This window comes from Platichthys flesus, chromosome 16 (genome assembly GCF_949316205.1).
Source record: "Platichthys flesus chromosome 16, fPlaFle2.1, whole genome shotgun sequence".
Taxonomy (NCBI): Eukaryota; Metazoa; Chordata; class Actinopteri; order Pleuronectiformes; family Pleuronectidae; genus Platichthys; species Platichthys flesus.
In genome coordinates, this window is record NC_084960.1 from 12,516,035 (window position 1) to 12,802,667 (window position 286,633).

Below are 286,633 nucleotides of genomic sequence, written 5' to 3' on the forward strand. Positions count from 1 at the left end.
AATCAGAGAAATGAATATAACAAAAAGTGGATTCTCAACAAGAACTGCACAAACTACCTAATAGCAAACCAGAACAAAAATACATCCTCACTCTTCCAGACAACAGGTTAAAATTACAAACGAAAATAACACCCTGCTTCTGTAGCCTTAACATGCTATTCTCAAATATACAATTCTGGGTATCAGTAATCAGTATGAAAAGAACCCTAGTCTGGCCCAACTCGAGGGCAACAGAAACAAGTACCTCTTGAAATAACAGCGGGAGTAGTACAAATACAGAGCTTAAATGGCGAGCTGTTCACATACAAATGCAGCCGCCTTGACTGAGCTGCTGGACCAAATTCATTTCTCCATTCTTAAGTTCTTACTCGTGATCAGAGGCTTGGGGTTGATGCCACTCCAGTCCGGACCCTTGTCTCCACCACCAGCCAGGAAGGAGGTGGAGCCCCTGCCAGGATACCACCGGATTAACACAACACACACCGACATAGCCAGGGGAAGATGTACAGTTGTTCCTCCATATGTTTTTGCTGCCTCTAAACTGCCTGTAACAAGAGAGTCGTCAAATTTGCCATTTCTAGTGTTTCAAATGATAAGGCCGCAAGATTTACAATTTTTTCAATTGGCATTGTTTTGTTAGTAAGAATTTTGTAAAGAAATACTCCCATACATGTGTTGACAGGTCATACATGCTTAGGTAAATCGGAATATTCCACGCTGGTATTATCCTCCCCTTTTTATTCATTAGCTTAGTTTATTGATTGGTGTATAGGGCAGCAATAGTTGAAGAGATGAGTGAACTTGAGAGTATCCTCCCATGCCACAACACGATCTACTTCGAGCTTCAGTCTAATGCACCCATTCAAACATTAAAAAGGCCATTACAGTTTGAATATGTTTTTTGAATAAAGCCTAAAAGCCCTACAGTGTTCATGGCTGATGGTCTCACAGTAGTCTGGGTTTAAATATGCAACTGAGGTGTGAAGATGAAAATTACCCACTGGAACCATTAAAAATACATTGCTCAAATTCCAGCTGCCATTACTCAGAAAATGTCTCATTTCTTTACGAACTGCAATCAAGTATAAATGCTCACAGGTAGCTGAGTGTCTCTTCACAGAGAGCTTACTTTGCCCATAGGCAACCATTTTACGTAACGGCTACTGTTAATCTTGACATGCCACAGAAGAACACCGCCGTGATTGAGCATTGCTATAACACAACTGACGGTTTAAAATATGTGTCACAATCAATGCAGCAGAACACAATTTCATTTCAACAACCGTCATTGTTCCTGTTTCTTTCAAAACCTGGTGCCTACATTATCCACAATGCATCTCAAGGGCCTGCAGTTAAGTGCTCAGGAGTGTTATGATGGCCCCCTTCATGTGGTCATGCACAAATGAGGAGCAGACTACGGCACTTGTGGAATCCTCCTTCTTTCTGACTCCACTCCCCCAGATTATGTTTCTCACATAACTCATGTCTGAGATGTTTATTGCAGCAGCAGAAGATAAAGTTTGGCTTCAAGGCTCCGACTTTATCGCCTCCCCAGATGTGATAACATAGATATAATGGGCAGTGGTGAACAAATGTCTTGAACCCCCTCGTCAGAGCCTGCAGGGGGATGTCGGGGTGGTGGAGAAGAGGGCAGGCAGCAACACTGACGCAGGGCAACAGAGGCCGTGACAAGCAAAGGCAGAGATGGGAAAATCTGTGCAGCTTGAATACACAGACAAATTACCAGGGTGTTTCTGATAGAGAAATGTGGAGAGGGAGGAATGTCCCATGATCACAGTGCAGGTGGAGTTGATCGCCCGAACTGACTCGCTCCAATTTTTTCCAATACAGATTCTCCAAACCTAACTGACTGGACTTCATGCAGCTCGCTTTGGGTCACAGCAACCAACACACAAGTTTGTACGGAATAGAAAGGTCAGACACTCGATGACAAGGAACAAAGGTCCCCAAATAATATGATTTAGAATTGAACAAGAATTTTCTATGATTTTACACACTGCTATTAAATGTACTTTTTGGCGGTCTGCCTGAGAGGATGACATCAGCTCCAAAATCAGCTTCAGCCAACTGATCAGCTAATCATACTGGAGTTAATGCAGTTTGAGTCAGTGGGAAGTTTATAAGATTAAAAATGTTCAGTGACTAAAAACTGTAGATATAGAAAGTACTTAACCATTACAGGTGAAATATTTTAAACATCCACCCATCATTCTATTTGATTTTCTAGCATAAAAAAAACCTTGAATTTGTTGGTTCCAGCCCCGTAACTGTGAGGATCTGCTGGTTTTCTTTTCTGCTTTAAACCACAACAAACTGAATCAATGCATTTCTGAAATGAGTGAAGAAACAAAAAAGAAATACATTTCAAGACAACAAATTTCACAAATTCCAAGTCTTTTATTTATGTCATCTACATTGTAATCAAAAATTCAAGTAGTTTCAGCTCAGTTTAGCATAAAAACTGTGTTGTGGTCAGTCGTCATGGTAATGCAGGTGGAGCACCCTCACTATTAACGCCAGCTCCTCAGTCAGGAGGTAGGACAGGAGAAGACCTGCAGGTAGCAAAGGATGGAGAAGAAAGTAAAGAAGGCAAACCAAAGGGGACACATGGGGAGAACATGCAACGACCTTAATGTCCTTCGAATAAAGTTCTCCATTTAATTCACGTCTTTTATCCGAAACAGAGTCAATGTTAAGCAGTGTCACTTAAACTGCGACGTCCCTGTGTGTTGTTCCAAAATGAACGAACGGACCGATAAGTCCAGCAGAGTCGCACGAGAAACAACTCCCGCTAGTTTAAACGGTTCTGGCCTAATGAACAGCGACACAGAATAATCTCTGCAGGCTGCAGGTGCACACTCCAGGCTACTGTTAACTCAGTCAATCAGACAAACATTGATCAAAGTCACACAGACTCGGAGAGGTGTGGCTCAGATCCCACAGTGCACTGCTTCTCTCAGGATGCAGCGGGATATCGTTGGCAAGTTTTACCAAGTGAGAAAGTTGCTCGGAAATTAGCATTGATGTAAAAAAAAACAGCCCATTTAAATGCTGTATGATGTGGCCAGTTTATTATGAGTTGCATTATACTTATAAATTCATTGAATGCAAATCTGCTTGGGGGCCGCATATGACCACATTTGTTAAATCGCAGAAGTCACATTTCAAAATATCCTTCAGGGAAGTCATTAGTGGGGGGCTGAAGAAGTTAAGTTGCCTTAACAGTGGCTATTTGAATTTTTAATTACCTTAATATCTCATTTAACTTGTCAGAGGCAATTTTTCTAATTTACAATCATTATCCCACCAATTGGCTTTGTATACGTCTTTTTCAAGGAGTGGTTTCAGCGCATTCGTCTCCATCTAAACTGTCAATGGGTAAGATAAACCATTGATTAAAAACATTTCTGCTCAACCTTTGAGAACAATTAAAGGGAATCATTAAGTTTAATGAAATACTGGAGTGGTGGTCCACTTTTTCAAAGGTTTTCCTCATTACAGTGGTCCCACAAGGTCAAGTATAATAAATGTGATTCTGCTCCCTTCACTTATACGATTTATGTGCCTCTCTCAGATCCACAGGGAAGGTCCTGTCAGGTTTATCCCTCCGACTCGCTGAAGGTACACAATTAAGAGTCTGTACTTGTGGCAGCAGCACTGCTTTTATCGAAGTAAAACCTGGTCCGACCCTTCAAGGAATGACGCTGAATACTTTTTATTGATATCTCAAATTGCTATCGATAGCTCATCCATGCGATTCATGGATAAAAAATGTTGCCGCATCAAACGAGATCCAGGACGATGCTTTGTTTTTAGTTGGCACTGATTCTCAGTTGGCGCTTCCGGCCAAAGTAGTGCAATCTTTCCCCTATAGAGCTACTTCTCTTGAGCCTGCCAAGGTGCGGGCCTGAGAGGATATTGAGGGCTGTACACTCAAGGAAATTGAAGCAGCAGCAGCTCTGTAATGAGGAAGAACAAAATTCTGGACAGTATGATGTTGAAAAATGGGGGGAGAACGGACTACAGGTCAGAAACTGAATTATGTTCCGACACGGGGGGTGCCCTCCCTGCTGGCAAGATTTTCACAGAAAAGATCGATGCCGTTTCCAAATCCTTTTCTTTACAAATCCTTTTGTCTTTACAAACAACCTTTTTAGTCCACCGGCCTGGTTAGATTTTGATTTGTGATAAATGTAATTGCACGGACGCTCCTTGACGGAGGTTGCCTGGTCCAAAGCCCAAGCACGCTAATTAGGAATGTAGGAATAATCCAATGCCAATATTAGGTTGCCCTGAGCAGCCCCGGATGAGCATTTGTGAAGGTCATCCCCCTCAATCAGCTCGGCATGGTTATCACGTCAGAGCAGAAATCGTGTTTCAGAGTTAGAGAACATCTTAACCTGTGACTTTCAATTCGTTTAATTCAGACAGAATAACGAGATCAGAAGGTAATTAGAAGAAAATAAATGAGGGGAAAAGGTATCCCGTGGCAAATAGGGTTCTCTGAGCTCTGGAACTGCTGAGAAAAAAAGAGAGTAAAACATAAAGAACCTATTTGTAATTGATTTTGAGCAGCATGTGTTGAATATCCATTAACCACTGCATTTTGTTTTAAAACAGTATTGTCCATCCCTCTTTTCACTTTACTTCTTATGCTCAACTTTGTCAGTTTTCACCCACTTACATTTTTGGTTTTCAGAATTGCCTCAGTTAACATATCCATGTCGGAATCTAAATCTGTCCAAAGTTCACTCACTGACATAAAGCTTCAGAAAACATGGACATTACACCTACTTTATCTGTTAAATAAACATTAACAAGAAATTCTTCTGAATTCACAAATAGGAATTGTGAAAAATATGGACAACTTTTTGAGAGCAAAGACAAAGTTCTCAAGAGCTTCTTCTAAATTCACAAATGTGATAAACTTTGAATCTATCCTCTCATTCATTGTGTCAGTTTTTGATATAATGGCATTTCAGTTTCTGTAAATTTGAACACAACGCAGAGTCACAGAACCAAAAAAATGTCACCTCAGTTGACTATTTATGTTTTCAGGCTCAACCATCCCCGAACAAATGTGTCACTGCCGTGGGGAAGACAGAGAAGAGCACGAGCTGGGACCTGACGATGTCGACTGAGAATAATGTGTCACTGTCATATTACCCTGGTTCAGTGCCAACCAGCGAACAGCAGAGTCTGAATACTGAAGCAGGTGTGCAAGCCCCTTGCTCGACGCTGACTTGCAAAAAAACTACTTTAGTCAAATAACCATTCTTCAACTAAGCTGAAAAACAAACTCAATATGTTTAAATTTACAAAGTTAGAAGTGTCAATAGCTAATTTTCTTTTCTCTGTTGCCTGTATTGATGTCAATTTGAAATGGGACTCTCCAGCCATGCCGACACTAACCTTAAACCTAACCCTGTATGCACAGTATTTATGATTTACCTGCCGTTCCTGTTCCTCAAAAGCTTTCTACATTGATGAAATGACTCTGAGTTATTATTAATGTTCCCAGTCAGCTCTTTTGGCAATGATCAGTTTTCAAGCAAATCACACTTTCCAGACTATATAAGAAATACAATTCAAATCAAAAATAAGGAAACTATATGCAGTGTGTACATAACAGATAAAACGTATTGTTTTCTATTTACATATGTGAATCAATGTATGATCACAGATTAAATTAGAATGGCCCTCACGTAGAGAGCATACTTTCATGGAAATCAATAAAGTAGTATATTTGTAGTCTTGCTCACGAACAAACAAACCAACAAAAAAACATTGTTCGTTAATATCTTAATATCTTAATGAAATCCAACAGGAAGCTTCGGTCAAAGTAACCGATTGTGGTGTAAATAGATGATTATTGAATACACAGGATAAGTCTTTGCAGGAGCCTTTAGTGTCTAATTTCCATCCCCCTTGAAGCAAAGAAGGACGGCGCTGGAGTTTATGCTTCTCCCCTGCTGGGGCCTCACACTACCAGTGGTGAGAACGAGATGAGTGAACAGCAGTGTGGCAGGCTTTAAATTTCATAATTATGTATAAATATTTGATGAGGATAATTGGAAAAGAAACTATGCTGCAGTAAAACAAACATAAAAAACATCCAGTTGCTTCTGAAAAGTGAAGCTGTCGGGGAAACTTTTTAACCGTGGCCTGAAATGCAACACGTCGGGATCTTACTCGGAATATATAAGCTGACAATAAGATTTTGAGCTTTTAGATTGATTTTGATGAATAATCATGCAGGTGATCGTACAAACTACCAATTTAGGGATTAAATGTGAACATAAATTTAGAATCTCATACAAATTGCTAACTCTAAGTGGAGCCAGGAAAAAAACAGCTGCTTGTTTAATCTTTGTAGAACCCTGTCTCCTTAATCTGTGGTTGTTAGGAAAGCATCTACTGCGAATTCAGGACAAACAACAGTTGTGACTCGGGTAACATGCAGTGTCAAAACTAAACAGAGAGATAACAAGTGAGCGTGTACGGGTTGTAGATCACTTAGTACACATGGCATGAATGAGTGTCTGAGGGCTCCTGAGTGACAGCATCCTGTTGGAATGATGGAGGAGCTCAGTCAGTGGTTAAGTGAACAACAAAATAAATGGATCACTCACTAACGGCCAATATTGTTGTGAAGGTTTGATGTAAGTTTAAGATCAACAGGTCTAAAAATAAGTCTTATACATGTTCAGCATAGTACAGTAAAATGCTGATTACTAAATGGTGTTTTATCCGGGAAATTTCTGTTGTCATCATTAGTCTTAATCTGTTATACTATATTGTTGCTAAACTGGAGGTGAATTGACTGAGTGGTAATGGCAGCTTGTTTCTACTGAATGAATCCGTTTATCCACTGTGTGCCTATGGGAGGCGGCATTGGTCTGGAGGTCATCCGACCCTGGCTAAAAAAATCAATAATTATTTCAAAGAGGTAATAATAACACATTCATGTTTCCGATAGTTATTTGATCCCTTCGCTTTTTTATCTAGTATAAGAAAATGTCAAATATCTCAGTATCTAACTTATGAGCATTTGTGAATAGACAAAATTCCAGGTCCCCAGAGGATGAATCATAATGACTTCACAACCACAAGGAGGTTGGACAGTGATTGTGGTCTATAACCAAACAGCTGCAAGATTTATATCATTCCCATCAACCTCAAATCTACAACAAATAATAATACAAATAAAGCATTCTGTGACCCCTTCAAATTCTATGTTTGCCTATATACAGGTTTCTGTAGCTACATGACCAGAAACGCCTTAACTGCTATGACATTTTAGAGGTTTGGTTGAAAATGAAGAAGAAGAATTTTTTAGCGGAGAAGTTGGTAAACTATTTCCTGGTAGAACAGCGAAAAACACCCGCCTTTAGCCTCCGGTGCTTCATGCCATGAACAATGAAAGACTGAAAAAACAGGAAACAATAAAAAAACTAAACTGACAGGTACATGAAACCAATTCTTCTGAGACGAGACAGCCACAAACAAAAGTTATGTGGAACTTTACTGAAATCTAGTGTTTTAACTTTTTCTTGCTACAAACAGTGGTCCCATAATAATGTTCCAATAGAAACAGAAGGAAGAAGCCGATTTAATACACTTCAAAAAGTTACTGCGGTAGAAGCAATTATCCTTGCCATGTTACTTATTGAGCTTTATTGTTCATCCACCTTTATCCTTATTACGCTCAGAATAATGGCTTGTGAGGAGCACGGCCTTATGGGAGCATGAAACAGAACATTGTCATCTGGAGCTTTCATAATGATCTACCGGGGCCTATAATTTATAACTGAGATTTGTATTGCTGTTCAAGGAGATAGAAGTACACGGCCATTCATTAACAGCAGGCACCACTGGCAGCGATTTGCTACTCCAATATTTCTCATTTACTCTGTGAATTTACATAGAAAACCAAGCATGAGAACGTTATAGTTACAGTGAACGGGATACTGACAAATTTTTTAAATAAGTAAAAAGCAGGTACTCTTAGAGGAGCACTGGTCCAGGAGAGTTCCCCAAAGAATATCAACAACACTGCAAACTACATAGTTTAGTGATATTCAGATATATTCAGACTATACAACGCTATAACTAACCATGCCAAACATGACTGATTGCATATCAGTCAACCAATTCACTTTGTAAGGACATGAGGGGGGAGCTTTTCCTATTTTTGGTCCCAATCGATTTCACAGTTTCAGTCTGATTCATTCACAAAGGCCTCCAATCTATTATTAATAACGTGCACTCAAGCTGTGGGACTGATTTCAGGTGTTTTTACTGTGAACTTTGCCTCTCAGGAAATAAATATACAAGCTGCCTACCTTCTTGGTGAAGGGCGTTTGCAGCCTGTGAAGAAGGCACACACACGTGTGTTTAGCTTATTTTTTTATGTTTTTAGAAATCCTACAAAATGCTAGAATCAGATCAATCAGAAAAAAATGTATCCAGTAAAACATTTATTGGATTAAAAAAAATTAAATTGTATTTTGTTTTATGATTTATTGTTGAAATTGATGGTGGCATAGGATTTTTTAAGATTTCTATTACACAACAATTGTATCAGATTTTATCAAGAATATTCTCCTGCGTTATTACTGTCACCGAGGAGAATGTTATAATTACGTAAAAACCGACAACCTTCTACTACCATTTTTCTTGACACTTGGTGAAAGGGTGAGAAACAGGCCAAGGCAGAACCCCTTAACGTTTGGAGCACATCCGATACACAGTGCAGATGCAGGAGTTTGTTTATGTCCTTTAACATTGCGAGAGACGCTAGGAGTGCTAGTGGCCTATAGTTGTTATATTAGGTTGAATAAAATAACTTCACTATGAAATCCTCAAATTGAGCCACTTCTAAAACCAAGCCTCGAACATTGGAGTGAATCCCCACAATAATATAATTTGACCCGGAGATTTGCAGAGCCCACAGGATCTAGCGTCATATCATTTGTCATTCCCGTTTTACATTTGATCGGGATCCGTATCAGCCGTGCTCTGCTGAAAGCTGACTGTCTGGATCTACCTTTATAAAAAAAATTATGAGAACTATTTCTTTATCACTGTGTCTGTCAAACCCATCTTTGTTGGTTATTTCCAACTCGCTGGTTGTGTAAATACAGTTTCATTTAGAAAAGTGATTTGCATGAATTTTCCCCTCTGCTTATTAAGTAACTTAAGAGGATTTTAAGAGACACACCTGCAGCTGACACAGATGATGTGGCCTCTTTGAAGCTTGGTTAGACGGCTCATCCTCCTTTAAAGACTCATATCAAAGTGCTAATTGGCAGATTTTACAGATGATAAATGTTGTTAATTGCTTTTCGACATTGTAAAACGCAGCGTGTTTAACTATTCGTAACCGGAAAAAAAAACATAAAAGTGCAAGTAGCTTTGTTATTTTGTCTCTTTATGCTTCAAGCCGATCTTTGTGAAGTAGATAAGGTTGAAAGCTTTAACTAAAATACATTTTTAAAAAGTAAAAAGGAGTCATCATGTTGGAACATCCATCACTGACTGTATTTGGCTTTGCAAAATTAACAATATGCTCTCTGACCTCTTAGTTATGTCTAAATTAATGACACTGCTGCTCTTTGTTCTACTACATGGTGGGAGTGACTGTTTGCTGCAGTTGTGCTGCTGCACCCGTGAATAAGCGAATGACACTAAACATCGGGGAGCACTTCCGAAATGTAATCAATTTAGTTTACAAGCTACTTCTAATTTGCCTGCAGTTACAGGGCGTCCACATTAACACTCCCCACAAATGTATTTAATGCTGATTTAAAACTGTCCTGAGGTTTGAACAACTGGATCACATAGCTTTATTTTCTTTTGAAAATGTTTTTACTGCTGTACCCCATTAACGCTTCTCGTTTTCTAAGTTAACGCTTTGCACTTTCTGCCAATGCAGGAAAAACCTGATCGGAACATCTTCTCTGCAACTGCTTCACATTGTTGTGACGTGTATTCAGCTCATTCAAGATTTGTAAACTGACAGGGGTAAATTAAAACTATGAATGCAGCCAACGAAGGATGCAGCCCCTAAATTGAGACACAGCTCCATCAATTGTTTGAAAATAGCATTTTCTCTGTCCACAAGCCTTTTTGCGCTCCATCTATACCAACACCCCTTAAAACGCATATCACAGAATCATTCACGTACACAGGCATGGTTGTTGAATGCAGAAAGAGCTGGGCTCTACAAACAAATTAAAGCCTGTCTCCTGCCTCCTTGTCTCCTGTAAGCAGCTGTAGTAATGTAAAATACAGAATTTAACTGCACAACAGCTGTTAGCAACAACAGCAGTGTCAGAAATGTTTGTAATTGATAACCCATGTTGCCACATGCAATGGTACCCTGGGATAATGCCAGTTGTTGTCTTCAGAGGGGCGTCATGTGAGGAGTCTGATGGATCAGTGAAGGCTACGTCGTGACCAAAATGCCTCAATCAGAAAAAACATCTCCGTTGTTGCTCATATAAACTAAAGGCTGCCCTGGAGTTTTCAAACGAAAACCAGGCCAGCAGCTTTTTTTACTTATTCAAAAGATCAGGAAAATAAATAGATGTAGCCATGAGAGGATGACTGACTTTCACTTAGCTTTACTTTAGTAATCCTTTGATCCGACAATGGTTTATATCATACTTAATTTTGCTCAAACGCAGATTTGAACTTTCACACCTGTGATTCAGTTGCTGTCATGGTTTTTCAAATGTCATTGTTAGAGATGAATCTTGATTTTTAAAACGGCACATTTAAGAGAGTTGGGGTTCAGGATTTTGCAATACATGATGATTCCAATGCTATTTAACAGTAGCTCTGCCTTGATCAATGCTCTTCCCACGAGGGCTTCAACTCAATGATGAATACTTTGGGTCACAATCATACCTTCAGTTCAATTCTCAGGAGCCACACTGACTGAAAACAGCATGTAGGGCTTAGATGTGGAGCTGTCTGATAAGCACTTTGCAGAACTAATAAGAGTAGAACAGCTTTGTCCACAGTTATCTTGGGAGGGGCAACGTTCAGCTCTTATTTCATCAGACCTATGATTGCAGGGATTAATTAACTCTGCAGTCCTGGCGTGTGTCTCAGAAGAGTGCTTCGATTTTAATGTGGGAATTCTTGATGCAGATTTACTGTATCCTAATTGGTTTTGGCAAGATTATATATCAGAGATTTTTAACTGACATTAAGAAACACATTTTCGAGAGGCCAAAACCGCTGAACCTGCACAATCTGCTGCAACACTGCACTGCACGGGTTATGAACCTGCCTCTCACTGTGTGCATTTAACTAATGCACAAGCATTAACTTCTCAGGACGTATATATATATATATTTGTAATATATCATTTTACAAGTATTTTCAAGCACTACGTCAAATGTTCAGCTTTGCTGGTGTGTGGACGGAGAGGGCAGACATCACTCTGGCCAGTAATACTTGGACAGACAGCATTTAACACTCGACTGTTCCTTTTCAAGCCGCATGGGTCATTAGCCCATTACCCATAAGCCTACGCCAGCTGACACTGATGTTCACTTTGGGGATTCCATATACCGTCGGCTAATTCTGAGCCTCAAGGAATGCATACTACAGTAAATACATCTTGCTGCACCACCAGTGACTGCCCGGGGTAGATATGAGGGTGGTGGCCGTGGGACACCATAATCAAATGAGGAGGCTCCTGGAGGCTTTTGGGTCCATGTCAGTGCAACTCTTAGCGTTGTTGGGCCTGTGACCTAGTTTTGCAGCACTTAAGACAGTCACATCAGGTTCCGTGTACTGTTTTTACCTGGTAGTGGAGCAGTTCAATCAACCAGAGTAACATTAGTGAAATGCAAGGCATGGCAAGAGATGTTCAACTTCAACTGTCCAGGGCAGTGGCCCAAAATCCAGGGCTTGCGGAGGAGGGGCACAAAGTAGACACCAACTTTTAGCTGGGTAGAAGTTTTGAGACAGACTAATGAGAGAGACACATACATGTACTTGGCCGATATTAACTTTTCGCAGACACTATGTCTATGTTAATGTTGGCTGATAAGGGTCAAGAAAGTACAAAACTATAAAATAAGCGAGAGATAATTCAAAGATGGTGTAAATTGTATTAGGTTTGTCCATTACATTACATTACATTACATTTCATTTAGCTGACGCTTTTATCCAAAGCGACTTACAATAAGTGCATTCAAACCCGAGGGTACATACCAAGGACGACAAGAATCAAGAAAATACAATTTCTTCAAATAAAGCAAAACTACAAAGTGCTATAAGTAAGTGCAATTTAAGTGCTACTAACGTGTTAGGTTCAAAAAGTTGTTAGTTTTTTTATTTATTTATTTATTTTTTTTATTCAAGGTAAAGTCGGAACAGGTATGTTTTTAGTTTTCGGGTGAAGATGTGTAGACTTTCTGATGTCCGGATGTCAATGGGGAGCTCATTCCACCATTAAGGAGCCAGGACGGAAAACAGTCGTGTTTTTGATGATTGTTTAGCTCGCAGTGAGGGAGCAACGAGCTGATTGGCCGAAGCAGAGCGGAGTGAACGGAGTGGGGTGTAACGTTTGACCATGTCCTGGATGTAGACTGGACCGGATCCGTTCACAGCATGGTACGCAAGTTCTAGTGTTTTGAACCGGATGCGAGCAGCCACTGGTAACCAGTCCACCAGAGTTTACTGTGTTTTTAGAATGTCAGAAAGTAATGATTCTTCACATTGTGAACTTTAAGGGTTTTCAAATCCTTTCTCATACTGTTCTAAACCTCAATATTGTGTTTTGGTGTCCGACAAAATTAAATTGTGAATATATGTTAAAGATGCTCTTCTCACCTCTGCCTGTAGGAATGTACACCAATGCAGCCTTTTACAATTTTATTCCTACATTTATTTCCAACCAATTTTTGTTTACACCCCCACTAAAGGAGGTTTCTGTCTTTGGGAGGAGAGGACATTGTCACACCTTTTTTACCTTGTCCTCAAATCAACCTTTGAGAGAGTATTCACGCCTATGCTCTGTCCGAACATGAACCCGACTTCCAAAAAGGGTACAATTTCCAAACCAGCAAAGAGGAGGTCATGTAGTCTCACGTAACCACAGAAGTTCAGCTACCCAGTGGAAGGACGTATCTGACAGTACATGTCTGGGCCTTGACCAGTGAGAAGACAGGACAGGAGTGGTCCTCCCTTGGGGCTGCCACTCTCTGCTGTCTGCTGAGAGGATGAGGCACCGCGGTGAAGCCCCTCTGCACTGGACCCTAGGGACTGTGAACGTTCTGTCAAAGGCAGTGAGCACCCAGCTCAGGCTTAGTTTGCTCTGTCATATATATTCCAGCAGGGGCTGCAATGACTCAATGATTCAATTTTTTTGCTTTATACTATCAGATATTTCCCACCTACAATTTTTTCGAGGAACGGAAATAAATCATTTGGACCACTTTGCCAAAGGGCTTCTTCCATGTGAAAAAAAAATGAAATTGTCAATTTAAATGACTGAATAATTCTAGTTTTAGAAAAGTTTTGATACCGTTTTTGTTTCAAATTACGATACTTAGACTTCAGTATTTGCCAAAACCAAGTACTGATCTGATACCAGAACTTATGGGTGTTTTAACAGCCGTGTGCAGCCAACCCTTTATAGTTGTGATGAATGATAGCATTTTGTATGGCCTATTGCTAGTGATGTAATGACAACACTTATGCCAACATTGCACACAGCACACATCATCATTTTAGATGTGAGCCTTTCCAGAGTGAAATATCGCCAAATGTTTTTGCTAGCTCGGCCCAATGCTACACTACCAGATATCACCTCTTCGTCAATGCTCTACAAACTGAAAATGAAGCAATGCTTGTGAAATTGTTCAGGCGGCTAACTTGAGTTGCACTGCTCCAATCATGAGACATATGTCACTCTCCATCCTGTAACATAGGCTACACATCCACCTTATTCGGCCGCCTTTTTAAGCAACAACGGTTTCCCATCACTCACTTTGCTTGTCTCCGCTATTTTTGCTGCCAATCGCTTCAGCCCCTCACCAACCCAGCATCCACCTGTAGGCTCCAACGGAGGAATATGGATGTTTGCTCATCACTCCCATTCTATCCATGTAATCATATCTGGGGGAGTGATGTAGTTGGAGCCTAGATGCCAAACACTTTTATGTTCTGCTGTTGCAATTAATGTTTGATATGTGCGTTTTTAAGCAGTGGGAGGGAGGGATCCCTTCGGAAAGAAAATTGAAAAGACGTGTTATTGGATTGGTACTTAGATTCCTGTAGCTGCTTGCTGATGCCCAACGTGGCATTTCTGCAGTATCTCAGGCATTTCCAATACTGGTATCAGTTTTGAAACATCTGAAACAACAAAGTTAAAGTTTTTGTTCAAATTTACACTTGACTATTATGTGTCAATAGGCTTCCTTACAACTTCAAACGATAGTGTTGGCTAAAAGGTCAAATGGTGCTGAATCAAACCTCACAAAAGAGGATTCCCTCCTGTCACACCAGTGTGGGTTAGACTGTTAATGTAGAACATTTCCCAAATGTCCACAACAACATACAGGCAAACGAGAAGAAGAGCATTCAATACTTTTCTTGCTTAGTTCAGTGTCTTTGAAGAATTTTAAAGACCTGCAGCTATCCCGTTATCTGGTCAAACCAATTTCTTCAGGTAGACCTCAGGCCATAGTCGATTTTATTAGAGCGCAAAGGAATGTAAATGTAAACCACAGCTGCTTTACAAGAATAGATCTGAAAATAAAGCTAGTCAGTCCCTTAATCCCCACCCTGTTTTCACCTAGGGCCCAATTAGAGGAGTCACAGTGACAAGTCAAGCATTACTGGCCTCCGCAAGCCAAAGAGATCTGGGCTCTTGTTTATCTCTTATTTCAATTGTAGAAACCACATTAGAATTCTCCTTCAGTGTCCTATTAATAAGTGCCAAGACAGCGTAAGCCGCATGGCCAATACATGTTCAATTAGGATTACCCAGAGACACAATTCACTGGCAGTGTGGAGTTCAAGTCTTCATGAAGCTTGTCAAACTGCACAAACTTCCATGCAGGTTTAAAGGGTTCGGTTTTTGCAATTAACTAAAGCGACAGCGAGGAGAACAATGCACCTACCCCCAGCCGCCCCCACCCGAAAGCTTTTCCATTATTTTAACAAGCACAGCAACATATTGTATGTTAATAGATTTCCGCCAAGTCCTCCAGAGCTCACCCGGCCTGATGTCAGTCTTGTTGATTAACAGGAGCACAATTAGTATTTCAGGGCTATTTAACATTAGTATTCCTGATATGAAGCTTAGAGCACCTACGTGGTCTTCTTGGTGTCACCTGCATCCTTCACCCGTTTCGTATCGAGGGAATGTCTCAGCTTGACCCGTGATCAGCATCATACTTAAACCTTTTGTTGTGCCAATTTGAGACGTGATTAAATCTTAAAGCCGTTACCCTCTGCTAATGCTTCACAAATACCATTAAGCCATGCTGTAGTGTTTATCATGAATTTAAAAAAGGCTCCCGTAATTAATCTTGTGACCAAAATAGGCTTTTTCAAGGGGTGCGATATTGCTGAGAAACTTCAAGATCAACATATTCTGGCAAAATGTCCTGGGAAAATAAGTGGAAAAGACGTTTGGAGGGTCAAACATATATTTATGTAACAGGATAATATAATCACAAACGTGGCCAAGTGTCCATAGTCCATATTAATAACAGGTAAAAAAATGAAAAAAAATTTTTTTTAGCACTGGATAATTATGCATGTTTTGGATGGGGGGGGGGGGGGTGAACAAGTACCACAAAACACTTTTGGAGTTACAGTGGCATACAGTGTAGCTGATTAGTGACCCATCTTCAGACATAATAATAAAATAACATACAAAACGTAACATGCCTCCATACTGCTTGTGTGCTGCCATCTAAGTGTCCGGAAGCCCTGACATTCATATTCGACTTGAAACGAGGTCCTTAACATCGTGTTCTAAGCTAAAAAGTCCAGAAGAAGTGGCTAAGCTAGTGAACGATCCCTAAATGCAGATCGTCGTGAAGATATCAGAGGACTTCTCGGCTTAAAACATAATGTAATTGATATCGTTTCAGATCGAAATTGAATGTTGGGTCTTCTGGACTCTTGGATGACACCACAGGAGCAGTATGGAGGCATGCTGTGTTTTTTCTGTTGTTTTAATACGTCTGAAGAAGGAGTCACCATTGACTTCAATTGTATTTGGATTCTGCTCTAATAAAGTTTACCCCTGAACTCCAGAAGTGTTTTTTTAGACACACTTCACCGACCGCCTCCATCAGCTTAGTGGTGACTCAAACTTTCTGTAACAGGGCGCATGGCTGAAATGGAGGCAGTAAACTCAGACACTATAGAACAGAAACTGACCCAGGCAGGGTCAATTTGTTTTTTACTTTGGCTACATACCAGCTACAACCAAGGTAGGACAAGAAGCAGGAAAGAAGAACAAAGGGCAAGTTGCCTAGCTCTGATTGAGGGTTTGGCTGGAGAAGGAGTCAAGGCAGCGGCTGCACTCAACACTCCTATTAGACACCCTGTTCGGACCACTCTGGGGAGACTTCCCCACGACAATAATACCAACCCAAATAGTTAATAATGTCACTGTAAGCGTGTTGGGATACTGCTGTGCCTGAAAGTCATGTGATAATTCTTTACAAAAACAAATTCAAGGTATCCTTAAATAGGACGGTGTATTTTTGATCAGATTTTTGTTACTCTTTATTCTCACGCATGATTCTCACTTCCAAACTTTTCTCCCGTCAAACCAGCGCTGATATAAAATGTGGTTACTGCTCAAATGTGAGATTATTCAGATAAATAGCCGTTGTAAATGCAACGGAGACATCAGCTGTTGGTAAAGTCGCTGAGGTAATTCAGTGGATCCTGCTTCTGTCCCCACTCCTACACGGACATCCCACACAGTTATCAGGCTCTATGAATATTGTATTCACAGCTTTCCAACAGTGTGATAATATGTTGGAGCGACCTGACAGTTAATGGTACACTTGTGATTATTGTGACACTGAAAACTGCATATTATGAGAATACCATTTGGTCGTCTGGGTTTTTACTTTCCAGTCGAATTGTCTATGAAACACAGTTCCGTATATTCGTTCAGAATTAAAGTATCTGTAATGTGAATGCAGACACTGGAAAAATGTTTTTTTTGTCGTACATATACAGTATACTTATGTGCTATGGAAGTTTTCTGGAAGCTGATGAAAGGAGAACTCCAGCAGCAGCTGATGTTTTATGCAGAAAAGTTGAATGAAGACTTCGTGCTTCAAGGAGACCAGAAGGTGGAACAATATACAAACGCTAACAGAGTAACACCAGCAATTGTCACCCCCAAGTCTGAAAATGTCTCCCCCAGCATCCTGATATATATAGATACAGATATAGTTAGGCCTAAATCACCCATTCCTATATAACATTGTGTCCTTACGCCTTGCCACTAGTGAAAAGGCAGTTGGTGCCTCTGTCTGGTACATCTGATTTAGATATGAAAGTCTCTCAGCGTAGACACTACATTGTACTGTTGGTTGATCCTTTATCTATAACCTTACATTGGGTTTTGCTTGAAGAGAGAGAAGGGAGTATGTGTGGTTTTAGACAGGCTCTATTCTCACGATGGTATTGTGCAGATGTAATGTGTGAGAATGGTCATCATTTCTCAACATAATGAAGAATCATGATCAATCATTTAGAGTTGGGTTTTTTAGCGAAATGGCGTTAAAAAGGGTTAGTGTTTAAAAAATCAACTCTCTTTGTCTCCATTTTTGGTCTCTACCAAACCCTTAGGTAAATAGTATATGTATAATTAATAATGTCGCAGTAGCTACTAATTGCTGCATTGTGTTCACCAGCTAAATGCTAACTGTGTCATACTTCTAGCACCTGGAAATTTTACTGAAAGCAGCTGCTATTTTTACTTCCTGCTTTTGTTTTTCTTCCTGTTCTTCCATATTCTTCTGTTTCTCATCAGTTAATTAGTTCCCACAGCATATATAGCCTTGTTTCCCCCTCTTTAAGTCAGCAGAGGTCTACAGTATGTTGTATTACTTTTGTGCTCCTTATCCAGATTACTTGTCTTTGTTTGCCTACCCTGTGTTCTTTCTATTTGCTGGCTTCCCATCGGACTCGTTTGCCATTCTGGACTCATCCCTCCGGTTTTTGCTTTCCTCACCAGCCCGTAAGCCTTTTTGTTATTCTTCTGCTGTGAAAGAAATCACTGAAATGTTGAGCTTTGTCTGCATTAGGGCCCCTTTCCCTGTGTCCCTGGCATCAGCTGCGCCAGTAAATAATGAGCTGAAACTCACTACATACAAAACTCCATAAAACCGAGGAGAGCCGCAGATGTGAATGATAACTCTCTGCAGATCCATCATTGTGAGTCAAAGCTCTGAAAAAGCACTGTGTACTGCTTGTTCAGCAACAGACGGCCCACAGAAACAATTAGCTACTGGCTAGTGAACACAGTGGAACATTTAACAGAGACCAAAAGCTGAGCTGAAGAATCAATATTAAACTTCAGTTTGACGGCGGGTTTGATGATGTCTAATGATGATGACGATGATTTGATTAACATGTTAATACCAGGGTTTTCCTAAGGAGCTCGTGAGCAACTACCTTGTGTCTCTAAAGCGGTTAAAGGGCGAAATGAAATTATTTAGCGAATATTGCGTTTGCCGTAATAAAGGGACACCAGGTGTAACTTACAAGCAAATGAAAGACAAACAAAAATTGTATTTGATTTTTTTCAACCATCAATTATCATACCGCTAATCCTTTGGGATCTGGAGCCAATCGCAACTGATACTGGGCGAGAGGCAGGGTAAGCCCGGACAGACTAAAGGAAATAATCCACTTTAAAAGATTTTCATCCACTTACTTTTTGAAGTTTGTTAATAACTGATATCTGTCTGAATTAGTGTTTTTTTTGTTTGTGCCCATAACATTAATTTTGTATTTTTCTTCAGCTAGAATTATTGTTCATTAAACCTGCTCTTTGTTAGGCTAGCATACACCCGAGAGAGCACATTTTTGCGAAAAACAAAGAGCTTACCCCTTTCATGTCTAAGAATCTAACAAAACATCAAGAAGATTATGTAGATTTTATACATCTATTGCCGAAAAAAGCTTAAAACACGACCTGTAGCTTCTCCTCTCTCACTCAACAAATTCCAGTAGAAACAAACACAGACATTTTAATGTTGTTTAAAACAAAAACACATTCACATATTGAATTTCAGAGCCATTACCCGCAGTGTCAGCTTAATCAAATGTAACGTAAACTTAATTTGCAAACTAACGATTTTCTTCCACACCAAGTTAGAACGTTGCAATAGGAAAAAAAGAGAGGTGTATATTCAGCTCAAGAGTGATTTCTCTCCGCAAGCGACTTTCTGGAAACCATCCTCACATCCCTGTATTAACGCCAATTCAATCAATACTTTCCATTTAGAAAATGAATAGTTTTAGGTAATTGAACCTCCAGGGCCCCCTCAGTATGACTCAATCATTTGCCTCAATGATTAAACAGCTCACTGATACCTGTTGCAATTCTGTGAACTGCTGCAATGAGCTGAAAAGCAGTGGACAGTACAAATGAAGCACAGCCATGAAAGAAAAAGCTTCACTGTCTGTTTCTCATTGTACTGCTGCTCACTATTGTCCGTCAATGTTCCACAAAGACTCTATGGCGAGAAAAGAAACCAGCTATTGTTTTGAAATTATGCATTTCTCAGACATCTGTTTCACTCTGCACAAACATTTTCCAGTGGAGAGAGATGCTGAGAGGATTTTTCTTTGACGCTAACGTTGTTCTTCCACAAACACTAGAAAGAGATTTACACTGTCAGAGTTGGCTCCTCTTCGGATAAATCATGTCCGACAAGCTGACACGTTTAGTTCTGTTTCTGCATCATTTGAGGGCAATAGCATGAAGCTGTAGGGTGAGTAGCTACAGTAGCTGGAGTGGCAGCATAGACATTGATATGAAGATGATATGATATATCTCATTTACCAGGGGAATGAGGCACTACATCTCCTGTCAGTTTGCCAGATTCCTTCATAAGAAAATACACACGTCACACTTTTATTTTTTTCCATTGCACCTGCAGTGCATGCCTTCCCTCGAATTGCTCTCCGCCTTACAGCCGCTCTGGGTGTCTAAATGCAGCAATTAGCCAAAGTCATTTACATTCCAGGGCTCTACATTAGGCAAGCCTTTTCTCACCTGATAGCTTTTGTGTTTCTGAATTGCATTTTAAGGTGTCATATAAATCAAGAAAGTGTGTTTAGGCACAATTGACTTAATTTCAATGCCCCAATTAATGTTTTTGTCCTTGTCACTGTTAAAATCTAAATGGCAATTTTGCTAGGATTGCTAGGTAATTTGGGTGAATACCTCATGCAGCGTTAAAGCCCTGAGCAGACAAGTCCATCCAGTCAGACCCTTTGCTGCTAGTCACCCACCTGCTCTCGTTCACCACATCACCCATCCGTCTTCACCAATTTAATAAAAGGTAAAGAAAAGAAATGCCCCAAATAATAATAATAAAAATCTTGAGGGAAAAAAGGTGCTGCAGGCCTGAGTCACTGCACCGAGAACTGTCTGATATCTCAGAGGGAGGGAAAATAATAAAAAACAACTCAGATGTGCTGCGGCGGAAGCAACCAGGCGATTAGCTTTGATGTTGCCGATTTTCGGAAGTGCCACGCTCAATCTGAATAGTTTTCAGCACGAATCCCATGAAGAATTACAGAAATATGACAGCCAACAGCCTCCTGAGTGGATCCTGATTCCAGTCAAGGATGTGGCGCTGACTCAACTGTGCGGTTATACAAGAAGACAATTAAGGAGTTCCTCTCAAAACAAGCAAAAATGAAAATGAACTGCTAAATGTCCCACAGCAGGTGGTTCTCTTTTCAACCACCTCTTCCTGCGTTTGTCATCGATCCAGAGCGAACAATGCTGTTGTATTGTGATGACATTTTACTAAAAGGATTCCAGGACTATAAAACCCCTTTGCAGCCCCCTTTTTGCAAAAAAATTTGCAATACAAAATTTTCCTAACCCTCATACATTGTCAAATTCCCTGTGCTTCATTCACATTGAGTGTCTCTCCTGCAGTTTGAGGGTTTTTATCATGCAGCAGGCAGCGTGCAGTATAAATATAGTGTCGTCCTCTAAATAATAGCATGCTACACAAAAACACCACATCAAGGCAAAAATCTATAAAACTGTGCTACACCTGTGACCTTGCTTGGCCGGTGAAAATCTGCGCTCACATTGAAAAACAGGAAACCTTTTATGTGTACCATCCTGACAATACTTTTTCATTTAAAGGGAAATATGTGTTTCCCCAAGCATTGCCTTCGGGGGGGGGGGGGGGGGGGGGGGGCAGCTATTCAACAGGAGCCTCTGAACTACCTGCACCCCCCAAAGGTTTCAAATTTTTAAATCAAAACATTAATTTAGTACTTTTTTATATATATATATATCGGAAAAGTTGGGCAAAAGTACCAGCGTTTGTTGAACCCACGCAATGTAGCGATGGTGGCGACAATGCTAGCAGCCCTCCTGCTGCTGCAGCTGCACCCGATGACAAGCAGAGGAGGATACGCTTTGACCCATATTGGCTGTTGATCAAACGGATCCATCTTTATCTGAGCTGATGAACAAAATTTAGTTAAAAGGAAAGAAAATCCAACAACTGGCTTGTAGCAATTTGAAGAAAAAACATGACCTGAAAGTACCCACAATAATTTAGTGATGAAATCCTCAAAGAAATACCTACAATTTATACTGTCATTTAATTTCAATGGGCACAGATTTATAACTTGCCTATTTGCAAGTGTCTGTCTGTTCTATATCATTGCATCGTTTATCTATTTAACTTTTAAGATATCAATCATTTTCATTAACATGATCTAATGAGCCCCCGTCAAACCAAACAGACTGAAAATGCTTTGAGCCAACTATCTTTGCATCTGGCTAATTCAAAGACCAGATGCAAATTTGGGGTCAGCTACTTATATTGTATATATATTTGCATACTCTCAAATGCAGCTTCTATTCCCTTCAAAATCAGCCTAAAGAACAAGCATCCATTATTTTTCGTCTCAAGAATTCGAGGTGTTGAGATAATATTACATTTACAGCTAGATATTTAAATGCCAATCAGGGTGGATACAAAATGAAGAAAAAATATTGATAACCTAGAAAGTGAAAAAGTAATGCCTGCATCCATCCATCCATCATCTATGAATGGTTATTCTTTGAGGGTGCTGTGGTTTGAGGCAATCCCAGCTGGCATTATGCAAAACAGGCGGAGTACACCCTGGACAGGTCAAACTAATGCACAGATAATCATAATTCATAATTATATAATGATAGACCGGAATAAATATTTTTTCTAATATATTAACATATTTGCTAGGATATATAAGCTCTGATTACGTATGACATACCAACAGGGCAAATATCATGTTTGCATGTTTATCTAATATTATACGTCGGCCTGCTGTAATTTCACAGATAGAGATAGAGACAGATAATAGGTTAAAGTACCATCCGGCAGGTGTATGCCTTCTCCAGCTGGTGCAGTTTCAGTTTACATTATTTTCCAGATTCATATGAGGTCACTCGGACCTTTGAGCCCCAAAATCTTTGAGTCCAAGTTTGAAGAACCTCCCTCACGGTTTTTCTGAGAGGCTGTGCTCACAAGACCAAAAGCGTATTTTGTAAGGCAACCTTACTCTTATAAGTTTTACAAAGATCTGCAGGTTGGTCTTGATTCGTTCAGGGACATAAACAAACAGAACAACTCGGTTAGGTTCAGGGTTCCTTCCATCATTATTAGTACATCTGCTTGAGGGCCTCGCATTTGAACATAAACAGAAGTCCTTTTGGGGCATTTGCTCAAAACGCTGTCGCCGTGGATGTTCCTCTGAGGGCAGTATCCTCTAGTCACCTCAGCTCAGCGGCAGCTCAGTGCTTGGATAATGAGCGAGTTGGTTCACTTCCCTCCCAGATTTTATCCAGCTTTTTTCAGGATTTTGCACTTTTATAAGTTTGAAGGTCCCCACTGTGGAGCTTTAATGAATACGGCAGAGGGAGGGGCTGTGTTCAACTGCAGATGTGTTATTAAATGTTTTTGCACCTCAAAAAACGTGAATTGGTTGCTGGCTGACACGCCTGGGTAATACAACGGGGATTGTTTCACACCACAACAAGGGGGAATTACAGGGGCAGCGGCATCAACTAATAAAGCGAAAGTTTATCTTGCGGAGACACGCGTCATTCGAATTAAGGCACAACTTAATATGGCTTGAATTTGAGGATAAAGCCGAGGAAACCACTGCAGGACACAGTTTTAGTGAGCTCATTAATTGGGTGGCAATTATAGAAACAAGTCTGTCCCCTGGTTTCTGCCGATGCACTGAATAATGTATATATATTGCTCTCGGATCCATTTGTGATTGTCTCCTCAGTCCAGAAATTTTTTTTAAATGCAAAAGATGCTCACAGCCTAAAGGAAATGTCCCGAGATCACATAAAAAAAAAACTTGTTTTGGTTTAATGCATTTTTTCTTCTCATATAGACAATAATTCTTTGAATTTGTCGAAGCATTTACATAATAGTTCTATGAAAAAACACATGACAGATTATTCAAATACAGTTTCCAGCAGCAAGACTAGAAAAGAGAAAACCATTTAACTATTATGTGTCACGTAGATATGTTGTCCATGGAACTGTTTTTCATTTGTTCCACATAATTTCAAAAAAATATTGTAAAATAAATAAATAATGGACAACACTAATGATTGTCACTTCTGTTTTTATATCAACATAACTTCTGAGGTTTTCCATGGGGTATTTATGCTAGTAGTGTGATGGAGGGGTTTTAAGTTGTTTCACTCTCTCATGTGAGACTTCAAAGCATGGAACAGTTCAGTGACAGCAGCTTCAGACCAGAAAAGTCTGAAGGGTCCTTAAAATTTGAAATCTGAAATAAAAGTTCTCCATCACTATGACTGATAGATGAGAGAGGTCATGTATGAGACTGGTGCAGATAAAAACAATCAGATTTTGCCTTTATAGACAGATGTATATGAAAATGGACATACCTCCTTCATATTAGTGGATTGGAGATGAGCCAAACTAGAAAGTGAAAGTAGTTCTAATCACAAAGATATATGTTGAAGCGTTCATTTTTCACATACATTTGGTTTTAATTAGTCATTTGATGCTATGGAAATATGGTGAATCGTTGTGATTTACAGACCGACTCATGATTGGTTGAGCACATCAGAAATCCGCAAATAAATTCTGCGCGGACTGACATCAAAAGTGCAAGATGGCAGCACTCTTGCCAGGGATACTCTGGCTTCTTTTTTGTACAGTGGGAGGAAGTGGAGACACATTATCCATCCTTTTAATTTCCCAACATGCACTGCGTAGCCATTTGTCAAAACCCAAAACCATTGTCCAAGCACGTAATCCCACTTGAAGTTGCGATTGCTGAAAAGAACCTTGAGTTGGTGCCTCGTAGACCTTTTCTGATGACTATTTTTACTATTTATTTAAGTTTCAGGTCAGCTACCATGAAAAGAATAAGAATTAGTTGCTCAGGTTGTTTATGTCATATTGTGTTACACCCTTGTTATGGGTTGTCGGTACGGAAACCATTCTGGCTAATTAAGCAAATTTCTGTTGAAAATGAAGTACCATAGACTAAATATGAAAATAGCCGCTCATGAAATGTGGAAGATACCCAGTGGATATTTATGGTTTATTTCATTTGCAGCTTAAATTTAGTCGTTATTATCCATTTTTTCCAAATTAAGCTCAGCCCCGAAGACGCAATTACTCCTCGTTTCGCCCATTTTCAGCTGCTTTCTCAAGTGAATCCTGAATTCAACCATTTGTGTTGTTTACTAGTTCCTTTATCTGAGAAGTAAAATAAATTTACAGTGGTGCTGTCCTTCCTCTAACTTGAGGACAACATATTGATCGTATTACGGTTTCATTTTGTTTCTCTTTTGTTATTAGCCAGTAACTAAATGTTTCGCAATAGAGGCCAAGCATTTTGTGAACTTCTTGTTATTGCAAAAAATAAATCTCTAACACTATTGGATTTTCTGTGAAACATGAAAGTCACACTTTGCCAAAACCAAAGGAGCCGTGCGATTCCTGAAATTGCTAGTCTCCTCCAGTTTTTATACTCCGAGGTAATGTACCCATTACTTTCACTGTTATGACTGCATGAGACAGTTATTTAAATCTATCTCTGTAATGTGAGGATTAGAACATCCTCCACTCATAACCCTCCGCAGAAATCATACAAGGAAAGAAGACAATTACTGTTATGTTAAATTAATGTAATGAGACTGTTCCCCTGGCAGAGGAGTGAGAGATTGCATTGAACAGGCTGCGAATCCACACAGACCCGCAGTGCATGTTGGGAAATTAAGGTATGCGCTGTGTCTTGTAACTTGTTGCTGCTCGGAACATTCGTGTGATTAAGTGCTGACTGAGCACTACTAATCAAGCTGAAACAGATGCAGTGTTTCGTTTGATCCCAGGTTATGTATTTGATGCCCACACATGTGCAAGAACTAGATGGATGGATGCAGATTTGAAGCATAACATTGAACAAAGTGCTTTCATTACAATTACAGTGTTATATTTGGGACAAATAAGCAGAGGATCTAACATGTTTTTTAAGACCCAACTCTTCCCACAGTTAAAAAGCAGACTGAAATCCATGTTTCCTGTTTAATTTTACAAATCACTCATTCGGACATCTTTGTCTTGCTTATATTCTATTCCATAAAAAGTGAATATTCATGGGGGATCGCACAAGAAGATCTCAAAAGTAAACTGGCATCCTATGTTAGGTTGGTATGGTGACCGGTAGCTGATTTACATATTTTACTGTCTCTTTTATCTCCATTTTTGGTCCAAGTCCTGAGGGAAAATCTGGTTCTTTGACTCCTAAATGTGTCTTACTGTTTGATGCAGGGCCTTTAGTTTATAGCGTATTTTTAGGGCGTTCCTTTGTTGCTGAAAAACATCTAAAGATTTTCAAAATCAAACAACGAGTTAAAAGATGCTAAAATGCTTGGAACAGCTCAAGGGGACTTCCAAATGTTTGAGTACACCACTTCAAGAAACATTACTTATTTTATATCATTGTCTCTGTCACTATGTGATCCATTGTTAAAGGTTCAGTGTGTTGAATTTAGTGACATCTAGTGGTGGCGTTTCATGTTGCAGATGAACACCCCTAACCTCACCTTCCCCTTCTAAACATGAGAGAGAACCTGTGGCAGCCTTCAGTTGTCATAAAAACTCAAAAGTTGTAATTTTGTCCAGTCTTGGCTACAGTAGAAAACATGGTTTGCCGCCATAGAGAGGACCCACTCCAGATGTAGATTTAAAGTATTTAAAAGTATAGAGCTCATTCTAGAGTAAGGAAAACAGCAAATTGTACTATTTAGATGAAACACACTACGGAAAACATCAGTAGGGTTTTTGTTGTTCAATATCTGTGAATAAACCAAAATCTCACAAACTGGACCTTGAATATGTGCTAAAAAAAAAAAGGGATTTTGAATTTAAATCGATATTATGAAATTAATACATTAGGTTTGGGTTACCTCTACTGCCTGTAGTTTACTGCAGACTTGCAATAGTCTGCAGTAAACTACAGGCAGTAGAGGTAACCTGCAGATGAAACCTAGCTGTAGAAGTTTTAAACATGTCATTTAACGCACAAAGCTCCACTCGCTGCCAAATGGAATATGGGACGGGTGCCTGACTGCTGACCTGAATTAGCTGTTTGACGACTGCGGCGGTGCCACAGGAAAAGGACAGTCTGTTCTTTGAAGAGCGACTGTCAGTCAACTAGTTTCACATTCACTTCAGGGGGAACATTGTTGAAAGGAGAGGCTTTAAAAGAGTGGAGCAGCAGAATGGATGGAGACGGTGCAGGAGGCTGAGACTGAGCAAGGGAGATTAAATATTACATGTGACACCTGCTACAAGTAGAAACACACTGATGTATGAAGTGTGTCCCTTTTAGAATTCAGCATTCAAATAGAACGTCTGTGTCACTTTATCGGTCAAAATCAATTCTGACATTTGAAAAGAGGGATAACTCACGTTGATCACTCCTAACATGATAACCCAAATCTGTAAATATGTCAATACAAATTGCTGTGCTACTGTTATCTTATATATTTATCAAACCTAAAAAAAATATTTATTTACAATTACTATGTAGTACAATTAAAGTATGAAATACAGTCTTCGGTAAAATGATAACAGAAACGTTTGGAGTGTATTCTCCAGTCTCCTTGCAAGGTTTAGAAATGTAATTAAAGCGATAGACAAAACTGCTCAACCAGAGTAGATTTGTTTTCATCTACCCCATTTTGAGACCTGCCTCCCGTTGATAGGTTGCTCATCCATCGGCGCCGTGATTGCACATCCACTGTGATGATGGAGACTAAGCCAATTTCAATTTTGTCATGGATAAAGCCACCTGATTTTCTGATGCCGAGTCTCTACAAAGCGTCTACCGGAGCATCCACATAAATCATCCCTGACAGGGTATTTAAAAACAAATGCACGTTTAAAAAAAATCATAAATGCCAAATCACACGGTGCCTTGGCTGCGCAGCGACCAGTGCACCAGCATGCCCGCTCATTTGGCACAAGATCATCGGTAATACCTTTTTCCTCCTCTTCCATCCGTTTCCAGAATTACACTGATTAATAGTGACATTTAATTCCGTCTTTTTCATCGCCTGCAGTTGGTGTGTGCAACAATGTAAATGTGTAAACAACAAAAGGTAGAGCACAAAACAAGATGGACAGTAAAAGTGTGTGTGTGTGTGTGTGTGTGTGTGTGTGTGTGTGTGTATGTAACCACCCGGGTGGGTCATTGTATTCGCCGCGATAAGAAAGAGCTTTCGGCGACGTGACTCGCATATTTGGATGAACACTCAGAATCAGGTTATCGCTGAGCGCCGCTGCACCACCGGCTCCAAGACGGAGTCCCTGTTTCATGATAACACAGACTTTGACCCGGGATAATCAATGAATCCACTGTGCCATTTCTGACATGAAAACATGCAGGGCAATCCTACAGAGCGGAAAAAGCGATTCTTGTGCTACTTATTTTCATTTCACTTTGCTGTTTCCAATAGATAACCAGCGATTCATACCTGTGCTCCCGCTGAGCCCGCGCGGCTGTTTTCTAGTTCATCCCCGTGGTCGGCCTGACTGTCATGTTGCAATGTGCTGCTAAGACAGCGAGGACACTCATTGGACAGTTTTCAGAAATAAAAACTTGTTATTTCAAGTCTGTCACCGAGGACAGGAAATATGAAATGATCCAGCTCAGTCTCCTCAGAAGTGACAGGATATTTGGTGCCAATGTGAAATGTAATGAGACATTTTCAACAAGTCGTCCAACTGTTTGTGCCAAATTCTCTGACACAAGCCAGAGACGCATTTCCTGAATTAGAGCCCCTGCCGTGACAGGAGATGTGCCGCATCAATGTCAAAAATCAATGTCAAGTACAAACCTCCACCAAGGCTGGAGCATCCTTGAATAATAAAAGGCAAGTGGTCTGACATGATTTATTTATCAAAGGAAAAATAAAACAAGATTTGCCCCTTAATTCACCTATTTTAATGGGTTCTTTCCAGCCGAGGCAGTTTGGTGTCAAATCGATTCGTTTGTACATTATCCTGGAAAAAAATAAACCAACTTTGAAATGCAACTTTAAACCAAGCAAGTTTCATTGAAAAACGTATTAAATCGTTTTTGCGTAATCCTGCCAACAAACAAACAAATGCTGAATAAAATCTCCTTAATCTGCACCTACACTCAAATGTTACGGATTCCTCTCAGACCCAGGCCTCGTCCATCTACTAAGTGCGCTGGATATCGGCTTTGTATTTTTTGTACAAACTAATAAAAAAAAAAAAATTTAAAAACAGCCGCTGGTTAAAAAACATAATCTCTTGTTGTAGGTAATTATGGAACAGTCGTAAACAACCAGAACAACACTGAATATCAGTCTGAAGTGGGAAACGAGCCGTGGTCTTGTGTCCATTGTAAACAGGGAGTTTTGTCACTTCAACATAAGTATTGTGTTTTGGATCCTTCTTCCATTTACACTGACGCAGTCGTGCAGGTCTGTGGGATGTCGCTCAACAATGAAACGTAACGACAGAGCAGTTGCGTTTTCATTGCACAAATGGCTCCCGAGGTCATTTTTATATGGGAGGACAGACTCTGACATTTATGTGTCATGGTGGGAACTAAAGGTTCGTGGAGGTTAGTGAAAGGGCAGAAATCATGTTTGATATCAACACCAGGGAAACATAAAGTGTGCGCAATCTCAAACTGACAGTTTATGTTGTGGTCTTTTCAAAAAGAAGGAAATCCCTGTACTGTCAGAAGCTTTGAGTTATGGCTTGATTTGTTGCAGGCAGTGCAACGGTCAGTCCTTGGGTCCTGACAACTGTCGTAGAATCGCCTGTTGCCAAACACAGACGGCTCGACTTCAGCTCGACATGACTCAGGCTGCATTGACCAATCACATACAGGCAAGTGTACATTTAATGTTTGATTATATTATATTGTGAACACGGTTTCTCACATCAGATGAGAGAGTCGCTGCCACGACAACAGAGGCTCACTGGAATAAGTGTTTTCTTTTCTGCACAGTATTCTCAAAAAAAATAATTAACCATCACAATAGACATAAATTAGTTTTTTTTTTTGTTTTTCTTAAACTCAACCGTAGACTTCAACTAATTTGTTGTTAAACATTCAAACCTCTCACAGCTGGAGTGGCCTTTATTTAGAACACTGCATCGAAACGACTTTTCAGATAAACAACGCAAAAATGACCCGTCATTGTTTGTTACTGTGTTTGCTGAGCTGTGACTCATCCTGGCAACCTCCCTGCGAGGAGGCTCAGGTGTGCGTGCGGGCGGCTGGGTCTCGAATCACCGGTACGCAGCAGCCTACGTCATTGCCCGACGTGCGCCTTCCTAGAATGTAACGGCACGCTGAGAGACTGTAATTGGGCCACTCGGTCTCGTCTGTGCGTCCCAGCGGCCGGGCGAGCACACACTCTTCTCCACCCTCGATCAGTTCAATGGCTCCTACTTTTCTGTGATGTGGTAAGCTTGATAAAAGTTGTTAATACATCCAACACCGGCGTGATCCAAAGAAGAAAAGACGACCGGCCAGCATCATTTCTCGCAGACAAACTTCATATTTTAACTTTTTGCTAAAAAAAAAGTTTTGCTGCATTACCTTTTCTCCCTCATTTGTATGTTCCTGCTGCTGTTGGCTGTGTCTTGCTGAAGTAAATGTGAGGCAAATGTGGCATTATTGATCGAAAAGTCCAATTTCCACACACAGCGGAGGAGCAATTGTGTTATCACCATGACTGCAAGCTACATAAACTTTCATTCTCGAGTAGTAAAGCTTCAAATTAATCAGGCAAATCGTGCTGTTGTGTTTACTATCGGTGGCCCAGGCTGCAATGTTTCATCAACACGCGGCAAGCCAACACTCGCGGCTTTCCGGGAAAGCACAGCCTCTGTTTGGAAACAGTTTCTTCACATCCTGAATGAGGGATTGAACGGGGCTTAAGCAGACTTCTCAACAATGTAACATAAATTGAAGCTCTGGGTTCCCCTGAAGTGTCTGGCTTCCTCATTCCCGCCGCAATTGGTCACATCTGATGGAAATAAAAGAGTCGAAACCATTCCTTAAACAGACAGTCGGTTTGAAGGTGCTCAGCCCCTGTTGTCGAAAAGCACAGACCGGCAAATTGATTCCTGTTTAATCCAGTGCATCATTGGTTTCAATCTCTCGATTATACAAAAATATTTCTGAATAAAAGAGACATGTGAGGCACCAAAGATGTGTCGAGAATGCATTTGCGATCTGATCTCAATTGCATCCTGGGGCCATAATTGAAGGAGCGTTTACTCAGCCGACGTCCTGTGGCCGGCCACCGTGTCACGGGGATCTGAAAATACATTAACACCCCTGAGTGTTTCCCAGACCCATATTTATATATGTCCACCTCTACATATTGATTTTACTTTGTTTTCAAATTAGTAAAATCTTATTTCATTGTCGAGCTGTGCGCAGCGCATTGATTTGCTTGAGTCTGGGTGGGTTGGGGGGGGGGAGATTTTATCGGAAGTGGTCACTGGAGACGTATCGTAGACACTTTTCTAATTTCAGGTGTGGACTGAGGTATTCAGAGCTGTCCGCCTGTGATTAGATTGTCCAGGATGCATGTTAATGTCAGGTGTGAACACGGCCGAAGATACACAACCACAGAGCGATGTAACGGCAACAAAGGCAGTTTTATTTGTATCCCACATTTCAACGAGAAAGCAATTCGAAGTGCTTCACATAAAGTACAAAGGGCATCGTGACAAATTCTAAAAGCAACATAAGACAATTTCAAAAGCACTAAAAAAGAAATTAAAAGAGACACAAAGAAGTCCTGCTACGCTGTAGGAGGGGTCGGGAGGCTTGTGCACGTATGTGTCAACTCCTTATTAACACGTGCTGGATTTTGACATAATTTTCCATCACACACACAGAATCAAGCTATTGATGAAAAGCATCAGTAAACCTGTCATTAAGTAGCCGCAGCATTATATTTTTGTCCAGCAGTAATAATGGTCTGATCTGAAATGGCTCAGTAACTAGGAGGCCTGTCAAAAGGTAAAATGTGTGCCTCTTGTTTATGGAACATCAATAATATGGACGATCTGTCTGCAACTTGCTCCTTTGATTAACTCACTTCATTCGGATCTACTCTCATGGGCTTGTTTCAGTCCCAACTGCAATCGATGGCCCCTCTGTTTGTTAAACAGTCACATGGTATGCTTGTTGTATTTTTAGCGCCGGCAACACAATCATTTATTGGAATGCCGGGCTGATTCCAGATTATGTGGTAAAGTCTGATATAAGACCCTAACCCAAACAACAGGCATGTTGATTTAGTATATGTTATCATGAGAATTATAATGTTTTTTTGCAGTGTTATGTAACATTTTCAACATTACATAACCCACTGACTTAATTAGGTAGCTCAAAGCTTTAATGAAGTACCCATTTTTTTCTGTTGAACGCTGAGGTTTTTGTATTCCGCTCATCAGCTACATGTCAGTGCAACAGAGACGACAGAAAGCAGAACAATGACAGGCTCTCTTCATTAAAAGGAAAATCCGCCCTCATTCAGAATTGAGACGTGTTATTCCCATGACTTCCAGCCTGAGGTCCCTTCACAATGATCCGGTCCCTCTGTGTGAACGGGGAGCGCGTCTCTCTCATATATCTGAAACAACAGTCACAAATCTCACAAGGCCTGTTAAGCTTTTGCATTGAGAGCGATTGTCACTTACAGTGATAGATAGTGGCCGGCAAAGAGAAGCGTGAGAGGCTGGTGGGAACGGAGAAGTTCAGAAATCCGTTTTTTTACCCCTGACTCCCATTAAAAATGACTAATAACTAATTAGCCCACATACGACGCCTGATTCACCAGCAGTGTCACTGTCTTTTTAACTGTCATGAAATGTATCAATGTTGTTGCCTCCAGCCGTTTCCCATCAACTCTGCTGGAGTAAACTGGTAATAGATCTACTGAGCATTTATCCAGTCTGACAAACACAGGGCCTTTCTCAGCACAGGTCAAAAAGATGTCTATCCTTAGTCTTTTCATGTTTTCACTTAACACCCTCAAATTTTTAGAATTGAAAATTGTCCAATTTTCACATTTGTGATGCAGGTTGATAATGCCTTTACTGGTGAAATGTCTGTATTTATATGGTCTAATCCAGATTACCACTCAAGGTGCTTTAGAGTACTGTATTGGCCATTCACCCATTCACACAAACATTCACAGAGTGCATCACACACACACAGCTGTCAGGGGAAGTTTGGGGTTATGTATCTTGCCCAAGGACACTTTGGCAAGCAGAATCTAGGAAACTGGGATTAAAAACCCAAACTACTGGTCAGTGGGTGACCCTAGTTTCTCCTGAGCCACAGCTGCCCATAAAATCCTCATGTTGATTCAAGAGATCTATTGTCATTTTGGGGGATATATACCTCTACAAATGTTGCTTGCAATAATCCATTGAGGAAATGAGATTGTCATTACCTTATGGTGGTGCTACACAAAAACAATTAAGATTCATCTCATCCGCAGCATGTATACATGCAACCTACCTAATTCCATACCATTGGGATACAGAGAGAACCAAAGCAGACAACCAACCAACTGACTGACGGACTTAAGTTCAAGTTCCACAGCTTAAGTATTAATATGCATTATATTATTTGTTATATGTGGCAGAGTAGCTGGACTGAGAAATAAGAATTAGTTATAAATATAATACATGTACTCTTATGCATCACGTACAATGACCGCAATGTCACAGCAGACCACTGGTATGAATAATAAATCAGACATCTCGTAATAAGCAGGATGTACATTCAGCCATAAGGGTGGACTGGGAGTTCAGTCCCTACGCCGCACGGCATACAACAGTGAAATAAAAGAACAGGACATTTTATCGGCGTGGGAGTTTGTTTATCGTGTCTCGAGTCCAACTGGGATCGTTCTCCCCAGGGACCTGAGATCCTCGGATTGGCCAAGTCCAGTTCAACATTATCGTCAAAGTGGCCAGAACGATTTGTAGTCACACAGCAAGTTTGAAACGGTGATTAGAAAAAGAGTGACATGGATCTGACGAGGACGAAGCGATGTTAGCATGCTGCTTCTACCGCTGCAAACCAAACTCCTGCGGTGTTCGACTGAGAAAGGTTTTGAACGCCGTTGTGCTGATCTTCGTCTGATCAAGATTATTTGCCAGGTGTATATTTGACTCACTCAACCACAAGACCAGAGGGGCCAGAAAAGTACCAAAGCAAAAGGTCTACACAAAGCAAACCTGTAGACCTGTCAAAACGTTTGGTCCTGAGTGCAAATAAAACTCATATTCTCTCTGTACGTCTTAATAAAGGATGACAGCCGTGCATGTGAGAGTCTCACTTTGGCTGGAAGGCGAACTAAAGGCAACATAAAGACAAGGACAGAGTGACCTGCAGAATGATTATCATCGTTTCAGGTTGGCAGCCGTTGACAATGGTCATTTTTCACTGTTAGGTTTCATTAGTTTTAGTTTAAGACGTTGTCAAGGAAATAATCTGGCATTATTTTCCACCACAGCACGAAGGAAAATGTGGTTATAGACAAGAGTGATGAGTGAGAATGTAGCTGTGGCAGAACCAAATACTCACTCAAAGGTGAATAGCCTCTTAAGATACCGTCATAAGTGGTGCTGGAGGAAATATCACATCTGATGGATATCCTGCTCTATATATTTATACATGAATGCACACCATAAACATATAGTGTATTATAAGTGAAGATGTAATAAAAAAAAAATGCTATACAGGACTTATTTAGCAAATACCTATTAGCAATTGTTGAAGAAAGTTATAAATCTAAATTTATTAAATATATTTGTACAAATTAAATACAAACATTTAAACCACTCTTGAAAGGTGGAGTAGACTGGAAGCACATTACATCATGGTGTGTACTCATTTGGCAGACAGTGACACAACTTCAGTGCAAAATTGCCTGCACCCCCCCCCCCCCCCCATAATTCAAATACAAAAGAAAGTGTGAAAAAGTTTATTTTACACGTTTTTTTCATTCATGCAATACTTTCACTATTTGTTCCTCAAGAATTAGTTCCATTATACAGATGAGGATCCTGGTGTGAAGTGGGTGCAATCCAACATGTCACTGACAATAAAACAGCAGCTCTAGTCTTCAGGCATCATCACTCATCTGCACAGGTGAAAGGAGCCGGGGGAAGCGACGCCGAGTTAATTAGTCCATAAATCTTGAAATTAACACTTCAGTACATTAGCTTCGTCACCGTCAAAAATAAAACCTTGATTTAATTAGGTCCTGATATTCAATTGCACTGACATCAAACCCCCTCATGCCTGGCTTATAGCAACCTGGCTAAAAGAGGGTAAAAGAGGAACAACTCCAAACTAGCAGGCAACATGTTTTCTCTTTGCAGGATTTTTTAATTATTTTTCCTTTCACAAAACCAAGGGAGCACAGCGAAAGATGTTCATTCAGCTAACGGCAGGCTGAGAGAGAGAGAATTAGCCAAACTAAATCAGAACAATAAACCTGGGAAACAAAGAGCCTGCTCATCCTGCTGAGGTACGGGAGTCCTGCCACAAAGGAGACATTCGCAAAAGTGTGCCACAGCACCTGAAAAAGAAACGATAAGGAGAAGGCGGCAGCCCGAGACTATTTTCACAAAATAAATGGCTGTGTGGCAAAAGACGAAAGCCACCATATGGCGAGGCGGTGGGGACAGGCTGTGACTGTGCAGGAGGCCAGCGGCAGATATAGAGACTTAATGGGACTCAGGTGCTGCTGGTTGTCTCATCAGGCTGCCCCTCACCTCTCGCCGCCTCCTGACCAACAACCCGCCTCGGCCCCGCACGCCACACACATCCATCTTTTAGTGGACTCGTTTCCACACCTTTCTCACTGATGGGTTTGAATATTGTGCATTTATATCATTTCATATCCGTATTTCATCTGCGGCCTATTTTTCCTTTTCCTTTCGCAAGGCGCTGGCTATAGAAACCCATCTTTAATTCTGAGGAGACTCTTCATAAACATATTCTTATTCAGTTCACTTCAAAGCCTTTATACAGGTTCCTGTGGCAGTAAAGGAAAACAAGAAACATCCCAGAGCAACCGCCCGTACACGTAGAGAATGCTCGCTTCAATCCCATGTTGATCATTTTTCCCTGGAGACAAACATTGGATTGATTTTAATTTCATAATGCTGCAGAGAGACAAACATAAAATAGTTAAAAATAACCTAAACGATGAGAAGGGTTGATTTTAATCAGTGCATGAGTGACATTTGTTGGCATTCTATGGCAGCACTTACACCGTGATGAGCCACACAATTGTGGAATCGAAAGATCCTTCAAGTTAACACAGCATCGCCGCAAATTATATTAATATTTCAAATCACAGCTTGAATCGACCAGCGCTCAAAACCGGTAACAAGTATAATTCAGTCCCCACGCATAACAATGAGGATGTGTTTTTTCCTCTCCATTCATCAGCCTCCCGCTGCTCTTCTTCCACTCTGAGAGAATGTTAGATGCCTCGCCAAAAGTGTCCTCTTCCTCTCCTGCTGGTAGAATGACAACTCCCCCAAAAGGTGAAGTTTTGCACCTTCCAGGAATAAGGCAAGTCAGCCGTAACCGGTGGAGCTCTGTGGGAGCCCGCAGACAGCTCAACCCTATCTGCCCCCCCCCCCCTCCTGAATCGGATGGAGAAAAACAAAACCCAACACAGCGCCTCTGGTCGAACAACCGGCTCTCTGTACAGCGCTGACATGAACCCGAGGGGCACCCACTGTAAAACCATGTCAAGTCCTGCCTGCAGCAACTTAGGAAAGACTAAAGAGGCTCCACGAACCCAAAGAGTCCCTCGCTTCCTCTCTCGCTGTCTTAAGTAATCCTGGGGGGGTGGGCTCCAGTCATTACCTGAGATGCTAAATGGGGGAATTTTGCTTCAAAGTCTCGGATTTGATGAACACACTTGATTTATATAATTACAGCCCAGCACGCTTCCCTAAGATGCTGGTTTCGGCAGCTCGGGTGGGAGGCATGTGGAAAACTTTTTTTCTTTCAAAATTGAAATAAAACAATATCTTGCTATCAAATTTGTATTCGTAAGTAAAATATGCAAAAAGCTCACACGAAGGGAGATGTCATACAATTAGCCTCTGCACCATCTGTCTCCTGCCCAGTCCTCATTCCCAGTTGCACCGCCTCATTTTTCCATCCACCAGCAAGATCGGCCCCATGATTCCCACCAGAGAGCTCTCCACCTGTTAATTAAAGTTAATTAAACGCAAACGAAATATCAAAGATCCAATTAAAACCTTTATATTTTTGCGCTTTGCAGAAAGTGCTCAAACTTCAAAATGAAGCTATGTTTTGCCTCCTTTTTTGACTTTGAACAACCACAAAGCCAAATTTGTTTTTTCGTATTAGTCCAAATAATGCCCCACAACTATTAAACACAACACAACAACAGACATGTAAGATCAAGACCAAAGTGTTCCAACCCTGTCAAGTCACGTCAAGTTTATTTGTACAGCCTAGTATCACAAGCCATGTCAGGATGGGCCGACAACATTAGAGTCACGGTAGCCTCTGGGTTTCAACACACTGGCCGTATAAAAACAAAGCCCTTATCCTAGAACTCTCCGGGGACCTTCGTTGTATGACACTTCTTCTCCATGTCTCCTTATCTCTCATCCTCCATCCTGCTTTCCTCTATAAAAAATAAAGTTGAAATAAAATTCAAAAAGTCACAACAACTGCGCCAGCTCTTTGCATTAGCTGAGTCATAGTTGGTGTTTTACCAGTGAATTCGTAGTTTATATCTGTCCAACATCAACCATGAACATGTTCATATAAGTACATTAGATCAGTTTACACTGTTGGTCACCTCATTTACTCTATGTGCTATAGTTTGAAGATGTGATGAAACAAGATGAAATAAAATTACATAAAATTAGATTAGATGAAACCAGATGAAATAAGGTGATGTGAGATTCAATTAAACGAAATAACAAATCTTGACACAAGATGAGATGACAGAAGAAGAGATGAAAGGACATGAGATTCAATTATATGGTATGAAATTCTGCAATCAGCTATTTTATAAGAACAGGCTAAGCTTTCTATAACTGCTGTGATATTTATAAATTGGTGATTGTAGTTGTAATTGGTTAAACTGTACCAGGAAACCCACACTGGTCAAACTGGTACATGGGCGAATAAAGACAATATAATTCCAATCTAAAATGTTGAGTCTTTTCTGAACTGCCTGACCCTCTGTCAGTGTGTGGTCACTCTTCGTAGTAGCTCCACCAATATTGCCTCGGCGCCAGTGTCCAATTTGTTCTGGGTTAATAATAACATGATTAAATTAAAATTAATATAGAAGCTCACATTACTGTAAAGTGGAAGCAGGGCAGTGTGATGTGCAGAGCTGGACAGAGTCCTTGTCTGAAGATGAAATGGCTTTTTATATTGGAGTGGGCGACGTGTTAATGAAACTGTAATCTGCATATTCGGGTTTAATCAGATTAGAAGTGAAGAATGTCTTCTCTGGACACAGTAAAAAGATTAAATACTTACTTTCTCATTGGCTGATTCATTGGGAACGATGGCTGAATGATGCTTTGCACTCACGAGTGATCTTGTTTCTTTCAGAGCTTGTCACTTCCTGTTTTAACACGCAATCGCCCTCACCCTTTACCCCAGCTGATGATGCTAATAAAACCTTTTTGTTCATGAGCGAGTTACACTCGTGTTTTAAAGTTTTAAAGAGCTGCCACTTAAACATTAGCACTGTGTTTCATCAGCTCAGGCCTCCCTTAGTAAAGTATTGCATAGTGTCTGAGTGGAGGAGGAAAGCTGTGTGAGTAAGTGCATTCGGGTCCAGTGCAAAGAAGACAGTAGAAAGTGATGGTGTTGAGATAACACGGGATATGAAGAGGGCAGCACATCCATTTTCCTCTCCACGAGCCCAAACCATTTGTCCGCGCTTGGCAGAAGTGTTGGCTTTGCTGAAACGCTCGGGAAGTGTGAGAGTCAGATAAATGTCTCTCACCTGGAGGAAATGCACATTAGCAATAAGCAAGCTAACATGGAGTTATGAGCTCTCGGTTGCCGCCTGCACTCGTTTTCCTTCCGTCGCAGGTAAATGTCAGCAGGTACGGGGGAGGCAAAGCGCTTTGTTTGCTCCCCGTCGCCGCTGCTTTGTTTTTCCCTTGTCTCTTTAACCCTCCACCCACCACCATCCCTCACCCTGTCTGCAATAATGTTCCTGACATTTTTCCGCGGGATTGCCGCGACCTCGGAAAAAGCAAAGATCAAGCGGCGATCGTTTGATTATCCGCTCACATGTGTCCTTTCGCTTGACATGGAGGCGGGGACAAAGTAAATACCAGGACGTTTGTTTTAAATGCGTCACAGTGTGAGCGACCTGGCGCGCTGTCGCTGTCATATCATGTTTCAACAGGCATGAATTCATTTTGCACGCTCCCATTTCAAACTTCTGCGCTTTCTGAATATCTCAGGTGTTTACGGGGAAATGTCCCCAGTGTCATTACGTTAAATGGGGCCTGCCCAAACATCGACATCATAAAATGAAACCGGTACAAATCAAAATCTACAAAAAGTCGCGGCCGCCGTACCTTCGTGAGATTTCAGATTCATTTATCTGTGAAGACGATATGAAATTATCATCATAATAGCACTCATTACTCTGTGTCCGTGAATGGCTGCTTGGCTCAGTCTGCTAACATTCAGGAACAGGCCCGTGGATTGATGAATGTTGTCAGACGAGCTATTCATTTTGGCAACCTGGGTCAGCCAAGGGAATGAATGGCACGGTACTTAGAAACGATATTACCATTTCTTTAATTTCCTGTCAATTTGAGACCTCCACTGTGTTGGTATCAGACGGACTGTTTGTTTCCATTGTGGAGACGAAAGCAACATTTTTAAAAGAGGAATCATTCGCTCTTTTCTAAAAAAATGTCCACGTTCTGGGAGTTTTGTGGCATCTCCATTCGCTTGTTTGCATCTGAATAGGACGACTTTTTTGAAATCGCTTTGAGGTCCAACCGGCTTTTTCTTTTTCTTTTATCAAAGCATGTGGGGGAACAAATCAATTCAGATTTCAAACTATTCAATTGCTTTTCTATGTTTATGTCACCTGCAGGACTTTGGCACGGAAGAAACATCAGGTCATGCAGGACGGGGCAGATGCGTCTGTTAAGAGTTGAGCACAAGTCAACACGTTTCATTTCAAAGCGAAACTATATGAAGACGAGATGAGGGCAGCAGCCGATTATACTCATCTTCATCCCATAATCTGATCACTCATTACATTTTACACATAATCTTAAAGAAAACAATGAAAAAGTGATTCACTGATTTTTAAAGTAGAACACATACCTCAGCCATGGCCGAACAATCCTACACATGATTGTCACGTTCTTATTGTAGAAATACATAAAAGAAAAGAAAAAGAAAGTAGTCCCATAGCCTACACCGCTTGTTTGTTAGAAAACATAGTTCTGAACAGTGGAAACCAAAGTTACTTATTACTTAATAGTCTTTATGTGATGACCAAAGTGAAACTCAACCTCTATTTGCCCCCAGGTGGCTGGCTTCAATGCATTTCATAAACCCTTCACACTCCATGTCGGATTGGACATGGTCCAAACTAAAAAGTCAAACTAAGATGTTTTCTGTCATTTTTGGCAGCTCTTTTCACACTGATTAAGTGTTCAGTGTCTCACTAAGTTTGGTTTTAATTACTGACTCACGATTAGTCAAGCGCATGTAATAGCAGGACCTCCTTATTGGGCTCCATCCCCCGAGCGCTAATTTGCAGACTCTGTTTCCAAATGTGCAAGATGGCTGCATCCATATCCGGGATATTTAAGCTTTATTCATGGATAGTGGGATAAAGTGGAGATACATTGTCCATCTCTATATAGAGTTTATTCTCTTAACCAAGTGTGGTCAAAAGAAGGAGAAAATCTAAAATCCTGGACTTAATCCCTTAATCCACATGCCTGCCAAAACTCAATGGTCTCTTCTTCTCAGGCTCAGACTCCATCTCTCTACAAAGTTTAGGGAAAATCTGTTAAGATATTTTTGCGTGATCCTGCTAACAAACAAACAAACAAACACAGGTGAAAACAGAACCTTCTTGGCAGAAGTAACAAAAAAGCGGGGAAAAAACTACAGCAAACCAGTTCAGTTTGTGTGAGGCACCAACCTGTTACAGGACTGACCGTTGTCTGAATTCAAAAATCTGTGTCTCCACGACTGTTTTTCTCCCTTAATTTACAATATTTACATCTGAACCCGCAGCTGGCCAGGGAGGAACAAATTAACCTGTGGATGAATCATCATTCATCCCGAGCCCCAGAGCTCTGCTCCAATGGAATTAACATAAACCCCACAGTAATTTTGGAATAATTTAAATCTAAATAGCAAAGGGCTGAATAATAAACAAGTAATGAGAAGTAAAATTGGTCATCTGTTCACATCTTTCACTATCAGCTCCATCAACAGGCATGGCTGCGCCCATTCATTCCAAACAATCATCTTTAGAGGTCAGTCCCCCTTCTCTGCAGTTAATTTTCAGTTCACACTGAATGCTTCACTTCATACTGTATTACTCATCCCTCCGGAGACTCAGAGGCCAAATAGCAGCCTTATTAATTTATTCATGTGAGCCATCTCTTCCTTGAGATGCAAATCCAGGCTTGATAGGGGCTCTTGTTGTCACTTCGCACAATGATCAGACTTCAGTCTAAAAATTAAATAACAATGCTAATGCCTCAGTAATTTGAAGGATTTTTTTTCATGATAAATGTAGATATCTTAATAGCATCAACATATGTGGGTAGTGGAACTTACCACCTGGCACTAAAACATGCAGAGGTCCCTCAAGATATAAATTTCATGCGTGTTGTATTTTTTCACTGAAATGTTCACATTATTTCCCGCTATTATTCATTATGACTAAAGAATCTGCCCAACTGGATATTCTTTGTATTTAAACAAATTTTGAAGTCATCCTCCCAATAAGAGCTGCAGGTGGTTCAGTCCACAAGCAAGATGGTTAAAACTTGGTAGCTGACGCTCTTTTAAGGGGATTCAGCACATCACAGTGGATCATGACTTTCAGAAAACTAGAGTCAGGCTAACAAAAGAGGAAAGTGAATAAAGTAAATGATTTGGGAAATTATGAAGCTTTTACAAGAGGAGCTGTATGAAGCAACTTTGTTTCCATCAAACATCATGTGAGTGAACATAGAAAGTTCCAAGTTGCAGTTTTACGTTCAATAAGGTTTTCCTACTTCTGGAAGAGAGCCTGGCCCTGGCACTCTGCGTCAAACTATCCTGAAGGAAATAATGTTTGACGATGATCGTTCTCCGTGCAAATGTCATTGTAAGATTGCCACAGATTCATCTGAGTAACAATTGACTCAGAGGTTTACAGAAAGGTCATTGTTGAGTAGCTAACCTCATCAAGAATGCATGTGTTTATTCAGTAATTTGCACACGGGGGTCCTGCAAGCCCAGGGGATGAGATGCCGAAGCTTAGACTATAAAAAGATGGACGACATGCCGGCTCCTCAAGTGAAGCCAAAACGTTTTCACTACCCCCTGCTGGCTGGCTGCAAAACTGGTCACAAACACAACCTCCTCCATGTTAGCAGATGGAAAACTTAAAAATCAAAATACACGTCAAGGGATTTTTTTCTCAAAGATGGTTTCAGACATTTTAGTTCATTCTTATCACACTGTTGCATGTTAAAGTGCAAGTTTTACGAATGTGATTTTATTTTTAATTAGCAATTTGATTGACAGGTGAGACTGACTTGTGAGTGCATGTAAACGGCAGGACCTCCATATGCGGCTCCATCCCCTGGGCAATGCATTAAAGGGGGTGGGGGGGGAATGTTTGGCTTCATATCAATATAGTGGGAGGAAGTGAAGATGTGTTATCCATCTTTATAAATGGTCCTTGTGCTGACCAAGCTGGTGAAGCCAGGGTCCTTATCTCTGTCCAGTTCTGGCTATAATAAAGTATGACATGCAATTAAGCTGATACAAAAATAGGGGAGGGGGGTCCAGTAAGACTGCAAATGCATGTCATGTCAGACCCCTGACAACTGGGAGGAACAAAGGAGAACAATTATGTACATGAGACCATAAACAGTGTTATATCAGCAAGGTCTTTATTTTAAATCTCCATAAACTTTAATTTGACATCAAAAATAAGACTTTTAGAATGGGTTAGGGTTATTCATCATTTTTAATTTATCCCCAGTGGTTATGAACTCAGGAATAAATCAAATAAATAGTTTTATGGTCAGTGCAGTGATTTAAAGAAGAATCTTATAAGAGGATCTCTTGACTAGCCTGAACATGTTTTTGAGGAAGTGGCCCCATCCCCTCTGTCGGCTCAACGACGCTTGCAGCGTGCCGAGCTGCAGCATCACCCCACTCCCCATTAATCACACTGTATGTGACTCTGATGCATTAGGTATTCCCTTCATAAACTCTCAATGAGAGAACGATTACATATTTCTACACGGCTGGCAGCACAGGCACTTCCTGCAAATGACTTTCTGGAACAGAGTAAACAGCAAAGCCAGTGTGCAGAGCGAACACTGTGGGGCAAACAATAAACTTCAGAGAAACTCCAGCATTGGGCTCTCGAGGATGATCAAACTGATGATTCTTGCATAGGTTCACATATTAATGATTCACTGATGCTACTGTGTTAAGTTTGCTGTGGTATAAATCAGCAACAAGAGCATGTGAGGCAGCCGGGAGCCTCACTAATGCCTCAACAGTGCCACCTTTTGATCATAGCTATGAAGTGCTTCTCCTTGTTTAGAAAAAAACAGTGGGCACTTCGGTGAATCTCAACAGAACATAGACATTGACCAAACGTTTGCGTTCAAAAGATAAACAAAGAGGGACGTCCTCATTTCACTGGCTTTCTGTACATCCTAGCGAGGAAATATCTCTCAGCCGAGTCCTTCCTGCTGGCGTTTGGCTTTAAAGTCCGAACGCTCCCGAACACACTCAGGAGCTTGTCTTGAAGTCTCTGAGCGAGGATCCCGTCCCAGTATTTACAAAGCAGAGAGCCCCCCGGCTGGAGGATCTTCTCAGCCAAGTCTGTCAGAGACAAACACATCATGATGAGTCTCTCGTGGTCCATCTCTCGGAAACCACAGGCGTTTGGCGCCATGTCGCTCAGGATGACGTGAGCTCGGCCCCTGGGGAGCAGCTCCTGCAGCTTGCTGTGTGTGGAGGCCTCCGTGACATCGTGACTGGACAGGAATTGGGCACCGTCCAGAGTAGGTATGTTGAGCAGGTCAATACCGATAACGGTACCACAAGGTAACTCTGGATCTAGGAGGAAATCAAATATTTACAAATCAGATTTTTTTTGTTGAACGCATTTCTGTTTTACTTCCACTGTGTTTTAGATACGACAGGCTGAGCCACCAGTGTGGTTACAGGTACTTGAACTAAACTAAAAGACACTGCAATCTACCAGTGAGACTCAATTCTTTCACTTCTTGCACCTCAATGTTCAAAGTTCGTCTGTTTACATATGCTGCAGATTTAAATCATCCAAAAACATCCAATAGTAATCTAATTATAAAGAGATTTTACTGGCACTACGTTAAGGAAACAAGATAACTGATAATCAAACACAAATTTTAATACAATAATGTCCCTGCCTGTGACAGTGACACTCTACAAATAATAATAACGGCACATTCGGCACAATCCCTCCCGTTTATAATATATTTTTATTTGCCTATAGTATTTCCTTGTATTTTCTATATTTATAAAATTGCACAAACACACCACAGAAAATCCAATGTAGTGTAAACCTACTTCCTAATCTGATCTTCTATAACATTGATTTGTTTTGAATGATCCATACAAGGTCAGTAAATAAATCACACTTTTATTTATTCAACTGTCTTGTTCAGAGAGTAATCCATATGTGAACTGCAGAACAGTTTTATAATTTCAAGATTAAACTGACACACACATCATCACATACACAAATAATTCACAAACAAACCCTGCCTCTGCCCCCCCCCCCCCCCCCCACACACACATAATTTATAATTGATATATTATTGGAACTATCACCAATCTCTGCACCTTAGCACCGCACATGCCCATACCTCTCTTACTGTATATATTGTTGTTCTATATTGTTGTTTTATGTACAGTGCACCAACACCATGGCAATTTCCTGTATGTGCAAATATACTTGACAAATAAAAGAATACTGATTCTAATTCTGATGAATACATAAATAAACAACAGGTTTCCAGAGCTTAATCATGAAACCATGTCTGGTGTTGATCCATGAACATCTCCCCGGCTGCCCTCTCACCTGTCCCGGCTGAGTTGACCCTCTGGACGACCACCTGGCTCCAGGCACCGGGCGCAGCCCCGCAGTCCACCACGGAGTCTCCAGGCTGCAGCAGCCGGAACTTGTCGTCTATCTCCAGCAGCTTGAAGGCGCTTCTGCAGCGGAAGTTCAGCTTGTGAGAGGCTTTGACATACGGGTCTTTGAGCTGCCGGGTCATCCAGCGCTGCTCGGCCGCGCTTCTACCTTTCTGCTGCTTCATGAGCCTCAGACTCGAGTGGAAACTTCTCCTCAGCAGACACACGCTCAACATTGTTGTGACTGGGAGAGGTCATGTGGACCCCGGCGTCCCACTGCGCCTGCGTGCAGCTAACACTCGCCCATTGGTTGAGAGGAAAGATCTGTGTACTACCTATAAAGTCACCGTGCTACAATACGATGGCAACATTTGTTCCTACCTGTTTGGTCAATCGCAACAAAATAAATTAGAGATCAATTTCTTTAGGTCATTCATTTACTATTTACTAATCTTTAATAACCTTCATATAAGTTATGGTATTTACGCCACTCTTATGATATTGATCTCAATCTGTATAATGGACATTTTTTAGTTAGTTTTTGTTAATTAAAAGGCTTTATAACATATAAAATGATTTTGTGTCCTATCTCTTTGCACAGTACTGCTGTACAATGTCAATTCCTTCAATGGAAATTAGCAACATCCTATAAATTCCTGTTCTATTTTGTTTTTGCTAATAATTCCCTTCTGTTTTTGTCCTTCCTGTGTGATGCTGCTTTTAATGCCGTAACATTTATGTAAATATAATTAAAAAAAATATTTGTAAAAATGTAATAATTGGTGTTGTTGTTTTTTATTGTAATTAACGATTATGACAGTTTAAGAAGAAGAAGAAGAGAAGAAGAAGAATCAGGTCTTGAATCATTTTCAATCAACAGATGTGTAAAGTGTGCGTATGTGGGTGGTTTGAATGGATACAGGTCGTTACGTTACCCGCCGCAGTTTCTAGTCGAACATATCTCACGGTGACACACTTTCCTGATCTATAAAACATAGGATGTTCCTCCCTGCATTCTTCTACCCTATACATTCTATGCTTCTACCGATCCACGTGCTGACGTAGCAGTGCGTCATGTGAGGAGGTCCAAGGGGCGGCACCATGGGGCTGAACCTATACAGTCTGGGCTGAACGAGGAGTAGTCCAACGTGAACTGATGTAAGACTCTTACTGTCATAGAAATATTTATCCTGTTTTTGTTTTACGCGTTTCTTCCATTGACACCACGCAGCCCGGTACGTTAAAGTCGTTCAGCCTGCAGCTAACGTTGCGTAAAGTTGTATTCACGTTGCGTAAAGTTGCAAACTGGCTCTGAGATAAAAGAGTCAAATCTTGTGAGCTTTGTTCCACTACAGTGTGTTATTACTTTAGCAAGAGAATGACAATGCAAAAAAGAGATTCTTCCAACAAGTTACATTTCTATGTTATGAGAGTTTGAAAAACAACATCTTGGGAATAATTGCCTATTAAGTATCAGCATTGGCCACAAGAAATCCATTTCGGTTGAGCAGGAGAATACACCATCCTGGCAGATGTTTGATTATTGCGTAGTTTTGTTTTGACTCTAATTTTTATAAACAAAGTGGTAAAATGGCCTAACAAACTTAAAGATCCACTGCACTCGAGCTTCTGGAGCAGCAAACCACTTCTCCCTATCCTCATCAGGGGAAGAAGTTGAGTCAATAGAAAAAAGATTTTCTGCCTCTGTTGGCTTTTCACTGGGAAACACAGATACAAACCATGTATCCTCTCTGCCTGCTTTAAGTGTGTGTTTGAAATGTGCTATGAGCTTCTTTCTTTTTCAAATGTGCACAATCAAAAATATGTTTGATGTTTTCATTGTCAGGGAACTGCAAGAAGAATGTGGGCTCACAGTGGACGCCCTCGAGAAGGTCGGAAACTTAAAGTATGAGTACGTCGGAGATCCGCAGCTGCTGGACGTCCACGTTTTCAGGGCGGATGCTTACAACGGAGAACCTACAGAGTCCGAAGGTACGATTTCCACCGCAGCATGCAGCCTGTTGGGGGGGGAGATTGCTGCAGGAACACTGCATCGATCCTGTGTGTCAAATTCAATTGGGGCGTTGTTTGTAGATCAAACAGCCAAAATCAGCAGTGGACCAAAGAGTCTGGAGGGACAAGCAGTTCAAACAGCCGGCGGGGGGAAGAGATAAGGAGGGAAAAAGCTTGTTAGGAGTTGAAGAAAGTTCAAGGTTTGAAGACTCTGGGCAAGAGAATAAGTTTGATAAGCCAGCCCACGTTTTCTATTAGTGCCCTGGGCGTGATACCAAAAGTTCCACCATTTGTGACACACATGAGTGAAGGAAAAAAGAGGCTAATTTTGAAAATACTTTTTTAGTAAAGAGATCTATGGCAACGATAAAAAACTAAATTGTCTATTAATTATTGGTTCATATAAACTATTTGGCATTCTCACTGTAATAGTAGGTTATAACGTTTTTTGTACACCTTAATTAATAGTGAATGTCTATCAGTTATTTATTGAGATATTTTCAGTTCTAATATAACATCTGATGCTTTCTGTGGTTGCCCTGGACAGCATGTGAGGTGCGTCACAAGTGATGAACTCCAGATTATAAAATGAGGTTGACTAATTGTTCCCTTTTTTGTTTTTTTTCTCTTGTTTTTGTTTTTTTAGAGATGAGGCCTCAGTGGTTCGATTGTGATCAAATTCCCTTCAGTGAAATGTGGGTCGATGACATCATGTGGTACCCTCTGTTGCTGCAGAAGAAGAAGTTTGTCGGATACTTTAAGTGCCAGGGTCACGAGGTGATCCTCAGCCACACGTTGGAAGAGGTGGACAAGGTCTGAGATGATAATATGGCCGGTGGTGACACTGTTAATGAGTCGGACCAAAAATGATCAGCTGTAGATATCAAGCACTGAAGAATTCCAACTGTTGAATGTTCTTGTTCACTTCGTTTGTGAGAAGAAACAAATTCCTGACTACTTTCAAAAACGGTTTAAACTTAAGATGTCGTGTTTACAAATCTGTTAATTATTCTATCATGTATTCATATCAAATAATAATAAAAGTACATTTTGCAAAAATCCCTCCCACTTATAGTATATTATTCATTTGCCTAAAGTACTTCCTTATTTTCTATATTTATAATTGCACAAACACACCACGGTAAAATTCCATGTATGTGTAAACCTACTTAGCAATAAGGCTGATTTGTATCTACTATAACATTGATTTGTTTTAAATAATCCATACAAGGTCAGGAAATAATCACACTTGGTTTATTCAACTGTCTTGTTCAGGGACTAATCCATCAGTTAACTGCAGAACAGTTTTTTAATTTCAAGATTAAGCTGACACACAACATCACTTATACAAATTGCTTGAACATTTTAAACTGTGGAAATATCACTGATCCCAAACTGTTAATAAAATATACGTTGCATACATATATTAAAAAATATGATTATAGCAGGGTGAGCAGATGGTGATGTAAACAAACAAAATTCATACAAAATAAAGAAATGTAATTCACACTGAGGTGCTGAATCAAAAATATAGTAATTGTAGTCTATACGTTTTCGGATCTTACATTATCTCAGGCTTTTATCTTAGTCGATTAATAAATTCAGGACAAAGTAATTGTTTGATGTTTTTGTTATTCTGCCAAGTACTTCCTCCAGGATTGTGTATTTCCTCCTCGTGTGACTACAGCCAGTAAAATGTCTTGACTTTTCTAATTTGGAATTAGGAATAGGGTAGAATAGACCTAAACAAGGCAAGACCAATTAGATCCACACAGAATAAAACATCAGCTGAACAGTTTTTTCATCAGTTCCACGTGCCCATAACTCTCTTACTGTATATATTGGTCAATATTGTTGTTTTATATTGTTGTTTTATGTACAGTGCACCAACCACACCAAGGCAATTTCCTGTATGTGCAAATATAATTGGCAAATAGAATAATTCTGATTCTGATGAATAAATAAATAAACAACAGGTTTCCAGAGCTTAATCATGAAACCATGTCTGGTGTTGATCCATGAACATCTCCCCGGCTGCCCTCTCACCTGTCCCGGCTGAGTTGACCCTCTGGACGACCACCTGGCTCCAGGCTCCGGGCGCAGCCCCGCAGTCCACCACGGAGTCTCCAGGCTGCAGCAGCCGGAACTTGTCGTCTATCTCCAGCAGCTTGAAGGCGCTTCTGCAGCGGAAGTTCAGCTTGTGAGAGGCTTTGACATACGGGTCTTTGAGCTGCCGGGTCATCCAGCGCTGCTCGGCCGCGCTTCTACCTTTCTGCTGCTTCATGAGCCTCAGACTCGAGTGGAAACTTCTCCTCAGACACACGCTCCACATTGTTGTGACTGGGAGAGGTCATGTGGACCACGGCGTCCCACTGCGCCTGCGTGCAACTAGCACTCGCCCATTGGTCAAGAGGAGAGATGTGTGCTACCTGTAAAGTCACCGTGCTACAATACGATGGCAACAACAGTTCCTACCTGTTTGCTTTACTATTGTCATAAAGTCCTTTGCATGGCTTTTTCTAGTTAGATCAATCGTAACTAAATAAATAAAGGATCAAATTCTTCATGACGTTTATTTACTTTTCTGTATTACCCTGCATATAAGTTAGGGTATAAACGCCACTCTTATGCTATTGATTTCAATCTCAATAGAGGACATTCAAATTGTGTTATCTTTATAGAAAAAGCATTGTAACATGTACAGTGTTGATGTGTCTCTTTGAACAGTACTGTTGAACAATGTCAATTTCTTCAATGGAAATTAGCAACATCCTATGAATTCCTGTCCTATTTTGTTTTTTGTTAATAATTACCTGCTGTTTTTATCCTTCCTGTGTGTTGCTACTTTTAAGGCCATAAAATGTATTGTCAATATAATGATACAGATTCTTTATAAAAATGAATATCGTTGTTGTTGTTGTTTATTGTAATTAACGATTATGATAGTCAAAGAATCACGTCTTGAATCATTTTCAATCAACAGATGTGTAAAGTGAGATTATGTGGGCGGTTTGAATGGCGTTGCAGGTCGGTACGGTGACACATTTACCTGATCTCTAAAACACAGGATGGTCCTACTTCCTGCAGTACGAAGTCGCTTAGACCGATCCACGTGCTGACGTAGCAGTGCGTTATGTGAGGACGTCCGTGGGCATCACGGGGCTGAACGCGGGAGTCGTGCAACGTGAACTGATGTAAGACAACTTCTACTCACATAGGAATATTTATCCTGTGTTTGTTTTAGTCGTTTCTTCCATTGATACCACGCAGCCCGGTACGTTAAAGACGTTCAGCCTGCAGCTAACGTCGCGTAAAGTTGTATTCATGTTGTGTTTACGTTTCCCTCAGACACGCGGTGCGATGTTGAGCCCCAAGCTGCTGACCCTGGTGCTGGTGGTGCAGCCCGGCCGGGTGCTGCTGGGCATGAAGAAGAGGGGCTTCGGGGTCGGGAAGTGGAACGGCTTCGGGGGCAAAGTTCAGCCCGGAGAGAGCATCGAAGAGGCCGCGAGGAGGTAAACGCCCTCCCTGAATGAATCTGCACGTGAAGTGATCTGAAGCTGTCACCTCGGAGGAAACTGCCCGAGCGGTGCGATGTTTAAAATCGCCACCAGGGGGATTGTTTGGGAAATACTGAGGGTTTTCAGTGTGATGAGCAAGAATTAGGATGAAGGGACAGTTCACCCAAATATGAAAACTCACTATCTACTCACCTCCATGCAGATGAAACTCCTTTTTGGAGTTTCAGGGGTGAACAGCGTTACAGCCAAATCTCAATAGAATTGATGTTACTAGTAACCACATCTTCAATGTTAACAAGGAGTATGGAGGCAGGAATTGTTCACCAGTTACTTCAATTGTACTGACTTTGGCTGTAGCACTGTTACATTTTTGGTTGAACTGTCCCTTCATGTAGAATAGGCACTTTATCAATTTGATTGGTCACAAATGATTATAACTGCACCTGACTTTATTATTGATTAAATGTTTGAGTAATTTTTCAAGCACAATTAATGATAAAAGTCAAGCTGTGATCTGATTCCTGCTTATTAAATGAAAGTATTGCATGCCTTCTTATGTCAAATCTAATTTTAAACTGAATATAAGGCAAGTTTGGGATTTTTGTTCGAACAAAACAAGACATCTCTCTAGACCTCATCTCCAGCTCATTGTATTGATGAAATCTTTTGCATTTATGGTTCATAGACCAAACTTTTGATTTATTAATCAAACAGCAAACCAATTACAATAATCCTTCATCTGATCGATTGGTGTGATGCAGGAAGAGACAGAGATCAACAGCCACTAAATACATACTCTTTTTATAATTCTACATCTTTCATATTCTCATGTATATATCATGCCCATTTTCTTTTTCCTTTTGTTTGTATTTTTCCTATTTTTATATTTTCTTTTGTTTGTATTGCTGCTGTAACACAACACATGTCCCCTTTGTGGGACTAATAAAGAATTAAGAAAACAAGGAACAAGAGCAATAGAAAACATCCCCCTAAAATGGAAAAAACGGAAACTGAAAAAAAAATAATGTTTAAGTTTTCCTCTGGCCTGCAAAATGTCTAGAAGAAATATAATTTATTTCACAATCTGATTTTAAGCATTAGTATAAAATTATACAAGATTAAAAAAGATCATACTGTTTGCCTTTCAAGCAGGGCTTATCTTTTATGTTCCAGCAGAGTTGAGTATAGTAAGTGCAAAGTTAAAAACTGTTGATGTACTTTGTTTAAATGTGTTATCAATCATCAGCAGGAAATTAGCCCCAAAGCCAAAGGAAGGAAGTGCTGAAGGCGAACAGACCCGTTCCTGAGCTGTTGTCTCTCAGACGTGAAAAACTGCCCCGGTTCGTGGCAATTTTATTAGAACGATAAATGAATCAGTATCTCGAGATTGTACTTTTACACTTTGGAACAAAAGCATGAGTAAAATCTGAAAAATCTTCTCAAGCTACGTCTCATCCTGTCAATTAATATTCTTCATGTTGTGACTGCCGTGTTGATGGTTAGTTTGATGAAATACAATTTAAATCAAGGACGAACAGAAAACATTAGGACAGAATTGGTTTAACCCTAGTTTCTCAACTCAGCTGCACATAAATCCAAACTGGCTCTGAGATAAAAGAGTCAAATCTTGTGAGCTTTGTTCCACTACAGTGTTTTATTACTTTAGCAAGAGAATGACAATACAAAAAAGAGATTCTTCCAACAAGTTACATTTCTCTTTTATGAGAGTTTGAAAACAACATCTTGGGAATAATTTTTTTTTGCCTCCTATTAGGTATCAGCATTGGCCACAACAAATCCACATCCCGGCAGCAGATGTTTGATTATTGCGACGTTTTATTTTGACTCCAATTTTTATAAGGGAAGGAGAAGTGGTAAAATTACCTCACAAAACTTAAAGATCCACTGCACTCGAGCTTCTGGCGCAGCAAACCACTTCTCCCTATCCTCATCAGGGGAAGAAGTTGAGTCAATAGAAAAACGATTTTCTGCCTGTGTTGGCTTTTCACTGGGAAGCACAGATACAAACAATGTAACCTCTCTGCCTGCTTTAAGTGTGTGTTTGAAATGTGCTTTGAGCTTCTTTCTTTTTTAAATGCTCACAATCAAAACAGTATTTGATGTTTTCATTGTCAGGGAACTGCAAGAAGAAAGTGGGCTCACAGTGGACGCTCTCGAGAAGGTCGGAAACATAAAGTTTGAGTTCGTCGGAGAGACGCAGCTGCTGGACGTCCATGTTTTCAGGGCGGATGCTTACAACGGAGACCCAACAGAGTCTGAGGGTACGATTTCCACCGCAGCATGCAGCCTGTTGGGGGGGGGGGGGGGGGGGGGGGGATGGCTGCAGGAACACTGCATCGATCCTGTGTGTCAAATTCAATTGGGGCGTTGTTTGTAGATCAAACAGCCAAAATCAGCAGTGGACCAAAGAGTCTGGAGGGACAGGCAGTTCAAACAGCCGGCGGGGGGGAAGAGTTAAGGAGGGAAAAAGCTTGTTAGGAGTTGAAGGTTTGAAGACTCTGGGCAAGAGAATAAGTTTGATAAGCCAGCCCACGTTTTCTATTAGTGCCCTGGACTTGATACCAAAAGTCCCAAAGGAAAAAAGAGGCTAATTTTGAAAATACGTTTCTGGTAAAGAGATCTATGGCAACGATAAAAAACTAAATTGTCTATTAATTATGAGATCATATAAACTATTTGGCATTCTCACCTTATAACGTTTTTTTGTACACCTTTATTAATAGTGAATGTCTATCAGTTATATATTGAGATATTTTCAGTTCTCATGCAACATGCGATGCTTTCTGTTGTGCCCTGGGCAGCATGTGAGGTGTGTCACAAGTGATGAACTCCAGATGATAATGTGATCTTTTTTGTTTTTTTTTAGAGATGAGGCCTCAGTGGTTCGATTGTGATCAAATTCCCTTCAGTGAAATGTGGGCTGATGACATCATGTGGTTCCCTCTGTTGCTGCAGAAGAAGAAGTTTGTCGGATACTTTAAGTTCCAGGGTCACGAGGTGATCCTCAGCCACACGTTGGAAGAGGTGGACGAGGTCTGAGATGATAATGTGGCCGGTGGTGACACTGTTAATGAGTCGGACCAAAAATGATCAGCTGTACTGTCAAAAACGGTTTAAACTGAAGATGTCGTGTTTACAAATCTGTTAATTATTCTATCAGGTATTCATATCTGTGTATACCTCCACCAAGGCAACAGTCCCCTAATGAAACCCCTTTTACATCCACTAGATCTGGATTTATGCAGCACATACTCATTGATAATCTCTTCTTTCTTCACCAAGATCTATAAAATACTCCCTGGGAAATCTGTAAAATGCGTAATTCTGCTAACAAACAAGCAGACCTACAGACAGGGATGAAAAAAACACCCTCCTTGGTAGAGGTGAAACAAAATCACAGCATCAGTGCAACGAGAGATTGTTTTGAATTCTGTCATTTTATTTTTCAGGATATTGGGTTTAACATCATTCAGCAAGTCTTTTTTTGTCTTTGATAGAATATTTACAATATCTACAGTGATAATTTTATTGGGTTTCCTTTCTGTGCAAGATCATTTGATTCCCAATGCGATTTCTGTTTCCAAAAACCCAAACCTTTCATTTTTTCTTCATAAAATACCTGTTGATAACTATGTTCACTTTTTCTGATTTGCATATCGGCACCTTTCATTTCTACACAGTCAGTTCAGGGCAAAGATAAAATCCTCTGGTGTTAACGTCAAAAATGTCCCTTTGACTTTAGATTTCTTTTTTTATTTCTTTGTAAATATATAATGTTCCAATAAACTGTGCAGAGACACTCAATATCCAGATTGTGCTTTTCCTAAATCGCATTAAAAAAATGTATCTGCAACTGTGACAATCAGTCCTCATTTATGGACCAAACATTTACTAACGATTCAGTGGTTAATTTTGGAAGTTTTGATTTGGTCCTGTGAAAGAAATCTGCTTCATGACTTATTTCACAGCTGCGTATTGTAATTAAATTAATTTAAAAAAACATTTATCTTTGTAGTAAATTTGTTTCTTTATAGTGTAATTACTGACATAACGCTGCCACTAGTGTCATAGTTTTGATCAATGAAACTCAAATCCCTGCCCTTTGTAATGTCCTCTAATTGAGTTCAGGCTTTAAAAAGAAACAAATAGCTTATGAAATAAAAAGTGAGTTTTACAAACAGTTAAAGCAAAGAAAGTCAAGACCACATGTAAGTAAACATTAAGAAATGGCACACTTGTTCATAAAAATATAAAGTATGCCGGTAAACATCGGTCCAAAGTTGTTAAGTAAGTAAAACCAGGAACTTCATGAAGAGAGATTGAAAATAATCCCATCACTTAATAAAGCCCAACTTTCTGTCCCGCCAATGTTTCTCAACCCTCTGAGTGTATAAATTCTTTACAGGTGCTTTATCAGATGAGTTTTATAATAACACATTGTTGGATTTAGTTGTAGAAGTTGATTTTTACATAGACAACGTATCTGCATCAGGCATAAAAAGAATCATGAGTAACACTGTCGAGTTAAAGGTGATATGTTTGAGATTTCCCCTCACTGAATGGAATGTATACTGTGTTAGAGAGGATTTAGTAAGGAGGAAATACAGCTGTGCATGACTCGTGTGTTATTCTCCAGTTTCTCGTCCTCATCAGCAGCAGTGTTTGTCTTTCGCAGCTCGCTCAGGGCTCAGGTGGAGCTTTTCAATCCGTTATTAGCACCAAAGAGACATCCCAGCTTTGGCTGGAGTTCATTCCACACCTCTCCCATCTGGGAAAAAAAAGGGAAAACAAGAATCACCTCCCTACAGTTGAATGCCTCCGCCAACCACTGGAGTTGTCTGCGTACATTTGGTTCCCAGAGTCACTACGATCTTTGACCTTTGTCCACTGAGCTGGTCATATGAAGAAATTCCCACAAGGTAGACTTGAGGTATCATGTTCAAAGGCAAATCATGTTTTATAAGGCAACCACAACCTTGACCCTTGACCTTTGACCACCCAAATCCCAGCAGTTAAGAGTATGTGGAAATTTGAAGGGATTCTCTCGAAACTTAGTTGAGATAATGCATCCACAAGGCAAGAAACATGTTTTGTGATGTCACAGTGACCTTGACCTTTGACCTGGACATTTGTAACTAAGAAATCTCCTCCACGTGTTTATGAGATATCGTGTTCACAAGAGGGAGCCTGGCAGACGTACCAACGTATAAACAGACTTTAAATTTCAATAATAAAATATTATTTAGTGTTTGCAGGTTCTCTAACTTGATAGAAAATATATCTTCAATGTTTGCCCTGTTGGAGTCTGAGTGAAAAAACAGCTGACATAAAGTCATTCCCTGTGAGACTTGTTTGATTTCATAACAGGTGAAAGTACAGGAGGAGGATTCGCTGGATCCTGTGAAATGTGAACCAACTCAACTCCTACTAGTTCTTTTGTTGGACTTAAGAAACCTGTCTCGTAACCGCTTCGACCTTCCTCTGGCGGCGCCGCGTCGATGCAGGCGAGGCCCTGAAGAAGAAGCGATTATTTCCAGACGTGCTCACTCACCTCTCTGTGTCCTTGGACCTGGGAGTTAACAAAAGCCCCGAGAATGTGGGACGTGATGGGAAGGTAGGTGAAGATAAGCTGCGTCTCTTGATGAAGGCAGAACAGAGAGAAGTAGTTGCGCAGCTCCATGGTCTGAATGGCGTTTTCTTGCTGTATGCAGAGTACAACAAAATACATTATGAAATTGTAACCACTCAAATAATGACAGAAATCTGAAAACAAAAAAATAAATAACACATACCTTAAGAGTAATATGAGATAATGATTATTTTCGGATTATGCAGAAAAGCCGGTTTATTACTTTATTGTTACTACAAGTGGTTTTATGGCATGCTAGCTGCAGTGGCGTTCTGTCTGTGAACCCCCCCTAGGGTTGCTATGCTAAACCACACATGGTATGACCTGACAGTGTTATTTAAGGTGAGTGTATTAGCAACAGACCCATTCAAGCCAATGCAGCACCTTATTTCTCAAAGCAAAGGAGTTGAAACAGAATACAACGGGTACGGCAGCAGCCTGAGCGCCGAGACGTGTGAACCTGAAAGGGACTGATCACCTGAATGATCCGTGATTCCAGCTGCTCCACCGACGCCTGCTCTTTAGGCTGAACGGTGGTGCTCATCATCTGCCTCTTCATCATGCCGTACTTGTGCAGAGCCCTCTGGTGCTCGTGGAGCACACCTTTCTCATGGCGCTCACAGAGATCCTAGAGAAAAACACAGGGCGGATAGACTTTTCTTATCTGCCTCCGAAGTGGCAAAATGTCACAATACATCGTCATACCTAGCAGGTGAGGAGATGAAATAAACATGTGTATCACAGACAAATGATTTTGTTAAAGAGCTCCCGGTTAACATCTGATCCATAACTAAAACTACATTTCCAAGTGAGATAGACATGATTTATTTCAACTTCACAGCTCATTCTTATGCCGCTAACAGAAAAATTGATTTTCAGTTTTGCAGTGCCTCATACAGTAATGCCGCTTTCAGACAAATATATTTATATATACATATAATATCAGTTCCTTTGGATATTATCCAAAACTTTGAGCTGAGCCCATGTGACACTATAGCAAGAAAATGTCAGCAAAATTTACAGTGAGCGAGTCGGTGCATTGATTACGATTTTAACAATAGACAAATATACAAATATCTCAGGATGAAAAAGAGGCATTGTACATGTGAAAGGTGCCGATGTTAATGTCAACATATAAAGACGAGATCTGAGAGCTTTAGGCGATAAGGGAAAGGTGACCGTGTTGATGTGCTGTAAACAAAAATATGTGTTTTGTGCAGTGAATTTTACGTCATGTGCAAACTCTACTGAGGCACCAATCCTCGCCTCAATTCTAGGGACATGTTCCTGTTGTTATGAATGCTAGACTCGTACAAACTCCTGCCATGAAAGGCTAGGGAACCCTTGAGAGAAACTCAAAATGAGAAATGGACGAAATGGACTCACTCTGTACGATTGCAGCAAATCCAGGAAAAGATTCAGTTTTTCCACAACATCATCCTCTTCCCTTCTGCCCTGAGGACATGAGCAAAACAACATTTATTACCCAGTACCGATTTGGACACGCAGCAGAGCAGGTGGGGAGGATGTAGGTCCGAGGGTTTTACCTGCTGAGCAGCTTTGTCAGACAGAACAGCGAACTCCACGGAGAGACTCTTCAGTGCCTGACGCAGCGTCCCCCACGTGCTCTGTGAGGAGGCCAAGGAGGGAAGAGGCGAAGCATCTGAGCCCAGTGTGCTGCAGGAAACAGCATTATTACAGGGACAGGATAGAATACCGTTGCGTCCAAGCTGCCAAGCGCAGGATTATTGAATATCAACATTTTGTTTTCTCAGTCCAACTAGTCTGCATGCCAGAGAGCGACTTTAACTTCATACAGAGGATTAGGAAATACCTGAGTTCTCTGCCAAACATGAGTAGATCAGTGGCGTTCTCCTTCGAGCGCTCTGCCATTTTCTCAGCTCTGTCCCGCAGCTTGTGGAAGCTGTTGTGGATATTTCTAATCAGCTCCCTGCTTGTTGAGAACTGAGCCTGGATGTCAGCGGGAAGATATTCCTACAGGGCAAATAACAAAATGTTCTTTCAGGTGGGAAACTGTGCAAAACTATTTTCTTTTCAACATACAGGCGTCACAAACCTTTGCCAGGGTCGCAACTTTATTGGTCATGAACTCATCACCCGTTCTCTTGTAGGCATCGCGCAGCTTTGACTGAACATCCTGGTTGGGAAGAGCGGACGAGGGGGGAAAGACATTGAGCAGTTAGAACACGAGGCATTTCACTGAGCTTATTCTGCAAAAATAAGCAAACAAAAGAACCTACAGAGCCACTGAAGGTGAGGAAGGTTTTGACCCGCTCATCCTCTGAGAAGACAGGATGCCGAGCCACCAAGTTGATGAATCTGCCGAGAGCGCGTCTCCTCCCCTCGATGAACTCCCGCTCAGAGACGGAGGTCAGCACTGTGGGCCCACGACAAGAGAATTCAAAAACATGAGGAAGAGAAGATGTGTAACACAACAGCACTTGAAGAAGTTTGATGCTGAGATAAAAGAATGGGTTAGCAATGCCATACTGTTTGGTATGGCACTGCTGGTTTTTGCTGTGCTGCGATCTTATTGGCTTCTGGTTTGTCATATGTCACTTATCATCACATCCCAGTACAGATTACAACTGATATATGTTGCTGCTTATTAAGATATACCATTTAGAGCCTAAAACAGGGGGAAAAAATGAAAAATGCCAGAAATGTTAAAGAAAGTGATCGGCAACCAAATGTAATGGATTATTTGTTGACCCATAATGCATCCTCTTACCCAGTTCCGTTGAAATCTGTTTGGTTGTATTTGTGAACAACCAACGAGCCATGGTATTGTGATGAAAACATAACCTCCTTTGCTGAGGTAACGATGCAGGAAAGATGTGCATTTATGTTCATATCTTCATAGTTTGCCTTCAAGTTCTATATATTTTCCTTTGTTTTCTTTTTAGGTTTAGATATTTTTGATTAAGTTTATGGTTGAATTCAATAATATCAAACCTCAATTACATGTCTTTGTCATAAGGGTTAAATAACAAAACCTTAGGAAATCTATTCTTTATTGGCCACATAATACAGGCTCTAATAGCAATGTATTGTGAATGGCTTATCATTCTGATATAAATGACATGTACTGCATGTTTCAGAGTTACTGTGGTATGTGACTGCTGTTCACCGAGCATGTACCACTCCACAGCAGCAAATATAAACTAAAGTTTTGACAAGGAAGCAACATACATTTCTGAAATATACATCTTCTTTTTCTTTAATGTTTCTTTTAATACCTATAAAAGCTGTTACATTAGTTTATTTCTAATTCATTGGTGACCTCTTTTACAGTTACCAGAATCCTCCTCAGGACTGCAAATTAATCTGCACTTATCTCGGAGGAAAAAGGTGAAATCACATACAGTACACAGACCCTGAAGTACATCTACGGCTTCACATATCACTCAGTGGGATGAAAGAGAAAGGGCTGAACTGGTGGGCTGGGATATTTTTAAATGTGTCGAGTGAAAATCGGCTAATTTTATGCATCGCAGATTTCCTTGTTTCTTTCAGGCAATGACGTTGATGAGACAAGAAGAAATGTAATTCTTATCATCCCCCAAAAAAGCTACCAACCCCCCCCCGGATATTAACATGTTCTCAACTGACCTTTCACCAAAGCATAAAAATGATCCCAGAGATGAAGTGGATGCAGGAACAGAGAAACGCATCAGTGATTGTGCAGATGTTGGCGCATCAGGCAGTGAAACGTACCTCCCTTTAACATCCTTTTAGGTGGCAGCGCTGGCACCATTCTGTATGGAAATCTCTGAATCAGAACCTCGTGGAAGACGTCAAAATCACTATAGCGTCGGTAAACGGATATTTTATAATGCTGAAAAACAAGAAGCAAAGAAAGACAATTATCTCTGTGGCAGTCGTTGTTCCTACGATTCAATTTAATCCAAGCATAATCGAGAGTCTGAATTTAAATGAGAAGAAAAGAGCTGGTGCAAAAACTTTAAAAAAGCAATTATCGTAATCAGTGTCGTCAAAGGAAGGGTAAGTAGTTGTTACTGGATGCCTTGCCTTGCTGGTGACCTGGTACTCCACGTGTTTGAGGAACAGGCCCTTCTTCTCGGGTATGAGCTCCAACTGCACCGTGTCTCTGACCAGCAGCTTGTCCAGCGTGTGTGACATCATCAGCACGTCCTCCTGAGCTGGCTGCATCCTCAGTGTGCTCAGGTCCTTCGGCTCCCCGAGCTGAGGTTTTGGTAACTCTGTCCGGCGCACGACAGGGAGCAAACTTCTAATATTTGTTTTTCATGATGAAATCAATACATATCGGACAAAAAAGTGAATTTCCCAATCGGGAGGAATGCTGCTGTTAAAACCATGTTTCTCTGTTTGATACAAAACGTGCCTGACTCTATTTGCCTCTGGCCGGCCCTGCGCTCTGTTGTTTATCCCTTCCTGTACATTCCAAGAGAGTCGTGAATTGAATGAAATGCACTGCGACAAATGCAGAAAACCTGTTTAGGAAGTGGCATGCAGCAAGCTGCTGTGGTCGCCACACCTGAAATAACAGAGTAGGCCTTAAATAAGCACAGAAGGTTGGGAATGGACCTACGTCAAGCCCGCATAATGGCTACCTCTATGAAAACCATACCCCCCCCCCCCCCCCCCCCATCATCTTCCCACTGTGGGCCTTGTGAAAGAATGCAACGCTTAAACATAGCTAAGGCTTTGCTACCAAAACAAAAGATTGCTACCAAAACAAAAGAAAGCAAATGAAGGTGAATTAAACCAAATTGCTGTTTTCTGCTGTGAAAGTCACTGAAGTCAGGGGTGGAAAATTCAACTAAAATGAAAAAATCTAAATTCGGTCAAAGGCCCCTGTGCTGCTTTATACCTTTTGCCACATCATGCAATATATATATAAACACAACAGGTGGTTAAAGCCCTTTACGATGACTGTATAAGTAGAGGCCAACGAGCATTACCAAGCTACTCATTAAGCCAAACCTTAACTGGCCTGCTCTCACACTGTCTCTTACCTTGTATGCAGTTCTCCAAGAGTTTGGGGCTTGGCTGCTTCCCTTGCTGAGCGAGCGCAATCAACGCGAGCGCTTTATAGAGGGACAGCTTGCTCAGGGATCCGTCCGAGGAGTCCACATGCTCTGCAATCTGAGTAAGACAAAGACAGCGTGACCCCGAAGGTCGCCCCTGCCGTTATTCAGTCCGAAAAACAAAATTTAACTGCGGGTTGCATTCCTCTACGCAACAAAAGTGCTTGCTAGACACAAGGGGAGGTGATACGCTGGAAGGTCAGTAAAAGGGAAATTCCAGTGAACCGCGAAGTGTATCTGAACTATACCACAGACACATGCTCTGACACATGATCTGACCAATTTCTGTCACATCTGTGTGTTGTGACATTAACTCGTGGTCAACAGTCTGGTACCAGCTTCCTTTATCTACCTTATCTACACTGAATTGCCTAATGGTAATTCAAAACCCTGCCTTATCAGAATCCAACAAATATTTGAGCAGGGATACCTCCATTAATGAATGAATACGAATCAACATAGATAAGCTCCCCTGGCTCGAAACAGGAATAACCTGCGAGAGAAGAAGGTGGATGGGATGATTGGGATTCAGCCCCTTTATGGAAATTCAATGTCTGTATATGTTATACAAGTTATATCAGGCACATGTCAGCTAAACAACAAGAAGTAGAAAGTGATTCTCTATCCAAACTAGCGTTGCACTTATAATTCTAAACTGTTAAGCTTGATATGAGACTGAACAACTCACCTGGCCTAAAACAGCCCTGGAGAGTTCGGTCCTCTGGAGCAACCGCTGGAAAACTTCGACCTGCACCCTCTCGTCCGTCCTGCAGCGGATGGCCTCATACACCTCCCTGTAGTAGGCAGGAACAGAGCCTAGAAGAGGAACAGCCCAATCATCCCCCCACCTTTTATACAGAAGACCTAATCGTTTTATATTTATCACGTGACTTTTTATCATCCTGTCACGTGCTGAGCATTATGGCCAAACATTGCGATAATAAATGATACGGCTGAATACTGAGGATTATCAAAATAAATGTCACATTATGGTGTCTGTTAGGTTCTAGGACTCTGTTTTGCTCTGTAGGTGAAGGTTATGCTTTTAAAATCCTCATTATTTGCATAAATCTGAGGAACCATGGGTGTGCTACACTTCCTCACTATTGGACTTATAAAAATGATACTGCATATTGATAAAAATGATATTGCAACAATTATTGAGTGTCCCAGTATTCTAGAGTTTTGCTCTGATACCAAACTAAACCAAACTTGTGATCGTGTGCAACCATTCCACTTTATCTTATGTGATTTAGTTAACGCATATATTTGTGGCATTCTATTGTATTGAGTGTTGCATTGTATTATTCAACTTTTACAGTATATTTTAATCCTGGGTTATTTACTTGTTTGTTTAAATAATCACCCATAGTGTTTTAATAGTGAGTTATTTAGCAGATTTTTTTTTTACTTATTTATTTTCTATCAGCCGTAGTGCTTTAATTATGGGTTATTACTTGATTTGTTTGTTTTTGTATTAACCGACCATAGTGTTGTTGTACAGTTTGATGATATGCATTAAGCATAACATTTTGATGTATGAAAATATATATATTGCAATTCTAGTTTATTTCCGGTTGCCTTGTAAGAACTGCCTACAGGTAAAACAGATAGAAATCAGCCTATACAGCTAACTCTGGCTCATTAACAATGTTTTTGTGTTGATTAATAAGAACAAAATGAATACCCTTAAATTGAACATATGCAATTACCGGATTACAGGTTCAGAACATAACAGCCTCATCAGGGTTACACACTAGTGTCTAAGATGGATATAATACATGTGTGTGCAGGCCTGGTGTTGTGCTGCCTCTGTGCTGAGGGAACCAGCTGACAGGTTTCACGTGGCAAGTAGAAAAAAAACATGAAATCTCCCATAAACCTTTCAAACCTCTGTTATGACGTTTAACCGTGTTTTCCACTGCTGCCGCTGTAAGGAAAACTTAACGAGGCCCTTTAAGATTACTTAAACGAGTCGTGAACGCTTCAACGATAGACCCACTTCATTCTGATCTTCGTGTACCCAAAAGTTCCCGTTCGTCGTGTCACGGCGAACACACGCGTCCAGGTGCTGAACGCGTCTAAATCCACATTTCTCGGTTTCCCGGCACTGTAACAACAACCCCACGAACCAAAACACGAGCGACGCGCAAAACCCTGCGTTCGAAAGAGTGAGAGGACGCGTTTTACACACTGTACCTTCATTGATCTCCCCTGCCATGGCTCCCCGTGTCATGTGAGCGCGAGAGCACCTCCATGTGATTTCCTGGAGCAAAGAAAAAACAAAAACGCAAGTAACTTATTTCTTAAAGTTATAGTGAGCGCTGGATGAAGTCCAGGTTTATATAAACTGACGCTCACATGCAGATCTCTTAAGCTTTGTGCTTTGTCTGGTATGCAAGCCTAATAATAATAATAATAATATGGACAATAAGGATCATAATGATAATGATTAAGATTAATAGCAATATAATTAAAGCCCAAAATATATATTGATATAATACTTATACATTGTCTGTTTGTTTTTTTACAAAATAAAAGCCCATAATTAATCACTGAACTGAACCCACATCGTCTAATTATTCATAGTTGTTTTCAAAAAACCCAACAGCTTTATCACTCGACAAACTAGCAACTGTTCATTTTTAAAATACTGGTACCAGAGAAAATTTGGCAGTTTTTGCTTTTGAAGATGAACCAAACAATTATTAAACATGTTGATTTATTAGATTAATTAATTTTAATAACTTTAATCTTCTATCTATCTATCTATCTATCTATCTGTCTATCTATCTATCTATCTATCTATGGGGATGTATTAACTGAGCTCTGAACATCCATTTTTATCCTCAGGGCTATTTAAGTATTTAATCCTGCCTTATGTTACCTCCTGCTGTTCACATTTAGTTTTTGATTGTTGTCTTGCTTACTGTGAATAACTTTGCAACTGTTTTGAAAGATGCTACAGAAATCCAGTTTACCACCATTAGTTCATCATAACCTATCAACCAGCAGCAGCGTACTGGTTAGTTTATATATGTGCCCTGAGATAATTAAGGTCCATGTTTAGTAAGGGGTCATAAAATGGCCCCTCGGGTTAATCCAGTATATGTTCACCACTTATTTTTTACAGTCGAAAGGACAACAGCAACATTTTCATAGCTGGCTTGCAATCTCTGGGGCGCCTCTAGGTGGCGCTGCCGTGCTGTGTATGTGCCGGTGAGGTGGGCTGAGGGAGGCCGGGCAGAGCTCACTGCCTGCGGGCTAAACGTCGTGAGCAGCCGCCGTCGCCCCGTTGGCTCCACAGTCTCCCTGCGCTGCACTTGGATCTGGATGAGGGTTTAACTCGGAGCGGCGTCTTTGAGCTGCGGACGTGGACCGGGACTGCAGCACGCGAACTGAGGGATCACCGGCTAACAAACAAAGAAACTCCAAACAGGATGTAAACGTAAACAAACCTCAGAGAGCGCTGCAGAATGTCAAGAGGAACAAAAGAGACTTCTGCTTGTACGAGCCGCGGCGGACACAACTAACCAGCGGCTACACAGGCTAACGTTAGCGGAGTTAATGCTAACTACACCCCGGTACGTGTAACCGGCTTTAATGTCGGTATATTTATTTAACCACATCTCAAATGGAGCCCGGCAGTAAAGTGTTTCAAGGTTAATATTACAGCAACGTCCTTACTGGTAGCGACACATCTCTACATCAAGTTCACTGGTTAACAAGCTAACTAGCTTGGCTAAGCCTCGGGTCGCTGGGTTTAGAGCTAACTACTAGCTGGTGTCATGTTAGCAACCAGTTATGCAGCTTTTACTTGGGGTATTTGTTGCAATTTAGTTGTATAGTTTATTAATTGTCACTTCTTTAAGAAAACACCCCAGATTTGTACGTTGTTTGTTTTACCTCGTGCTAGTTTATTGTGCTCTAATGATTATGTTGTCCTCTTTTCATCCCGGATGCAGATAGACTGCATGAGGTGGACTCTCCCGCATCCTTTGCTTGTAACCTCTCGCTGACACTCCCTCGTCATGGCTGCAGTGGTCAGCTACTCTCCGCCATGGTGGGTGAAACTGCTCCACAGGCTTCCACATTTCAACCTCAGGTTCGAGCAAACCAGCGGCGACTTCCAACCAGAAGACTGGACATATCAACAGGTAAGCTGACCCCAGCGGCCCGTCCTAGATGCTGTGGTTCCCAGGGAGCCTGCAGACACACACACCCACCGTTATTGCTTTGAATTACTGTTTGTTTCGTTATGTCAGTGTCACTGGGCACCTTAAGGTGCAGGGTTTGTGGGTGTGGGTGCCATGATCATTTTTCTCCGTGAGGCCATGACCTGGTCCCACCTGTTGTCCTCCTTCACCTCTTGATCCATGAGACCATCTGTGTGGGGCTGTTCTCTCCGTGTCCTGACCTCTGCCACAGGCCAGTCAGCTGCCACTGTGCAGCGGGAGCCAAGTTGTGACCTGCTATTTTCCTTAAGATGCATTCAGTCAATAAGCAGATTTTCTTATACCACATACTGAGCTTTTAGACTCTTAAGTGCCTTTCCATTAACAAAAACATATACTGCCTTATGTCCTCAGATTAAAGTGGTTAAACTGGTGTTAAGGCGACTACATAGCTTGGAGAGCAGCTAAGGCTGGGGGGAGGGGAGCTCAGGGTGCAGTTGCCCACATGGTTAATATTAACGAGAGTCTCTGAATTTAGGTCAAATGATTTTTGGTTTGCTTATTGCTGTGGGTTAGTTTCCGTGTCAGATCATCCCACTTCTGGGCTGCTCCGTCACAGATGTTGATGACATTTGCCTTGTTGATTCGGTCATATGAGAAACCATTGAACTGAAATAAGAATGTGTCTCTGATCCTGATTAAGGGACATTGGCTAAGGGAGTTTGAACCTTTTGGGGGGGAATTGAATGTGACTGGCCATATCATCCTTGAAGTCAATGGTTCTCATATCATTTTGAAGCTATTTTCCAGCTCCATATTTATCTTAACAGCATGTTGTCGCAAATATGAAAGAAAACTCTGTTAGCCCATATGTATTTCGGTGTCATAGATAACTTAAATGACCAAATCAGCTTGCCAAATTCCATTCAGACCTGAAATGGTGCTGAAGTGTGATGATTGACACAGACTCACCCATTGATTGTTTTTTTTTCCATGTGTGTAGCCCTCACTTATCCTGACGCAGTGTGTTTCTGTGAAGCTGCGGTTGGTTTGCACTTTACGCCTCTCAGTTCAGAGATTGTGTATGCAAACGAAAATTCTAATATCTGTCAGCATTAGGATAAGATATAATTTCCATCTATTTGGTTTAATGCCCAAATAAATCATTTAACAACTGTTAAAGCCATGTCATATAGAAGTCGCGAAATACTACTTAAATTCTGTTGAAACAGCTGAATCAATTGTTCAGTTAAACTTAAGCCCTTCTCTGGTAAGGTGGGGCGTTTTTTGTTTGTCATGCTCATACTGAAGAGCTTATGATGTACCAACATTGTCCAATCCTAAATTAATTATTATCTTAAGTGTATTTACTAATGAACATGTGTGTGCTGTTCTTTTTTTGAAACATGTCATTGCCAAATCCTGTCATGGTGTTGAGGTTTTTTTTAAAGACTCTTGAGGAAGAGAGGTCAATGTGTTTTTTTTGGATAGACTGCTGAGGGCAGGGTGAATCAGGCTAGATTGAGGGAGGCTTTTAACAGAAGTTGAAAAACTGCCAGAGAGTTTTTTTCTTTCAGTTTGAGCAAGTTCCGACGCTGTTCCCCTTTCGTGACTCAGAAAAACCAGAAGTGAAACCCGTCAGTTCATGAGAAATGCTGAGGAAGAAGAACATTCACGGTCTTAAGCTGTGGTCATGTATGGTGCATATATAGACAGTTGTGTGTGTATAAGCTTTTAAAACACATTTCTGATTGCATCGATAAAAGTATAGAGTCCTTTATTTAATTGATTCACTATTTAGTTGATGCTTGCACAGATGGGGGCTGTTCAAAACAAAATGAGCATTTTAATGAACTCTATTCTTAACGTGATGTTTAAAGTGGAGTCTATTTGCTGAAAAAAACATCATTGTATCTGCTTGCTGTTGCCTATGATTGGGAGCCTTTTCCTTTTAGAACACATGAAGGGTTCATTGACGTGTGTGTCTGTGTGTGGTGTACACAAGCTGAATACAAACAACACCACTGTTAAAATGTGGTTATTCACAGGAAACTGAATGCATCAGATTAAACCATCTGAATGCATTAGATTAAACCATATTGCACATTGTGTAATGACAAGCCACTAATCCAGGCAATAAAGGGCATTGTCTCACATCCTTGACACATTTATCGCAACATAGAAAGAGGTCATCATTAGGCTGCCTCAATAAACCATAATTATCAGCCAACTGCAATGACAAGCTGTTTATTATTGTCGAGGCAGTGCTCTCACTGAGGCTTCAGGGGAAGTCTCGACATGTCCAGATGGCTGAACCGTGAGCGGTGCTCGCTACAGCGCTCTGTCATTATGATGCAGAGATGATGTGTGGAAGTGATGCACCAGAAGGAACATGGAATAGGAGTACAAGCTCTTCCTCCTGTGGTGCTGTTGCACTCAGTGAACCCTTTTCAGCTGACCCAAGCAGAACAACCTGTGTGGTCTAGATCAATGTCAACGGTAAACAAGATTGGCATCCGGAAAATATGGCGTGACCCAGAGTTTAGGCTCTTCTTCATTTGTTCACTGACAATAACCAGGTTGTCAAACCACTGCCCCAGGTGCCTTCGCCACTCGACATAGAAATCGTACTAACCAATCAGATCATCCCAGTTCAAGCAGACATAATACAAGTTTTGAATCATAGTCATTGTGTTATATAAACTTTGTTGAGATGAAATCAAACACAGAGAGAAACAATAGATTCTTCCCAAAACAAAAGTGGCAGGATGGGAAACTGCACCAGCCCAGAATCCTCAGGAGTTTACAGTGAACACACCCCTCTGTGTGACCTACATAGGAAGAGCTGCTGTTGGCTGAGAGGTGCAACTTTCCCTGTATATTTCTCTAGTGCTCGCTTTGAAAATTATAACCAGTGTGTTGAGTGATGAAGAAAACGTTTTGTGTACCAGTCTGGTTTTCTGGGAGCACTCGTCTCTTTAATTTTTGCACCCAGTGCTTTGTAATCCTGGTTCACTTAAAAGAAGCCTTTGTGGTTATTTTCCGTTGTTTCTAGATCAAGTCCACTATTATCATTGTATTTATTTTGGCTTAAATGAACAGGCTCTTCTATACCACTTTTGTACTCCTTCAAAATCAAAAGCCGCCTTTATCTTTTAATATCCCAGGGAATGATTAAATCTTATCCAATATAACTTTGTTCTTCCAATTATAGTGTGTGTTCCTCGGTACTTGCATACATAACATAACTTCAGTTTTATTTAGGATAATAGGTAAGACAACTGTTGTAAGCCTTTGTTGCACAGTATTTATTATTAAAGTTTGTGATGCTGTTATGGCCGTAACAGATGCACACACATTAATAAAGTCTCCCACAGCAAAGAAGACAAATGTTATGCACGTGAGGCAACATGTTTCAGTCCTTCAAGCTAATTGTGTGATGATTCTCTGTGGGAAACTTGTGGAGACCATTAACCTCACCGTTATTGACGTGAAAGTAGTATTGGGAGTGAGTTTTCCATCATGCTCTTCTTCTGTCCCATCAGTCCATCCTGTTATTGGGAGGTGTGGCGCTCGCCTGTCTGGCCCTGGACCTCCTGTTCCTGCTCTTCTACTCCATCTGGCTGTGCTGCCGGCGAAACAGAAATGTTGAGCAGCCCAAGGCTGACTGCTGCTGCACGGCCTGGTGTGTCATCATCGCAACACTTGTCTGCAGGTGAGTGGAACTGTGGAATGACACTGCGGAGGAGTGTGATTTTGGTCCTCAAACACAGTTGTTTATGTTGTTAATTTAACAGAGGGTCATAATTCTTTTAATCCTGAAATGGAAAAAAATCTAAGATGGTCAATGATCTGTATTTAAAAATTACCACATTCACTTTCCCGTCCATGCAGGGCAAATACAGTCTCTCTCACACGGCGGCAATCTTGTACTCAGAATGGATTAGCCAGGGATTTAACCGACGACCTTGTGGTCAGTGGATGACCTGCCCTACCTCCTGAGTCAAAGCCGCCCCTAGCTACCATCTCTAAATATGGTGCCGTTTTCAGAGTCTGCATATCCTGATGAGTGTTTGGATTTAACAGCGGAGGGGCAGGCGAGGAGAGCTAGACAAGAAGAGAAGAAGGCAACCAGATCTCATAATGTCTGCATTTTCTGCGAATGGCATTCATCAGTTGTCTTTGTTTGTGACTGCTACTTTGCATTCACACACCCACAGACAAAGATACAGGAAGAGGCAGGGCATCCGCCGCCGACTGACAATCTTTGCCAAGTGTATACATTTTGTGGTCAGCTGCAAAAAGCTACAGATTCAGAGACAACCAGCCTGACAACAGCCTGCCGCTCTGTATCCTCAAGACACAGAAAACCAACCAACGCTTGTGATTATGTTCAGTGTCTTCTGTTTTATTACATAAAAACACCACATAAGAAGTAGGAAAAAGACAAAGTTCCACCACAAAAGAAGATCTAAGGTCAAATGAAATAACATTCAGTAAAACAGCTTCTGCTGACGATGTAATTATGACCACATCAGACGGTATTTTGAGAACTGAACCATCTGGACATGCTTTCTCTCCTTGGACACTGCATTTGCTTCCTGTTTTCCTCTTCCTGTTGATGGGCCACCGGAGAGCCATCACGGGTGATTCAGAGAAGCACAAAGAGCTCAGGGACCTGATGAGTACAAGAGCTGCATCGCAATCTTTGTATCTCAGAGTGTGTGTGTGTCTGTGTACACTCGTACCCACGCACAAATGTTTCTTCGTAAAACGAAGTTTGATAGATCAGACAAGTCTGTTTTGCTTTTGTTCTTTGACAGTGTCAAAGCTCTGCACCTCTTTAAGAGATATTAGGATTATCTCTGTTGTTTTAATTTTCTACCATATAGAATGAGCGGTGCAGTTTCCACAAGTTCACTTCTCAGCAGGGAGCTTTGTTTTTATTTTGGTTGTGACCCTGCTCCTGTTCTTCGCACTGCAGAGTGTGAGAGAGGAAGAGATTAGCAGCCGTCCAGGAAGGGGAAACCCACTGATGGCTGGCTGAACGCTGTTGGAATGATTCACTTATCATCGGCCCACTTGATAGAATCCACTCTGGCCTCAGATGGACCATAGCAAAAGAGACCAACAGCTGCACAACAGGAAGGGAGATCGTCACTGAGCCTTCTGTCTTCAAATTGTTTCCCAGAGCACAGAAAGGGAGTTTATTTTCAGACACCAAGCAAGATTACTGTGAATAGCGGCAAATAAACTGTCACAATTGTTATAGTGTTGTGCAAATATTTTTCATGTTGATATACCTATATAAACTGTTTCCTGTGCATTCGCCAGAACTGTTTTCCTGCAACCTGAGGCCTGTCTGTGCAAATGGGAGCTGATCTCCTGCCTCAGTGCAGCCTTTGTCAGCCGTAGTGCGGGGTTTGGGGCATAGCTGGTCCATTCCTCTGTGTTTCCATGGTTCTGTATGGAGTCTTTCTGCTGCAGCTGAATGGAGCCTGTTGACTGGGGTCTGCGCCGACAGGGTTAATGTAGAGTTCACACGCTTCGCTGGCCGCCTCGCTGTCCCCCTCGCTCGCTCTCATCTCTGTCTCCGCTCTGTGTCCTTTTTAGCTAATCCCTCCTCCTCACCACCCTCTCTCCCCCTCCCTTCCTTTTGTCTCCCCCTCAGCGCTGGCATTGCTGTCGGTTTCTATGGGAACGGCGAGACTTGTGATGGAGTGAATCGGGTGACGTATTCCCTGCGCCACGCTAACCGCACAATCGTCGGAGTGCAGAAGCTGGTAAGGCCCGATGGCACAAATTATACCAGCGTGTTTAATAATTCATCATCCCACTGCCATGAGCGGTACTGGTTTCCTCTACCAAAGAAGCTCTGTAGTGAATCCCCTTTTCCTCTCTGTGCTAAATCGCAATGTTTCTTTGTGCGTGATGATTATAGGTACATGACAGTACATCCTCATTGAACCAAACCGTAGAAGACAACCTGCAACAGCTTGAGGGCCAGTATGCGGGGCACGCGGACTACCTGTCCATCGTCCAAAAGCTACAAGGCCAGCTGGACGAGCTGGTGAAACAGATGGTGGAGATTCCCTTCTGGGACAACAGTAACATCTCCCTGGAGGAGCTGGCCGTCAACATTGAGCTGTATGATTGGTACAGGTAGGTCTGTCATAGTGAACAAAGAGGGTCCTGCACATTAGAACAACAAACTTGTATCTAGCTCTTGCATTGGGAGTAGTAGCAACAGCAGCATTGATAATAATCATATGAGCATTGAATACAGAGCATGCTTCATCTCTTCGTTAATTTTTCTATGGAGACACATGCTCCTTTAATAATTCACATCCCTGCATAGACAGTGGCCCCCACTCATCTTGCATATGTTGTTATTAGTCTGTCTTTTCCCTGGTGAGACTGTGGCGTCTGACGCTGCTCTGTGGGTTAATGTATCTGCATTATGATGTAGGAGTGAATCCGATGTGGGGAGAAGAGACGAGCAAAGACTCTTAAGTCTAAGGGTCCCAGTTTGTTAGAAAATGTTGAAGACGATGATGTGGCAGTCCCTCTGGGCTCTATCGAGTTTGTTGACATGTACACTTACAACTATACATTTGCAACTGGCTTAGGCAGATATTCAAAGTGGAAATGACATGAGATGAACTTTATGAATGCAAAATTGAGGCAACTCTCCAAATGAATCTGAGCATTTTTTCTTGGGGATCAATGATGTGTTATCTTAATGTAATGCATCAACACAGCAAAAAACTTTTTGTGGTGTAAAACGCTGACTCTGTTTTGAACGACATTAAACAAGATGATGCTCTGTTGAGAGATGTTTAGCTGTGCTGCTCTCAGCCATGCGTTGTTAATGACATTTGTCTTCACAGGTGGCTGGGCTACATAAGCCTGCTACTGTTCGACGTCCTCATCTGCCTCCTGGTGCTGTTTGGCCTCATTCGCAACTCCAAGGGAACGCTTATAGGGTGAGTCGAATCACAAGATCACGGCCACAGGAGATATGAAGTGAAAAATGATCCTGTCCTGGGAAATTATTTTAGCTCTTGTCAATGGCAATTGCTCCCCCCCCCCCCATCCATCAAAGCCACCTTGTCATTACAGTTTAGTCAGTATGAATTCATGCCCTGTAAAATACCAGCCCAGACCACAATTCATTTAGGAACCAGCTTCACATTGTGCTCATTTCAGTAGTTTTTTTTTATTTAAGGACAATTTGTGCATAATTGCACAGGTTTTACGTGATTTTATTAGTAATTGTTTATTATTTATTTCAGTAAAGGGCTTCCAAAATTATATTACTATTAACCCATCCTATAGTCACATGCATTTCCAATGAGTTTTCTCCTTTAATGTCAAAAAAGCTTCTCTATGGCAATAAGTAAACACAGTTAAATTGCTACACATGCAGTAATAACATCTTTCATTTACTTTTTATTTTCAGCATAGGTTAATCTTGTTTTCAGCTGTGGTGGAATCAGTTGTTTTCTTGTATTCCCCAGTCCCATTGTTTTCCAGCACATCAGTATTTAACTGCATTTAACTTTACACAATTAATGTAAGTCTCTCTATGAGACTACACAGCTTCTATCCATACCTCTCCTCCTGTTCTCCCTGTAGATTGACAATTATTTCCAAAATTGTTTAATCAGCATCATTATTTACCTCAATAAATGGATGAATTGATTGGTCCAAAGGAATTTAGAAAATAGTGTAAACATCACAGTTTTTTTAAATCGTCTAGTCAATTAACAGAAAATGTATTAACTTATCAATAAATCGATGGATATTCATTGATGGATCTTAAGTCAGTGTTTTTACTTTCAATGAATCAGTAGTCTAATATAAAAGACTACACTGAACCCACCTTAATTAGCTTAACCGTATCTCCTTCCACAGCGTATTTGATTGCTGATGTACATATAGCCGACAATGTTAAAGATGCTTACACTTCAAACCTCCTCTCGGTCTCCCCAGGGTGTGCTTGTTCGGCGTAGTGGCTCTGGTTATCAGCTGGGTCTCCTTGGGGATGGAATTAGCCGTCTCTGCGGTAAGTGTCCCCATCCAAGCGTAATGCTGTTTCCAAGGTAGAACTGCACAGTTCATTGCAGATGATTGGAGAACAAAGCCAATGATTACAACATTTGGCCTTGGAGGGGAATTGTTTTCCACTTAATTAGTTGAGCAGTGTAGACACGTCTAAAATATGCACTGAAATACCCTCATGATGTAAGTCAGAGCCTGTTATTGTTAAAACCCCTTTATTTGTAGTATTTACCCATTAGTGTTTACTTAACACATTGTTTTATGGTCAGGGGGGATCTTTTTTGTGACTCAAGTCTATTGATGGTGATGAAAACCTGTGATCACAACTAGTCGAATTAGTTCTGTAGCACTAACATTGCAGCCTTTGTTCTTGGACTACAGCAGCATAAATCCATGTGATTTGCATAATGTTTATTTATTGTTTATTCAAACAGGCATTTTTCTGTTTATTCCCCAGGAGCAAGAACATTTTGTATGAATTAACAATACATTTTCATGTGGAGGATTTTCCTCCTTTGAAGATGAATCACACCTCACATTCAGATGAGCTTAGTTTAGTTGAGACACAGTCGACCTGTCACACAGATAAAACAGTTATTAAAGCTGTGAACGTTTCCTAAGATTACATCAAAAATGACAGTGAGTTTATTGTGTCTGTGATGTAGTTTCACTTTGTTGTTGTAAACGTGAAGTAAGAACTGTCTTTGTTTTCCTAGACCTCGAGTGACTTCTGTGTTGCTCCTGACACGTATGTCACAAAAGTGGCCGACCAGTACGGAGTCGTCAATAAAGGTATGAATAACAAACATAAGTGGCGTTCATGGTTGTGCTGTAAAGAGATGGTTTTAAAATCGATTCAGTCAGCTCTTCAAACGATGAATATTTCTCCTCTCTAATTGTAGAGGTTGTTATTGTGCAGCATTGAGACGACATCGTTGTAAAGAGTGGGGCTACGTCTTGTCCGCAGCCCATAAAGAGCCTGAAGATTTACTGCAGCAGGGTTAAGAGAGCAATAGGCTGCCCCTTTAAACAGAATAGGAGCCTCTCTGTGGCGTCTCATTTTAGTAATTTTCCAATCTGTCCCATGATGGGATGCGAGTAAGAGGGAAAACATTGTGCCCCGGTCTTGTGTGTGTGAAATAGAGTGTATTAGGGAGATGACAGCAGCAGAGGGGAGGATCACAGACAGTAAATTCCCTACATCCCTCTTCAGTTAATGGAAAAAATCGCACATCTTTGTCTGAATTTGTCCTTTACTCCACTTCTGCTGAGATATGGTGAGTTCTGAGTGCACAATCCAACCTTGTGGGCAGAAGTCAGGTTACAGCTGTAAATCCTCTGATTCATGAGCACCAATCATTCCATGCAGTGTATTATTCAGCAGAAATTACAACTTCTGCCCTGGGGCTGCTTCATGCAGTGGTATGCTTGTTCCCCTCTGAAGCACATGTTAACTAGTAAGCAATTCAAATAAATCTTTATTTAGTTCAATGTATGAATTAAGACTGTAATAAAGATTCTACCAGTTCATTAAGATCCGCACATTTTACTTTTGCAGACAAAAAATAACCCTAATGTCTGCACATAAAAAGTCTGAAAAAGAACCAGGCACATCTGATGGCACAGATGGTTACTATACTGAATGTTTTGCTTTCTCTGACATTTTCTTGGAACATGCACCATTTCAACAACCCTCATTAACATCTGATTTCATTAAGCTCACTTCTCCTCTTTGTGTATAAGAAACATGGTCTCAACAAACAAAAACAGAGTGAGAATCACTCTTTTTTTATTTTTCCCCTGGGGTTGTTTCTGAAAGTCTTAAGCTGCATGATGCAGCTATTTACCAAGACATGGAACCTAAATTAAAAAAAATCATTACTTTACATCAACTATATTGAAGTCTTTATTGAGATGCCGGTCTTTCTCTAAATGTGCTTTTTCAGTTTAGTTGACATTTGGTGCCAGCAGTTCCTTTTTCTTCGAAAAAACCTTTTGATAACGAAATTCTCCGAGCGATTTATATGACGTTCCAGGGACCAGAACCAGATTTAGTTTTTGATCTTTAATACAGACCAAACATTTAACCTGCTGAGATAATGTGCGGCGAAATCTCTGTCCAATAAGCAAGATCATGGCCATGGCTGAAATAACAATCCCTGGTCTTGTTCACTGCCCTGTAGCTGGAGTCTTGTGGTTTCATCCCCTAGTCATAAGCAGATCACATTCTGAATTTTCTGCTTCAGGGAACAGTAGCAAAAATGTATAGAATTGACGCCATCCTTCCTTTACCGGAAGTCAGACTCCAGGAAATCTGCTTTTCCTGACATTAACATGTGTGGGCGGACTTATAAGAGCTGGACCGACAGCAGCTGGCTTTATATGTACTTTCCTGCACCGGAAATTCTCCTCTCATGCTCAGCTGTGTGGGAAACAAGCTCCTGATACAGCAGTTGTGTGTGTGTGTGTGAGGATACTACTGTACAGCTTTTTAGTCACACATATAAATGATTGCTCATCAACTCCTACACACTGCTGTGTTTTAGGAGAAATACTTTAAGAGGACAGTATTAGCGTGTGAAAGTCCAGAAGCCTTGCTTTGGTTTCTAGTTCACTTTGAACAGCACACACGTTTGGTCTTGTTGCTATTTAACAATTCCTCCAGAGATGACGTAACCGCTCCTTGTGGTGTTTCACAGGAGGCTTGGTGCAGTAAGTGAGAGTTACGCCTGAGCCTCTCCATTGCTGCATGTCCTGCTGTCCCTGCGAAAAACCCATTAATTCATTCATACTGTTACAGCACCTTTTGAACTTTTATTTTCTTGGAACATTCCCCTCCGAGCTCAGGATTAGCTCAGCGGGTGCACAGCTGCCGTAGCAGTCATGCTCTGACGCTGCAGCAGGCATCACGACAAGCAGTAGAAAATAAAATGGGAACACTTCTCTTGGCCTCTTTCCTAGAACACAACATAAATAGCTGAAGCACAGTGCAGAATTCATTTACATAATTATGTTTTCTTATTATAGCAATAAACAGACAATTATGCCCCGAATCTGCAGCTCCCCCTCAGCTTTACAGAGCTTTCTAGTTAGTTTCAGATCATAATTTCACTTACTGACTTACACTGGCTACTCAGACAAAGGAAGCAGCTAGTTGACTCTTAATGAATAATAATGTTGCTCAATAACTGCTGAATGTGGAAAAAAGAATTCGACTCAGAGGTGATGAAATGTCTGGTCATGTTCTGTTCGTAAATGATACACCAGTGAGCACGTATGACTCACTGTTTTAGAATTGATCATAAAACTATGAACGAACAGCATTATATTGTTGCACTGCTCTTATTTTGGGCTGTAAACACTGTATATTAAAGTTCCAGTTCCCCTAGCATATGAATTTCAGGCAGCCCCAGCTCAGCTGTAAACACAAGTTGGATGTGGATGAGACCACACAAACAAAACAAGGATAACTTCTCCTGAGCTCGGCTGTTATTTGTGTAGTGTGTTTAATTCAAATGGAGTCTAAACGATTGGTCCATTAATCACTCAGACATTGTACAGGGAATGACTTGGAAAAGGTGTTGATGATAAGTCATTTTTTTAAGGAACATTTTCCAGATGTCCATTTGCTGCTTGTCTTTTTATATATGATTTTAGATGAAATATCTTAAAGGTTTGGACTTTTGTTTATTAATAAGTAATGATAGGAATTTGTGTCACTTTTTAATATTTTTGTTCGAAACATGGAGCAGATTATTTGATTTAAAACAATTGTTAGTTGCAGCCTTACGTGTGTTTTTTAGGTGGCTTTGCTAATTCCTTCTGTTCTGTTCTTACTGTCCTTTCACTCCCAGAAATCCTGCAATTCTACCTTAGTTGCAATCTGGAAAAGAACAATCCATTCCAACAGGTTTGTTTCATTACATATAGAATATAACATGTGAAACCAGTTTTCTCATTTTACAGTTATAAGATTACATCAGGCTAATAGCTTGAACATCAATATGATGCTTATAATACTCAAATCTAAGTAGAAACTATATTACAGACATATTTACTGCATGGTGGATGACCTTCTAACTGATGAGAACCCAAGTGGGCACATTGAGTCACTTCCATTGCCTCAAAGAAAGGACTTTTTTCCTTGTGTGACGGTACAATACTTCCCATTCTGCCATAAGGAAAACTGGTGCAGAGCAGCTTTTCCTTTGAGTCTGTGCTGAAGCAAGTGCCTGTTATGTCAATGATGTTTATATTAAAGTAGAGTTGCACTATATGTATGTTACTTTAATGGACTACCTATATTTTATCTTTTAAGCTGCATGAATAAATCAAAACTTTTGAGTGCCGCTGAAGCTGAGGCATCTATTGTTAGTGCACAAAAAGAAGCTATATATACAAAGTCTTTCAGCTCCGGTCTTTAATCTGTCGACATGCCTCCCCGAGATCTACACTTGACGACAAAGAGAGCCGGCACCTGAAGGGCCTTAGTAGTGATGAAAAATGAGAAAGAGTGTTGAGATGTGCTGCGCTGCTATATTATTATTTATTCTTCATTTCAGAAGCTTTCAGGGAGTCACAAAGCATTAGTGGAGATGCAGGATGATGTGTCCGAGTTGCTGCGCTCTGCCACCGGGGAATACAAACAAACTAAGGTATGTTTCCAGCCCCAGAATCAATACACTCTACTAGAGATGGCACATTACAGGGTTTCTGCAACCCCATCCCACCTCCACGCCACAAGCTGTCCCTTCACTATATTAGCATTGTGATGAATAACCCAGTGAATGAGCCCAAACCACTGACCTGCAGAGAAGTGAAGCGCACCTGTCCACATACAGATCTGCTGACAGCCCACCTTGGACATGCATTATGTCCATTTAGCTGCATTAGGCTTTCACTGGCCCCTTGTCAATGCAGCTCTGTGGTATTGTCCAGCGCTGGTCCTTGCACTGTGTTGACAGAGGCACAAATGAGAGCTGACATTGGGAATAGATAGAGGCATATTTCACATACCCACACAGAGAAATGTGCTGAGGCTGTGGAAACGCTTCTATCAGATAATCAGACATAATTTCTCCTCATTAATATGTATCACACATGGAAATCTGTTGGTTTCCGCTAGAGCTGACGTGTGCTGTTGAATAATAATGAAAGACAAATCCCAGAGAAACACGTGTCAATAATCTGTGAATTAACCACTGTTCACCCGCTTCTGTTTTCCAGTTTTTCCCAATTGTCATCTCATTCTTGACTGTTTAAACTTTTAATAAGCAGCAGTGGGAAACTGCCATTTAATCTGCTTTCAGACATGAATAATCCCCTGAAATTATCCAGAGGGACGGTTAGTGAGACTGTCTCTCCTGCCAGCCCCCTAACGTCAGATGCAAAATGAAAAAAAACAAGAAGAATACAGATGAAAAAGAGATGCCATGCACGTAGAGGACACAGACAAAGATGTCAACTTAGAGAGACAATGAGATCCGAAAGCTTTTGGTGACTGTCCACGAAAACACATTATCTCTGCAGTGGAATATGTACATTATGTCCTGCTTCCTGCACGTATAACCAAGACCCCACCCCTCAATTTTCCTGTCAGACCGGAGACTATCCTGCTGCGTTCTTCATACGTGAAATGCAAACTCCGGACCCCATTCTGCTGACCTGTCATGTCTGCAAATGGCTTTACTGTAAAACTGTCGTTCAAGTGAATGCTTTTCATTCTCCAAGTGTTGTCATTATGTTTTGTCGTCCCCATCGAGTATCTGAAAGTGCATTTCGAGAAAGGCCCGTTTCAATAGAGCTTGTTTTTTCTCGTTCTCTTTCAGGAAAGTTTGGACGAGATTCAGGGGATACTGAACACCACGGAGATCAGCCTACATCAACTCACTGCACTGGTGGACTGTCGCAGCCTGCACATGGTGAGCAGGGAGGACAAGACTGGGGGGGGGGGGGGGGGTGGACCTGGGGATTGATTTGCTGTGACACCTTTGTAGTCAAGGTTGGTTGTATGAGTCAGCCGCTCTATCATACTTGTGCAGTTGACAACACCTGTCACCATAGATAACATTTGCCTTCCTGTCTGCAAGTTTTTGTCCCAACTGATGCCGGCAGTGGATCATTTATGAAGCAAGCTGAATGATAAATACTTGGCCATGGCTGTGCTTTGGAGGATTGTGCCTCGGGGATTTCCAAATTCCAAGTGCACATGTGCAACTGAGGCTCTTTCATGGTGCCCCGTTTTCAACCCTTTCATCACGCCGGGGTTTGTTATTTCTTGAAAAATTTGGAGTATCTTCAGTAGAATACGAAATGTGTTTCTGCTGTGCAGCGCATGCAGAATGGAGATTCCTTGTCATGATAAGGTGGAGCGTAGTGCTTTACAAACCGGGGTGAAGCTGCACTCTCTTCCAACTGTGAGCTCATTGGGTTTGACCTAGTTTAAATGAGAAATCACAGCAGATGCATTTTAAAGACCCTGAAATCCACATGCTGAGTTTAAAGGAAAACCGCGACTCTGGCTTTTTCTTTCTTAATGCATTTTAGTATTTGCTCTTTCCTGCTCAAATGACACTGATCTGTGTATGGATGCAATAACGTCATCTGTGCCACTGCTTGTTTCAGGACTATGTCCAGGCCATGACAGGTCTGTGTTACGACGGACTGGAAGGCCTCATCTACCTCGTGCTCTTCTCCTTCGTCACTGCTCTCATGTTCAGCTCGATTGTTTGCAGTGTGCCTCACACCTGGCGCACCAAGAGGTAAGGCATCCACTGCACTCATACGGTACACAATCCCCTTTAACCCACAACCGCAGAAGAGGCTGCATAAAAGCTTTTAAGCTGACTTTGTGTGGTGGACTGTTTATACAGTCAGAAATAATTCAACAGGATAAGCCCATCAATTAATTATGGTTTCACAGCATTCTTCTCGAACCCTTTTGTTTTCTACACGGTACGAGAATGAAGCTGACAGAGAAATACGCTCTCCACAGATAAGAAAACATGAATATTTTTGTGTTTGTTTGCTGTTCAAAGCCTGTATGTGTTTACCACTGCGACAAGTCCACAAGGCTCCAGCTGCTTCCTCAAATAGATTACTTCCTGTTATCCCCTCTAATTGTGCCGTGTTGGCCTAAATCTATCCTAACCACCGTCTGAGCTGGTGTCGCTCACAGCAGCAGCACAGGGGTGAAATCAGAATGATTACTTTGTGCTATCAGCGGCTGATAAGGGTTTCAGGATGGCTACGACGAGAGCACAGCTGTCGGCTCAGCAGCACCACATAATTAGCTGATCCCTCCTTACGATGGGGAGGGGGCGGGGGGGGGGGATATGTTGATCGGTTTGATCTCAGCCGGAGCTTCCTGTTATAAAGCAAAGGCTTTCACGCTACCAGCCTGTTCTCCTCAGTGGTTGCTGCTCAGCTTGTTCTCTTGTACTGATACATTCAAGCTAATTTATTTGGCATTACAGCTTGAATATATTATCTAGTTTAATTAGTATTATTAATTAATAATCAGTTCCATATTTTCTTAGTTTTTCCCCCTGATATGCGGATTTAATTGAAAATGTGCTGTAATCTGCACAAGATGTTATTCTATGATGTCATAGGTTTGGTATGCAGGAAACAGCCTGTGCATGACCTTTCCACTAGAGGGAGACAGGCTCCATGATGCCCGTGGCATTGTTTTGAACATTATTATGTGAAACGCACTATTGAGCCTCATTGTGTGAAGAGCAGGTGGAATCCCATGATTTCTGCAGAAGTAGGCCACTGCCTGACAGAAAGCAAATGTATTTAGTGTGCTGATACAAATTAGTGCTTTTTATTTTCCTGTAGAAACTGAACATATTACATGAGTCCATTTTTACAGACTTTGTTCTGTGCCATAAGGGTCAGTGGAAAGTTGCCTCCTCTTTGCTTCAAACAGCAACAAATTCCTTCTGTTTTCTCTCCCTGTGGGTAAACTTAATCACAACTTGACGTTGAATAAACACACCAACGTCACCACCAGGCATTATGAATTCTACTTTTGTCATCCATCAGTAAGCAAAGGGGTCCCCTCTGGTGGTGGTGCTATTAAAGTCTTCTTTTTTTTTCCAGCAGCGAGGACGACATTGAGGATGAGTCTCTGAGCCACGGAGGAAGGCAGAACCATGATAACCTGTACCGGGTCCACATGCCCAGCCTGTACAGCTGTGGCAGCAGCTATGGCAGTGAGACTTCCATCCCTGCGGCCGCCCACACCGTCAGCAACGCACCTGTTACAGAGTACATGTAAGTTACCACTCTGCACACTACTGTGAATTTGAACAGAGAGGATCACAAAGAGAAAAGCAGAAGTGGTTCTGTTCTGCTTAAGGAGACTGATATGTAACTTCAGGCATTTTTGCACCTGAAAGTCTGAGCCAAGATCATGTCTTTGTAATAGCTGCAAATTTCTCCATTGTGGAACTAACAAAGAACTTTTTATCGTCTTATCTTATCTTACATTGTTAACATTTGATCTGGTTAGTTTTGGTTTTACATTGCAATTTATTGAGCTCACTAAATAATGTTGCATCAGTTCTTTGGGAAGTAGTTTAAACTAAATGTTTGAATAGAGAAAACCAATGTTTTCACACTGCAGATGATCCGAACCACCAGATTGATCCTGACTGAAATGTGATGTCATTGGTCTTGACCTTGGTCGGAGGCACCTTTCACACCTGTTATTCAGGTTCAGACTAAATTCAGCTAATACATCCGGACAGAGCGGGAGAGAGAGAGAGAGAGACTCAGTTTTTCTATACAAAGTGATGCATTTGTCTGCAGATTCAGCTGTTGCTCACCAGTAGTGATGCCTGTGAAACCCAAAGCCCAGTGTTAGGGAGAGTGGTGGTGGGGGGGGGATTCCCCTCTGTCATGGAATGCTGAAATCTGACGTGTAGAGTTTCATGTACAGTATATTGTTTCACATCTGTAGATCAACATGTAGGGATTTGACACTGTGCTTGTGTGCATGTTGTTGTTTGATCTCGCTGTGTATTTGATTCAACAGGGCTCAGAACGCCAGCTTCCAGAACTCTCGCTGTGAAAACACGCCTCTGATTAGACAAGAGTCTCCTCCCCCCACGGTAAGTGTTGTGTTCCCTGTATAAACACGAGGGCTGTCGGAGCACCTCCGGGTCGTTTGGCAGCTTTTAGTCGGGGACTGTCTGTCTGCCCTTATGGATGGACAGAAAAATTACGGAACCAGAGGAACTAAACAGCGCATATGCAGATTTTTTGATTTGGATTTAATGAACAATATCAAAAGAAGCTCTGTGTTAAACATGAAACCAAAATGAATTTCCCTTCATGGATCAGTAAAGTGACCATGATTTGGAAGTTGGAAAGAACATGAATCGTGCACATTGCTCTTCACTGGTTCTCACTCAATTGATCACTCAAACCTTCATCAAGCAAAGTTTGACCAACCTCCTATGATTGGTGGTTTTTCTCAGTCACTATTTGTCGACATGAACTTTGTCTGATGAGAATCTGAAGACAGCAACGTCGTTGGCAAAGAAAGTTCAAGTGCTGAACCGTGTGTTATCTTTCCAAGTCCAGAGCGTTTGATCCTATGCAGCTATCGCTCTATGTTGTGCAAGAACTGTTTTTGACAGGTTGACACAGTTTTGCAGATGTTGGAATAATGTTGGAGAATTAAACAACAAGCCAAATTCAGTTTCTCCCTCCTGCCCCCAACCTCTGGCCTGAACCTCTACCAGACATCCTGCTCTCCCTGGTGTCTGTGTGTCTGCTTGGTGTTACATCTCTATACTCTCTTCTTGTCGTGTTGTTTTTTTTTCCTGCGAATCCATACAGTTGTATTTGACTGCCGCCGACAGTAACAGCGGTCACTGCTGGCAGTTAAAGCCTTCGGAGAGTTCAAGATCGTTTTGGTAACCTCGTCTGCTATGCTAACAGGTACAAAACATGCCCGTCCCCCTCCACCCGCTGACCTGCTCCTCCTCCCAAACCCCCTCCCCCAGCTCTAACTCACCCTCTGCTCAGGTCTCACCAGGCGCTCCTGAATTCCCCCTCCCCCCGTCTGTCCTGACTCCTGTCCCCCCTGGTGTCTCACCTGATGTTTTGTTTATTGGCCCCGGGCTGCATGTTTCCCCACACCCCTTGCACCACAGATGTATTGGGAGGATCATGGGATGCTGTAATTCTGCCCAGTGGCTCACTGTGATCTATGAGTCAAGGAGGAGTCATCGTGAAGTTATGAAGTCGTATCTTTTTTAGGAGTATGTGTAATGGGGAGGATTCCACTGGAAGTGACAGTTTTCAAGGTTTATTAGTCATCAGGTTGCGTCTCTTCTTGCTTATTTTCCTCAGTGTCTTTACTGGCACTGTATTTGGTGAGATAACTATAAATATAGTTTTCTAACTAAGCCGTGCCTTCCTGTGAGGGGGGGAGATTTGAGGGAAAGATACTTCCACTGAAACAAAGGAACGGGGGGGGGGGGGGGGGGGTTCACCGCAGCACTAAAACAATGAGAGATTCAGTATTGTTTGTTTCTCTGATTTAATCAGTTTAACATCACAGTCAACAGCAGTGATTGTGATGCACATGAGGCAAATACAATGTTATGGCTAGCACCAGTTATCCACAATTTCATCAAAAATCTGTTTCTTAGTTCTGAACACTCAGATTTGAATTTTATTATTTTTAACTCAGGGAGGAAATAATTTGCTACAAATTTTTTCATCGAATAAATAATTAAAATCAACAACTTGAACATACATCAGTTGTTAAGAACTAAAAAGACAGAAATCCTCTTTGTAAAAACTTTTACCTAGACCTGGACTTTTTATTTTGGTCCCTGTCCCATCCACTGAGGTGAGTCATACTGCAGACAAACACCAGGGGGCAATCAAGATGATTTGGCTTCACTTTTGTGGGCCGTCATCTCTTCCATCTTTTAAATCTATGTGACAACTTTAACTCCATTTACAGAGTAAATGTAGTAGTATATTTATATGCATATAAGTGGGTAGATTGTTTACTTCAGCGTATTTTTAACTCACTAAATAGAAACATTTAACTTCGGAGGATGCCTGGTGGTCTGGATTTCATCTGAGAGGAGTCGCAGTGTCCAACTTTGAAAACTCCCGTTTATACAGATGGAGACTGTTGAGAATTAGCATCATGTCATTGTTTACTCTGACATCTGAGGTCAATGATGTTGTTAAATTCAGAGGAATATATTTAACATCCTAAGCATAAAGCGGTTCTGAAGGATGATCTTAGCAGGAGAGAATAAATTCCACATGAAAAAGTCCAACATGGTTTTTCCCCACGAGTTTGAAATGCAGCCCTTTTGTGTTTGTGTCGCCTGTATTCCACAAATGCATGGGTGCATCCTAAATGTAAACGAATGAGCGACCCTGCCGATGTGCACGAAGGTTGACCGAAACCACAAAGTGATATAGATGGAACCCGGGTTGGAGTTTTACATATTCAGCTGGACTCCTTGTTCTCTGCTTTCCTCGTCCTGTTTAGCTGTTGCTGTGATGTTCTCTCTCTGTATTTGATGGTTTTGGATCCCTGTAGAATCCAGTTCTCTGGACTCAGTGTGGACGCTCATCTGTGTAGGATTTTCTCTGATCTGTTAAATCGTGCTCCGTTATGCATTTGCCCAATCTGTGTATTCATAAGTTCCTCCGCTGCAGCTGTGGGGGTTTGATTTACCTGACGGATTTTCTTCTTACTCTGCAAAGTTTAGATTCTGTTTCTTTTTTCCAACAGATACATAAAAAAAAATAGAGGCTATAAAACCAGTGCCAGGTCAAATCCTACACAGAATGTGTTTTGTATGTTGTAGGGTTGACGTTTACCCTTTTGTGTTCCACTGTTCTCTACACATTTTGAGCCATAAAGAGTGAAATCTTGATTCTCATTTGCTCCCATGTGTCATTTCCGGTTTCTTCTCCACAGTACACCTCCAGCATGCGGGCGAAGTACCTGGCAAACAGCCGCCCGGAGCCGGACAACCCTCCAGCGCAGTAGACCACACTGAACTCTCTGCACTGGCGTCATTTTTTTTTTTTTTGTTTTGTTTTTCGCTCAGACGCTCCACCTCCTGTTTTTCCTCCACCGTTACTCAACTTGAAACGGAAAACCAAATGTGCTTTTGCTGATTGGTTGAAGTGAAAAGTGACGGACGTGACATCAAAGCTCATCTCTCCAGTTTCCACGATCCTTCTGGGATATCATCCTGATTTGACGGAGCCTGGACGGACGTTTACTCTCCTTTTCCTTTTCCTTTACATTATGACATTGTACAGCGTCGCAATCTATCAAGGCTTTGCCGTGTTGAGGACTCTGGAAGTGCTCCCTGACTACCACTGATAACTATTAGTTGTTTTTGTAAAGTACTGTATCCCCCTCCCTCCCTCCCTCGGTGGGAGAAGGAGGAAAATGCCTTACACTTAATTACGGGAGGAATCGTCGGATTTTCTTCCCGCCTGAGGAGTAGATATCGTGTCTTGCATTATTACACATTCAACAAAATATCAAACTGGCGTAGTTAGATTAAATTCACAGAGCAACATCTCGGTTGCTCAGGTTTCGTGGATCTTAAAATGCAAATCTGATATTTGCGTTATTTTCCTGTTTATCGTACATGCACACAGGCTTGCTTTTTGGCGTTCCGTCTTAACTCCGACGTCGGGGACCAGTTTTCCTGCAGTATTGCACGTCGATCACACAACAAGTCTTTTTGTCTTCTCGGGACACTGTTATTTCCTGTGGCATTTATAAGCCACTTTTCCAAAGCAGTGACGACACTGTAACTCGTGAAGCTGTGAACTGTGACGCTCTCAGAGGATTTGATGAAATTAGTTTTTCTACTACTGGAATTAGATTTCTTTCTTTTCTCTTTTTACCGACGATGGTGAAGTGCTGGAATACAGGGGAGTGTGTGATGTCTTTCTTCAATAGTGCTCCAGACTTCTTAAGATCATTTTGCGGTGCCCACTCTCCACCAGACTGCTTGTCATTCTCAAAAGTTGTAAAGCTTAATTTCCCTCGACCTGGCTTGGAAACACAATCACACATTCTGGAGTCCGTAGAGGAAGCTACTCACTGGTCGTCCCTCCATTAAGTCTTAATGCACATTTCGGGAGAAAGTCTCAAGAAGAGGAACTCCTGTGCATTGTCTATCCAGTGTCTCACAAATGTGTTTTAGCATTTATACGAACAGTAGAGAAACGAAGTGGATGCTGTGAAGGAATTGCCACGACTCCGCTCTCGCATATAAACTAGAAGCTGTTCCTGTTGAAGCATGACGATCCTTTACACGTTGAACGAGAGATGTTTGTACCTCCGATGCTTCAACTCGCTTTTCTCTTCAATTTGCTTTTGTAACCAGTACAAGAGGTGATCATTTTTTTTATGAGACTGTGCCAACAAAGGAAGCACAACTCTGAATATTTTTATTTTTAAATGTCTTTTACTTTAGGCCTGTTTTTAACGATGACAGCTCCAACGAGGAAAACGAGCCTGTCTTTTTTTTCTCATTACATTTAAGACTTTTACTACACTGATGCAATCCCTGTGTTTTTCGGAGTGGTCATATTCTATTTGTTGTTTGTTAGGCAAAGCTGTTGTACATGTCATGGACATTTACAAAATGAAGAAAAACAAAAAAATTACTGAAATGGACATCTTTTTAATTTCTTTAAAAAAGCTTAATGTTTCTATTTGATTTGCTCAAATAGATTTTTTTTTAATTTCATTTTAGAATCTTTAGCAAGCACAAAGTGTTGCTTCATTAATGTGAATAAGGTAAATAGGTTTAAGCAAAATGTATTGAGTTTTTATTTCGGTTCATCACTAGGGATGTAATCAGTTTAAATTTTTTATTTTGTACAGCTTGTTTGCTGCCTCTTTAATGTGTACATGTAAAACCTGTGGTGATTCTGAGCTTGAATGCTGTGTTTTAAAATTAAACAAACCTTAACTGTCTACATCCGGCTCTTTGGATTCCCTTGTGTTAACAGTAAGACCAGGAACAGACACTAGGGGGCAGCATAACGTCACTGTTGTTACTGAATCGTACCAAAATTCAGCTCTATGTCTGAAGCAATAATATAAAGCCACAGCCATGCTATGTGTTATAGTACAATTATGCCTAGAAGGCTTTTAACCAATTTAAACAAAATGTCTTTTAGTTCATGCAGGAGTTCGTGAAGTATAATTAAATGCTAAAGATGATTTCTTTTGTTGTATGTAAACCCCATTTTAACTATAGTCTACATGTTATCTGAACTTTTTAGTATTAAAAACATTAATTTCAGTTTCCTTAAAAAAACTTCAATAAATAATTCATATTTTCATTTTCAAAGGTTTAAAATATAATCCTTCATGTAATGTTGGATCAGTAAGTTGTTCCTGAGTTGTTATTAGCTCTCATGTAGCCAACCTTTCATCCACCCATCTATCAATTATAGATATCACTTCTGTTGAGTATGAACTTGAAAGAAAATTGGATTTTACGTGGAATTAAAAATGTCTTGTACATATCTTGGCAGGAACCCTGAGCACAGCTGCATAAAAAAAAAGAAACTTTTCTCAGGAATGATTTTCTGACCGTCTGTTATGAAGGCAGTGTCTCCAGATGATGTTTATTTTGACAAACTTCATCAGGAGACATGATCGTTGGACAAGTCCAGGGTCCAGGACATCCATATGTTATTTTACCAGATCAGACAGAAGATTATTCACATCTATGATCTTCATTCTATTATTACAATGTATGAAATGACTGCATGGAAACACTGTAACAACGTGAAAGAGCTTGTTCATGATCAACCTAAATCTGCAGCTCCCCTCACCATTCCACAGCTTTTATAACAAGCTTCATTCTTTACCTGTACGGCCCACAACCTTACTGTTTTTATTCATTCTCACTCTTCTCAAAATAAAAGCACATATTTCCAACCAGTCAGCACCAAGCAGCATTAAGCAGCTAACTGAGAAGCCAGGAGAGGTTTCCTCAGTTTATGGAGGAGACCAAACACAGAGCTAAGAGAGAGTGAATATGTGACTTGTATGTGTCCAGTGTCTCAAAGCTTGACCTAAAATGGAGGATAGTGTGTGATGATGAGTAACAGTTTGCTAACAGAGTGAAGATCTATCAGTGTTGGGTTAACTACTTGCTTTCAGGTCTCAACACAAAATTCGGTTATTTCATTTTTTGTTGTTGATAAAAACTCACATAATAAGATTCTCTAAATCTCTTTGTTTGACTGTGATGACTTCCTCCTCCAGCGTCCGTGAGACTGAAGACATTTTCTGAAGAAAGCTGTGTTTCTCTAATCGGTATTTAATGCTGACAGAGCGCAGGCCTGCAGGCAGATCCCTCTGTGCGGAGCTGAGAAGCAGTCTTGTGTTTGTGACCTCTCCGGGCCGACAGCAGACGAGAGGTCAGTGTCAGCACCGGGCCACCAGACTGGCTTTGTCAACTTCCTCCGTAGCGGCAGCTGCTGTCTCCACGAACACTGACTTCTCGTGAGGAAGCCTGGTGGCCGGGGTCAGATATGAATAGACTGTTTTTTATCTCATCTGTCTTCACATATTTGGAGCAGGCTTTGTTAGTCTCTCCTAATTTTGCTTTCAAATGCTTCACTGAACTTTTACCATGTCATGAACATTTTTCTATTTCAGATCTTGGGGCAGTATGTTCTCTGCTTTTAGTCTGTCTCTAAAGAGGAATATACAGACTCCATCACCTCCTGGACCCCCTGCTGTTTACTGGGGAGGTTTCAAGGAGCCGCACTAAACAGAGCAGTAAACAAACAAAGCATGATGGAGGCTGAGTTCCTTTCTTTTTTTTTTTTTACAACCTGTCATACACGCAGACCCAAAGATGCAAATGAAATTTCACACGGCCCTCACTGTCGAGGAAATTGAATTACCCTGCTTGCTGCTGGACCGGAGGAATGCGTCTCTAATGCTTTGAGGTGAGGGGGCTGAATGGTGAGGGGGCTGAATGGTGAGGGGGCAGAGGGGAGGAGGGGGGGGGGGGGTTGAGGCGCCTGCACCCTCTCACCCCCCTCCTCTCCCCCCCAAGGACACTTCCTGAGTGTGGCCGGGCGCTCTGCCATGAGGTCTTTCTGGCTCCGTCCTCTCGGTGCCAGGCAGCTGCCAGGGGACGCACGAGAGAGGGTTCAGGCTGCACAAGTCAAGACGTCCATTTAGAAAATGCACCTGTACAACCTCCCCTGTGTGTGTGTGTGTGTGTGTGTGTGTGTGTGTGTGTGTGTGTGTGTGTGTGTGTGTGTGTGTGTGTGTGTGTGTGTGTGTGTGTGTGTGTGTGTGTGTGTGTGTGTGTGTGTGTGTGTGTGTGTGTGTGTGTGTGTGTGTTGTGTTCCGCTCTATAGTTCACATTGTGATCAGTGCAACACCGGTGTCAAACACTCACAGAAAAATGACGGAGCAGAACATAAACTTGAGGTTTTGCCTGTTTTCAGCAGGATTTCATTTCTACGCCACAGCCCTGACGGCTTTTTTCCAAAACATGCCATTCTAAGATTGTTTCCCGAACTCACTGGCTGCATGAGAGTTTCCATTTGATCAAGTGCAGGATGCAAATAACCCGATAACAGAGACTCGCAATAGTTGTTAGACAGCAAGAACTGTTTTGAATAATTACCATAATAATAATCATTATAGTGATGATCAGATCTGGTGGGAGATTAACAACTGTACGTGGCTGTTGTTAAAACCAATGATATAAAAAGTAATTTTTCTTGCATTTAATAAAAAGTTGCAGTCGAGCAGTTTGGTTGTTTAGTCCTGTGGTTACCAACCTAGGGGTGGGGGCCCTTCAAGGGTCACCAGGGAGATTATAAGAAGAAATAAGACAAAACCAAGTTCTGAGACATAACAAACATATATTTCATATTTTTTGACCTTTTTAGTGAAATATTGCACATTTCTCATCAAAAGATTTACGGCAGGTAATCTCTGGGGAAAATGCTGATCATTCTCGGAGCCCTTCTCAGACAACAACTCCAAAAAATTGGGTTTGGATATTCTCCAGACTCATATATGAAGCAAGCAGCAGGAGATTTTATGTGTTAAAGTTCACAATGATGTTGAAATGTCGACATCTGGTCAGAGCAGGACATCAATCATGGATTTTTGTTTACATCACATGGACACTGGCGTCGGGCCTTATCAACCAAGGCTCTTGAATCTCATTGTCACTACAAGTTGACATCTTTGACTCCTACGAGTATGTTACCACTTTTACACCCTCAGATATTTGTATTTTTTCCAGTTTCCGAGTCAGTCACGAGTAAGAAACTTGGTCGACTTGCTCAATCCAGTGCTCTGATTTCAGGAAATGTGACTCGAGCTTCAGTGCACGTCTGAAATGTGAGAAGGGCCCAAACTCAGCAGTCCTTTGTTGTCATGTTCCTTTCCTTATGGCGACTTTGTGTAATTTGTACAGCTGTCAAATTAACAAACTGGAGCAGCAACACAATTTCCCTCTGAAGCACTAAGTAGACGCTCTGCCACTTGCATCCCCTCCCTCATGTTCACTGTCACCCCCTCGTTTCTCTCATCGTGTGGCTTCAGGACGGATGAGGCAGTCTTCCTGTTTTCCGGAGGGGATCCGGCTTCTTTGTCGCTCTCCAGTTTAAGGGAGTCGAAGGAAACAGGGTCCCTGGTTTGTCTCTATTGTGGCTCCGAGGGAGGCAGCTGTGTGTCCTGGGAGCCGGCACTCGCGTTATTCACACCTCACCTCCTCCTTTGTACACGTCACCCGGACCAGTCAGAGGGAGCACGTAGGCAGAGGAGGATTTAAGGAGCTGTCTGGTCCCCCCCATACACACACACACACACAGCCCTGCTCACTGAGATGCTTCGTGACTTTTCTAAAAGCACTTCCCCTTCCTCCCTGTTCTTTCAGCGCTGTCTAAAGTTGTCTGAGGGAAGAACCTTTTCACGATCCGGTGCTTTACTGCCACCTTTAAAATGAACCAGCAATGCAGCTTCTACCACATGATCTCAGCTCCGAGCCAGGAGACGTGTGCATCCTTATCACCGAGGTCACGTTAAACGATCCTCAGGCTGCATCAAGTGAACAGAAGTTATGATTCATCCCTTTCTGACGTTGTTCAGCATCATTTGCATCCTGATTTGCATTTGCTCCCTGACTCAGTTATCGTAGCTTAAGTGTCAATTTTAGTCACAGCTATCTGACTGTGTAAATCACTGAAAAGACTTTTCATGTCGTCAATCTAAACCGTCTTTTGCTTTTTCTTTGGCCTGTTTGACAGTTGGTGTCTCCTTGTCGCTGTAGATAATAAGACAACTGACTACTTTTTAAAAGTTTATTACACGGTTGAAATATTTGTGTTCTTGGCTGCAGGTCATATTTCCGTGGTGCTTTGTTTTGAAAGGCAGTTTTACATCGTTTGAACATTGACAGACTGAAATGATCAATGTCGGTTTTTTTTCATTTTACGAGTTGGAGCATGAGGAACATTTCACAAAAGATTGTGGAGTTTCTATCGGTGAAATTATCTTTGAATGACTTGAATGTACAATAGGAAACAAATCTGTTTATGTATAATGCAAGTGTTGATATAAAAGAACAAATGTTGGACTCCTGACAGCCCTGTTTTATAATAGTTAAAAGGTTTCAGCTCTAATTTTGAATTCATACTGTTGATTTTAGAAACTCCTCCTGTGATTGATCCATAATTGGATGCGTCTATATTAGAAGATAATTTATGACAATTAATATAACACATCTTTAACTATCTAAAGACAATATGTGTTTACAGGAATAATTGTGGCTGTAAGTTATTAAAAACCTCAAAATGCTCTTAAGACTGCTTTGTTCATTCATTGCAGATGTGAAACAGATGTGGATATTTGAATGAAAAACTAATTTACAGTAATAAAACGAATGATGTTAAAATGTGGATGATGAAATATTGGAATAATCGCAAAAGTCAAAGACGAATTGATTGTCCTTAAGAAAAACAACATTGTGAAAACCCCTCGCTTGCTCCAGTGCATCTTTTAACGAAGGAGGAAAATGAAAAACGTCGTCCTCCTCCTCCAAACTCCTCAGGTCCACCACTCAAGTGCTGCTTACTACAAAGTTCAAGTCCTTTTCTTCAGAGGGGTTATGTGATACCTGGATTATGTTAAACTTCCACTTGGCGTGTCCTCAGAGCACACGTACAGGAGGATTAAGGCCTGTGCCAGTTGCTGTCAGATCTCTCTGCATGCCAGCGGAGTCTGTCCCGCCGCCGCTAATCCTGCAGACAATGCAGCCTGTTAATTGGAGACTGACTGATATAGCAGAGGAGGGTCATGAAGACAATGTGCGAGTGGCCAGCGTCTCTGTAATCCCCTGCACTCCGAGGAATGTCCCTCTGTGGCAGCCGTCCACTCTGCACCACATCCGCTCCCAGTCCACTTCTCCCACTCCTCTGCTCCCTCTCCCCTGCTCCCACTCCCCTGCTCCCACTCCCCTGCTCCCACTCCCCTGCTCCCTCTCTGGGGTTTGACGGTCGGACGTGCTGCTGTGTTGCTGAGACAAACACAAAAGAGTGATTTTACAAGTGTTGTGAAATGTCACATCTCCCACTCAGAGCTGTGATGGCAGGTGTGAGAACGCTCACCCTGGTGTTTGTGTTTTAATCAGCAGGGAACAAACCATCAACAGATTTACAAGTGTGTCCTGTCAGTCCAGCTTCAGACGGGGACGAGGCTTTAATCATGTTGTTGTTGAAAACCTTGATAAGAAATACAACAATCCACGTTTTATGCATTTAAATGGAAAGTATTGAGCTCCTGAAAGTTGTGAATGAAAGAAAAGTTCAAGAAATTATTCACAATTTACATTCAGGTCAGAAAAAAAAATTAAACAACTAATTGTTTGCATCTTTGTGGTCGTTTTCTTTCTCTTTGGAAAACCACAGTAATGTTTTTTGTCCTGTTTTGCAGCTCGTTGTTCTGATTTTGGTTTGTTGTCATGCATCTCGTTGTGGTTGTTAAGCAGGAATGTGGCTCATTTTGTGCGTCTTTGTGGTCTTTTTATGTGTGTTGGTAATAATTTTGCATATATCTTTGATGATGTTTTATCACTCTTTGATTATTTAGCTTTTCCTTTTAGTCATTTCCACATGTGACTGTGTGTCTCTGTCATCATTGTGTGTCTCTTTGTAGTCATGCATCTCTTTGTGGCCGTTGAACAGGTCTGTGGCTCATGTTGTCATCGTTTTACGCCTCCTCTGGCATTTTAAGTCATTTTGCAGCTCTTTGTGATCTCTTTCCATCTTTTTTATGTCTTTCTTTGGTCATTTTCATTTCTCCTTTCAGTCACTTTCATATCACTCTAGTCGTTCTGCATCTTTTTGTCATAGTTTTGTGTCACTTTGTTGTAATCTGGCGTCTCTTCATGGTTGTTCAATCAACTTCTCCTACACAGGCTCTGGTCAGGTAACCCACTTCAGTAATCCACATACCATAAACACAAGTCTCATCTTTCGACTCCATTTTTCTGGGTTTACATAAACCCCTGAGGCTGCACTGACCACATCATACACAGATTATCCTGAAAATGAAAAGATGAACTCCTGGAAGAGAAGCGGGGTTCAGCGATCATACTTCTGACGGCTGCCGGGTCATTTCATGTGAGACAGACGAGATGCCTCATGTTCATGGGTTTTGTTTCTGCCTGGGGCGAAAAGAAAAAAAGAGCAATCGGGCCGCATCTCTTGTCAACTATGACTCAAACTGAGACGGACTCAAGTCATGCCGGTGCTCCATGTTGTGTAAACAGAGCACGATGGCATTTTGGAAGCCGGATTCCTTTATCAGTGGCAGATAATCATCCGCAGCTCCAGCCTGCAGTCATGTGTCACTCCACGGCGGGGATGACAGGCAGGTGGTCGGGCAGCGGTGGACGGCTGCAGTTGGATGTTTGTTTTTCTTGTTATCTGTTGCCACATCACACTCACTGTGCTCTATATGCAAAACAGCTGAAATCACACGAGCGCTCAAACGTTAGAGTCACACACCTGAGTTACACTTCCAGTCACGATACAGACTTTTTAACACCCTGGGCAATGGCAGGCTATTGTTCCCAGTGTGTGAGTGTAAGTGTATAAAATAATTCAGTAAAGCATGGAGGAATTTCCACCAAACTGTGTGGGAATGATACTTGGGAGGGAATCTGCAGATAAATAACTTTTGGAGTTGATCAGTCAAAGGTCAAAGGTTAAGGTTGACAAAAGTATGGTCTGAAAAACAGATTTTCAAAGACATCTCCTCATATAATAGGAATAGAGAGAGAATCCACAGCTTATATTGAACAATGAATTAATCACCCACATATTATTCAAGGAGAAGTCACAATGAAGTCAGAAAATAAGTAATACATTCACGTTTGCAACACTTATCTGCACGAGCTGGTTATTAACACGAGAAGTTATTACTTCCTGTGCATGATTTGCATTGCCCCTGGGATGCATATCATATCTTCTTGTGATGTTGACATGCTGCCAGTTTAACATAGCCCAACTGAAAACAATGAAAACCGGGTGAAGTAGTTACCCTGGCTACGTTTCAATGCTTCATAAACCCGCTTCCCAGCACCTCTACAACATCTTTTACACCTAAATCAGCAGGTGCTGTATATGCAGGTTTAAAAAAATAAATAAAGGGAATTCACACCTTTCCCATTGCCAGTAGCGGTTTGTCCCCTGCTTCTATATGTCTGCAGTGTTCCATCCCACCTCGGAGCTCGGTGATCGGCCCTCGGAATGAAGTCTCACCTGAATACCCGGGTTGATAGTTTTCGAGTTGCACAGGAACAATTTCTATGTTAGCCAGTTGTTTAGCCATTGTTAGCAAAAGTGTTCATACCGACACATTAGTAAAATGTCAAGAGACAGTAGTTGTACAGTAATACATGTACGACACATTTATTGACAGTAGTGCTGATAAACAGTATAAACTACAGCTTTCACAACTGTCCATCTTGGATTTCAAGGTCAGCGGTGGTGAGGTTCATTAATTCTGAGCTCTGAGGTATAACGGTGCCATTAGTGTCCTCCTCTCTGTCCAATATGCTGCATCTGCTGGTATGGGAACAAACAGGACTACAATAGCAAATGCTCGGGGAAGATAAACAGCGGAGAAAGCTCTCGCATGAAACAACTGCCATTCTTCCAGAGTTACTCACAGATGTGGCATGCTGGTATGTTGAAAGATCACCGATTCAGAGAGATTACAAACAAGCCGAGGGAAATGGTCCGGGAATCAAATGTAAAAGTCGTTTTTCACTGCAGTGCTGCAGATGCACACGTCTTTGTGAATTAGAGTTGCCGTTCGGTGAACACAAACACTCTTTGGATGGGACAGGTTACATAAAAGTGCTAGTTTTGAGAGTCTGAGCTTAGAACGATTAGGGGGCAGATTAGAACAACACTCATCTGATTTTGTTATTTATGTAACAACTTTTCTCTTTTGTAGCAACAGATCAAACCGGTGCTGATCCGATTACTGTTTGCACATTCACAGCTTGCCAGTTTAATAATACAAGAGTTTTATGCTTAATCCTCGGGCCCTCTTTTCCCATGGGTGCAGTGCCAGAGGAGGGATCTCTCTCTTCCTCTTGTTAGCGAGCCGGGAGAAGCCGATTTGACACTGAATGAAGCTACAAATCAAACTGTTTCATATTTTACCCAACGGATGAATTGAAACCTCTGTGCAGATTCAGTGGAAACATTTTACGAGTCAACGGAGAGAAGAAAGCAGGCGCAGATGACTGATGTTGAACACAACGTTGAGACACATTAAACACTGCAGTTTTTCCCACTGTACATAACTGGAAAGCAAGGCTGTGATTATGGTTTGTGGTGAGGATGTCACTCTGGGTGATTTGTCTCTCATGTGACGCTCTGGTGATGGATCTACAGGCCTGTCGGGGTTCAGCCAGTGTGTGCTGGAGGCTGGGAGCAGAACTTTAACTGAGTCAGTAAGTACGTAATCTGTCTTTTTGTCAGAATGGAGTGAAATATCTCTTGAGGCTTTTTTCTATTGTCGGAGTTGGGAAAACGTTGAATGGGACCATTCATCACGATCACTGGTGGAAGTATTCACATCGCTAACTTAAAGATAGCAACACTCAAGTGATGCATTAGCATTCAAGTAACATTTGGATGTTGTAGCTAGCTACCATGACACTGTTTCTAATTGGCCCCACTGTGGTTTCATAATGAACCAAAATATGTTTCACACTTTTCATAGTACTTGTAAGTAAGTACTGAAGCAGTATTTACACTGTTGGACTACTGCATGCTTGTGCCATGGTCCATTTTTTTTTTTGCCATTCATGCAGACAGCCAGACCTCACTGTTTTAGCTGCATTTGTGGCAGTTTTTTCTCTCACGACAGAATTTATCTTTCACTCTTTAGTCTCGGTTAGTCCGAATCTGCTGCTCATGGGAGTGGCCTTTGTGGGTGTGGTTTTGCACCCCCATTACCGCCAGACTATGGGAAATGGTTCAAATTTACTAACATCATAAAAAAATTGATTGCATGAATATATATAATAATGCATTTTTTATTACATGCTCATAAAGGTTTTTTCAGATTCCAGTATTGAGCAACTAGTAGCCGACAATAAACTGTACATTCCATAACACTTATTCTTTATAACAGAATAACAAAAGTAAAAGTACTCTACTCTAACTAATCTAAATAATTAAATGGTTCATTGTATTCCGGTTGTGGTTTAAGATTGGTTTTAGGTATTAGCCTCTAACAAGTGGTTCCTCAGGTGTAAAAGTTTTTTTCAAAGAAAAAGCACAAAGTTCTGCTCCAATAATATGCATTGACTTTAGTTCAGTTATTTCTGTGAAACATTTGAGGATTCTGCCTTCTTAGTTATCAAGTAACTATTTTAGCGTACTCGATGGAATGTGATCAGAATTCACAAAATAGAGAGACATCTGTTAAGAATTGAATTGCATTGAAATGTATGTATTCTTATAGATTGGATTAAGTTTTGTTTATGCAACCTATATGAAATAGAAATCTACAAAGTAAATTACCAAGTTTCCTTGCCATCAGATTGTGTATTGGACAAAAGCTCATGTGTCCTTTAAGTGTTCAGCAAGTTAAGACGGAGTGTTTTGAACATTACGTGTACAACGGTGAACTCGCAAATACAAACACGACCAAATACAAAGTTTCTCAGTGGTTATGCTCTTTTATTCAAAGTTTCAGGTCCCACTGTGGGTCCCTTCAGGCAGCAGACGCCACCATCAAGCTCATAATTCCTGAGAAGCCGGTATTGGGAATAAACAGTTTGAACCCCTCCAGATACTGGAGAATAAAAACCACAGTTGTTTAGTCACACAGTTCAAAGCTGTACAACAATCATGTCCAGGTCATAAACAGCATATGTAAACCGCAAAAGGGGGGAATTACATTCTAAACATTTATATTAACTACGCATTTAAACACATGGCACAGTACACAATACTGTAAACAAGATGTACAGCGAAACCCAATATGGGTGAGAGAATACACAGAGGGAATAAATGCCTCCATGTGGAAACACGGGTGTTGCTCCTGCTAAGTTTTCGCCTCACAGGCCTCAACAGTAACCAGCCAATATTATGTGTAAATAAAGAACATTCATGTTAATAATAATAATAATAATAATAATAACAGAGAGGCTCATCAGTCTTTTGTGCAAACTATTATAGACTGAGGCTGGGATTACACATGTGCTTATTACTTAGATGACATGGTTATTTTGGGTTCTCTGTCTCGAGCTTAAGCTTCTGCGCCGTTGAACCTCTGGAGGTGAACGTCTTCTCAGGAGCATACACCAGTCATTTGAAATTCAGCTGTGCAATATTCAAACAAAGATCAACATCTTGTATCAAAAGCTGATTGTAACCCCCTCCCAATCAAAATCTCTTCCTCTCGTTATTCTTCCCTGATTGCAAGGAGTGTTATTAAATACATACAAATCAAATAGACACTGAGATTTCGAAGGGGGTTATTTTCTCTTTTCGTTCATTGGGACACAAATCTGAGGAATGTCAAGGATGTAACTTAGGTCGGTTCACCTGAAAAATATCAAAAACTTAAAAGTGCTTTGTCCTGATGAACCTCAGATTAGGTCACAAGCAAAGGATGCTTTTGGAAATCTGCCTACTGCCAGCTCAGGTTAGTGGGAGTAACAACACTGTAAACTTAAAAAGCACAGTAACATCTTCATAATAGAGCGTTTGTCCGGAGTCATCTGGATAAAAATGTCGGAACCAAAATTCCTGGAAAAGCCAATCATATATATACATATTAATTTGTGTATATGTGTATATATATATATATATATACATACACACATATATATACACACAAACACCATGGACCTAAATGGCATTTTTAAAAGCTTAAACAAAAGAAGAAATTCATGTGAAGCTGGCAAAAAGGCTCAAATATATGACAATACATTCTATGAGAATTGCAAACATTTACAAGCAACATATACATCACAAAGCTCAAATGATTGCCTACAAAGTGTAGCGTTGAAAGCTACTTCCTGCCAGAAGCTGGAGCCCTCCGCCCCCCAGCATCATGGGGAGCAGGGGGGAGTTCCTGGATCCGGACAGGAAGGAATAGTCCCGATGCGGGCCGCACAGCAGCCCAGTTAAACTATTAAAGACCGCGCACCACTGCAGTAACAGCAGCCGCGCGGTCAAATACCAAACACTGGTCCCCTCGAGCCTTTCAGATACCGAGGCACGAGGGAGACGAGGATGAGAAAGGAGCGGTCGCCCTAATAGGCAACCTGAGGAGGACACCACGGGGTGTCTGGGTACAAGAGACAGTGCACAGACCTGAACCTGGACGAAACAGAAAAGGTAAGAGTTAGACAAGTGAAAAGGGGTCGATGGAATCTGAGTCACGTCATTAAATACAGACAGATCTCTCACCTCGATGGATCCTCCTCCACAGAAAACGCCCCTTTCAAATTGATAATATTGCTCTTGTTTTCAAACATTCCATAACTGAGGGTGATCTGGAGGAAAGGTAATTCGAGAAACGTGAGTGACATACAAAAAAGAAACCACCTTCTGGAGCTCTAAGAATCCTGTTTGATATGGTATGATAATCTTGAGTTTCTCACCTGTTTGTGAATCTCAGATCGCGACACCAGTTGCAGGTTCTCCAGGTGCGAGTGGAACAGGTTGCTGCGGGTCAGCGGAACCCCGAGAACCGACTCGATGATGTAGCCGACGGTGCAGTCGTCGGGCAGACGGATTTTCTCCGCTGTGTTCATGAAGTGCCCGCCACTGAAGAGACATGAAGATAGAGAGATACCTGGTCAGTGCTGGTGTGACACACCCACTGTGACTTTTAGCTGTTTTCATCCTAAGACTTATTTACAACTGTATGGCCTCTGCAGTAAAGTGACAAGACACAGTGTTTGTAAATGTATCTGAATCCTACCTGGCCCATGGGCTCATCTTCAGCGCCAGACCCCGGCTCACACAGAAACCGGCTCCTCCAGTCGCAAACCAGAAGTTGACTGGTTTCTTTAAGAGGAGACAGAAGAGATGATTTAATTTACAGTATTCTCGGACAATTACCAGTTTTTTGACCTTGAAATATTATAAACCAAAAGTTTGTGGATGCATACCATCTTATTGTCGCCCAACCTCTCCGTGGCCTCGATGGGCCGGTCCAGACTGGGTTTGCCGATGTACATGTCCTGGGTGTGGGGGTACTGGGACAGCTGCTTCACAAGAGTCTGAACATTCACGTAGTTGTCATCATCGACATGACAGAACCACCTAAGAAGCAGAAACAGAGGAATATTTAGATCCAGAGATTCATGCGTCGTCAACATTTATGAGATATAAACGTGGCGTGTAGGTGTTACTTACTTCTTCCCGGACTCTATGAACTTATCATATTCCACCGCCATCTTGCAAGACAGAGCTTGTCGGCTGTGAGCGGCGGAGCAGTTGGTGTTGACTGCATGACTCCCTGTGGCAACAGAGAAAAAAACATATGAGTGGACAACATCAATGGAGGCTCTATGTATTTGAATGCCATCTTCCCCAGAAGCACAAAGGTCAAAGCCAAATTGTTATGCCCTTTAGAATTTTTTTTATTTCTCATAAATCCACAGTTGAGCCCTTATCCAATAAAACAATGTGCATATCTGTTTCCCAGATGAAATCCCCCACATGAAACTCACCCATTTTCTTTTTTAGCTCCTCGTCTTCTCCGTCTGTGAAGATGTACGTCTGTAAACCAAACAGAGGACATCACAGATTAGTGGACTCGCTCATTAAACACACAACATCAGAACAGCTCGGGTTTGGTCGATCATGTGAAGCGGTCACGTGATCAGATTTAACAGTGTGCGCAAAGTCCCTCGTCCTCCTATGAATCCCGGGTGTGATTAGCATCAATCATCGTGTCCTTTATGCAGTGGAAAACACACCGGGTTAAACAACCCCCTGCTCTAATAAAGACCTTTTGTCCTGCGTTTCACTCTCTCCATGGCAACTATGCAGCCTCCTGAAGCATCCCAGACATAGAACAAAGGCGGAGGCAGACTGTCCGCCCCCACACACATCCCCATTCATGTATCCCATCCCCCGGCCGAGCCCCTGCACCCTGCTGGACGTGCTGCCGGGCTCAGACGTGTTGAATGCAGCTAAAACTGTAGCACTCAGATGTCAACACGGTCAACACACATCTGATTAACCAGCACCACCGTCCTCTTTCTCCCCGCCGCTCCAAGCCCGACAGACTCCACAGGTTAAAGGAATCAGACCGTGAACCTGCAGGCACTTGTTAAATGTAGCAGTTAGCCATAAAGGGAGTTAACAACAAAGAGCACCTTTACAGGAACACACTTTTAAAAAAGGCCGGAGGGGGGGGGGGAGAGAGAGAGATTAGAGTCCTCTTTGTGGCAGCTCACGCCGAGCAGGTGCGAGCCGGTGAATGGCGATGATGAAAAGGCCGCCGGTTTCTGTAACTGCCAGTGGCCTGTTTACTCTTCACCTGAGGTGTGGCAGCACCTGCCGCACATCACGCCGCCTTATCTACGCCACGTGTCTCTACATGCCAGGTCGTGCAGCCTGATGCCTCCACTGCACAGAGGCCGTTTTTTATCTGTTTTAACTCACATTCCTGCAAGAATGCAAGCCGGCTGCCGAGCAACCGCGACCAACTGGGGCCGTCTATAAACAGACCGCTGATTTCAGAATAAAACGACATCTTTCGACACTATTTTTTCCTCTGAACGGAAAACACAGCGCGGAGCGTTTATGGATCAACCTCGGCGCAGATGTTCCCCAGGGCCGGAGCCTTGATCCTGTATTTGTTTAGGAAAGGATGGTGGTTTCACTGGTAACGGGATCAGAGGCTGGCGCTGTTTGCTTTAAAGGCCGCTGAATAGACGGCCTAATCACTGAGGCAGCTGCAAGGGCTGCCAGGGCACTGACAGAGAGGGAGGGAGGGGAGGGGTGGAGGGTGTGGGGAGGAATCCCACTGCTGATTAGTAAATCGAAAACCGTGTGTGGCCATTCACCCCCTCGTCACCCCCTCATCCTGCCTCCTCCCTCTCCCCCCCCCCCTCCCCTCTGGGCCACATACGCGGCCTGAGCCCCTTGAATAGAACAATGCTGTGAGTTTTCATGCTGGGTAAAGTCTCCACTGGGTAAATTCTAAATATGTTTGCCGGCATTTGCATACAGCTGCAGGAGTTAACTAAAGAGAAAGTTCCCGGGGAAGGGTTTTCTCTTCTCTTTCTCTCTTTGTTTCTTAACTGAAACTCATAGGAACAGTTACTTTCATGGAATACTAATTCCAACAAGAACAATAAAAAAAAAGAATAAATAAAAAAAACGGGCCGTGTGAAGCAGAGATAAGAAGCGAGAGGTGAGGAGGGGGGTGAGGACAAGAGAGCAAGGAGAAAGGATGAGGTTGGGGTCCAGGGGGGGAGGGGGGTTGGCTCCCGACCACAGGAAGGCCTGGCGCGGCCCTGTCTGAGCTGGACGTGGTGCCTGCCTGGCTGGCTGGCTGTCTCCAGCTCCACCGGAAGGAAGGGGATCACGGCTCCCCCGGCCACCACCTCCACCCTGACTCCATCCCGCTCCTGTCCCAGACATTAAAGCCCTTTCAGCACTTTTTCCCCCTCAGCACTAATGATTTGGAAAACAATTCGCACTGCGACGACAGGAGGAAGACAAATAATATGCAGAGTGGGATTCTGCACATAAACTCGTCCTGTACTCGAACCAGGCTCTCAACTTGAATGACGCCCACCATCTTTCTGACCACTTCTGCTGTTCCACCTCAGTGTGCAGCCATTCAACTCACTCACATACAGCGTCGAGTGTGTCTTTTTCTCTTGTAGATGCTAAAGGCGCTCATTGTTGCGGCGCTGGCTGATTACCATACTCTTAGGAGCAGGATGCAGGGAGCCCCGCCACGAAGATGTGGACACCAGCTGTCGAGACGTTTGCAAAAAAAAATAATGAATGAAGGCTTTGATAAAAGTTGCTACTGAGCATTCTGCAGTTTTACAAATCAGTTCAGGATAGGGAGCTTAAGGGTCGGAACTTTGAGTTTTTGATTGCATGGCCCCTCAGTATGATTGTTCCGGTGTGGAGAACCGGGAGCTGCTAGAAATCATGAAAGGGGGCTACATGTTTTATAAAAGGCCAAATTGAGATTCCAAATTGATTTACCGAAACTTCTTGGGTTTGACCTTTCTGAGCCACAAAGGGAGCCATTTACCCAGATTCTTACGGATTGGTGTTACCCAAAAAAAAAGTCCTGTTTGTGCTTTGAATGGGCTCAAACATCCAGAAGGCCACAGGCATTATTATGTCAGCAGAGGCATCACAGAGATAATCTGCCCTCCCCTTTCTCCATGAATACAGCTGCCGAGAGCAACAAAGTCTCTCTCATGTACTTGCTTCTGCATCTGTAATATTTCGGTCCCCTGTGCCACAAAAGTGGTCCAGACCCGACAGATGTTCATCAGCTGAGCGTGAGAATCCAACCTTAACCCGGAGGATGGCCATATGCACACGGTGGGAAGCTCAGAGCATCATATGGCTGGCATTAAGGCCGCCCTTTGTTCCGTCTCTCTCGGCCACCTGGCACCCTTCTATCCGGGAACTCCCACCCAGCATTGTGGTGCTCGCCCTGTCCTTTTTGTCCACGCAGTCGCCCACCAGCTGCCTGCCCTGTGAGCCCTGCTGTTAACTCTGTGCGATGGGTTAACAACAACATCCAGCACAGTAATTACAAGCATTTAGCACAATCACTTTGCAAATAAGCAGATTAAGATAAGAGTCTGGGTTTAGGGGGGGGGGGGGGGGGGGGGCTTGAGTCAGATGCAGGTATTTCTGTGTGATCTGACCCAATTTCCCTGACATCACACACATTGCAAGAGGAGAAATATCTCCATAAACGTTCCCAGTGCTTGCAGCAAAAGAGAGAGTTGTAAAAGATGTGTGTGACAGCGCCCGAGGCCAATCAAAAAGACTTTTAAAATCTGACACCTCTGGGTGCAGGATGAAATCAATCTGACTGGCCCCTGTTATCTTCACACTGCAGCCGTGCGTGCACCCCCTGCAGACGCTTGGTTCTCAGGGCCACACATTCATACCCGGCGTTCCACTTCCCAGCACCACCCTGCCTATAGATGCACCCCTTTTGTCCCCATGCGTCCCCTTCACGAAGCCCCCAGTTTGTTCCCATCCCTTCATCGAGTGACCCAGACTCAGCTCTCCCACGTTCCCATGGAGAGAGGGGAGACAAGGGGCTGGGGGAAAAGCTTTTCTTCCCCCCTTCAGAAAGACGCTTTGTTAGATCCTGGAAGGGGGACAGCGCTGGACTCGGTGCTGTGAGGCATCCATTGCACCGGGGGCATTCACAGGGACACCCACACAAGAGGAGGGATAATAGGGAGTGGGGAGCAGAGGGGGGCTGAGAGAGGGAGAAGAGGGAGTCCTGAAACTGCTCCCTGCGTTCTCAGGGACATCACTCAGAGGAGAATAAAAAGTGACAGAGCCGGGGAGGACATTCAGCACGGTTTACGGGGGCTGGGAGGTTATTCCAGTGCGTCATCTGGTGACATGTTTGGAACAATACTGCAGTGAATGCGGCCAGCAGGCATCCCCTCTGGGTCATTGTTAAGCGGTGCAGCCAAGAAACAATGACACAAACAGATTGCGCCCCTTTAAATTTGCATGCACAGTGCAGGAGTGGATGAAAGCGTGCGGAGTGATTCATGGCCAACATTAAAAGTTTGCATGCGCCCTTTACCTGTTGCTTGTTCCTGGAGATCCACGTGTCCAGCAGCAGGCTCAGTCTGGAGCGGTGGAACTTCTTGGTGGTCTTCACCGCGATGAACACGTCGTCGGCGGTGATGTCCTCGGCCGGGGGCGGCGGCGCGGACCCGGCGGAGCGCGCGGGCCTCACCGCCTCCCGCCGGCCGCGCGTCAGTTTGGTGAAGTACGCGGAGAAGCCGGTCTTCCCCTGCGCGCTCGCGGGCTCCTCCACGCGCGTCACCTCGTCCACCTGGACGCGGCGCAGCTGCACGGTGAGCACGAGCAGCAGCAGACCCAGGGATGCTGCGCTGGCCGCGGTGATCGCTGCCTTCTTCGCATTGTTCTTCAGCATGATGAGAGCCAATTAAACAATTAAAACACAACTCGAGACTATGACGCGGCGCGGGTCTCCGATACAAAGTCCATATGGTGGGTTTAAACCTAAGAAAACACAGGAGCAGAGATGTAAGGTCCGTCCGGCTGCATAGCTGGGGAAGAATAAGAGAATCGATAGGGGGAGAAATATATAAGCTCTTGTGCTGGCCACGCCCCCCGGAGGAGAGGGGCTCAGTGAATGCAGCGTGCCATTCAGTGACGATATACGAATGGGGCGTGGCTATCTCGCTCTATTTGAGTTTGTGTGTGTGTGTGTGTGGGACCCACGTTTATTGTGTTACTAGGGTTAGAATTAGGTCAGGGTTAGGGTTGGGTTAGGGTTGGGTTTAGCTTTGGGTAAGGTAAGGCATAGGGTTAGGGTTTGACATATAGTTTGGTTTGATTAATGTTAGGGTAAAGCTGTGTGTGTTGGTTTGTGTGGTCCAGGTATAAGTGATGTTGCGGGACCTAAAAATCAGTTTACACTTTCAAACGATGGGGACTTGTCTTCCTTATGGGGACAACAAGCAAGTCCCCATAACATAGAGGTAAGGTTTAATTTGGGGCTAGTAGTATAGAAAAAGTCTTCATGAAATCAATGAGAAACTATCTACTGTCCTTAGTAGTCACTGAAACATGACTGTGTGTGTGTATGTGTCATAGAATACTATAGGGGACACATCATATTTTTATATAATATAAACGAGAAAAATATAGTTTAGGGTCAGTAGGGTTAAGTATGGGGTAGGCAAGTAGGGGTTATTGTGAGGGTATCTCAAGGAAATGTATGTAGGTCTGTGTGTTTGTGTGTGTGTGTGTGTGTGTGTGTGTGTGTGTGTGTGTGTGTGTGTGTGTGTGTGTGTGTGTGTGTGTGTGTGTGTGTGTGTGTGTGTGTGTGTGTGTGTGTGTGTGTGTGTGTGTGTGTGTGTGAGAGAGAGAGAGATAATACAAGTAAAAGATTGACCCAAAGACAACACAGCTGCAGGTGGTCACATGAAAAAGTGTGTTTCAAACTGCACCTGGAGAAAAACTCACACAACACTCAACACTTATTTTCCAAATCAGCCTCACTTCTCTCCATTTCCCTTTTCAAGGTGACGTTCTGTTAAACTCAGCCGGGTGTGAGCTGGGTGTTCACCAGAGGAACGGCCCCTATTGTTCTTCGCTGACCTTGTGAGGACTCTGAACAGTTGGCCATTCCTGAACACTTGTTATTCAAATTCTGGCTCTGGCAACCGAGTGCCGTCTGGCGCTGGCCGACCGAAAGACGCAGCTGCTGGAGCCTCAGAAACACCCACCGACTGCCAGCAATCACCATACTGAGACCGGTTACAGTCTAGCAAATGTCAAGTTCTGCTTTGGTGCAAGAACATGACCTCTCTGTACACACATCATTTTTTTCCTGAATGCAATTCCAAAAGTCTCTGTTGTACTTAAAGTTGTCTGAAGGAACTGCTCAGTCACACCCTTGGCTGTACTACATGTCCTCAGTTAACTCCTCTGGCTTTGCTCGCGGCACCACAAAAGGGCCTTTCCAACGCATTTGCATGGGAAAACGTATTTTCCACTGCAGGTGTTTTATTCATTTTAATTCTGGGACAAACAGAACATGAGTTACCTCTTTCTTTGTGGCTTCTGACAAGGCCTTTTGTTCACCTTTTAAAAGTGAGCACAGAAAGACATTTTAAAGGCGAGTTTCAGAAACCAGGCAGAGGGGGTGTTCTCTGTGGCCTTGATTCCTTCTCGATTAACCGCCTCTTTTTGCCGGGCTTAGATTCATTACAGTCTGCTGTAAACCTTTTCTTTCATACAATCTGCTTAGAAACCGAAGGATGGAAAGTTGAATGTTGCCATGTTTTATTATTTCAACTTAAAAAAGTCGATCTGAATGAATTAAAGATTGAACGTTTACTCAACAAGATTGGCTTATTAACAGACATCCCAGCATGCAGAGGTAAAATGTCCCACAGCAGGTATGTATTATGAGAAAGGTAAGAAGTCGCGACCCCCCCCAAATGACAATATGAAATATCAAAGTCTTTGTGGTTGTTATGCATCTCATTAAGATCATTTTTTTGTCGATAGCCATTTTTCAGACTTGACTTTTTGCCTTTCAAAAACAGTAAAATCTCTGGCTAACTGACTCAGAGATTTACGTTTTCACCTAGAGCCCCTCTGGAAAATTCCAAGAAAATCTCCAGAGTTCAGTGCATGTCTGAAAGCCGTGGCTGCTGTGAATAAGAGCTGTGAAAAAAGTCCATAAGGAAATAAGGAAATGAGCTGCCTCTTTCTACTGGGCTGGCAGGCAATTTGTTCCACCTCAAAAACTTAACTCGGCCTTTGGACTCATAAAAACAATATGAGTCATTAAAATGGCAGCTGAAGAAGAGAAGTTCTCCGTTTGTATTTGCTCTAACATCCCTTTCCGTTCACATTTGATTTCGTCTTTGTGGTTCCTCTCAAAGAAAAATACAAAACATGTTTCGCCCCCTTTGAAATCAACCCAGAAACTCCGCTCTATCTGACATTACCACCGAATACCAGAGATTAAATCCAGTTTTTCCAGACAAGTCCACTTCCTCACCATAGTGCCCACAAACCCACAAGTAACCGCCACAGTGTGTTTGATTCCCCCCCCCCCCCCCAACCGTATCAGCGCCATGGGGGATCTGAGCGACCACAGAAGCCTCAGCGGGATGGTATAATTACAGGCCTGCTATTTATAGTTTGTGGTTTTACAACAATGATTCAATATGAAGCACATATAACAGAGCAGGTAAAGAATCCCAGTTACTCTATCCACATGTATCTAAGACATAAAGCCATGTCCATCATCTCTGTGACTATCCCTCAACTGTCCAAAATGTCTCATTACAGCACGGAGCATCTCCTTTAAGTTCCCCGGGTGCACACAATAAAAAACTGAAAACACATGTGCACGCTGAGCTCGGGAACATGTCGTCTATAAACCTGATATTCTACATGATGCATGTCGTGGGGACATGGAAGACATTAGCCTGAAGCCACATCATTCCACTCAACTCATCGTGTTTCCATTTGCTTGATTCTTCAGTTTGTTTGATATTCCTCTGGATGGTTCCCTGGATGGTTCTGATTCTCGAAGCTTTGAAGCGTTCACGTTTTGATCTAAGTGGCTGCTCTGAAACCGTTTTGAGATCTGCTGCACACTAAAACTCAGGAACAACGTTAATATTGATTTAAATCCATAAGGTAACTGCATTTATATTGGACTCTTGTACCCTTTATGGTGAGTTTACACTCTTTACACTGCATTTATACGACACTGTCTCACTAGTACAGTATCTATCTATCTCAACCTGTTGAAACTACCAGTTTGGTCATTGACCTGTTCAACCTCTCTAAAAGGAAAGGGGGCATCCGGATTTGAACCAGAGACCTCTTGATCTGCAGTCAAATGCTCTACCACTGAGCTATACCCCCTACACAGACACCTCAATGAAGCATCAAACAAAGTTAAACAGATCGGGCAAGGATTTATTTGGGATCAGCTCCTTTTCACACATCATGTAAATATAAATTTACATGATAATGAAAACATTTACCATGATGACGATTAGTATTTACAATAGCCTGACCAATTAATTAGTTTGTCTTTGAAAATTAGAAAATGGCAGCTTTTCACCGATTTATTGGTATTGGCGTATAAGTTTGACGATATTAAAACATTTATTTGACAAAGTAAGCAATAGAGCAAATAGGTGCATTTGTGTTAATACATAAAAATATGTTTATTTTCTTTGTATTTGGTTGTTACCATGTTTTCTTTTAATGCTTAATAACGTCTACGGTTAACCTGAAAAATATCAAGCTTCGATTAAAGTTTTTTCTTACAACATATATATTACCTGATATATCTGAAATGTTTTTGTCCATATTATCTTTATCTATTATCTGCAACCATAGATCCACTTTAGTGGATGCTCTGGAATTAACTACTTGTAAAATATGAACAAGAGCTGGATATAAATAAGTGCACAGGCTCCATTTGGAACAACACTACACTGACTCTGAGAATCGGTGGGTGAGAGCCGGGCGGTGGGATCAGTCCTCGGTTGTGTTTATTTTTCCGGTCGTAGACACACTAACTCTGTCGGGATTACAGGTCACACCAGAAGTGAGAGCCAGAACTCGGCTTTAGTTTCCCTCCTCGTGCAACGTTAGAGGAAACTCTCCGAGGACCACGGCTGAGAATGCTTCAGCTGCTCCAGAGATAAAACAAACACGACCCATTTTTATTGATCTCCAGGGAGTGTTCTCATAGGTCTGAATGGAAGTCTTTCAGGTAAATACAATAGACGGATGAAATAGGGGATAAGACCAGATGTGTAGCTACAGGTCAAAGCATTTATTTAATGCAAGGAACAGATAACGATCATGCACAAGGCTGCATAAATCATCTTTTGTCTCTGAAGTATCAATATAAGTTACGTCCTACTATGATGGAGAAGGTATTCATATCTGTAAATAAAAGTTGTTGTACTGCAGCTAATAATTATTTGAGAATGACACTTATTTAATACAATGCAAATCATTTCATCAGAATGTATCAAAATGACGGTGTCATGATAATAGGAAAATACTATAAATATGAATATAGTGTTTTATAGTTTTAACAATTATATTATATACATTTTAATGTACTGTTTTTATTTGCTGTGGCGAGTTCTATTTGCCTTGTTTGTTTCCAGAGCAGTTCAATTTGTCCGGGCTTGCAGGGTCACGCCTTGGCATGCCCCATCATGTTGAACACAATCATCCTTTCTGTGAAACAAAAACCACTCAGAAATATCAATTGTTGTCACTGGAAACTGGACATTCACTTGAGACCCTTCAGGTTTATGCTTCTTCTGAAGAGCTCAATAAACTCTGAGAATAAACATTCAACTCAAGAGACCTTGAAAAGCTGTTGACATCTCAGAGTTCTCTCCATATAATGATATAAATGGTGGAGGGAGGAAAGTGTTGGTTAGATGACAAAAGTGTGTAAAGGTCCCTTCTGTTGAGGTAAAAGGCTGTTTCCACACTCGTGGCTACCTTGCTGGGACATCCAGGTGGAGGCCGAGCAGACAACGAAAAAGACACCGGCGTCATTGAGGCACTTTTAATGACCTTTTGTGTCCTTTCATCACAGTCGTTCTTTTTTAACTGTGTCAGATGGGTGAGCCATCGCCGAGGGGATGTGCATGATCTCAGCTGTTTGTTTGGAGGCAAGATTACGCAAAACTCCTGAACAGATTTCAATGAAACTCGTTTGAATGATTGGATGTAGATTATTTGTGTCACTTTGTGTGCCTTTCTTGATAGTTTTTTGCATTTGCTTTATTTTCTCAGCAAATAATCAATGTGTATTGATGAGAAAATAGCATTTTTAGGAGGAATGTATCTATTACTGGAGCAACATTTTAAATATGTATTCATTTCTTTGTTTGTTTGTAAGCAGGATTATGGAAACAATAATTGATGGATACCTATAAAATTGGAAGAAGGATTTGAAAATGTATATATACACATATATATATATATATATAGGTGGTTGCTATGAGTGCAATTTTGTGCGACTCTCAATGACAATCTGGATCTAGTGGATTTAAATAGTGTATGGTAACAAATAAGGCTATCGTCAATGTGTAGATGAGAAACGTATTGAGGCCTTGGCTATTGGGCTTGGTTTAATTTAAGGTTCATTATTTGACATTTCACATAAAGAGTACGTTGAAAGAGTTGTTTCACTTTTGATTGTTTTGGAAGACAAATTGCTCGTGGTAAAGTTTATTTCCTACTTTCTTAACTAAATAAACAAAATCAGCGCTCTGAGGCGAGGGACATTTTCCGCTGCAGAGAAAGAAACGACACAGCAGATCCAATGAAAACAGGAAACTGACGGCCGGTGGTTGATGTCCTATTTTAAAGTCCTCCCCTCTGTTATAATTGTTCCCTTTCACTCTCCTCTTCATAACCAGGCAAACTCATGCTATTTGCATAACTGTTCAGACCTGCTCTTCACCCCCTGCCACTGGCCTACTTCCACTCTGTCAGCCTAATGCTTTCCAGCACTGTCTCTTTGTGCTGTCTCTCATTGTTGTGGGAACTTCAAATGACTGATACATTAAATTGGGAGGACTCCAGTCTAGTCTAGTCTGGTCTTTACAGCCTCACTACTGTGTCTCCAAATGGGAGAGAAATATACACTGAGTCGTAAATGATGGGGGACAATGGCCCCGTTTCCTTATTTGTTTTCTCCTTTCTCCGCAGTGTCACAGGGACGGCTCTCTGTTGGTGAACATGAAGAGGTGCCGAGATATGATCTGTGTGTGTATGATGGTGGAAGAATAGGACTGTGGGATCTGATACTGTGAAAATGACAGAGCGGCCTGATGTGTCAGACTCTCACGGGACGGCAGGCAGAGAGGAGCTGCAGCGAGCGAGGCTCTGGTGGGAAACTGCTGAGGTCACACTCAGGCAGTGCGAAGTGGGTGTTATAGTTTGTGATTCTTTTTTATCTAGAAGAAGGCTGATCCTGCCTGTAATGGAAAAAAGACGTCATGGTTTATCAATTTTACAATTTTGAAGAATAATATTGACATATGGGGGTATAGCTCAGTGGTAGAGCATTTGACTGCAGATCAAGAGGTCTCTGGTTCAATTCCGGATGCCCCCTTAAATTATGAAGTTGCTAAATATTTACACAGTCCCAATTTACAAAGATCTAAATGTAGCTATTTTAGTCATCACTATTATTTGATAATGTCTAATTAGATTATTTTTGTGTCATAGCTTTGACTTTCTTTCTCCGGACGTTGTCACTGATCAAGCGCAAAAATGGCATGAGTTAAATTGAAGAATATGTACTAATGATCTGAAATACAGAAAACTAAGCATCACCATTCATTTACATAATGGTGAGACTTCTACTGATAACAGGGGGTATAGCTCAGTGGTAGAGCATTTGACTGCAGATCAAGAGGTCTCTGGTTCAAATCCGGATGTCCCCTTTCTATCCTTTATGAGAAACTAACAAGTGCAGAGTCAACTTCATCATACATCTAATAAAAACATAATTGGCAGCACTGTAATGAAGAATACACTGAAAACAACTGTGTTATGAAATTAATTCACATAACTGATGGACATCAAAGTGCAATAAAACTACATTAGTACAGATTATGGTTAAAAGACATTTGCACTAAAAATAATATAGAAACAAGACAATGATAAATATAGATATATTAATGAATTAGAATAGTATTGAAATAACCCACATCATTAAAGTAAGTGATGAACAATTCCCCATACCATAGCCTTCCTCAAAGATTCGTTGAGATTTGTCTGATAGTTTTTGGGTTATCTTGCTTACAAACAACTTACCAACACATAAGGAGTTAAACATTTACAGAAATTACTTCCTGGATGGGACGTGTATGAGTAAAGAAGAGCGTTGAAGTTCCCAAAGATGCACGAAAATTCCATATAAAGACAAACGGATGGAAAAACTAGTTTAAGCTGTACAATTTAAAACCTGCACCTTGGTTCTACAATTCTTATAGAATAAAAATGATTACTAATCCAAAATGACTGTAACAAGCTGCGGCGGGAAAGACTTAAGTGAATCCTCCAAATGTTGATGTCATCTCCCATCTGGCAGAAATGAAACTACCACAAACATTCCTAGAGACAAAAGGATAGAAAATATCTCAGATTCTTTTGGCCCCGAACTTTATCACAAATTCTCCACAATGCGTCCCCACAGTATACATGCAATACTACATCTCATGTGTTGCTATTTAAGATTTTAATGAATGTTTACTCTGCACCCAGAGGCTCATTACCAAGCACAATGATTAATCGCCCCAGCCTCAGTTCCACAGTCGACAGCATTTCGACCTTTTGTTGCTTTTACAACTCGTGAGGATCTTTTAGATCTTGTTTTTGTAATGCAGAGCGGTACAGTTCAGTCATGGTTTATTGTTTACCAAGAGTAGGCTCAGCAGGGAGTCGGGGGATGCACAGCAACACGAGAGGCCAGACAAATTACGGAGCCATGACAATGGAAAGCAGATGTGACTGTGGCAGATGTCGTAGCTACCTTATTTTCTCCCTTCTGAAAACAGTCAGAGACAATAGTTAATCCTGACTAATTGTCGAAGACACTGGTAATTGGTTGAACATACAGTGGTTAATGTGTGGGTTATAAATATTTTCCCCCCATTTCCATGTTAATGTAAAGAGGTTTATTAGCCTCAAATTCTATGAGTGTTGTCCTTAAACCAATTACTTGACATATTGAGAGATTCACTCATTCACATTCACTCTTGCAACGTCAGATGAGAAAATCAGCAACTCTCTCATCTCCATGCGAAGCTACCACCAACAATAGCTTAGGATGAGTTCTACAAACAAAGGCTAGTTGTTTCTCCCTGATTCCAGTCTTGGTGCTGTGTTAAGCTAACTAGCACTGCTAACATATAGACACAGGTGGCCAGAATGAATAAGTTCTTCCCCAAAATGTTGAACTAAATTGATTTAAAATCACAAACCTATCTTGCCTTAAATTAGCTCTGCCACAATTCAGAGGTTGCATCTATTGGAGACCTATTAGACCGAATTGTCCAGACCTAAATGTTGGTCTGGTTTACAAAGTTTTTCCTATTTGCATCACAAGCTTGTCCCGCCCTTAACTTTCGGTCATTAGCAACTGCACTTAAGATAGCTCGGCAGCTTGCATAGTTACCTGGTTAGCTTCGTCACCAGCATGAAGCGATGCAATTGTCGGCTTTATTTGAAGAAGCCTTCGAAATGGTACAGCCTAGTCACACCGTGACACCATCAGGCTTCAAAGGCTGTCTCCGATGGATTCGGCCCCTGAATTTTGGCACAGATGTGGGAACATTTTCTGTGATTTTCCCACATCTGAGAAGCTACTATTTATTTTCGTGATCCGTTAATTCCTTGATCCTTTAATAGCAATTAAAATCAGGGAAACATTAAATGATGTTAAATGATAGCAGGACAAATTAACGGATAAGCCCAAGGGTTTACCACATGGCTTATGTTCAACATACCACCTGTCAGGAAATCCTGCATCATTACAGAGTCCACAAAAACATATACACAGTCACACACCTTCTCTCCAGACTGTCCAACCTGGCCAGCTGAGGGAATCCGCTCTGTGTGTTACTGAGATTAATTTCGGGCACCGGCCCTGGCCCAGCTCCAGCCGAGGGAACAAGAGCAGCTTCCATCCCACAGAGCTGCAGTTTATCCCCTGTGGTGGGTCCAACCAGGCTGATCCTCTCATATTAAATGGATTAGCAGAGTCCTTATTCTACTGTCAGGAGCTTGTGAAAAGAATAGGGATTTTGCATGTTGGCATAGTCTTCTGACGACATTTCATAGTGTAAACTGGAAAATCGTGTGCTCATGGCTTGTTCACACAAGGACTTTGAAACTGGGCGAATCAAGGGTATATTTCTTCAAAGTATTTCTGTGCAGCGGTGCCAGAAACATGATTCTGTAGCTGCCCTCTGAGAGCATTAGCCCCTTTTAGCTCTTGTTGTATCCGTGGGAAACTCTAGCATTAGCACTGCTTACAATGATTTCCCATGGGAAAGATGCATGACAGGAGCAGGTTAGGTTGGGATCCAAACTTTGCATGGCATGATTAGGATGGAGGAGATCAGGTTGCAGATATCAGGACAACTCACATGAAGAGTGTGAGGTTGCACACTGACCGCATGTCAGTCTGCATTTATTCTCAGACACATCTAACCGGTGATTCCCTCTCCTTGTTTGATGTAAACCACGACCATGAAAGTGATTATATAACTATTCCACTTCTGGAAGACTGCACTTGAAAGACAGTTTGTGTTAGATCTCATGCCCTGCCGGTCTTTGAACAGACGGATGGCAGGTGCTCCTCCCTGCCTGCACTCCTCTCTTAATCTCCTTCAGAAGGCAGACGACCCCTCATCCTCACAGGCTCCCATACGGGCGCCACGCTAATCACTATGTTTAATTGAAGGCCGTCTGTGGCCGAGACCTCACACCGCAGACAGATGTGCTGAGATCAGGCTGGGCACAAACAGCGTTGACCATGGATCAGCCCCCTGTCCATGTTCCAGGCCCATTGTGTCGTCTATTTCTGGCCACCAGACAAAGCATGCATCTCTGTGGTGATGATGCAGAATCAGTCAGGAATATGTGTAAACAGAAATCTGTCTCGGTCTGTGATTAAGATCATTATTTTTTGACTTTCTTATTTATTGCTTAGATTTAGATTGCAAATTGCCTTACGTTGCAGTGTGGACAAGTAGAGCAGAGTCCTTATCTGAGAATGGATGAAGTGTGAGAAATCATTTTTATGTGATAAGGTCAAATTAGAATGTTTTTGTATCATAGCTTTGACTTTCTTGCTCTGAAAGTGGACATTTTAGTTCAAAGTTTTCACTGATCATGTCCAAAAATGACTTGAGTTACATTTAGGAATACGTACTAATTATCTGAAATAAAGAAAGTTAACAAGAATTGACATGAGGGGGTATAGCTCAGTGGTAGAGCATTTGACTGCAGATCAAGAGGTCTCTGGTTCAAATCCGGATGCCCCCTTTATGAGTAACTAACATTTACAGAGTCAACTACAACAGAAATATAATAAACAGCACTGTTTTAAAATATACTCACTCAGTTCCTCAAAATAACTGTTATGTGATTAATTGACAACATACAAGATCAAAGTCGAATGGAAATACATCAGTACAGATTGTGGTTAAAGACATTTTCTTATAAACAATTTCCAGACGTCCAACCTCCGACAGATCAGTGGTGATTGATTTCTGTTAAAAAGGTCAACAATAAACTATTACAGTCAAAGCTCATCGAAAAGTTCAACACATATAGAGATCCATTTGTGCGATTTCTGTATATGTGCATGAAGTCAAATGATGTTTCGGATAGTTGTGGTCATGTGATCTACAGTAAGGACCCCCTCCATCCCCATCGCCCCCCTCCCGGCTCAGCTGGACTCAGCCCATTCCTTCCACTGAGGCCTGCCTCAGTGAGGCCACACCCACTCACTGGCCCTTTCCCACAACCTCCAGGCACCTTGGAGGAAGTCAGCCATGCATAACCCTGCTCCTTAATCAAAGGCTGAATGTGGAGTTTGTCCACTGCAAGTGCGGCATTAGCAAAGCACATGCTCTCCTTTCACAGAGAAACAATGCTGCCCATTGTGTCCGGCCACAAGTGTCTATTTTGATGTAAAAGGGATCTCACAAGCTGATGGACAATGAAGAGGGAATTCCAGGAATAACACACAGGACACATTGAGGACTGCACAGCACCGGAGGATTATTGGGCCCTGCAGCGTGTCAGCATCATCCCCGAGATCGACACACTGCATGTTTTACAGCAGCATTAAAAACAACAGACTCCACCACAGCTGATATGGTCGAAGTTAAGAAACCATCAGCTGCTTGAGCTGCGGAGTATTTCAGTGTCTGCTTTGACAGGCTGAGTTTTATCTCGGTTTCGAACTGATGTAACTGGGCCTCTTGGACATGTCAAAATAACAGCTTAGTGTGACAAATGGAGCAGACCTCCGGGTCCTTTACTCTGATAACAGCATTAGTCGTCAGCAGGCTAGAGCCTGACACACAAAGCCGCCGTGCAGGAAACATGCCACCAATTTACCTGAATATAGAAATGAGTGTATAAGAATAAAATTAGACGCATCCTGAGCAGACAAAATTAGACATTGTCTTCATTCTCCACCAGACCTCCTCTGACCCTTGCTCTGGTTTATAAATAGCAGTGACCCATCTCTAAATAGGACATTGTTTTGTCTATTGTCTTTCCATCCATGTGCTGTCCTGATCACTGATGCTGAAACACTGCGGTAAACATCCTCTGAGTGACCCTCCTCACCCTCCACTCCCATGGATGAAACGTAATCCTCCTTTACACTGTCCAGGCCTCGCTGTTTTTAACATCTGGCCGAAAATCTTTGCTTTGCCACATGAAATATTGGAAACAGAAGTCCAGAGCGGCTTTACCTCCACCAAGGAGGTTATGTTTATACCCCTGTCCATTGGTTTGTTACATTGTGAGAGGGTGTTTTTTTCGAATGTAATTAATGAATCTTGATGAAAATAAATATTATATCTATAAAATATCTATTTGTGTATACAATTTTGGACGGCTTGATTGAATTGAAGGCGACTTTTGGCAGAGGTGTATGCACTGCTGAGTATCGTTCTTGTTTGTTTCTTTGTTGGTTAGTTAGTTGGTTGTTTGGTTAGTTAGTCAGTTGGTTAATTGGTTTGTTGGTTGGTTACGAAACTACTGAACAGATTATCCAAAATGTTGGAAGGATGAGACATTGCGACTTCCTTCGATATTTCAAGAAAGGACCCTTGGTGGAGGCATATGCTCAACTGGGTGCCAGTTTTTATCCTTTTTTTGTTTGACATTTGCTCCTACTGCTAATATTAACAGAAGAGAAAAGTGAATACATCCATTTTCTTTTTCCATGTTTAAGGAAAGAGCGGGAATCCAAATTTGCCTGGACATGGTTCATGGTTCAATTCAACATGATTAGGCTCAGCATCAGCCTGTTTAAGAGGAGCCCTTTAAAAGGATGTTTAGGGGCTTGGGGCAGGGGGTGTGCTGGTGTGTTGCCTCCCCATTCTTCCCATTATAAGGCTTCCTTCTTTCTTTGGGACGCAGGCCATCTATCAGGAGTCCCTATAGGTCCTTTCAGAGCCAAATAAAAGGATCAGTGTGAGCAGACCTGTCTGTGGGTTGCTCAGACATGGGAGACAACAGATGTGTTAAACATAGCCAGGGTCCTCACAAAAAAACAGAGAGCCGGGGCTGCATGCTCTCTAATGGACAGGCAGCTTAATGTTAATTGCTGAATGGAGTCAGTCAAAGCTGCAGCGAGCTTTCACCGAGCAGGTTCAAGGAATCCCACATCATAAAGGAGACCTCACTTCCCTCCACTTTTAAGGAAAGGAAGAGCGATGCAAAGAATGGCCATAAAATTGTTACAAGACCTTTTAAACAAACTGCACCTTCAAATCCCACAAAGACGCGTGTTAGCTTCATCCGGGTGTAAAAGTACAACTGAGCTCTGCTTCCGAAAGGTTTGGATGATTGTGACCCCAAACGAAAGGTGGACATGATCAAATCAATACTACTGATACTAACTCTTGTTTTGAGTATTGCTACTGAATGTCCATAGGATCAATACCTAAAACATTTATCTAATTTACATCACTTAAACAAACAAACAATCTTCCTATAGTTCATGCATTGGTTTTCCAATCACCTCAAGGGTTCACATAGCATTCAGATAATAAACATTTGTTATGATTCATTCATAACATTAATAATAATAATATAGTTCAAGATTAAAACACTAAAGTTAATTAACGATACCTCAGATTTGTACTTAAGAATGCTATAGATGTTTTAGTTACTTTCTACAAATGGAATCAGCTTGTCGATTTTGCATTCAGCTCAAAAACCATGACACATTTTTTCTTCCATACATTATATCACATTGATATTTTCAAAATATATTTTTATTGGTTTCTTAAAAATTCCTGTATTTGGACAAAGTTTCTCTTATTTGTTGACAACGAAATAAACCATAGCGGCTGGCTTTAATACCAAACTGTGAAACCCTGTTGCTGTTTGGCTGCTGGGGCCCAGTTTACCTCATGAATTCCTGTGGGAATCAGGCTAATCCAGTGAGATCACAGCTTTTTTACCCAAGCGCAGATATTGTTTCATCTACTGACTCTATTTTACACTGTATTCCATGTTCTTTTATATTTAAGTGCATGGAGTGCAGCTTAATTAAAAGCAACCATTACATATTACATAATCTGTAAATTTCACCAGATTTAGAGAGGATGAATTCAACTTCTGCACCCCAGTATCCTCCAGTGACACTGAAGGAGGAGGAGCAAAGGTCCCTGCATCAAACCCCAGAGCCTAAACAATGGACGCTTGGCGTGGACAGCCCGAGGCGAGGCCATCTGCCGCTGAGAGAGTGGAGTCCCTTTGTCAGCTATTGTGGAATGTCGGGGCAGATTGATGAGGGCCGGGTGATTCCTTTAGGGCCCCGGCGAGGCAGCAGGCAGCACAGTGAGACGAATAGACACTACAGGGAACTCCTCCATCTACTTCTGTCTCCACGTCCATTAGTCACATGGTGCAGTAGCCAAACGCAAACCTGGGAAAATACTGGGAAACCGTTTTGGTAGACCGATTTTATGTTTGAAGTATTCAGATCCCTTGAGTTCTCAGCAGACGTTTTAATTAATACAGCATTTTTTGGATAAATAGCTCAAAGCAGGATTGGAGGCTCCTCTCCCCCTTGTCCTTCAGAGAAAGTGTAAGAATGTGTTGTATGGGAGTCCAATGCAGGCTGGAGGCCACACTAGTGTGCCTCTGTTTGGACGATGACCTCTAACCTCTCAGCAGGTGTGTGTGGACGGCCTTTTGTCGAGGGGAGCCCGTCCAGAAGCTCTCTGGCTTTTGGAGTGGGTGGGTCAGGAGGAGGGTGGTGGTGCGGGGAGAAAGGGCAGATGTTGTATGTGAAATCCCCGGGGGAAAGTGTGCCGCCACAGAGGAAAGGGGTCAGAGCAAGAGGGCGGATCTCTGACACGACCAACACAACAGACAACTCTGGTTTCCATGGCAGCTTGCTGCATCACTAAGCCGTCTGTTCTCTGAGAAGAAGAAATAAAACTTCAGGCTCCGGGATCTCTGACAAAACCTGGCTTTATTCAGCTTCGCTTGGCAATAACTAAATTTGGCTCTCAGTCATACATAAGATTTTATTTAGTGGGCTATATTTGAGTTCCTATATTGGGAATCACTGGACAAAAATACCTGTAGAACTGTATGTAAATGTCTTTGTGTTATATATTATAATGTATGAATCAAGAGGCCAAACAAATACTTTAACTAAAGACGACTTATTCACCTTATGATACTTCTGTACTAACACACATGCAGGATTTTAAATATCAAGCTTTACTTCACTTGGTTATTTATATATTGTTGCATTGGTACTTTCATGTAAGTGAATGATCTCAATATTTCTCCCAACTCTGTGAAGCACAGAAATTAAACTGATCAGTTTGTTAAAGTTTATCATCTTAACAGGCCTTTTTTTCCAAGTTCACTCTACTATCATATTCTGTTTGGATTTTGTGGCAATGTCCGATGCCACCGGGGCTTCCCACACACAGCCAGAGACTAAACTGTTGCTTTTCAGCATTTTATGAACACAAACAAACTCACAAAACTATCTCAACCAAAACTAAACTTTGGCTTTGCAGCTCGGTTCTGCCCGTGTGTCTCAGTCCTTGTGTGTCTGTCCCCTTCGGCAGCTCTGCTTCTGCCTTTTGTCCCAGAGGACCGATCAGCTAACAGCCCTCAGCCGATCAATCCTCTGGTACAGGTGGAGGTGCTCTCTGAGCCACCTCTGAGCCCACAGATGTAAAATACATGTGTGTGAACCAAGATTTACTCCATTACAAGCATCAGTCATGTATTAGCAGTATAGATTTAAGTCAAAGTACTGCAGGGAAATGGCCCCTGTGAGTGTAAATGTATTCTTTACTCACTTGAACAATATTATTATTTTGTTGATGTTAATATATAAGTAGCATTCAATGTTTGTAGCTGGTTGAACATGAGTTTGTTTAACTGTTGATACTGTGGTTGCAAGTTTTATATTTATATAAACTTGTTATGTGTTTTTCATGTAAAATCTTAATCTGTAAAGTGGGTAGAAACTATAATAAAGTTACGGTGGTAAAAGTTTCTCAAGTTATGGCATAATGATGAATGTAGTTTCATTCCACAACTGACAGTTTCTTGTCTATTTTAAAGAACATATTTTCATAATCCTTCCTTCCGCGAATTGTTTTTCTGGTTTATATTTCTGTAGACAAACACAATCCTAAATCTTGACCGATACACAGCGACTATAATGAGACTCTTTAATGTTATGGGGCCGTTTTTTTGTCTGCGGAGCCTCGAAGCCACAGGGTGCAGCAGAAATAAAGCAGAGATAAAAGGCACAGCTTGTTGTCCTGACTGTTTTTACTGTAGCTGGACTATGACTCATTTCCTTTGAGGCGACGGCTGCGGAGGAATGTGACTTTGATCAAACCCTGGTTTCATCAGGTTATCTCAGCCCCTGCAGTAAATAGGCAATAAACATTGACACCAGTCTGCAGGAAGACTCTGTGGTAAGTTGATCACATCCTTGTTGCATCAGTATAGGGTCGGACCCTGAATATCAAAGCTCACACTAGGAGAAGGGTTTGTGATAAATATTTAAACTCTAAATGTTATAATTAATAGACGACACTGCAGCACACAAATCTTGTTCCTCAGAAGTTGTAATCCATAAATAGCTTTAGGGAAACAACAGAGATTGGGAAACATCCTGCAGAAGAACTTTTAAGCTGAATTTGCGAGCGGATAAATTGCCTCACACTCCTGGTGGGGTTTTTTCTGCCCGACCTTGTCCGCAGAGCACCATTGTTCCTTTTGCCGGGGGTCTCTGTGCGTCCACAAAAGGGCCATCTGACAATGCTCACAGGCCAAGCACTCGCCTCTTATACGTGAGCCGTCAGTACGGTGATGCATGACATTTGTATAACATTACCCGGGGTTACAGCCCTATGGTCAAGAAGATCAGCAGGGAATGAAAGAAAAAGGGGTCAGAGCCCCGGACAAATCGCGAACTTCAACATAGGTCAAAAGATACTTAGATATGCATCTTCAGCCATAACGTTTGAAAGGAACCCTTCACAGCTCCCGATCAAATCTCTATGGAGCCATTGTTGAAGAAACTGAAGGAGCAGCTCAAGAGAACAAAAAGAGTTTCACATCATACCAGAGTAGACGATCCATCAAAGGATTCAAAAGGCCACGAGCATGTTTTCATGAATACAGGATGAATTTGTATAAAACTTTTTTTCTTTTTGTGCCTTGGAAATACTAGCTGGGTTTGAACTTCTCATTCAAAATCTCTTTTGTCTGATTTCTGACACTTTGAAGGTTTACAACTGAGTGTGACACTATAAAAGACGTTCTGAACAGGTTACTAACACGTTTGGACTTTGAAGAGGTAAGGTTAAAATGTCATAATCATCATGCTGACATTTTGCAGGTATGATAACATGCAAACATTTTCTAGTATAATATGGGCTTTTTGTGAAACTTAACTTTGTAGATTGGCTTATTTTTATCCGATTTATTAAAGACAATATATGTAATTTAACTAATCTAATGACAGTCTAAACATTGTTTTCTCCTGTATACCTATATCTCACATGCATGTGGTGTGAGTGATTAATAAGATTGATGTAGTAATATGATGTAAGAAATGTTTTTGTTGCTGGCAGATAAAAGTTGTCCCCATGTTTTGTTTTGGATTAAAGTCCAGGGGATAAGGGCAGTAACAATATAAACACCCGGGGGAAAAAAAGAATCATGGGCAACAGATGAATAAATAAAACCGGTAATTTATTAACAATGAACTGAAAACAACTTTCTAAAAAGGAAAGCGACACTGACTCGCAGCGAACTCAAAACCACAACTTAAAACAATCTAAATGGTCATGCTAACAAAACCAGCACACTCAACTCAAGCAGAGGAGATCACCAAATCCAAAACATACACACACAGCTTGAATGCTGCCACCTGGCCCACTGGGGCTCACTGGCTGCTTCTCTCGGCCTTTTAACCACCATGGCCTTGATTGGAGATTGAGCCCATCCTTGCACACTCACACACTGCAGCTGCAGGGAAGAGGGTGGTACCTGAATGGACACCGGTGAGAGAGAGCGGAGAGAGAGAGCACAGAGCACAGAGAAAACAGAACCGGGCACAAAACACAGCCCAACAGTAACTTTATTTTAAGGCTGAGGCTGACTTCCAATAGTTCTATAGATACCAAGTCACAGAAGTTGGTACAATTATTCCTGAAGTGAACCATGAATGTCTGTACACAATGTAATATCAATCCATTCAGTAGCTGTTGAGGTATTTTGGTTTGGGTCAGACCAACACTGCCGTCACTACAGCAACGTTAATGATAAAGGTAAAGTAAACTAGATGGAAACAGGTAGAAGAGTTTATCTGAGAATGAATGATTAACGTGCTCCACTTAAGCCCTGAACAAGTTTAACATCATCGATGAAAAGGAAATGTACTCAAAACAAACTTGACCGACGAAGCTTTCCAGTTTGTCTTTTCCATCCTGTCTTCTGCCAGAAAGGATACAGGTACCTCATGCTGTCACAGGCCAACACAAACATGGAAAGCGCATCACTGCCTGAGCAGAGGTTGAGGGAGTAGTCCTTTCCTCTCTGAAGATCTGCCTCTGATTTGCAGGAAAGGGTCATTTTCCTCTGACATCTCTTTGTCTCTGTAGTATTGACGGAAAGCTCCTGATTTCCCAGGTCACCGCCACCGCTGCGTTGCTGCTCGCTGCCAAAGTTTGCCTGACCTGCTCGACGTGACCTCAACGTGAACATAGTCACATCTCCAGGAAAATCCTTGTGGCTTTGACTGTGTATTTTGATATCTGCACAGATATATTTAACATCTGAGAATGGTATTACCCTGGTCAGGCCATGAAAAACATTACATCAGCCAGCTTTAGCTTCTGCAAGCCAAATCCAGCAGCAGTCTGGAAATAACATAATAAAAGCCCTGCAAATAAATCGCAGAGGGACATCGTATATGGGAATAATGAACATCATGCAGTTGAAGGCTCTTCAAAGTCTTCAAGGATGATAAACTTGCCAATCCAAGCTGCAATGTAGCATCTGGAATTCTTTGTAGATGTCAAATTACAGTTTAGAACAAAAAAATGTTCTACTACTTTAAAGCTCTGTGAGCCTTTTAGAAGAATTTCATGACAAGTTCATTTTAAAACTCTTCTTGAAATCCTGCGGCTGACTAAGCATCAATTCATGCTCTCATGTTAGTGATTGGATTTAGTTACTGTAAGAATCTCTTGTGGAACAGAGGTTTCAAAATGGTTATTTTTCATGCTGATTCCCTGAACACTGGCCCTAATCAGGATCCTCTCTGTGTGTTGGCGGAGATTGGAATAACAGGACAAAATACCGAGTAGGATGTGAGCCACCCAACTCTGACCTCCATCTGCAGAGCTTCCTCTCCAGCCTCCCTGGGTGGGACGCTCCCCAGGCCGCTAGAGCTCACACACACTGTATCTGCTGTTCCCCAATTGCCTCCAATTACGCGGCGCTACGGCTCTGGCTGTAGCGTTTCTCAGGGTGCCGAGGTTAGGGACGCTCATACTCGGGGGTTTATTGCAATTGGGCTGTTGCCACCGGAGATATTAATCTGCAGCCATGGAGCAGGAAATCAAAAGTAAGCTGTTGAACACACTGAATTATAGGGGAAACAACAATAAAGTAACAGACATGTTTCTCAGAAAACCTCTTAATGCTGAGATCTACAAGAAAGGAATATAATCCGAATACAAGACATTGTGGGAAAGTGAACCATGTTTTGTTGTTTTCTTGATTTCAGGATGAGAACGAAAATTTCCCAAGACAGTATGATGCTTGAGTAAGTGTGTTGCCATGCGACTTTGGCACAGGGGTGTTTTGAGCTGTTAACAATGACTGGCCACTCAAATGTATGTGTTGCTCTAGAGCTTGACTTAGTCGTTACAGGTGCTTGATGCCAACGAAAACAACCAAGAGCCAATGCTTGGGTACAAACAACAAAGCCAACCTTTGTCCTAGTGTTGCATATCTAGCTGGCCATGAAACACTAAAGTGAAGTACGCAGGTAATAAACTCCACACATGAAGGTTCACCAACATTTTGTTGTTTGTTGTCAGACAGGACCTTTGCAAGAATTTTATTGGCTAGCGTTGCGCTTGTGTATTTGTCTGATCTTTGATCTGATTGGTTGGTGCTTGCGCTACTTGAAATTTGTTGTTTTCCTCAACTTCTACTCCATGCAGAACAAGCAAATCACTGAAACGGCACCCCCATGCAGTTCAGCAACATATTAAAAAGATAGTTCACCCAAAGATAATAATTCACTCATATATATTCACCACTATGCCGATGGACAGATAAACAGCATTGCAGCCAAATCCAATACAATTGAAGTAAATGGCGACCACGTCTTTAGTAACTGCAGCTGTTGCGAGTTCTGCAAAACTCACAAATTCTCATGAGAACTGCAGAAGTATTAAGGATGAGGATAACAGCGGATATTTAAGCTAAAACAGCTTGCACTCCTCCATCGGCAGGGATGTTACCATCCTATCAATCTTAGTTTAGTGTAGAGCTAACATTAGCTAACATTTGCCTATTAGCATATGTGCAGCAGAAGTTCAGGGGTTCTCAGACGTTGTTAGTACGATTCCTCATCTGTGAACTAAGAGTATTTAACCAAAGTTTTGCACTAATCCTTCAAATAAATGTGGAGGTATTTCACTGAGTAAGAAAAGATATTGACTTGTTGGTCGTTCTAGAGGAAAAGGATAATTAATCCTCCATGGGTTTTGAATATCTGCACCAGGTTTCATGGCGGTCCATCTGGTAGTTGTTGAGTGGACCACAGTGGTTGACTGACCAACTGACAAACCGGCACTGTCTTGTCGGTAACACAATCTTTTTGTTATTCAAAGAATGGAGCTGGAAATCCTGAATAAACTCTCAGGAACCTTGCAACATACAAACTCGCCTTCACCTAGAGCATCATGAGAACCGGGAGACAAGGGCCATCAGCATGTGGCTTGAATTTGCTCGGTTGAACCGTTTGCCCGCCGGGTGAAACACTTCCAGCCTTTTGTGGAGAACGGGGTTGAGACTGATGCATCGCTCAATCCCCTCAGGAAGTGTGTGCACCAGTGCAAGCAGAGGAAGTTTACTCTGCTGCTCAACAGATCACTGTTTATGTTGGGGCCACTCGCTGAGGACGCATAGCAGCTTTGATTTTCTTTATTCTTTTTTTTCTGTCCGTATCATTAAATGAGTCACGTTTTTCCACATGATAAGTGAAAGCAAACAAATCGATGGTGTTGTTGCTGATGGAGCGCAGGATGTTGCTCTTGGATAAATCGCTAGAGAGAGGTTTGATGGAGTCTAATCCTCCTCTGTTACTTCAGCACTGCCACTATACCGGTTGATGCAATTTGTTGTCATTGCTGCAGTGACACGCTGAGTCTGGACATGTTGGTCAGCTTATATATAAGGGGACTCTCACTGAATATCCAGTGTGCATGCTAAATCATTAGCATGCTATTTGGGATTAGAGAGAGGGAGCAGAACAGCTTGAGCTAGTTGTTGTCACAGTTCATTCAGTTTGTCGTTGAGTCTGTTGCTGCTTTGCCATCTCTGATCACTTCAGACCCTGTTATGACCACCTGCTTGCCAATAGTCCCGGCCCTTCCAGCCTTTCAATCTCCCCCCATGCTGTACCCCATTCCCTCATTAGCTTCCTGGTATGGTATGTACTGGTCCAACAGATTCTCTATTGTGTCGACCAAGCTGTAGCAGTCCAGCTTATTTTGCACTTTTGGTTTGTGTGTTTTTGGACTTCTTTTGACTTGCGTCCCTGCCTACATCTTTACTTAGCAGCACCTGCTTGTTGACTCTCAGTCATTGCCTGCTCTCACCTCCACAACCTTTTAATGAAGGTGAACTGTGTGATCTTTGATTGGTTGTCTGTGAGTCATGCATTTGATTCACTTTTGTTAGATGGAGGCTCAGGAAGGTAAAGGAGTGCTGTACATTTGTTTGTTTGTTGGTCGGTTGGTCGGTTTGTTGATTGGTTCGTCAGCAGGATTACACAAAACCTTCTTGACACCTTTTAACAAAACTTGGGACAAGAAAGAATCCACAATTATTTTTATCTGGACAAAGATATGAGTGTGTTCGTATTCGTGACACTTGATTGAAGGTAAGGGGACTGTTGGGGCCTTGGTGGAGGTATAAACTCTACTGATTGGTTGTTCTATTGGTTTCATTTCCATTTGTTCGTCTCACAGCAGGTTTATTGTCAGGAGGAAGAACTTATAACATTTTGGGTCAATTTTTTCAAATGTCGCAAGATAGGATGTCAGCCTTGGTGATTTCGAGCTTTGTGAGCTGTGTCAACCGACATAAGCCGTTTTCAGACATGACCTGTGGGAAAAAAATCTGTTTCGTGTCAAAAGCTTGTGGGGAATCCATTGGGGATTTGAATTCTCCTGAATTTCTGTTGCCGTTGTACCAGGAGGCCAGGCGGAGAAAACCTCTCACTCTGACATTTACGTTCACACATTCACACGTTCCTCCAGAGAAAACTCCAGACTATCTGTCGAGATCAGTGCCCGTCTGAAAGCAGCTTTAAATTCACTGTTTTCTTTTTGTTGAGAGACAATAAACTTGGTCAGTCCCTGCTTGGTGTATGGCAGATAAAAAGGAGAAAATAACTCTATGTCGCACCGGAAGATTAATCATCAGTTTAGTACAAACTTTCCCTGTAAACACACCCATTAGTCGGCTTTCTCCTCTAACAAAGTCTGTTTTCATATACGTTGCAAAATGCCATTTTGTCCCCAGAGGCATAACATTACAAAGATTTTCCTCTCTTTGAATTGTGGTGGTCTGACAGATGCAATCTATCTTGAGATAAGAAAGATTTTGTGTTTGTATTAGTGGAAGACAAATGTCGGATTTGTTTTTTCTACGGGGGAATGCATGGGATTCGCTGTTATCGGCGTTGTGTTTCACACACCGCAGTGCAACAGAAGATGCTCCGGCAGCAGGCACACCATGGCACAGGGTTATCGGCCGAGTCATTTTAACTTTCTGCTGCAGTCAACCCCTGCTCTGTTTCTCAGGGAGGGCGTCTCACTCCACAGTTTGTTTTGCCTGCAGAAAAGTCTTTTCCACCGGGGCCATAAATTCCACGAGGACAGAGAGGTGATGATCTCTGCATGTTTTTGAACAGACACTTTATTTATCCTTTTTTACACAAAGACACCATTGACCGATTGGATCTTCAAGTCACCTTATGTGAACTGGATAACGCTTCAATACAGAAAAGTCCATGTTGTCCACAGATTAGTGAACTGAAATATGATCTCACTTCCATTGAAAATGTCACAAAGCATAAAATCCAGCTTTGTATGATGTCTGTCAGACTCTGACTTCAGACAGGAACTCTGAAAAATGTCTGAAAAAATGTTTACTTTTATATAAATTGCACATGGGCTTCAGAACGCAGCAGGAGACTGTTCAGGTCAGACGAATTCACAACAATAGAAAAATGCCTGAAACATTCCAGGGGGGGAGCCTGTTTAGAATATGGAGGGTTAGGGTTATATTTGTGTCCAGCACATTGACACCTGGCATGTGCCTTCATTCCCATTACCACCCAAATCTCATTTTCTTTCCAATTTAACATTTTTGTTGACGTCTTCTACATGAGCTCGGCTCTATTTTATCCTTGGATATTTGTATTACTTTAGTTTTTCTTCTCAGTATTGTTTTCCATCGTGTGTTTGAAAAGTCTTTAGAACACCCAATCACTCGCTTTGAATTTTTCAGACATTTTCCTGCCGTTTCTTCACATGAACTCAATCTGACATTTTTCAGGGAGGCGGCTGCCGAAAGTGTCAGGAAGAACTGACTTTGACATTTGCTCTCTCTCAGGAGAGAGCTCAGTTCATGTCTGAAAGTAGTTTAAATGTCAGTTTCCCTTTTTGCTTTAATGAAAAAAGTTGCAGAAGTCACTTGACCTTAAGACTCTTTTCTTAATTCGGTCAATCCTACAATTGAGACCTGTCCAAACTGTAAAAGCTTCACAATCCTGTGATTATTAACGGAATTATAATTTAACATTACATATAACATAGATGTGTTGCTCTGCCAGAATAGAAAGTCACAAGATATCTTCCAGTTTCATACATTGAAACCGAAAGTTTTCCATGTTGTTAAGCCATGTTGGATTTAAGGGGGTTTCACTTCACCAGGGCTCATATCCTCCTTAAAGCTGCCTGAAGTGGAAGACATGACTGTGAAATGACCTTTAATGACACCGGATCTATAGGAGACCTCATGTGAAAACACACACACTTCTCTGTTGGCTCCTCTCTGCATTGTCCGGGACCTAAAGAACTCAGCCTGACTCTTGGTTACATATTGATCGTGCGACAACAAAGGTGACACAGTGTGAGTTGCTCACACAGTAATTGGGTGTGCTCTCTCCATTTGATCTCTTTTGTTCTATCCTCTAGCCGCAGTTTTCTGAGGAAACAAGATACTTTTTAATCCTGTTCGTATAGAAACTGGTGATGAAAAACCTCATTGTGAAACTCCCCTAACTTCCTTCCCTTCATGGGTGCACCACACAACCACAGCGGCAGCTGAAATGCAGGATTATTACACTAGACTGTCAGGAGAGTAAAGCAACGTGTGACATTCATAACCGTATCATATTTTCTACCATCACATTCTAACCTTAAATTGAACAAACCCTGGAGAACATTTCGCTAACAACAACCACTGCATTGTTCACAAGTTCTGTTGTGTGTTCATGAAAAAGCTCTTCTCAGCTGGTTAGAATAGGTTTCATATCTTCATTGCCCCGAAAGACTGTTAACAAAGTTTGACAAAATCTCAGCATGGACCTCAGACTCACAAGCTTTAGTCGTGGGGTTTGATATATGTAACTATTTTAGTCGCATTGGGGATAATTACATTACATTACATCGCATTACATTACATTACATATCTTTCAGCTGACGCTTTAATCCACGTGCATTCAACTATGAGGGTGAAAAACCCAGGACAGCAAGAATCATGTGCATTAGCTTCAACTACAAAGTGGTACTTGTAAGTAGAATGCATAAGTGCAACTAACAGAGTTGACGATTGTTGTTAGACCATCATCTTCTTAATGATTACAGTCACTGAGCTGTTATTACTAATTAAGGGTCCACTATCTTTGGAGCCGTTTCTCTTTCTTGTGAGTTCCCCAATTTTGTGGAAGTGCAACATCTAATCTTTCTAGCTAATGACAGGTCTAATGATACAACACATCCAATGTGTTTAGGTCAAAGTTATCCTATTGCCTTAAATACTCAGTAGCGAAGCAAAACAGTTTGAGCTCAACACAAAGTTCCACTGAGTTGCATAAAGAGTGGAACTCCTGTTGACATGGAGTATCTATATTATATAAGCAAATATATTTCCGAAACAACAGGTTTTTCAGACACTTTCTCGTCCAGTGTGTGATGCTGCTTTATGCTCCAAAGGCAAAAGAGAGCAATGAGAGTCCAATGATGATCCAGCAGAGCTCAGTGAGAACTGGGCCCCTGTGCCAGTGTCTGACTGAGACGCGGGGAGCCAAGGTCACGCCGGAGCTGCGTGGTGATTTCTCAGCGAGAATTTTAAACGGCGGAGAGCGAAAATAAAGGCAGCAGCGACAACTACAACAAGAGTCTCCACAACACTGGTTTGGTTAAGTGCGTTGCGAGACTCAAAGATTTCAAAACACAACCAACTGTGGTTAACCGAAGGCCGTAAATTGATGGACTGGCCGTTTATGAACTCGCAGTGTGAGAGGGGAAATGTTCTCCCATTGTGATGTAGAATGGCGAGACAGGGGAACATGAATAAACTAATTAAATGCCATTGTTTATAGAAGTCATTTGAGCCAGATTTAATGATACACAGCTTTTCCTCCTCACTAAGAAGAATATTCCCTATGGAGTAAAGAATCTAACACTCAAAAGTACACAGGGCAATTAGGGATCAACCATATCTTATTTATAATAAAAAATAAAAATAACACAAAGAAATCTGTGCCGTAGACAAGGCAGTAGCTGTCCACAGGTCTCGATAAGAAACCAGATCCACCAGGGGAGGCAAGATGGAGAGATCGATTACCCTAAGGTTTCCCATGATCCCGAGTCTCTCCAGGGAGGACGAGCCTCTGCTCCGGCGCTGCCTGGGTCTCTCCACTGCCATTATCACCGATGGGAGCCACAATAGGTCAGAGAGATGAGATAACATTGTGAGCGTCGGAGCAGCAGGTGAGAGGCTCAACAGGGCGCGATTAGATATCCGGGTCCCAGGGTGTAGCATTGCCTGGGGCCTCAGGGGCCTCGGCCCCGCCATCTGCCAGGGTGAATTCCTCCCTGCTGCAGGGGAAGCACTCTGTGGCTGCACAAAACTGTTGCTGTGGGGCGTTGCTTTGAGTTTCTCCTGTTACCTTTTTGTACAGGGAGAAGTGTTACACTTTACAGTTCTTTTGTTACAACCTCAAACATGAGCTGGAAGAATGCAAGTAGCTGCTGCAAGCAAAGGACAGAAACCTCTGGTATTTGAGGAGTAATTCTCTGTTGTCGTTTTTTTCCTTCATTAACCAAAAACTGGCATGCGTTGTAAATTGGGCATATACATGTATTCCATCTGCAGACCCTGGACACCTGGCATCAAACACGAAGCAGCAGTGGTCGTACTTGTTAGATATGGAGTCCAGATCCTCTCTGGACTGCAGGTTTCGGGGCTCCAGTGTGAGGCCATCACTCAGCGAGAGCACACCCCGGGGATCCTCCGATGACAGCCGTGCTGGATGGTTCACACATGACCCGGGAGCGCTTCTGCACGCAACACCCTGTCCCGTGACCCGCCGGCACCAGCCCTCACTTTGATCTGACGCTTGCTGTAAAATTGGAGAAGCCCGCCGCAATCGCACATGCCAGACACGCAGTCTGCCTTGAAACACAGGGCACGGACGTGGGCCTAACATGAGCATATTGAATTAGGAGCTGTCGAGCAAATCTCGGATGCGGTTGCATGGCTCTTAAATTACCAGACAGGGCCAGGTGAGCGACGATCAATCAAGGTTATGTATTTGATCCCGATGGAGCTCCGCGGGGAGTCCGCCGGCACGACTGAAACCTTACCCATCAGATCATTTTCGCTCACATGTGAATAACAAGCAGCAGCGTAAATGAGCAGTGTTTACACAAAGCCAAGGCAGATGCATTCTTCAGAGACACGGCTCAGACGTCTCGAGGAGATAGGAGAAGTGAAGCGAGCCACATCTGTTAGATCACTTCAAATCAGTTAAGAGGCTCAGGGTGCTGTAGGAGATATCAGACACTGATAACCGTGACCGGAACCTCTAACCTGAAGGTATTAGATCTCGACATGCTCATTATCCAACCTACCTACTTTCACTGACACAAAACCCCAGTAAACACCATCCCAGCACAGCTTTTATACGGCAAAATGCAGTTTGTGGCCCACACGCCATTTTTATTGTTGAATACGATGCATATTTTTAGCAACAAGATGCTGTCAGACACAGGATGTGTGTTTGGTATCAGAACACTGGCGTCTCTGTGCAGATCTGGAGATGCTGATGATATATCCAGATGTGGAGGGGGACCCCGGGCTGACCCTGTGCAAAGCCCACCGTGCTCTAGGCAACCCAGTGGTGAGCTGCTGGACCCTGATGGGTTTATATACTGCAGCAACAAGTATGTAAAGGAATACAATAACTGTACTCCAAAACAGTAACAGATTCACATTTATTGGTTCTACAGTTATAGTTCATCTTTGTCCACCACTTTTAACATTTAATGAATTGCACATAAAATTCTACTGAATCAGCAGCTCTATAGAGCCGCTTAATTTGGGGTTAGGATTTGTAAGGATATGCATTAAATAAGAGCTACCATATCTAATTTTCCATTATCGAGGATTAGTTGTGTAGTAAATACATAAGTAACAATATGAGCACATTAGAATACAATTTGAGGTACTTGTACTTGAGTATTTCCATTAAGTGTTAAGTGTCATTTTGTAGCCCTTTGTATTATATATTCTAATTATTAATACAATATTTAATCAACAGAGGATTTAGAGATCGAAGGTGTGTAACATTCAAGGGACATTGGATTAAATTAAACTATATTTTCTGTGGTAAAAACAACAACAGAGAAAGCAAATAACATAAAAGTATGAATGATCAAAGTGATAAAAGTATCATTTCACCACCTTCAGGCCATTATTTAATGAGCTTGCTTAATTTCAGACACACACACACAAAGAGAAAGTAACATGTAGAATTTTAAAGCAGATGAATACAAAAGCCCCGATCTGTTCCAAGCTCAGACTGACGTGAGGCCTGCTGTTCTGCCCGTTGACAGAAAAGACCGGAGGAGGAAGGGATGAGGGTCTTTATCTGTTACAGCCCAGACTCCATCACATAAAATGGTCTCCATCTGTTCTGGCCATCAGGTCTGAGCCACTGCTGCTGTTTCTGCTGCAAAATAGTCCGGGTGCTGTTGACAACCTCCGAACAGACCCTGAACAAGAGAGGACCCCCCCCCTTCCCAGGCCCCCTGCCCCGTCCCCCTGCCCAAACCTCCTGCCGGGCCACCAGAAGGCCTCTGTTTTCATAGTGGCCATTACCCACATTGGGCCGGCCCCCTGAGCTAACATCCCTGCCATTAGATACACAAGTAAGCACGACTGCCAGTACGCTCCATGACACTGGGTAAACATGTTGGCAAACTGGGGGAATGTGAAGTGAGGCAGTTCAAAAGAGTGTGTGCGTGTCTGTGTGTGCGTGTGTGTGTCTGCCGCCTCACAGTAGATCATTCATGTCATTGTTTAACGACTGTTGTCGAACAGAAAAACATGTAAGGATGAAAACTCCTGCTTGCAAAAAATGGTGCCTGCCTCTGGATTCATTCTTTTTTGAGGAAGTTGTTAAGCCCTGTGAGGAAAATTGTGATTATGAACATGGGCTATACATATACAATTTTATTGGTTGGTTGATTTCTTGGAGGAATACATTTGCTCTGGTGGACACACAGAGGGATATCTGCGCTGACCCTGGGTCAGCCGGCCTCTGAAGGCTGTGGCACTAAATCTCAATCTGACAAGTTCACCCTCACCTTTTGGCAACGCCTCCAAATGGAAAACTGGAAGCATAACACGGGACAAGACTGGATTCTCCATCACTGATAATCACATCACCAGCTGGAACACCACATGCATTAGTCTCTCATTATGTGAGGAGGGGAAACGTTCTGTTTTGAAACGCTTTCACCTTCATTGATTTGTTTTCAGATTCAACGAAAAACGTTCCATGTGCTCCACCATCCGGTGTTTATCCGCTGGTTCTGAAGTCCAAAATACATCGAAGAAAATCTTATAAAACACAACAGCAAATTCAAAAGGTGGCCAACAAATAAGCAAACACAGCGGTATTAACTTCTCATGTAAAAATTAGGGGCCTGCTATTGACGAGGCTTGTTGCTGATCGGACATATCCGTGTTTTTCACAATTCACAATTCACAATTTGTTGTTTTGCTGTCCCCCCCCCACCATAGTTTTCAAATATATGTAATTAGCATGTAACATATGCAATATGCACTTGAACCAAGAATCTTTTCCAAGTCTGAGACACAGGAAAGTCAAAAGGATAAAAAATAGAATGACGACCAAATAAAGTGAATTATGAAAGAAGGTAGATAACAAGACCACCTTATCACAAAAGTCCAACTTTTTTTTTAATTCCTATTTCTGACTTTAAGCTTCTGTCCCATGTTGAATTTGTATCTTTGGGATCGTGAGTTTCTGACTAATGGATGTTTAAAAACACACACAGCTCAGCTCTAGCAGTCGCCTGTGACAGCACATATCCATCACAGTTTAACATTGTCAGCCCGGGTTTATTATGCTCGCTCGGGTCCTTTCAGGGATCAGACCTCTGCCCCCAGACAAACACTCGGTGGGTGCATGTACGTACTCATGTGGGCTCGTCGGCCTGCTGGGCCCTCGTGCTCCCTGGGGTGTCTGCTCATGAGAGGGCCTGTTATTCAGAGAACGTCCCGGGGCCCTCCCACCCTCCTGGAGTGTCTGTGCCTGTGGAGGAGCTGGGAAACCCCCCATCACAAGGGAGGACAATTTGTGGTTTGCAGCTGAGATGTTGCTGTTTAGGTTAATATTGTAGCGTGGGTGGAGAGGCTGGGACTTTTGTCAGCACAAGGAAAACAAAAGTGATAACAGTCATTGAGGGAAATGTTTGTTTTCTCCAAAGCAAACCCCCTCGGATTGATGAGTGCTTTCTCTGCTAATCATGGGACCGCTCTCACACGGCTCAGCTCACATTCAGCACTTTCTCCTCGTTTACGTCATCGCCATATGGTCCACATTCACTGCAGCATTGGGAAAGACACATGTACGGCATCATTATGTTAATACTGATGCTTCTGCTGTGGCACAAAGCAGACAGAAGGGATGAGGGCAGGGTGGAGGAAGGGGGGCTGCTCACTGACTCCCGTACGGAAAATCTGTCACGTTCTCAAGCAGAAACAAGGACACATGCAAATGACTCAGCTGATGCAGATGAATACACTGTGATCTGTGTCTCGTTTGGTTAACAAGTGTTTATCTGGATCTCAGACACTGTCGAGCATCGTCTGTACAAAGGAAGGAGGTCATATTAAAGCTGCAGCGTCATTCGGGGATGCTGAGGCCATCGGATAACTGCGATTGGTCAACTTAAACACAATGTGGAATAATCGAAGGGGACATTTGAAAATAAACAAACCACAAACGTAAAACACCGTGTTGCTGGGATGAACTCAAGACTCAAACTGAGATGTAGGTCGTTTAAGAGACCTCAGTCAAAATTGAGGACATTCACAAGAGATGATTCGTACATTGCCTCAGGATAATGCAGATCCTTTGAGGGTCAACAGTATATCTATATGTATAACTGCAGATAATACCGTTACTTCCAGGGGGTGCACACACATCATGGTTTAGCCAAAAGCCTGCTTATGTATATTTAATTAACCAAAGCTGATATTCAATTCATCTCACAGAAAACACGTTCACATTCAATCATTTGTCTACATATTCTGAACAATTATGAATCAAAACATTGTAAGTTAATTAGAAGCTTAATTATTTTTGGGGAATCGTGAATTTTTTTGTTTTGGGTTGATTGTATTCTATGCTATTGTCAAAACATAGATTGAGCGATATAATTCTAGTTTGAAGACAAACACTGAAAATTAATAAATAGACAAAGTGGCTCCTTTATGAATTCAGCAATCATCAATGTAAAATTGGTATATGTTGCCCTCTGCTGGTCACATTGGTCAATAACATGTTAAAAACGTATGAGCCGTTAGGGGCGCTGCACTCCATTGATTAAAATCTTAATTAAATATCAAGGTTTACCACTACACACTTTGACGAATACAAATTTTAACTTGAAAAGTGAACTCTGACATTGGTGCACCCTATCTAATATATATATGAATACAATATATGTCCTATAGAGGAAATCAGTCTCTCATGTACAGATGCATCTCAATAAATTAGACCATCATGGAAAAGTTTGTTTATTTCGATAATTATTCAAAATGTGAAACTCAGCATCTCAGAAAATGTGAATATTGTGAAAAAGTTAAATACTGTAGACTCACAATGTCTCGCTCTGATCGGCTCAAAAACTCAAAAAACGTGCAAAGGTTTCCTAAGCCTTTAAATGGTCTCTAAGTCTTGCTCAGTAGGACACACAATCATCTGGAAGACTGCTGACTTGACAGTTGTCCAGAAGACAGTCACTGACACCCTCCACAAGGAGGGGAAGCAACGAAAGGTCATTGTGAAGCTATGGCCATTCAAGAATTTGGGGGAGCTTGACAAGGAGTGGACTGAGGCTGGAGTCAGTGCATCATGAGCCACCACGCACAGACGTATCCAGGACATGGGCTACAACTGTCGCATTCCTCGTGTCAAGCCACTCCTGAATCAAAGACAACGTCAGAAGCGTCTTACATGTTGCGCGGTGGTCCAAAGTCCTCTTTTCAGATGAAAGTCAATGCGGCATTTCATTTTGAAATCAAGAGTAGAGAGGCAGAGAATCCAAGTTGCTTGATGTCCAGTGAGAAGTTTCCCCAGTCGGTGATGATTTGGGGAGCCTCGTCATCTGCTGGTGTTGGTCCACTGTATTTAATCAAGTCCAAAGTCAACGCAGCCATCTACCAGGATATTTCAGAGCACTTCATTCTACCTTTCGCTGACAAGGTTTATGGAGATGCTGATTTCATTGTTCAGCAGGACTTGGCACCGGCCCACACTGCCTGGTTACCGAATACCTGGTTTAATGACCATAGTATCACTGCGCTTGATTGGCCAGCAAACTCGCCGGACCTGAGAGACACCAGACCCAACAATGCAGACGCGCATCACAGCAACCTGGGCTTCCATGACACCTCAGCAGTGCCACCTACTGATCACCTCCATGCCACCCTGCGTTGATGCAGTGATTCATGCAAGAGGTGCCCGACCAAGTATTGAGTGTATATATATATATATATATATATGAACATACTTTTCGGTAGGCTGATATTTCTGGATTAAAAATCCACTTTTTTATTTGTCTGGTGTACTAATCTAATTTTCTGAGATACTGAAATTGGGTTTCCATTAGCTGTTAGCCATAATCATCAAAATTAAAAGAAATAAACGCTTGAAATATTTCAGTGTGTGTAATGAATCCATATAATTAATTTCATTGAAATGCACCTGTATGTGCACCTGGTTCCTCCATAATATTCCAACACTCCAACTGTTATTCTTTTTATATTGTTTTTAAAATGTCAAATGTTTATCACAATGAAGTGAATGAGCAGTTCTTAATCACTTGTGAATTGCACATATTTTCAACGAAGTACTTCCTCACTGGTGTTACTGTTTTGACTTTAATCATATATTTTCTATTTCTTTCTCTGATTCGTACCTACTTTGGCCAAACTTTACACTGGGATAAATATCTATAGTTTGGTTCTATTGATTCGTGCTGTTCTGGGTTTGTACCCTTATGGTTGATGCACTTATTTTAAGTGGCTTTAGAAAAAATGTCAGCAAAATTAAATGTAATTTTAAGCTGTTTATTTGTAACTGTATCTGAAAATTGAACAGACGGTCTGTTTTTCTTCACTACGTAAACTAACACTACTCTATATTTGTGGCGAAACAGGCTAATTTTCACCCCTTTATAAATATCACCTGGCTCTTGTCAAAATATACACAAATAACTTTTATAGAAACAAAACACATGCACTCTATTGTTCTTGGATATTGTTAAGCCACCAACTGATGTTTCTTCTGAGTTGATGAGTAAATAAAAACTAAACATTTCTACTTTAATAACACATGTAGATAGCCTGTAAGTTTATTCATCCTGTAGTACTGAATTCAAGCAACTGAATTAAGTCCCTCAATTGCCCCCTACAATAAAAGTTATCATTCACTCCAACCTAGGGGCAGATTTTAGGATATCCTTTATCGTCTAGGATGAAATTGATGAGGCCCTTTATAATTCTTACAACACATGAACCTGCAATCTACATTGTAACATCACATCTGTTTCTTAAGCACCAGCCAAACACTGAATAAAAACGGGAGGTCAGAGTATGTAAATATATTATTTAGTTGAACATTTAAAAAAACAGAAATAAACAGTAATGACAGGCCATTTAAACAAGGTTCTTTATTTGACAATGAGACAAGTTAGCCAACAGCAGCTTTCCTGTTCATAGTCACGCCTAAAACTTCTGGAACTGCTTCTTGGCTCCAGCAGCCTTGGTCACTTTGAGGACGTTGAATCTCACGGTCTTGCTGAGTGGTCGGCACTCTCCGACAGTGACGATGTCTCCGACTGAGACGTCTCTGCAGAAACGAAAAACAATCCAGACATTAACAGGCAGTTGAGGTTTATCTGTCCAGAGTCTAGCAGAATAAGATTCAGCTGAGCTGCATCAGTGTTTGCCAAAGGCAAGTATCATCAGAGCGTGAGCTTAGAAGACCATCGTGAGAAAAACATCATTTGCAGCAAAATTGTATTATTGAACAAACTGATATTGATTTACTTCTGAGAGCTGCAGGAAAAATATATACAGCTCCTCAAGGAGTAAGTCAATTTTACACCTTTCGATAAAGTTATTACAAAATCAGATAAAAATTTGGCTGAGGGAAATCATTACTATACCACTTCAATAACTGATCTTTAATTGATCACATGTGAGAGGTGCCATACCTGAAGCAAGGTGACAGATGGACAGAGAGGTTCTTGTGCCTCTTCTCAAATCGGTTGTACTTGCGGATGTAATGCAGGTAGTCTCGTCTGATAACAATGGTCCTCTGCATCTTCATTTTGGTCACCACACCTTTGAAAAGAGGCATTAGAGTTGAGTTTAACAGCCTCCCTCAAGACAAAGATCAAACAGAAGTAGTAATGAGAAACGACTCATACCTCTATTATTAAAGGTTCAGTGTGTATTATTTACTGACATCTAGTGGTGAAGTTGCATGTTGCAGCTCAAAAACTCTTCACCCTTCGAAACAAGAAGAAAAGCTGTGGTAGGTTGTCATAAACTCAAAAGGTGTTTAGTTTGTCCAGTCTGGGCTTCTGTAAAAAAACAAGGGAGCCTCCGTAGAGAAGACAGACCCCTGTTGTAATTTTAGATTTAAATATAAAAGGGCCCAGTCGAGAGTTAGGAAAACAACTATTTGTACAATTTAGATGAAACACTAGTGAAAACATCACTATGGTTTATATTATATTAAATTTCTGCCAATAGATACCCTTTCACTTAAATCTTACACACTGAACCGTTAGCTTAAGTATACTGTCACTAGAATACATCAGTGTTGCCATTAGGCGATATCGTCATAACCCAGAGGGCTTGGAAGACCATCGTGAGAAAACATCATTTGTAGGACAGTGATAATGCCTATTATTATTAGCAGTTTATATTAAGTTAGCCAGCTGGTTCTGGCTTGGATTGCTTCACTGATCAAAAATCGTCAACTTTAATATTTTCATATCAGACGATACTATAGCAAACCAAGCCAGTACCACCAGGCCATTGTTGAAGAGTGTGATTGAGTTTTAAACTGACCTGAGAGGATACGACCACGGATGGAGACATCTCCTGTGAAGGGGCATTTCTTGTCAATGTAAGTGCCATCAATAGCCTAAAGAAAGCAAAACAAAGATAGAATTAGAATGATCACTCTGAATATTTCAAGAAATTAAAAATAAAGTCTTAACTAAGTGCATCAGTTTTGCCATAAGGCGATGTCGTCAACACCCAGAGGGCTTGGAAGACCATCGTGAGAAAACATCACTTGCGGCAAACATTAAAACAACTTAACTGCAGTATAATGCTATGAGGAACGTTCTGGACAACGATGCGGTACCTCTCTTGGGGTCTTGAAGCCCAGTCCGACGCTCTTGTGGTAGCGAGGGAGCTTCTCCTTGGCCTCCTTGCCACCATCTGCGACCAAAACACGCTTCTTGTTCTGGAAGATGGTGGGCTGCTTCTGATAAGCCCTCTCGGTCTGCGGAGAAACACAAATCAAGGTTAGTCGGATCCAGAAACACCGAGGACATCTCAACTCTTACTCCCCAGCTCCTTATGCACAGAGCGGCTCGTTTCACAAACCATCGCCCTGCCTCGTTAACTCATTAAAAACTCACTTCCTCTTACGAAGGATTATATTTGCTTATTTGACTCATTGTCAGGTAAACGACAAGTTAACAATCAAGCAAAAGTCGTTGCCAATTGGGTATAAAATACACAAAGCTGGAGTCAACTGGAAGGGTTAACAGGAGCGGGCTAGGCTAACGAAGCTAACACCCCAAGCTAGCTCATCGTTACACGCGGGTATGAAGCTCGGCAACGACAAATTTCGTCTATTGAAGCTTAAATGTGGATAAAATTTACAGAATGTCGTGTTTAAAAACCTAACAAATACATGTCCTTAAGATAGCCTGAGTTTTAACTTGATTAAAACGTGTTTATTTCGATTAAAAGCCAGCATGCCGCTTTCCCAGACCTACTTGTGCATCCGCCATCTTTGCCTGCCGAGTTGTAAAGAGGCCTTTGCATGCGCGCGACGGGCGGAAGACAACGAGGCACGGGAAGTGACGTCAAACGGCGAGGATATACAAATTATCCAGACAATTTATTTATTTGCTCCACAATCTTATTTAACTGGTCCACGTCAGATTTATATTAGATAAAAAAAGTTTTGAAATTATTTGTCTTTTATTCGTAAGTCTCCGAACTCCCTAGACTACACTGAGCAGATCTACAAAAAAACGGCGACAGGGAACTTCCCCGCCCTTGTTGTGGATGCAGGGCTGCGGACACACAAGTCAATCCCATCAGCCTCGGTGGAGACTCGTAGATCTAACAAACAAACAAAAATAAAACGTTGTCACGTGACTGTACGGAAGCAGAGAGGCGAACTCCAATACAAGATCTGAACAGACGACAAGATGGCATCTCGTCCAGGAGGAGACGACCCAGGTACGAGCTAACATCGGCAACGTTTTAACATTAAAGTGACTGTGACAGTGTCGCCGATAGTTCGCCGCACGGAGACAATGTGGCGGCCGGTCGAGTGACTCGGGTTCTGCGGCCGTAGCTTGTTTGCTTGCTAGCGCTTACATCAGCTGAACTCAGGTCAGCTCGAGGTAAGCTAACACGACAACGCCGCGTTAGCTTGATTAGCTACAACAGTGAGTTAGCAGATATGTGTGAAGGAAAGTGAAACACAGACATCAACAGGCTTCTCGTCTGCTTAGGACATGTCGGCGTGTCTCGGGCTCGGCACATCGCGAACGTCATGGCCATGGTTCAGTCTAACTTGGGCCAATTAACTGAAGCTAATTCATTTAGCCAAGAAGCAGCACTGTGGGTATTTGCTGCGCATGTTTACATACAGTTATATTATATACAAACACAAAGTAGCGCTATATATGAATGGTTAAAAGGTGAACACGATTTTCATATATTTATAAAAACATATTTTAACGTGGCTGATCATTAAGTGAACTCACAAACCACACTGATCATAAACATGCAGTTCTCTAATTTCTCACATTGATCATGCCATGAAAGAAGGTAACATTTGGTGGTGGTTTTGTATCGCTCCAGTTTGACATATGATGTTCGAAAGATACTTTTCCTAAGCTTTTTAATACCCGTTTTCATTTTAGCTTATTTACAATGTTTAAAAGTGTAACTGTTCCATGAATTATAGTATTTCCTTTATTCTATATTTAGTTATTGATGGATCATTTTTCCTCTTTTGATTATGTCAAGGCAAGGGTTGTAACTTTTGTTCTTTCTCTCCTTATTTGTATCCTGTTGGTTGTTTCCTTTGTTACTGTTGTGTTCCATATCACTGTTGGAGTTTGCGCCCACTGTTGCGATGACCAATCTCAACAGGTTTATACTATAACTATAAATTAATATCTCTCTATCACTGTTTAGTATGCAGTGATGTGATTGTGGTTGTATGACTTAACACTGACCTTTCGTTTTCACAGGAATTGCCACAGATCGGACACTGGAAGTAGGAACTGAATTGCTCAAGGAGTAAGTGTATCCTGCACATCCTACCTTCTATTTACTAACCGAGGCAAATAGTCAGATCCTACATATGCGTGTGTATCTGTCTTCCCCTTATCTAGTTTCATTTACCAGCGGGTTCAGAGACAGAAAGACGGCAAGACTTCAGTGACCAGGGCACAGCTGGGTGGAGGAGAGCTGTGTGACCCCAGACACAAGAAGCTTGCCATGTGTCTGCAGCAGATCGGAGACGAGCTGGACGGAAATGTAGAGCTCAACAAGTAGGTTCCCTGTCTGTGCATGGAATAACATATTATGATATGCAATGTTTTACCATTTACAACTGCATAATTAACCTGTCCTAATGGCTTATTGTTGTCTTTTCTAGTATGATAAATAGCTCTGCACTCAGTCCCACCAAAGAAATATTTCTGAAAGTTGCCATCGAGATCTTTTCGGATGGAAAATTCAACTGGGGCAGGGTGGTCGCACTCTTCTACTTTGCCTGTCGACTTGTCATGAAAGTAAGTACGGTAGCGGAGTTGTGTCTCACTTTATTTATGAAAACAAAATAAATTGAGATGCATCTGTTTTATGAAAACATGATTGAATAACAAAGCCTTTTCCCTTCACACCTGTGTCAGGCTGTTGTGAACCAAGTTCCAGATGTCATTAGAACCATCATCAGCTGGACCACTGATTACCTTCGTGAAAATGTGATCAACTGGATCAGGGAGCAAGGTGGCTGGGTAAGCAGCTCCAACACATCATTGATTGGTATTTGATTTATTGCGCTTGATTCCTCATGAGACATTAGTTAATATTCATGGGTGTTAATAATCTTTTCTTTTTTCAGGAAGGTATTGGTTCCTACTTTGGCACTCCTACATGGCAGACGGTGGGAGTTTTCTTGGCTGGGGTTCTCGCCACTGCTCTGGTCCTTCGAAAGATGTGAGGTGTATATGGAGAGCAGACGGGAGAAAGACGGGAGGGACTACGACTTTGGGAAATGTGGACCGGAGCAAAAACACAAAAGAACATTGGAATGACCACAGAAGGAAAAGATGGCAGAGCTGTACAGGAATAACCTGTTGGACAAGGAGAACCATCTCTGTCGCCCTTTCATGTCTAAGGATGTCTTTGAGTTTGACTTAAAGCAGTCTCTTACCCATGATTCCTATGCCACTGAGGAAGTGAGCTCGGCATAATCACATGCACAAAATGTGGTGGGTGGAGAGTTTGTCAGACCTAAACAGGGAATGCGATTTTAGGTAATTTATTTTTTATTTGGTACAGAGATGAAAAGTCACTGCATTCTGTGTCGTGTCCAAACAGTTATATGGTCTGAAATTTTCTCAATAATCAAAGGATTATCCTTTCTCCATTATTTTTCATAGTTTTATTTTTGTTCCGTTCAACTTGCTTTTCTGATCTTCCAGCTCTCTCCATCCATCTCATTCCTCATAGTGTCTGTAGCTTCTGAGTCCTGCCAATCTTCTCATGTATTTGTGAGTGTTTACTGGTGTAAATCTGTAGTGATTTGCTGGCAATGAAAGTGTTAGATTGCGGTCGCATTCCAATCAAGACAATGAGATATTTTGGCAAACAACCATCAGATACCTCCCCCATTGATAATTGTTAACTATATATAACCACACCAAATTGCAAAATATGTTATATAATCCCAACTATGCTTGATTCCCCCCCCCCCTCAAGATCAATGAATTTTCCTCAGATATTGCTGAATAATCCTGGATTCGCCCCGTTGTCTGGATCCTAGCTAAAATGCAATCAGTTCTTTCTTTGCCAATGTCTCACTCTTCCACCAGGTTCAGTGGAAACCTGTTCCTTTGTTTTTGAATAATCCTGCAGACAGGATTCAAAACATAACCTCCTTGGAGGATGAGACAATTGGGTTGAAACAACCTTGAGTAGTTTGCCCCTTTCTACCAGTGAAGGCAAAGCCTAGCCTTATTTCAGTGAATAAGAAAAGTACCACAACAAAAAGGATATTACATTGTGACAATTCAATTCCTACTGTGTGTTACCAATTGTCTAAGGCCATTTCAACCAGTGATGTGATGACAATGGGTCTCCCACTAAGATGAAATTCTATTTCCATGCCTCATGAACTGATGTTTCCTGAACTCAATGGAAGACGTTGCACTGCAGCCACGGAAAGCACTGGATCGCTCATAGATACTTACCTCACTTTATACATATTCAGAGTACTGTATTGTTATCTGAGTTCCTAGATCTCCAATCTCTCGACATAGCAACGGGCTTTTTATACATTTTTCTTGTTTGTCAGTGCCTTGGTGTTTTCTTTTATTTCTAATCTCTGGAATCAATTTTGATAATCTCAAATTTTCACGTTTTTCTATCACGTTTGTAAAAGCTGAAATTAGTTTAAAGTCTCCCTGATAATCTTTTTGCAGTGACGTATGTTACAATACTGAAAATAAATCTTTTAACTCTTACTGTGGATGATGATCAAGAGGCTCACAGCAGCAGCACCACCAAAAAATCTCACATTTATACACTTTAACGATGTCTGGGCATAAACATCATGAATTTACCTCGAGGAAGGATTTTAGAAGATCGGTTATTATTGTTTATATGAAAGGTTTACTCCTTGATATTAATTGCTGCATCTTCTGTGATATTTTGTGAGATGTTCTTGCCTATAGGTAGCATGGGAGGAAAGTATTTGTGGAGCACGGAGCTAGGGTGATGTGGAATGTTTTCTGGGAAATGACACAGAAAAGCTCATAAGATTTAGTTCTGCACTTGTAGGTTTTGTAGGATAATTGTGGTAGAAGAAATAGCCAATGTCGCCGACCAGATTCAACCCATGGTAGTGATCACTCATTGTAAATTTCATGGAAATCCAGCTATTGCAGTAGTTTCCAAGCAACATTCTAAGCCTCTTAAAACAGCGAGCAAATTGCAGAGGTCACAATGTTATTGCTGGTTTTACCAAATGAATCCCAGATATAGTCATTGGAATACAACAGGAAATGTCACATGAATGAGTGAGATCAATAATGTATCATAGGTCAATGTACTGTTTATTGACTCCATGTAAACGTGTTACAGAAACAAGCAACATGTAAACATCACAGTATTCTCAACGCTTCGATACAGAAAGAGCTACAAAGCACATTATGGCTTCGAACCATGAGGCAGTTCAGTTGGATTTTTTTTCACACGGACGTTATGTCCTTGTACCATAAGACTAAAAAAAGGCAAATGTTAAAAGTAATTCAACACAAGGCGATATGACTGAGATATGATGACACTGTGGCCGATGGGAGGAGGGAGTTATCTAGACTCCAGCACGCCGTCTCTGATCCTCCACGTCCAGATGGTGCTGAAGTCTGGAGCGGGAACGCAGCAGAGCTCCAGACCGGACTCCTGCACCTCCTCGTCGTGAGCGACCTGCTGCCCCTCCTGGGTCTCCAGAGTGAAAACTCTCGCAGAGATCTAAAACAGAGAAACAAGAATTCAAACACGTGCAACTTTTTGCTTGACAAACACTGAAATGGACCGACATACAGAGGGTTATGTTCTTACTCCTCACCTGATCACTAATTCCTGTGGCGATGTGGCCCACCTTCACCCGGCGTGTCTCTCTGATCCGGATGCTTCTCTTGTTGAAGTCTCTAATGCAGACATCCACCCCTGAGCCATTCACAAAGCAGAGAGACGCATGATGTAAGGGGACAATTATATCACATTTTCCAAATATAACAAGAGAATTGCTCATGTTTTTTCATGAATCTCACCTTCAAAGCAACAGGGTGGTGGCAGGTGGGTGTTACCCAGCAAATCCAAACTGAAGACCTGCACATCTGGCTGACTGTTATAGGAGAAGACACCGGAGCTGAAGTCGTCTCCCGGGCTCAGGGACCAGCGGCCAGAGTCCTGGGATACGTTAAAAAAAGAGGAGCACAAGCCAAAAGTTCAGTCTGTGTTAATACTGTCACCAAATGGATGAACACTTAAGAAGGTCTTTGTTAACATGGCCCCAAACCTTAGAGTACTTATACATTAATTTACACATAATTTAGTTGTTATGTGTAGCAAGACAATGACACCTCAGATAATCATCTGAAAACTGTTCACTATATGTTAGTTGCGTTACCTTTTTGTCCCATGGTTCCCAGTTTGAATAAGCGTCACTGCTTAGACAAGACAAGAGCTGCACCTGCATCTCGGCAGACTGAGGCTGGGACAGACTGCTCAGGTAGAAATCTGAAGAAAAAGCCATGAGCAGGGTTTCAAATAAACACAAGACTAGAGGGCAAGAGACGCAGAAAACTGAAAGGAACCTCACCTCGCTCCAGTTTACGAAGCTCGAGTTCAGACACTGTGGTTAACTTGGTGCTCCTCTTGTGGTTCGGCTCGTAGATCAGTGAACGTGGCGGGCATTGCAAGCCTGGCTTTAACTCATTTTCATCAGCCTCCTCTTCTTCCTCATCATCAAGTTCCTTCATCTTCCTCCGTGTTGTGACTACGTTCTGGACAGTCTCTCGATGTTCCTCCACCTCGTCATGGTCAACATATCCACTAACGAGTGGCAGGGAGACAGGGGGTTTGTTGTCGATGTACAGGGGCTCGGTGTAGGGTCCATTCACTGGGCTGGTGAGTCCTCCAACTGCAGTCACAAAAACACATCACATTAACTCATTAACTTAGTGACGCGTTCACGGACATCATTATTCGAGAAAGCCCAGAAACCAATACATTCAGAAGGTATTGTTTCTCTTTATTTTCCTTCTGAAACCAAACCTTTACTGTAGATTTATTCGTCACTTGCTAAGTGACTTGATAAGAAAAGGTATGGTTGCAATACCAAGGCTTTCATTCCACTAGCATATAATGCACAGGTTTAATTAATTTAATCCCTAATCATTGTTTTCTCAATCGATTTCAAGATATGATATTCTTGCCTTGTTATCCTTCTGCAACTGAACCTTTAGTCTAGGATTATGCACCATTGGAGTTTAAGTGTCATTACCTTCTTTCAGAGCTCTGTCAGTTTTCTCTCTCAGGTCAAAGGCTGACGCCCTCTTTACCGGATCCTTCTGGAGTCCCGCCTTCAGAACGTCAGCCGTGAAAGGGCTACAGTCGGGTGGGATCTCTCTCAGAGGCGGTGGCTCATTAGCAATCTGTAACGTCATAAAACAGTGGCCCGGGTCAAAGGTTTGATGGGAATAGAGGTGACGAGAACAACGAACAACTGGGATGAAGCAGCTGCGTGTGGCTGTGAAAGCTACCTTCAGAAACAGTACACAGGTGTAGTATCTTGTCCAGGGTTGACACCCGTTGAGCATGTGCAGTAACACACAGCAGCTGCTCCACACATCTGCTTTGGCTCCGCGGGGTTCCACTTTCACAATCTCAGGGGCCATGTGGGTCACGGTGCCCTTCAGATCTGCATCGAATTACATTGGGGGGAAAACAGTGGATTAAGACGCGGAAGTGGATACATTACACACCTGCTGGATTGAAGGGCTGAAGTTCCGAGGTATTTACCTTTCGACCCACAGAGGCTCTGTCCCTGACTGTCGAGTCTCTCCGCGTGTCCGAAGTCGCACAGGAAGGTCTCGGTACCATCGTCCGACAGCAGCACGTTGTCAGCTGTGGCGAGACAAGGATCCGCTGCATTAATCTGCTTGGAGCACGCAGGTTGTTTTCAAATGTGCTCTTTAATTAAACCGACTTGAAATGACTGGACTGATCTCGACACCGCTCGGCGCTTGCAGTGGCACTTTTTTCCACAACTTGTGCAGTTGACAGCACGGACGACATAATTAGAAACAGTGCAGCTGAGCAAACATGAAACAGCCCACAGACAAAGGAGCGAAGTGGAAGGGAAATATGAAGTCACCGGAGTACAGCTGCTGGAGAAAACCCTAATGTGGAATGAATGTGGAGACTAATAAACAGGCAGCAGATAAAAGCCATTTCTCGTCACTGCCCTTGTTTTTCCTGTGGCCTTACAGACACCAGGGGGCGCCTGAGCTGCAACAGCACCATGATGTTTTTTAACCTTCCCCTCCAGCTTTTCTCTGTTTATCCTCTTACAGAGTTTCCTTTTTTAGTTTCTCTTTCCTTCTTTTTTTTAATTTCAATCATTCATTTTTTATCCCCTGTCCTCTTTCTCCCGTCGTTCTCTCTTTCTAACTTCTTCCGGCGCCTTGTCTCACGCCCCCACCCCCCCTGTTTCGTTTCTCCTTTCTTTTTCTTTTTTTTTGCTCTCCTGATTCTGTGCACATGCGCCATTTCTAAAGAGCAGTGAGTCACACTGTGGGAAATTCCCAGCTCGACAATTTTTTTCTCTCTCTCTGTGGTTGTCTGGTTTCACAACACAGGTGCCGAAGATCAAATCTAGACTGTGGGACACTTGTGTTCCACACAACAGCTGCATAAAGACACAAAATCCTCTTGATGAGAACTAATAAGGCATCTGACTTACTCTCTCTGCGTGTTTCCATCTTTTACTGGGAACCGCAAGGACTTTGTTTTTCTACTAAGATGGAAAATGTTTATGTGAGGATATCGGTTTCTTTGTTTAATCATTGTTGTTACTTTAGTGGTAATGTCTTAAAGTCATGGTTATGTTATTATGGAGACAATAAAGAGATACAGATTTAGTTTCCCCACGTATTAAGGGAAAATGTAGATGTATAAAATAAACCTTCAAAGGATCTAATCATAATTTCCCAGTCAAGGGGGTTATGTTTTCTCCTCTGTCTGTTTGTTTGTTTGTAATGAGGATAACACAAAAACAAGTGAACAGTTTTCCACACATGGATGTGGAAATTGAGGCAACCCATTAAAATTTGGTAGTGGATGCAGATTAGGTCCAGGATTATTTTTCTTTAACATTGTGAGTTAAAGAGATAAAGTGTATTTCAACATTTCACTGATTTCCCAGGGAAGACTTCATGGATCTTGATGGAAGAAAAAAAATCTGGCATATTTGGGAAATAATGAATGTGTTAAGTTTGATGCAGCTTAATTCCATTTAAGGGGACTGTTGGGCCCTGGCAGAGGTAAGCGCTCTACTGAGTTTCACTATGGCATCACTATTTATGTTTGTCTGATGATACGTGAACATTTATATGCATTTGTACATACAACATACCTTTAATGTCGAGGTGCACCACTTTTTTCTTCACCAAGTACTCCAGTGCTGTTAAGACTTGTGAGTGGTAGTGGAGACTTAAATCCTCTGGCAGCCGGCCACGCTCTGCGATCAGCTGGCCCAGAGAGCCTGGAGCCACAGATAAGGTCAGAGCAAGACAAAGGCAAGTTGTTGTTAATATTTCCCAATACACAGCATCCGATTCAACTCTTCCTCCTGCTAGCATGACCCATGGAGAAGAGTTTCAGCCAGAGACTGACTTTGTTGACAAAGGGGAAAAAAAGTATGAGGTTGTTTATCAAGCAGGAGTCTCCCGTTACAGACGTTTGGTGTGATTTGGCTTCAAGGAGGCTCAACATTTCAAGCCTCCCAGAACCACCCACTTCCTTGACATCAATCTCATCCGTATTTCTTAGACACTTGGACTCCTCACGCTGCACCTGGTGCACATGCTTTTACGCTTAACTTTTTTCTATACTCAAAACACAGCAGTTAGGGTTCTTACAAGAACAGCCTGTGGTTTTTACATTTACTATAACTAGTGCAAGAATTGTGACAGGCTTTTACAGTGAGGACTCCACAACCTTTGTTTGTCAATCAGACAAAAAACTTTTTTTTACTTTCAATTACATGTTTTGTCTATTGTCTCCCGGATTAACATGTTTCAATTTATAATTTTTCTATGTATATTTTTTTTTTTTTCCTGTGAAGTCTTTGTTAACCTGGTTATTGAAAATAACTATATAGATAAGGTTTATTATTATTATCACCATTATTAATTCTGATTCTAATATTTTCATTTCTATCTTAGGAGCAGCGGTAAGTCAGAATGTGTCATGTCATTAAAAGGGAAGAGATGTTTACCAGATTTGTGGTCCATGAAGAGGACAACATTTGTCCCCTCCCTGATCACTCCGAAGAGCTCCACCACACGAGGAGATCTGAGGGCACTCCACGCACCGACCTCCTCACTGCTGAACCTCTCCAAGGTGATCTGTGAGACACCGATGGAACAAACGATTAATCACTCACAGAAAATAGGAAAAAAAATTAAAAGAAGATTATGCTCTGTTTTACCTTTTTCACAGCAAATCTGAAGCCTGTGTTGACGTCTCGAGCACCGTGAACTTCACCATAGGAGCCTTCCTTGATAAAATGTGTGAGGACAAACTCCCTCCCCTCCTTGTACTCGGAGTCAACAGGCTGAATTTTCTATCAGGGGAAGAGGAAAAACAAATCAGTTTTGGTGAGCTACATTTTTAACAGGCAGAAAACCGGCTGTCAACTGAAGTAAAGCACAACGTACATCATTATAAAAGATTATTCCCTCGTTGCCGATGGAATCGGCTCCAGAGAACTCGTCTTCTTCTTCTCTCGCTTCCCTCTCCACAGCTTTGAAAAACGGCCCAGCGTAGCATGGGTCCCCCTGACTGACGCTGCCCCTGAGGCCAGCGAGGGCCAGCGAGCAGTCTCCGCAGCTGCTGAGGGAGTCAGAGTCCTGCCCGAAGGAACGGAGACTGGAGAGGGAGCTGCACACCTGGGGCCTCCAGTTCAGAGGAGAGCAGCCGGAGTTGCCCGGGTTGTAAATCTGTGGGCTGTAGAGAGGAGGCCCTCTGTCCTGCTCCACTGAGCGTTCAACGCTGCTGCAGCAGGAGCCACTGAGGCTGCTTCTATCTCCAAGAGACGACTCTTCCTACAGGAGACAAACAAAAACCATGATACTACATGCTCTTCATATTGTCATGTGAATTTGGTCAGTGATCCACCTCACAGGTAAGCTAATGTTTGTATGGGCATGTCTGCAGGTCGAGCCTCAGACTGCCAAAGAATGTTTCCATTAATCTTTGAAGAGGATTCACAAAGAAACAAAAGTACGATACGTTTTCTCAACAAGATGTGAATAGCCACCAAAGTTCTCACCCGAATCTGGAACAGAGAACTTCCACTCTCCTGTTCGGGGACTCCGGAATGCGTTCGCTGTCTGCGTAGCTGCTTCTTGTTCTTCTCCGACTCTCTTTTCTTCACCTTACGCTTCTGTCTCTTCCTGGTCTTTTTCCTGGATTTGAATTGTTCTGAGGAGCTGCCCGGCTCCTGCACGGAGGCTGTTGTTGGGCATGCCACATTGTTGTGGTCTGAGGAAAGACTGATGCAAACAAAAAAGGAAAAATATGAATCCTACACGCGGCATTGATTAATGACTTATTGAATAAGTGGCAGTGCTGTCAATGTGACGTCATACCTGAAGTAGAGGTTGGGGGAGGGAACAAAGCGTGTGCAAGATGGGATAAACTCCTGTGAGTCCTGGGTTTCACCTGAGGAGAGCGGAGAGCCGATGTTAAATCCTGTCCAGGCACAGTTATTTGATGTGTTATATTAATTAAATAAACATATATATTTACATTCAGCCTGTGCAATGAAGGTTGAGGTCTTCAATGGCATTTCGCCCACTTGCTCTGCAGTTCCAAGCATTGCGATTTTATTTAGTAAAGTATAGTCCATTTTGCTGTCCTTCCCGTCCTCTTCCTCCTCCTCGGTCTCCTGGTCAGCCGCTGAGCATGATGGGTAAGACCCCTTCAGCTCGGCTTGGGGGGACCCGGAGAACGGCGCCGTCGAGTTGAAAATCCTCTGCCTCACCGCCATTTCATCTGCTGGATCTGGAAAGTGAAGAGATCGAACGCAACTTGTGAGTGAGGGCTTTCCCCACAATTTTTTTTTGATTATTAACGGATATATAGAGACCTCAAACAATAAATAATTACTATAACTGATCGTATATCCTTACAACCTTTGAGTGGTACTTTTATGAAACTTTGGTGCCTTTTTTCCATCAACACAAATATACTGCCTCTATTAGAATAAACCTATTTTACACCCTTATGGGATTCAATTTGAGGTATTGGTACCCTAAAACGATAAATCAGTGGATTTAATTAAACAAAACTGCTGCAATGTGTATTACCATGTCCGCTCTGCTGCCTCTCTCTGGAGTTGCAGACAGAACAGGCTGTTTTCACCTGCCTCTTGAGGCCCTCCTCTGATTGTCTGACTGCGCTTTGAGTGACACGTGACCAGGCCTATCGCCGGTCTCATTCTGGCGCATTGGCGATCTCTCTGGCAAACCCAGCTGAAAGTCACGTTGTTGCATGTTTGTACAAGTTTTGTAGTCAATGTAGGAGTAACGTCCCGAGTTACAGTACGGAGTTTCAATAAACTCCGTACTGTAATTCGGCCTTTAGTGTCAAGTTTGGTGTGGCGTGGTGGTAGGTTCGGAGGCTGGACTAGATTTGGCTGGGTGGGGCTGAGAGACGAGTGCGACCTTGAATGACCTCATACGGGGGAGGAAGCACGAAACAAGACGTTTCGACAACATATTTCTTAAAATGGACTGAGCGTAAAAGTCTGCAGAGTGACTGTTTTCATACTTTGAGGGTCTTTACTGACCCCTTCAAGTAATTACAGCTAGTAAAAGCCCAGAAAATGTATGTTACACAATCTGGCCCCTTTAAGTGAAGATATATTGTGTTTGATTAGACAAATGCCTGAGTTTGTTATCATATAACGACAAGAAAATTACCAGAAAAGCTGAAACCAGCATCTTTGTTATTTTATTGATATCTAATGCATTATTGAATCGATTGATCAACTAATGACTGCAGACACGAGTTTGTGATATTTTTCCATTTGTAATGAAAAGAAAGGGCATTTTTCTGCTCCAAAAAGTGCACTTCCAATTGATTTGTCTGTATCACATTTTCTCTGCCTGTTCTCAATAGTGAAACATAAATGACTTATTCCTGTAAGTAGTATAGTAGAGCCTAGAAGAGAGCAACTGAGTGACCTAAATATAAATAAAAGCTCCACTAAATTGAATTTGTCTTCCTGCTTTTATTGGATTCTAAATTTAGTTCTTAGTGTGTCTTTTTTCATTTCGAAGAGGCACCAAAAGGCTCAACACACAAGATCTTTACTCTTCTGGGAAGAACAGAAATATGCAACAATGACTTGTACTGTGGCTGCTGAATACATATAAATCTGCTGTTTAACAGCTCTTTTTTTTCAATGAATACATTCAGCTGGACCCTGTCAGTGCAGGAGCATGATGATCACTCGATCTTCACACTGAAATGAACTGAAACTTTGAAAGTGTTGCAGTGAGCATATGAGACAGGAAACTCAAACCCTGGCCTTGTTTTGACAGTTGCAACCCAAATGTCGAAGGCACCTACTCTCTTTCAGAAGGAAGAAGTAAAAGGCTGCATGTTAGCCACGGCCACATTGAATTTCCAATAGAAATCTGCATTATTACCTGCCTTTGAAGTTATAATCAACAAAGAATCAGTGTGAAATCAACACACTCAGACACACTGATTGCATCTCAACACTGCTGTAAAGCATTAAATACTGTGTGAAAGGCACAAACGGAGAGCATTTGACTCTTTCTGCACATTAAAAAAAAAAAGTTCTTTACAGAGGTCATACGGGGATGAATCCTGACATCTTCCATAAAGCAATCGCTTGGCTCCTTAAGCAAATGACCCTGGTTCTAACATCACGCTGTCCAATTTCATCTAAGTGTCTAAGTTTCGTAGCGTCATTAACTTGTGTGCCGACCTCATAATGCACTGCAAGATTATCTAGAGCCCAGCAATTTCAACTTCCTTCTGAAGACGCTGCATTGGTGCTGTGAAAGTACGGTTTGACACCACACCCCAGTGAAATTACGTGGAAAGGAAATAGAGAAGATCCTGTGCAATAAACACAAAAACAGCTCTGTGGACACGTGTGTGTGAGGCCGAGCTGCGTGTGGACGTACCGCCCGATGCCAGTCTGAGCCGCGATCCTCTCTCCTCTCTCTCTGAGCAACCTGTCATCTACATGAGCAAAACTAGGTGCTCTATTTGTCTTCGTCGTCGTTCATGGTGTGATTCCCAGCAACCGTTTGGCTCTGTCCTTGTAACTCAGCTCTCTGTGCTGTGTGATGCTGGCTGACAGCCAACACAAGGGGGAGGAGCCGGCTGACAATGACTTATGGGAAATGCATCTCCACTTCCCCATATTCCCCCCCTCCCTCCCGTCCCTCCACCAGGGCAGGCTCACTAGCTCTTCCCTCAGAATAGATTAAAAGGATAGCATGTGGTGGTTGTTTTTGATGATTGCTGTGAACTGAGCAATGTGAAAAAACCTGAATGTCAGCTTTCGGCGGCCCGCGCCCATTAAGATAGTGTTAATGTTTTTACGTTTAGAAGATCCGATGGACATGATCATCACAGCATCGGCTCTAGGTCAAATTTAAAGTGAATAATTGATTATAAAGCTCTTATTAAACCAAAACTCCGAAATGATTTTCACATTATTCTGTGTATATTCTTACTAAAGACAGCAAGTAGGGATTTCCTGTGCACAACCCCACAACACTCAATGAAACATTAGGATTTTGGTGACCTTCTATTGGTTCTGACCATAGACTGTTTATAAAGATTGGACAATCCACTCCCTCATACTATCTAGAAAAAACTCAAATATCCCAGATATAAACGCTGTCATTTGGAGCCAGAGTTGGAACATACGCTCAACCAGTACTGAATCAGTCTCAACTGTCAATCAGGACATTTCACCCAGTTTTGATAGCCTCAAATAACTAATTAAAACCAAACTTAACACTTTAGTTGTGATAACAAATACCTAGCAGGATAGAAACCATTTTTGAGCAAATATATTTGATGTGAACTTTAACTGTTTAAATTGGTCAGTGTCCCATTAAGGACCTCTACTGCAGCCAGCCACCAAGTTGTCCTTGTTTTCGTACGGTCTGTGGCTCTGACATGCTAAAGAGCGTGCGGCTAATCACATGTCAGACAAATGCACAGCAGCCACTATGTCATGTTACCAAAACTAACAACAACAATACAGAGTTTCCATGAAACCGCTAACTACCCACTTATATGTCCAAAAAAATGTGATATCTGATGTTATGACGTTCTTCTCATGGAAGATTTGCCACCATGAGACTTTGGTGAAAGTGTTTGAAGCTTTCTGAAACAGTCTCACTTGCTTTGATGTTCTGCAGCAAAACCTGAAACTGCTACAGAAATGGAACCTCTGAATGCCTCACGACAGGCTCTGCTATAAGCCATGACCGAGAAAGATAAAAAACAAGTTGCTCACTGCTTCCTTTGTGATAAGCAAGATGTTTATTGTCATAGCAACAATGTCAATGTTACACTGCAGACAATGTCACAGCCGGTTAGGATTTGATAATGCTTCTCCTATTAGGCACAGACTGATTCTAAAAGTTGACAGAGCTTTGAGGGGAAAAAAAGTCTTGATCATATCGTGTTTCATATTTCCAGCAGCAGCGATTTTGAATCAACATGAGAAGTAGAAATTAGCAGCAGTCACCATGGCTGATCACAATCCATCAGCATTTTAAAATAGTGATAAACACCTGAAAACATCTCTTGATAAATTGATTGACTCATCTAGGATGATTTTCATGTCACATTGAAGTGTTTTTTTTTAGGTTTAAGCCTAAGTTTTCTACTATGACAGTACATTACCTATCTTTGTGTTTTGGACTATTGGTAAATTACCAAAGATACTGGAAAAATGTGAGGTATTGTTTTTTTGCTCATCAAATGATTAAGTTGGAAAATAAAGGTTAGATTCAAAAACTAAAAAAGTTAGATGTTGTCCAAGTTTGGTCTATAAAATATCAACAAATACATTCACTAAAGCCAGGATAATATCTACAAATTGCACATTTTCACCAACCAACAACCCAAACTGACAAATGCTGCGTTTACAGTTTATCCCTTGAGAAACTGTAACCAGTGAAAGTTTGACAGACAGATAATAAAATAATCAAACTAGTATATCCTTTTCTGACAGTCGAGTACAAACCAATAGAACATGACTACCAACTAACGCCTTAAAATGTGAAACCAAGATGAACCAACGCCACTCTGACAGTGACAACAAAAACCAAATACCACGAGCTTCACAGAGATAAGGGATGAAAGTTATGGCTTTTGCATAGGCACAGCCAATTATTACCTGGCAACTGAGAGTAAACACCCAATAACATTGAGCCTCGAATACAATCAGGACTTATGAATAATGATCTAGTTTTCCTGAGAAGTTCTGAGTTTACCGCCACATGCAGTCAGTGGCCATAATGAGCCAACTCCTGCTGTACACCCACACAGTTTAATAAAATTCCAAAGCCTTTAGTAAGAGAAGTGAAAAGGGACAGAACCTGAAGTTGACACACAAAAGCCGAGCATTCCTTGAGCAAAAACACTGGCTGCCTCTCAAGAAATGTTCTAATATGCATCTCCCGGGACACGTCTAGTGAGTTTTGGAAACATGCACACTTTGCATGTACAGCTTCAAGTGCCCTTTGTGCTATTCAGTCATAACTGTCTGCTTGCATTAACTTCCCTTTTCCTCGTCAATGTTTACTACAATGGTATTTTCTCCTTTTCACTTCTCTTTAGGCATTTCGTTATTTTATCTTCATTTGCATGCCTGCTTTTGGTGTTTCCTCATCTCAATTATGAGATTTACCCTGGTGTTTCCTCATTTCCGGTTAATAATGTTTTGCTCTCTGCATGTATTGAGGGGGGCGGAGGGGTGGGGATACTGTTTTTATTGCTTGTATTCTGTAAACTATTACATGTGCTTGTAATAAAGTGCTTTACAAACAAAGTCGGAAGGCTGCAATAAAGGACTTAAATCTCACCTCCTCCATGTTAGTGAGTGGGACATGAGCAAGATGGTTGCTGTCAGTTTAGTTGGATCTTATCACACTGATACATGTTCAGGAGCCCATGCTTCTGGCAAGACTGGTTTTAATTTGTTACTTGATGCTATAAAAGAAAGGTGAAACATTATGATTGACAGCTGAGCCTGACTCGTGATTGGTCGAGCCCTGTATTTGCGGGACCTCATTACAGCGGCACCTTCCTTCAACAGTACTGCGCAGACTCTGGCTCTGAATGTGCAAGATGGCAGTTTTCATATCCAAGTAGCAGGAGGAAGTAGAGATAAGCAGTCCATCGCATCAGTCTGGAAGGTGTGACAACCCGAAACTCTGGGATTCCTTTCAGCTTTTATTGCTTTTTGACAATAAATAGACAAAAGGGTGACGTAATGAATCCAGAAACCAATATGATAATGGTATGATGAAAATAAGGTTGCCGATGCCACCCCAAATAAACCATACATAATTTGTAGTATTCATATAAACATGCATTTCCACCTTCATTTTCAACAAACACACACACACACACACACACATACACATGAGAGCATACGTATACTTTTTGCAGCTGAAAGGGGAATAAGACGTCTGCACTAACAGGACACCACATGTTTCTCTATGAAGAATGGACCCAGGCCAGACCTGCTTAACTGTAAATGCAGACCAGGAGTTTGACTCTGGGCCAACACAGGTCTGGTATGTGCTGTATGTGCCATGCAAAGAAGCAGCAGAACTCGCTTTCAATGATAAACCTGTTGTAAACAATTACATCTGACGTGAGCTTATAATGGCTTAATTAAGGAGTTAATAACTGATAACAACGTGACATTAAGCAGACGATGACATAATAACTGCTCTTGTGGAAACGCCTGGGTCCAGTTAGTAACTTAAACTTGAATTTGTAATGAATCAAAACTTTTTCCACTCGTTTTTTCTTATGTATTTAATGTGCATCCTGGTTGTTTGCAAACTTTATTTTAGATTATGATAGGCCTGATACTTTGTCCTCAAGGTTAATGTAACTAGATCCTATCATATGGATTCTTTGTAAGAACAAAAGCACGACTGAGGAAACTACAAGCAGGAGCACAACAGTTGTTTTAATCAGAGACATCTGGATTCAAGAGGCGTACGTGCAGTTTTGTAATGGTGACCTGTACATCCAGCCATATCCAGATTTACAGTAACAGCAGCCTGACTCTCAGAACCTCACTACTGACGATTTTATGTGCAACAACCGAACAAATAAAGCTGCGCTCTCCAGTCGCGTGTTTACTTCTTCTTGACTGTACTGTCAGAGCACTGAGGTCTGAACTTCCCCCCCTCGACACTTTTCCGCCATTCCACGCAAAGCGTCGCCCGAGATGTTTCTGCTTCCTCGTTCACAAGTCAAATATTTAAAAAGAAGAAATAGATGTGTAGAGATAGAGTATTCGAGTCTGAAATCAGATCGCTCGGTTCAACGACTTAATTTGATGTTTTATGCTTGTTTTGTACTCACCGAGCTTCCAGTTCTGAGGGAAGGCGTCGGCCGATGGCGATTGCCCAGTCTGATCTAGCTGGCCACGAGAAGGGCTTCCGGTGAATTTCAAAATAACGATATTGATCCCTTAAATACGCACGTATCAAATAGGATGAAACGATGAAAGACTTCAACATATTTTAACTGCTAATCGGAGTCTAAGTGATGTTATCTAAATTTATTTGGGAAGTGGCAGTTGTGCTTTTATTTTGAGGCAGAATCCTCAATACTTCCTGTAAGCGCCTATTTGTAATATTTGTAAAACTTCCTGGAGAAGAAAGCAGGAAGTGGCGATTTATTTATTTAAATGTCTGTTTGTTTTTTATAAAAGTATACATTTTACAACAATATATGGTATACATGATATATAAGGTGTATAAATAGTTTTAATAATAATAATATGATTAAATTAAAATGTAATTAAAAGAAATAAAAAAGCTGGTTACATTAAATCCCCTGGAAATTAAAAAAAACAACAAGTCCATAGTTGATGAAAAGAGCCTTCTTGATTAAACGAGGCCGATAATTATGTTTAACGATTAATTGTTTGCCATCTTTCAATAATTAAAGCAAAAAGAAATGCCAGACATTTGCTGGTATTCAAATGTGAAAATGACTTTCTTCCATTTTCCCATGACAGTTCCCAATGGGTTTTAGACTGTAGGTCAGACAAATTTAAACGATTAGTGAATGTTAAATTGGGCTTCAGGGAATAGTGATTGGCTTTTTTCACTGTTTTCTGAATTTCTATAGCTACACTGAGCAGTCAATTGATTATTAAAGAGGGTGATTATTTTATATATGGATGAGGAACATAATTTATGGTGGCTGTCTCAAAGTTATCCATAATGATGGCCTATTCATCCGAGGTTTCAGGGTGTCAATTAATGACACACATAAAAAACATATGAAGTAGCTTGTTAAAATGCAACCTAACAAGGACCATAGCTAAATATAAACCCCAAAAAATTAGATATAGATATTACAAAATGATGATAAACTTATCAAATTATGCATATTCCTGTTTCCAATAGTAAATAAAATTTTTTGAAGTAAGACTGTGCAAAAGTTTTACCATTCTATGGAACATACCCAATCTGAATAGGGTTACTTGTATTGACACAAAAGTGCCACAAGATGGAGTCATAAACTATGGACATTATTTCTTAGATTTTCATTTACTATTTTATCCATCTGATGTGCAATCTAATGTCATGATTAAGATTAAGATGCATTTATTACTCCCAAACACATGCACAGATATGCAAAGGCACACTCATGCAGGTAAGGAAATTTATCACACAGAGCAGTGAGCGACCATGTACGGCGCCCAGGGAGCAGATGTTGGGGGAGTAACGTGCCTTGCTTAGAGGCACTAGACAGGGTAGGGGGATTTTTGGACAGATCAATCCAGGTTCGTCTTTTTGTTGTCTCTCCGTGGAGTCGAACCAGAGACGAACCAGAGACGAACCAGAGACCTTCTATGCCCATAGTCCAAGTTTCTGCCACTAGACCACCGCCTCTCCAATGTGATAAAGATGATCTGTATTCAATTTTAATATTTCTAATCAGCATGGTTTCTCTCATATACATCAATCTTGTAAATGTCTACCCTAGCTTTGCACCTAGCAGTGGAGCATTTTTTGGTAAAAGTACAATGCTTTTCATGATAAAATCAATTATTCAATGCTGAATATATGTCACAATGACAATTGTTTTAAACCACCTGGTTTATTTACTTGATTATAACTTAATGAACAGTGGTGAATCCTAGACTCAAGTAGATCCCTGTTGTTTTTGTCAACATGGAAAAACGGTAAATTGCTTGCAGCTTTATCCAGAGACATGCTGGAAGTTCTGTGTCTGTGTCATGTGCCAAAAAGGATATTGATGATCTGGTAATATCCTCTTTTTCAAAAACAAGAAACATCCCTGGGTATCTTCTTGTTGTGACACTTGTGTGAAGAAAGGCCAAAAGATTCTGGAGGCAAACCATGGCCATATTTTTTTTAAACAGAACAAGCAGCTGGGGAGATTTAATGGCAAAACGTATTCAAGGCATTTGATGGGAATACAAAATATGAAAGTAAAAAAAAATGTTAGTCTGGAAATTGGATTGAACCCTTACACAAATCTATCATCCTAATAGTGGTCACAATAATGCATTATGTTACAGGGTAATCATAAGAGTGAAACCTTTTTAAGAGTTAGGGTATATATTTTTTTAGAAGGTGTGAAAATGTTGTGGATAGATTGTCACGTTAGTGTTCTACATCAGGAATGTTACTTATACATCTATAACTGATTCTGATTCGGAAGGGAGTCATTAGCTTGTAGTTATATCATCACTTACTAATAGCGTGATCCTTCAGGCAGACTAAAAGGTAAAATGTGGCTCATGTTTTGAGGTACATTACAACCCATTTAGAAAATATCAGTACAGGTTTGTTGTTAAAGGGAGAAAACAAACCAAAATGTAAATGTTCCTGACAGCAACCCAACATGTTAAATTGAATTGCTAACTTTAGTTGATGAATCAGAGTCAGAGTTAATTGCCAATTATTAAGTCATTTCTAAAGCAAAGACATATTGATATGAGTATTGGAACATGAGCTTCAGGGAATAGTGATGCGGCTTTGCACTATCTTCTTACATTATATATATTAAACTCCAAACAACCAGTCTTTACCAAACCTATAAATAACGAACAATGGGTTGATAATAGCATTATAGTTCTCCTATGATGAAAAAAAGCATTACAAGCGTAAATAATAGCATTAAACTTGGAGGACAAATGTACGTAATAGTGCAGGAATAATACATTTGCTGACACGTTACTTAAATTTGGGCAGGTATCTATATTAAATCTGTAATTTATCAAGGCACCTCTGCGGGCCCCTTTGTGTCAGGGACCACAGGACACTTGCCTCTGGTAATGTCAACCACAGCCATGAACGCATTGATATGTCTTAGCTGAATTCCCACAGGTGACACCGTAACATCCTGCTGGAGACGGTTTAGGGAGAAGTCAGTTGAGTGAATCGGTTGTGAAGTGCGCAGCAGCATCATCATCATCATCATCATCTTCATCACCACCACCACCGCCACAGAGCTGGTGTGTAGGACGCGGACGGGAGCAGGCAGCGGAGAAGCTGCTGTGTTCAGAAAATGGCCGACAGATTTTCTAGGTTCAACGAACAGCGTGATTTCCAGGTAATGTGCGGTGCAACGTCGAGCATGTACACGGCTCCTCGGCGCGTGCGGGTGTTTCTTCACACGGACTCAGGCGTGACCTCAAACGCCGTCGTGTAATTCGGTGTGGATGTCGCTCGCTAGCACCTGCAAGCTAACGAGGCTAACGCAAGTGCGCTGCGGCTCTGCTGAATTTAACTGCCCTCACGTCTCCGCTGCGTGGTTCATTTCGCTCACACCGCGGGTTATTAACCATCACGTCAGTCCACGTTAACCCGCACATCCATGCGACATTAAAATACACCCCTGAGACTTATTTGCTTGTTAGTGACCTTGGGAAGCCTGGTTATTTATCGACATATGCTAACGATGGATAGCTAGCTAGCAGGTAGCTAACTTGACTGCATGTTGGGTGATTGCAGTGCTAGCCAGAAACGGCTGTATCATGTTGACAACTGGGGCACAGCCACTACGTCTAGTTAGCACGTTTAAATGGACCCAGTTAGCTTATTGTTGTCATTCTATGTGGTGGTATGATATCATAGTACGTCTAATATCTGGGTTAATAGATATAAAGGACATTTGAGAAAATGTAATTCAGATATCCAAACATGTTCTTCGTCATACACAATGCTGTTTGTTCTCTCTATTGGTGTCAAACTTGTTTTTCGTTTGCTCTCTCTGTTGTTTCGCTTATGATTTAATAAGCCTTCATTGTTTTTTTTCTATGATGCATGTGAAATGATAGGTTTGTAATTTTTAAGCCTCAAAACAGTAGTCAAGTGCAGAATAAGCCCTGAAAGGGTTTTAGCTGCTCTGATCTAAAGCTGTGATGGTTGATTCAGCGATAATCGAACTGGAATATTTTGATCATGAAATGAAAATGTTCTTTTCTAAAAAGTGTTTCACTGGATTCCATTTAAGTGTTTGTCCTACATGATAACATCTCTGGATGTTGGACTGTTTGTCATAGCAAACAGGACATTTGAAGATGTCAACCTAAACTGTGGGAAGGTTTTACTGTCATGACGCACCATGTAGCACCTTATGAATAACTATTGATCGTGATAATGATCGGCGGATTGATTGACAAAGAAAATGATTAATAATTGACACCCTCCTATTACCATTCCACCTGTCACGCTGGCTCTTTTGAATGTACCTTTAAGGGTATGAGAAAACAGAATCCGCCATTGCAGCTCTGTGGAAAATGTAGTGCAGACTCAATGTGAAGCTGATATACGGCTTCAGCAGGCTGAGTTAATCAAATCAAGTGGATATCTTGCAAAGTAACGTTTGTTTCTCAGCCCTATTTGATTCCCTGGACAGTGTTTCACTGTTGAGCTGCAGAGCTGCGGAGCACTGACAGTAACACAAAGAGGGGGATTTATTCTGAAAGGATGAACCCTGGAAGATATCCTCTTGAGTTTTTTTGAGTTAAACTGGTGCTGTATAGTTGCTACTCATTAACTTTAAAATTTGGTTGATTTTTGTCCCCCATCATTGTTAACAATAAAATATTGGCAAGGGCCTCTTGATGGCCACAATGAACAAGAAGAATGATATAAGTTACAAATGGCTTTTTCAGTACACATGTTCATCTTTATGTTGTTTTAGGACAGACTTGGATATAGACCATATGCCTTTTAAAAGTACTATCCAGTGGATACAACAAAGACTTCATGATGTAGGATGCTAACACAGTATACTTATTTTGCTAGCTCTTTCAATAAATATGTCACTATTGCAAATTCATTACACTATTTTTGGCAAAACACATTATTTACGGTTATATATTTACAATATGAGTGCCAGAGTTGAATTTAACGATCCCCGCTATGAGCTCTACCACTCTTATCTGTCAACTGAGACCACACCCAGTAAAAGCAAAAAACAACACTACTGATTAGATGACAAAATAAACCAAAAACCCTATTTGAAATTGATTATTGGGTCATTTTTATGTTTTAATCTGAATAATTTCTAAATCATACATATGATGTTTTGAAACAGCCATGTATAACTGGCAACAGCAATATTTGTTTTATTCATCCACCTGACAGGATTTCAATTTTTGGGATTTGAATTTGTTGGAGCTTCCCACGTTATTAGCTAACACTCCATCTGGCAGCATAAGTGAGTCACGTTGTGTAAGAGTTTTACCATCCATGTCTGTATTTGTGATTTATTGTCTTGCTCAGTGACATTTCCGTCGAGTGGATTTAATGCCAATACACAAACTTGAACCCCAGGAACTTTAATGGCCCTGAATGACTGCTTTTTTCCCAGTGATCTGTGCACAAAATGGAGCTATGTTGTATGAACAGTGGCGCTGGGTCATACTAAGGGCTCAGATGACTTATTTGAATAAAGAACACAGATAGGAATGTCTGTCACCTTCTGTTTTTCTGTTCCCCTATTTTGATAATGACACCAACTTCTATAATTTATGCCACCACTTATAATATGGGAAGTGTTTCTGAACAAAGAAAGTGAAGCTCTGGTCGGGTTTGAACATTTGTTTCACAGATAGCAGTGTAGTTTAAATTTGTACTGAAAATATATTACATTTCCTATATTTGTAGAACTATTACCCTAGCTGTTGGTTAAGATAGTCAACTTATCAGACATGCTGAGAAACTGATGACAAGCTTAGAAATGTGTATAAGGAGCGGTTTGTGTAGTTGTTTTTTCCTCTACGCCCACTGTGTTGATATCCAGTTAGAACTCAGTAATCTGCTGTTTTGTCAGAGAGGGGAATTGCTGTGTGGTCTGAATGAGACTGTTGAAGGCAGCTCCAGCACAGTGAAGCTCTGTGAGATCTGATGTGAAGGCGTTCATATGCTCAGTATTCAGAAAGTGCTCTCTTGACTCCATGGACTCAAGCTAGCTGCCAAGCAACAAGGCGTGGGAAACTCCCACAGATGGTCTACCTAATATCCATTGCACAACCAATCCGACAACTCTGTTGATTTACATTGTTGTTGGAGCTTTAGCATGTGGCTAATCTTGAGCTGCAGACACACAAGAGGCAATTTAGGAGCAACGAACAGTTGGCCAGCAGTGGCTCTCTCATTTCCTAATGTGGGGTGGAATGGAGCATCCACTTTCCTGTCGTAGCACAAGTGAAAATTGACTGTTAATGCCCAGGAGAGGTCAGAGGGGAGACACTTTTTATGCAGCCTAGATGTGGTGTTTCTTTACCAGAGTCGGGGAGATGAGGAGGCGAGCAGCAGAGAGAATAAGAAGTCATTGTGAGGGGGACTGGGCTGATAGCACATTTAGTGGTCTAAGCAGAAAGCCAGAAGGAGGACACATGGGAAGGGAGGAGGAGAGCAGGGAGCCATCGATTTGTTCATAAATAAATTCTTTGCTCTACCCCAGAATCTTCTACTCTTCTAATCCCTGGCTTGAGTCATACTGACGCAGGGTCCTGTTTCATTTGAATTAATGATGGCCAGTTTGGCATCAAATCACATCATTTTTGTGAGCTGATTTGAGCATTTGCTTATCTCTGCAAAGCCAGTTTCCCAAGAGACTGTGGCGGGTAAAGCCTACTGCATGGCCATGCCCTTATACGCATTGTCTTTTCTATAATTTTAAGCTGCATGTTCCATCCCTTAATGAAACATAAATACAGCTCCATATGTCATAATGATTCTTACATTAAATTAGGCTGCCTACACTTGTGTGATGGCCAGTAGCCACAAGCAGTAATTTAATAATAGTAATAAAACAGCACAGATGTTTTTTGTAACTTATGTTTTTGTGCTTGTGTGAATGTCAGGAGAAAACCAGACTTGCATACATGACCTTCATGTCTCCTTCAGTGCATTAGAGAGGAAGCCATCTGTCTCAGAGCAGAAACAGCTCTATAAACACACTTCTTTTAGTCAGGGGAGCAAGCCCATTACTCACTCTGTATCCCACCCAGGGCACAGATTTAACCATAAAGGCTCAGTTACTACAAGTAAAGTTGTGCTTCCGATTCAGACTCCATACAGCCCGGGGAAGTCTTCCTCCTCTGCTGTCACTGCCAGAATAAATTTGCCAAGAAATAAAGTAACTGAAAAACAAACATGTCAAGTACATTTACGGTTGTGTCTGTGAAGAAACCAAAACTCTCCCAGATAAATTTTTTATTTATAATATAATTATACACCTTTTTAAAATTAGAATTACAGGAAAACTGAATAAAAGGTAATAAGCAAGAAGGGGACACATGGTTCCAGTAAGAGTATTGTATCGGGATGGGCATTCGATTAAATTGTCTTAATCAATCGTCGGGAGAAGTAATGATCGATTTTCGATTAATCATTCGTTTTTTTATATTAAAATTCACTATTTATAGGCTATATTAAAATGCAGTGAAAATAGAAAAAACACAGCGTGTTTCCTCATTGAGATCTTTATTACAAGATGGACAACTCTTGTGTCAGTTAAACTTGAAAATATGCGCTGCTGTACTCTCAAGCTCTTATGAGAGAGCAGCAGCTAGCCGCTGGGAGCTAGCTGGATTTGACGGTTCTCGACGTCTCAGTCTGGTTGTTGTCACGTCCTCACTCCCGGAACCCCTCACCCAGGCCCGGGTCTGTCCGGGTTCCCTTCCCAGTGGACTGAGGGTCCATGTGCAGACATTAAGCCGAGCAGCCGAGCTAGCTCCGGGCTTCTTCCTCCAGCTGCTAACATCCTCACTGTGCTGCGTTCAGGGCAACTCGGATATTCCGACCTCCTGCCACATAACGAAATCCAGTTTATCGCAGATGAAAAAAGAATGTCATCGTCGAAATTCTTAGTGATCAATAATCGATCGTCGATTAATTATGCCCATCCCTAGTATTGTATATCTGCTGTATGTACCTTTTGGAGCTTAGCAGCTATGCTGGATTTTATCAGGATATTTCTCTACATATTCGGTATATGTAATGATATAATGTTCATTTTATCTTCATATATATAAAACTGATTGTCTTGCTTGAAAAATCATTGATAAGTGATGCATCAGTCATCAAAATAGGTCCAGATTTTGTGTTTGTTGACCTGCCAATCAAACCAGACTATCTCCCTGTTTTGATTCTAAAATAAGCTTGTGATGTGTCCCTCAGGGTGGAAATCACTTTGACCAGTATGAAGAGGGCCAGCTGGAGCTGGAGCAGGCGTCCCTGGACAAGCCCATTGAATCGGTAAGGCTACATCCATCATCCTGAACCATTGGACCAGCTGTGAGAGTGGATATGATTGGTCCAGGGAGGAATAAAAACCACATCTGATATATTAGTCCATTCATTCTGTCCATGTAGATGCATCCAGTGTTTTCTTGAACACACTTGCCATGTAACCTGTAGAATCACTTGTCTCATGTCTATTAATTCCCTTTTAAAAGTCCCTCCCAATTCCCATGTCCTCTGCCCACTACATTTCCTGTGTGACAGTTAAAATGATTGTATAAATATGCTAGATCTTAACGTTTTTTTATGTAGAATTTATAGATATAAAGTTTTTTTTGTTTTTGTTTTGTGTATTAGTCCCATTAGTCATTGGTAGTCATCTTAGCACTGAGATGAGATGACTCTGAAAGCATGACATGGATAAAGCACTATCATTAATGGCTGCCATCTAAATACTGGAGCTGGAATAAACTCAAAAAATCCATATTTGATAATGAACAGATATTATTCTGAATTATTGATACAGCGGCTTTGAGTGAGGTTTGGCATAACAGCCCTCCAGTTTTGTCCTTTTATGGTTTGATCCATTATTGCTCTAACTTTTCAACGAAAGATTCATTCCTAGAAATGCATCATAAATAAGCATAAACACATTTGGATTGGAAGTCCGATTGGGTAGAGTTTACAATGTTAGACCTGTTTTGCTCCGGCTCAAATATAAAATCCATGCAGTGCTTATTCCACACCATTCCAGCAAACGAGAGCACATATCAGATGGTGTGAATGGCTACATTTGTGTTAGAGTGTGTGTGTGTGTGTCTATGTAGCTTTAGAATTCATGTGTTAGTGTATAGTGTTTGTGTCTATAGGACAGTTATCTTATTGTACACAACTTGGGGTGTTCGACATTTCTCTCCTGCAGCGAATCGGCCCCTATTAGCTAAGCAGCAATGACCCGGTTTGTATTTGCACGCTCTGCTTTCTTACTCCCATCTTTAGGGTCCTTGTAACGCTTCTCTTACTATCTTCTCTCTCGCTCTCTCTGTTTCACAACTGTCTCTCTACATCTTTTCTCTCTCTCAAGCTCTTATTTCTCTCTCGCTCCCTTCCTACTACACAGTGATTCGGTGTACAGTACCCTCTGTCATTCTGTGCTGGCATGGTGCTTGTGCAACTGGGACTGCATTTTTCGCTGAAGAGGCACATCAATAATAGCGCAGGCAGCTCTTTTCTTTCTGTCACTCCCAACTCTCCATCCCCTCTTCTGTCTCTGAAGCACTGTGGTGAGCAGGCCCTAACTCCTTGTACCTCCACAGTGTCGGGTTAACCTTTCCTCAACATCAGTGTGCTCAGTTATCCAATTGGATACCATCAGTGACCAGGTTTAGATCCAAAAAAGATCCAGTTTTGAACATAAATGTATTAATAATACAGGTTTCTTAATAATCATCTGTCCAGTCAAGGATCAATAAATTATCAATCATTAGAAACTTGCACGAAAAAACAATAACCGTCCTTTACATTTTGAGATTCTAGAGAACATTTGAGATGATTCTAAACATGAAATTCAATGAAAAGAGCTATAGGCTATGAATCAGTGTAACTGCTGTTTTGGAACGATGAAGTGATTTCCAGTAAAAGAAATTTAAAATTATCTGGATGAAACTTGAATACTCTCAAGATGTGGTATCGAATCTGTACGTAGATTTGTATATGCACTGTTGCCTGACCAGCATCCTCCGCAGTATCTGAGGCATTTCCAATGCTGGTATCAGAACCTTTCATTACAAACCCTGTATATTGTTAGTTTTGAATTTCTGCGGCAAAACAATTGGGAATTGCTGACCGTGGTCATTTAGCTATTAATTACAGATATATGCTTTTTTTTCATTTTTTAATCTACCATAAGATCATATCTGTAGCCTGAGCATCTGTTTTTCATTGCTAGAATACAGTGAACCAAGAGCATTAACATTTTATATCCTGGTCGAGTTTTAAGTATGACTCACATGCACACAAGCCTCCAGCCTTGAGTGGGTGGTGGAGAGGGAGAAGAGAAAGGTAGAGATGTGGCCTGCTCAACCGGCTTGAGTGGCTCTTTAACTCCTGCGCTATTATTTGTGGAGGGGCGCTGAGGGCTGCGCTACAGCATCACACAGTTTTTCGCCCATTCGGGGAGGAAAAACAGCCAAATCGGAGGTCCTGTCACCTGTTACTTAAACACAGATAGTAATACCTGCACGCCAGATGTTTTCCCCTTGGAAAGTGTAATTTTTATCTTCAGGCAACTTAATGTGAAAATTTGCCCCAAATTATCATTATTGATGTTGTTGAATGCCACACATTCTGTCAGAGAGGTGAATTATGGATATAATCATATCACTAGAAACACAGGACTGTATCTGCCACCTTAGTTTGACACCTAAGGTGGTAGGACTAGTTGCAGTTGTTCAAAAGCAACACATCTCGGAGCTGCCGGTAAATGCTTTTGCCCGGCTTCTCAGAGCCCCTCCCCTGCCAATTATTGTGTGTGATCTATAGGCAGCTAGAGGTCTGTGGTACTTTATTGGGATCTTGTCTCTTTCTCTCTCCCCCTTTTGGTCTTTGCTCTTTCTCTCTAACATTTTTTTTGCATTGCATGTTTTAACTTGGTAGCATTCAGTACTATTTCCTCTCAACACCCATGTCCTAAATCACTACTACAGTTTTCCCTTGCCAAAGTCATTCCTCCCACGTCTCCTGCCCCCCTTCAAGTCCCCCAAACCCCCGCCCCTTCTCCTCCCTCCCCTTACCTGACCCCGTCTCAGAGCGATATGCAGCGGGCAGCCTCAGAGCCACAGAAGGCACACATACACTAATCTAACAAACGTGTATACAGGCCACAGGAAGATTTATCTTTTGGTAGGTTCATCAAAGTTGTGGTAATAACTATTTCTCTCTTATACAGTTAGCAAGGCCAAACATGTATTGTTTATCTTAAGTGTATCCGCTGTTACTACATCATGAAGTTTATAGGCTTTAGCATAATAGCCAGACCTTTGACACAGCTGTTAACTGTTAGACTTCTGTCAGCTATTAGTTTAAAAGAAGAACACAATGGAAAAGGTCAAACCATCTTGTAAAGGCTTGACCTCTGGATTAAGCACCAGTCCTAATCCAGTGAGCAGCTGGGGTGACAGGTTCAAGGTCATTGTTCAGGACGCTCCAATAAAAACACTAAACAAACCCAAAAAATAACCTCAAATATTTGTATGTAAACCAGTCTGATTGGCAGTACTATCACTGTCTCTCTTTAAAGAAACAGGACACCCCTCAAATTTGGTCTTTACTTAACTTTGCCAAACTATCGCTTGAAAATTGGGTCCCCAGCTTTATGAGGTAAGTATGATCTTTAAATTATGTGTAAAATTAACATAAATCCGACTTAAATGCTTCTGTCATTTTACCCAACACTGAGGGCAATCTTTACTCCCCTCACAGGGAATTAGGAGCTTTCTGTTTTAGAGGTTTGTCATCTGCAAAGAGTAATTGTTTTTCATTTAGTCATATCTACAGTGGATGAGACAGTGACGGAATGTACAACACTGCATGAGTTTATAAGGAGCAGCGGCCAGCAGAGCTTGTCCACAACCAGCTCAAGCCAGAAGATATTCCTCAGGGACACGAGAAAGGATGATGAGTAACTGCAGTGGCCCACTTCTTGGAAGACAGATACCTAAAGAGTCTGTCTCAGTCTTTTCTTTTGCGAAAATCTCATATTTGTTTCGGAGCAACCATCAAGAACAAATACAAAAAAGGTCTGATTCAGAGTAGTTTAGATTTAGAAAGCTGAACCAGAGAAATTTCACACACAAATGCCCTTACTTTACACATATAAATGGCTCTATACTCTGAGGTCTCTAGGTGGGGTCCCCTGCATATCCCTTCGTTTACCCATATCTTTTACAGTGCACTGTGCCTATGAAGGCACAATGCAGACTTTTAAAACACCTCCTCTTATAAATCTCTTTTGTTTGGATAACATTTTCTATTTTTTTCTTTCTCCTGTATTAACTCTCCATTGGTGGATTTATTGACATGCCTACATTTTCTGTTTGTATACAGTATTATGTTTGTTTTAAAGCAGAGAGAGAGATTTGCATTTTTAAGTAATAGAGAAGTTAGCAGTATTGCAGTTGAAAGCGTTTGGCCGGTTTCTTACGTTGTGTCACGTGTGACTGTTTTTTTGACAGCCCAGTATTTTAAAGCCAGGTTCGTATGGAAATGCCTTCACTCCACTTGCACTGCTGTTGGACTCGCCGTCGTTGCTTTCATCCGTCTGTCTGTCAATTCTTTTGGTGCACTCATCTGTTGTTCAACATGCAGTCTGCGCCTCATCTCCGCCCCCTGACCTTTCCTGAGCCCTTTTTGGTCTAATCTATTTATCCAACCTGCCCTTCCTGTTTTGATATTCTTTTTTTAAATCTGTGATAAAATAGATAACATGTAAGCTATTTGGAAGGAGAAACATGTTAAATTTAAGAAAGGGATAATATTCTGAACTTGCAGAGGCTCATCTTTCACCAATTATTGTGAAGAGGCTGAGCAGGACTACGACTTAGGGTGTGTTTTATTTCCCTCTTTACTCCAGGCTTCATACACCAGCCAATGCTACAAATTAATATAAATGTTCATGTGCAGTGTTGTTGCACCATAATCCTGCAGTAAGGGACAGAGGCATGCCCAATGTCGGTGGGAGGAGAGGCATTCACTGCAGCAAATTCTGCAGTGTTTCTCCACAATGAAGTCAGGGGAAATCACACTTATCCAGCCACAGCCTCTTAATTCTGTATATCTTATGATATGACCAGAAACTGACAGGCAGGGACAAGTCATAGAGTGATAGCATGATAGTGTAGCTTTCTGTGTCCGTGTTATGGGCTGAGACAGGCTGGCTGTCTCTAGGTCTCTACCAACCATGTCAGCCCCAGCACAGATCCCTCTCTTATCTCGTTCCGCAGAGGAAAGGATCTGACAGCCGCACAGCAAACAATCATGAACTGGAGGGAAAAAATACCAAACCCTAGTAGAAACAGGAAGTGAGTCAGCGTAGTCCTTCTCTATGGTATTAGAGGCAAGCATCAGCTAGTTAAAACTGACATGTTATTTTTCTACCAAATATCTTATATATAATAAGTCAAAGGAAGGCAACCGTTTCCTCTGAAACGCCAAAGATTAAATCAAACGTATCCCATCTGAGACCTTGTGAGCGGAGATGCAGTGTGTGCTGTGTGTGTGACAACCACTCCCCTTCACAAGCACTAACCCATACAAGCCAAGCTCACCTCCACCATCCTAGAAACTTACCTTTACTATGGCTCAGCCTGCTCTGTTCTGCCCCATTTCCTGACCTCCTCTTTTGTCAAAGAGAACTAATTAAGCCCCGTTGAGCCATCACCTTCCTTTCTGTGCCTGATCCACCTGAGACTAACAAAGTTGTTTGGTTAGTTTTTTTTTTATCCATCCACCACCCCCAGCCCGCCCCACCTCTCTCTATGTGTACCATTCACAGTGCTCTACTAATACCGACGATGCTTTTTGTTAAAACTCTTAACAAAAAGCTGCATGCTGTTTTTTTTTTTCTGTTTTGTTCCAACCCCCTCACTTGCTGTTGGTGAAAGTTGATGTCAATCTCTTTGTGATTATAAATATCCTTTTTGTTTGGTTTGTATGTTTTTCGTAGAATGCCGCACTCTGGTGAATGTTAGCCAAGCTTGGAATAGTTATAATCACAACAGAAAAAACACTGCTTATTAAGAAATCTCATAGTTTCCTGTTTATTTATGCTTGAGGATGTACTGTAGTGTGTAGTGGTGGGACGGTCTTGCATTTCACATAATGTTTTTTTTTTTTTTTCTTGCTGACCCACACTAGTGATATAACAGTCTCAGACATGCACATTGGGCCCCACAGTGTGCTAGGAATTCCTGTTGTGGATGTTCCTCAAGCCTCTCTGATTCGTTATCAGTTGCCTGGTCTTGTCCTCATTGATAGTGTAGAGTTTGCCCTAACAATCATTAGTATTGTCAGTAAGTCAGAACATCTGTGCAGTGGCACACTCTGGGTCCTCTTAATAGCTTGATTTAAAGCTACTGTGAGTGTGCTGCAATTGTAAAAGTCATCTAGCCTTTAAAATATAGATATTCTATACCAATTCTGCATATCTGGTGAAACAGAGTAACAAGACACCATTGTATTTACCATAAACTTTTAGGACATTTATATATAAATATATACATATTTACATTTGCTATTGGAAGGATATCTTTGTGAGTGGTCAAATTAGAAGCTTGCTAATGACATATTTTCTTGATAAGACAGTGTGAACAGGATTGGAAAGAGAATATTGATAACAGACCAGAGATGATGGAGGTGTCCAAGAACATGCACAGCATCTATCTCTAGTACATCTAGTGGGGTTACATGCGCACAATGTCTCCCTAACTTCACCTGCACACCCACATATCCCCCTCACGTTTGCATATTCTATCCACCCTGGGCCTTGTAATGGTAATCCAAGGCCCACTAGCTCCACGTCAGTCTCTTCCTCTTGCTGTATTGTTTTTTGTGACAGCTGCATATGTTTCATCGTGCTCCCCTTGTCATGGTTGCGAAATCACAGCAAGCTTGGAATTTCTGGTCTTTGTTTTTGTTAATGCAAGATTTCCATACCTGTTTTGTGTCACTTTTCTTTGTGTACTAAGATCTTGCTCTGTAGTGGTTCATATATGTATGCGTGTGATACATATATTACCCTCTCCTTCCTCCTCCTCTTAACTTCTCAGCTAGTGAATGTGACTTGATGTTTTATCTTTATCATCCCCAAATATAACAGAAATGCTCCCACGCAACTCCTTTGCCTTAAAAAGATTTACAATTAACTGTACTTCCACGGTAGGAGGGTATCCTGTAGTTTACAGGCCACACATAGCCTCATGTATTTATCATAGTGGAAACACTACTATTCCTCTCAGTCCCCCCCCTCCTATCTCCCTCCCCCACCCACCCCCAACTACCACTCCTTGTGCTGGAAGACACTGATGTTACACGCTGTAGGTGATGTGGATGACGATAATGATGATGGTGGTGGTGGTTGTGCTGATGATGATAGCGTGATCTGAGTGTTTTATTTTGTTTTGTGTGTTTGTGTTTTTGACCCGTGCCCTCGGGGAAAGCTCATCTTATTATTGGAATATTTTTGGTTTTTTTCCCTCTGTTCTCTCTGCTAGGATAACATCGGACACCGGCTGCTTGAGAAACATGGCTGGAAGTTGGGGCAAGGACTTGGCAAAAGCATGCAGGGTAAGAAATCACTCTTCTGCACACCTATTTTCAAAGTATGCTGGTGGTACTGGGCCACTATGTTATGCAATTCCCCCCCTCATATTTCCAGGGTTTGTTTTGTACTAGCAACTTTTCTTTTCTCTTTCACATCCTTCCTCTGACCTCTTCCTTTGTGTCTGTTACTGGGTAAAATGGTTTATTATTTAAACAAACGTCATTTCAGTTGTTTCTGTTCTGCTCTCGTGCTGCTGTTTTGGAGCTCTGGACGTTTATAAAGGAATAAGCATGGGAAATGGAACCCTGGGGATTGGGAAATGGAAGCAAAGTGTTTATTTATCTTCCTATCATCCAGCTTTCAGTATTTTTGACTGTAGTGTGTTTTTTTCACTTCTAAATTACAAAATAGTTGTTTAACCAATTTACTTTGAGAAGCAATGGTTCTGAACTTCAATCTGCTCTTGTGCTAGTTTGTTTTCTGGTCTCTTACCTTCTCCAGAAATAGAAAGCAGCTTTGAAGCTATGTACTCATTGTAGGTAACTGTGATTGAATGGTCAAGTTAATATTTAGTCGCTGTAAGAGTAAGCAGGCTCAACAGAGCTTTGTGTGTGGGTTTGTCTTGGCTAACGTCAGCACCTCATTAGCTCAACCCTGCTGCGCTCATGGCTCATTGGCTCACAGGCAGTGGTGCAGAGGCCTAGCATGTTTCCACTGAGCTACTTCCTGTATGTTCACTCACTTTCCTTTCATCTATATCTTCATTCCTTTGTCTTTCTAACTTTTTTTAACGCACACTCATGGCCTCACCCTTGCCTGCACTCCAGGCTCTAGAGAGGATGATGTATAGCATTGTCAGTAAGTGATATCATCTCTGACAAGCTCATGAATCCTTGCAGTCTGCTCTGAAGCTTGTTTTTCCACATAATTTCTGGCATTTAGTCTTGTATACCTCATCCAGCATGTCCTTATCTATCTTCTTAGTCCAACCCATTTTAACAGCAGATCCACCAGTTCCATTTATATAACTCTTACATACTTGTCTCTGACCTCTTCTTCTCTCAATGGGGCGCATTTGCAACTCCTACCCAGTGCATTGTTCTCCATGTAAACCCAGCAGTGAAAGCTGTGCTCAATATCAGCATTTTAATGTGAAACAACCACTCAATCTGGAGTGTCCAGTACACACCCAAACTGTAGTCATAGCCTTATGCTTTAACACATAGAAGCCCGTGCAGATCTAGCAAAATAAGTTGCTTGTAGTGGATGGGCAGAGGGGGACATTTAATTATGTGATTGGGAAAATTGGGGAAATTAATACTCCAGGACAACAAAAGGGGAATACAAAGTATAGGATGCATATTTGATCATTTATATCATGTAAAATATGTCATTAATATCCTTTTAAAATCATTTCCCAGGGTGTTTCCTGGCGCGATACGCTCGCGGCGAGCAAAAAAAATAGACCGTGGTATCATTCAATGTCATTCACAACAGTATCCTGTCTGAATAGACAGGACAACGCTTCTACTGCGACAAAGATTGTGGTTAAAAATTATGCAGCGGTGGGACATCGCTAAAAGAACATACGTCAGAGAAAATATGAATTGATTATGATCTGTCTCTGCATCGATTCAGAGTCATGCATTTCCATATTGCGCTGCATCGAAAAAATTTATGAATTTGCCCAACTCTACTAGTCTATATTGCATCATAAAATAATATAGATGGTCTTTCAGAGCATTTGGTCCTAATATCTCCTTAATTTAACAGATAAATCTGCACAGTTTTGTTTTACAGTGGTCTGAGTAAATGGTGAATCATAACATCTGATTTATTTACCACAGTTTGAACGTGGTCGTTCAGTTGGGCATTGCTGTAAACTGCTCGTATCTATACTGCTCGTATTTGAACTCCACATTTAGACACTAAAATGTTGATTATGTATTGGTGAGCTTCCAGAGACACACAGATCCGATGACTGGCTGTTAAACTGTGTCGTTGCTGCTCCCGCACCTCTCCCACATGTGCATATATGGCCTTGCTTCCTTGTGTCATCTCCGAGGTATTCTCAGCTTGACCGTGGCCGGGGACCAGAGTAGACCAGGAAGCTGCTTCATTTGGGCAGTGTGCATTGAGGCTAACAGCACTGCAGAAATTTCTGAGCGTAGCATTCAGTGTCCATCGTTGTTTATTTCAATGGCCTTGGACAGCTGAATAGCAATCTGTTTGATGTGATAAGAATGTGTGCTTTGTGTGGCTGAGAGAACAAGTTGCAGGAGCTGACTGTGCTTGTTTTTGCCGCTGGCACCACTGACGTGGTTATATAAGCATCCTGCTTTGTGGGCAGATGAGACTGCGGCAAAGTGTCCAGTTGTTGTGTAGTAATTAATGACCCGGTGTTGGAACCCACTTTCTCTGTTCAAATTTACTAAGGAGATGGGTTATAGCACAGTTGCACCCTTATATCTCACTACGTCTGCTGGATAATAATCATCTTACTCTCCTTTCCTGTCCTCTCGCCAGAAGACAAGGTTTTTGAAATCTGAAGTGAAAGCATTGTGTCCCCTTTTTAAGTTTTTCACTGTATTGACTTTGTTCTTATTCTTCTTTTGTCCTTTTTTGCCCCTTTTTTAGGTAAGGTTTGTTGGATCCCTTCTGTATGTCATTATGTGTGTGTGGGTGTGTTTTCTTTCTCCCACTCTGCCGTTGACCTCAATGTAACACCCTTTTACAGTGTACCGTAGGCTATTGGCCTCTGTCAGCTTCTTCCTCTTTGCTGCATAATCACTAAACCTTTATTTCAATCTGTTCGAGAGTAAAATGCTTCGATTTAAAGCAAGAACAATAATCTCTTTTGAATCGAGGTAGCTGTACCATGATTCCATCAAATCCCTTAGAATCATCATCTCCACGTATTTTAGATTTGTTTTTCCTCTTTGAGTTTCCGTGGCTGCTGTCGGGTATCTGATTGGCTGTAACCACGGCTCAGACTTTGAATGGCTTGCAGAGTAGACACTTTTTTCCCCCGTCTGCTTGTTTGCCTGTTTCTATCTCCAAACCTGTTAAACTTGTGTGAATGTGTGTGGTCATTATGTGGGACTGAGACACATATGTGTTTGTGGATATGTGTGTGTTTGTTACTGACTGGGCAATAGAGTCAACTTACAGGGAAAACCTCACCACCCTCCTACACCGAAGTCTCTGTTCCCATGGTTACACTCCCATCCTCCCCCTGTTTATTTGCTCCTCCTGCACAGCATGTTTGTCCCAGAGGTGCACAATTGCCTGCCCCAGACTGTCACTCACCTGGGTCTTTAAGCAGTGGTGGCGGTAATGCACTGAACTCCCACTTTCACAGTCCAAACGGCTGCACAGTTCACATTTTTAAGTGTATTTTGGTTAAATATTGCAATGCAGAAACTGCTCTCAGCACTGCTTAAAGCTTTGCTTGCTACTTCCTCAGATACATTTTAAATATGTGTTATATGTTCACTTTTTGTGGGGTTAAGCACATCCCAAACAAGCTTTGTGGCTTTAGGCTAGGGAGGAAATGAAGGAATCTCAGGCAGAATTACTAACTGGTTTGACAAGCGTTTGCAAAGCAAGAAGCTCAAAGCGGGAAAATGGTGGTTGTCCCTAGAGGCACTTATCTTCTCATCTCAATATATTTGACCAAGTTTAAAAAGGCTCAAATGTTTCCCTGTACCACGCACTGTAAAAGTAGAGGTTAGCTTTGATTCACATATTTTGTTAAATTATGCAACTCCTGTCTTTCGTTATCTGTACGACTTGAAGTACCATCAGTTTTTTTAATCACTCCCTCACCCACTACAGCATTAGTAGTGTAATGGACCACGGTTGATCAGTTTGGAATGCATGTGAATTGCAGATGAATGTCAAAGTTTACATATTGTTTTAAAGTACAGTTTGTAACATGTATGGGAGCCTTTAGACTTCCCAGATACATCTACAGGGACCGGCCCACCAGTCTGTGGGGGTAGCGCTGGTGCACCGGCACTGCTCACAGTTTGCGCTCTTGTGCAACAGGGGACAAATGACAAGTGTACAGACCAGAGAGTACAAAGAATAGTTCTCTTGTGTGAGAGAACGACAGTGTATGCCATTTGTGGTTATGCAAACAGCTGCAGCTATGACGTCTCACTGCTGGCTGGGCGATATGGGAAAAAATCGTATCAACCTAATTTTTTTCCGCATCACTCCATTTCGATATATATCACGATATAGATCAAATCACTATTTCTGCTATAGCTAATTCAGATTGTAAAAAAGATTAGTGGTATAACCTCTTTGTGGAAACCTTCAACACAATTTTGCAGTGCTTGCTTCTCTGCTTCATGTCGGACTTTAAAAACCCCAAATATCTCCACACCACCGAATTCTTCTGACTCTTCTTTTCAGCAATGTCGTCGTCTTTTGAGCCTTTGGCTAAGTACGTTGGGGAGTGTTCTTCGGTAACGCTGTCGCTCAAGTTTTGGTAAAAATTTGTGTCGTCATTTTCTCTTTTAGCTCACGCCAACTCTGGGGGTGCCGTTGTGCACAGCAGCTGTAGCCACAACAGTAGCATGTGTGCTGCTGCCAGCTGCTACTCCTGCGCTCTATGTTCTGTGCGTTGCGCGGCGCTATTCTCATTGGCGCGTCGTGTTTTTGTCAAAACATACATGGAATGAGTTATACCAACGTTGTATCGACCATGTCTTGTATTTCTATTGAGGAATTGTTATTTCGATAAACATAACTATTGTTATCGTCTTATCGCCCAGCCCTATGTAGCGATATAAATTGGAAGTTGGCGGACCACCACAGTCTAGATTATATATAGGGAAATACTGAAGACAAAACAATAATAGGTTATTTTTTATTTACTGTCCTGTTGCAATTTAATATTAAGTATTTTGTTTTAAAACTTGATTTAAACATAGACGCCTTGAATGTATAAAAGTTCTTTAATAAAAAAAATCGATTTATATTTGTCTCCCTTTTTCTTCCATTAGCAAAAAAAAGATATGATCCTTGACTAAAAACCATGATCTGATCCGATCTGTGAGTTTTGAGCTCTGTTACACTGCTACTAGTTAAATACATCTGTATTTTGCTTTAATACTACAAGGATATATGATGTTTGGTATACTTTGTAAGGGGTGGTTGTTTGGTTTCCTAAGAGTATACTGTGGTTGAGAGAGAAAGATGATGCCAGGTTTAGGGGCCTGGGCAAAGGGACCAGTGGTTGGAAGAGAGTGGTGAGAGGAAATCCCTGTAAGCACTTAGCCCTTAGTAAAGAGATGAGGGGGGTGGGGGGTGACAAACTGAAGCCCCTCTGGTAATGAACCCCCCTTAACCCCACAATCACACTCCCAACCCTACCTTCCCTTCTCTATGTGCCTCAATCTTCCTGCTTAACCAATTGGTGTTTCTTTTTTACAGCGATTTGATCCTGCCCATGTTGTGCTGATGGTAAACTTAGTGGTAAATGTTATTTTATCCCCCAATTGAATTGTTTTCTTTTTCAAATTTCTTTAATTTCTCCCATTTTCGTTTTTTTGTTTTCCTCTCATCAGACCACCAATGCTACATAGGCTTTCAATTCTTTCTGTATTAGTCCTCATTCTGCTGCTTGTATATTATCATGCATATGTATTACTCTTAGAACATTGTCATTTTGTTTGTTTTCAGTTTTTTTTAAACCTTGTGATTCACACCCTGTGATTTAGATGCACATTGTTTTTGTCTGGTCCCTTTGTTTTCCACTGGAATGGGTAATGTGGAAGTTTTGTCACTGTGTTTTAAAAATTGGTGATAGTTTGGGATGAGTGTTATCGTTCATTAATCTTTAATTATTGGCCTGACTTGTGACTCCTTTCCGACAGACCACTGCAGTGGCTGACTAACAGACCAAACCCTGTTTTTGGTCTCACTTCTCTACTGCTGTGAGGCAAATCACATGAACACACATGTCTATCAGTAGATGGTCTTGTGATCTACAAATCACACAATCTCCTCACCTCCTCTGAGGAATAAGGCCTCCACAATCATGCAGTCAGTTCGTAAGTGTTAAGCCATAGCACCTGACAGACACTGCAGTGGGACTGGGAGTCCAGGCAGGCCACTATATGTTCCAATGCCCATGCATCTATGATTTCAGAATTGATATGTCATTGGGCTGTGATGACTAAATTATTCAATGAAACCACAGATATTTACCTTAAGTAAAATTCTTACCCTTCTCTGTCCAGGAAGGCAAGAACGTGCCTGATAGTGCCCTCATTTGCAGTAATAAAGTAAAAAGTTTGAAAGCCTTCAAATGCATAAATATTTAATACATTATGCATTTTGTCTCAGGACGTGTTTTGCCTCAAAATATTACTTTGAAAGGACAATGACACATAAAGCCTTAATTGTTCATTTCTAATCACAGCTATTCCATATGCCCAATGGTGTACATCGAAAATTGATTCATGGAGAAAAAAAACACCCTAACTTGAATATGTGGAATGAAAAAAAAACTGAAACCAAACTAAAGTGATAATCACTATCAGTAAGATGGATTATTGTATCTGGCTGGCAACAGGAGCAGCAGACTAGTCCAAATTCTTCTTTTATGCCTTTTTGTTTTGAGATTCCCGTGTCTGTCTGTCTGTCCTTCCCTTCCTTCTCCTCCTACCCATATCCATGTTTTACCAGGTAAGTATCCCCATCCCTTGCACTGTCACCATGGCGATACCTGGCCTGTGACGTCACTCTGCTGTAGTTCAGTGCTTGTGTCCTTTTTTAATTTTACACTTGTCTTTATCTCTGCTTTGTTTGGCTGATTATGAGTGGATTAAGCAGTTCTGTGTCAATCTCCAAAGTAGTTTTGATTTTTTTAATATATTTTAATGTTTCATTCTGTTTTTTTTTTTTTTGGTTGTCTTTGGTTTGTTTTATTTTCTACAGTTAATTTCCTTCTGATCTAGCTCTTTTCACAGCTTACATAACATAGCTTAAGCAAACAAAGGGAAAAATCTTAAAGCTCCAGTCTTGATGAGGAAGGGGCTCTGGGACAAGGGGTAACGGATTTCAACCTTGGGACAGTTAAACGGTCTTTCAGGGGTCAGCCAGCCCGCACACAGTGCAGAAAGAGATGATGCAATAGGCCTTAGATAATATTAGGAGGCTTTGTTCCCCCTCACAGAGGATGTCGCAGTGGCACTCGGTGAGCTCAGCTGTGCTGGCAGCTGCTGCCACTGCAACTCCCTTCAGACACACACACACATGCAAACACACACCACCCACTGCAGTCCTTCAAGCTGTATCGTCCTTGATAAACTTGGCGTTCTGGTTTAACAGGACTGCTGCAATGAACGGGTGGAGGAGGGGTATTGGGCAGAGTAAGTATACTGAAAAGATAAACAAACAGATCGGCTTGTAGCTGACTAGCTTATTTCAAGTGAACTTTATCTTTTTCCTGTAAGACATGCAGCCAAACCACCCTGATGCCCTTGACCTCATTTAATTCAACAAGACTACAGTAAAGTGCAGCTAATTTGAATTATTCAAATGCTAATCAGCATCAAGGACAAATGAAACGCATAGGGTAAATTGTTATGTACTTGGTAGCTCCAGTAAGCTGTGAGAATAGCTGGTGTTTGGTTCACTGTAGCTTTCTGGTCTCTTTGCACTTCAAGGCAAAATTCTCTAACCCCAGCACCCTATGCTCTAAAAGCAGGCTGTCTCCGAGCTGACCCTCCGTACCAGCCTCAAAAACTCACGTCGTCCTTTCTCTGTCTCTTCTCCCTCAGGACGCACCGACCCTGTGCCCATTACCCTCAAATATGATGTCATGGGGATGGGACGGATGGAGATGGAGGTGAGATTGCAATATTTTGTAATATTCAAGTTTATTCATATTGGTATTAAAGTCTTGCATTTAAATTGTTTAGACTTGGAGAAAAATATTTTGATTGCAGTGTCTGGAGCCTTGACCTCAAAACGCTATTTGAGATAAACAGGATTTGAAACAGAAAACACAGTATGAAAAATGATATAGTATTTATGCATATTGCTCATATCTGTTGCCTCTGAGGTTTCTGGAAGTTCCAGCTCTTGCTTTCAATTAAATAACATTCAAGGGTTTGAGCTTCAATGACCAGATGCTCCTACAATCCTTCACACCTGAACTATCAACTATCTGTGTACATCTGAAACTTGAACAATAACTCAAGCAAGACAAACTGGTATTTCGACAGCTACACGTGTTAAAGTTCAGGAAAGACTCAAACCATGAGTCAGATGAATAAAGACTGCTGCTGCTGTTGATTGAGAAGGGTTTTGTGTAATGTGTATTAATTTCTCCGTTGTCCTTTTAGCTGGACTATGCAGAGGACGCCACAGAGAAGAGAAGAGTCCTGGAAGTTGAGAAGGAGGATACAGAGGAGCTGCGGCAAAAATACAAGGTGAGGCCATTCAGCCTTTTGTCATTCTAGTACAATGCTTGTATGTATATGTGGAAGGTGACCACTGCAAAGTGACAGTATTCTTTTTTAACTCATTTCAAGATTCATTTACTTATTCCCTCCTTTATTTTCCACCTACATTAGGACCAGGTGGAAAAGGAGAAAGCCATTGCAAAGGCTCTGGAAGACCTGAGAGCCAACTTCTACTGTGAGCTATGTGACAAACAGTACACCAAGCACCAGGAATTTGACAACCACATTAACTCTTATGACCACGCTCACAAGCAGGTACTGTCGACTGTAAATTTGTGTGCTTTTAATGCGTCTCTTTTACTCTGAAACATGGTGAGATTCTGACGCGCTTTGTTTCTACCCGTCTTGTCTTTGTCTTGCTTTTATGTATCGCAGAGGCTTAAAGAGCTGAAGCAAAGAGAATTTGCTCGTAATGTGTCCTCACGTTCACGAAAGGGTGGAAAGAAGCAAGAAAAGATGCTACGCCGATTACACGAGCTGGCTGAGCAGAGGAAACTCCAGGACCGGTAAGAATTTATTTTTGCAGTGCCCTCTGCTGGCTGGATGATGGCACAGTCTGTTAAGCTTATGAGACCACATATGAAGATAAAGATGTATTTATTATTTTAACAAATGTTACTCACTGTAGGTCAAACCTGTATGTGTGGAGGACATGTTTCCCTAAATAGAAACAAATATTTGTCAGAGCCCCTTATCTCTTTAGTTAGAAACATTGATCCCACATCTCATTGGATACATGCTTCTGTGTTTCAGTACTCCAGGAAGTGGGCCCATGTTCAAAACGACCACAGTGGTTGTGGATGGAGAGAATGCAGAAGATGATGACAACATGACGCTCGAGAACCCTGCTTTGACAGATGGGGCCCTTGAAGAATCACTGACAGAAAAAAGTGGGCAGACCTCCCCGAAGCCTAGCCCGGCCATCAGCTTCTCTCTAGGAAAGAACAGCTCCTCATCCCCAAGTGGTTCATCAAAAGTCAGTGTTTCCTTCTCTTTTGCCAAGAAAGCTCCAGTAAAGCTGGACACGGCGGCTGCAGTGTTCGCTGATCATGGTGAGGAGGCTATGGAGGAAGACGAGAACCAGGAAGGGGAAAAGACAGCAGAACAAGAGGAGACGACTGGCTGCGGAACAGAAAGCCCGAAAGAAATATCAATAGGGGTTGAAGTAGCCGAGGTTGGTGGTCCGGCAGGGACGGAAGAGGTGGAGCAGCCTGATAATGGAGGCTCTCTAGCCTCCACACTCAACAAGCTGAAGATGATGATGAAAAAAGAGGAAGGATATGCTGGACAGGAGCCTCAGTACTATCACTATGTACCTCCAGCTTACTGCCGGGTAAAACCTCACTTTCAGTTTTTGCTGTTCATGAAAGCCACTGATCAGTGTCTGATCAAAGAAGAAGACGATGATGATGATGATGATGATGATGATGATGATGATGATAATGATGACGACGACGATGATGATGAGGAAGAGGGGCCAGAGGAAAAAAAGGGTGAAGATTGTCCTGAACAGACAGAATCCAATGTTGCAGATTGTAAGACTGATCAAGAACAAGATCATGAACTAAATCAAGAACCAGGAGATGCCCCTCCAGCTCCTGTCCCAGACCAAATTCCTCTTTCGCCTAATGTGCAGACAGAGGAGGTTTCTTCATGCGCAGTAGAAACAGCTTCTATGGTACCCACTTCACCTATACAAAAACCAGAGAGCACACAGGAAATTCCAGATTCAAATTCAGGCCCTAAAATCCCCACTGGACCCTTCTTCCCAGTTCTTAGCAAAGATGAAAGCACGACCCTGCAGTGGCCCTCTGAGCTCCTCGAATTTACAAAAGCTCAGCCTTCCCTGTCTTACAGTTGTAATCCTCTCTACTTTGACTTCAAGTTATCCCGCAACAAAGGAGCGCGTGGTGGTAAAGCAGCAAAGTCCAAAAAGCCTGAAGAATCTGATGACAAGGGACAAGAAGTAGCGACCTCAACAGCGGAAGTAGATTCAACGACTAAACCTGGGACCAGCACTGGTAAAGATAAGCCATTGACTAAGGGAGAACCTGGTAAATCGGAAGGTGATCAGCCAAAGCCTGCAACTGACAGCAGTAGTGTCAAGAAAAAAAAGAAAAAGAAGAAGCATAAGAAGTCTGCGAAGCACTCAAAACACAAAGAAAAAGCAGCAGCAGCAGAAGGTGCTGAAGGAGTGACGGAGGCAACACAAGAAAAGCCCAAAAAGAAGAAAAAACACAAACGGAAGAAGAGCAAAAACAAAGCTCCTGATCAGGATGAGGCAACAGGTGATGAAAAAGATAAAGCAAAACCAAAGTCAGAAGAAAAAGCTGTTTCCTCCTCCGTTCAGCTGACACCTGCAGTGGGAGGAGCTACAGGAAATACAGGAGTTGAGCTGGGGAAGAGGAAACGTGCTACTAAGGAAGTGCCTTCCAAGTCTGGAGCTGAGGAGGGAGTAACCAGAAAAGGTACCGATAAGGCCAACGCTTCAGAGGAGCACAGTGGCCCCAAGAGACAAAAGACAGACTCCAGTGCATCGCAAAGTGCCTCCTGCTCCACCTCAGCCAAGAAGAGTCCTGGTCCAGGTAGACCCCCTAGCAGTGAAAGTGAAGAAGAAGGCGGCTCAAACACTCAGCGCTCTCGTCATCACAGGTCAAGTCCCCGGGAACAACGCCGCCACCGCAGCGAGGAATCAGGGCGGTCCCGTAGTCGTTCATCAAGACGAGGGGATAGACGGGGCAACAGTCGTCGGCGCCATCGTGGCCAAACCTCCCACAGTCACTCCGACTCCAGCAGCTCGGAGCGCTCCTCAGCAGGCAGCAGTGCCTACAGCCACCGTAGCCGCAGCTACTCTGACAGCTACAGCGACTACAGCAAAGAGGGGCGCAGACGGCGGCGGAAGCAATCGTCAGAGTCGGAGTACGAGCGGAGAGGTAGCCGAGGGCGCAGACGATCTAGGAGACACCAGCACTCCTCTTCTTCCTCAGATGACTCCCGCTCACGTTCACGCAGCTACAGCCGCAGAAAAAGGCACCGACGTCACCATCGGAGCAGTTCAAGAAGCTCCAGCAGCTGGAGCCGCAGCACCAGCGCAAGATCCTGGAGGCGCAGCTACAGCCGAAGCCACAGCTCAGCCAGCCGCTCCTCCAGCTCCGCCAAAGTCTCCCCTCAACGACGAGGCCCTAGGGGTCGAGGTGACAGTGACGCACAACGCAGAGACTTTAACCGCTCAAACATCTACCGCTCCCAGTCTCCACGTTCATCTTCATCACGAGGCCTTAACCGCAAGACCCATTCCTCCAGCTCACAGGCTCTGAGGCCTGGAGGATCCAGAGATGCAGGAGAACAGAAAAACTCCCTGACAGCACGGCAACTTCTGGAGAAGATTCAGTCCAAAAAAAGTTCAAATGATTCTGGCACTGGAACAAAAACTGGTCTCAAGATTAAAGACCCTCCTCAGGGCTACTTTGGTCCAAAACTACCCCCGATCCTGGGAAGTAAAGCACTGCTTCCACTTTTTGGTAAACTGCAGGCAGGGAAGAAACCAGTGATTCCTTTAACCAGACCAGATGAGGGAGCGAAATCAGGAACGGGGAAGGGCTCTGAGGCTGAGAGAGAAGTTATCCTGGTCGAGCCAATAAGAGAGTTCCCTCCTCCACCACCACCTCCAGCTCCACCAGTCCTAAAGGTTGAAGAGGCTCCACAGAGCATAGTGGTACCTGAGGAGACGCAGCAGCCCACTACAGAAGTCCAAGTGCACCAAGAACCCCTGCCATTGTTCGAACAGGAGCCGTCCATAATGATGCCTCAGTACCAAGCAGATTCAGGACAGGACCCCTCACAGAACCCCATGATGGAGTCCCTCATGCCAGAAATGCAGCAGCAGCCCCCAATGCACGCCTACCCTGCTTATCCACCACCCAACCTGGAGGAGGACTGCATGGAGGCAGAGGAGGACGGACTGGCTCCTCTAGAGAGTCAGCCCATCACGTTCACACCGGAGGAGATGGAGAAATACAGCAAGCTACAGCAGGCTGCACAACAACATATCCAGCAGCAGCTTTTAGCCAAGCAGGTCAAGACGTTTCCCTCAGCAGCAGCAGCAGCTGCAGCCGCCGCTGCAGCAGCAGCTGCCAACATGGCCCCGGCTCACCCTCCACAAGCTCTGCAGCAGATCCACATTCAGCAGCCAACTATGTCCTTAGCCTCTGGCACATCAATCACTACAATGCAACACGCCATCTTGCAGCACCATGCTGCCGCCATGGGCTTACACCCAGGACATCATCACCACCACCACCACCAACACCCGGCACATGCCCAGTTGGCACAGGTACATCACATTCCTCAGCACCACCTCACCCCCATCTCTCTCTCTCAATTCGGCCACTCCCTGGGTCACTCTCTGGGACACCAACTGCAACACGCTGGGCTGATTCCTGCACACCCAACAGCCTTCCTCTCTGGTCAGCCCATACATATTATCCCTGCTTCTGCACTTCATCACTCCCCTTTCGCTCTGCATCACGTCCCAAACGCAGCCCTCTACCCCACACTCTTCTCACCTCGGCCCTCACAGGCCGCTGCAGCAGCAGCTCTCCAGCTCCACCCACTGCTACACCCAATCTTTTCTGGGCAGGACCTACAGCACCCACCTAACCATGGCTCATGAGTTATTCTGAAAGTGAAGGAGTTAAATCACAGCTCTGGTGAAAATACTTTTTTTTCCTGATGAAGTCAGACTTGCAGTCAGTGTAACGAGATGCTCGTCAAACCACCGTTTTACAGGCCCACACAGTGCAGTAAGTTGTAGCCACAAAGTGGTGCTGCCTGTGTTGGCTTCTAAATTGACACTAAGACTTTTCTCATGGTTTGCCCTGTACTTTTAAAGGCAGGAGGTCAATTTGAAACGATATTCCATGTAGGGGGAATATTAACACAAACCAATTTGTTTGAATGACGGAACAGAGAAACCACTGGAGTTTTGTTATTTGTTTTCCATATAAACATATTATGATCACAGTTTTTGCTTATATTGGTAGCCAAAGAGAGATGTAATGGCTGAAGCTATGAGCAGGATAGGTCAGAGGAGGAAGCGGCGGAGGAGGTCAAACAGCTTAGTCTGTAATGTAATTTTCATAGTGATGATGCTTTTTTTGTTCTCATACGACTACTCGCTTTCTATTGGATCCCTGGTCTCTAAATAATTTGTAATGCAGTAACTTGTACATATATCAGTGTGTAATGTGAAGAATCCCACCAATGATGACCATATGTGATTATAGCTACGATGTCCAAATCAGCATGACATTGTCATTTAGGACCCCCCCCCCCCCCCCCCTCTCTCTCTCTCCAGGGGAAAAGTAAGCAGGGGTTTTTAATAATATCCCTAATGCTCGGAGGTAAAGATCATGTTCTCTGTTGTGAGGGTACACCTGAATTAATTGCACTGAAACCTGTACATCAAAATGGTGCTTTTGCATCGTGTAACAATAAGATTGTAGAATTCTGCAATAACTGTATTTTTCTGTTTTTAAATTATTTTCCAAAATGCTCTTCAAAAGAAGGGCTGTGTTTTTTTCTCTTCCTTTGGTGTAATTTTGTAAATAAAACTGCTGTAGATTAACCTATTAACATTCTAGAGGTTTGAAACTGCTGTGGGGATGTGTGTGTGTGGGGGGGGGGGGGGGGGGAGCAGGATGACAAGTTGGATGGAAAATAGACGCCATGTCTTTTTCCAAGGTTATTTCTAAATTACCCCCCGGCTGAGATGGGCTGGGATGGAAAAGGATAGTGATCTGTCAAACAGTAGCAACGCTGTATTTTATAAAGATTTACTCTGTTTCAGCAAATAAAACATTGAGTTCATGTGTTGTTTCTCCATTTTGTAGATAAATGAAATACACACTTGATCTAGACACTGTTTACATGATCATGCTACCGACCTCATTCTGAATGAGGCGATTTGATATTTATGCAATTGCTAGTACAATATCCCATTCTTATTCCTGTCTATAATGCCACTTGTTTACACTGGAACCCAGAGTATGTGTTGTCAAGCAGTTGGTAACTGCTCTATGTTGAAAAATGCTTTGAAAACTCCTAAAGGAAGTTTATGATTAAGATGTATTCATGTCTATAATGTGACTTAAGTGTAGAGTACTTGATTAGATGAATACCTATTCAGAGAATACTGATTAAATGTCAGTGTCTTATCCAGCATGTTGTTCATGGGGTTAATATCTAAATATTGGTGTCCATGTAAATGTGTCTCCAGTCTCAAAACTGGGAGTAAGAGATGAGACATTTGTCACATTTAACTCAGAACTCATCTGGGTCATAGTCCCTGCATAGGTCAGTGTTGAATATGAAACACTAGATGGTGCCCTAGTTTCCTGGAATAGACGTGTGAAAGCAGTAAATCCACAGCATGTGCGTACACTGGTGTTCACACCCCCTGGTTTCCCATAATGTTGCTTACACTGAAATAGAAAACACTGCTATAAATAACTGATGTTAATGTTAGTAACACATTAATTAGATACGAAGGAAATGGAACATGTTTTATTCTAGTAAGGGAATTAAAGGACTCACATAGTGAGCCTAGACAGGCATGAATCAATGAGACAGTACATAACAATTATAAAATAATGGCTGCTTCCATCGCTTTTCTCAACAGATGTTTGTGACAATCTGGTGCTTAAGATACAGTTGCCACTTGATCAGGTTCACTTAGCTCAAATTAATACAGTCTGATGCATCAGTCCTGCAGGGAATCTTAACTTCAAGAAGGTTATAATGTTAAAGTTTTGTTACCTCTGCCGAGGACGTTATGTTTCCATTGCTGTTTATGTCTTTGTCAGCAGGATTACTCTTAAAAAAAACTAAACATATTTCCATTAAAATGTGGACGGGTGGGGAATGACGCAAAGGAACAACTCATTCAATTCTGGATCGATCCACAAACTTGTCTTTAACGGATCCACTGAACGTTCTAGTTGAAACTGTATGATCATTTTGGAGGCTGTAGATTGGATTGAACTGAATTGTGTAACAGAGATTTGCTCTTTTCATGTTAATGAGGGAAGGCTTAATAACACAAACACCTCTGGGATGCAATACTGTTCAGAAACCACATCCTAAAAATGGTCATACAGCCCAATCAACACATTTAAAAGCCTATTTCAACATTACAACCTTCATTTCATAAGAATTTATTGCAGGATTGTTGCATTTGACTTCATTACTGAGACATTAAAACAGAAAAGATTCTCCAGGGAATTTCTGAAATGTAGAGAAATATGGATCATTACGAGTGTTTCCGCAGTAATATTCCTATTTCTTGAACTTTGCGTTCCATGGCAGAAAGACACCGACAATGTTAGGATTAAAACAACAAACAGCTTTTCATTTTCACTTTGAAATATTGGGTTGAAGTATTTTTAAGAAACCTTTGCTGTACAGTCACAAGTGATTTAGTTTCAGAGTGGTTTTGATAAAAAATAAAATAAAAGATTATGGTCGTGTGCCAGTAATCTGAGGAAAGCAGCAGAAAGTCCAATGTCCTCTTGGAGCTTCACGTGGAATAAAATACTGTTGTAATGGCAACATTTATTTAAAAAAATTACTTTATTTTAATCGCTAAAAATTTGCACTGCAATGCTTCATATCACGAGGGACAATGCGCTGCAGAAATGTCCACAACCGATGGACGGTCAGCCCAGGTATCTGATCACCAGGAACATGAAGATGCAGGTCAGCAGCATTCCTCCGATCATGATTAACTTATCTTGGGTGGCTCGCCTTTCTATGAGTCTCATCACTGTGTTTGACAGCCCTAACATGTTGGCCACGTCCAGCATCTTCTTATGGGTCCCCTGTGTGGAGACGGAACCGCAACGACCACGTGTTAGATTTCAGATACAGCAGCCAGAAACACACACACACACACACACACATTGTTTTGGAAGACAAAGGCATTACATGGCGACACAGTAATTATCTTCGCAAATTCATCGGATTAAGAGAGACGTCGCGGGGCCAACGCCTTCCCTGACGCGCCGCTCCGTCAGTTTCTCATGGCTAGACAATCGGGCCGTGAGTGCTGATCAGCAGACACACCCTGATAAGACGAGGCCTGAAGCAAAACCAGGAAGACCATCTCCTCCCTGGAAACAAGGACTCACCCTCCAGCTGAGCGTACGCACACCAACAATGAGACTATTGTGATCGGTGTAGACACCGGAAACTATCACTGTCAATATCATTAAGTCTTGAATCACGCGTGCTTACTTGAGGAAACAAAAAAAGAAAAGTCCTCCGCTCTACAGATCTTATCAAATAAAAATAAAATCATAGGAACGCACCTTCAACGTGGATCTCTGATCTCTGATACCGTTGAGGATGCTGCTGCCGCTGCCCAGGAGGTCGTCCATGCCTCTGTGTGCGTTGTGCAAATTGGAGTTATGCTGTAGGGTCTCGTCTATGGGGATGGAGGTATCTGCGTCCTATTGAGTAGGAACAATGACATTTTAACTCCACATTATTCAGCTCAGGACATTTGTAACCAGTAAAGGTGTTTCTAACTTCTCAAGCCACAATCTGAGCGTGTTCAGGTTATTGTCGCATTAACATCCCAGTCTGTTCTCCGGTACATTTGACTTACGTTGGTCGTGAAGGTCCGGGTCATGAGCTCCTCCCTCTCTCGCTCCTGGGCCTCTCTGGCGTAGCGTCGGTGCTGGAAGTTTTGCAGACCAGTGCGGAGGTGTTGAACATCGTATTTGAGCTGGTCCACTCGCCTGAGAAAAAGAAAGGAATACAGCACAGATTGTGGAGTCTTACAAAGCAAAGACTTCAGTTCCCTTTAAAATAGCCTGAAAGGGTATTTAGATTTGTTTAAGTTCCACTTACACACATCTCAAATTAGTTCTGATGGTTTTTGTATTTGATTACATGCCTTTGGGAGATGTTACACACATATATATATATAGTAAAAATAAGCTTGTTTTCAACAGTAGACTGCACTGCAGGTAGATTATTGGTCTTTAGCTACAGTAGATAGGAAGATTTTAGCAAAAATTTAACCCAATTATTATTGACTCCATCAATTTTGTTGTTTTCTGAGTGGTGATAAAAAAAAAAGGTATTTTAAACTCAGCAGGAACCGTGACAAGCGCTCCCCCGTCCGCTCCTGAACACTGCTCATTGCGCCACATCTTAATTCTCACTGTTCACAATTGCTCTGGTTGATGAGAACATTTATTTCCCCTTAAACCACTTGCAGCTTGTGTGAAGGGTCTCCCACAGTCTCCCCCATCTCCGTAGCTTCATTCAGGCCCCTCTACAGCGCCGCTGAGATCAGAGAGGAGCTGCAGGACGGGACGGTCTGTGTCCCCTTAGGCCTGTTTACCCAGCTCAGAAATGAATCTTTGCCCAATGCAGCAGGAATGCTGGTGATGATGGGACTTCTGAGGAAATGTTTTCGTAGAGCCACGTCGCCACAGGGCAGGACCGGGGCTGCCTGTCTCATCCTCTACACCCTCCCTGTGCCTTTATGAGATATGGCTCGCCCTGCCAGCTCTGGGGCTTTAAGGTCACCATCAATTGACTCGCTCCAAACTCACAATTTGGCGTTCTGACGGCGGTTTGGTGGCTCCTTGCTGGCCAGGATCTCGAGGCGTTCTAAATGGTTGAAGATCTGGTCAGTTCGAGCCTGCAGTTCATTCTCCAACACTTGAAAAAAAAAAAGAGGATTGGGAAAAAAAATGGCAATTAGAGAAGGAACACACTAAATCATATTAGAGGTGAAGCTGATTATTAACAGCCATAACTTAAAATTCTGACATTTGAGATGTTGTAGGCAGCAAATATTTGGCAGTTTGTGTGAAAAAAATGAACAAAGATGATGAATCACTTGTCAAATAGCTGATTTTTTTTTTTTTTTGATGGACTAATGATTTATCTGACTAATAATCTACATTGGATTTTCTTACACGTCCCTTCTGGACTTTCTGCTTTCCCACTTTCATTCAGTGGTTTTATTGCTGAGACTCTAGGATTCATTCCTGCACATCTGGCCATGTTAAGATGCTTGCCTTTCACCAGTGGAATTACCCTCTTTCATTAGTAGGTGTATGACGTTAGCATGCTGCATCCCCCCCCTGGCGCTAAAATTCAAGTCAATGTCAGATTCTGATGAAGGAGAAGAGAGAGGGGGGGGTTGTCTACTGCCGGGCTCCCACCATTATCTGGAAGACGCCCTCCCAGCCTCTGTCACTGCACCCACCCCACCGCTTCCTGTCCTGGCACCAGACCCGCCTAGAGCCGATCAGGCAGGAACCAACCACAGAAAACAATCAACCAGGGAGACACCGGCCCCTCCTGCAGTCATTCTGTCACAGTGGGTAACAGGCAGCCATAACAACGAGCGAGTAAGAAGAAGAAATTAGGATTTTGAAGGAAGTGGAGTGGAAGTGGTGCCTTCAACACTGAGAGAAGTGGGGAGGGGGGTTGAATGTGAGACTCATGAACTTGTTTGTTTTTCCCCTCGTTATTTCCTTTCTTGTAACAAATAACAGCAACAACAAATAAAGCTGGAGAGTGAGAAAAACACAACAATGACATCACAGCAGACGGGAAACTAGTAGATAAAAATATCAATTTAAGTACAAGTACAGTTTAGTTTAGTTAATTTGGATATACTGTGTGTAATCAATTTCGGATACTCACTAGTATGGCACTCAATATAGTGCCAGCTCTCTACTGTCAATCAGTCCCCTTATGACACCATATTTAAATTCACTAAATATCAATCCCCTAAATGCATTATTTCACAATGTTAAAGAAAGTAGGAACGTATTCCTGGATTCATCCCTTGATCCAGACCTCTACCCAAATTGAATGGGTTCCTTCCTGACCTTGGTGGAAAGATGAGGCAGAGGTCAGGGAAGGGGATCAGGATCAGGAGCTGATTTATTTTCACTCTCCTAAACATTGTGAGACAAGGCGTTTTTCAACATTGTCATAATTTTCCAGGGAATAATTCATGGATCTTGATGAAGTTAACTTTTTTTTTTCTAAAATCACTGGTACCAGCTTCTCTGGTGGGCTCTGTGAATCTTTCTTACTTTTCCTAAGATATTAAACCGATCATCTTTCTGTTGTTGCGTTGCTCAAACAAACCAGTAGTTTGAATTTGAGTTCAGGGTAAGTTTTCTGTTAGTTAAATCCCTTTTCACACAGACACTACAGAGAAATAAGATTAAACACAAAATAACTCCAAATGAGAAAAATGTACTAAGTTACTAACAAATCGTTTTTTATCATCTTATACAGAACCACTTGATAAAGAGTGAACCTTGAGCTTTATCTGTTTATGGTTTGTTGGTTATCAGCAAAACGTACGTTAGAAGTTCTCATTATAAGTACTGACAAAGTTCAGGTAGTCTATAATAACGTGTATTTTAGAAACTGATCAGGTTTAAATTTATAATCTTCATCTGAAAAGGAACAATCTCTCAAAAAAAATGTGTTGAAGAACAACTTTTCAATCTCGGATGCAGTGGAGTTGTCGATAACCCATCATGAGTTGAAGATACTAAAGTAAAGTACCTCAAACATTTACTCAGGTACTATAATTGAGTTAAAACCTTTAGTTACTTTCCGTCTCTTGAGCTCAAGTCTTTTCTTTAAATGAAAAAAGACACATATAGTGGCATGTCTTTTTTTAATGCCGACCTGGATACAATGCAGAAAATTGTGAGTGTGAATTTTTGGACAATCCTAAGGTCCTCTTAGAAGTATTTCAGTGGTGAAGGTTCCTAACAACTGTGTTTTCATCAGATCATACAGAAGCACATGATGTAGAGTGAACCTGGGGCCTTAACTGTCAGTTGGGTTTTATTTCAGGGGGAATAACGGCAGCTCTGACTACTCACAGTGCACCGACTGACGGTCTGTCCTCTCCAGGTTTCCCATCAGAAACTGAACCTCCTGGATGTGCCTGGTTCATAACAGACAAACAACAACACGTGACGCATGGACATTAATGATCATCAGTGAACAACATCAGCAGCACCAACAATTCCTCATTTTGAGTTTGTTACAGTTAAACCACTCAGCTAATTTCGTTTTTAGCTAGCTGCCACTGGCTTCTGACATGGTTCCACGGCAGCAGGCACACTCACTTGTTTGTCTGGTGGTAAAGTGTCTCCATTTTCCCCGAGCTGTGGAAACGCTCCGCTTACTCTATTACTTTGTGTCGTTGGTTTATTTACAGCAGCTTTATTCTGACAGGTGGCTGGGCTAGCTTGCTAGCTGCTAGCTAACGGTACAGGATGGTACACGTCATCAGCTGAGCGTTTGTGTACGGAAGTAGGAAAGCGGAAGCTGCGCTGCGTCACAGGACAGAGCAGAGAAGAAAGGTGAAGAGTTCTCACTCCGCCTGGATTTATTTTGGGGGAGACTGAGCATGTGGATTCTGTTTCTTTAGCTTTTTTTGAAGCCGGTAAGTGTTTATGTTTAAAGTGTTTACATCTTACACAACCGGATCAAAAGCCCTTTTTTTAAAATAAATATATATGTTGATTCGATGATTTGTCTGCTAATGATCTATTTCTGAAGATACACCACCTAGTGTCAGTACAGCTCAGTAGCACACAGACAGGAAGCCTGATAAGAATTTCATAGTTTGTATAATTTGATTGAACATTCTTGGTTTTAAATCCTAAATGCTGTGATGCACAAGGTAGACATGTGACTAACACCCACTAACATCAACTGGTAGTAGGCATTTATTAGTGCGGTAGAACATACAAGGGATATACAGCATCTTGATCTTTATTCTAAAATGTATTTGTTCTATAATCCTGATCCTTTAGTGGGACCCTGTTTAAAAGTCCAGTCTTAGGACCCTCAATGTTTATATAGAACTGATTTGTTTTTTAGCGAAGATCTTGATTTTATTTTCTGTTTATCAATTAACACACAGAAACCTCGGGAATGGTTGTATCCTATCATTAGAATAGCACTGTAAGTCTTTATCAAACAATTATTTTTATTTTTATTATTATTTTTATTTATTGGCACATTATTGATGTCAGCAAATAGTGAATAATGCCCATAATTAATGCTTAATGCCAAAATTGTCTTAGCAACAACAGTGTTTGAAATGAAAAGTTGAAAATATTCACATTTGAGTTGCTCGAACCCGGTGAATTATTTTTAATTGAAATGATCAGAAATTAATAAATGATTTCAGCTGAAATGTGCATGATGGATTTCTGGACACCATGGCGATCAGTAGAGGTCTAAAAATAAATGTCCGCTCTTTTGTCCTCTGGAAGTTTAATCAGTCCCATAATCAGTCCCATAATGGACACGTCAACATTTCCTTCAGTTCCTTGAACTCATACTAACCGTCACAAATTTTAATCCAGGCTTCGGGCTACATTTTCCATTGTATTTGATATTCTCTAAAACGTAATAGCTGACAAGTATAAGTTCCGTTCCCCTACTAAAACAAGCTCTGAGAGCATAGAGCATAATCTGTTGACATGTAGACATGTGACAGGAAGGACTCTGTGAAACATGTCCCGGGGGGATCTTTTGTCAGCTAACCCTGACTCAGTCTAATTAGTCCATCCTCTTTTTTCTCTCCAAAGATAGGTGTCGGAATATCGCCGCCGTCCATCTAGAGGCTTCCTACCTGCCTGAGGTCCCAGACGCCACTCGTGATGATATCAAACTTTTCATAGTGAGCCGAGATTACACGTCACAGCGTCTGAGGAAGGAGACAGGTTGATTGTGATGTAGCCCGTCACAGACAAGACCTTGTCACGGAGTACTGTGTGAAAGTGCCGTGATTGGATTTCCCAGAAGAAGCTGTGGAAATTTCACAATAGTTAAATGGTGATTTAAGGGGAGGAAAAATCATCCCGAGGCGACGCCTGGCACCTAAACAAAACCACATCTCAATCACCTCTCACCAACCCTCCATCACCGTCCGGTTTAGGGCTAATGGATGAGACCAGGAGTGGGCAATTGCAGATTCATGCATCCTATCACCATTATCAGTGCCGTGAGCTATTAGGAGCTCCTGTTTGCCAGTGATTGTATTTGTTTACCTCATACAACCAGCTCAGCGAGCAGAAGTCTGCCCAGACAGTTCTCCATGGCTGCCTGACAGTACTTGAGTTGATGGTTGTATCTTCGGGCTAGACACTTCTCAACAGAGGTCCTTTTCACCCACCCCCACATGTCAGGAACCTTGAGGTCTGTTCATGCCACTTCTTGCTCTCGCTGTTCACCGTTTTTCGGTTGTCATAACACATCCCCAGGGCAGTGGTTGGATGTGCACGGCTTTAACCTGTGTGCTAAGCAGAGAGTAGAAGCCGAGGACGTCAAACCCCTCTCCGAGCGGGCTACATGAGGCACGTTTGCCTCTCTCTCTCTCTCTCTCTCTCTCTCTCTCTCTCTCTCTCTCTCTCTCTCTCAAGGTCGTGGGGTTCTTTGCGTCTGTCCTTTATCTTTCAGCCCTCGGGAGAGGATGAGATGAGCTTACTGGTTTTTCTTCCACACCTGAGCACCACGGGCACAAACTGGAATCCAGACTCCAGGTGTGGAGCACAATCACGCCACTCCGACTGACCGAGGGATCACCTAGTTCCATGTCACAGTGTTAATAACACAGAATTATGGCTCTTTTTTCGGTTATTAATCTGCAGAGGAAGAGGACTTAGGTTCCTAGGTTTATGTTTCTGGTTTAATTAATATACTTCTAATGGGTTTAAAGGAAATTTGAGTTAGATTTCTCTTTTTTTTAATACAGATCTTTAGTCATCTTGTACTTATAACAAAACCAAAAACTGTTTAACTACTTTTGAGAGATAAAAGTCCTACTGAAGTATTAGCTAAATGTTTGCATAGATAACGTTTATATACAAAATCTTCGTCTGAAATGTACCTCAACCCTGAACTGAAATAAATGCAACGCAGTACAAATTTCCTTCCCGAGCTGTAGTAGGGCTGAAGTACCATAAAATGAAAATACTTAAATAAAGTACATAAATATATACTAGGGTACTTTTGTTCAGTAAATTCCTTTCATTAGTTTGTGTGTACGTGTGTGGCCACCTTGCTGCGTCGACTAAAGAATGTTATGTTCTGATGCTTTGGCTGCTCCTGCTGGAACCAAACAAAATTTAGCGCTGGATCAGCCTCCCCGTCCTGGTTAGACAACACGGCAGCAGCAGTTATTTTTTCGGTAGCGCTCACTGAACTCTGTGATTACCTCCTCCCTCCCCTCCCTTGTTCATCCAGGGAAAATGATATGTTACTGAATCACTTCTAAACAACATACTTAATGATGTTTTCCTGGCAATATAATACATCGTAACTCTGCAATGATTGCCCAAGACAGACAGTTTGGAGAAGCCAATTATGAGGAGCAGCGTTGCCTCAGGTCAACAATTTTTGGATGCCAGTCATTTTTTTTTTAAGGCACACTGATGTTCTCACTACCCCCCCGAGCAAGATGATCCACTCGTCTTTGAAGCCGTGATGAGAAGCTGAATGAAAGCAAATGAGGGCCTGTCAGAGTTGACAGGGGAAACTCATAAGCTTCCAGTGTCTCGGTGGGTTATGGTGGGAAAAGTGTGACGGCGGGGCGGACGATGGTGTTGGTGTTGGGTTGTTAGTATAAGAACATGTGTATGATGACGCTGCAACATTTTTGTTGGAAGGTCAATCGAACAACCACAGAGAAACTGAAATTTACCACAAAATAACACTAAACAACAGAGACACACAAAATGACCCCAAAGTGATCCAAAGCAACCATGAAATGATGCAAAACCACCACAAAGACACACAAAGTCATTACAAGTAGATGGGAAATGACCAGACAATTCAGGTGTTTAGTTTTAGTGCAAGGTGGTGCAGTGGTGCAGCATGACCGCTTCACAGTTGAGCTCTGTTAGCTGGGATTGGCTCCAGTCCCCCTGTGTCCCTCAAAGAATAAGCAGGATTGATGGATGGATGGATGGATAGAGGAATTGATGGATGGATGGATGGATAGAGGAATTGATGGATGGATGGGAGGAACCTTTCACGTGTTTTGCCCTTCTTTGCCATGGTGTATATTTAAATTAAAGCATCTTATCACTGATATTATTTCATATTATAATATTTTAAGGTCAGAGTAGCATTAATGTATTACACTGCATTAACTCTTATAAGCCACCTGAATAGTGGGCTGTAACTTGTGGCCCCCTCTAACTTCCTCTGACCTCAGGGGGCCCACACAGCTGTCAGACACGCTGAGTGCAGCCCTGTGGCCACACCACCTGTGACACCCACACCTCTGAGGATGAGAGACGCTGTCCACCCCTGTGGTCTTATGACGACCTCAGCCGGCATGGAGACGCAAACAGCACCGTGGCACGGAGCGCTGCACCGGGCTTCCCCCCCGCCCGAGAGCTTCCTCCCCACAGTCACGCACCCGCTTTTAACCACAGCCTCATGATTAAGTCGAAAGTGGTTGACGGAGCTCAACAGATGATAGACTTTGATGTTGCATTATTGTGCATTTGAATCCTTAAATGACAGTGACGATTTAATCAGTGTAAGCTCTGCAGCCAACAGACGGCTTCATTGTGTGGCTGTGCAAAATAAAAATAATCATAAGACGACATTCCGGACTTTTTTTTTTTTTTTTTCCAGAAGTGTTGCCGGTTGAGAGAACACACAGCTCTGCTCTTTATCTGTGTTTTCCTCTCTCGGACGTAGCTGACCTGGGAAAGTTTTGTTTCAGTTGTAATGGAGGTCAGAGTGTTTGCGAGGCTGTGTGTTTCCTTGTGGGAGAAAAGCAGAGGAGTACCATACATTGAGAACAGGGGGGAGTCAGTTATGAAGTTGCGTGGGGGCCTTATCACGTCCTATCACAACGGCTGCAATGTAAACCCCGCTGCTGGTGCTGCAGGTGTTTCTGTGGAGCAGCATGGGAACAACCTTCCCCACGAGTTTCCCAGTTGGAGGAGGAAGAGGGTGGGCATTGGCCTGGTCAATGTGGGGGTTAGCTACCAGTGGACATTACAGGGCATCTTGAAGCATGAAATCACTTCTCAAGCACCTTTAAGAGAAATGTAACCTTTTGATCATACACAATGTAATCATGATCATTTGTATATATATAATTTAGCCTGATTGCCTAAACAGAATTGTATTGTTGCCCAACTTGAAGTCATCAGAAGATCCTGACAACAACCTCAAACAGAGCAACAGAGAGGGAGGAACCAGCCAGATGTATAAAGAGAAAGAACAGCTTCCCATCGGAGTGCACATCTTACAAACCAACCTTTGTCTTGTGCACCGTGCTCTGAGCATTTAGACAATACTGTAAGAGGTTTGTGTCTTGTTCCTCGTTGTCACAGTGGGATTGCAAAATTGCCACGACACGCTGCCCTGCCTTATCTGCTGCTGCTGCTGCTGCTGCTGCCCTCAAGCACCAGCTCCCTGTTTACCGTTCTCTGTGTTTGCCTGTGCTTCTCTGGGACAGTTTGTTACTTCAAAATGTCTTTAGAGTCCAAAACCCAATATTTTGCTACAAAAAAAGAAATTGAATAAATACACTCCGCTTTATTGCTGCGGAAATAATAATAAAAAAGCCTTTATTAGTGTGGCTACTGCATGGCGAAGAATGTTATTGGTCGATGGACAGTACCCGTTCCTCTGCGGCTCCCTCCCCTGACCACTGTGCACACCCTGGCCCCAAATGCGCGTTCAAATCCGGGATATTTTAGCCTCATTTCTGGAGAACGTGAGGAAGTGGAGACTTATCGTCCATCTTTGTAAACTGTCAGGCTTTTTTTCGAGCAAATGAACTCTTTATTTGTGTCCTCCCCTGTTTTAGTTTAATGTATTTTACTTCATCACTTTGTGCAGTCAGCGCTTTAAGCCAGCTTTTTTTAATCGACGTTCTCGGGTGAAAATCCATCATTTCCGCGCCGCTGGCTGCTCAATTGACCGTCACACGTGTATACACCGTCTCTACACCGGAGCGTCTCATCACCCACGGCGAGGAGCTCAGCCACCATCCCAGTCCTTCCCAGTCTCTGCAGCGAGAGCCCCCCCCCCCCCCCCCCCCCCCCCCCCATAGAGGTATGCACTCAGCCTTGTCATAGCTCTAGGCAGTGCATGTTCTTGTTGTGGGTTGAGCAACTGCATTAGTCATTTCACATTCCAAATTCCGACCCCATGCCGTATTTACAACTCTGTCTCTCTTTCTTTCTCTCCTTCCTCTCTTTTTCTGCACCAAATCCATCACTACGCACCCCCCTCATCATTTCATTTACCCTCTGTGCAGCGTCAGGGTGTTTGGGGATTAAGGGCCGACCCTGACGCTATCAAAGTACCTTCTCTTCAGAGGCGGAGGTCTTCCCGTCGGTTTTAGATGTTTGACCCAGGGCTCAGAGGTTCTGATTACAGGACGGGACGGCGCTTTGTGTCCTTGAGCAAAGTTTCTGCCAAGCCTTCCACGCTTCAGTTAACATCTACCGTTCTTACGCAAATGAGTGATGTATAAACCTGAAAGTTATGGAAGTTGCTATGGATAATATCGTTTTGCTCGGCAACACAAATACATATCTCAAGAGAAAACGCTCCAGCCTGCAGTCCGTCAATTCATCTTCATCCATCAGAGCACGGTGTGGTGCCGCGGCCCAGACCGGCATAGTAACCTTTACCTGAACCGGACCAGTGCAGACATGGGAGATAGTGTTACCACCAGCATCACCCTACATTATCTGTGTCATTCAGTGTCCCAGGGTGACAGAGGGAAGCTCCAGCACACAGCCGACTGACTGCGGCTCCCACCCGCACAGGAAGACCTCACTACAAACACACGCTGGCACATCACTCCTGTTGAAGTGACCACAGGTGTGCACACGGCAGGTACTCACACACACATATGCAAAAAGCCTCCCTGCCCTCACCTGTCTCTTGTCAGGACTGTTTCAAACACACACACAGACATAGGATCTCGCATATTGCACCCCTTGCTCCATCCAACCCCCCACCCTGCTCAAAGCAGCCGACCTCGGGGCTTGTGCGTGCGAATCCGGCTGTGGACTCAGCGGCCCCCATCGCTGCGCCCCCTCCACTCAGGGTAGTGAGGGAAATGAAGGCTTTAGGAGTTCATTATAAAACAACAACAGCAGCAGCAGGGGATAGGCCTCCCGGGGCCACAAACTATCCCTTCTCATCCCTCCATCCTCATCTTTTTCCTTTATGTCCTTCAATATCTCAACCCCCCGGTCCGCCCCGGTGCCTGCGACACACTCCTCTGTCTCACTCTTTTTGCGGTCCGCCGAGAAGAACGTGTTTTTTTCGTTCTTTTGTAACACGAAGCATTCGAGTTGAATGAAGTTAAATATTGATCCGCAATATTATAATATGACGAGTTAATATGGTGAGTCAGTATGTCTCAGCATACGAACTTATTTGACCTCGGTCATCAGGGAGACGTCTGAAGTGTTTCAACATGATTATGTGAGAGGGTAAATTAACATTTGAGCAAAGGATTACAAGCAAGTTTCAATCTGTCCAGTGAAAATCATGGAAAATCCGCTTAGTCATGATGTATTTTCAGCCAGGCCAGTTTTGTATTAACCGTATATAAATGGGAGAATTTTCTCAAACCATCCAGGAGCACTAACACTTACAATATTCTACTTTTTGAAATGTGCCTAGAAGCCTGTGTATTCTTCAATTATTGCCGTTTTCTCTTTCACATGACGGAAACATTTGACCTTTTCTTCTCCCCCAGTTTGTGTATGAAATTAGTGACATTTGGCTCATCTCATTGTGTAGTTACAAGTGACATGAAAACATATCTGAGGATTGCCCCCAAGACACGCGGTACACTCATCACACTGACAGATAATTTGCGCTAACAATACCCTACACTGTTCAGTACACCCATAAGAGATTCTTGAGTTAATTAAACTCCAGAGTTAAAAACAACTTGAAATTATTTCATAATTCTTTGCAATACTAAGCTGATGTTCTAATAAGGAATAATAATGGGTAATCATAGTAATTAGAGAGCAGCATCAAAAGCACCGGAGCACACACCAAACAAAATACCTTAAACAATAGCCCTCTGTGTTCTGCAGCTTCACCAATGCCTTGCAAATGAGAGGAAGGGTTATGATTCACGGGTAATAGCACGTAAACTGCTCTCATCATCGTCATACATTCGGGCGGTCGACTGGAACTTTCTAATGGAGAATCAGGGGTCAAACGCTCAGCGAGACGGCATTCCTCTGAGTCATCAACGTCATTATGATTGTCATCGTGTTTGTTGTTGTGTTGGCCAGAGGCACAACACCTGTAAGTGTGTCCTCCACGCACCACCGGCCCCCTCCTCGCCTGTTATGGGGGCGGTTGAGGGGGCGATGCAGCGAGACCACAGGCCTTTCAGACTAAAAAAGGGGGGGGGGGGGGGGGGGGGGGGCGTCATCAGCAGGACGTGGTTTTAGATGGATTGATGCAGCGTGCCGAGTTGCAGGCAGGTGTATCCCCAGGTGTGTGTGTGTGTACATGTGTGTGTGTGTGTGTTTGCACGTGTGTGATAGATAGCACGGCAGAGGGCGACCACCTGCATCAGCTGCACGAGTAACAACAAACACACAGCTCTTACAAATGTATGTCCATTTATTCATCTCATTTGTTTTTAAATAAGAAAGGAATGCAACGAGATTAAAGAAAAACATTTTGCTTTTGAAATATACTTTTAAAATTTTGAACAAACATATATATATATACACACGTATATGTATATATATATAAAAGCAAATAAAAAAAAACTATACAGAAATCTGAAATCTGATCTTTAAAACAAATGCAAAGGAAAGAACATGTATCTACAGAGAGAAAAACTCTGCATAGCTCATAAATCTTACAGATATTTGCCAAAAGATGAAGTGAGGTAGAAAATTACGATTCCACATTGTCTTGCGCCTAAAGCCCTGACATGACTTATATTCATATCATATATACAGTTCAGAATCGTTCAAGCTAAACTCAAACTGGCCAATAGAGATGAAACGTTTGGGTCTGAGGGGCATGTTTGACCCCCACGCACATGAACACATTGGGTTGTGGATACACAACTGGGTGATTCTCTTTGATTAGCTCTTTGAGAAAATAAGGACAACTAATCGAGGGCAGTTCAAAAGGCATCGAGAACAAAGATGTGGCCAAATTAGACTCTAAACACCAAAATGGTTCAATCAGGCTATTTTAAACATGAAAGTATTGCAGAGCGTTTGACTCTATAAATAGAAGGGGAGCAGAGGAGAGCTTGTCCGTTCACAAACTAAGTGTTTCATTCTTGTTTGCAGCAGTTTTGTGTTTGGTGTTTCCCTCATCACTACGCCGGGTATTTTCCCTTTGTTCTGCTGAGCACACATTAGGCCACATGAAGAGATTTCCATAGACATTTCCATAAGAGCAACTGAAACCCAGCTTGTTTCTTAACACAATAACATGTAGTTACAATGCATATCAGTGGCTTTACCCACCCTTAAAAACTTCCAGTGGTTGTATTTATACACATATTTAGACCCTTAACATTTTTCTTTGACTTCTTCGATCGACTTTACACTTTGAATCAAAAACCTAGAAAGAGCAACTTAAGTGCTTTTTTTTACTCAGAGAAGAACCCGAAAACGTTCTCCACTAGAACACAGCAGACAGAGAGACAGACAGGTAGCTTCCTTTTCAGGCCGTGCTAGCCTTAGTGGCAACTCTGGGTTATAAAAAATAATAAACAAGGTTAAGGTATAAAGCAGCAGTACAACTGATACAATAAATAGTCAACAGAAAAAGTGGGTAATTACAAAAATACAATGCAACAGGGTCAGAGTGTCAGAGCTCGACGTCGTGCTGCTGGCGGCGTCCAGTCCAGGCCAGTACCTGTTGCTAAGAGCTTGTTTCCCTAGGTCCCGGGAGAGCGGGCGTTATCAGTGCATCCATTGAGAGGAGAGCCGAGTCGTCTGAAAACATCCTCAACTACCGCGAGCGGGTGCATATCAGATCGATGACGATTAGCAAAATACATTTTATAATGTTAGAAGCGTTTTACATTCCTTTCCCCCAAAACAAAAAAAACCCTCAAAAGTGGAGCTCAGCAAAGACACCGCTCTGATGTGTGATCAGAGCGGTGTGTGGTCTACAGGAGATTACACTCCAGTCAGTGTTGATATGTCAGATCGATGATGACCTCTGTGTCTCTCGCTGACGCCCCAGTACGTCTTCAGACTCCCCACATTTCTATGCAGACTTGCAGGTGTACACCTCCTCCTCCCTCACGCACGTCTGGCACTCCACGTGGCAGCACCAGCGCACCTGGCAGTGGCAGGACAGGCTGGTGAGGTGCATGGCGGTGTTGTAACCCCGTCCGCAGCACAGGCTCTGACAGCTGGTGTCTTTGGCGCACGACCGGCCCCCCGTGCCCGGGGAGTAGCGCGAGGGCCTGCAGAAGCTGGGGGACTCCTCCAGGTAGACCAGGTCAGTAGTGCGCAGGCTCTGGCCGTGACGACGGGGCCCAGTGAGCTCCGTCTCCCCCGTGGCCACGTTGGTGACGCTCAGCACCCGCACGGCCGTGTCATATCGATACTTCAGCAGCCGCCCAGTGTCGTGGAAAGGCGACAGCTGCTTCCAACAAGTCCGTAGGGCACACGAGCCGGAGACGCCATGACACTTGCAGGTTGTTTTCAGGCCGCTCCTCACCGCCTGAGATGTGGAGGAAAGAGGCATTGGGAGGGGAAAAAGGAGAAGGATGTCAGTTCCTTCCACTTGATTCATTACCTGTCCTCTTATCTGGGAGGTCTATCTGGACAGAGTGAGACAGTTTCCTGCAGGGTGGGTGGAGGGCTAGGGGTGGCGGTCTGCAACCAGCGAGCCTTTAACTCACCTCAGTCAAAAGATTTGACATAATGGATTGAGGGGGACGGTTCAGGATGCTGTATTTCATCTGCCGCACATTTCTCACTTGGACAGCTCTTGCAATTATATATATTTTTTCTTCTCCCCAATGTGTTGAAACTAGCTCTGTCTGCTCCTCTCCTGTCTCTCCTCCCTGGAGCCCGAGGCAGAGGTGACAAACAGCGCAGACAGTGGAATCTCTCCACCCTGTTCTTAGTACATGTCTGCTCACGGAAAACACTGATAAGAATTTCTGTGCGAGAAGTGCCAAAAAAAAGAAGCAGCAGGTTTTGTGATGCTGCCCCCCCCCCCCCCCGATATAGGTTAATAGTTCACTGAGCTTGATGGTCAGTGATGGGAGCGCGATCACTCAGGCTGCTGTCTTGGCGGGGGCCAGAGACAGGTCACGCACAGAGAGCCAGAGGGTACTTCTGGGGTCGAGAAGTACTGCTCAGTTCCTCCCTTTGCAGGTATGAAAGCCTCGGGGGGCTCCAGGGCACCATTACTGGGAGATGGTGTGTGTGCGTTGGGGGGGGCTGCCACTTCATGTTTTTGTTAACGCGGCTCCTCTAAGCCACATTAGCGAAAAGTGAGGAAAACATTTAACTCAGTAAAGATGAGATAAGACAAATGGCCCTCGGTTCTTCCTGTCCTGTTTTTCCTTTTCCGTCTCCAGCAGCTCGAACGTAGGTGTGAGCTGCGGGAGCAGGACCCTGGGGCCTTGCTATCTCAGAGCGCCACACTGGTGGTTATGAACATTAGGTGGATTTATGAAGAGCACGGTGATCCAGTAAGAGGAAAAAAATGCTTGCTCGTATATTAAAAAGAGGCCTCGGTTATAATCGTTCCCTCCGACATGAGACCTTTAATTTTCTGTGGGCCTGCGCAGCAAGCTTTATCATGCCTGAGAACACCTGGCTCCAGAGCTCCCACAGCCGCCTTGTCTCGCTGCTGCGCCGCCTCTGCCTCGGCATTAGCCAACCAAGGCCAACGACGGCAGCAAATAAGGGGGGGTGTTTGTCTGGCTGGCACTGAGAGAAATTATGCAGGTGAGGATTGTAATTCTCCATCCTGTGATGGTGCAGGAGTGTGCCAGATCTGTAATTGTCGTGTAAAATTGCAGGCCAGCTAATTGAGCAAAGTGGGGCTCAGGTAGAGGTGATGATTTCAGCATGTCTTGGGTGGCAACCTCGTCATAAAAAGAGAGAGGGGGGTGTTTTTGCTGTAATAATCCTACTCTACTTTTTGAAGGTTCATTTGTTCACACTCACCCGAACGCCAACGTTGATGTTGTGGGCGTCCACCTGAGCCCTCATGTCCCTGTTGACCATCTTCTGGCCGAGGAACTTCTTCAGAAACTTGGTGCTGTATTTCAGGTTGTCACCGCAGACCCCCCACTGCCATGCTTCCCGATGCTGGATGCCGGGGGAGTCGTCGCACGTGCACCTCTCCATTCGGCCTGAGCTGCATGCCTTGGCGAGTGCATGGGTCAGTGCTGCGGAGGACACTGCCAGCAGGAAGGCGGTCTCCTTGAACGCTGTGATAAATGTAAAAAGGATGTTGAAAGTGCATCACATCGGTTTCCTCTGGACACACTGAGATTTAAACGCGAGAATCGTCCTTAGCATCAAAAATGTGTGTACGTTGTTTAAATCCTCCGGGATTGATTTACAGTCCCCAATTGTCACATTGTCCTTTGTGCCAGTGAATGAACCCTTAAGAGAAAATGTTTACAGAGTCCTCACTACGTCGTCATGGTTTAAACCAACATCAGCATTAGACTGCAAGTTTCCCTGTGTCATAACTCCTCTTCTGACCTTTCCTTTTGGTTTCGCACTGTTATTTGCTTCACCCAGAGCCGTCACCAGGGTATATTTTGATCCAATTAATTATTATTTTGACTAGGAAGGATTTTCCCAGATGAAAGTGGGTAATCACGCCACCCTTTTCCTCTGGGAATGGGCGCTTTCCCGAGATAAAAATAACCACAGGGCTCGAGCGCTCTGCACCGCACCACATTTCTTGGCTTTCTACTCCCTCATTACCTCCATGCTGACCTGTTCATGCTCACCCACACGCTGATATCATATGCGTAAATCCTGGAGGATACGACTGCATTTTCTACGCACAGCAGATATGCAGGGGATTTGAGCTATGTATGCAATATGGTGATTTAGTATGGACACGTCTATTTTCTAATCAATGGTTATCAGACCATGCAAGAAATATGCAAGGGGACTAATGGAAAACTTTTTCAAGGGTTGTGTCAGCACAAGGAACTTTGCAGCAAATCTTAATTCGCATAAAATACAGTGGAATCCTAGAAGTGAGGGGTGGTGACATGTCACAAATACGTTGGTGTTGCATTAGTAAGACGTAGGATGGAATGACTGCGTTTAAATTAGATGCACAAGAGTGTTGTCACAACTCTTGAGACAGTTTTCTTTGACCTGAGCAGTTGAAGCAAATGTCTACATTGTAAAATCAGTGACGCATTAAGGAAACTGTCGGTAATAATGAATCTTGAATCTCACAGTACTCGAAAAAACACTAAAAACGTGAATCATTTTAAAACTTTTTAAAAAATTGTTATCTTTAAGACTTTGATACAACTTTTTACTTGTGACAACCCTTTATTTTGTCACCCTTCTGAGAAACATTGCATGTGTTATTAGGGAGAGATGGATTTATGAAAGAATATGCACCTGTCTCGTTTAGGTAAAATCAGATCAGACAAATAAAGATGAAAGGAAATTAAAGAGAAACCAAGAGAGTAAATAAAAAGGCTCACCTCTCTTCAAAAGACTCGCTCGTCCTTCCAGGCTACAGTTCCAGCGCTCATTCCTGAACTGGTAGCGACACTCCAGGAGGCTGAGGCGCACCGACTCCCGCAGCGTCTCCGCCAAACCAGGCTCCCGGCGACAGAGCCTCTTCTGCCGCCTGGTCAGAGGCATCTGCTCGCACTGCTTCAGGTGGGCCTTTCCTGTCGGAGGCTCATTGGAAAACGGACCAGGTAAAAACACCAAGGGTTCCCGACCTGTCAGCCTGGGAGAGGAAATAAGAAAGAAACAAAGTAGGACTTGGATAAAACGTACAAATATTCCTTACAAATTGTGAAATACCCACTGGAGGGAGATCTTTCCTGATGGAAATGTGTGACTGTGACGAATCTGTGCCTTGGCTCCTCAAAATATACATTTCACTGATAATTAAATGACAAAATTAGCAGCCCATACTTTAATATGTCTGCTGTATATCAACCATTAATGATAAACAAAACAATAAAAAAAAACATATATATATATATATATATATACATGACGATCACATCCAAATAGCCAAATAAGTCATCTTAATTTGGTTGGTAATAATGATAGTTTACAGCAGCTAATTCGCATAACTATATATAATGTATGGTTAGTTCGTGCGTAATAGCCGCGCATAATTTGGTAAAAGATGTTGTTGTTATCATGTTCTCTGAGGATTAAAGCCACAAAGCTAAACAATAACCACATGCGATGAGCAGAAGTTGCAAACACAAACGTGATCTGACCCAAAATAAGCTGCGGTGTGCGAGAGGAGGATGCAGAGCGCGGTGAGTCGCAGTAGACAGGCGGTCCGTGGGAGCCTGGAGCGCATGGTGCCGGGCTGGCGCTGCTCTTCATCTCGCTGACTCTTCTTCGGAGAAAGTCTGTGCCGTCTGCTCGGCGCAACTCTGTGAGGGGCCCCTCTCACACGCACGCAAACTTTCAACCCGGTGCGCCTGGCCCGCAGTGGTCCGCAGCTGGGAGGAGGTACATCATGTTACCGCACCCTCATTGGACTGTCTCACAATTTACCGCACCCTCATTGGACTCTCAATATTATGTTTACCCCAGCAAAACGCATCGAAGGTGCAGAAGAGTTGATCGAACGTCCTTTCAAGAGGTCGAAACAAATCTTTGTCAAAGGTTGTGCAGAAATTCAGGTTACCTGCATGTGTGGCTGTGGCTGGACGCCCATCCTTTGAGTGCCAGAAAAAAAAATCTATATCACAATTTATCATCTGAATCATATTTCAAGGAGAAACAAACAAGCATAACTTTCCCCTATGGCAGTATCACTCTTTGCTTATCCTCACATCATCTGATGGAAGAAAATAATTTATTTTAGTACACAGCAACTACAGCAACAACGAAACCCTGTTTAATTAAACGTGTGATAAGTTGAATATCATCTGAAAACATTTGTAATATTAGGGCCCGAGCACTGACAGGCACTGACAGACAGTGAAATTGAAATTGTGAGGATTATTATTATTATTTTTCAGGCTAATTAATTGGCAGAGGTGGACTGCGCAGGATTCATTTAATTTTTTTTTAATTCAAATTGACATAGTGTAAGATATTGTCATTGAATAAGTGCGCTTGCCAAGGACATTTCGTCATGCAGATATGGAAGAGTGGGGATTTACCTGTCAACTTTCTTGTTGGAGAACAACCACTCTACCAACGAGGCCAAACCCCCTGCTCATTCCCATGAGAAACTAAGCACACATTTCCAATACAAACCTGGATACTCATCATTAGGATGTTTGGGTCTTCAACCATTCTGGATAGGCAGAAATATCTAAATAGAATATGGTTTTTAAACATCTCTTTGATATCAAAGAGTTAATGTTTGGTCACAGTCTCTCAACTCCAAACTCTCAAACTATCCTTTAAAACCTGCCCTTCAGATTTCGTTTTTGAATACATTTATATTTGGTTGATCAGTAACCTAAAAAAATGAAAAGCAGCATGATGTTTTCCTGTTTAAAGTCTGAAACTCAGGTTCAAGGACAGCAAACATTCGCTCTGATGTGTCCTTGAGCAACAAGCTGAATCCCATAACATAGAGAAGAGAAAGTAAAAAAGCAATATCCCTATTTTTGTCCCTAAGTTATTACATTATAATCATTACCATTAGGCAGCATAAATCAACCAACCACAGCAAAGCACAGCGGTCAGCAATTAACCCTATGTATAAGAAGTTAATGATCCATGTGGGCTGAAATTAAAGGAAGCAAACGTACTGTGTTATTAAAGGTTGTATAGTCTGTTCTTCCAATCAAATGAAACACTGTGTTCTTCTCCATGAATGTTTTGGTCCTGCAAGGGAAAAACACAGACATGCAAAGATGGAGCTCCATCTAGTGGATTTAAGACAGATAGTATTTCCTGATTAACTTGCAGCTTTAGCTGTTTCTATAAATAGAAAAAAAGCCCCAATTTCCTTCTTAATGTTGTCACATTAGGAGACAGATGAGGTTGAACAAAAGATAAACAAGTTCAAAAGTAGCATTTACTGTCAGTCACTCAGAACTTTTGGTTGCTCCACTGGCCTCATGCTTTAATGACAGAATGCAGTACTGCAGAAAGTAGCTAGTCCCACTGGTTATATTGGTATCTAGTGGAACACCTCCAGGTCTACATTAACTCATATCAGATCTGCAAGTAGGGAATTGGATACACGCTCCACCACATTCAAGAATGTAACTTTCACTGATGTGGTTGTCATAAACTGATTTTGTCACCCAAAAAAAAAGTTTTATGAGGAGACACACTTAAGAATACACTTCACCCACCTGTATTAGGAATAATGACAGGTTTGTGAATGGGCCATTAGTCTCAGACTTAAATTAGACCTGGAATTAATATCGGTCCTGAGTGATCTACCCACAAGTGGTCAGTTGAGGAAAAGCCTGCCACACTAACCTGAAACAGTATATGGTCCACTCTATCTATCTATCTATCTATCTATCTATCTATCTATCTATCTATCTATCTATCTATCTATCTATCTATCTATCTATCTATCTATCTATCTATCTATCTATCTATCTATCTATCTATCTATCTATCTATCTATCTATCTATCTATCTATCAACTTATTAATGTCTGAGGAACACAACAGCCTATTGGACAGAGTGAACTGTGACATTACAGACAGTATAACGACTGTAGTTGTTAATGTTTTCTTTAGTTTTTGACGGGAATAAATTAACAAATATCACCCGCCTGTACACTACGAGGCTTTTATGTCATTTCTACACCATCACAATTTTATAATTCCGATCAGTCATCCACAGCTTTAGATGGCGGTAATGAGTCCTTTCGCAGTTTGTAACCACCTTAAAAGACACAGAGAAGAAGACAAGGAGGCGGATGATGACCAGGAACACGATACGTCAGCTTACGCCATTTTGTTGTGTGAGCAGAGCAGCAGCGAAGCATCGCACAGCACAAGAAAAGGTAACCTTCTCGTTTTTAAACATGTCACATCCTCATGGCGGGTTTGGAACTCACATTTAAACAAAGTTAGACAGACCGGGAGCCGGTCAACGTTTCCACGGTTACAGACAGTTGGCCGTACGCAGGCAAAGCTTGAAGTTCGTTAGCTATTTCCTTAGCATTGGAACTAGCTCGCATTTGAGAAGTTTAAAACCATTGAGTGTTAAGTGTGAAACGACCACAAGAAGATCTATCAGCAGCCGTAGAGTGTTTTCACGAGGGGTTATTTCTATGCTTTTATCTTTTAATGAGACCAAAAACGAAGCTCTGCTAGCTTCCCAGCTACATGCTAATAGAGGATTACCTGTCAAGTCAAACACTGAAGCCTTGTTGTAATTCACACACACACACACACACACACACCTATTTTAACCAAAACTGAAGACAGGTGTCATTTTTCAGTCTAGAACAAAACCTCAGTCTTTCTTTAACACTATTCAAACAGTGCTTGTTCATGCCGAGAGAAACCTGTCACTCCTGTTTAAGGGGACTCGACCTAACATGACTTCCAGTAGCAGGATGCTAAACCCGAAACCCAGTTTGTTTGAAATGTGTCTTACTGTCAAAAGCGGATTTGGATCAGAAACTGTTGATTGACAGAATATAAACCTACAACAAATGTATTTAGCTGGTCACATCAGTGACTCCCAAGATTGTGTGGAATTGCAATAGGATTTAAAGGGGAGGTAAACAGAGCAACAATTGTTAATGCAGCACAAAGTTATGAACACATTTTCAGTCGATCTACTCTTTTCTGTATAAGTATCAACACCATAATGCTACTGATTGTGACGGGTCCTAAAAGGACACTTCATAACTTTGAGTTGTCACAAGCTTAAAGATTAGTCATTTTTTTTTCTCAGCAAAAATTCCTCAAATTTCCAGTCACTTCTAGATAAATGCTTTGAAAATTATAATGTTTGGTTTTTAGACTTATCATTGAACAATGAATTAGTTTTGGAAAATTGTAACATTGATTCTCTTGCATGTTTATAACATTTATTAAGGTGACTTGGTGCCAGTCCCTTAGAATTGGATCATGAAATACACAGGATATGTTGTATGAGAAGCAGTGATATCCATTTCTTTATTGACAATAGATGCAGTGGTCAAGAGTCCAGCACTGCCAGAGAACATAATTGTTGGCTCTTGTGTTTATGAGCTCAAAGAATGTGCTCTTTTCTTTTTTTATTTAAAACATACTGGTGCTTATCTCCACTGCACCTTCCACCTGCAATACACGGCTGAGCAGAACAAGTGGAGGAAGGTTTTCTCTAGTTTTTAACAGGCCGTCAATGAAAACCTTAAAAGTATGAGCAGGTGGAAGACAATATATGACAGGTGACAATGCAAGAGATTTCTGCATTCAGACTCACAGAACAAGAAGCAGACAATGACTGCGTGGGCCCCCCCTTGTTTGTTAACTATGTAGCTAAACCAGACTGTTGAGCTCTGTTGAATTTAACACCTTTCAGACAGACGCAATGATGCAAGTTAAACTCAAGTCTGGGATTGATCTGAAGGAGGTCAGTTCACAACAAATAAAAAACTGAATTGACATTTATACTACTTTAGGTCATTAATTCATAAATGCATATATTACATGTGTTTTTATGCCATCATACGTTTGTGAATTCAGTCAGGTGCTCCGATACCATTTTCCCCTTCCCTTATTCTGTGACCTGGACTTTGTCGGTAGGTACAGTGTTACCGTTTGATACCAGTACATTTAAAAATGATCATGTATACATTTTACATTTGTATGCTACTAACCCTGTATTAAAGTGATGATTGCTATTGCTGTAATTGGCAACTAGCGCTTGTGCAGCCCGTCGTAACTGACGGACCTGCATGTGGCACATTTGACATGGCCATTTTACTTTTTGAACATTCCAGTGTGAAAATTTTTTTGCCAAGTTTGGCTAACGCGTCATAACTGGCCATCACTTCGTTTTCGCTGCAGTCACTATACTGCAGCTTCTGTTTGAGGGATGAAGAAGAAGTGGGTTCTCTGGAAAGAGATTGCAATTTCATGTGTATTAAACCAATATTTTTTAAAGATGTGGTATCGGATCGTCACATAGATTCACCTACTTGCTTTAGCCCCTCCCCATTTACTTATTTTTGTATGATAACACATTTTTTGTCTGACCGCTGGATATCCTTTGTCCTTTTGCAGGTGAGCCAAGATGGGGATTTTCGGAAGCATGTTTAAAGGGTTAATGGGCAAGAAAGAGATGAGAATCCTGATGGTAGGGCTGGATGCTGCTGGAAAGACCACAATCCTGTACAAACTCAAACTGGGAGAAATTGTTACCACAATTCCCACCATCGGTGAGGCCTCTTCTGCATCTTCAGTAATTTAATGCTTATGCTGACTGCCACAATGGTGGTGGGACTTAGACCTTGCAATATGAAAACGTAGACATTTAAAACTTAAATTTGTCTCTTTGGTTTTCTCTCTCATTCGCAGGTTTTAATGTTGAGACAGTAGAGTTCAGGAACATCAGTTTTACAGTGTGGGACGTCGGTGGTCAGGACAAGATCAGGCCACTCTGGAGGCATTACTTTCAAAACACACAAGGTAATATTTCCCTATCGCTCCAAGTTTGTTGAACAAGTGTTAGCCCATTGGTGGTTCAATCCTCAATTACACACAGAGACTTCCTCCATGCAAACCTTGCCTCTTTTCCATTGCCAGGCCTTATCTTCGTTGTGGACAGTAATGACAGGGAGCGAATCGGTGAGGCGAAGGAGGAGCTGATGCGAATGCTGGCCGAAGACGAGCTGAGAGATGCGCTGCTGCTTGTCTTTGCCAACAAACAGGTGAGTTTGTGTCAGTGTCCCTCTAACAACATTTTGAATTGTAGAACTTGGCAGCTATCAACTGATCTTAGTTTATCTCTTAGCTTGGACCACTCATAAAACCTCATAGAGAAACCATTTGAAAAGACAAATTACTTGAATAATGAATTGTAGGTGAGATCATGTTGAATATTGAGAGAATATTAAGATCTGTTGGCTAATTGATCAAGAACACAGATACCAATCCAGCATATTGAATCACCTTATAACTGTTAACCAATCAGTTCAAAATGATGGTTTAGCTGCTTTTTCTCTTCTTGTTTATTGACTGTTGTGTTTTCTGTTTTCAGGACCTGCCCAATGCCTTGAATGCAGCTGAGATCACAGACAAACTGGGCCTGCACAACCTGAAACCGCGGAACTGGTATATTCAGGCCACATGTGCCACGGGTGGAGATGGTCTCTACGAGGGTCTGGACTGGCTTTCAAGCCAGCTAAAGACAATGAAATGATCCATCACTACTCCTCGTCCTGTCTGCCACCTCTGTCTGCAGTGTAATGGGAGACTACACTGGTCCTGGTCTGTCTCACCCCTCTTTTCGCCTCTGTTCCCCTGAAGAGTCCGACCTTGGGCCAGTGCTCCCATGCATACTGTATGTGTACTGTAGTAGTGTGTTTGGATGAATGAAAGAATGTGTGTATGTATGCGTGAGCAGAGTGGGAGCAGCCCTGCGGTGCCTTGAACAGCGTTAACGCCGACACCTCCTCCCTTCAGGGTCAGCACATCCAAAGGTACTGGTTTTTAAGGACAAAGGATCTCTCAAGAATGTTTGTTTAAAAAAACATGCGCTTGTGGCATCAAGACCATAATATAGGGCTGCGCGTTATTAGGAAAAAAAGCGATATGTGGCAACGTCTAATATTGCGATTAATAAACATAAACAGCTCCACAGCCCGGCCACAGCGTCACTTAAACATAATTACTGTTTATTCACCCTATGGGTTTATTAAAATATGTACTTGACATCCAATATCTGTTATTTGCATGTTTCCAGTTTAACTGTGGCCGCAAATACTGGACGCTTGTTGATTCTCTCCTATAATTCAGATCTTTAGAGTTTCTGTCTGCATTGTTAGGTCACAATAATAGTCAGGATGTTGTGCTACTCATCTGTTCCAGATGTTTTCGCATTTGTTGAACCATTTTAAATCCAGTTCAGTTCCACTTCCCTGACCCTGATATTTCATCTCAGGCCTTCCACACAGGTTTAAAAGGATGCATCCTGGCTGTGCCCACAAAAGACAAATGTTTTGAATGTGTGTATATTGAGTGTAGTTACAGCATCATTGGTGGATTTGTGTTTCCCGTGTAAGTTTCAACTACATTCACGCCATTGGAACAACGAGGCCTTTCTTAGAGTTGCTCCCACTCTGGTTTATTATTTACTGGTGGTCTTATATTGTCTTTTATCTAGTTATTTTGGTTAGGGGTTGTTTTCTATTCTATTTTAATGTTTTTTTATGTTGGTGTTACGCATGACCTGGTTTACTCTAGCGTGAGCTGACGTGCCAGGTGTGCCGTCTTTTTTGAATAAAATGTTCTCGGGACCAATTGGTTGGATTCAGGATTGGCTCATTGTTTTTCGGTGTTGGGATTTGCCTCCAGAGCGTAAAGTGTCAGGGCAGGTGCACACTCTTAACCAAATTGTCAGTTCCGTGATAAGACATTACAGTTGAATGGGAAGCATCTAGTCCAACCTGCTTAGAAATCAGCACCGTAAAAGCCTCTTCGATGCTTCAGGCAGAAGAGTCCCTGCATGTACCCAGGGCGCTTCCCCATGTTGTTATTTAAATGATGTCCCTCTGATGCCCTTTGCACAACCTCATCGGCTTGCACAACACAGGGCTGTGTGAAGACCGCAGAATATTCATCAGCGTTTGTTAAACAGAGGTAACACCTTGTCGTGTCATATTAAAGAAGGAACACTAAGAATAATGCAAATGGTTTCCCTAGTTTTTCAGTAATGCTGCTCACAATCTCCTCCTCTCCTTAGAGGTTTATAGTTCTGGGCTATATGTATGTAGAATCATGTCAAGATAAAAAATAATCATATCAATCGATATCAGTAATTATCAAGATGAATGACAGATTTTGGCTCCTGAGGGAAGATTGTGGTTTTTAAACTTTTCTTTATCAACAGAGAATGACTTTATGAATCTGAGGTAGCGCAAAGTTTTATACCATATTAGAATTATATTGGAGTATTTTGGAATGTTGTTATATTGCTATTTAAAATAATATTGTAATTATTATTTATATTGATTTATCGCCCAGCACTAGGAGGTAATAACCATACTTATCACCAGCAGACATTTCAAATGTACCAGTGAGAATGTTACAAGTGTTCAACCAGCCATGAAACGGTTTCCTTCACATTGATCCTAAATGTTCCTGCATTTTATTAAGAAATCAACCATGCACACCCATAACAGAGTAAAGATGACGATACTGTCATATAATCACACTGACCTCTCAAGGGAAATTCATTTTCCAGTTTTTGTTTTTCTACATCGGGAGGTTTTCTTGGAAGTTTTGTGTAACTGGACAACTAATCCTTTTTGACATTTTCACTCCTCTATACATTCTGGTGTTTCCTAAACATCTGTAGGTGTGTTGGATAATCTGGTACAAAGCAAAAAGTACAAATGTATATGCTTTTTTTTTTAACTCATCCACCTACTCATGTTTCCAACTGCTTTAATTTTTCAAATGTTTCTGAACAACTGACAGCATATGTGCATATGTATCTCTAAAGTAACGTAAATGCTTTTTTTCCCATCTTGTCAGCAGCTGATAAATGCACTATAATAAATAATTATCTATTGTACCTCTGCCCTACTAGCCGTCTCTTTGGAATAACTGATGTGTGCAGCACTTTGCTCCCCATGGGGATGTGCTTGATCAGCTTAGTTTTTATCAGACTGATAATGTGAAGATAGTGTGGCAGCATCTGGAGCTTTTAAAAGCAGTTCTCTGCCAGCTCCTCCTCGCACCCTTCATCTCTATTCAGTGTTCCATTCTGGAAAGAAGATAAAGACTACTGATGATTTAATTAGTGTATTTAATTCTAATTGCTGTATTAAAGCTTCTAATGAATAATGATTCTGATTGTGACTTTAACAAAGAGTAGGTGGCTTGAAAATTTTGGGTAGTTACAGGAATAGCACAAAAGACTTGATGCGATGGCACAAATAGGCAGCTCACCTTACCAAAACACTTTCAGAGGATGATGAAGGAAATCAAAGATGTTTTTACACTGAGTGGATTCCTGTCTGCTGATAGCCTTGTTTACATGCTTAATTGTATTTACACAAGTCATTTTTCTGTGTTGGATCTCTGCGATCAACAGCTTTAAGATCTCATTTTGGGCTCTAAAAATCATTTGGGCCCCTTACTATTTTCTAAGGCTTATTAACAATTTATCCAATTTGCTTACTGATGGATTAACTTGTTGATTTATTGCCACTTATTTTCTCAATGAATCTGTTGTAAAAATAATCATCACAGACCTCCATGGTTACAATAATGCCTTCCTTTACACTGAAAAAAGATAAATAATAGAAATCATAAATAATACAAATAAATCATTTTAATACAGTTACTTCTCAACTGTGACCACTGGAGGGCAGCAATCACTGATTCTGAACATGCTTGAAACTTCCAGCAAGTACACCTGATACTCTGAAATAAATAATAAGCAATTGCAATAGGATTAACAGAACTTACAAAAAAATAGTGAGATTCAAATATCATCAAAAATATACAATATTAACTTTTATCACTGTTATTGTTGTTTCCAATAACCACATACATATTTAAAAAAGGGTAAGGAAAGTATAAGACATGAAATGAGACTTTGAGCCTTTTGGACTTTTATTCTGAAGACGGTGACCCTTTTGAATACAACATGGACAAATGCAGATGAAATATATAACTGACAGTTGTACTTGAGTTCAAAACTGCAAATAAGCAAGTCTCCCCAGCTTCATATTGCAGTGTAATAAAAACCCTCAGCTCCGTCAGCTTTACACAAGGGACTGTTCCAACATTTTTCACGAGATCGATTTCAGAATGATCCTCTGGGTTTCAGTTCAGAAGACACATAATCTGACAGTAATCACAATCATTTTGTAGACATGAGATGTTATAACTTTGAGAGGACTTATTGCATTTCTGAGGACCGATGGTCCCGGGGGCCACAGAGCAGGACAGAGATGGACGGTAGGTGAGGATATTCTCCTGATGATCAGAGAGCAGGCAGACAACCAATCCCCCTCCTGTTTGCCCTCCATCCACATTTCAGGTGGCCGATTCTCAATAGAGTTGTTACCTTGGAAACAGCACCTTATGTATTTATAGAGAGCGACTGACTACAAATGGAGAAGGGAGAGCAGGAAACAAGACACGGACGGCAGAGGAGATTTTCATTTAGCACACGCTGGAATTTCAGGAGGCTTGATGAAGTCATCTGGTGATATCATTTATTTTTGAAAGATCCGGCTTTGTAATTGAGTTCAGGTGATGATAATGTTCGCTGGTTCAACACATGTGCAGAATATTTCCTCTTATCTGCCACAATCTGTCTCACACTTACCGGGCCTATCATATAAAGCTGACCTAAATTATTCTAATTGGATATGTAGAGCTACACTCTCCCTCCGCACTCCGCTGCTCTTGACCTTTGGCTGCTGCTCTCTGTGGATCCACTAAATCTCATCTTGTTGTGTGACATCTTTTTTCCCCTCTATTTTCGAATGAATTAAATGTGAACAGCGGCCACACAGGTCACACTAACTGGTCAGTTACTATATTAAGACAGAAAGGCATAACAATCATACTGGGTAGGAGAAATAGAAATGTCTGTTATATGGTGATTGGTGCGATTGGATGAGCATCGGTAAGATAATAATAATATAATAATAACAATAATAAAACCTGACAGGGCTGCAGGGGTTTTAAAAATCGGACATATCAGTTAACCTCCCCTGGAGCTTGAAAAAAAAAGTGACCCCTCACTCCATCTTTGTATCTGTGCCCGATGTTATTTGATCCCAGACACTATCCCAGGCAACACTGACGCTGTTGTTGATGTTTTTGTTGTTTGAAATACATCTAACAAAGTGTTTCAAATATTGTAGAAAATTATTAGTTCATTCTTTACTGTAGAAAAGGAAATTAGAGTTTGAAAATTCTCATGAGCAAGAGCACAAACGTTAAAGCCATTTGACATCATCTTCAACAGCAACAACAACAACAATAATAATTCTAACAATAAAAATAACTATATTAATTGTAATTGTTCTAATAATAATATACAAATTATTATGATTAATAATAGCAATTCTAACAATAAAACATAATAATATAAATAATAACAACGATGATGATAATAATGTTAATAACGATATAATATTAACAACAATAACAATTACAGTAATGTGATATTAATGGGCAAAATAGGTGCAGTGTTGACATTTCAACAATATTAAACCTTGAATAAACTCCTCTGGAGCTGCAGAGGAGACGCGTCAACCTGAGTGACGTCATCGATGACGTCAGCGGCGCGTTCACGACCACGTGGACTGATGTGGATCCTCAGCAAACTTTGAATCAGCAGGTGAACAGATGTTTGTGCAGCTGCGGTGGAGCAGCAGCTTCATGTCTCTGTGCACCGAGCAGCCTCAGTCACTGCACGTCACTCTCCAAGTTCAGGAGGAAAACCGCAAACACCATCACCACATCAATCAGACCTGCTGAGAACAGGCACTGAACGATGGCGGCCTGGAGAAGACACGGGCTCCTCCCTGCTGTTGTCATCCATGCACATGTCCGGGCTCAGTCTGTGGACCCAACACACACAGGTAGTGTCTACTGCAGGGCTATTTACTGAAGTACTGTCACTGTGTGGGGTGTGCGTTTGTTTACAGACACACGTATGGTTAATATGAGGTGGTTTAATTCCCTTCAACACATACAAATAATAATATCAATATTAATAATCAGACCACGTTCTTTCTCATTATTCTTGTCACGATCAAGCAATCTGGATCAACTGGGGGGCGGTGCTGTTATTGAGGGCGTGGGGCCTGGGTATTGTTCTGTAGCCAATGGTCAATCAAATTTAAAACTTTATTTGTATAGCCCATATTTACAAATCACAATTTGTCTCTTAACAAGGTGAGACATCATTTGTCCTCAACCTTAAACAAGATATTTTGGACAGTGGGAAAACCGTCAGAGAGAGAGAGAGAGCCACTTGTGAGGGTTCCCTCTCCCAGGACAAAAAGATGTGCAACAGCTGCTGCAAAAAAAACTGTATTTAGAACATTGGTCAGAAGAAATAGTTTGATGCTTGAAGTCTAATTCATTTGCATTATGGAACAATCCGTCTTAACACAGTATCTGAGTAAAGATGTCATAATTCATATAAGTAAAGTTGTGATGAAAGAGTGCAAGCGCTTGATGCATCAACTCATTTGCCATAAAAGTGTTACTCCGTATATACAGTATGTTCTGTATTTTTACTGCGACACTTAACACATTATAACAACAGTACACAGCTGTAAACCTGTTCTGCTCTAACAGGCCCTGTGTTCTCCATCCTTCATCCTTTACCTCCTGTTTACCAGCAGCCTCTCCCCTGGAAGCTTCCCCGAGGCCAGGACGAGTGAATCCCGCCGATAATCATCGAAGTAAAGAAGCTGGTACGCGCCACCATCTCTGAAGGTCTAATGTGACTGTAGAGACTACGGGTAGGAAATTAGATTTATTCAAATCTAAGAGCTTGGATGGTAAGAACATGCCACGATATTAGAATTTATTATTAGTCCCCTTGAAAGGCAAATAATGTGAGAAACCCTTGCTGCTGCTCTTTCCAGCTGGTCAGGCCAGGGACTGATCGTGGTTTATCTTGCTAAAACCATCAAGGATCTTGATCACGGCTTGTGTGCATTTGGACGGTTCACTCATAATTAAATCATTTACAGACATCTCTCTCATTTCTCAGATTAACCCTTGGTTCACCCCAACACGACCACTCAGCATTCGTCACACTGAGAAAGCCACTCATGACCTCCTGTGACAGAAAGTAACTAAGTACAGTTATTTAAGGACTAATGAGCAATTTTGACCTAATAATTACATTAATAATTACATTTGGATGCTATTTACAAAGACTTTTTATAACTATTAATTTTTTTCTGCGCTGCATTTATTAAAGAGCTTCAGCTTATTTCCGATTCATATTTTAAATTACATTAAATTAAGCTTACATTAGTAAAGCTTGTAAATTTCATGCATTATTAAAAAAGATTAAGCCAATGGCCTTGGAGTAGAAAGTGCAACTAGGGGATCCCTTGTTCTGTTTCAGATGTTTATGGTTTGTTAACATTTCCACCCAAAAGACCCATTAAAACAAAAATCTGGGGGTGTGGAGTTAGGAATATGGGAATGGACCTTTGTGGACTGCTCCTCATCTCTGCTTGACGTCGGGGCCTCGGCTGCTAATGATTCACCAGCAGTCGAGTTCCACTGTGGGTAATGTGGACGTCGGGTTCTGACAAGGAATGCATGGAATGAAAAAGATGGTAGCTCCAGTTCCCCTGTATCAGATTTGATCATGATTGTGTCCTGGGATCGAACACAGGAGCATTGAACGACGCGTTCAAAGACATAAAACTCCCAATTCTTTGCAGCAACAGTAAAATGTTAATTAATGTTTTACTTAATACTAAGTAAGGTGTGTTAGTAGATGTCTTAATAAAAATGAGTGCTTTTGTTTAAATAATTAAATAGCATATATTTCTATACCTTTAATATAATAATAACACTCCTACATGTAATGGAGTGATCTTATAATCCTCTTAGGATTTGAATACTCTCCAGGGAAGTTGAGGCACTGCACCACTGACCAGCTGTATCAATAATCCACCTCTCAAAGGGGATCGGTAATGAATTGGTGAAGAGGAGGAGCAATAAATGAAGACGGTATCTTTTATTTCGTTTTTGGTTATCTCAATTAAAAAGGTGTAAAATGCCACTGTACATCTTTGCTGACGTGTGAACCTGTATGTTAAGTGGGTTGATACAGGTGCACTGTCCTGTGTGCTGCAGTGATACAACATGTCTGTCTACGTGCTCATACCCTGTGTATGTCATATGAATGGCCACTAGTATTTTCTTGGCTTGCAGAAGTCCCAGACGGTGCTCAGCAGTGTGCCCGTGGCTGGGATGGTATCTAACACTCTGACCATCCACCCACACACGCCAAAGGAAACAGAGTTCACCACTGACTACACCTTCGTTTTTTTTTATGGTTTTTAAGGATGAGTCTTCTCGAGCCTTTCACATCGCCATGGAAACACAGGATTTGTCCTGTTGATTGGCGGCGGAACGCTGAGGCCAAGAACTCTTTGATTTTTCATAAGAGATGGCGTAGTCACAGTTGAAGAAAGATGTCTGCTGCACACGGAAAAATAAGCTGTGTCATTGTACACGAATAAAGCATTGCAAATAGATTGAGTGCATATTGATGCAGAGAGCCGAGGTAAGCAAACGCCTCTGAGTCCCCACAGTCACCTATAAACTGTGCTGGAGCCTTATAGACTCTAATAACACTTAACAGCACTGTCATGACTCAAGGCTGCTAACATAGTCTCTTATCATCTATTGCACTTTATAAACATTTTAAAATCCTTTTCATTTTCACATAATGCAGCCCTGAACTTACAACAACCAACCCCTGCATACACACAATATTAAGAGCAGATGCACAACAATAGGCAAAAGATTGAGTGGGTTTAAAGAAAAGCTATGAGATTGTGCAAATACAAATTATGACTTATCAGAAAAAGTTAACACTGCTTCAGTATAAAAACTCTTAATTACAAGTAAAAACGAACAAGTAGGTCAGCCATGTCTATTTTGATGATAACCACAAAATAATCCAATAATAAATGAGGATTTGTTTATAATAAGTTACAGGCCAATACTATAATAGAAGGCTTGATTACATTATTGCATCATTTACACTGATGCATAAAGGTGTAACTAGAATTTAAATGTTTTATCGAGGAGCAAATATTCCTTGTCATAGTCATCACCGGTCTGAGAGTGCACCCCGACATGGATTCTGCAATACCATCATCACCAGTATGATTTTAATAGCTCGATATATCAAAAAGTGAATCGCTATATCAGCCACTGCCCTCATGCAAGTTGAGTGGTAAAAAATGCGCAGCCCAACTCATCAACTAAAGTTTGTGTTGCTCTGTCCCTGACGCACTCATTACTTGTTTACATTGGCTACAGACAGGTGCTGTGTAAAGCATCCAGGGGATAGCCCAGCTAATGTGACAGAATCCGTGAATATGAGGAGGCAAACTGCTCTGGGTCCGAAACCAGCAGACCGACAACCAGCGCCTGTGGAGCACGTCCCAAAACCTCACCAGTGTCCCTCCAGGTATTGTTTCCTGCTGCCACCACATATACGACAAGACTAATGAGAGAGGGACGTCAAATCACGACGGGCTTCTCCTCCCAAAACTTCAAAACAGATTAATGCTGTGATGTAATACCATCACCTTCCAAATAGTGAGAAACACTGTGATATTAATTAAAGGTCAGATCGCCCACCCCTACTTCACTGTGATTATGTGCCAGCTCAGCTAATGTTTCCCACGTGTGTCTCAATGGGCAGCTCATACCCATAAGATGCTCACTGCGTGTTGTGCTGAGAGGTGCCCTTCAAAGGAGCGGCCACACAGCAGCCGCACACTGTGGATTCAGCACAATAGCTTGGGTCACACTCTGTGTTTAATCCAGTTTTTGGCCGATGTTTAGGATTGTTCTCTGTGAGCTGGCGGACTGAATGGGGCTCATTGGCTCCAATAAACTGTTTTGCTCTACTCTTTCCACTAGAAATAGGGTCTTAAGTGAATTACTGGCAGCGATATGGATGGATGAGGAACGTTGGTCATTTAACTGGAAGAGTCTTTGTAAAGAGGAGGGATACCAATCGTTGCAATCCGTCCGCTTCCCTCTTCTCTCTGGACTCTGAGGATGCTGCGTAACGCCGCTGCACTGCTCTGAACGAGCAGTGTCATTGGATGGTGCTCTGAAGGTTACTGCAAGACATATGCGACTTTTGGCATTATATCGTTTATGCATGCTGTGAAGGGAAGGTCGAGGGGGTGATTGATGGGTCACGACAGCGCCCTCACATACGGCCCAGACACCTCTGCCCCTGCCTGGCCGAGGTGTCTTGTCTTCCTGCATCTAAGTCACACTGTCATTGACATTCCTCCCCAGCCCCCTCCAATCACCTCAGACGGCCAGTTTCCGCTGAAGCGAGGACAGATCTATTGTGCAACTGAATGTGCTGAAGGGTTTCTGGGTCGACGGGTTTGCACAGCTGAGATGGAGAGAAGGAAGCAGGAAAACCGGGACAAACTAGGTTCCTTTAACCCTTTTGGAGACGACTAGAAATTACATTTAGTAAAATGACACCCAGAAATGATCCAGATTCCCTTTGTTATTAAGTCACGTAATATGACGAGTTCCCACAATAAAGCTGCAGATGTCATTTTACCAGAAAACAGTGGCCCACTGTGCTCATGAACTCCACCAAGCTTCTTACTCAGCAAGTAGCACTTCTGCAACGATCAGCTTCCTTCGCGAGGAAAATATACGAACCCTGAGGTGAAACAAGCCATTAGCCCGTCCTATTCTCCTCTATTGTTTTCTCAGACGGCGTCGGTGCTGTTTCACAAATCATAGAAATGATCTCCCGATGACAAATGCAGCATCTGTGGACTGATACTCTGTTCGACCTGATTGTGCACTCAGGTATGCAGGTATGCAACATGACATATAGCCACGCAGCTGTTGTATATAAACGGAAAAGAGATTTAAAATTGGCACGTTTATAAACTGCCTGTCGAAGCTTGGTGTGAGGTGTATATCACGTGAAAGAGACCATCGAAAAGCCACAGGATGTGAATAATGGAAACTGGGGATAAAATAGCAGCAATTTGTCCGTTTTAGTAGCATATTGCCATTGTACAGAGGTAAATGCCATATATTGTTCTTTCAGTTGAACCCGATTACCCTAATAAACCACTGGTTTTGGTCTTAGAATTTTGACATTAATCGATTTGGGCGAATCGTTTTCCCTTTTATGGGTTAAACAGCTGTGACTAGTCCTATTCCCATATTCCCATTTATTTAAAATGTGGGATAAGTATCTGCTTTCTAAGTAGTGCCCTGTCACTTCCCCAGCTTGTGGTGTTGGAGGGTGAATAAGCTGCAGAAAAATACCCTGGCGATGTAATCACAGCAAACCCATCAGCCTCCTGCGAACATGACTCATTTTGGGAAAGTAAAATCACTTTAAAAACTAATTTATCTCCAAAAACGATCCAATCTCAATATGAGATCATTTGCTATAAATAGTAACCGACCCCTACTGGGCAACATAATTCTCTCAACCAGTGGCAGGAGCAGCCTGAACAGCACGGTTTTAATCTAGGTCTTATACAACGTAGTTAAGCACAGAGCACATTAGTTTGCTCTTTGTTTAAAAATCCATCATTATACTTCTGAACACATTAACATGTGTGTCCCTCTTAATGACAGTAAATCAGAACACCCTGTAAAGTGAGTGTTCTTTAGTGGCTGTGAGTATTTGGTACTGTTGTGAGTATTTGGTTGTGTTGTCAGTATCTGTCTGTGTTGTCGGTATCTGGCTGTGTGTTGAGTGTGCAGTTTGCATATGTTTTGTCTATTTGCATGTGATTTTCTTAAATTGTGGTGTGCTGAGCCCTCAGGGCCACCGTAGCGATGTCTTATTTGCATTCACATTTGCCAACTATGACAATTGAATCACCGACGATGCGTTCCCAACACTTGTTCTGTGTTTGTGCGCTGACCTCGAGGAAAGGAGCCCTGTAAACTTCCCCTTACCTCAACTTCAACTGGAGGAAATGATGAACACCTTTTGTGCTGTTGCAGGGATTTGTCGGCTTGTTTTTAGCTCAGGTGGACAGGCCGACGCATTACCTCCTTGAAACTGTGAGCCAGCCGGACATGATGGACAGGCCGGTGTGCTGTGTAATTCACGAGTATCCTCCTGGACCATACATTATTCATCCCTCTCATCATGAAGAGGCTCTCCATCCTCTTTTATCTCTCAGTCTCTTGGCATTTTACTGTCTTTTGCTCTCTCCCTCCCTCACTTAATTCATCAGCACCAATTAGCTCCTCATAGCAAAGAATAGCTTCCTTCTGTTTGACAGCGATGCAACGCTTTCCTCTGACCTTTCTCTTCGTCCTTGATTCCACTCCGTCATTTTGTTTTCCTCAGCCACTTGTGGCTCATATGTTTTTGCTCTTTGTCCACCGTCAGGTACAGTATTACCCAGCATTGATTTCACCATGGATTTTCCGTCCCGGTGTTTGAGGTACATTGTTGGGTTGCTTGACACGGAACTGGACTCATCCCCGCTTCCGCACTCTGAATCCTGGTGACTGGTAGTTGCCAGGATTCAAGAGTAATAATTAATGCCTGCAAACAAACATCAAACAATTCTACGCCACAGGCCACAGGGAAGCTGAGGTCGCCCTCCTGTGGCGCCCTCCTTGTCATTCTCACCTTCCACCGTGCCACGGTTGCCATGCCAATCCGCTACTACCTCTCCTCGGGCCGACACGGCTTCATCATTAGCTGCTGTTGACACTTGGGGATATTTCCAGTGTTCACTCTTGGCTCTCCCCTCATATCTCTCTCACTGGCATCACCAGTACCACCCTCTTACCCCCCCCCCCCCCACACACACACACACCCCATTGCTGGTACAGTTGATGCTCCAAGCCGTTCTCTCTTCCCCCCCCCCCCCCCCCCCCCCCTTATCTCAGCTGCTGATCCCAACGCAGGACCGTGTCCCTGGACTCCCATTTATTACCATATCATGAGATGTGCCCAAGGCGTGTAGCAATGCAGCGTGCCGCCTGTGCCTTTAAGAGAGAGAGAGAGATAGAGAGAGTATAATGTGTGATGGCGAGGAAACAAGGCATGGAGAGAGCAAGTGAGAAAGCGTGGGTGAGGGAGTGTGAATTTATCATTGGGTAAATTTTGTGCCTCACTCTTCGCCGTGTGCTGAGCATCCCTGCACCAGCATGCACAGTCTCCTCAGGAGCATCCTGTTGAAGAGTACGCCCCTCTCTCTCTCTCTCTCTCTCTCTCCCTCTCTCTCACAAACACACACACACACACACACACACACACACACACTCAGGCTCTCCCACCCAACCTCTCCCTTGCACACACACACGCACACACGTGCTCGCAGTCACACACGCGCACTGCTGTCAGGAGCGCCGCTGCTGGACCACAGCCATCTCGCGGAGGAGGTTCCAGCGGAGGGAAGAGAAAGCCGGAGTCAGAGCAAGACAAAGGGAAGGAGGACGGTAGAAGGAGAGGAGCGAATAGGAGCGCGGGGACCGGCACAAGGAAGGAGAGACCCGGCGCCTTGTGAAGAACTGCGAGCCAGGGACAGGAGGAGGGAGGAGGAGAAAGGAAAAAAAGAGGAGGGGGCACAGGAAACGCGATCACTTTCAGCTGCAGCGGTCCGTGTCGCAGCATGGGCAATGCACCATCCCAAGGCATGTCAACCCTTATATCTCCATGCATCCTTGTGTAGCAGGTATTTGTTGGATTGTGTGTGCTGTGCTGTCCAACCAGCTGGCCGTCCTCCTGTCACTCTGTGGAGGCAGAGGATGGGGGTTGGGCTGAGGGCTCGTGGAGGAGCAGCATCACTTGAGGAGAGTGATGCTGCAAGGTAGCGTCAGTCAACGGGCTGGATGCTCGGGAGCGAGGCGCCCTGCGGGGGGTCCTTGCAGGGACGTTGAACGGGAGGACGGGGGGCTGGAAACATCGGGGTTTGGGCACCATGTGTGGGAGCGGGAGGAAATGGAAGGGGGCTGGTTTAGGAGTACCATCAGTGAAGCAGGTGGTGCTGGTGGGCGTGGGCGTGTGTGCGCGTGTGTTGTGTTGTGTGTGTGTGTGTGTATGTAACAGAGAGGGAGGTGACAGCTCAGAGATATTTGTCATGTGTGTATTTGAGTGCAAAGTGTGAGGGTGAGTGTTGCAATTGTCGCTGTCAGCCATATGGACGACCTCTGGGAAGTGCAGTGCTCCCAGGTGTGCGTGTCTGTGTGTGTTGGAGTGTGTGGTTGTGTGTGTGTGTGTGTGTGAGATCACTGATGAGACAGAGAGGAAACAGAAGATGAATAAGACAAATAAAAGAATGTGATGTTTGATATAGTGAAGGGACGCGGCAGATTTGCCTTGAGTGAATGGGGGATGGTGATGTAAATGGATGATCGGGTGGGTCAACTCCTTTCTGTGATGCTCTCTCTTCCCCTCGGGCCTCTCTCCCTCTTTTTTTTTTCTATCCCTTCATCTTTTTTTATTAATCTCTATGCCAATCTCTTTTCCAGTCCCTTCTGTGAAATTGTAGTCGCGACCTGAAAATGCAAAGCTTGAAAGCTCCCTGATTCCCAATAAGAGGCAGGCATATGTGACTATATGCGTGCCACTAATTCTGTGTGCAGTTCACTGTATATTTGCATCAGTGCCCATGAGACACATTTTAAGAACAGGATGGAAAGAATGTGGGAGTTGGAGGAAGAAAGAATTAGAGGGGAAATAAACTTGAGGCGTCTTTGGATTGAAAGGCTTCTGTGACTGTCAAAGAGAGGAAAAGTATCCAGCATCAAGATGCAAAGGAAAATAGAAAAGAGGAAAAAGGATATGCTCATTTACAGAAGAGTCACTGCACCACATCCCACCTTCTCCCTCACCCGCTGTCTCCCTCCTCTCTTCCTCCCCTCGCCTTCAGCCCTGGCTGGCGTGTCACCCAGGGACTGTCTGTATATGGTAACTAGTTGGGGGAGAAGGGGGAGCAACAGAGGAGGCGGAGGATATGAAAGATGGGGACAGGATGAAGGGAAGTTTGAAAGAGCAAAGGACGAAAAGCGTGTTGGCTCGTAGGTGGACGGGTAAGTTGCGAACGCTGATGTCTCGCAGAGGCAAAACAGCAGAATTCTCTTCAACAGTGCAGAGCGTCTAAATAAGGTCATTACTCGGGATGATTGAAAGAGCTCGGCAGCGGAATAGTAAGCAGCTTTTTAAACTTGTTGGTGAGGAATACCGATCCGTACAAATTGACGGATCAGCTTCCAGCGGCTGTGTTTGTTTTTTTTTTCGCGGCTGGTGGCCTTTTGAAGCTTTTATCTCTTCAACCTGATATTTGAATTTTCTTGGCAGATGCTTGCACCGGTCTCGTCAAACTCATAAGGAATTTAGTGTGAAGCTCAGGTGAGGATCAAAGCTGCAGTGACAGGAGACCTTTTGCACCACAGCCAGAGGTCTGTGTGTATATAGGATATTTTTAGCTAAACCTTGTCCTTGGATTTCTGTCAGTCTGTCTATTTTAGACCGATTTAGACAGATTTGGCCGAATGTTTGAGCAATAAGTGTCTTTCCTACACAAGCAGTTTTTTTCTGGAACGAGATCCAGCAAATTCAGGTCTCCCGTCGCTGCCAGCAATGTGCCAAATCAGGTTAAGCTTTGCCAAGCCGGCCGGTGAGGAAAAATGGGATAAGGGTTTGCAGGCACAGTTTAACCACAGCCTATCACGGCAAATAGATGCATCTTTATAAGCCAATTACAAAGTTGCACTAGTTCACACTGCTAGGCTAAACCGTGAAGAGTAGATTACGCTCTGTCAAGCATTAAGCCCAGTATTAGCCTGCTGGAGAGCTCATGCTTTTCCTGGCGTTGCCATTGTACAGAGCCGGCAGATCCAGGTAGTTGTGTGCCTTCTTGTTACGCCTCGTACGCTCAGCCGAGGTTTATGTCAGCGCACGTGTCTGTCTATCTGCTGATCCTCTCTGGTGAGGAAAAGCCAGAATGTGCCTAGGAGGGGCCTGCAGACACTGAGGATGTTATTCTGCACGAGGGGGAGAAGCTGGCAAAGACACTGCAAGGCTGCACACGATGTGGTGAAGAATGGCGTGATGTGCATCCAGCACCGTTTGGACTGATAGCAGAAAATGCTCGGGATGTTGTCTTGACAACGTGAGGCAACATCACGACTAACTCGGGGAGGATGCACCTTTGTAAACCTCAAATATGTCATATTTCAATCTGATGTCGGTAGATTCATACTTCCAACATTCATGCGAGATGCCAGACAGGAGCAGATAAAAAAAAAAGCTGTAAAATATTTTGTTTTCATACCAGCTGGGCGGCTGTGGTCTTTTCATTTCGGAGGACAATACCTGAAAGCAGGTGGACTCTGCTGGGTCTGGTCACCCTTTATTTATCTAACATGCGAGGACACTCAAAACCATCCACATTATATCCTCACCTTTGTTAGGTTTATTTATCTACGGATCGTGTCACAGGCGATATGGTTTCTTTGCAGAAAATGTTAATGATGTTATTGACAGCGGCATGCAGACATGTGCGGCTCTCGCTGTGTTTGCGGAGTCATTGTTTTGTACCGATGCACCTGCCTATTCCCCTGGTCTGTGCAACACAAAGCCCCAGCGATGCCCGCCGCGTGATTGGCTGACGGTGATGCAATGCTTCACGGCAGAGGAGCTGCCTGTTTTGAGGGCATTTCCTAAGTAATTGACCCTGCTGGGAATAGCGTTGCCAGAGTTGTACTGATGTTAAGGCTAATCAGCCAAACAAAATATTAACACGATATACAGATTCCAGTCGCTCCTCACATTCTGGGCCACAACCTCTCTGTGCTTGAAAGGGGCTAAGCACATAATGACTGTGCCATGGGAAACTGCCAGACTTCTCCGTCCAAACCCAGCAAGCTGTTCATTGTGTGAGCTTCGCTTCATGCAGTGTCCTTGTCTCAGCGATTTGTAAATGCAACAGGACGTGAGCTCACGTATGTGCATCCACCTCCGCAAATATGAGCTTTGCATTGGCACACAAAGGGAGACTTACACACAAGCAGCATTTGGGCATTGTAGAGGACACTGATCAAAGCTTGCATCAATATAAAATAACAGGTCGGAGAAAAAGAGCTCACATCACCTTTTGTCGGGGTTCACGTACTCGGCGAGGATTCCTTGATGCAAACTAAGGTTGCAAGCACAGGAAAAAATCTAATTCTGATGTGAATGGTTTTGCCTTTTTACTCCAGGGGCTTGTGATCTATACGATGAGCCTCTCGCAGCCGCAGTGGGAAGCGCACTAGTAAGCTCTCAAGGTCATCAATGATTCAAGAGTCTAAATATTACATGCATTGATCAGAGGTGCTTGTTTCCCCTACACATTTTCGTGGACGGCAGAGTTTTAATGTTCGAACATAGGGATGGACTGGCTATGAGCCATCGTTTGTATTTTTGTTTGTTTAATGAAATGGATAGATTTACAAATTAGGGCAAAACCAGTGCAAAGGTATTTTGAATATTTAATCCAAGAATTGCACTCAGTAGAGCACAGACCTCCGCCAAGGCCGAACAGTGCATTTTACTTCAAGCTGCACACAATTGCACACATTCATAGAGATCAGTTCCCAGGAAAACGTTTAAAAAAAGAAGTGTTACAAACTTCCTGATCCACCCCTGATCCGGATCTGCACCATAACTGTATTGATTCTTTCCTGACCCACAATGCATCCTTCGTATCATTGAAATCCATTCTGCAGCGTTTGTGTAGTCTTGCTTGCTACAAACCGCTGGATTGAAGCCACTAATTATGTCATCAAGCATATAAGGTATTGACCATGATGTGGCCGCTGTGTGTTAAATGTAGCGTTGTCGTCATTTCAAAGTAAAAATACATGTTTCGGATATCACATTAATTCAGTTGTGACAGCCGCAGACTCGTGTTGCGTCACATAAAAAGGATTCTTGTGAGTCCCCTGTTGTGCAGGATCACAGATTAAAAAGAGAGCACTGCCTTGAGATCAGTATTCACTATCGTCAGATACACTGAGCTGAGGAATCAGAATACACAAAGAGACTGAAGTGAATTGGAAATGTCATGTGCGCACTCATGAAAATCAATGTGCATGTTGTTGCGTTCTCTTTCAAATGAAAGATTTATTATGGGATTTGTTTCAAAATGAATTATTTCATTGTTGTCCCACAGTGCATGTCTTCTACATTAAACAACAACAGTAGGCAGCATGTCCTCTCTGTCTAAAACACAAAACGCATAAGTGCTACTGATCTGACGTCTTCATCAGCAGGATGACATCATTTATCTGTGCCGCCCGACAAATCACTGTGGAACAATAAATGGCTACGGTTTGGTTAAGGCAGGAAAACGGCTCATTAAGGTTGAAGTAAACATTATAGTTTGAGCAGAGATAAGTGCTTTAATAAGACAATTAATTGGCAATTGATTGTTGGTTGGAAGTGGGAAACAAACAAGAGTCTCCCATGATGAAGACTGACATTTCCATCCCAACCTTCCTACACTGCCTTCGGCCTCTGCCTCCTTAGCTCATCGTAATTATACGAATTACACAAGCTGAGACATCCGACGCTGAGAATGTTTGACAGAATACACATCCTCAGATCATTTTCGATTTATTGTCACGTGAATAAATGTCAGTAGCGATGCCACACACAGTGCTGTCCGTTGCAGGATACAAATATCCTCCTGTCAAGTTTGCATGTCGGTACACAAACCAAAGAGAGCTGGTTGCACCTAAAAGAAAGGAAATGACAGAAAAACGAGTCCACAGCAGCTTGTACAACATAAACCTGCAAGTTTAGTGCCCTGTTGGTCCAAGGGGCCAGTATTTGATTATCCTCCCGATTTCCCCCCCCTCCCCGCTCACAGAGCTCTAGTTGGTCCACAGTGAAATGTTGGAAAGGTCCTGCTGCACTAATGTGCTGCTTGAAAGCTCCAGCCTGTGAGTCATAAACACAACTTGTTGTACGCTCAGGTTTTTCTGCGAGAAATAACAAAATGGACTCTAAATCAACAGTAGCTCTCTGCTGACTGAGAGCCCAAGTGGTGCAGAGCCGCTCTGTGCTGCAGCGCGAGAGAAACGGAGCAAAGGTTGTGTATTTTGTAAGTGGTGTCGAAGAGTCATGACAAAATGTTTGTTAAATCATGAAAATATCACATCTTGGTTATCAACTTCTCTATTTGTTGCCTATTTGACATGGGATAAAAATGCATCCCACCAGTCAGGAGTGTTTCAAGGGACCTGGACGGCCCTAAACCGAACCAAACCAGTCCCCCGAGAAATACATGATACCAATCCACATCTTTCAAGTCTGTAATTGTTTTTTTTTTGCCATGATGCCTTGTTAGGGAGTTTCTGACCATTTTGTCATTGCAGTGATTAGCTGATCATGGAACGTATTAGCCACTTTTTGCTCCTTATGAATGTATGTAAAACTCTCAGTAGTTAACAAATATTTTCACATCCTAATTCTCCTATATAAGATATAATAGGTAATGATACATTTTGAATTCCTCCTCTCCCTCCACTGGTCTCTAAGCCTGTGGCAATCAGCACACACATGACTGACAGCCTGCAGCGTAACGCTCTTATTTCCAGCATGGTGATGTCTGCATCCTATAGTGTTTTTGAATTGGGACTTCAACTTGCAAAACCTTTGCTAACTTTAAAACCGACTTTATGATCATTGATCTGTGGGTGTGTGTGTGTGTGTGTGCGTGTGTGTGTGCGTGTGCGTGTGTGTGCGCATGCAAATTTTGTTTTCGGTTGTGTAATTAAGTCCAACATTGATTCACTGAATCAACCCTCTGAGTCAGACCTGGGAGAACCACTCCCTGTGACGTTTATCCATTGTAATCACGTCATGTTTTAGTAATGAAGTCAATAAATGAGCTTCGTTCAGGTTAATGGAATATTTTTGGGAGATGTTTTTATTTGCCTTCTTGCTGGGAAAGAGATTAATGCCACTCGGTCTGTGTGGTAAATATGGTTTTACAGCCAATAGTTAGTTTTACATTTAAAAACAGAGTAGTATATAACTCTTGGACCGATCCAAGATAACTGTTTCCCCCTATGAGCAGCTCTGAAACACACTTATTGTCATGTCTTTGTTAAATAATTTTGTGTAAAAATTTAAATGTTCAGCTGCTTTCTGGATCTAGCTACACATTTACCATACAGACACGATGGGTGGTATAATCGTCTCATTTAATAATACATTTCCAAAAATGTTGGATCCACTGCTTTATTGACTCTGGAGGTGGTTCTTTGTCTCAGCCTTGCTGCAAAAACATTTTCTTCAAGAGTTTAGTGTGTTAATCTTCCTTTTCTCATTTTGTAATCATCGTTTTTTGGGTTTTATCGATTCTGAATGAAGTGTGATCATCTTGTCATGCCAAATTTAAATTGTAAATATATTTTGCCACTTGGAGACAGCAGAAACAAAATGCAAACTATTTTACAGATCTTCTTTACACACCCGGTAGTTATTTAACAACGTTATTTATTTCGAGTCTAGTTTTGTGTCCACTTGCGGCTGTTTTATCTCTGTCTCTACCACCTCCTGAGGGAAATATCTGTCTCTTTACCAGTAAAATGCTCCACGATGTTCACCAGCCAGTCGCTACCTGTGTCTGTATCTGCTGTTTGGTCGTAAACAGAGAACAGAACTTTTGATTTTTATAGTTTTTTGCACGGAAATTGATGCAATAAGAAGAATTAGTGTGAGCTTCAATAGCAAGTTGTGGACCAGGCAGTGAATTGAACCTCACTGTAACACAGAGAGGCGCTGCATATTTAGATGAGCAGGTGGAGTAAATGCATCTTCTACCTAAGGTACGACGTCTGCATCTTTAAAACAAAATAAATTCTCTCCTTATCTCCTATTGCCAAGCATACGAGCCTCACCTGGTGTTTAGTTGTTACCTGAAATAGCAGCAGGCGGACACTCTGCTTTTTTATATTCGCTAGAAATGGGGCACACTGTGTCAGAGTCAAATACATCTGCTTCCTCCCTGCACGGGACAGCGGTGGTCTAAACATAGCAGATGCAGATCATGTTGCACCATCCTCCTTCCTGCAAGCTTGTGTTTTGTTAAGTGGACATGTTTGCTGTGGTTATTATTAAACATTTAAAGGCAGGTGAACGTTTCAAATGGTTCAGAACAGGCTGAGCCGAATCGCTTACGAGCTCCTGAGCGTGGGATGGAGTGCCTTTCAAATTAGGGAGCGCACCATTTACATTTCAAATACCTCTGGGCTGAAGGCTCATTTCAGGCATCTGTTTTATTTCACAAAGGGCGCTGCAAGCAACTGAGACACCTGAAGGAAGGGAAGTAGTAGTTCCCCCTAAAACTTCCCCGGCAGAGAGATTTGGAAGAAATGGAGATAACGAGCAGAAGAAGAAGCGGTGAAAGTCGTACTCCTACTCTCTCCCCTCATGACTTCATATTCAATCCCAAGACGATCAGGCAGGAACACAAATTCGAGCAGATTAGACTCCTTCTGCTCCTGACTGGATCCAAATCCCCTCCCCCCCCCCCCCATCTCATTCTGTTCCTGGACTCAACAGACTCCTTCACCAGCTCCCTCAGTATCCTCCTGCTATTTCCTTTCAGACTAAAGATGGAACCTCAACGAGAGATTTCAAATCACTTTGCGAAGCATCAAAAACAACAGATCGCCCACAAACCTCAAAATAAGTCAGAGGCTTTACTGTTGTGGGCGACCGGCAGGTGTTTGCACTGCCCTGTGCCTCAGCTGCAATTTAGATTTCCATCCGACATTTAAACCTCAGCCACATTCGCTGTCCGATGTGTTTCTAGTCTGCTGCGTTTCCTCATGCGACTAAAACTCTGCTGTGACCTTGTGCGCAACTTTTCATTCCCTTTCCCGTTTTCCCCACTAGGAGCTACCCTCCTCTCAAGGAAACCAATTCCCTATGTTACCACTCACTAATATACATGTAATGACTTGTAGCTGGCTGAGAAGCAGATATGGATTTTGCATTATCCAGAAATGCAGCCAAGCCTAAAAGATGGATTTTCTGCAACGTGGGGGGGCAATGCAGCTACAAACATTGCATGTGAAATCCACGGATGAGTCCAAACTCACTGTCATAAAGTATTAGAGCAGTGAGTATGAAAAGGTCAGATCTGTTTTCCCCTGAGACGGACCTGTATCCTTCTGCCTCATCTGATGCTGCCTGTGTTTTGTGTCTTCGGATCGATATGCTGGGTGGCATCCGTCTCCTATACACAGTGCACGGCACATGACACACAGCCAGTGTGCAGCAGACACACAACAGCGGGAGGAGGGAGAGGGAGAGGCACAACTGTGCAAGAAAGGTGTTTTTCTGACTTGTGGGTGAAAAAGAGAAAGATGGAGGAAAATGGCTGAGCCGAATGTGCTCCTCTGGTTTTTTGTGTGTAACAGAGTTGTTGTTGCGGGTGGCAGTGAGTCACTCGTCTGTCATGATTCCAGCAGCAGGGCGACGAGTTGCCTTCTAATGTTTGACCTTGTTCAATAACAGGAGCTCTGTTGAGGGCTCAGAGGTAATCAGTGCCGGAGCCACAGCTCGGCCCGTGGGTTACAGGAAGGGTGTTTGAAGGTTGTCATGGTGCTGACGTGTTCCTTCTTCAGGGCTGCAACAAGTTATATTCTGTTTGTTTGGATTTTTTTATTCATCATTTGATGATTTCATCAAATTAAATTGAATTAAAAATCCCCTACTGTATATTTTAAGAATTAAAGCCTAAATATATTCAAGACAGGGAGTTTTACCGTGATCACCAATTTACTTCGGCGCCTCAGCATGCTCACATTTGCTGAACACAAAATACAGCTGAATAAGCTTAAATAAAGATTTAAGGTTCACAAAATAGATTTGAATCCATCCTGTGGAGAACAGTCATATCTGTACTAAATGCAGTGACAACCCAGCTAACAGATGTGCAGTATTAAACTATATGAAACTGAAACGTTTGCCCTTCTGGTGGAGTCAGAGGAAAGGTCAGTGGATGATCAAAGTTATGAGTATTCATACCACTGGGGATCATGCCTATCTGAATAAAATCCTATTAAAACATTTAATAGCTGTGTAGTGTTTTCTCTTTCCAGTCAGGACCGAAGTGTGTGATTGCCTGACGGAAGCACGGCTTTGCAACATGCACAGTGAAAAAGAACAAGGTGTACATGCCTGTTCGTGAAATCATTTGTTAAATCATTGCATGCACGCTCACGAATGACAGACACCTCAAGATAAGAACAGCTCCTGCGCTCACCAAGCCCTACATTCTCTCCCCCAGTTACTAGGAAACAAGAGGCTCACAGAGCCGGCTGTGGAGGTGCAGGCGAGGAGCAGACCGGCATCAAGGGGTAACGTGATTATGAGAAGTGAGGCTCTGGGGTTCAAAGCTATAAAAATGCGACATGCATTAAATAGACCAGGGTGACACATGTCGGCATCAGCTCGTTGACACCTGTACACATTCTGCACGCTCTGGTTCACTTCCCCCGTTTCTCGACTTCACAGAGAGCCAGAGCATTTTCTTATGTGTTTGATCAAATTTGTCCTTTCAAAAACACATTTCAGACAATGTGAAGCTATACATTTGTTCCCTCTCTGGTGTGATAAATGTGTCCGCAGCCCTAATGACTCCACTTGGTCTTTAGACTTCCCTCCCTCCCTGATAAACAATGTGTTAAGCTCATTGAGCATGCATGTGGTATTGCACTGCCATACATCAAACAACTGCATCGTCCAGTAGGTGTAAGCGTAGCAGTCCCCGCCTTCTAATCTGTCTTTGCTTGTGTATTTCTGCATTTATTTTGTGCAGGTACATGTATTTTTACATTTTAGTGATTCTCTCGCAGTATTATTTTATTCCTGGCAGAGACAAGGGTGCGGCAGTTTGGCTCCCTCAGCTCCTTTTGGTTTGGCAGATGTGTTGGGAACCGGGGGGCTGGCTTGTGCTGCATTTCTCTGTCCTTCTTCTTCGTGCTGCCTGTGGGCACACTGGGATGCCAACGGCCATCACGGTACAATATCAGTCCCACCTTCTAGATGGCAGCAGGAATGCAGCACTGCCGGCTGCAGAGCTGCAGTGAGAGGCTCCGGGGTTTGGCAGCAGGTCCCACTCCCTCCCACTTCCAAAAAACAAAAAGTGATGGCAAGGATAACACAAATAGGTCGCTGCCTGTCATAGAGACAGTTTATTATGCATCGACTCCCATGTATTGACGGATTATGACACAGTTGGCCCCCATCCCAAGCCACCCAGACTGTGGATGTCTCTTTTGTCGACACTTTGCATCTGGCTTTCGTCATTTTGTGACTCTTTGTGGTTGTTTGCATCTCTAAGTGGACATTTAATTTGTGTGTTTAGTATTTTGAAAACTTTTGGTGGACATCTCTTAGTGGACATTTAATTTGTGTGTTTAGTATTTTGAAAACTTTTGGTGGACATCTCTTAGTGGACATTTAATGTAAATTGTAGTTATTTAGCTTCACTTTTTGGTCATTTTGCATTTCTCTCTGGTCATTTTGAATCTGCTTGTGGGTCTTTGGGGGTCACCTTCAGGGACACTTTACAGATCCTGAGTCTGTGCCCATTTCTTTAATCTCTACATGCAGGGATGTCATTTCTAAAAATACAGTCAGAGTACAGGTGTATGAAGATAAGTATCCATTAATAATTATATTTTGTAACTTTTTTGTTCATAAACATTTTTCATATGAATAAAATGGAGAGCAAAACTAAAAAAACAACAAATATGAGGTCATTAGAAAAAGAATCAAGGCCAGTTTGCCTTATTCAATAGATAAATAGGATTATTACGAGTGGATTGTCTCACTGGATGTACAAGCACATCATTTTCTCCCAATTCTTTCTGGAGACTCATAAAATACGTTCCAGTTCTTTGTTAGATGATAAGTGAGGCAGTTTCACCGGAGACAGTGTTTGTGATGAACTTTGTGTTTACTGCTGGAAACATCTTTAGAAGATAGGTGTTTTTATTTTTCCTCAGTCCGTGAAGAATATATCCAAGACGCTCTACATATGTTTAGACATTTTAAAATAATTGTGAACAATTACTTCCAGAATGTGGGAAGAATTAATTAGGCATTTAAAGTGTTGTATCCCAAGTCAGGCCGGGTTCCGACAATAATATTGAAATGATGTTTGGGTCAGGTTCACTGGTGTTGACTGGGCTATTTACATGATCTTTCTTACACTGTAATTGGGGAAAACATCGGGCTCGAGTTGGTTGAAACACAAACAACAGAATTCCTGACTGGGCGGATTTTCTCCTGGGCTCGGACAGAAAGTCCCCTCTAGGCAGAGTCAAGCACATACCAGCGTTTTCAAGCTTCTGTTCATGGAGTAATGAAGAAGCAAATGAGATTCCGCAAATTAGATTCCAACAGACGTATCTCCAGACCTGGCCGATGGTGTGTTTCTCAGGCATTCAGCCACATGTTGTTATGCTCATTAGTCTTTGACATGTTGTCTTTGTTGCCCGTTTTCCATAATGTGATGCCATGTTCCAAATACCTTAAGTGCTTCCTAAGTTATAAGCATCAGTAAATGTAGGAATATATCCGCTGGCGGCTGTGTTGCATTAGAATCCATTTATTTTTCATGAGACTGCTTCTCTGACCATCTGTGATTCCTGCTCAGGTTATATACATCGAATGTTTGAGCATTGGATCATCTCACGGATTTCCTCGGATATCAGACGTTTCACTGACACTCTGAAACAAGGCTTCAAATATTCATACCAGCATGGAATTACGAATTCACCACATGCTCTGGGCGGGGCGTTTGTATTTTTACTGGATTCATTCAAAGACGTTCTGTTTCTCAGATGTGTAAAATGCTAGAAAAAAGGTTGCCGAGGCCACTGAGGACTTTGCCTTATTGCTTTCTAACTTCTCCGGTGTTGTCTTTGAAACTGCACGGCTGCTTACCTCTGCGACGTGCCGATGCAACCTGAGAGCGGTGAAAGATTTCAATTGGAATAGGAGATCTTTAAGCTTCGCCGGGAGAAGCAATCATTATTTGCTTGCATGTTGACATCGACCGTATGTGCTTATATTGCGCTGTATGCAATAACATAACAATGGCAAAGTTATATCGCAGACTTTGGGAAGTAAGTGAATAGAGAAGAGATTAGATGTGAGGTATTAAATAAATGCTGAGTCTTAGCGAAGTCCAGCGCAAATTGACAGAGCCGTCGCGGCTCACCGGGTTACCATTGATGCTCCTGTTGTTTGTCACAGCACAGCGCCTGTTGTAATGTAAGCGTATAGATAATCAATGTCAAGTATGGCGATGAAACGTCGAGGACACAAAGACGTGGCGCCCTTGTAGTTCTGCATCCCCACTGAGCATGTGCACTCTGACTCACTCACACAGACACGGGGAGAGAGACGGAGAGGAGTGTCTTCATTTGAAGTTCATCCCTCCTGCATTAGTAGTCCGCTCGAGTTGGGCGTGTGAGCTTGTTAACCACAATGTGTTCTTGCACTGTGTGAAAATGTGGTACGGGGGAGAGCGGTTTCAAGACGTGCAGGAACTCAAAGAGACGTCTTTTTTTCCTCATAGCGATGCTGTGTGCTGCATAGGCTGTAAAAAAAACCCCAGCATATTGGCTTCAGCTTGCTGGAAGGATTAGTTGATCAATATTGATCGATAACTTGTATTGCAAACGAAAATGCTCAATGTTCTCTGGTTACAGCAACTTACACATGAGGATATTTCTGGTTCTTCTATGACCCAATAGTGAATATCTCTTTTAAGGTTTTGGACTGTTGTTCAAATAAAGCTGGATGATGATTAATTATCTAAGTAATTTCAAGCAATTTTTTTTTTTCAATATTCTCTTATTCTGCAGCTACTGTTAGTTAAATATCTTTTCAGGACCAAATAGTGAATATCTATTTTGGGGATTGGGGCTATTGGTCAGACAAAGAAGGATCAGCAACACTTTTAATCATTTAAGTAATTTTTAGGCAAAAGTGCCCCAAAACACCTTCTGCTTAAATGTAGTTTTTAAACCCAAATAATTGATTTATAACATTATCAACAGATCAATCACCACCACCAAGGGGTTTATGTTTTCATTTGTGTTTATTGTTAGCAGGATTATGCAAAAAATGGTTTTTGAAACTGATTTTCTTGAAAGGGTGTTGACAGGTGTGACAAGACCCAAGGGAGACTCGTATTTATGAATGTGTGAAATTTGGTGCTGATCCAGATAAAAAATCCAGATCCAGTGAATTAAAATTAAGTTTCATAAGAGGACTGTTGGGCCTTGGCAGAGTTATGAATAATGATAATAATTGATAATGAATATAAGAACTAGTTGCTGCCAGACTGAAGATGTCACCTTAGGCTTCAGATCATTGTAATGGATGTTTGAAAAAGATTATCAATCCAACAAATTAATTGGAAGCCAAATCAATAATGAAATTAATATTTAGCATTTCCCTTAGCAAGTCTGTTGACTATTTCTATCAGATGTTTTTATGTTTCCTTTTTTTGTCCGACTGACTATTCAAATGCTAAATATGTTAAATTTAAATCGCCCTTGTGCAGAAACTGGAATGAGTGATTGTTTTTTTTGTGGCATTTTTTCTTGATAAACGTCTAGAACAGTTTGTCCTCCTCTGCCGATGGAGCAGACGTCTCAGCACTACAATACTTTTCCTCCATATTGGTGCCGATTTTTTCTTCCTGAGCATTTTATTTTATGCTTGTGCCCCCGAGTGTGTGTGTGTGTCTGTGCGTGTGTGTCCCCTCTTCTGCTGTTTGTGATAATGACAGCCGGCTGCGTTTGAATGATTCATAGCTGAATACTAATGAGACATGCTGCAGATGTCTCGGAGAAGCCAGGCTGTGCCCTTTAGGTGTCGCTCAGCCCTCGGGGAGGCTGGTCACCTGCACACGTCGCTCTCACCGTTTCCAAACTCAAAGAAGCTCCACGCAAAATGCCAACTGATGCAGCAAGTTCTTAATTTCCTTTTTGTCCCAGGCTTGATTTAACCTTTCCCAACTTTGTGCATTGGTATGGTAATTTGTGACACTTGGCACAATGCGTACAAGACGGAAAGCAATATGAGCGGCAGATTGAAATAGATTAATCATTTCTGCAGACGCTCCCCCCGATAGATGAGTTGTTTGGGGAGCGGGTACGAGAAGAACTTACAGAAGAAGGTCATGGGGAGAAAGAACATCAGTATTGTGCAGCCGAGGGAAGCAACAGAGCTGTCTGATAACAACAGGCAGCGGTGGTGGTCTTCATCGCTCTCTTCCTCTCCTCATGTCTTCCTCGGTCTCGTTTTGTCTTCACGGTCAAATATACCTGAAGCTTCCTGAGCATAGCATGACTCGATATTGATTTCTCTTCACCGTGCTCTGTCGGTGGGTGTTTGACGCAGGAGTTCAGGGACATGCAGGGCTTCGGTGTTGCCCTTTTGTTCCTTGTTTTTGTTCCGTCCTATCCGTATACCACAAGAAAATTGCCCGACCTCATGTGTGCCGCCCGCCTGACAGGTTGTCCTCTGAACGCTGGCCCTCACTGGTGTCACACGGGGGCCTGCGTGACTTTCCACTGGAGCCGCAGGACCCACTGAATTCTCAACAGGGTTTCTAAAAGAAGAAATATCCCAGTTATTGATTCCAGAGCACCTTGGAATTCCATGTATGTTAAACAGTTTGAAAATGCAAAAATCCCACGGTGCACTAATGGACGTGTAACTAGTTGTCGATACAGCGACTCGGGTAGGGACCCTGAGCAGAGAAGGGATAATGTGCTGTTTACAGCCCTGAGCCCCGATGTGGAATCACCTCACTGTCAGAGCTTCAAGATGGAGGTTGTTGCGTGCAGCATATGTACATGCATATGCAGAAAAGCCCCATACTTTGTTTACACAGTGCCGATGTCACTTTAGATTTTATATTTCCTCCCAACGACATTATTATTATCATTATAACACTAATCATAATGATTGATTTTAAGGCATTGTACCTGCTTTTTAGCACAAGATTTATGGATTTTATTTCTTGCAACAAATAGTCGGTTGACAAAACTGTTATGATCATCAGTTCAGTAATTGTCTTTCTATACCCTCTGAGGATATATGAGTATGTCCGTGATTGGAACATCTTGAAGTTATAGGGACCGGGACCCTGTTATTAGTTAGTTGCATAAGTGTATTAGGCTAAATGTTGGCTAATAACAATGAATTACAGTACAGAAACTGGTGTTTTTTCAGGAAATTTACAAATATTGCTGTCATTATATCGTTTGTCCATTACGGGGTACAGACAAGTTCAAGTTTTAAAAAGAAAACATTTTAGTCAAACTATTAAACAGAATATTTCAGGGAACTTTATCAAAAAAGGGAATGTTAAAAATGAATGCCATTAAATTTGTTTGAGCAGATCTAACTTGTCTTTATCAGCAGGTATCAGCTCATTTACTTTGATGTTAACATGTCATGTTTGCCACTAAGAAATTATGACGAGGAAAGACATTTTATTGCCTGACAGATTAGCCGATATTGAAAATAACCAGTGGCTCTATAACCGAAGTGCTATTGCGGCTGATTTTTATGCTGATCTCATTGTTATGGTCAACTCTCTTTACATTCTGCTAACTTTCCTTCAGCCTCTTTCTGAATTATTATCACACCTGTCATCCGTCGTAATGAATTCCAGTCACACAGACTCTGCAAATCACTTAAATGGAAGCTTCCCCAGAGCTACTGTTGTAAATCACTCCAAGAGAAATTAAGAGACATGAGCTGTGACACGTTTTGTCTTTTCACTGCTCTTGTGTATTTCACCGTTTCTGGAGTTCTAGGGTCGACTGTTTTCTCCCAAACTCTTTGCCCCCTAACTTCCCGCCAAGTTCGCACCTGTGCCTCTTCTCAGAGAGACTCGTGTCTGTCTTTCACCGTCATTACCATCGTCATCATCATCATCATCATCATCATCATTTTAGTCTTCCCCCTCTGACACATAAACACTTTAATTGGACTGCAGCTGAGAAAGAGGCAATTTTGTGACTGAACATAAGAGAGGCTTTTGGCATGAATTGGTCTGAAACTCCACTGTTTCCTCTCAAATATACAAATAGGCTCAGGGGTTATAGCTGTGTGTATGCATGTTTGCATATTTCCTTAGGGATGTCTTTCTGTAGATCTGACAGGAAGCTCTCACTGTAGCCATTTTGTGCGTGCTTGCTGTGCAGCATCATCGGCGCTGGGATGTTTCAGCACTCATCTCTCTATATCTCTCTTTCTTATTCCCTGTCACTGGCCTCTGGAAATGTAATTCACTACGCACCACAATTTATGTCTCATGACACGAGACGTGTTTACTATCAATCTGGCGCGCCGGTCAAATCATTTCAGTCACATTGATTTTAATCACTTTCACCCGAGCATCTTTGGCACATTTCAACTTTCGTTTTCATCCCTGAGCTGTAGAAAAGAAGGTTCGTGGTTACATTACACCATCATCACTCTAATATCGATCTGCAGCTTTTCTTATTGAGGAACAGACAAGGCTGCGCTATTATTATAACCAAGACATATTGAGTGGGACTGTCTGTGCCTCTGTGTGGTTCTGCGACTGAAGGAAATAATTAAATCTGTACTTTTTTCCTATCCGAGGCTGATGATGTGTGGAAAAGCAAAAAGTATGATTTATTATTCTCTGAGTCTCTTATTGCTGAAGATGCGGATGTGGTTCAGAAATGTTCTTCCCTCCAAACACATTCACCCTCAGATGGAACCATAAGCGTCCTCGATGATCTGCACGGTATCTGCTAAGTTTGTCATGACCCAACGCTCCAAATACGACGTTTACTGTTTAAACTCTTGATAAATGAAACCCAGCGACACAGACTCTGATCACGGCCCTAATTACATTGATTTTGAACTTTGCTTCTCTGTTGCATTTTGCCCACTGGAGCTGAAGTCGTCCTCTCAAGAACATTCCTGCTCGCCAAGGAGAGAGGGGGATATAGATTTGTCCTGGCGGTTATCGGGCAATACGTCTATTCCTCTTGGCAGTTGGTGCCCATCGGTTTGTCCTGCTTCTTCTCACGCCCGCCCACATGACCAGATGTTTGTGTACTGCCTGCTATGTGCACCAGGCCCCAGGCCTTTGGCTATCATTAGAAAAGTTGTTTTATCATTGCAGAAGAGTGTGTGTCTGTCTGGTGTGTGTGTGTGTATTCTGAACATAATCATATTGTCAAAGAAAGCATTGTAAAATGTAGGTGTATCTACATTTTAGAGTGTGCGGTTGGTATTTATCTCATTCTGTTTCGTCTGCTGTGTCACAGCAGATTACATCAACTCCATAAGATATGTTGCATTCATATTTCTGATTTCCTGTGTACGGATACAGCCTGTTTACTTCTGCAACATAAATCAGAGTGAGAAGTAGCTTGTTGAACTGAGCATCTCCCCCCGATGTCACCCGTGCATAAACTGCGGACAATGGCGGTGCACATCTTTTGTGGGGCGGATCGGCTCTGAGTGAGTAATTCTGGTAGCACCTTGGGCCGCCGGCGCTGTCTCTGCAATCACACTCCCACCGAGGGCGGCCTTTCATCTCGGGCCCTTTCACAGAAAACCTTTCAGACGAAGAAAGAGGAAGATGGAAAGTGGGAGATCAAGGGGAGGGAGAGAGAGAGTGCAGAGGAACGGAGAAGGGAAGTGCTCCTGCAGCCCCGAGTGCTCGTCTCCAATCTTGACTTTGAATAGACGCGCTGCTGATGAAGAGCGCAGATGTTGAAAGAATGCATAGTAGTGTGATAGTGTGTGTGTGTGTTAAGAAGAGACCAAGTACTGTCAGTGAAGCTCTCCTATTGTGTGTGCTCACTATGTTAACTGGCAGCCGTCCGGTCCAGGCCTCAGCTTGGTTTTCCAACTCCAGTATCTCTTTTAACATACTCATCGAGGCGTGATGCTTCTGTGGGAAGGGGACGTTCTTTAGTCTCGATATAGTAGATTACAGTAGAGCACAATAAAGTACAGTACTGGGATGCATCCCTTTAGTTGACGAGGGTTGTGCGGGTCGAGCCGATGGAGAGAGGGTGTTTGCTGGCGATGCAGGGGGAGGAGATGTTTGACGACGACTACCAGGTGTTCTTACCTGATGGGCGGGCAGTCGGCCAGGTGCTGGTGCTGGGGCGCGGGCATCCTGCTGCAGGAGGTAAGCACGTCCGGCCACCGGGACACGTGTCTTTGGCAAAGCCACCTTTTTAAAATCTATTACTCTGCAACAGAAACCTCGATCTGCGCCAAATCTTGAAATGTCAATGTGGGGCTCAGGAAAATAGGACGTTTTTTTTTTGTTGCCCAGCCAAGAACTTTCTCCTTCCTTTGCCATCATTGGGCTTGTTTGTTTTTGCTTTGTATAGCATTTATCTTAAACAAACAACTGGCAAGCTTTGTTGCCTCTCATAAATCATTTAGGCCTCTACTTTGTCTGCCAAGCGGAGCCTGAGAGAACATTTCACAGAAGTGTGACACTTTTTTTTATTTTTGCTTTTGGATTCTCTTTGCTCCCTTGTTCATACCCCCCCCCCCCCCCCCCCCTCTGTCTCTGTTGTTGCTGCATGTTGTCTGTGTGAATTTGGTGCGGTCTGTCGTGCTCTGGCAGATTTTTCCACGTGTGCGACGGAGCTCATTTGATGTCCGCGAGCCTCTTTGTGAGGCTTGGACAGGAGCGAATGGAGTAGATGCTGTGATTGATCATCAGAGAAGGAATAGGAAAGGGATGTGTGACTCCCAGTTTTACTCCCAGCCAATGCACTCTCTGTCTACCTCCCTCTCTTTGGCCTGTATTGTACCGGCACAGAGGCTAATTAGCCTGTTCCCTCCCATTCAAAACATTCAAAAGACTTTGAAGTGAATGGGCAAACTGTCTGGAGTTCAGATATGTAGTGGGAAGATGAGAAAACTGTTGTTTCTCAATCATAATGGCAAATTGAGTTAAAGTATGTAGGAAGGACGGAAACTTTTTGGAACTAAGTACATAGAAAATAGTCTTCCCATTTGAAATGAGAAAAGGAATGAACCAATTCACTTAATTCATTTTGCTGGTTTGTTTACCAAAATAGAACTATGGTGGCAACAAAATGAAAGTTCTTGTCGTTATATCCTCTGAGACGGAGACTACAAGCATCCTGCAAACCGCCTCTGTTTTTTCCTCTGGAGGTTAAAGCTGTCTCGACTTCCTGCACTTCCTGCATAGTCTGAACTATTCCAAAAAAGTGTTTTCAGACAAAAATTGCTCGGGAGGATGTTCCACGACACCCCTCACACCCGATATTTTGGTTCAGACTAAACTGACAGGTCTGAACCAAACAAGGTAAAGGTGTGAATCCCCTTAAGTCTTGCCTCAATTAGCATCCTCATTGTTTTGTAACGTTGCCTCGAAGAAATTGGAATGTGAATTAAACACACCTAAAGCCACATGGCGAACATCTGCTGGAGTTTTTAACCACTATATTCTGCATAGACAGAGAAATGGTAATGACTTCCACCTCTGCGCCAAGACAATCAGACGCTGATAATTAGTTCTGCCACTATAGCACTCTCAATCAGGAGGAATCCTCTGCAGCTATGAGCTACAGTACAGGGTGTGTGTGTGTGTGTGTGCTTGTGACTGTGTGTGACTGTGACTGTCGCAACCATTTTGTTAAATTATGATTATGACAGTCATTAATCCTGATTATCAGCCTTGATGATTAGAGGAAATTCATCCGGCACTTTTGGTGGAGTACATCAACAACCTGAGATATTTTTAAAATGAAATGATCTCTTTCACAGTGAAACTGCATCGCTGAAAAGGTTGGTGTCAGACGGTCTTTGTGACCTGTGTGACCATTTGTCCTATAGGATTGTAAAAAACTTGAATTTCTTGCAAATTATTGTCATGGTCACAGACTCCATGTACACCTGGCATTAAAATGCATTTCCTATCCAGATTGTATCGTGATATGATTGTAACCTGATAACGTTTACACCTGGTATTACTATCTGTCTCCAGTGGTCACATTGAGATGTGATTGGGATCTGACTGTTAGACTAATGTTTTTGCATTTACACTTGGTCACACTAAGTCACAATGCATCCCTGGCGACCTCTGGAGGTGATTCGGCTGATCGGGTTACGGTTACTCGAGTCAGGTATAAACCGAATACAAATTTTAATGCCTGGTTTAAATGGGGGTACATGGTGTAGACATAGCCTATTAATTAAGCAGCATGGAATACTTTTCAAAGTAGCTTTTGAATAATTAATGCAACTAATGCTTAATTTTGCTGTCAGTCATCATCAGGGTGGCATACTGAGAAATGTCCCTTTGTTTGTATAACAAAAGTGAAGCAGGGCTGAGCTAAATGAAAGAATGATATTTTGCTTCATGATGGAGAGGGGGAGAGAGAGGGGGGGAGAGAGACAGTGGAAGGGATGGCAGGAGTGTGCATGATTGAGATAAGCCACGGAAACATGGGGAGCCAGGCAGAAGTCCTCTCCCACATACTGGGATCCCAGAGATACCTCCCACTGAAACGGTGGAGCACACTGCAGTTGCATTGTCACGCAAGGACATATGAAGGACACAGAGGGAGGGAGAGAAAGAGCGCGGGAGAGAGGATAGTTACACCGCCGTGGCAGAGAGCATTCAAACTGAGAGGGAATGATACCACTGTAGCTATGATGTTCTCCATCATACAAACCAATTATTACTGAGTTCAGAGGACAAATTGAAAAGTAATACCAATCTTTTCTTTTCTTTTTTACATTCTTGAATAAAAGCACATAACACAGTACTATGGTTGGTGATGGATCGAAATTATAGGGGAAGGACCAAACAAACACATAAGAGGGCTCTGTCCTCTGCCTTGACGACAGACCCTTCACCGTGGCATAGTTCAACCTTTCTTCTTCACTGATAACCTGTAGTTATCTGAAGATATAAGAAAGTGGAACACTGTGTTAAGGCTCATTTATGCTGCCTGTACGAGATCTGTTTGTTTTAAATGATGTATCTGTCACTGACCACATATTTCCATGTATCCTTTACTTTGGCATGATTGTTAAGCAATATATCTACTAAAGGGCTGTGCTGAGTCAAGAGTTATGTACGTCATAAGAAAGAGGAGAAAGCGTCTGTGTCTGGGTAGTTTCCTACCAACTTACAAAGTCTATCCTCAAAAATTTTCGGCATTACACTATTCATCCTCGTGTCTGATGGTCATCTCGCTTGATCTATTAGCTACACTGCCCCCTCTGATTTTTCGGTGGTACTGCTCTGTATAGTCTATTTCATCTGTATTCTTAATCTATCAGAGGAAGTACACATATACAGACAACAACTAAAGCAGTACGGATAGGGGGATCTGTCTATATTCATAGGCAACTTATAGGAGCCTCTGCAGGTGTATATATCTCCCCAGACTTTGGTCAAATTCAAAGCATACTTTGTTGTGTCATTGTAGAATTGGTCTCTTTATAATGTTCATCTTTTTAGCTGAATTGTGTATTTTGTAATCTTACTTCAATGTGTGAGGCATTGACATGCCAATTTGGGTAAGATCAATGGAAGTCTCTTAACTGACTGCATGTGTGAGTGTGAATGGTCGTTTGTCTTATGGGAGCCCTGGGATATGCTGGCGTCCTGTCCAGGGTGTAATCTGCCTCTTTCCCAATATCAGCTGAGATTGGCTCCAGCCCCCCCAACACCTTACCCTCAAAGGATACGTGATATAGATTATGGCTGGATGCTTAAATGTCAGGCCTTTATTTAACCTTTGTGTGTCCACCACTTGAGTGAATGTCTACCATGCATCCTTCATTACAGTACCAGGACAGATTAGATGTCTAAGGTTCAAATAAGGAAAATAATGTCAACATTTCTTAATACTAAATCTCTTCAAAATATGGCGTCTTTGCGAACTATCAATTTCCTTTCTTCCTCTTTCTGCCTACCGTTCTATTTGTTGTCATTCCGTGCACTACTCTCACTAGTTCTCACCACCATGACTAAATTGTTAATCCCTGTAAAGTGGCCATTTGATGGAGAGATATCAGGGTCGTTGCCAAAATAACTGTTTCTTGCCACTATTTTTAGCAATGCTGCTGGTGCGGCTTAAGGGGGAAATAAGTCTGTTCATCAGTCCAACGCTTCCCCTTAAATGTCCAAAGTGAAATATCTTGATGGCTATTGGCTGGATCGCTATTTTGGCCCAGCCAAACATTGTCCGCAGGGGACACATAAAAAAAAATATGCTGATTCCCTGACTTTTCCTCTATTTTATGTAGTTCCTGTTGAAACATGTTGATGCACAGTGAAGTGAGGGATGTTTGTGGGATGTTAAATAGAAAGGAGAAGATTGAATAAGATTTTTGTAAAATTACAATGGCTTCATTGTTTGGAAGTTGTTTATATTAACTAAGTGCTTTCAAGAAAGTAACATTTAAATGACGAATGTGATAACATTAGGGTTGAGCTCCAAGCATCTTGCTGCCCCTGAGGCCTTGTATTGACACTGTACAGAGGGAAACACATTTTTATTCTGATAACATTTGGTATAATAATCCAAATGTTACAATTACATATATTCACAAATGTTCCCCCACTTAAAATTACTTTCCATTTTCTTCTCTACTTTGTTATTACAGCCTCATGGCTATAGATTTTTAGTCTCCTTATTTCTTCTTCTGTGTCCCATCCTCCTCAGTCTCCTCTGCTCCTTCTCGCCTGCCTTGGTAACTGTATCTATGCAAGGAGGTGTGGGCGGGGCCACAAGGGCTTTTCTCTGATTGGCTTATAGCGTTTGTCATTTTTGATCAGGGGACACATTTGACCATTTGACTGTGGACCACAAAGTTCAGTTGTCGTTGCCTGGCGCACACTAGTAAGCAAGTTAACTGTGCTTCAGTTGCCTTTATTCTGTGGAGCTGTGCATGAATACGTCGACACTGCACCAGGGGTTATTGGCCTGATGAGCTGCTTGCTGCTGGTTGGCTTTGCACCTCAGTGAGACTTCTTCCCTGCAGTAGCACAGGTTGAAGACGCTGGCTAGACTGTGCCCTTGGCCTCTTCCCAACATTGTCTGGGAAGCGACCGGGGAGGATCGCTCCCATGGGCGATTGGGGCTGAGATATCCTCATCATCTTACTCCCTGTCCTTCTCCTCACAGAGTGAATTTGGGTCAGACCTTGCGTGACGGACATCCTGCCATTATCACCACTCAGACACACAAAAGAGAAAGGCTAAGAGCTGTAAAGTGCTGGGGGGCAGTGGTTGGTTGAGAGCAAGAGGATAGAGTGCTTTCCTCCTGTTTTCCCCGCGGCGGGGCAACAGGATTGGACGTCCCTCCCATGGGTGTCTTGCCTCCCTCTGACACATTCTCACCCTGCCATCCTCACTGAGAGTAGAGGAGACGATTCAGGCATACACACACATAATGATATCACAGTAGCAAAATCAGGGTCGTCAGTATGAGGACGAGAGACGGATGTCTTAGAGACTGCAGGCTCTCATTTGTCCAATTCTCACTTTAATATCTCTGACTTGTTGTCATTCTGTGATTCACTCAATGTGCTGTCACCATCGTGACGCTGAGATGACAAGGCCGTGCACCCCCACTCTATTTCCACACTGTCAACAGATGACAGGAGTCGTACTCAGATCTAGCCTCGCCTCTCCGTTTCCCTCACTCTTCATGTCATCTTCTTTGTTTTTTTGGTTCCTAAAATCTGTCTCTTTCACATCCACAAGTCTTTCTTTGGATTTCATTTCCATCTCTTTCAAACCCTGTGAAACTCCTCGTCCTTTACCCATACCTCTGTCTCCTGCGTTCAGTCATTATTGACGCTCAGCACACACTGCATGCTCCCTAATTTGTTCTGCCAGGGACACTGATGTGTACTCAGGTAGAAGAGTTAAACAAAGTGAATGTGGAGACTTTCCTGTGACCTGAAAAATTGCAAGTTGATTTGACCTATTTCAGAGTTCAAGGTGAAAACCCACAAACACATAGACACATGTTGCCGTGGGCCTCCTAGGGTTCCTCAATCGCATGCATGAATCTATCAGGTATCCATGCTGTGGCAATAGCAGCAGTAGTACATCCAATAACCTTAATTTCATGGCCTAATCAAGCAACAACTTCATGGTTCAAAGGTTCTTGTTTTGAAAACCAGTTCTGTAAACGTTTTTTTCTGTGCACTCTGAGTTCCTCGCTCAGTCCAAAGGCATGCAGCTTAGGTTAACTGGAGACTCTAAGTTCCCCCTGCTTTAGAGGACAGGTCAGACAGGTTCTGCCCAGATGTAACCTGCTGTCATCAAATGTCATTTGAGATTGGCTCCAGCCCGTGCTACCTTAAAGGATAAGTAGTATAGATAATTGATGGATGGATGGTTGACTTGTAATCCCCATCCATGTTTGTTTCAAAGATATTACATGGAATTTATGTTGAATCAAACAAATGCTCTTAAACAGTTTGGATACACTCAGGGTGTTAAAGTTTGAGGAGTCAAATGATTACCTCTGTTCCAGAGCGAGGCAACAGCCGGGAGCAGGGTTTTAGGTAAAGGACGGGAGTTCCTCTCGGATCTGTCAGGCTTAAAGTAATAAATCCTCACATCTCTGGCTCGGATTACTTTTTTCGGTAACCACCTGTTAACAGGGGAATGGCTTGCTCAGCCGTTGAGGAATATCACACAAGGTTTCAGTTCTTGAACGAAATAATTAGAAGTGAAAAGATGATCAAAGTCATCATCAGACATGACGTGCACATTAAGTCATAGTCATTTCTGTGACAGTAGCTCTATAAAGCCCCTGGGAAACAACAGATCTGAAAGGCTGAAATGGTGTCTTGAGAAAAAGTCTAGTCTGAACATTGATTTAAGTTGTGGATCAGTGTGTGTGTGTGTGTGTGTGAGTGTGTGTGTGTGTGTGTGTGTGTGTGTGTGTGTGTGTGCTGAACTGAATAAGTCAAACTGTTCCATTTCCTCACAATGTAAATGCTGCTCGGAAAGCTAATGCAGAATACTTCCTGCACCAGGATATTGCAGAGGCAACTTCTGCCTCAATTCATATCTGCCAATAAACTGAGGCACAGTGCCAAACATAATCTCCTCCTGCGCAAATGAAAATCTGCACAGCTCACTGCATGGAGCTTATTGGGATCATTGTATGTAAGTTTAAATAATGTGTTAATAAAGCAATGGACACAGACCTGGAAATAAAAAAACTATCAATGATTGGTCAATACATATCTTTACTATAAAACCTTAACCAATGGCAATCAGCAAAATATGTAAAGATGAAGCACAATTCACATGCAATAGATCCTGCCCATTTAACTCAGAAACAGGAAGGACCCTGATATAATTTTACGCAATAAAAATGATGTCTTCAGTATGAGCCTCAGAGAATGGGACCTATACGAAATATCATAGGTTTGACTAAAAAGACTAAAGCTCATTTAGATGATAAATAAAATGATAAATCACTTATTCCCTGATCTGACTATCTTCTTATTGTATTGACCCTCAAAGATCTTCGGGCTAAAGGTGTTGTGCCATGCAGCCATAAGAACTGGGACTTGTAGAACTTCCAGATTGGCCTTCTGTAAATAAAAACATGGCAACACTGGAGGTCACGCACTCCCCCTTCAGTGTCCCTACAGTTCATGTGCATATCATATCTTGCGTAGCATTAAACGTGCAAAATCTAACTTTAGCCGCTGGCCGTCTCTCCATCAAAACCATGACACAAGACCAGGCTGGATGATGTAAGAAGGCAGAGTGGGATCATGGGAGTTGTTTTCTTCTTGATTACACTTGATGCGTTTGTGTTGTACTCGAGGAGCTTTGATGACATGGCAATTACTAAATGCGATCTGCTATGTCACACGTTGCTTGCCCATAAAGTCACAGCAGAAACAAACAACAGAATCAAATTTTGATTGAATCAAAAGGCGACCACATTGTAACGACCTGTGACCAATACAATTGGGTATTTCCCTAGGTCTGAACATTGTTGGAAACATTTCGGTAAATATAAGATTAATCATTTTAAAAATAATTAATATATGGCTAGTAAATGGTTTTGTATTTATATAGCGCTTTTCTAGTCTTGATGACCACTCAAAGCGCTTTACAGTTCAGTTTTACATTCACCCATATATTCATACAGTGCATCTATTCGCAGCACTTTGTTATTCTATGGGGTGCCATTCGGGGTTCAGCATCTTGCCCAAGGACACTTCGGCATGCAGATGGATCAGACTGGGAATCGAACCGCCGACGTTCATGTTGGAGGACGACCACTCTACCACTCAGCCACAGCCGCCCTAGTAGTAGTAGAATTGTTACGTCTTATATCTTTAATTGCGTAGGACGTAAAAAACCCACACATCGAAAAGACCCAGGATATGCAAGGCGTAAAAAAAGAAAAACTGTGTAGATAGCAAAGGGCACTGTAAAGGCTGAAATAAAAAAATGAAGAGCGTTTTGTAAATGGAAGCTGATAATGTTTTGGATTTAGCTCATTTTGCTACAGGCAAAACTGCAGCACTGAAATGCCCCCTTTTTTTGTCAGATCTTAATTGCAGGCTGCCCTCCTCTGCGGTGAGGCTATGCAGATTTCTCTCCCAGATGACTGGACTCGCAGCCAGCCACCAGCTGAAGGGACAGAAATCTCCTCCCACATCACTCATGACTTTGTACACCTAACCTGCCAGCCCACGTGCATTTCGAATGCTTCATTTGAATGACAGCACATTAATAATTCTCAGACTCAAATTCATACTGAGGTGTCACATATACTTCCATATGGGGAAGGGTCAAGGGTGGAGAAAACACCGCCTGCGTCACAGAGTCAGACTTGTTGTCACAGCAGAGAGGACTTTTCCGACGGATTGATGCTCGATCAGTTGGGGTTAGTTGTAGTTTTAGGAATTCTATCATTTATTAACATAGAAGTTTTTCTCCTTCTGCCTTTTTCGGACATTTTACATATTTTTGTTAAGGTGTGTAGTGCAAAATATAATAATGATAAGAATAAAGATTTGTGTTCATTGTGATCAAGTGGTAAAACGTGAAAGTATCTGATGTTAGTGCAGTGGCCCCTCTAAACATGCTTGTTTGTTCTTGGCCTGTGGCGATGCTGGTTGCAGATTTCTTTCTGAAACTGTCATGATCGACTACGTCACGTCGATGAATCCCAGCCACCAGAGCTTGGACTCAAAATCTGTTTATTCAGTTTAATATTGAATGTATCCTTGGGCTTTTAACAATAGACATGCCTGTTTCAGACAGACAGAAAGAGATTTGTTGAATTATTAGATATCCAAGCTCACTTTCATTTCCCACTAACATCTGATTCTGGATTATAGCTGTAATTAGTCTTTATCAGCAAAGATGTTGTCTCCTTCTGCACTTTTCTGATGTTTGGAAGATTCTTGTTGTTGGTGTTTTGTGAAATTAGACAAAAAATAATAGCATGGGTGAAGGTTTGAGTCGAAGGAAAGGAGTAGGAGGAAAATTCAGTTTCAAGACGACGATTGAAACATGGATCGTTCATGGACGACATTTTAAGAACAATAAAATCAACACAATGTTAGTGTTGATTATTATCATTAAGCCATTGATTAAGAAATAGAATTAAAGAGCTGAATGTTTAACAGTTAATTTGAATATAGATCAGGCCGATGCTGAATGAGACATCGGCTTTTCAGTTTCCGAATCCTATTGAACACGCTCTCCTTGGTTGTCATATCTATTCGGTTTTCTGTTAAACAACCAATGCTTTTGCAAAAAGTGCCTCATGCCTTGTCGACGCTGTGTGGGTGTTGATGGTTGACACAGACCTGAGAATGAAGAGCCCAAATAAAATGTCATCAAGGGCCCCCAGAAGGCCCGGGACTGCCCTGTTGAGTAGAGAGCCGAGCCTTAACCCTCCGGTCCCCCTCCATGAAACACGCGTTTCTTTCCCCGCTCACAAAACAGAATGAACAGCACATTCATTAAAGCACACGAGCGCCGGCTTTCGTTTTAAGCCTTATTATTCTGGTTTCGTGAAACACTGACCCGTTTTATTATCTCGTCCTCTCTCCCCTTGCACCCCTGTGATAACCCCACCCCTCTCTTATATGGTATTCCACATTTCTACACAAGGTATCATCAGATACGGCAGCTCATTACTGCTGATATTTGAGCACCCTGTTTGATACAGAAGTCTCTAACTGCAGCCAATTAAATAGCCAATTAGTGGATTCATTAGCGATACAGTCTGTTTTTTCATCGCGCAGATTATCGGAGTCGACATCTGCGCAGAAAAAGCCTGAGCGGAAACTTCACTTTTGCTGTGTAAAACTCTTGTCTGGTTGTGTTATTGTCAGCAGAACGTGTTTTCTTTCCCCCTCCAAGGACGTCTGGATCTGCTCTGATAAGGTTAAGTAGAAGAGTTAAAAAGCTGCTCGCTGAAGCCGTAAAGCCTCTTAAATAAAGAAGCGCTCATAATTTGCCACTCTGGCTTTATTAGTACAACAATGCAGCACATCGGCATCCGGGGGAAGCGGCGATGAATGTGTGTGAGTGTGCCATAACAGAGCAGGAGAGGTGGATGGAAGGAGGGTAATGGAGAAGGACAGGCTTCAGACATACAGTACAAAGGTGCAAGTGCATGTGACGGTGCACACAAACCCATGCACGGAAGCATTAGTGTGGATTTGTGCTCTGCGCCCCCCCCCCCCCCCCCACCTCCTTTTCTGAGTAGTTGAGATTCCTGTCGTCATAGCAGCGGTTTGACGTAGTGGTCCTCCCCTGAATGTGATGGCTGCCAGAGCGCAGGGCAGAATGTTAAGATCCAGAGTATCACAAATGAACAGCTGAAAAGAGGGAGTGACAGAGTGTAGCCGTGGTCGGTGATGGAGCCCGCAGTTCAGTATCGCGTCGCCGATAGCCGATCGATATGTCACATTGGCCTGTCCAGCTTCCTGTTGAAAGAGCCGCCCTACTCCCTTCGGATCTCCTTCAGACCTCACCGAGTCTCCGTGTCTCCGCTGCTGAATGCTAATTCCTGCACCCGGGGCCCGTGTGCGCTCTCTAACGGCCATTAAAAGCTGCTTAGGACTTCACAGAGCGCTGCACTCCATTTTTTTGTTCTTTTTCTCTCCAAGCCACACCGATGCTAATTTGGATGAGAGTGTTTAGTGCTTTGTGCTACAAAATCGACACGATTAATAAACCTAACTGCATCATTGGGGTTTTATGCGAGATTCAACTTCCTCTGACGCCCTCATCCCGAGCGACCATCCTCTGTGGCGTTTAGTGGGTTTTGAAGGATGAAAACTGCCTCCGTCCTCATCACAGGACCGGGCGGTCATCGGGGACGGAGGATTGATGGATAGACCTTGAGAGGGCAGCTACACAGAACTGCTGACGTGGTGCAGCAGCATGATTAATGTAAAGCCCTGGTTATTTGGGAGCATATGTAACACTGATGTTTTTGTATTGGATAAGGTTCTTTTTCTTAATACAGCATTTACTAGTTTTTTTATTAGTGTTTATTTAAGCGGGCAAACATCATATATAGAAAAACACGGACAGTTGGATTTAAAAAATACAAATTGCAGAGCAAACGCTCTTAAATCAAGCCGTTTGCTTGTCAGTTTACTTCCAGGGACTTTGTATTTTCTTCCTCTTTTCCACTTTGTGGGATATTTTTCAGAATTTTTAACATAGCAAACCGAACTTGTTCTCAATAATGTGTGGTAAGTCTTACAATGGGAATCTTTTTTGCCTTAGTGGAGACAAAAAATGTGCATCAAAAGTTGTGGTTGTTTTTCATATTGTATCATACTCTGGTTGCTCAGCTTCAGACAGAAAAAAAGCTCTAAAGAGGTTTACTGATACAGCACAAACAAATCAGTGTCTGCCCTCGTCCCTCACAACAGCCAGAAACTGTCCAGAGCAAAAAACCTTGTCAAAGACTGTTCTCACTTCAGCCACCACCTGATGACCCCCTGCCCTCAGACCACGAGCCTCCTCAACTGGTTCTTTCTTTCACACTCTCAATCAATAAATGTCATTAACATTCTCACTACATTATATTTTACACTGCAATAATTATGTGACCTCTGCAACAACGATTATGTGGACTATGCAAACTGCTCACTTACTTATCTATATTAGGTTGTTTTAACTATGTTATTTGTAGAATGTGTTATTATCATAGACTGTTTATAAAGACACATGACAGCTCCCCAAAAGTGAAGCCACAACTCACAATGGCCCCCTGGTGGCTGGCTTCAGTATATAGGTCATAACACAAGACTCTCTCGCGAGTGGATGGCACCTGGAGCAAATTAATAGGTCCAATCAGCAGTGCTACTCCTGGAAGGTGCATGAAAGTAGAACAGTTTAAAAAGAACCACAGGATTTATAGTAAGATGGAAGACGCATCTCCACTTCTGCCATCTTGCGGAGTCAGAGTCTGCACATTAGCGATTAGGGGAGGGAGCCATTGGAGCGAGGTCCAACCTATATATATATATATATATATATATATACAGTATATACCTGCTCATATATTGTTAGTCAATGCAATTTTCATTGTTTTATATAACTAATTTAAACCAAACTTGAACAAACATCAGTGAGATTGGAAATGCCTATAATAACAGAAACAATACAAGGACAATAATGACATTTTACTCTATTCTCTTGTGAAAGTCGTTAATAATTGATACAAATGAGCCTGAAGAATTTGAAGGACAGTGTGTTGGATGCAGAATTGTTTGTTGTTTCTGTGACACAGAATCAAATATTCTCCGAGAGCAGTGTGTGTGATTAACTTCCTCATGAAGACTCTTAAAATGACAAACTGAAGCAAAATGTGAAAGTCTAACGCTGCGCTCCCTCCTCACACAGATGGATTGTCTCAGTGATTTATCTAGAGTCAAATAATGCACTTCAGTTGTTTTCTTGCTTCTCGGAGAATAGCTCAGGCGAGGGAATGATAATAAACAGCAACTGAGGCCCCTCGGCTTAGAATGAGAGCGAGCAACAACAGGAAACTTCCGCATCTCTTTTTTTCTTTCTTCGTTTACTTTGTTGTGTGCCGTTGCGGAAGTCTTTAACTTAAGCGAGAGGAACAGGCTGATGGGAGTTTCCCTTCTGTGAGAGCAGAACAAACAGACAGCCTTGTGATTCACTCACATTGTACCATTCTACAAAGCTAACAGCCCAACATGGCTCCGCTGTCTGTTTTGAAGTCCTGGTGGACCGATTCGCATCTAATGTTAATGTTAAACCTCAGCAGACGCTCGTCACTGACGGAGAAACTCACCCACACGATGACGAGCGCAGCCTGACACGTTCGGCTGCCAGGAGAAATACAAAAGAAGTTGATTTTCATCTCGGCCTTTCAAAGCGGCTGACTCATTTCTGCCATGTCTGACTTGGGTCGTTTGTCTTAAGGGTGCAGGAGCCAGGGCTGTGGTCCCCCTGATCCCATAACACTGAGTTATTGCAGCCCCGATAACATTGGATTACTGCAGTGTGGGCCACAGTACAGTCAACAGCACCTCTGAGAGGTACCGAGGGGAGGAACAAAACCCTTGATGCTGTCCGGGATGAGGAGAGATAAAAAACAGATTAGTGGAAAATATAAAAGAGGGACAGAGTCATAGAGAGTGTGCAGAGCCAAAAGAATGAGTGCTGATGTACAGGAGTCTGTGTATGAGTGTAAATGGCCCTACCCAGGGCAATAATATGGGTGCGTATGCGGGTACTTGGGTTTATGTGTGAAAATCCGAGCAAAGGTTGTTCAGGGTCGCTGGCATTCATTCTCTTGTTCTGCCTCCAGTGGAGGATCAAAGATGGGCAAAAGTCCAGAGACACTGTGGTGTCTTCAGAGACTCTGTGAGCTGACCTCTCGCCACGTCAGCTCAGACACCCCGGGGCACGCACAGAGCTACAGTATTTTCTACACCGCTCACATCGTCAGCGCAGACCTGAGAACCGTAAAACACTCGTGTATATAAGGAAAACTCGTTGTAATCCGTCTCCTTACAGACCGCTACGTCCCCATGACTCAAATCCATTGTGAGTGCGTCAGAGAGATTACCTAAATGATACTCAAGTGTCCTTCAATGAGTAAAAACTGAACAGCCCTGCCGATCTATTACTGTTAGCGTCATGATTAGCTCGCAGCCATTAACATAGCAGATCCATCCATCCCCTCTCCCTCGGCTCTCTCCCGCCTCTGCCTCGCTGTCGAGCTCTTCTTCCATTTTGTCAGTTTTTCTTTTTTCGCTGAGTCCAGTTCTTATCGGCTGAACGTTCTCTTCCAGCTTCCTCTTATCTGAGGCACAGCTCATCCCTGCGGGGTAGGGAGTTGTCCTGTGTGGCCAAAGCCAGGGTATAATGAGACAGATGCCTCTTCCTCGAGCAGCCACCCTCTCGCGCGGAGATACCAGCTTCATCCTTCTCCCACCGACTTTTTTTTTTTTCATCTCGTGTAAATAAGATCTGGTCCAAAAGATTTGCTGTGCTGCAATGACAGTCTCCCTTTCTCTTTATCTCTCTGTATCCCTCACTCTGCCAAATGTCAAGATGTTGAAGACACAGACCTTGTTGAGCCAGAACTGCTCAGCGTTAATTAGCTGCAGTTCTGGGCGCCCAGCTTCATCTTCCCCTTCATAGCGAGACACCGGTGAACCTCACCCACAGCAATAGGTGGTTTCACTTTGTGAAATAGCTTTATTTGTTGTGTGTTTTCAGTAATGCAATATGCTGTAATGATATACTAGATGCATACAGCTATACCATCAATATCTCTGGGTTTGTAAGGATGAGATAGGCTGTTAAAATAATTTATGCTATTATTGTATACTTGAGATTTTTCTGTTGTCGGTTAATTCTCCTAATCAGCTAAAAACAGACAGAATTGCTGCTATAGCACAACATGTATCGTAATGGTGTTTTATGTAAGTTTTTATTCATATGCTCCCCTGTTACTTGCCGTGGTTCTGTTGCTGTCTTCACCAGCCCACAATCTATCAAATCTATTTTATAATTCCAGACTGTATGTGGCTCGTATATCTCCAGAACCGTTGTCATTGATTTCACACTTGGTGTCCAAACCAAGTGCAGTGGCAAATTCGTAGATGCGATACGTTAAATATTAATATAATGAACTTCACTACTGACAACTGATTGAGGTTCTGCGAACTGAGTCGAGCTACACTTAACAGATGAACAGCTCTTTGTGCAGCTTCAGGTTTCTGTCCAGCTTGTTGCCGCTCAACTACTGCAGACAACTTTTCAGAAAGAAAACGGCAACCAGTATCACCATAGACCTAACAGCTCCTTCCTAATAGGCAGGGTTTAAAACAGGCACTGCACGTGTTAGTATGCTACACAGAAACACATCACGATTAGCTATATTTCTTTTAATATATGGCTAGCACGGATTGTTGCACTCCATCTGTTGCGCTGGTGGTTGAGGGTATGCTGTATGGTTTTGACGATTGAGATGTAAATCAGAAATTTGAAGGTTTTGGGAACCAGCTATGTATGAAAGCAAGGCAGTGCAAGTAGTCAAGGTTAGAGGGACAGGGGACGTTCGAGGCTGAATTGAGACTCAAAACATCTTTTGTGTAAAAGCTTTTGGGTAAGTGCATAAAGTGCTCATGGATGGAGTGGGCCATGGGTCATTCTTTTACCTTACTGATAAACCTGGAATTAACATAAACGGAAGCACCTTACATAGGATTGCTACCTTTAAGCTTTCCGCTCACACGTCACATGGGCGCCACATCTCCTAGAGCACAAACACACCGAGGCTGAGAGGAAATGTGGAGGAAAAGGAGTCAAGCGGAGGCAAGATAGTGGGGAAGAAAACAATTGGAGGGAGATGGATAGAAATGGAAAGATGCAGGACTGCGATAAGCGATGCTGCGTTCAAGAGCGGCGACGTAGCGAGCGCTCAGAGGCGGGCAGGTGGGACAGACGAGGGAGAAAAGGGATGTGGAGGGTAGGACAGTGGAAAGGACGGGAGAGCTGAATAAACACGGGGATGATTGAATGTGATGGAGGGAGGCGGAGACGGGCCCTGTTTTCCAGATGCCTCCCTTCTCAAGATAAAGGGAAGGAGGGAGCAGGCGTCCTCTCCGGGGAAATGTTTAGAAGAAGGAGGAAGGGGACGTGGGGAATAGCACGAGGGGGCAAACGGGGGGCAAGTCGAGTTCTACGGTAATACGTGCTGCAAAGAGCGGGGCGGTGTGTTCAATAGCGGAAGAGAGATGGACAGTGTATGTAGCCAATGCCCCATAACCAATTATGGCCTGTAATGGACAAATAATTTATTTGCTGATAGAGCATAATTGCACGTCAGAGGGTTTGACTGGGGGTAACTGAGCTAATAAATCTCTGATGATTTACTGCAACCACACACACACTCATACACACACACACACAAACACATACACACACACACACACACAAACACACCCACTGGATCGTTTAATATTCACAAAAGAAGAGAGTGTTAAACTATCTGCTTCCTGTATCACAATTCCCTCTCTCCTGGAACATTAAGTAAACCTGTGAGATGCTAATGCAATTAATGCCCGCTTGCTCTGTACACAGATCAGAATAATTAAAAGGTCAAAGAGGACACAGTCAGCCATTAGTATCTCATCTGTACGTGTTTGTAGGTGCTAAATTGCTCGGTGGGCAGAGGGTTGTTTTTCAAAGGTAAACGATACGCTGTTTTGTTTACTTGTTGTTTACTTGTCCTTGTGAGCCATTAGCTCACTGTGTTACCTTAACAACCTACTTTTTTCCCCCTGTCACTTATACTCACACACACACACACACACACACACATACACAAAGTACAGACATAGACAGCATAGGCACTCACCTGCACAGCACTGCAAAACAGGCATGTGCTTAGCCTGCTAAGATGTGCCTGTGAACTCTGGGGGGAGAGAAGCTGCACGTTCAGCAGTTGTCGAGCCCTATGTGGCCGTTGTTAACCTTGCAGCACTCAGCAGGTGCAGCCGGTGAAGTATCTGTGGGTGCTATCTCCACTACAGTGAATTTGTTGGGTGGGGCTGTGTCTCAGAATCTCACACACACACACACTGCAGTTAGACAGTTTTTATGACAGCCACTTTAATATGTGCCTTTAAATCATGCATGTACAGTAGCCGATGTGTGACCTCAGTCCAAACAGTCAATCAACATTTCTGCCACTCTTACAACATGTCAGTTTCTCCTGCACTTGCAGGGAGCTTTTCTGAGTTCAGATTAATCTTCTTCCCTGTGAAAGGAAAAAAGTTGTAAATTTTCAGTCCGTATTATAACAAAATGACTAGTTTTGATTCATTGGAAACCTCCCGTCTGGTTGGAGGATGCTGCTCATTAAAAGAACCATTACCAAACACACACGCAGTGGAAGTGATGGCATGGGGATTGGCAAAGGTGTATTCAATGCCTTGTTTGCAGTCAGTCAGTTTGACACATAAAAAGATAAATAATTAATCTTTATTTTTAGAGCACTATTCAAAACAAATGGTTCAGTGCTTTACAAAGGCAGCATCCAAACAGACAGGTCATAAAACATCAGGTTCAGAAGAAACAGGCAAAATACATTAGTGTATGAAACACAAGTGCTGTGTAAGATGCTCAGTAAAAGTTCTAAAGAAGCCAGTTATAAAGAAAGTTAAGACTGACCTGATCTCTCCAGGCAGGTTGTTCCAGAGCCTTGAAGCCCGGACTGCAAATAATCTGTCCCCCTTAGTTTTTAGGCAGTAGCCTCCGAAACAGACTAGAGACCTCCAGCCGAGGATCTCAACGTGCATGCTGGTGTGTATGATTCTAAAAGGTCAGCGCTGTAGCAGGGAGCAAGGCCATGAAGGGCCTTGAAAGCGATCAGTCAAATCTTAAAATCAATTGATCATGTTTCTTAGTTCTGGTTCTGGTGTCAAGCGGACACCTTCTAATGTTGGATGTCAACTTTAATTTGTTCCTAAAGAGTAACTGCAATCTTAATCCAAAAAGAAGGAATCTTATTTAATATAACTGCAATAATAAAGAATATGCTTTACCTCCCATCTTTTACATTGACATTGCATGAGAAATTATTCCAGCAAGAATATTCACATTGGATGCGATTGCAAGACGGCCTTGAACAGGGTTTGAGGTATGGTATGTTTATGAAAAATCCACAGGTTAAGTGCTGATATATCACCCAGAGGCACCAGTCACTCAATAACATTTAGGTATTCTGTTTAAATATGATTAGGATAATTATAAAACTAGAACTGAAAAAGGCCAATTATCTTTTGAAGCCTGTTTTCACATTATGAAAAGCCAATAATTATTTTCATAGTCTTTTAATCAGCCAACCATTTTCTATTTAAAATATTATTAAATACTGAAAAACATGTATTCATGTCTGCTGACCTGCATTGTAAATCCAAAGATATGCTGTTTACCCAAGAGTTTAGCTTTCAGTCAATCACGGGATTAATTAAGAGGATAATTGGGCGGAATATGTAATGTTGCAATTTATATTTCAAACAATGCACAGTCTGACCAAACACACAATAAGTCCCAGCTGAGCATTAATTCTAAAGCATCTCTCACATCCAGAGAAACACACACAGATTCTCGCTCCGTGCAGAGATTCCTTCCCTGCATGCACTGCTTTGTATTCGAGGGGGGGGGTCATCACCCTGACGGCTGCCTTGACCTCTCGCTGCTTCTCATGACGGCCTCTCAGGTGCAGATCCAGACTGGGTCTAAACATGTTAATTAAACATCTCTGTGCCAGGAGAGCAGAGAGCAAAGGCTTCGCCTTCATCCACCTCTGATCTGAGCCGTGGCGGCTGCACGGTCGACGTGGACCTCAGCTCAGGCCCAGTGGTGCTCATTAATGCATAAATCCTCTCGCTTCCCTCCGCCTGTGATTGGCTCGCTGTAACTGAGCCAGGAAGCACCCTGGGGGCATTATGTGTATATACACCACTTCGATGGGGCTCTTTTTATTAGAGCAGGGTTGTGACGCAGAGATTGACGGTCCTCTCTATTCCCGAGGAGTGAGCTCTGCCGCTATAGATTTCAGAGATGGCAGAAAATTAAATTTAAAGACTCTTACTCAGGGTTACTAAGAGAGGGGCGAGGCGGGGAGAGAGGTCGGGGGGGAGAAGTGGAGGCAGATGGAGGCGGAGGGGGAGGATGGGTGAAGTAGGCAGGGAGCGGAGGTGTTGCCGGGGCGACAGGAGAGAAGGATGAAGTGGGACGTGCCAGTGAAGCGTCAGTAATCTGCTGCTCTGGCTAGCTGACAGGACACACGCTCATGCGCACACACACACACACACACACACACAAACACTCCTGCTCGATCCGTGGCCTCCAGCACACGACCAGTGCACGCAGGTCTGCAGTCAGTGGCCAGCAGGAGGTGGCCAGTCTGCAAGGTGTTTCAGGGCCACGAGGAGCCATGTTATCTCCTGTGAGCTTGGCACGACCACTCACATCGACATAATGAGGGAAATGGAGAGAGAGAGCGAGGAGTGAGCGAGACCGACAGTCAGGGACACACGATCAGACAGAGAGAAAGAGACAATGTTCAGAACTGGCAGGCGTACTTCTCTCTCTCTCTCTCTCTCTCTCTCTCTCCCTTTCTCTCTCTCTCTCTCTCTCTCTCTCTCTCTCTCTCTCTCTCTCTCTCTCTCTCTCTCTCCCTCTCTCTCTCTCTCTCTCTCTGTGCGTCTTACGCCACTCCTCCTCTCTCCCATCGCTTCCACTATACTTTTGTCCCTCCCTGCCATCCCACTCTTTGAATTTTGTAGTTTGGCTTTTTTGTTTCTTTTTAGTTTTTTGCCAAACACAATTTTCCATCTAAGCCAGTGTTTCAGTGAAGTGGGGACAGCAGGCGGGGGATGAATGAGGAGCTGGGTCGAGGCATGGATTGACCCAGACGTGAAAAGAGCGAGGCGTAGAGGGCTGAAAGGAGCGCTAATGGAGGATACTGGGATACCCTCAGGTGGGAGCATCAGTGGTCCCCTCTCCCCGTCCTGTGTGTGCCGGTCTCCCTTGTTCTTCCTCTCTTTTATTCTTCTGTCCCCCCTCTCACTTAGTTGGCACATTTGCTTGGATACTCGTGGTATTTAATCTTGATAACTTGCAGCGTTGAGGGGGACTCTCTCTGGATGCGTGTGTGTTACAGTGTGTTTGTGTATTTGTGTGATTGCACTTATTGTCATGAGAGTCACGTAGCCCTGCTGTCTGCCTCTGCCTGCCTCCTGTATGTTCAAAGGCTGTGGAGCTCGGTGGCTCCTGCAGGACTCAAGCTGCGGCTGCTGCCGGTGCCTCACTCGTGACAAGCGTCTTCACAGACCCTGTCATGGCTTCCCGGGCGCCTTGTGGGACTTTTTAAGTCATTTTGTAGCCAGTCAGTTTTAGTTCATTTGATTTCTATTGTTGCCTCTTCTGCTGCCACTCTCATTCATATGTGGATGCTCGGGAGAGGGACATTTTATTTTTGTTGCTGTTGGAGCTAATTTGGATTCAATGTTTGCCTCCTGCTATCCCTCATATATCGAGCATGTCTGTTTCCGGGGAGATGTCAACGCGCCAAAATAAAAGCCCCCAGTCAATCAGCGTTGCCACTCCCTGTTCCAAATCTCTGAACCTCTGTCTCGTATTCAGTGACAGTGTGGGGTCTGCGCAAACTAGTTGGACGATGTGAGCAGTGCAGCTGGGCCAGCTAGACTGGTTATTCTTCATAATTATACCACTCTAATGAGCTCAGTGACATTGCAGCTCTGTAACCATGAAGCTCACAGAGCGATAAGGACACTGACAACCAAGTGGGGGGTTCTCTCTCTCTAGATATTTGTTTAAGATGACCTACTCGCCGCCTTCGCTCTGACACAGCAAAATGACGGTAATGAGTGTGTGTATGTGTATTTTGTGTGTGTGTGTGTGGCTGTATATGTGTATGCCCGTGTGACTGTGTGCTAGAGTTCTCATTAGCCCAAAGTCTTTGGAGTCAATAGAGGCCAACACCTCTCCTCCCCACTTTTGTCTTTCGCTTCACAGCACACTGAATCGCAATTTAGGATGTGCACAAGCGCGAGAGAGAGAGTGTTGGTGTCTATATGTGCAGTGATCCGTGATGTACTACTTGGACTCTCTTGTGTTGTTGCTTCTTGAGAGGAATATTTCCCCCCTGTTAATTAGTCAAGGGAATCTCCAGAGTTTAAACCATTATTTATTCATCATGCCCTCAGTTCGATCTTATCATTGAATAGAGAGATTGTGTGTGTCTGTGTGAGTGTGTGTGTGTGTGTGCGTGTGTGTGTGTGTGTGTGTGTGCGTGTGCGTGTGTGTGTGTGTGTGTGTGTGTGTGTGTGTGTGTGTGTGTGTGTGTGTGTGTGTGTGTGAGTTTGGGATCAATGCCAGGAGTGTGCGGGGTTCAGAAAGTCAGGGCATAACACACACACACACACACTCAGGTGTTCACTTTTTGCGAAGCAGCAGCGACAGAGATTAAAACAGTGAACTTTTCCTGCATCAATGACTTTTCCACACTTACTTCTTCCAAACACACCTAAGCTGTTGTCTTCATAAAATGGGTTTAAAGGATCCGAGACAGCTGGAGATTCGGCAGTCGGAGATCAAAAGTGAGCGGGTGACTTTTGCATTTGTCTTTATTCCTTACATCTGTTGAGCAGAGGCAGGCACTGTGTGCGAGGTGATGGATCATAGCCAAAATGGAGGTGTTGGTAGACGTGTACGTGATGAAGCTTGTGTGGCTTAATATATCTTAATATAACACTACCTAGAAGAAAAAGCTTTTGTGTATATGAATTCAGAGTTGAATTTACTGAGCAGACAATATGGATGCGAACCTTGAAGTTAGTGGGAATGTGTAAGTTGATAATCTTTCTTCAAGAAATCCCAGCTACATAACTTGGACATTTGTATGGTCTCCACCCATTTATTACAAAGTCCAGTTCACTAGTAATGCATACATATGAAGTGGTAATGCTTTGCATGTATGAAGCCCTGGATTCAATCCCTGGCATCTGCACTTTATTAAATCTTAGCCGTTGTACCCCACTCATAAAGGGTCACTCTACATAAATATAGTCTGCAATGTGTTGGACAAAATTTGGGGGCCCGGAAGCTTTCTGGTTTCCATTTCCAATTTAACCAATCAAATTTGAGCAGGATTTGATCATCTGCAGGTCCAAACAAAAGAATCAGAACACATTGATTGAAATGCATTGGCTATTATCTGCATTAATCTGAAATAAGCTGTTGTCTGCACCTAAAACACCTACCACTTTTGTGGTATAAGAAACTCGTCATGATTCTCACGTTTTCACCTTTATGTTTGTTTGGTATGTGTCATCTGACAATAACAGATTTCCACACAGGGATCTATAAAAGTATACATCTAGCAGCCAAGTGACTCAGCCGGAAACACTGAGTCACACTCGTCTGGTCTGTTTCAGAAGTAGCGTTCCCGACTTTGTAGCACCAGCGCTGAGAGCATCGGAGTCGTGCCACTCTGTGTCGTGATTCAGCTAACAAGCTGCGAGTTGAGTCTGGGACTTTTAAACTAGGGATTCAAATCATCGGCTTTCAGGGGCAGATTGACAGAATGGTCATGATTTTCTAGTGCCCACGGATATATCTATATACTGCACTCCATAGCGTAAAAAAAGCCTGTATAGTTAAGAAAAGTATATCATACAGAAAAGCATCAAATTCTCACATCGGAAGAGCTGGAAATATTGAATGCTGCTGTCTCTGATTATCGACTTTGCTCGCCCTCGCCTTTCTCCAGGCACGGGTTGAACTTGGAGCTCGGGATCTTCCTTGTCACAGCCACGGAGAAGAGAAGCGAGATGTGAGGGGGAAATTGGTCGTGAAGAGAGAGGAGATGATGAAGGGCTGTGGCGGCAGTATTTCTGAGAGTTCCCACTAACCTCCACTGTGAAGGTTCCTCTTCATAGATTCTCTCTCCTGCATTGTCACAGCGACTGTGCGGATGAGAAACACATAGGATCTACATTAGCTGCAGCAATCTTCTTGAAAAATAGTTTTACCTCTGCTGCCGCATTTGGAGATGTTCCAATGGATGCACCGCACATTAAATCATATTAACAACATGAGATGCTTCAATGATCTTTATCAGGAAGCTCTTATCCGCTGCCTTCCCTCCACAAAGGACATCCAAGCTCAGTAAGAGACTCTCATGACTGAAGCAGATGACTCAGTGTCTTGTTCAAGGACATTTCAGCAGATTACATTCAACTCTATTCAGTTATAACTTCATTGTTGCACATAATCACACAGTGCATTAAAATGATACATTTGTAAAACAACCCGTTAACATCAGACATCTCTTAAGTATCACTAATAAGAATCTGTTGGTTGAAATATTGTCGTTTGTAGCTGATTTGAAAAACAAAGCGGATATTCTTTGATTTTTATGGTCATGTGGGGAGTTCAACACAATGTGGAGGTTGTACTATAATTTCATTGCGAGCATGAAAACCTTAAAATTGCAAGTTTGACCAGTGGTTGGTGCGAGGCTCTCTCCATGCAACAGAACCGAACACACTGTCATCCAGGTTATTGTTATGTTTGCTATTAGGCAAAGGACGGTTGTTATTTAAAAGCTTGCGCCACTTCTCCCCAAAAAAACGTTGACCTAAATTTAATGTTTTATTAATGTTGGCTCTGTTACCTTACCCTAACCCTAACCCTAACCCAAATCAGGACCAGGCAAATCCATGTAGGGATCCCTGGTGTCACTGTCAAAACTAAACGGCCACAGAGGACTACATGCAAGGAGTCGTTCCTTCTCACTCCACAGGGATTTTTGTCTTTCTCCATAGGAGTAAGAAAAAAAAAAAGGTTCAAAATGTGTTAATTTGCTAAACATAAATGTCAGAAATAGAACAGGGAATTGAGAGAATGTAGAAAATAACATACCTGCTGTAGAAGGATTTATTTGCGCCTTGGAAGCAGAACACAGACACGTCCTGATTTCTGTGTTGATGTGGCGAACGTGTTAACAAACCGTTGTTTATTTACACATGTGAGGGATGACGGATGTACTGTAAGCCCGATTTCCACTCTCTGTCAACTCTGTTGTTGTCTCTACCAAGTCCTGAGGGAAATATCTGCTAAATGCTCAGCTACATTCACCAGCTGGCACGTTGCTTGGTGCTGAGCAGTGGGTTTACTGCTGTGACCAAACATGAGGATATGAGGGCGGTGAGAGTGAACCATAAGTGAGCAGAAAGTCTGTCAAGCTGAGGAGAGCCCGATTCAGGCGAGAACTGTAAAGGTTCATTTATATATTGCTACTGCCTCGAAGGAGGGTCATGTTGACATTTGCGTTTGTTTTCCAGTCTGTTTCTTTGCAGGATTACACAAAAACATTTGGATGGTTTATCACAGTTGGTGAAAGGATGCAGTGTCGGTCAGGAAATAACTCATAACATTTTAATGCAGATTCCAATCAAGGTGTTCTCGTTTTCATTTTGTATGTGTATATATATTTATGTGTTCACATTATGTCTCTATGGATTTTATCACTTGGGGAAGTCCGATATCACTAGAGGGAGGTGGCAGTGACGAGAGACCAGATCAGACAGAATCATTAAACCAGTCATTAGTAATGATCACTCCAGTTTAAAGCAGCCTTGGCTGAGCTATTTGCACACAGCTTCAGGTCGTGATTGAGCCATAGCTCTGTGCCTCCTTCATTCACTCCCCGGGCCAAGCGACAGCTTAATGTCCCAGTGATCCACTGCGTAGTGGGTTCAAAGGTCAGAGGTCAGAATCAGGTCTTCTCAGAGACGCAGGTTTTTGGAGGATCCAGGCTGATGCTAAGAGGAGTCACGATTTGTGGAGCTTGAAACAGTTTGATTTCGGTGGGTGATGAGGCCGAGGCCAAGCTGTAGCTAGAGGTGCCATCTACAGATGGGGGAAAAAAAATAATGGAGCATTTGCACACATCTGCTCCGAACTGGCTGCAGGGTGAGAGGAACAGCAGGTCATAACCAGATGTCTGCTGCATGAATAATTACAGGTCGTCAGAGTGTTGCATTTCAGCCAACTGTATAGAAAGGCTGCAATTAAGAGCAGAGCGAGTCGAAGAGAGACAAAGGAGTTGGAGAACATGCCGTGAGTGACTGACAAGCTTTTAAGTGGGAACTGGAAATATCTCAAAGGCGTCCAGTGAAGCATGAAGAGATCTACGGTCAGAACTCGGAGGGAAGTGAAAAGGCGGCCAAAAAGAAGCCGGGACGGAGAGATTGGAGAGAGGGTTATTGCTTTTGAAATTTTAAAAACAGAAATGTGTAAAGACAGTGGCTTCTACAGCATCAGATAAAGGTCAGGTTTGTGTAAGTGCCAGGAGCGAGATACTGGACAGCATAAAGAGGCTGTGAGAGACGGTTGATCTTTAGGGGCCGCTGACTGATGAAGTAGTTCCTTGCTTTTGGGAGAGCCCGTCTGTTTGTCTCTCTGGAGTTCTCCGGTGAGATTTATGTCCTGCCGTCAAATCGTAGACACCCTCCTGTCAAACACGCGCTCCACAGACTGTTTATAACCAAACACCTACTCACAAGCACTAATCCGTCTACGGGTTTCAAATGGGTTTGATGGGACACTTTGCCAATTCAGACTTCCTCCCTACCATCGCTCACCCAGCCCATGGCCCCAAATCCCAAGTCTTCCTTAATTCTTAGCTTTGTTTATTTGCGTATGTACAAACCACCTCCTGACCCTGTTCTGCTCACTCTTCCTCCTCCCTCGTCACTGGGTTTGCAGGCCTGTACACCACTGCAGATCCATTTGTGTCCTCTTCGCCAACCCCTTTCTGCCTGCCTCTGTCTTCCCAGTTTTGTTCGTGGCTTTCAGTTATCTTTACTTAGCTTCACTCGCTCTCTGTCGCTTCCATTGTCTCTCGGTCTCCCCTCCCTGTCAGTCCCCATCTCTTTTCAGCCTCTCAGCTAGTTGTGAGTCAGTGCTACTGCTTACTGGATTAGCCATGGGCCCGCTCTGCCAAGTGCTCTTGGGCTGTGGGGCAGAACACTTAACCACTGTCAGATTTCCGTTTCATTGAGCCAGCAGGTGGCAGGATAAAAGAGGCGGAACAATTACTAAAATAGAGACATGTCTTGACGTCTGCATTAATATTACATGTTGCTCTATTCCAACTTTTTTCTGGGGCTGGGTCTCCACAGGAGCCCTGCCTAAGCTCCGTAAGGCGTGATAGCCAATCTGTGTGGATGTGTCCAGAGAGACAGATTTCCCAAGGGCGTGATTGGCAGCGTGAGAACTGAAGCAAGGCATCCAGTAAAACAGCCCTCAGGACTCATCGTGAAATGTCACATTTACTTTGGGAAATGTTACTCGGTGCTCTGAGTGTCAGGGATTTGGGAACGTTAGCAATTGTGCACCCGTGCCCGCCGGCTATTGATCCCATTGTACAATGTGTCTAAAAATATAGTCAGAGCACAATGCACCTTTAGTGATAGGAACATTGTGCTACGCTTTTGACTAATTATTTTTGTTTTGCTTCTCGCTCCCAATGTCAGCTGGGATTGGCTCCAGACCCTCATAAGAAGCATGAATTAAAAAGCAATACTAAAATCAAGAAAATCAAGTGTCAACAAGATACACGTGAACTTTTTCATTTTGGCTTGATTGATCTTGAATGCAGCCTCCAAAGAGAAGTGTCGATGTGGCAGCAGCAACATTCACTAATCCTCGTCCTGCTGCAGTAAGCCATATGAGAATGAGCTGAGACATCGAGGTTAGTCCGGAAGGAGACACAAACCTTTTACTGCTGTTTTTTCTAACTTTCACCAACTAAAGCTTTAGTCACGAATAATACTCTTTTTTTTTTAAACACATCTCAACACATTATTTTCCATTTAACAAGCCTGACCTGCGGTTTGTTAACACTCCCCTGCGGGTGAAACCAGAGTGGACGTCTGTTTGGTTGTTGTTTATCACACCAGGCTTGTCAGGAGGGGTTGTCTCTGTTGTTTTTGTTGTTGCAGTGGGCGCCGTGTTGTGTTGGCGGTGACAGCTTGTTAACGTCTAACTCGTCGTCTTCTCCTCCTCTTGCTCGTGCCAACTGGCTGCTCTTCCTGCGTTCACCTGCAGCACATCGCCACAATAAACCCACGCATCCATCTGTACGGATCTGTGCCCATCTGTGCCCCGCCCCTCCCTTCCCTCCGCAACCGGACCCAAATGAGACGGTCCGAACACGGTTAATACGGGAGATGGCGAGGGAAAGAGGCATGAAAAGGAGGGTTCAGGGGGAGAGGATAAGAACGCAGTGTTGCCTTAAGAAGCAAGAGAATGATGCCTTTAATGGATGTGCACAAAGATCAATGGGAAAATCCTGCCTTCAAACATAGTCAGACACACGTGATGTGGCATACATTACTGCACGGCCATTAGTGTGTGGGCTAATGTGGTGTATAGCACAGCCAATCAATCGAGAGGGAAGTGATGGATAAGCCGGATCTGCGCTAAAAAACTATTTCTATGAGTCAAGTAGGGTCAAGGTTACAGTTTGTAGAAAGGCTTTTCACAAGCCCAAGGACATGGAATAATGATGCAGATTGCAGAAAATGCAACATTATCATAACACAACTCTGTAAGTGAATACAAATTAACGCAATTAGCAAATACTTATCACGGGGGACGCCTTCCAGTTGCCCTCTAAACAATCTTCACTGCTGCTGTGTGAATTCTGACATGAAATGTGTAAAAAGTGTCCACAAAGATTCTGGCGCCGTATTTTATTACAACTAGTTCCGTGGTTGTTCTAAAGTAAAAATGCAAGGCCAACATACCAGGCATCATAAGACACCTAAACATTGCTGTTGCAGTACTGATACATTTGCCTGTCATGAATATGCAGTAACCTAATGTAACACACGCTACAGTATAAATAAAAACTGTGGCTAAACCAATAAAGCCTGTTAAATCAATGGTTCTCCTCCAGCTTCAGTTCTTTAAAATCATCCATCCAGGAGAACCTAACACAAATTAACATTTTACTGTAAGTTGTGACCTAAATTCCTTAATCAAAATCTTTTCTCTTCAGGGAGAGCAGTTAAATAAGTCTATTTTTATAGCGAATGGTACTTTACTTACGTGTGCAGACGGAGATGTTAATAGGCTTCCTTTTCACATAAAGCTCTTTTCTGTAGTTTTACTTCAATTAATTATTATTGCTTTATACCGAACAACAGCATCACACAATTTTTCTCTATACAGCAATTTGCTCTCAATAATATCCTATAATCCGTATTAGAAAATAAAAGCTAAGTCAACCATGCAAGGTAAAGATTCTTTCACCGGGGAATGACTCAGTTTAAGATCTTTCTAATGAGCTGCTGTTCAGCTACATTCAATCATCTCTTATTTACATCAGAGATTCCCGACCCGTATCAGCGCTAATGACCAAACCTGATGTGAGATTATGAGCTCTCGGGTTTATTCATGAAACCTGCAGCCCTGCCATAAACAAAACTCCTTCAAAATGTACATTATTGAATCCTTGTGCACTATATTTCTCACAGTAAATGTGTTATACAACAAATAGCCAAAGTACGGTTTCTGTTGCGGCACATCAGGAAGGTTCTGGTTTTGACCAGGGCCTTTCTTTGTGGAGTTGGAAAGTGTCTGCGTGGGATCCTCCCGGGAACTTCCTCCCACACTCAATCCACAAATTGTTGACTCTTAATGTGAATAGTTGTTGTTGCCTCTATGTATGGCCCAGTGATGTCCAGGGTGTACACCGCCTCTAGCTCAATGTCAGCTGGGATTAACTCCAGCTCCACCTGTGACCCTCAAAGGAATAGCTTTAAAAATCAGTTTTCAGTGGCTGGCACTCTAAAGAGAGTCATATCCTGTAAAGTAGAAAGTAAAGTTGTACTTTTTTGTCCCCTCCTGTGTGACAGAGACAAAGAGGCAGGCAGCAGAGGGTGGGGCTGCAGTTTTTTCGCGGAGACCGCAACACGCTTTGTGATGCCCCCCTGGGAAATAGTGAAACAGGCAATTACTCTAACATCCCACTAGGGACTGCTGTGTGCCGCTGATCGCCCCGCTCACTCCTGGATCACAAACAGCCTCGACAAAAGCCCTTTCTTAACAGGCTCAGTGCCGGGGGGGGGGGGGTTTCATCCCTGATTTGTGCACAAGTTTTACTTAGCGTCATATCAAAAGAAGATGTTACCTTTTGTATCTGTGACACTGTTTCAACACATGATTTTTCTGATCTCTCTGTCCTCCCTTTGCTATCACAAAAGAAAATGGTTGCAAAACACGATGTGAAGATGAAAGAGTTGAGTTGAATTTGGAGGTTTGAACTTGACAGGCTTCCGCACCGAAAGCCATTTCCTGCAAGGCAGCCACAGGAACCCTCTGATTGTCTATTTGTGTTTTTTTCTCCTTTCTCTTTCCTCTGATGCCACTTGACAGAGAGCAGAGTTTGCAGGGTGACACACGACTATCGGCATCAAAACACAGATCTGAGTCATGTTGACTCGACAACTTGTAATCTCTTCTGCCCTGCCTGTGCCACATCTGTCACCGGCTGTGTCAAACGTGTGTGTTTACGCCTGCGTGTGTATGTTTGTGTGTGTTGGGGGGGGGGGGGGGTAGCTTGCTAACTGCTGCTTGTAAAACAGCTGCCCCGTTGCCAAGGCAACCGATCTGCAGTGACAGCCGCTGTCAGGCTCATCTCGGCCAATGTTGTGATTGATCCCATCTTATTTCCTATTCAGTTTTTTGAAGGTATTTTTTTTTGCCTCTTGCTCTTTTCCAATTAAGCTGTCAGGTTAATTCCAACCGAAGAGGAAAATTATTCTGATGATTTGACTCTGCATATCATTAATGCACCAGGTCACAGACAAGAGGATACAGCCCTTTTTCTGACGGGCCACGAGATCCTGCAGGGAAAGCAGTGCAACAATAATTTGCTATTTGGAAAATAATGGACTATTTTCCAGAGCGCCTCACACTGACATTTTCGTTCTCACCTACGGTCCCTCCGGATTAAATTTCCGTAACCTTTCGACAGGTCCTCTGCTTTGTGTTTTCGTGTTTCCAGGGCCTCAGCTGGTGCTGCATAGTTTGAAGCTCTAATCACCTGGTGCCCAGCTCCCTCGGCAGCCCGGCCTTCCAACCACATCTGTCACCAAGAAACATACCACCTGTGTGGTTTAATAGCCTCTCTGCATGCCTGCACGCTTCAGCGGAAGCTACCATACTGTACTTCACTGTCAAATATCAAATGAAGCAAACTGAGTCCATTAAGTGATATTGCTGAAATGCATCTAAACTCTGTGCCGGGCGCTCCCTTTATTTTCAGCGCCAGATGAACTCCCTCATTTGTCTCAGTCGCTTCCGTTTGCCTCGTGCAGCTGAATATGCATCCTCTCCTCAACATCCCCCCTTGTCTTTTATTTAGCTCTCCACCGCTCCTGCCTGTCTGCTCCGGTAGATCATTTAATCAAGTGATGTAAGCGATAAATGAATTTCGGTTTGGAATGCAATTCACCACTTTGATTGATAACCCGTTTGCCTGCGCCCAACCAATCTGACAACAGATGTGTTCCTGTGGGAGGGTCGCTTGTTAGGGTGGCGGGTTGGCTCCCTCTGACGCAGGAATGGCAGCATGCTAAAGCTTCAGGTGGCTGCCAAGGGGGCGGGCAACAAATACGTGTAAGAACCGTCCCGGTAATCCCGTAGAAGGAGAAGTAACTATACCAGCGCTGCTGCACCAGCAGCCTAGATCCTCTTATTTAACCGGCAACGATGACAAGATTTACTGCAAATTGCTCCTCATTACACGATCATTAGGAAACCTTAGGCTCCCAGTCTGAGCAGCGCGAATCGTGTTTGGGCTTTCACTTAACTCAAATGATATTAGAACAGTAATGATCTTGTTAAGGGTGTTCTTTTAACAACAACAACAAAAGCAGCAACACGACAACAACAAAAGGATGATGAAGATGCTGTCTGCAACTACCTCGCGTTTCTACTGGAGAAGTGTGTTTTTACGTTGCCAGTTAACAGGGCTTCATTCAATTCAGTGATTCATAGCTAAATTTCAGTGGAGTCATTAGTGTTGGCAGTCAGCCTTTTAACATTAAATGAGCATTTTCATTAGTGTTTGGTCTGTTCAGTCTCAGAGTTCAGCTGTTATTGGAGGAGGAGCGGGACAGACAAAGTGTTTTATCCACAGCAGGACTAAATCAAAACAGGTTTTTTTTTTCTCAAACAGCTCTTGTTGTAATTTATCTGTTACCCCTCAACAATAGTGGCAGCACTACAAGATGATTTCTTTCCCCTCGCCCACTTGAGAGAAAACACTTATCAGTCTTAAATTCTGTACACGAGTCGTGATGTTACATTTTCATTATTTCACACTTCTCATTATGTGTCTGCCGGTTGTTCCTCCGGGAGCTTTTTAAGAGATTAAGAGCTTGAAATTTGGTCCCTGCGATATCTTTTTTAAAACTTCAGCCTGGATCTCTCACAGCACAACATCCAGAGTGGAAGTTTTGAGAGCTGCGGTTTCCCCGACCATCAGTGTTGGCAACATGCCTGCAGAAGGTTGTTGTGTAATCAGCTCGATTCTGTGAGCGTGGGGGAGCAGAGAAACGGACAGAGGCTGTGACCTGTCCAGAGGCAGCTTAATGAACCTGCAGAGCGTGATGGACAGTAACAAGAAGCGGACTGCACAAGTATAATGTGTTTGCTGGTTTTCTACAACAACATGTAGTCCCATTGTTTTCCATTTAACTAACAATTGATTGATCTTGAGTAAATTGGTTGCCCACATTACAAACAAAATACCTACTTTTACTTAAAGGTGCTTTTTGGAGGTTGTTAAGAGTTTCTGTTTACATTCAGTTTTACTCACACTCACATTATGCATCATCCAGATCTGACTAACCTCTAACTCATTAAGTTTACCTGGCAGCAGTCGACTTCCCTGCATTTCTTTCTGGTACTTGCTCCGCCGGTAGTTAAGTAAAATAATGTGAATCCGTTGGAAGAAAGATGTTTCTTTTCACTCTTATGATTGTAATTGCATCCATTGCTTCATTGTTCTACTAGTCATCAAAAACTCATTTGTTATATACTACGTGGATAAACCTTTGTCACATTACCTCATACGTGGACATGAATTGTGCCTGAGTCACATCCAGTACCCTAATAGTGTTAAAGACAACTCCCATGATCGCACACTGCTTCATGACGTCATCAAACTAAGTCTTTTGTTATTTTGATTGAGAGACCCTCTTGGTGCCTATGTTGCATATTGTACGTTTTTAAAGCTGTGTATATAAGCTATACAAATACAAGCTGAGAGAAACACTGACCTGACATGAACTAAAAGTGTCTAGCAGGCTCTATAGAGTTACAGACCCTCTTTTTCTGGTGTTGCCCCCTCCTTTGTAACAACCCTGCACATCTCATGAAGCTGACGTTCTGTGATCTTCTCTTTAAGTCGTCAGATTTCATTTGTCGATTAAGATACTCCAAAATTTCACTCCATCGGTCAAATTTCAGTTAGTGAACGCTTTGCACGATTTCTTGCATCTGGATGTCTATGCTTGCGGGACTGCGTGTGTGTGTGTGTTTGTGTAGAAGTATGCGTGTGTGTTTGTGAGTGTGTGTGTGTGTGTGAGTGTGTGCGCGCTCTGGTGTTAATAACACAGGGCCTCTGGGACAGATAATGACCTATGAAACCTGAGAGATTTAATATAGAGTCCTTGGGAGATGTCACGGGAGGATGTCTATTATCAGTGACCTCCGCCCGAGTGGTTTTCTCTCACCTAACTGTAGCTCCCCCTGTCTGTCCGGCAGGGCGGTGCAGAATAGTAGATGGAATTCCTTTTTTCAATGTCTGCCCATTTTCTTTGAAGTGGCAGCGCTTTTCATGTGGTTCAAGAATCCCTTGGGAGAGATGTGTGGTGACATGTGAGCGAATGGATAGTCTCTGATTGGCTGAGAGTTTGCTTCCACCTGCTGCAGCCGCCACAGTTGACCTGTTTTCATGATAGAGTCACGTCCAACCCATGAGGAAAGTCTGGCTCTTCCAGCCTCGGTTTAGTGCCGTTCCTCTTATACAGCTCCCTTTCCGCAGCCTCATTGACTTGTTTGCTTTTATGCAATGATATCTGTATTTGCAATTTTTTTTTGTGTTTTGCGTTTACAGCCTTTGCTTTTGTCATTCGTACTGTAAATGGGGGGAAAATGCATGCAATTTTCATATTTGGCAACGGTTCAAAATGCAGCACTAATAATTTATTAAATATTTTCAAATTAAGACATATCTCATAGAAAGAAACGTGGCTGGTGGTTGTAGGATTTCAGCGTGTTCGTTTAAGGATATGAAAAGTCGGTTGGATGGTTCCGCTGGTGACTCTGTTCCCCAGCGTTTCTCCACCATCACTCTTCTCTTTCATGCCTTGTTTTGTTGCTGCTTTCATCACTTTGCTCTGCGGCTCAGCAGCGTGCTGCGTTGCACTGCTCTGATGAATCCGTAAGCTTAGATCAGCGTGAAGCTACATCGGGCCCTATCTCGTATTAGACGTAGTACCTCCGACAGCTACAGGATAAGCTGAACATGTGCAGATGGATTTTTGTTTCTCTCTGTGTGGCTGCAGATTGTTGCTTCTGTCTGCAAATAATTATGCGTGAAAGAGGCAACAAGTCCAGTTTGGGCTTTCTGCTGGCACTTGTACATTTGAAGTAGCGGAATGTAAATTAAGGTTTATCAAATGTGGTCTGAAGTACCCTCCTGTTTCTGCTCTTCCTTGCTTCATTTCACTTTGCACACAGGAGGTCCTCTCTGGATTCACTACACTGCAGAAAAAGGGCAATGGTGTAGAGTGAGAGGCCCTGAAAGTACACCTTGATCTGCTGCCTTGACACTAACATCTTACTGGCACTTGAGGCTTTTCTGTAACTGACACTGTGCTCTGATGTGGACAAGGTTCGGCAGGTAGAGACACATCCAGCAGGGATCATTAACATATCAGATTAATGATAGTGATAATTATAGTAATAATCATAGACCCTGCCTCTTGCAACAGTAGCACTCACTGGTGAAGACGAAACTTTGCATTAAGGAAATGTACTTTTACTTTTAATACTTTGAGTATATTTAGAATAAAGTACTTACTTACTTTTACTCAAGTATAAACGTTAATGTGGTACATTTTCTTTTTATCTGATGTACTTTGACTTGAGTAGAATGTTTGAGTACTTCCTCCACCACTGATAATGGTTGATGTTTACGTACATGAGGCAGTGGGCCCAGTGCATTACTTTCCTCTGTCAGGGTTTGTAGTGTCCCCACTTTATTTGAGGGGTGATGATATTAACATTTGAACAAATGGTCAGAGCAAGGACACTGAAATTGAATTTGTCCCATGAACACAGATTTGTCTTAATTACTTAGACCTTTACCTGAAAGCATTGTGCAGGTGTTTTTGTAAAGGTTCAGATGTTGTACTTTAGATTAATGTTTATAACCTTGTTTCAGTTTTAGCTTTGCTTCAATCTGTTTTCCCTCTTGTCAGGGAGCCACTGGTTTCGTGTCTTGTGTAAATGCACCGAATCCTACTTTTCATCACAAATCCATCATAAGGAAAAATCTGCTTTCATTTTTGTCACCGTTATTTTTTTGTGCTGCCTAATCACATTGTTCACACTGATGGATTACCTTTGTCAAACAGCAGTCAGGTCTTTGAAAATTGCCTTTTATTAAAATAATTTGAAATGGCAGCAGGGATTTGATGTAATTTGTGTTAAATAATGATGTAAAAAATACCGGTGGTGTTTGCGAGAATAAATGAATGCTAATTCATACTCCGCTGCCTCTCCCTCCACGCGGTGCTGTTAAGGCCCTTTGACTGAGGCTTCCTCCACCTGTGACTATACCCGCTGCACCCTGTGGAGATCTGAGGTCCAGGTTCCACTGACAGAGGGAGGTGCGGCTCTTTGATGTAGCTCCGTCTGGAGGCAGCCGTGGAGCCTCCGCGCTTTCCAAACATCCCGTTTTCTCATCCACCGCCTCTTTAAACTCCATTAGCTGGGCCACGTCTCCATCCAGCCTCTTATTCGAGGTAGCATCTGCCTCCCCAGTGAGCAGGTCTGATGTTACGAGGTGTGTTTGGAGAGTGTCTTCCTCTCCCGTCGCAGTACGGCTATGCGGGCCGACCTGCTTTAACAAAAGGCTGTAATTAAGAGGCTCTCTCCCCTTCTGCAGCTATTCCACAAACAGACAGGCTGCTTTTACCAGGATGACAAGTGCCTGCCACCCTCACCCGCCTCACCCCCCTTCCCGCCTGTCGCTGCCACATTTACACATCATCTCTCGAATTCATCCTCCAGTTGAAAACACACGCACTTTTGTCGTGCTCAGATTCAGAAAGCCCCCGGAGATGTTACGCTGGAGCCGTAGCACGCTCTAATTGTCTTAGTATGTGCCTTTGTGTATAAGCAGGTGCTTTTCTGCATCCGCAGTATTCACCTGCGATTTTTTAACTTGGCTGCCTCCACAGTATTCCCCAGCGTTGCCCCGGGGAAATGAAGTTTGTCGGTGGGAGGTTTTGTGGGTGGGGGAGAGACAGATTAAAGATAGACAGAGGAGAGCGATAGGTGAAAAGATGGGCGCGCCACTTGTTGTTGTGCAGGCTTCAAATGATCGAGGGGGTGTTGCAGCTGTCTGTCAGTTTCACAGGTACGAGTCTCGTGATTGTCTCAGCCGGTTACGTCCGGCAGCTCAGACGCGCACGCTGACCTTCTCCTGATGGCTCACCGCCCACCCATCACTTTCACCCCTTTTAACCCTCCTCCACCGGCCCAGCGGTGCCTCGGAGCTTTTAGAGATTACCTTAATGGAGGGAAAAAAGGTGAAATGCACATGCCAGCTGGGTGGTGTGTCTTTCTTACCCAGAGCCTCGTCGTTTAAAGTGTGTAGCGACGAGTGAGATCCCTGAAAAAGCGAGATCAGAGAGGAGGAAACAAAAGTTCCTGTTTCAAGTTCCAAGCCCCTTTTGCTGGCTCTTCGCTTAAATCCACATTTTTGTGCTTTGGTGTAACTCCGGGAGTCGATTTCAAAGTCTGTGTGAAGGCTCGCATTTATTACGACGAGAAACACTTTTCAGACCCTTGTCCCTTTTGAAGGATTAGTGTTATGTTCAAATAAACGGCTTTGGAATAAATATGAATTGAACACATTTCTTCCTTTAATAAGAAGCATTACGTACGAGTCTTGTGTAACCTTGCATATAATAAAAAAAAAAGTGGAATTTGCTCTGTACTGAATAATAAAAAGTGAATTGGTTCATTTCCCTATAACGTTGTGAACCAGGTGGTTCTTAGTTGTGACCTTCAGGGTGTTAGAAGCCTGATTGGTGCTTTTATTGAAGGTTATATTTAGCGGCACGTGCCCCTCTCCCCTTCTAGTTGTTTGTTTTAACTGTTCCCATTGGAGCGTATAGACTTAGAATCGCCAGGAGCTGTAGGCCCGGCTGATTGGCCTATTTCCTGTTGCCTGCAGCCCTAACAGACATGCCGCATTTGCAGTTTGCTATTTTCTACCTTGTTCTTCCCCATTTTTTTTTTTTTTTACACCCTCTTCCTTCTTTCTTGTCTGGTTGATATTCAGCTGGTCTGTCCTTCCTGTGCTGTCACAGCTGGCAACCCACAAGGAGGCCTGTCGTGCTTGCGGTAAATTGGGTTGGGTATCAGAGGGAATAGTTCACCTTGCCTTTCCCAACCATCTGCATAACAACAGAGGTTCTGGTGAGGAGCCTGCACCATCATGAACTGGGTGGAGAAAACAGGCTTTGCACAGTAACAGTTTTTTTGGCAACTTCCACAAAACATTTGTTTCTAGTGTTTATAGAAATGAATACTTCAACATTGAAGTTAATTTATTAGTTAATAGACAATTAGGTAGCGACTGTTCATTTATTAATATTTATTTAGACATAAATAAACATGTATATTAAACATGTTTATTTTCTGACATTTCAAAGATTAAATATTTCAATTTTTAATTTTGAAAAAAATACATCTGCTAAACAAATGATAGTGAAAATAGCAGTTACCACAGCCCTATTGAACATTAACTGCAGTTACCATGAAATTGTTCTGGGTGAAGACCTTTTTTAAGTTTCCTAGTTACACAAGATGCCTCAAACTGAACTTCACCCCAGCGTCAAAGTGTTTGAAGTAGCTGTGAAATAAGATGTGGCTTTTAAAGACTCCGTAGCTGTTTGCATGTGTGCAGTCTGCAGCTTCCTTATCAGCTTCTCTTATACCCTCCACTCTGTGTGACCCACTTGTTAATACGCCCCAAAATATGAAGCTCCTCCACCTTCCTCTTCCAAATCCTTCCAAGAAATGCCCGCTCCACTTCTCCGGATTCTCCATGTGTCTGTGCATGTGTTGAGTCGGGCTCGCTCTCCCTGAGTTGAACGTCCAGCTCAATAGGTTGCTGTGGTGATAGAGAATATAATTATACCTGTGAGTTGATAGGTGGGTGGGTGAACACCTCACGTACTGAAATTACAGACATACTGTATATAAATAAATCGCTGAAGACGGAGGAGACCGGTGACTCAAAGTTAAAGTTGGGGAGAATGTGGCTCAGTGAAATGCAGGAAAGGAGAATGAAAATTGATAACGTTATATAAAATCTGTGGGACAAACTTTGCTGATGGAAGCACAAATATGCCCAGAAAAACACCACACTGTTCAATCAGGCTGCTCTGTTGTTTTTCCTCTTTTTTCTTTTTCTTTTCCTTGCAGTATCTTTTTCTCCGTGCAGGTTATTTCTCCTCCCGATTGTCTTGTCTAATCTCCCGGTGCATGCCCTCCGCAGAGCCCTCTTTTTATTCACTCAGGTTAATGCTCTTGACTCGGCTCTCTGTCTTTGACGCCGCAGCCCGGGCCTCATTGGCTGATCTCGCAGATCTTATCGACTCTGATTGCGGCTTCCCGTTGTCATTCAAGACCTCCTATTATTCAGTGGAGCAACGGGCTGCCACCTTTTTTTCTCTGCAGGCTGGGAGTCTTTGTTGCGGTTTGGCGCGCTGCCGACCGCGACCTGCTGGCAAACGCTGCCTCCTCGTGATAAAGGGGTTCACCAGGAACGCCCCCCCCCCCCCCATTGAGGCCCCTTTAAGTCGGTTTAAATGACACTGGTGCCGCAGGGACTTGCGCAGATTGTTTTGGCTCCCACAGTTGTTGTCTGCCAGTTTATGCGAACTGACAAAAGTAATGATGAATAACGTCTTCCCATTTATTTTGTGTTCTCATTCTCTCCTGCCCACGCAACTTTTTTCTCCTGCTTTGTTTTAGATGCTTTGTGTACAGCTTTGCAAAAAGCATTCACAAATTGCAGTTTGGAAAGTTTTCGGGGATGGACTCCAAACCAATGGCTCTAAGAGACATTTTAACACAACCAGGTTCATTTCTTTTGGGGGGAATTTTAACTTCTGTCAGGACTTTCTTAAATATAGAACCAAAAATGTTGCAGTGGAAGCATATAGCCTAACCAGCTTTTCGCTGTCGTTTATGATTC

The 286,633-nt window shown here is 42.4% G+C and overlaps 13 protein-coding genes and 7 non-coding genes across 32 annotated transcripts; 9 read left to right on the top strand and 11 right to left on the bottom strand.

Moving 5' to 3' along the window:
- Nucleotides 1–43,031: 43,031 nt before the first annotated feature.
- On the bottom strand, nucleotides 43,032–49,717 carry mrm2 (mitochondrial rRNA methyltransferase 2). 2 transcript variants are annotated; one of them, XM_062407632.1, is made up of 2 exons: nucleotides 49,363–49,717; nucleotides 43,032–44,241 (listed from the first exon to the last, which is right to left on the bottom strand). In XM_062407632.1, exons 1-2 carry the CDS (start codon nucleotides 49,646–49,648, stop codon nucleotides 43,811–43,813), a joined length of 717 nt encoding a protein of 238 aa, XP_062263616.1. In that variant the 5' UTR covers nucleotides 49,649–49,717; the 3' UTR covers nucleotides 43,032–43,810. The 2 variants fall into 2 exon arrangements, with proteins under 2 accessions (XP_062263616.1, XP_062263615.1); XM_062407631.1 differs by lacking the exon at nucleotides 49,363–49,717 and adding an exon at nucleotides 45,251–46,023.
- On the top strand, nucleotides 46,281–54,281 carry nudt1 (nudix (nucleoside diphosphate linked moiety X)-type motif 1). 3 transcript variants are annotated; one of them, XM_062407633.1, is made up of 4 exons: nucleotides 46,281–46,461; nucleotides 50,665–50,828; nucleotides 52,971–53,116; nucleotides 53,722–54,281. In XM_062407633.1, the coding sequence occupies exons 2-4, from the start codon at nucleotides 50,677–50,679 to the stop codon at nucleotides 53,892–53,894; spliced, it is 471 nt and encodes a 156-aa protein (XP_062263617.1). In that variant the 5' UTR covers nucleotides 46,281–46,461; nucleotides 50,665–50,676; the 3' UTR covers nucleotides 53,895–54,281. The 3 variants fall into 3 exon arrangements, with proteins under 3 accessions (XP_062263617.1, XP_062263618.1, XP_062263619.1); XM_062407634.1 differs by lacking the exon at nucleotides 46,281–46,461 and adding an exon at nucleotides 50,402–50,510; XM_062407635.1 differs by lacking the exon at nucleotides 46,281–46,461 and adding an exon at nucleotides 50,459–50,590.
- On the top strand, nucleotides 46,644–48,374 carry LOC133970662 (oxidized purine nucleoside triphosphate hydrolase-like). The gene is made up of 2 exons (XM_062407636.1): nucleotides 46,644–47,295; nucleotides 47,963–48,374. Exons 1-2 carry the CDS (start codon nucleotides 47,088–47,090, stop codon nucleotides 48,133–48,135), a joined length of 381 nt encoding a protein of 126 aa, XP_062263620.1. The 5' UTR covers nucleotides 46,644–47,087; the 3' UTR covers nucleotides 48,136–48,374.
- Nucleotides 54,272–63,885, bottom strand: snx8a (sorting nexin 8a). The gene is made up of 13 exons (XM_062407630.1): nucleotides 63,777–63,885; nucleotides 62,266–62,393; nucleotides 61,506–61,635; nucleotides 60,538–60,728; nucleotides 60,223–60,343; nucleotides 58,746–58,882; nucleotides 58,562–58,642; nucleotides 58,319–58,479; nucleotides 58,032–58,161; nucleotides 57,871–57,939; nucleotides 56,963–57,112; nucleotides 56,407–56,556; nucleotides 54,272–55,623 (listed from the first exon to the last, which is right to left on the bottom strand). Exons 1-13 carry the CDS (start codon nucleotides 63,811–63,813, stop codon nucleotides 55,543–55,545), a joined length of 1,566 nt encoding a protein of 521 aa, XP_062263614.1. The 5' UTR covers nucleotides 63,814–63,885; the 3' UTR covers nucleotides 54,272–55,542.
- Nucleotides 63,886–64,845: 960 nt separating this feature from the next.
- ttyh3a (tweety family member 3a) lies at nucleotides 64,846–87,818 on the top strand. 4 transcript variants are annotated; one of them, XM_062408334.1, is made up of 16 exons: nucleotides 64,846–65,161; nucleotides 65,543–65,734; nucleotides 69,298–69,467; nucleotides 71,424–71,535; nucleotides 71,694–71,914; nucleotides 72,643–72,738; nucleotides 73,748–73,820; nucleotides 74,533–74,608; nucleotides 77,671–77,726; nucleotides 78,379–78,471; nucleotides 79,645–79,737; nucleotides 80,441–80,577; nucleotides 81,926–82,096; nucleotides 82,860–82,935; nucleotides 83,669–83,770; nucleotides 85,788–87,818. In XM_062408334.1, exons 2-15 carry the CDS (start codon nucleotides 65,609–65,611, stop codon nucleotides 83,747–83,749), a joined length of 1,581 nt encoding a protein of 526 aa, XP_062264318.1. In that variant the 5' UTR covers nucleotides 64,846–65,161; nucleotides 65,543–65,608; the 3' UTR covers nucleotides 83,750–83,770; nucleotides 85,788–87,818. The 4 variants fall into 4 exon arrangements, with proteins under 4 accessions (XP_062264318.1, XP_062264317.1, XP_062264320.1 ...); XM_062408333.1 differs by having other exon boundaries at nucleotides 64,848–65,161; nucleotides 81,923–82,096; XM_062408336.1 differs by lacking the exon at nucleotides 83,669–83,770 and having other exon boundaries at nucleotides 64,848–65,161.
- Nucleotides 87,819–98,063: 10,245 nt separating this feature from the next.
- On the bottom strand, nucleotides 98,064–105,691 carry lfng (LFNG O-fucosylpeptide 3-beta-N-acetylglucosaminyltransferase). The gene is made up of 8 exons (XM_062408711.1): nucleotides 105,207–105,691; nucleotides 101,113–101,161; nucleotides 100,796–100,898; nucleotides 100,549–100,702; nucleotides 100,359–100,444; nucleotides 100,036–100,201; nucleotides 99,842–99,927; nucleotides 98,064–99,751 (listed from the first exon to the last, which is right to left on the bottom strand). Exons 1-8 carry the CDS (start codon nucleotides 105,561–105,563, stop codon nucleotides 99,685–99,687), a joined length of 1,068 nt encoding a protein of 355 aa, XP_062264695.1. The 5' UTR covers nucleotides 105,564–105,691; the 3' UTR covers nucleotides 98,064–99,684.
- Nucleotides 105,692–108,976: 3,285 nt separating this feature from the next.
- trnac-gca (transfer RNA cysteine (anticodon GCA)) lies at nucleotides 108,977–109,048 on the bottom strand. The gene has a single exon. It is a non-coding gene; the product is annotated as a tRNA-Cys (tRNA).
- A 3,166-nt stretch (nucleotides 109,049–112,214) lies between these two features.
- Nucleotides 112,215–112,286, top strand: trnac-gca (transfer RNA cysteine (anticodon GCA)). Its single transcript has one exon. It is a non-coding gene; the product is annotated as a tRNA-Cys (tRNA).
- Nucleotides 112,287–112,548: 262 nt separating this feature from the next.
- On the top strand, nucleotides 112,549–112,620 carry trnac-gca (transfer RNA cysteine (anticodon GCA)). The gene has a single exon. It is a non-coding gene; the product is annotated as a tRNA-Cys (tRNA).
- A 3,538-nt stretch (nucleotides 112,621–116,158) lies between these two features.
- trnac-gca (transfer RNA cysteine (anticodon GCA)) lies at nucleotides 116,159–116,230 on the top strand. Its single transcript has one exon. It is a non-coding gene; the product is annotated as a tRNA-Cys (tRNA).
- A 22,991-nt stretch (nucleotides 116,231–139,221) lies between these two features.
- On the bottom strand, nucleotides 139,222–141,711 carry rps11 (ribosomal protein S11). Its single transcript, XM_062407558.1, has 5 exons — nucleotides 141,592–141,711; nucleotides 140,949–141,089; nucleotides 140,648–140,723; nucleotides 139,783–139,912; nucleotides 139,222–139,415 (listed from the first exon to the last, which is right to left on the bottom strand). The coding sequence occupies exons 1-5, from the start codon at nucleotides 141,604–141,606 to the stop codon at nucleotides 139,292–139,294; spliced, it is 486 nt and encodes a 161-aa protein (XP_062263542.1). The 5' UTR covers nucleotides 141,607–141,711; the 3' UTR covers nucleotides 139,222–139,291.
- Nucleotides 139,496–139,577, bottom strand: LOC133971648 (small nucleolar RNA SNORD35). The gene has a single exon (XR_009924398.1). It is a non-coding gene; the product is annotated as a small nucleolar RNA SNORD35 (small nucleolar RNA).
- On the bottom strand, nucleotides 140,382–140,464 carry LOC133971646 (small nucleolar RNA SNORD35). The gene has a single exon (XR_009924396.1). It is a non-coding gene; the product is annotated as a small nucleolar RNA SNORD35 (small nucleolar RNA).
- On the bottom strand, nucleotides 140,799–140,881 carry LOC133971647 (small nucleolar RNA SNORD35). Its single transcript, XR_009924397.1, has one exon. It is a non-coding gene; the product is annotated as a small nucleolar RNA SNORD35 (small nucleolar RNA).
- A 166-nt stretch (nucleotides 141,712–141,877) lies between the features above and the next one.
- On the top strand, nucleotides 141,878–145,590 carry LOC133970615 (apoptosis regulator BAX-like). The gene is made up of 6 exons (XM_062407557.1): nucleotides 141,878–142,063; nucleotides 143,089–143,137; nucleotides 143,233–143,391; nucleotides 143,499–143,634; nucleotides 143,755–143,859; nucleotides 143,967–145,590. Exons 1-6 carry the CDS (start codon nucleotides 142,033–142,035, stop codon nucleotides 144,063–144,065), a joined length of 579 nt encoding a protein of 192 aa, XP_062263541.1. The 5' UTR covers nucleotides 141,878–142,032; the 3' UTR covers nucleotides 144,066–145,590.
- A 572-nt stretch (nucleotides 145,591–146,162) lies between these two features.
- On the bottom strand, nucleotides 146,163–159,577 carry map3k14a (mitogen-activated protein kinase kinase kinase 14a). Of its 2 annotated transcripts, none has more exons than XM_062408365.1 (16): nucleotides 159,530–159,577; nucleotides 152,666–152,920; nucleotides 152,506–152,578; nucleotides 152,187–152,409; nucleotides 151,573–151,959; nucleotides 151,344–151,478; nucleotides 151,131–151,260; nucleotides 150,267–150,395; nucleotides 148,652–148,756; nucleotides 148,393–148,550; nucleotides 148,134–148,284; nucleotides 147,450–147,770; nucleotides 147,258–147,367; nucleotides 146,899–147,037; nucleotides 146,694–146,794; nucleotides 146,163–146,596 (listed from the first exon to the last, which is right to left on the bottom strand). In XM_062408365.1, exons 2-16 carry the CDS (start codon nucleotides 152,904–152,906, stop codon nucleotides 146,435–146,437), a joined length of 2,565 nt encoding a protein of 854 aa, XP_062264349.1. In that variant the 5' UTR covers nucleotides 152,907–152,920; nucleotides 159,530–159,577; the 3' UTR covers nucleotides 146,163–146,434. The 2 variants fall into 2 exon arrangements, with proteins under 2 accessions (XP_062264349.1, XP_062264348.1); XM_062408364.1 differs by lacking the exon at nucleotides 159,530–159,577 and adding an exon at nucleotides 155,080–155,215.
- Nucleotides 159,578–162,630: 3,053 nt separating this feature from the next.
- Nucleotides 162,631–189,582, top strand: gpatch8 (G patch domain containing 8). Of its 6 annotated transcripts, none has more exons than XM_062407467.1 (10): nucleotides 167,848–167,925; nucleotides 168,833–168,868; nucleotides 172,143–172,161; nucleotides 175,179–175,251; nucleotides 177,866–180,715; nucleotides 183,028–183,095; nucleotides 183,595–183,681; nucleotides 183,826–183,969; nucleotides 184,090–184,220; nucleotides 184,468–189,582. In XM_062407467.1, exons 6-10 carry the CDS (start codon nucleotides 183,069–183,071, stop codon nucleotides 188,384–188,386), a joined length of 4,308 nt encoding a protein of 1,435 aa, XP_062263451.1. In that variant the 5' UTR covers nucleotides 167,848–167,925; nucleotides 168,833–168,868; nucleotides 172,143–172,161; nucleotides 175,179–175,251; nucleotides 177,866–180,715; nucleotides 183,028–183,068; the 3' UTR covers nucleotides 188,387–189,582. The 6 variants fall into 6 exon arrangements, with proteins under 6 accessions (XP_062263446.1, XP_062263451.1, XP_062263452.1 ...); XM_062407468.1 differs by having other exon boundaries at nucleotides 180,674–180,715; XM_062407463.1 differs by lacking the exon at nucleotides 177,866–180,715.
- A 681-nt stretch (nucleotides 189,583–190,263) lies between these two features.
- On the bottom strand, nucleotides 190,264–196,080 carry gosr2 (golgi SNAP receptor complex member 2). Its single transcript, XM_062407469.1, has 6 exons — nucleotides 195,900–196,080; nucleotides 195,651–195,715; nucleotides 193,338–193,446; nucleotides 192,380–192,512; nucleotides 192,081–192,221; nucleotides 190,264–191,591 (listed from the first exon to the last, which is right to left on the bottom strand). The coding sequence occupies exons 1-6, from the start codon at nucleotides 195,926–195,928 to the stop codon at nucleotides 191,430–191,432; spliced, it is 639 nt and encodes a 212-aa protein (XP_062263453.1). The 5' UTR covers nucleotides 195,929–196,080; the 3' UTR covers nucleotides 190,264–191,429.
- Nucleotides 196,081–204,474: 8,394 nt separating this feature from the next.
- On the bottom strand, nucleotides 204,475–210,400 carry wnt9b (wingless-type MMTV integration site family, member 9B). The gene is made up of 4 exons (XM_062408426.1): nucleotides 210,254–210,400; nucleotides 209,492–209,745; nucleotides 207,972–208,237; nucleotides 204,475–206,508 (listed from the first exon to the last, which is right to left on the bottom strand). The coding sequence occupies exons 1-4, from the start codon at nucleotides 210,337–210,339 to the stop codon at nucleotides 206,047–206,049; spliced, it is 1,068 nt and encodes a 355-aa protein (XP_062264410.1). The 5' UTR covers nucleotides 210,340–210,400; the 3' UTR covers nucleotides 204,475–206,046.
- A 2,476-nt stretch (nucleotides 210,401–212,876) lies between these two features.
- arf2a (ADP-ribosylation factor 2a) lies at nucleotides 212,877–218,705 on the top strand. The gene is made up of 5 exons (XM_062407878.1): nucleotides 212,877–212,973; nucleotides 215,192–215,346; nucleotides 215,486–215,596; nucleotides 215,714–215,838; nucleotides 216,168–218,705. The coding sequence occupies exons 2-5, from the start codon at nucleotides 215,202–215,204 to the stop codon at nucleotides 216,327–216,329; spliced, it is 543 nt and encodes a 180-aa protein (XP_062263862.1). The 5' UTR covers nucleotides 212,877–212,973; nucleotides 215,192–215,201; the 3' UTR covers nucleotides 216,330–218,705.
- The last annotated feature ends 67,928 nt before the right edge of the window (nucleotides 218,706–286,633 follow it).

What these genes read in the sequence shown, in the direction of transcription:
- rps11 (XM_062407558.1), bottom strand. An exon ending in CCGTGGTCGTATCCTCTCAG is followed by an intron (nt 139,913 to 140,647) that starts GTCAGTTTAAAA and finishes CTCTTTTCAAAG; the next exon opens with GTGTGGTGACCAAAATGAAG. An exon ending in CATCTGTCACCTTGCTTCAG is followed by an intron (nt 139,416 to 139,782) that starts GTATGGCACCTC and finishes TCGTTTCTGCAG; the next exon opens with AGACGTCTCAGTCGGAGACA.
- map3k14a (XM_062408364.1), bottom strand. Translation starts at nt 155,137, where the DNA reads ATGACAGGTTGCTCAGAGAGAGAGGAGAGAGGATCGCGGCTCAGACTG. An exon ending in GTTCTCTGTTCCAGATTCGG is followed by an intron (nt 151,960 to 152,186) that starts GTGAGAACTTTG and finishes TGTCTCCTGTAG; the next exon opens with GAAGAGTCGTCTCTTGGAGA. An exon ending in GCTTCGTAAACTGGAGCGAG is followed by an intron (nt 147,368 to 147,449) that starts GTGAGGTTCCTT and finishes CTTTTTCTTCAG; the next exon opens with ATTTCTACCTGAGCAGTCTG.
- ttyh3a (XM_062408333.1), top strand. Translation starts at nt 65,609, where the DNA reads ATGGCTGCAGTGGTCAGCTACTCTCCGCCATGGTGGGTGAAACTGCTC. An exon ending in TGGAATTAGCCGTCTCTGCG is followed by an intron (nt 73,821 to 74,532) that starts GTAAGTGTCCCC and finishes TTGTTTTCCTAG; the next exon opens with ACCTCGAGTGACTTCTGTGT. An exon ending in CACACCTGGCGCACCAAGAG is followed by an intron (nt 80,578 to 81,922) that starts GTAAGGCATCCA and finishes TTTTTTTTCCAG; the next exon opens with CAGCGAGGACGACATTGAGG.
- snx8a (XM_062407630.1), bottom strand. Translation starts at nt 63,813, where the DNA reads ATGACACGGGGAGCCATGGCAGGGGAGATCAATGAAG. An exon ending in CTGACAAAGCTGCTCAGCAG is followed by an intron (nt 57,940 to 58,031) that starts GTAAAACCCTCG and finishes TCATGTCCTCAG; the next exon opens with GGCAGAAGGGAAGAGGATGA. An exon ending in ATTTGCTGCAATCGTACAGA is followed by an intron (nt 57,113 to 57,870) that starts GTGAGTCCATTT and finishes GTTTTTCTCTAG; the next exon opens with GATCTCTGTGAGCGCCATGA.
- mrm2 (XM_062407631.1), bottom strand. Translation starts at nt 45,539, where the DNA reads ATGTTGAGCGTGTGTCTGCTGAGGAGAAGTTTCCACTCGAGTCTGAGG. An exon ending in GGTCAACTCAGCCGGGACAG is followed by an intron (nt 44,242 to 45,250) that starts GTGAGAGGGCAG and finishes ATTTCCTCCTAG; the next exon opens with ATCCAGAGTTACCTTGTGGT.
- gosr2 (XM_062407469.1), bottom strand. Translation starts at nt 195,928, where the DNA reads ATGGAGACACTTTACCACCAGACAAACAA. An exon ending in CTTTACCACCAGACAAACAA is followed by an intron (nt 195,716 to 195,899) that starts GTGAGTGTGCCT and finishes GTTATGAACCAG; the next exon opens with GCACATCCAGGAGGTTCAGT. An exon ending in ATCAGAGATCCACGTTGAAG is followed by an intron (nt 191,592 to 192,080) that starts GTGCGTTCCTAT and finishes GTCTCCACACAG; the next exon opens with GGGACCCATAAGAAGATGCT.
- wnt9b (XM_062408426.1), bottom strand. Translation starts at nt 210,339, where the DNA reads ATGCGCTCCAGGCTCCCACGGACCGCCTGTCTACTGCGACTCACCGCG. An exon ending in CACACCGCAGCTTATTTTGG is followed by an intron (nt 209,746 to 210,253) that starts GTCAGATCACGT and finishes TTCCTCTCCCAG; the next exon opens with GCTGACAGGTCGGGAACCCT. An exon ending in AGCGAGTCTTTTGAAGAGAG is followed by an intron (nt 208,238 to 209,491) that starts GTGAGCCTTTTT and finishes CATTTATCACAG; the next exon opens with CGTTCAAGGAGACCGCCTTC.
- gpatch8 (XM_062407462.1), top strand. Translation starts at nt 162,719, where the DNA reads ATGGCCGACAGATTTTCTAGGTTCAACGAACAGCGTGATTTCCAG. An exon ending in TGGACAAGCCCATTGAATCG is followed by an intron (nt 167,926 to 175,178) that starts GTAAGGCTACAT and finishes TCTCTCTGCTAG; the next exon opens with GATAACATCGGACACCGGCT. An exon ending in ACTTGGCAAAAGCATGCAGG is followed by an intron (nt 175,252 to 183,027) that starts GTAAGAAATCAC and finishes CTTCTCCCTCAG; the next exon opens with GACGCACCGACCCTGTGCCC.
- LOC133970615 (XM_062407557.1), top strand. Translation starts at nt 142,033, where the DNA reads ATGGCATCTCGTCCAGGAGGAGACGACCCAG. An exon ending in GGAACTGAATTGCTCAAGGA is followed by an intron (nt 143,138 to 143,232) that starts GTAAGTGTATCC and finishes CCCCTTATCTAG; the next exon opens with TTTCATTTACCAGCGGGTTC. An exon ending in CCTGTCGACTTGTCATGAAA is followed by an intron (nt 143,635 to 143,754) that starts GTAAGTACGGTA and finishes CACCTGTGTCAG; the next exon opens with GCTGTTGTGAACCAAGTTCC.
- LOC133970662 (XM_062407636.1), top strand. Translation starts at nt 47,088, where the DNA reads ATGAGCTTCTTTCTTTTTCAAATGTGCACAATCAAAAATATGTTTGAT. An exon ending in AGAACCTACAGAGTCCGAAG is followed by an intron (nt 47,296 to 47,962) that starts GTACGATTTCCA and finishes TTGTTTTTTTAG; the next exon opens with AGATGAGGCCTCAGTGGTTC.
- lfng (XM_062408711.1), bottom strand. Translation starts at nt 105,563, where the DNA reads ATGCTGAAGAACAATGCGAAGAAGGCAGCGATCACCGCGGCCAGCGCA. An exon ending in TCTCCAGGAACAAGCAACAG is followed by an intron (nt 101,162 to 105,206) that starts GTAAAGGGCGCA and finishes TTTGGTTTACAG; the next exon opens with ACGTACATCTTCACAGACGG. An exon ending in GATCTGAGATTCACAAACAG is followed by an intron (nt 99,928 to 100,035) that starts GTGAGAAACTCA and finishes CCTTTCCTCCAG; the next exon opens with ATCACCCTCAGTTATGGAAT.
- nudt1 (XM_062407633.1), top strand. Translation starts at nt 50,677, where the DNA reads ATGTTGAGCCCCAAGCTGCTGACCCTGGTGCTGGTGGTGCAGCCCGGC. An exon ending in ATCGAAGAGGCCGCGAGGAG is followed by an intron (nt 50,829 to 52,970) that starts GTAAACGCCCTC and finishes TTTCATTGTCAG; the next exon opens with GGAACTGCAAGAAGAAAGTG. An exon ending in AGACCCAACAGAGTCTGAGG is followed by an intron (nt 53,117 to 53,721) that starts GTACGATTTCCA and finishes GTTTTTTTTTAG; the next exon opens with AGATGAGGCCTCAGTGGTTC.
- arf2a (XM_062407878.1), top strand. Translation starts at nt 215,202, where the DNA reads ATGGGGATTTTCGGAAGCATGTTTAAAGGGTTAATGGGCAAGAAAGAG. An exon ending in TACCACAATTCCCACCATCG is followed by an intron (nt 215,347 to 215,485) that starts GTGAGGCCTCTT and finishes TCTCATTCGCAG; the next exon opens with GTTTTAATGTTGAGACAGTA. An exon ending in TTACTTTCAAAACACACAAG is followed by an intron (nt 215,597 to 215,713) that starts GTAATATTTCCC and finishes TTCCATTGCCAG; the next exon opens with GCCTTATCTTCGTTGTGGAC.